The sequence below is a fragment of the Periplaneta americana genome, chromosome 5 (assembly GCF_040183065.1).
Source record: "Periplaneta americana isolate PAMFEO1 chromosome 5, P.americana_PAMFEO1_priV1, whole genome shotgun sequence".
Classification (NCBI taxonomy): domain Eukaryota; kingdom Metazoa; phylum Arthropoda; class Insecta; order Blattodea; family Blattidae; genus Periplaneta; species Periplaneta americana.
The window spans coordinates 4,654,290-4,864,386 of NC_091121.1; the positions used below are offsets into that span (position 1 = coordinate 4,654,290).

The following is a 210,097-nucleotide window of genomic DNA, read 5'->3' on the forward strand; positions in this document are numbered from 1 at the left end:
GTATTATGCAAATCAAACTTTCAGGTATAACTCCCTGTAAAATTGATTAGAATCATTTCGGAGCCGGAACAATTTTTCCCTCGAAATTATTCAAATCAACTTTACAGGGAGTTACACCTGAAAGCTTGATTTACATAATTTTCTATTAAGATTTATTTTTACAATTCCAAAGATCGATTGATAAGAATAATGACAGGGCCCTTAAAAATCATACACACAAAGTATTTCGGAGTAAAAATTAAAGCTCGTCTGAATTCTAATCACAAATATTTGCTTTCTGGTGAGCAATTGCGAGGAAATTTACCATTATGCTGTATATCTTTGAATTATGATATACGTTACTACTAAAACCACCATTACCACTACAATTACTGATATCGTACTATAGTACAATTAATTGTTTTCACTAAGTCAGAATTGAAATGACTCTATTATCAGGCAGTACATCTACCTTGAAGTTATGCATCTGAAGAAGAACAGTTTATATACGGCATTACTAATAAACCGTATTTAGTTTTTATACGAGACTTATGTAGAGTTGAGACAGAAAACGTTACTAATAAACCATGCATAAGCGATGGATGTATAAACAGCCTGTAACTATACAATGGGAATTGCTTTGCAGTAGTTATATACATGAAACCCCTTGTTTAAGAGTTGTATATAGAAAAAAATGGCCGCCCTCCTAACAGCTGTTTGTATCGACTGTCATTTCATGATGATGGTTGCCTTGTAACCACAGAAGAAGAAACCAAAGAGCACAATAATAATAATAATAATAATAATAATAATAATAATAATAATAATAATAATAGTAAACTGCCCCCCATTGAGGGTAGCCCTTATGGACTCAGTATATCCTCAAAAAAAAAAAAATATATACATAATATGTAAACATAGATGTTAAATTTTAAAGAAAGGTAACACAGGAAAGGGTGTGAAAAATTACAATTGCTATTAATGTGGCACCATGTGATTAATTAGGATTTGGCAGGATTTTTTTAACACAATTATCACAATGTCATCCCTCAGAGATGTTGGCAGAGCAAACTGCCGTCGAAATTCTTCGAAAAAAGCTGGTATAGTCCCTCGAGCACCTATGAGCAAGCCGAATACCTCAACGTGAATTAAGGCATATTTCAGCTTGAAATAGTTGACTGTAGGCTCATAGATCGACTTCTTCTCAAGGTGGACCTCGGCTGACTGATGACATTCTACTTCAAAACATATCGTGGGGTCCACAATGATGCCCTGTTTAGTGTCAGCATTGTACGCTGAAATATCTACTCGTCTCGTTGACCCATTTTCAGCTAGACAGGAGATTTCTTCTTCTACTATCCAGCCCTTATTTCTTAATGTGGCAGCAATTTTGGATCTTACAAGATGATGTCTACAGTTCCTCAAGAGCAATCCCTGTTCACAGAATCCCAGGACATGTGCTAAAGTTTCAATCTCCGGGCAGCCATGTCTGCACCGGGTACCGTCGAGAGATCTGCCGGGAACGGAACGAACAGCTGCTAAATTTGCTGTAATTTTCAGGCTAGATATCCATTCACTAGTCGAAAGTCCTTTCTTGTTTGCAATCCAACTGTTGGCGGCTGTTACTTCGCTATACATCTCAACACCTTTTCCCCGTCCTGAAAGGGTCTTCCATGATTCACATTCACGACCTCTCAATTAGGATAATATTGCTGTAGCTTGTACTCTTTGACCAAAATATAGCGTGGTAATCGATCAGAGCCAGTTGTACTATCGATACTTAACATGCCACACTAGAGCGCTCTACCGGATGAAATAGAGAACCTAAGATATTCTATTACCTTTCGTAGCGAAGTAATGACGAAACTATGACGTAGCTGTGTAACAGTTGTACTGTTATACACGACGTATGTAGTGATTATTAGTAAGGAATTTACACACGACTTATAAACGAGTTACTCATTGTATAAGTATAAGACAGTTAAACGTCTGTACATAGAGTTTTTATTAGTAAGACCATTAGTGTAATATTTTACTAGTCAGCGATGTATGCAATGGTTTATTGGTGTCACTTATGAGGTTCAAACCTGTCTTCAGACAGTTGACAGCACAGCATATTATTAGAGTGAAGTTTCTATTGAAACAATTGATTTTCAATTTCCTCAGCTCGAAATTTGGATTATACCACGTGGACTTCAACGACCCGCAAAGGACGAGGACACCCAAAGAGTCGTCGTATTTTGTGAGGAACCTTACTAGGACGAGGGTGATTCCTGACGAATTCATTCTTGCCGACAGTGTACTACAAGATCAAGAGAAGATTTAAGACGTCATATATAAAAATATTGTCGAAGGAATACCAAATAATTACAAACGCAATTCTGCAAAATTCTAGTTTAGAAATTTAATATTACTTTTCAATTGTATTTCGCTTCAATAAAATATACGACTCATATACAACTTCTAGTTTCCTCAACACACAGAACTACGGATCTAGTTGGAAAATTATGTGATCCATTATAGTTCCATTTCGAGTAATAGCAGAAAATTTACTCCATTCTTTATTGGCAAGGTGTGTATAATATTATTCAGGCGTTGGTGCCAAATATAGGGACGATTAATGGATGACCATTATCATCATTATCATCTTCATCATCATGTCTTCCTTAAATTCAGCAGGAATTTGTTTGTGGTCATAGAAACCGTATTTAAATTTCAGAATTGTCGTTTTCTAAAGACTAATTGATCCGATTAATTCTAGATGTGAAATTTGTGGTTATTTATCTCCTATAGCGCTTAGCAGACGACCGCAGAAAACAAAAGGGCGTTAATTAACTTAACGGAAATAAAAAGTTGAAACTGATGAAAAGAAAAGTATCAATTAAAATCTAATTGATTACATCATGTCTCCAGAATGGATAACGTTAGAATCCCAAAGATTTTCACATCCAGAGGGCACATGAGACAGGAAGACCTCTTAAACGACTATTCGATGGGACTAAAACAGGTCTACAAAAGGGATAACTCATGAAGTATAATGATGATGATAATGATTTTTCCTCGCCTTCACGTGCACATTCAGTTAAGCTTATTTTTCCCCTTATCACTATCACATATAATTGCGCTTCTCTCAGTAAGTTTTGCAGTTTAAACTCTTTGGATCCATAGCCTCTTTTCCTGCACGTTGAAAATTTTATTTTCCGGAGCGTTGATCATATAAATAACAGAATAATAACAAAACTGAATATAAAATCTATTACTAAAGAAATACAAACATGTAAACATTAATGGCTGAAACGAACCCAAAACTCAAAGATCAACGATCTTCGAAACTTGCTTTTGAATGCACATCCTTTGGTTGTAAAGATTTGGGCAGACCAAAAAAAAAAAGAAAGAAAGATAGTTGGGTCCACCGTGAAGACGGAAAAGAAATTTCGTCCATGCTCCACACTCAACTGAATTTCAAAACGCACCATATTCGACACAATATTGCGTACAAACCACATATACACCTTCACTACTACCCACGCATTCCCCCACCAAGGACACCGAGCAACGAGACGTCGGAACCAGCGCAAAACCTTACAAGACTGTTTCAGTATGATGAACATGAAGCAGAAACTTGTCACGGAGTAACTTCTTACTTCTAAATAATTAATTAACACAGTACTTAATTAAAACTTGTTACTTTAACAAGTTTAAACTTTTCATCACAATGTTGAAAGTGTTGTACATGATGAGCAAGTGGGAATTTTATTAATTTATAAGTAAACGTTAAGGATCTAAATGGAAGTCACAATAAAGGTCTGGAAAAAATCAAACGTCAAAGTGTAATATTCGGAGCAACAATAGTAACTTTTTATTACACAATCATTACTTTAATGTATTCTCGAAGCATTGCTGGAAATCATAGTCTAGCTATGCATACAATTCATAACATTCACGGAGTGGAGCAAAACCTGGAATTAAATAAACAAATATTTTAATTTTATTTATTTACTTTTTAATTGTATAAACTTCCTTTGAGCAAAGGAAAGAGTCCATAATCGTACCTATCTTTAAGAAGGGGGACAAGACGAACTGTAGTAACTTTCGAGGAATATCACTTTTCTTGACGTCGTACAAAATTTTGTCCAATATTCTTTTGAGAAGATTAACTCCATATGTAGATGGAATTATTGGGGATTATCAGTGCGGTTTTAGGCGTAATAGATCGACTATTGATCACATATTTTGTATTCGACAGATAATGGAGAAAAAATGGGAGTATAAGGGTACAGAGCATCAATTATTCATAGATTTAAAAAAGGCATATGACTCGGTTAAGAGAGAAGTTTTATATGATATTCTTATTGAATTTGGTATTCCCAAGAAACTAGTTCGATTAATTAAAATGTGTCTCAGTGAAACATACAGCAGAGTCCGTATAGGTCAGTTTCTATCTGATGCTTTTCAAATTCACTGTGGGCTAAAGCAAGGAGATGTACTATCACCTTTACTTTTTAACTTTGCTCTAGAGTATGCCATTAGGAAAGTCCAGGACAACAGAGAGGGTTTGGAATTGAACGGGTTACATCAGCTGCTTGTCTATGCGGATGACGTGAATATATTAGGAGAAAATCCACAAACGATTAGGGAAAACACGGGGATTTTACTGGAAGCAAGTAAAGAGATATGTTTGGAAGTAAATCCCGAAAAGACAAAGCATATGATTATGTCTCGTGAGGAGAATATTGTACGAAATGGAAATATAAAAATTGGAAATTTATCCTTTGAAGAGGTGGAAAGATTCAAATATCTGGGAGCAACAGTAACAAATGTAAATGATAGTCGGGAGGATATTAAACACAGAATAAATTTGGAAAATGCCTGTTATTATTCGGTTGAGAAGCTTTTATCATCCAGTCTGCTGTCAAAAAATTTGAAAGTTATAATTTATAAAACATCGAATTTTTAAACACCCTGTATATGCTATTTATAATTCATATTAATTTATTAAAAAAGTCTAGCACTAAGACACTTCTTATAACTCCGCATGTGCTTGAAAGATAATTAATTTCTGGAACTTTCTGGCGAGCAACGGGCTTCAAGTGTTAGAGCCACGTAAGTTGAGAGATTAATTATGTATTTTGTGTTGTATGTAACCAAATATAATTATTATAACTGTACATTTTTAAAACCTTGAAAAAAAGAGAAAACTACGAAGAATATACTCGTACGTATATTCTCCATAAATCTAGGTTAGAAAGACAGATCTGTGGAACAATCTCACTGATGAGTTCCTTAAGTTGTACGAGAGAAAGTGGGTAATACCATGTGGAGTACTTGCCGGCATAAATAATGTAAACACTTTGATCATACTTTGCAGAGTGAAGGTAAGGAAACTTGCACTAAAATTTAAGTGTTGCTCCTCAAAGTACAAGGAACCTCATTTGGCAGTCGTGCGAGTGTGCATGTACTCTAAAGTATTTCCTGCGTAAGTCTGGTCTTTGTAACTTTTTAGTGCTTTGTTCTCTCTTGTTAAAATTAGCAGCGGAGTACTGCAGCTTAAAATAATGTTAACACAGAAGATACCACGAGGCTGCAACAAGCAGAATTCACGCCAAGATAACTCACACTTTTAAAATATTATTCTTCGATTCCTCAATATGAAATTCGCGGATTTTGTGTTCACTCTGTTCTCATTGTAACAAAGTTCTTCGCCCAATATATTACACTAAAAATTATTTTGGAAGTAGATAAGACGATACTGAAAACAAAATAAATTAAATTAACGATTTCAATAAAAATAATCAAAATTCGACCTTAAATTAATTTCTGTTTTTTTTTTTTTTTTTTTTTTTTTTGCATTTTTAGATATTGGGATACCAAAATTTCATTTCGATATTGCATTAGGAAGGGCATAAAATTTATTATTAAATGTCGTGAGGCCAAGCCACTCTCTTTATAATCCTTAAATATTACACCACGTGTTCTGAAAATGGTAAAAAATTAGAAATTGTAAAAGTGTGTTAATTATAAAACAGTTATATTACCGGTTGTTCTTTATGGTTGTGAACCTTGGACTGTCACTTTGAGAGAGGAACATAGGTTAAGGGTGTTTGAGAATAAGGTGCTTAGGAAAATATTTGGGGCTAAGAGGGATGAAGTTACAGGAGAATGGAGAAAGTTACACAACACAGAACTGCACGCATTGCATTCTTCTCCTGACATAATTAGGAACATTAAATCCAGACGTTTGAGATGGGCAGGGCATGTAGCACGTATGGGTGAATCCAGAAATGCATATAGAGTGTTAGTTGGGAGGCCGGAGGGAAACAGACCTTTAGGGAGGCCGAGACGTTGATGGGAAGATAATATTAAAATGGATTTGAGGGAGGTGGGATATGATGATAGAGAATGGATTAATCTTGCTCAGGATAGGGACCAATGGCGGGCTTATGTGAGGGCGGCAATGAGCCTCCGGGTTCCTTAAAAGCCAGTAAGTAAGTAAGTAAGTAAGTAAGTAAGTAAGTAAGTAAAAGTATGTAAAAATTAAACAGAAGATGGGGCAGAACATTTTGATATCGGGAATTTGGAGTCTGCGAAGTCAAATTGTTTTTGTAGGTGCTTATTTTAATACGCTTTATCAACTGCTATGGTTATGTAGCGTCTGAGTTAGATGAAGGTGATAAAGCTAGCAAGATGAGTCCAGGGTTCTGCAGGGTAACTTTCATCAGCCCATGTCGAGCTAATAGTCTTATATAATTTTAATTTTTAATTTTATTTCATTTCAGTTTTATTTTCAGATGTTTAAAAATACTATGTTGCCAATATTTAATTTTGAAGTCCCATCACAAATATAAATTGCTCCACGTAACATTTTAACAAATTTGTTGAAATCATTCATCACTGATATGAAGATCTTCTGCATGAACTTTATACTCTATCCTATTTCAACATATTATATCTGCAGTGCTTGGGAAAAGTGACATAAGTCAGTTTCCACAAACCTTTTTTGACAATTTATTGACAACTTACGGAACATCTGCTTGCTTAGAAAATAGTACATTATGCAACGAACCTATAATGTTAGTAATTAAGAATCGAGTATGAATATTTATGAAACGAGCGCAAGCGAGTTTCATAATTTTCATACGAGCTTCTTAATTACCATTATAGGCGAGTTTCATACGACTTTTTATGCTCGACCATATTTCTAACTTGAAATTACCGGTATTCAGATGTATACATTTCATTTGTAACTGACAAGATCGGAAGTGACCTTGTTCTAGCTCGTGAATTGTGAGATGTGCGCAGACGCGAAAGTATTGATTTTTTCCGAGGAACAATGATGTCATTGACCTTGACGTAGTCCCGTTAAACTTAATAATATTATAACCTTGATTATTGAATTCGACATTGAAAAACGAGATGACAAATTGAATTTATTTGAATATTATTTACAATTAACGCTAATTATTATAGTAACAGAACATAACCTTCTGCGACAGTATTGGATTTCCAGCCTCCGTGACTTTTCGCTAATTCTCTTTCGATTGCATATCCGAGAATAATCGATACTTGTGGTTTTATAACGGTACAAAGCTGACCTGTCATTGGCTGAACAGTTGTAACCTGAGTCGTCATTGGCTGAAAGACCTGACCTTTAATGAGTAGGTGTACTTTAATGAGGTCCATTAAAGATCTGCTACCAGGTGTATAATTACTACATTTCGGCATGGTCGAGCATAAAAATACATAAGTATTTCTCCCATTACAATAATTTATACAGAAAAAAATCAAATCGACATAAACCAGTGTGAGTTGTCAATAAATTATCAAAAAAGGTTTGTGAAAACTGACTGATGTCACTTTTCCCGAGCACTGCAGATATATCGTTCATTATTTAGGATACTTAAATATTTATATACGTATTATTGTTGACAGTGTCTTTATCAGCGAGTTCATGTTTCAGACCACTTTCTGACACAGCTCAATTGTTACATCCTACAGTATACCACATTGGCAATCATACAGTATGTGTTCTATTGTTAGTGATGTAATGTGTGTTCCTTATTTAGCACTCGCATTTTATTTTAATGTTAATCTTGTAGCAACTTCTATCAAATTGATCAACCCATAATGGAAAAGTCACATGCATTTACATTAAGGGAATAAAAATGGTATTTCCTGTTAGGGTCTAGTTTCTTCGGAGATACCCGAATACTGTAATCGCGTATGGGTTGTGAAATTTATCAAGAATATAAGATAACTGAAAGTAGTATTTCGTTTGTACTTCACACAAACTGTTTGCCAACATTATCTTTTAAATGTAGCAGGGGCATGTTACGCTCTACGTATATTCTAATCATCTTGCAAAAATTAGGTTAAAACTTATCTAATCACTAAAAGCGGAACTGCAGACTGTAATTAAACACTCAAAGAAGACAGTTATGCCTACGTATATACAGAGTGTCCCAAATTCATGTATACACTCTTTGAAATACTGTTTCACAACAAAGAAATGAGATAGAAATACGATTTTTGCGGTTTATGATTCAGAAGGCAGTGGAAAGCTTGGAAGCATGTTCATCTGTTTATAAACAAACATGGCGGTGCAATTGTCGTTCGATGAACGTAAGTGAAGTGTTATTGGAAAGTGGAGAATGTTGTTGAGGTTCAACGATGTTGGAGGATTCAATTTGGAACACAACCACCAACAAGGTTAACTATCACAAGAATCCGAAACAAGTTTGAAGTCGATGGAACGGTGCAAGATGTGTTGAAAGGGCGGTGCGGAAAAAAGAAAAGTTCCACCGACAACGAGTGTGTTGAAGCAGTCATGCAGGCTTTTGCACAATCCCCAAAGAAGTCAATGAGGCAATGTTCTCGTGAGATTCTTATCAGCAAATCTAGTGTTCATCGAATTTTGCGAGCTCAAAAATGGAAGCCTTACATTCCGAGACTTGTCCACGCACTAAATGAGGACGACCCAGATAGGCGACTGGAATTTTGTGACTGGTTCTTGAACATGTGTGATGAAAGGAAAGATTTTCAAGACTTAATTCTTTGCTCAGATTTATTTATTTATTTATTTATTATTTTGCTAATAATTATAACATAACATATAATATATACAGAAAAAACTTTAGCTCGTCCCTGAAAGAGGAGAACTCGTGCTCAGGGGCGGATTCCTGAATTCAAATTAATAAGTATACAATACAATTTGTCTTATGCCTACTATGCAATTATAGTATATAAATTTAAATTTGCAATTTTTCAATTTTTATAAAATCCACACATAACTTTTTAAATTTAATACTAGAACTATTAGAATTGACAAGATTAGAATATTTAAATATAAATTTATTATATATTCTTGGGCCTAAATTACTACTATGATTAAATATTGTAACAGTGTTGCATTTTGGTTCAAACAATTTTAAAGAATTCATACCTTTTGTTTGATAACTATGAGAATACAATTCAAAATTATTTCGATTTTTATGTATGAATTTTATTAATACAATATAATAAATTTGTCTTACGTTAAGTACATTAAAGTCTAAAAACAAATTTTGAGATGGAAAATCAATAGGTTTATGAAGACATATTTTAATTATTTTCTTCTGTAATAAATAAAGTGGATTAAAATTGGAATTAAATGAGCTATCCCTTCCTATAATTCCATACATAATTACCGATTGAAATAAAGTTAAATATATTATGCGTAATAAACTTATTGACAAGTAATTCCTCAATAAAACAAAATAATATACTATTTTACGTAATTTATTACAAGCCACATATAAACTTAATGGCACAATTAACCGGCACAATTAAGTGTACAGGGCTAGTGAAAAACCACACATCTTTCAAGAAAAGCCCGTCAATCTTCCAGGAGTAACGGTATGGTGTGGTCTGTCCTCCAGAGGAATAATTGGGCCGTACTTTTTCGAAGGGACTGTCACGGGTGAGAAATATCTCCAAATGTTGGAAACCCGATTCCACGTCTTAATGGCTTCTTTGAGAAGGAAAATGGGGTTTACTTTCAACAAGACGGGGCTCCAGCTCACTTTCATGTCAATGTGAGGAACTTTCAATCAGAGATGGATAGGACGAAGAGGAAGTGCTGCGGAGTTCCCACCTCGATCTCCAGATTTAACCCCTCCAGACTTCTACCTATGGGGAGCTCTAAAGGACACAGTGTATGCCACAAAACCACAAACACTGGAGGAACTCAGAGTTCAGATTGAACATGCCTGTAATGATATTCCATTTGAAATAATCAAGTTGGTATGTCGCTCTGTTGTACGTCGTTGTTGGGAGTGTACTGTGGCGGAAAGGGATCATTTTGAACATGTATGGGCTTAAGGAATACAAAACTTCAAAAATCGTATTTCTGTCTCATCTCGTTGCTGAAAAATAGTGTTTCAAAATGTGTATACATCAATTTGGGACACTCTGTATAAGTGTAAAAATATTTATCTAACGACAGTGACATTGAAATCCCTGTTTTCAATGTCGTTTCAGGAAATTCCCTACTATATCTGTGTGCGTGTTTATTAAACGAAAAATAGTGATAAAAAATGAAAGTCTGCTGTTAACTGAGGCATTCATACATTTCTTTTACAACTCTACACTCTACAAACATGCATGGAATTAGCTGCGTATTTATAATAAATATTTCTTAATGTGTATTTCAATTCAATGAAGAGAAAGAGTAAAATATTATACATTTCGACTTCAAGTAGAACGACGGATATCTCATAACTAGGGCTAGGATTTTGATACCTATAAATCATAAAAAATGTCCTAAAACAATGCATATATGACCTAAAAATCTTTCAAAAATGCCCTTAAAATGCCCTAAAAATTGATCTTACATTCTAAAATTGGCTTAGTAGGAAAAGGAATTTTGTGCTACTTAATATTTAGACTAGTAGCCTAATTAAAGTAAATTCTAGTACCAACATTTAAGTTTATTAATTTTACATAATTTTTCTAAGTGGTACACTTTAATTAATTATTTTACGTGATGTAGTTCCCATATAGTCCACCACAAGGCCACTCTTATACGGAATTAGCCAGTATAGAGGAGTCTATATTGAAGGAGTGGTTGGACTGATCCATTACATGGGGTGTACTACGTTAAAATGGCAATATTTGTGTAGAAAAACGATTAAAATATTATACAAAATAATGGGTATTAGCCACCGGCGTAGCTCCGTCAGTTAAAGCGCTTGCCTGCCGATCCGGAATTGCGCTCGGGCGCGGGTTCGATTCCCGCTGGGGCTGATTATCTGGTTGGGTTTTTCCGAGCTTTTTCCTAACCGTAAGGCAAATGTCAGGTAATCTATGGCGAATCCTCAGCCTCATCTCGCCAAATATATACTATCACCAACTCCATCGACGCTAAATAGCCTCGTAGTTGATGCAGCGTCGTTAAATAACCAAGTAAAAAATAAAGGGTATTAATGGACAAAATATGTAGACAAAATATTAGAGGAAATAAACATTATTTTATATTAATAATGGGGATTTGTGGCCAAAATTAAATGAAAATGCCTCAAAAATGTCCGAATAACACAAAAGATGCTCTTATGAGTTGAAACAGGCAAAACATGCAAAAAAATGCCCTAACAAATATGTCTTAAAACACTCAGTTTATCACATAACATATAAATACTAAAGCGGCTATGTTTCTGGCTTACTAGAAAAAAGATGCAATTTCATCAAAATCCTAGCCCTACTCATAACTATAAACTTTATTTGCAGTATTTCCACGAAAAAAGAAAAGCGTTAAGTAAGGACCTATAAACATTTTTTTTCTGAACCGAAATCCCTATGTAAACTCCAAGAACAATCTAAAGAAAAAATGTAGGCCTACACTCAAACAAAAGAATTTTGCAAACTCGTAGAACTAAACGAGATAAACAATATTTTCCTTTTCATCTGTACGAATTTAAGAATCCCAGCAACCGATCCTGTAAAAGTGCGTAAAAATTAAACAGGAGATAGGGGCAGAACGTTTTGATATCGGGAACTTGGAGTCTGCGACGTCAAATTATTTTTGTAGTCGGTTATATTATGACGCTGTATCAACTGCAATGATTATGTAGCGTCTGAGTTAGATAATGATAATACTAGCGAGATGAGTCCAGGGTTCAACGTCGAAAGTTACTCTGCTCTTAATCGATTGAGGGAAAACTCCGGAAAAATCCCAACCAGGTAACTCGTCCCAACCAGGATTTGAACCAGGGCCCCCTAGTTTCACGGTCAAACGTGCTAGTCGTTACTCCACAGCGATGGATCGCGAAGTCAGATTAAGGAGATCTGAACTTAAACATGTCTATAGCTATCTCTTACTGTATTCCATATTATCTACATTTATTATTAACACTTATTTACAATGTACACTTTATTTTTATTATGTACATTTATTTACAATTGAACCGATTATTTTTGAAAGGACACATGTCCACTTTTGTCAATTTTACAGGAGAAGCAAAAAACTGTTTATTTTGCTAACGGTACTTTGTAGTGTAATCAGATATTTTTTATTCGACGACAAAGGTGTAAAGCTACATTTACAAGCATAAGCTGATGGTAACATCACTAAAACTTAACTGTAAAAACATAATATTTATGATGGACTTATGCCCTTTTAATAATAAACAGTAAGTAAAACATAATGAAATTAATTTTCATGCCCTTAAATGTGTTTGAATTATTACTGACTAACAAATACTTAAGAATTTAACTGTTAAGAGCATTATTTTGCTGGGAATATCTCTTATTTCTGAAATAAAGCAATTTAAAAGAATAAAAGCTTTTAAGTTTCTTCAATAAACACTTCCTCTGAAGTTTCCAGTCATCTTCATTGTTTTTCCTTTTATTGGCCACTGGAGAATTTCTTCATAAAATTGAAGATATTCAGGAAGTACATACTGCATAAATTTGCTGACATTTTGAACTTTCTTCTTATGTATTGAAACTTTTCCATAATGTGATTTACTTTCAAGTAGTTTCAAGTCATTAGGATGCATCGCATTAGTTCTCTGCAGTAACTTGAATGTGTGTGTCGTTATTTCATGAATATGCAACTATTATACCCAGCATCAAAATCATAATTGAATATTGTCAAATTTGAAAGTATATTTTCTGATCTTTAGGCACTCGTTTTCCTAATGAATTCAACTACGCGCCATTTTGTAACTGTTATAAACAAAGAATGGAATCATTAGATTTTATATTTTACTTCATGCAAAGAATGATGGGAAAATAATAAAGGATTCAATTAACATTTATAATTATTTACATTTTTCAATGATTAGTTAGTAATGGGCCTATTATGTGGCCCTCTCGCTCACCGGACCTTAATCTCTTAGAATTCTTATTGTGGGGACAATTAAATTGTTTAGTTCATGATATTTCAGTGGTTGATGTGGGAACTTAGCAACAACGTATTTCTTAAGCATGTGAAACAATTCCCTGAACGCCTGGGATGTTGGTTCGTGAACGACGTCAAACTACCATCGTGCCCAGGCCTGTATTCAGATGGGAGGATCGCATTTCGAACGTCTACTCTGACGGATTGTATATAAGGAAAGGATTCTTTCTAGCTTTGAAATGCTTCTGTTGCGGACATATTGAATTTCTACATTCTTTTATGTGAAGAACCAATTCCTAAAGTTTGTTCATTAATCTAAGTAATTGGGAACGTCATTAAATAAAATACCGCTACTAAAACTCTCATACTTCATCCGTAATTTTTAAGAACCTTAAATGTGTCTATAAATACAATTTTAAACACAAAAACATCTACCAGACTACTCTAATTGTTACCATTAGCTCAGCAGTCCATGAAACATAGCTATTATATCTCTGGGTATTAAATACTAATATTTTATATCATTTCCTCGCCATAACGTCGTTCTGAATCTGTTAAATCTGTAATAAATATCTGACGTCAAACTAACTCGAGTTTAATTTCATGCTAATTTTATTTACATCGTACGTCGTAAAACTTTCCTACGGACATTGACTTCCCAGTAACGAAGCTGCCGTTAAAATCAGCACGTGAGGGGGCCATAAAAATAATTTACGTCCCGTTTTGAAGTCTTGTAAACACTGAAATAAATACATTAGCATGCGGATCGAATGACAGAAATTATAATCGAGATGGACGCCATTCACGACAAAAGTTATTACCAGGGAGAGAAACTTAGTGCTCGACGAGAGAGAGAAAGAGAGATATATGTGTTTTCAGGTTAACTGTGTTCTGTAGTCGTGGGTCATGATCCGTTGAACTACTATGCCTTAGTTGTTCCTAAGATGGTGTAAAACGCAATTTATTGTTTTCCGTTTACTTGTTTTGTGTTGCAGTCGACGAGTAACTCACATCATGGGCTAGAGATCACAGAATTTTGCACTAATTTAGAAAAGAAAATCGTATATATTATTATAATGTACCAAAGTACATATGATATTTCCATGCAGATATTCTGCGTCATCATACGAAGAAAGAGTAATGGAACGGAGAAAAATTCTCTCCGGCGCCGGGATTTGAACCCGGGTTTACAGCTCTACGTGCTGACGCTTTATCCACTAAGCCACACCGGATTCCACCCCGGCGTCGGAAGAATCGTCTCAGTTTTAAGTTCCAACTCTTGGGTTCCCTCTAGTGGCTGCCCTCTGCACTACGTCATAGATATCTATGAACCTAGGACCGAAGTCCACACATGTGCTGAGGTGCACTCGTAATGAGTGACTAGTTGGCCGGGATCCGACGGAATAAGCGCAGTCTTAAATCACGAAGTGATTTACGCATATCATATATATTATTTTAATGTACCGAAGTACATATGATATTTCCATGCAGATATTCTGCGTCATCATACGAAGAAAGAGTAATGGAACGGAGAAAAATTCTCTCCGGCGCCGGGATTTGAACCCAGGTTTTCAGCTCTACGTGCTGACGCTTTATCCACTAAGCCACACCGGATTCCACCCCGGCGTCGGAAGAATCGTCTCAGTTTTAAGTTCCAACTCTTGGGTTCCCTCTAGTGGCCGCCCTCTGCACTACGTCATAGATATCTATGAACCTAGGACCGAAGTCCACACATGTGCTGAGGTGCACTCGTAATGAGTGACTAGTTGGCCGGGATCCGACGGAATAAGCGCCGTCTTAAATCACGAAGTGATTTACGCATATCATATATATTATTTTAATGTACCGAAGTACATATGATATTTCCATGCAGATATTCTGCGTCATCATACGAAGAAAGAGTAATGGAACGGAGAAAAATTCTCTCCGGCGCCGGGATTTGAACCCAGGTTTTCAGCTCTACGTGCTGACGCTTTATCCACTAAGCCACACCGGATTCCACCCCGGCGTCGGAAGAATCGTCTCAGTTTTAAGTTCCAACTCTTGGGTTCCTCCGTCGGATCCCGGCCAACTAGTCACTCATTACGAGTGCACCTCAGCACATGTGTGGACTTCGGTCCTAGGTTCATAGATATCTATGACGTAGTGCAGAGGGCGGCCACTAGAGGGAACCCAAGAGTTAGAACTTAAAACTGAGACGATTCTTCCGACGCCGGGGTGGAATCCGGTGTGGCTTAGTGGATAAAGCGTCAGCACGTAGAGCTGAAAACCCGGGTTCAAATCCCGGCGCCGGAGAGAATTTTTCTCCGTTCCATTACTCTTCCTTCGAAAGAAAATCGTGATAAATATATTATATTTTGCGTTTTATCTACAATTAGTTGTAAGATAATCGCAATAGTTTCGTATAAGTTGGAAATGGATTTTTAAGTGAAAAATAACCCTGTATTAGCGTATTAGGAGTCATAATAACGACAAAAAAGGTTTCATACAACACTTTGTTCTATATATTAAAATTAAACACAAATTTATATCACTGAGGAAAACATTCCTTGTATTATGTAGCATCTGGTGTTTTTATTTGTGGAATAAAAGCATATTAGTTTCTTTCATTCTGCGCCTAACGTCACTAACACTTAAATTATATTTTGAGAAAAACCTTTCTGCGTCAACAGATGCACACTTTGTCCATTCATTAGCAAGTTTCTGTCTGCCATCTTGTCTTCTCGAGCATCTTCCCAACACGTAGTTCTAATGTTCGCCACCCACGACGTCGGGCGCTGATCATCTTATTTGATCCTCCTTCCGTCAGATGGTGCTGACTGCAGTTTCGCATCCTATTATATATTTATCCATGCTAATATATTCATTCTACGCTTCATGTCATTATGTGAAAATCTGTGTCTCTACCTCTTCCTCGCCACCGTTGACCATGACTCTACTCATCTATACTACTAATAAATTTGTAGCCAAAATGTTTCTGATAATTTTCGATTTTCCAAAAATAATTGGTGTTAACATATATAATTAACCACCCTGAAATCGAAAATCGCTTTTTTGAAATTTTTGTTTGTATGTCTGTCTGTCTGTCAGTCTGGATGTTTGTTACCTTTTCACGCGATAATGGCTGAACCGATTTATATGAAAATTGTAATATAAATTAAGTTCGTTGTAACTTAGATTTTAGGCTACATGGCATTCAAAATACTTTATTTAATAGGGGGGGTTATAAGATGGCCTGAAATAAATAAATCGAAATATCTCGCCTATTATTAATTTTCATGAAAAATATTACATAACAAACGTTTCTTTAAAAATAATTTCCGATAAGTTTTAATCTATACACAATTTTGATAGGACTGATATTTAATGAGATAAATGATTTTTAAAATTAATGTAACAACGCCATCTTTAGGGCCTGTAATGAAATAAAAAAATGACTTCGTCTATAAGGGATCTTGGACAAAAACAGTCGAAAGCTATTAAACATAGCCTAAGAGAATGTTTCTGTGTTTGTATGAAGTAATATTGGAAGCTAATTAATTCTTTAATTGTTATTTCACCATTGGAAAGTGTAGTTTCTCTAGATGGACGTAATTCTACAATGTTATTACAGAAACTTCTGAAACATATAGCAAGTAATATAAAGTATATACATTAAAAGTAAATTATATGTCAATCTTCATTAAACTATGGTTGCATGTAATAATAATTAAGAAACATGTTAAAGGAATTATCATTGCACTAAATGAGTGGTCTCTGGACTAAAATGACCGCATTTTAATTATTTAAATAGTACAATTTAAATTAAGTAACATATTAAACGATTTATCTTTCTATCAAACACGAATGTTCCCTGGATCAAACGTCCTATTTTAATTATGTAATTACTTTATATTTATTTCTAACAGGTGCAGCGGAGCGCACGGGTACGGCTAGTACTATAATAAACAAATCCGTATCTATGGTCAAGCGACAGCAAACGTGTTTCATCGGACACTAAGTTCGCTCCCTGGTTATTACTTTTAGGTTGCTTTATAACCTTCATAAACACAACTCCTGCCTTCGTGCGATGCATTGCAAATTGTCGAGTGTGACTCACGTCTTACACGGTACACGATACTGTCCGACAATATTGCCTGCATGTACTACGCAAGACAACAAATCATATCCGATATTTATGTCTTAGTGTCGCCTATCCTTCTTCAGCCTGTGCTTGAAATAGAAATTACTAACTTAATTTTAATATCAATAATAATAAAAATAAAAAAGAAAATAATAGTAGACCTAATAGTAATAGTAATAATTTATAATTTATTTATTTATTGATATTTATGTGCTGGACAACAGCCATTGGCCAATAAAAGTCCAGCACAGTGATACAAATAATACATTAAAATGAACAACTATGGTACAAATTAAATACTTACTTACTTACTGGCTTTTAAGGAACCCGGAGGTTCATTGCCGCCCTCACATAAGCCCGCCATTGGTCCCTATCCTGGCAAGATTAATCCATTCTCTATCATCATATCCCACCTCCCTCAAATCCATTTTAATATTATCTTCCCATCTACGTCACGGCCTCCCCAAAGGTCTTTTGCCCTCCGGCCTCCCAACTAACACTCTATATGCATTTCTGGATTCGCCCATACGTGCTACATGTCCTGCCCATCTCAAACGTCTGGATTTTATGGTCCATGTCTGGTGAAGTATACAATGCGTGCAGCTATGCGTTGTGTAACTTTCTCCATTCTCCTGTAACTTTATCCCTCTTAGCCCCAAATATTTTCCTAAGAACCTTATTCTCAAACATCCTTAATCTCTGTTCCTCTCTCAAAGTGAGAATCCAAGTTTCACAACCATAAAGAACAACCGGTAATATAACTGTTTTATAAATTCTAACTTTCAGATTTTTTTGACAGAAGAGTAGATGACAAAAGCTTCTCAACCGAATAATAACACGCATTTCCCATATTTATTCTGCGTTAATTTCCTCCCGAGTGTCATTTATGTTTGTTATTGTTGCTCCAAGGTATTTGAATTTTTCCACCTCTTCGAAGGATAAATCTCCAATTTTTATAGTCCCATTTCGTACAATATTCTCGTCACGAGACATAATCATATACTTTGTCTTTTCGGGATTTACTTCCAACCCTATCGCTTTACTTGCTTCAAGTAGAATTTCCGTGTTTGCCCTAATCGTTTGTGGATTTTCTCCTAACATATTCACGTCATCCGCATAGACAAGCAGCTGATGTAACCCGTTCAATTCCAAACCCTATGTGTTATCCTGAACTTTCCTAATGGCATATTCTAGAGCGAAGTTAAAAAGTAAAGGTGATAGTGCATCTCCCTACAAATTAAATACTTATGTTAACAACAAAATAAAGAACATAGATTACAATAATTAATTTACAAGAATTAAAACTATAAAATATTAGGCAAAGGAGTTGATTCGTACTACCAATTTGTGTATAAGGATTATGCAAATAATATTAGCAAAGACATTGCCATATTCTAATACTTCTAAACATTGAATGGATCGAAATCGCCTACATGTAAGTTAGCATTTTTAACACATCTGGAGACCGGCGGGGAAGATTTAGAATTTCTAATATAGAAGAATTTGTGATGTCTCATGTCCTTCATAGGAATACGAGGGCTGACACTGTTTAAGAAAGATTGACAATTAATGTCACCTTTAAGGACCTTACATAAGAATAAGTAATCGAGATCATGACGTCTGGCATACAGGCTTCGACATTTAAAGTGCTTGCATTTTTGATCATAGTTATACTCAGAGTTATTAGGCAGGAATCGGTACGAACATAATGAAATAAATTTCCTTTGAATATTCTCCAGTTTTGCCGAATCAAAACTAGTAATAGAGTTCCAAACTACAGATGCATATTCGAGTTTCGATCTGACTGATGTATAGTATAGTATAGTATAGTATTAAAAGAGATTCAGGTGTTGAAAAAGAATAAGTAATTGACCGAATTATTCCTAACATTTTTATTGCATGGTTATAAATGTAATCAATGTGGTTGTGAAAATATAATTTATTGTCAATTAATACACCGAGGTCTCTAATACAATCTTTTCTGTTAATTAATACATTTTTTAGATGATAGTTTTATTTTAGTGTAAAGGTTTTCCTTGAAAATGATATTACGTAAGTTTTGGATTCATTAATCATCATCCCGTTATCAACTGACCAATTGGTAATAATAATAATAATAATAATAATAATAATAATAATAATAATAATAATAATAGAGAGCAAAGGCTAATAAAGATGTCTCGGTCTCTTATAGGGTCAAAACCCTGATAGAACTGATATTTAAACACTTGCGGTGAATTTCGGTAAAGTCCGGAGGGCATAATTAGTCAAATCCACTCTCCTCACCTCCACGCTGGTGCCCCCTGGGATCTTTTAAGATGCGAAAAAGTGACTGGTGTACGGGAAGCTACCACATTTAGCTTTCCCAAGAAAAAGTGTTAACATAGCATGATGAGTATTTCCACCGTAAAAGATTCCAGCACTTACTAGTCTCTTCCTTAGTTCTTTTTCCAGAGATTCGCGGAAGATGCTCCTTTTTCCATTAAACGCTTTCTTTGCCATTGCTATCCTCCTTTTGACTTCCCGGCAGCAGCTCATGTTACTGCTTATAGTAAACCCCAAGCATTTGAAGCTGTCCACTTGCTCTACAGCCTCATTTAGAATTCGCACGTTTACCTTCCTTATTTTTCTTTCGATAATCATGGTCTTCGTTTTTTCCAGGTTATTTCACTTCTACACCGTTCGATAATGATTATAAAAATTTGAATGATATGTCTAGAAGTCAATATAACATTTTCTAGGCTCCCTTTTCTTTCAACGTACACGTTCAATTGACGCATTGCGAAAGTATTTGATAGTCTTGCTACGTCTCAAGTCAGGCGCAACAAATTGGGAGAGTGAAAATAAATTATCAGCATGTAATCGTATAACACGAACAAGGTTGTATATAAGCTTATTTTTCTAGATGGGTGCACAGTTAGAGGAATCTGGGATAGGCGAAAGGCTGCAGCAGGAAAACGAGATGTCTATTACAACAGTCCTTACGTTAGGAGGGTTGCTGTTAAAGATGATGTTAGCAACTGCTTCGAACTTTCCTTACAATCAAGAAGCCGAAAGAACAGAAGAAAATCGCCTCTACAACTTTACGTTTCCTCGAAGTTTTCTCATAGGAACGGCTTCTGCAGCCTACCAGTATGAGGGCGCGTGGAATTTGGGAGGTAGGCACATACAACCGTATCTTTCTTTTAAAATAGCCACGGTAATTAATTTTACATACGAGTTAAGAAAAATGATAGGGACTTCTAACAAATTCATCAGATATAAAATCCAACTCATAAGTGGCCTACATACATAGAAAGATAATGTAAAATTAAATTCAAATACAAAAATTGTTATCAATACTAAATGTGAAACACAAAAACCAGCTTGCAGGGGAATGATACTCCTGAATAGTCCATTCTTTATCTCTAATATTCTTTTACCTTTAAAAATTCAAGAATAATGATATCTTACAAACAATTTCAAATTAGTGTAACTCTGAAAATATTAATTTACTAGCCGTACCCGTGCGCTCCGCTGCACCAATTAGAAATAAATATAAAGTAATTACATAATTAAAATAGGACATTTGATCCAGGGAACATTCGTGTTTGATAGAAGGATAAATCGTTTAATATGTTACTTAATTTAAATTGCATCCAAATAATTAAAATGCGATCATTTTGGTCCAGAGACACCCATTTGGTGCAATGACAATTATTCCTTTAACCTGTTTCTTAATTGTGATTATATGCAACCATAGTTTAATGAAGATTGACATCATTTAGATTTAATGTGTATATTTTATTTCACTTGTTATAGGTTTCCATTGAATTATGGTATCAACTTAATTGTAACCCTTGTTTTCTACGTATTCAGTAAATAGCGCTTAAAGAAACTTTTGTTATTTAACATTTTTCACAAAAATCAATAATAAGCGAGATATTTCGATTTATTTAATTCAGGCCCCCTTATAACCCCCTTTTAAATAATGTATTTTGAATGCCATATAGCCTAAAATCTAAGTTACAACGAACTTAACTTATATTCCAATTTTCATTGAAATCCGTTCAGCCATTATCGCGTGAAAAGGTAACAAACATACAGATAGACAGACAGACATACAAACAAAAATTTCAAAAAAGCGATTTTCGGTTTCAGGGTGGTTAATTATATATGTTAGGACCAATTATTTTTGGAAAATCGAAAATTACCAGAAAAATTTCGGCTACAGATTTATTATTAGTACAGATTAGGACAAATGTTTATATGACATTTTTTGCTCAGAATGTCTTCGGAAATAAGCTCCGTAAGAGACGGTAAATCCTCGTGAATCACCCTGTATAGTGGGAGTTGAGACGCCATTCTTTTTTAAGTTGGTATACACACATTCTCACGCACTAATTGTTTCAGAATAAGAAACTATGTGTAAACCTGTACAATTTTACTTCTTCGCGACATTAAAAATGGAGTAGTTTCTTTACCCTAGTAACGTGATTCATTACAGGTAAAGGTGAGAGCATATGGGATTCACTTACCCACAGATATCCTCACTGCATCCTGGACTTTGCGAACGGAGATATAGCAGCTGATTTCTACCACAAGTACAAAGATGATGTTAAACTTCTGCACGATCTCGGTGTAAGTATTTAAAGTATTAAAAACTGTGAATCTGTTCCTCTTATGTATAAACGCAAAGATATAAAACCATGGATTCAATAACAGATGGAAGGAATATTTCCTTATGTAACGATGATACTGCTGAGAACTATAATATCTTCTGACTCGCTTTTTTCCAGAAAAATATTTATGTTCTATTTGCGACAATGTACACAACTTTTAAGCCATTTTAGAACAATGGTTCCTAAAGTGGGGGTCGTGTAAAGAGCTGAGGAGTTCGAGAGGTGATTCACAAAATTATACCCAAAAACGCTTTATTAACAAATACAGGGACATCATTTTATTTTTACTTCAATTTTTATTGTACCTGAGTTTTTTAATGTACTTCACTCCCACTCCCTTCTACTAGTAAACTTCCAACCGTTCTCCACACAGAACCGAGGCCGTGTACATGCAGTCAAGCAGTACTGAGTTAGTGAGTATAGTACGTTCCAGAAATATGTTCGCGTTTTCTAGAGACGAAAGAGTTTTCAGTATTGAATCATATTTTCTCACAGATACTGTCCGTTTGCCTACGTCGTAGCTCGGTTTCCCCACCTACTTCTGCTCACCCTCTGTATATGCTAGTGGCTGGGCTGTCTTAGCTCTTTTCTGAAAACATTAATTTCTGTTAGGAATTGGACGTCTACGTAATATTATACAACATTTTAAAATAACTTAAATAAAAGGGCATCGTTAAGGAATTAACTTTCACGTGATTTCCCCCCTTTCTACGACCCTGCAACAAAACCACTTGGAGGGAAAGTAGATAGCATGTCTGAGTAATTTTATCTCTTCGGATCGGGCAGAAGTGAAGATTGAATTTACAGTACGTAAAGTACTCTTTTATAGAGTAGTACAGAATTATTTCAACATGAGTTACTAGTACGAAGAACGAAACTGGTAATTGGAATTAGGTACAATAGTCTATAGTGCGATAATATGCACAAAAGAACTGAAGCCTGTATCGAAATGAACGGCCACCATTTTCAAAAATGTGTTTAAATATCCATATTATTATTATTTTTCAATTTAACTTCATTCTCTATATTGTACGCTAATGTGCTGTAGACAGTATAATATACACTGCATAATGAATACGTCCACATGCATAGCTCAATTCGTGAGTAAAAACACTTATTGTTAATACAGTACTGTATTTTAATTAAACAAAAACCTAATGAAAATTATCGAACTCAAAATCGCGATATTTCCTAGTTTACGTAAATGGATGAACTACTTTTCTTCCCTCCTATACCTAGTAAAGTGATTTGTTTGTATTTTACGTCAGTATCATCGAACTCCAGTCGTGGAAGGGGGTAGCAACCGTTAATCCAAAGGTATAGCCAAATTAATATTAGAAATGTTAATAAAAATAAAATGATGTCCCTATATATCTTACTTTTACGATATTTAGAAATTAAGGTTTCCGATATCTCATAACAGATTTCACAGACAAAATCTTCTTCAATAAAAACAAGACTATCAAAACCTATTTCAGACCTATCAAAAACCTATCTTCAGACTTGGACGGACTCGTCCATATGAAATTATTAAAATCAGACCAAAAATTAAAAACCATAAACGAATATAATATATGGCCAGGTTTGATTTACCCTCTGCAATGTGCTCCATTACCTCAGTTATCTGATACATTCTTAAGAGATATTGACAAAATTATTAGAAGAGCTGTGAACGAAATTATGATGCTGCCCGATGACACGCCAAATTCAATGTTATACGCAAGTAAAAAGGTCCCAGGTTTGAGAATTCTTTGTGGAGAATGGGAGGCCAGCATTCAACATTACAACATCTGTAATCGTCTTCACCATATTAATGATATGCATCTTAACTTTGTAAGGAACCTGCACCTTGAACAGCAACTGAGTCTGCGTAGACTGAACATCAATAAGTCTTCTATTGCTCCCAACACTAAAGGTCGACAATTGAGGGAGATCTTGCGGAACAGAAGTTTTGAATCATGGTGTAAATTACCTCAAAAGGGCAAAGGTGTTGTCCTGTATTCTGAGTGCCCCAAGGAAAATTCCTGGATGTCATCAAAAGCAAATTTATCAATTTCAGAATACATTAATGCAATTAAAATGTCCAGCAATTTATCTGCGGTTAGATCTGTGCCCGACAGCAGTTTCAACACAACCCATTGTTGCTATCCCGGCTGCAACGAGACGGAAACTCTTGGTCATGTGTTGGGATTTTGTCAAAAAACGGAGGTGCTGTGCAACAATCGACACCATAAGGCCAGGACTGGTATTGGTGATGTCCTCAAGTGTCGCGGATGGGAAGTATACGAGGAGATCCACTGCGTTTCATCCTTAGATTCGAACAGAAGAGATGATATTTTAGCCACCCACAGGACTCTATCTAAGGGAATAGTTATTCTTGATCCTACAATCCGGTTTGAGAGGGATGCCCTGCAGGCACAACACGTTGATGAGGAGAAGAAATCCATTTATGAGTCCTGCATCCCTTATCTAAGTGAGAAATACTGGGTGTTCATTTCAAAGTGTGTCATGACATCACTGTTGTTGGGTCACCGATTTGAAGCGAGTTTCAGTTTATATGTTAGAGAAGTTGCCTATTATTTAAGGCGTTCTTCAATCTGAACTTGTGAATGTGTACGGTATAACTTGAACGTCGTAGCAACAGATGGCGGTCTGTGTGCTACCATAACCTCTTTCGAACTGTGTTTTGCGCCGGCAAGTCGTACGCAGGGTATTTGTTATCATCGGTTGCGTATGGTAACATTCCACAACACAAATCAAATGCTCCGTGTCCATGTTGACCGTCGAAGTTAATGTCAACAAATACGTAAGTAATCGTCTTAACCCTCTCCCCATATCTCGACAGTACGTATTTCCAAACAGTTCACATTCCTGCCACTACCGGCGTTACCGTACGTATCGGCACGTACTCTTCAGAATGAACGCCGTACTTGCTAGCCAACTTCTCTGCCTCTTAGATTATACACCTGAGCTGCGGAAGTGTAGGAAGATTGAATTCTCTAGGCTCATCAGCTAGCCACATGACGGCATGCAGCGAGCCAAGACACATGTTGAACTGAACACCCAGTATAGCATTCCCACTAGTCAGTGGAGTGTTTCTGGTCTTTCGTTTGGTGCACTTGGCACACTTCCTAAATTCACATGGAATATTTTAAAAGCACACGGTCTCCGATTATTTGAAATTAAAACATAAAATTAATAAACTAATAAAAATAATAAATAATAATGACGCCTTATATTGTACGGTTCACGTGGCGTTGCATTTTTGAGTTATTACCTGTACATAGGCATACATATTTTTACTTCAGAAACGTTTCCTTTTACTTATCTCACACTCTATAATTCTTCGCATGCAGGCCTCAAAACAACTAACACAATTTCCTGTTACCGGCACTTAAAAAAATGAGCTTAATTAATGTTTCAGGTGGATATATTCCGCTTTTCGATCGCCTGGCCTCGCATAATGCCAGATGGAATGATGAGCAGCCTCAACCACGAAGGAATCAAATTCTATAACGATGTCATTAATGAGCTCCTGAAGTATGGAATAAAATCTATGGTAAGATATTTCACATGTATAACTTTCTTTGTAAAAATAAACGAAAACTCGTAAGCTTGCATCCTCCAAAACATAGATGTAGGGTAGAGTAGCATAAATCGCATCGCTTCCTAAATGGCACTACTAGTTTAAAACAAGTTACTGTAGTAGTGTAGCATCTAGTGGTATTGTTACAATCTACCATATGAACTTCCACCATGTCACTTGATTTCTGCCACTTCTTTGTGTCAGCAGCGTGGTGATAGTGTATCTAATATAATCGCTCAGGTGGATGTATATTTAGCTAACATTTTGTAACTAAATAACGGATTTGTATGCAAAGGAATCCATAATCTTAAGATGTTGTTCGTTGAAAGAGGTATTATAGAACATTTAGCTTAGTAGGATTTTCGAACATGTGGTGATTATAGACTAGAATGAAGGAAATAACAACTTATGACGTAGTTTCTCAATTCGCACCACTTTGTAGGTGCCTAATTCGCACCGGTGCGATATGAGCAACTGTAGCAATTCTAATCGTACAAAAGAAGGCCCCAAAAATTTTAACTGAACTAGGAATGCATCAGGTGGGTACAATATCAAGTAGTGAAAAGGGTATTAATACAACAAGTGTGTGTTGTACAAGCGCACCAGCTATTTTGTGTCACCTGTGATAATTTTTAAACGTCAAACAGTGCATCCTTCATTACCAGCTGGTGCTCCTCCAGGATCGTTATTTGTTTGCTCTGAGTCAGGTTACATCAACGGTGAACTATTTGTCGAATAGTCAAACATTTCATTTCCCATTCAAACCTGCCATAGAAAAAAGTGCTGCTTCTGTATGTCCACCAATACGACTCATTCCAAAAATTTAGAAGCTAGATTATCTCGGGAAAATGGTATGCTCCTGTTTCAGCTTCCTCGTCATAATACTCATAGGCCCAGCCTTTAGATGCTTCCATCTTCAAACCATTTCAGACAGCTATATCATGAAGCAGTTCTTAGGTGGCTTCAAGATAATCGTGGAGAAAAGGTGACGCAGTTTACAGTCTGAACGTAATTTACGTCCTATTTTTTTTTAATTTCATTTGAAGATGCGTTACTCTCTTTCATTAGTTTCAATAAACTAGTAATTTGCATTTATTACATTATTCATTCAAATACTCTTCAATATGTTCAATATTAAAAGCTTTCCTTCATCCTGTTCCCTGCAGATAAAGAGGTGCGATTTAAGAAACCGCAGGTGCTATTTAGGAAACTATTTGCCTAAATGGCACCACTGACATGTGTTTCGAAAATGTCATTTTAATTAAGATATATTAAATCCAATTCAAGTATTCTTTCTTATATCAAAGGTAAATGTTCTGGGAATGTATCTCTGTAAAGGAATGCAGAAAATAAAAACTGCATTGTTCAATAAAAATTATAAATGCTAGACTGGTGCGATATAGGCAACAATACCCTATTAGTAGCAAACTCCCAAACACACAAGCTAGTGTTCAATTTGTTTCTAGTAACACCTGCCCAGATAAATTCATACTTCATAACATCCTCATATTCATCTTCTTTCACTGTGGCTGTTCCTCGACTTTGGAATTCCCTACCGAGTAATGTCAGGGACTGTCAGACATCAAACCAATTTAAGAATAGCCTAACGAGATATTTTTCTAACAATTCTTGTTAACAATAATAGCTGTTTCAGGTTTCTCAATGTTTAATGGTTATATATATCACAGATAAATATCTAAATTATCTCATTATTATTATTATTATTATTATTATTATTATTATTACTTACAAATGGCTTTTAAGGAACCCGAAGGTTCATTGCCGCCCTCACATAAGCCCGCCATCGGTCCCTATCCTGTGCAAGATTAATCCAGTCTCTATCATCATACCCCACCTCCCTCAAATCTATTTTTAATATTATCATCCCATCTACGTCTCGACCTCCCTAAAGGTCTTTTTCCCTCCGGTCTCCCAACTAACACAATATATGCATTTCTGGAATCGCCCATACGTGCTACATACCCTGCCCATCTCAAACGTCTGGATTTTAAGTTCCTAATTATGTCAGGTGAAGAATACAATGCGTGCAGTTCTGCGTTATGTAACTTTCTCCATTCTCCTGTAACTTCATCCCACTCAGCCCCAAATATTTTCCTAAGCATCTTATTCTCAAACACCCTTAACCTATGTTCCTCTCTCAGAGAGAGAGAGTCCAAGTTTCACAACCATACAGAAGAACCGGTAATATAATTGTTTTATAAATTCTGATTTTCAGATTTTTGGACAGCAGACTGGATGATAAGAGTTTCTCAACCGAATAATAACACGCATTTCCCATATTTATTCTGCGTTTAATTTCCTCCCGAGTGTCATTTATATTTGTTACTGTTGCTCAAAGATATTTGAATTTTTCCACCTCTTCGAAGGATAAATCTCCAATTTTTGTATTTCCATTTCGTACAATATTCTGGTCACGACACATAATCATATACTTTGTCTTTTCGGGATTTACTTCCAAACCGATCGCTTTACTTGCTTCAAGTAAAATTTCCGTGTTTTCCCTAATCGTTTGTGTATTTTCTCCTAACATATTCGCTTCATCTTCATAGACAAGAAGCTGATGTAACCCTTTCAATTCCAAACCCTGCCTGTTATCCTGAACTTTCCTAATATACTATTACTATTATTACTATTATTATTATTATTATTATTATTATTATTATTATTATAACTATTTCTTACCAATGTTTATTATTGTCACACTAACACTACTTATCCAACTTTCATTATTTACTTTCATGTTGTTTTATGGCCTAGATATTAATATAATAACTATGTAAGCAATTGTATTCAATTAGAATTAGAGTCTAGCTGGGCGGAAGAGAAGGCCTACTGGCCTTAGCTCTGCCAGATTAAATAAATAAATAAATAAATTATTATTATTAATATTGTTATTATTATTATTATTTCTTCTCTCACAGTTTAATTAATGACAATGTAATACATATAATAATCTAACTACAACAAAGTAATTAAATTCACTCCGTGAATAATAATAATAATAATAATTTGACACTTTTGTGTAGGTAACCATGTACCATTGGGATCTCCCGCAGTACCTGCAAGATCTGGGAGGATGGGCAAATGAGTTAGTAGTGGATTACTTCGAAGATTACGCCGACGTCCTTTATTCTCATTACGGAGACAGAGTAAGTTGCCAATGTGCATAACATCCATTCTATTCTTTAGTAAAGACAGTAGAGAGTGGCTAAGATTGTGAGTATGGAAGGGTAATCAAATTGTCAACGAAGAACGAGACCACATCTGTCCATTTTGTATAGAAAAGGTTTCTTTGACACATATTTTAGCCCAATGTGAAAAAACAGAACATGTTCGGAGAAAATATCTACCACCCTCGATGCTAAATCGGAATACGGGTTCGCTTGCACGTCTTCACCTCATGGGGAATAGACAACTTAGAACATGAATTGAATTGAAAGAGGAGAATTGGGAGGAGAAATTAAAAGGTACGCATACGCGTCTTTGCAAAGGGTTCGGGGCTGCATGAAACTAAATATGTGAGCTCCAAGCCACTAGTCTCACTCCGGGTTACGCTGCTCCAATGAAGGAGCTCTAGAAAATTTTGAAGGGGAAAACCGAAAATGGATGTAACCTCTTACCACATACGCGAGGGGGACGGAAATGTGTTCAATGTGATCACGGGACGGGGCGAGGAGGAGATGGCTGGTGTAAATCTGCACATTGAAATGAACTGTGTCATTTCGCAGTGCAGGAAAAGTCGAGAAGACTCTGTCGTCTGTTGTTCGATGACAAGGGAGGTGAAGACCGCCAGGAGAGACGCCGTGAATTCTGAATCTGCAAATTGAAAGGTTCCCTGTCCTTTCGCATTGCGACTACATGAGTGACGTTGCACATGTATTTCATAATTTTATAGACTCTGAACCAGGGCATTAAGTTGTTTAGAAAAAAGGGTAACTTATGGAGAAGGGCATATAGGTCCGTGGCCCATTTCTCTTAGGGCTCGTCCCGACATTTGTCTTAACGCCTTAGGAAAACCACGGAATACCTTAGGCAGGATGAGTTGTCTCAATATAAGAGACCAGCCAATTTGGCTTTTAGCTAATAGGTCGATTGATTTATGAATTTATGATAGATGTAATTATTACTTAATTTAGAGTAAGTAAAGGGGTCATGGGGATATGAATGCAGGTCCGTGGCCCATTTCTTTTAGGGCTCATCCCGAAATTTGTCTTAACGCCTTAGGAAAACCACGGAATACCTTAGGCAGGATGAGTTATCTCAATATAAGAGACCAGCCAATTTGGCTTTTAGCTAATAGGTCGATTGATTTATGAATTTATGATAAATGTAATTATTAATTAATTTAGAGTAAGTAAAGGGGTCATGGGGATATGAATGCAGGTCCGTGGCCCATTTCTTTTAGGGCTCATCCCGAAATTTGTCTTAACGCCTTAGGAAAACCACGGAATATCTTAGGCAGGATGAGTTGTCTCAATATAAGAGACCAGCCAATTCGGCTTTTAGCTAATAGGTCGATTGATTTATGAATTTATGATAGATGTAATTATTAATTAATTTAGAGTAAGTAAAGGGGTCATGGGGATATGAATGCAGGTCCGTGGCCCATTTCTTTTAGGGCTCATCCTGACATTTGTCTTAACGCCTTAGGAAAACCACGGAATACCTTAGGCAGGATGAGTTGTCTCAATATAAGAGACCAGCCAATTTGGCTTTTAGCTAATAGGTCGATTGATTTATGAATTTATGATAGATGTAATTATTAATTAATTTAGAGTAAGTAAAGGGGTCATGGGGATATGAATGCAGGTCCGTGGCCCATTTCTCTTAGGGCTCATCCCGACATTTGTCTTAACGCCTTAGGAAAACCACGGAATACCTTAGGCAGGATGAGTTGTCTCAATATGAGAGACCAGCCAATTCGGCTTTTAGCTAATAGGTCGATTGATTTATGAATTTATGATAGATGTAATTATTAATTAATTTAAAGTAAAGGGGTCATGGGGATATGAATGCAGGTCCGTGGCCCATTTCTTTTAGGGCTCATCCTGACATTTGTCAAAAAAAATGGGCCACGGACCTGCTAGCAGTAGTAGTAGTAGTAGTAGTAGTAGTAGTAGTAGTAGTAGTAGAAGTAACTCAGAACATCAGCTGTTGAAGTTTATGATACGAACTAAAGAAGGGATAATGCTAACTATTGAATTATACACTTTTATACCGTTTGTATGATATATTAAGATACTATATGATAATGTGTTTCGTTTGCATTATTTTTATACTAGCCGTACCCGTGCGCTCCGCTGCACCCGTTAGAAATAAATATAAAGTAATTACATAATTAAAATAGGACATTTGATCCAGGGAACATTCGTGTTTGATAGAAGGATAAATCGTTTAATATGTTGCTTAATTTAAATTATATTTAAATAATTAAAATGGAATCATTTTGGTCCAGAGAGCACTCACTTGGAGCAATGACGATTCCTTTAACATGTTTCTTAATTTTTATTACATGCATCCATAGTTCAATGAACATTGAAATCATTTACATTTAATGTATATACAGTACTTTATTATTATTGTTATCCAAATATTGAAACCCTATTTTACCTTTGGTATATTAGGGTTGTAGTTTGTTACATGTGAAATACAATATGTAGTGATAATACACAATTTTAAAGAATTAATAGTAGGTGTGAATCATAGTTACAATATAAATACACTAATTAAGAGACAGTAAACAATACTAATACGTTATGCAATAATTACTTTCAGTTAAAACAAAATGAAATAAAATTAGAAATTATAATCGAAGGTGTAGAGAAATTGCAAGATTATTACATTAATTTGTGATCTTATACATAATTTTAAGCAATATTAATGAGATAATGCACATAATTGGCGTAGTTACAAATAAAATACCTATTATATAGTTGGTTTGCGATAGTAAAGAAAAAATAAAAACAAAATTACTTATGGTTACAAACTATATACCTGTCATCAAATACTCAACAATAGTAAAATCTATAATACAAACATAGTTATTGTTGTTATTACTATTATTATGTCCCAAAGATAGACACCTTGTTTTACATAGTGCATTAGGATTTTATAACATCATTAATTTATATACAATTAACAGCTACAGTCTTGCGTGGATGTGGTGTATAAACTCTGTGAATTGTTTGTAACAACATTTTTTTCTAAGAAAATGGTAAAGGGGTGTGGAGTAATTTAAATTGCAATCCGAGATATGATATCTTAAAAAGTGTCTTTTCCTTTCGAACACTGGACAGTGAAAAATCAAATGTTCAACAGTCTGATTCTCTTTGCATATGCACAGAGATTCTTCTGCACTTTTGATCCTAAATCTTTCGAAGTAGGAACCGAATTTTCCATGGCCGGTCATAAATTGGGTGTAAAAGAAGTCGGTTGAGAACTGACTGCAACATAGTCTGTCTTGTACATTGGGAAAGAATAATTTCTTGGTCACAGAGCCTTTAACACTAGAGTTCCAGTATGTATTCCACTTGAGTGTAGTTGTGTGCTTGATCTTCTGCTTGATGTACGAAATAGGACAGGTGGAATATTTATATTCTGAGTTGGTTGAGGCCGCTTGCTTCGCTAATGTATCCGCTCTTTCGTTTCCTTCAGTACCTGTGTGGCCGCGCACCCACATTAAGCAAATACGACCTTCAAATTTAAGTATTAGGGATCTAATTTCGACGGCTATAGAATGCAAGTTGTATTTATCGTCAATGGTTTGTAAGGCAGATTGAGAGTCGCTGTGAATACATGAGTCAATCCCGTTGGTAATGCTCCATTTCACTGCTTGCAAGATGGCAAAGAGTTCTGCTTGGAACACGGAGCACATGGGCGCCAGGCGGAACGTGGCAGAGTGGACTTCAGTAGTGTTGTAGTAGGTAACAAAAGCACAGCCCACCAAGGTGACGTCGTTCTCCTTTTGCAACCGAGAGCCGTCAGTATAGATGTTGTATTCATGTCGATCTGTACATGTATTTGATGCACGGTGAAAATCTTTCGGATGACCAGTTAATTGAAAATGTGATCTTTTTTCCACCTCAAGATATGATTCTTGTTCTATAAATATCCCATTTCTTTTCACGTTAGAGATTTCAGCTTTAGCCATGGCTGTTAAAAACAATGGTGGTATACCCGCGATCACTAGGGCTGCGTCTGTCGATGTACAGTACTTTATTTTACTTGTTATATGTTTACATTGAATTATGGTAATAACTTAATTTTATCAGTAAATGGCGCTTGGCCCACTATGGTTCTGAACCCTTCAAATAACTTAAATTATATTATATTATATTATATTATATTATATTATATTATATTATATTATATTATATTATATTATATTATATTATATTATATTATATAAAAAGTGTGTTGATAATGGATGTACCCCGATAAGTAAGTTTTCAATTTGTTATGAGGGCTCTTGAATCTCAGAAGGAACAAATTTTATTTTACAACAGGGCAACATAATCTGCTTGGTTCATTACCCAAATTTTTTGCATTGCATTTAATGCATATGTATTTTATGTATTTTAACTCGATTCAATTGAGCATAGTTAAAATTTGGATTATAAAATAATGAAATGCTAAGCTAACATTCGTGTCTTATTACTGCATACTAAATCAATACACTTTCGTTGTTCGTTAATTCTCTGAGATAAACATTATTTTAAGAAATACAGGAAACGAATACACAGAATAGCCTATGAGGTTTTCTGTGCATAAGAAGCTATTTTAATCTTACCTGTCCTCAATTCACTCAGAAGTTACTGTAATAACATTATAGCATTATGTCCATACAGAGAAACTACACTTTCCAATGGTGAAATAATAATTAATTATACAAATCGGTTAATTTAGCTTCCGATATTGCTTCATACGAACAGAGAAATATTTTCTGTAGGATATGATTCATAGCTTTCGATTGTTGTTGACCAAGGCCCCTTATAGACGAAGTCATTTGTTTATTTCATTACACGGCCTTAGATGGCAGTTATTTTAATTTTAAAATTCATTTATCTCATTAAATATCAGTCCTATCAAAATTGTTCAAAGACTAAAACTTATCGGAAATGAGTTTTAAAGAAATTTTTGTTATGTAACATTTTTCATAAAAATCAATAATAAGCGAGATATTTCGATTTATTTAATTCAGGCCCCCTTATAACCCCCCTTTTAAATAATGTATTTTGAATGCCATATAGCCTATAATCTAAGTTACAACGAACTTAATTTATATTCCAATTTTCATCGAAATTCGTTCAGCCATTATCGCGTGAAAAGGTAACAAACATACAGACAGACAGACAGACAGACATACAAACAAAAGCGATTTTCGGTTTCAGGGTGGTTAATTATACATGTGAGGATTAATTATTTTTGGAAAATCGAAAATTTCCAGAGAAATTTCGGCTACAGATTTATTATTAGTATAGATTAATCTTTGTGTTTTATGGAGATTGGCTGGTTTTAATCATAGCTAAGGTGGGGGAGGGTGAAACCTACAAAGTAGGCCTAGGACTTCTTTTGTGTAAAGTACGTACGGTCAAAAGACCCGTGCACTGGATTTAAGGGCAAATTATGATGGTGTAGTGCATCTGTATGCATTATATTGCTGAATAAATTCATCTATCTAATCCAGCGGTGGCGAAAATGTAATCGTGCGTCGAGCCACTGTGTAACCTGCAACGTGCATAGCACCTATGGAGGGAGGCGGACACCCGAAGGGGAAGTGAAGCAACTGTCTGAATTATTAACTGATTTTCATTTTTCTTACGTCAAGAACTTAAATATAATATTATACAGTACAAGACTACAAACTAATGTTTAGTACGTATAACGAAGAAAGAAATGAACAATAAATTAACAATAAATGAACAATATCACAACCTAAAATTAACTGTCTTCAGAATGTCTCTGCGACAGAGTTTCAAAGTCAGGAATTATGTCACTTACTGCCAGTCGTAGTTGATCACGAAGGTATTTGTCTGTCAGTCGTGATCTAAATTTGGTTTTTACTATTTTAATTGTTGAACGGGGTTTGACTCCAGTGAGTGAGAGGGTGGGGGTTGGCGGAGGTTAGAAGCAGCTATCACTGCGAGCCACAATGTCTCGCGAGTAATAGTAATAGTTTCAGACACCAAAACCAAATTATTTGTCAGAACCTTCAAATCCAGAGCGTTTTCCTTTGCGTATTTGTTGGCATTCATTCTACAGTACCCCACCCACTGTACGCTTTACCACTATACTCAGTACGCCGTTATGCGGATTTCCCACTGAACTGCTCTATTGGGTCCGAAGTCTCGAAGCCTGGTTATGAATAAAAACAATTAGCAATAGGAATACCATGAAGTCCTTTCAAAATATGCAATATAGGCTATGCCTAAATATTTATTGTGGACCAAAATATATAACTCAGTAACTTAAAACGTCGGAATAATGATCCCTTTGGTGTGATTCGTGGACATTTTAGATTTTCTTATAGCTACATACAGGCTTACAGTATCTCATTACACAAAATATGAGACGGTGATTGATAACGGAAATGGACATTCTGCAGGTTCAGTGGTGGATAACGATCAACGAGCCAACCAAAGCCCTGGAAGGGTACGGAGGGAACGTGACCGGGTCTGGGTACGCACCGAACGTCTCTGCGTCTGGAGTGGGGACGTACTTAGCTGGACATAACATGCTGAAGGCCCATGCGCGAGCTTATCACTTGTACGACAAGAAATACAGAGCCACACAGCAAGGTAATTCAGCTTACTTACTGTCAGACATTCTATCATGAAAAGTTCGCGTTTTTAACCATCACTAAAACGACATAAAGAAATGATATCCAAGTAGAGTGACATGATTACGAACTTATTTACAAAATTCGATATCTGAAAGTGATAAAAATGATAAAAGGCATTGGTGCTTGAAAATAAGAATTATAAATATATTATTTAGGTCTACTTATAAATTAACCAACAGCACCGTGAAATAGAATGGCTTTATATTTCAAGACTGATTAGTAAAGTATATTATATTACTAGTCAGAGTTAGGGGGAAAGGAACTGATCACCCTAGCCCATATTAACGTAGTTCACCAGTAGTTTAGAAGAACTCATATACAGACTGTGTACCAAAAGAATAAGGTGCTTAGGAAAATATTTGGAGTTAAGAGAGATGAAGTTACAGGAGAATGGAGAAAGTTACACAAGACAGAACTGCATGCATTGTATTCTTCACCTGACATAATTAGGAACATTAAATCCAGACGTTTGAGATGGGCAGGGCATGTAGCACGTATGGGCGAATCCAGATATGCATATAGAGTGTTAGTTGGGAGGCCGGAGGGAAAAAGGCCTTTGGGAGGCCGAGACGTAGATGGGAAGATAATATTAAAATGGATTTGAGGGAGGTGGGATATGATGATAGAGAATGGATTAATCTCGCTCAGGATAGGGACCAATGGCGGGCTTATGTGAGGGCGGCAATGATCCTCTGGGTTCCTTAAAAGCCAGTAAGTAAGTAAGCAAGCAAGCTACGGAGGGAGAAAGACCTTTGGGCAGACCGAGACGTGGATGGCAGGATAATATTTGGATTTGAGGGAGGTGGGATATGACGATAGAGACTGGATTAATCTTGCACAGGATAGAAACCTTTGGCGGGCTTATGTGAGGATGGGAATGAACCTCCTGGTTTTTAAAAGCCATTTGTAAGTAAGTAGGCTACTTCCCCGGAATGCTTTATGAGATATTACAAATTGCATAGTCTAACAAGTAACATGATTTAATGCAGAAAAAAAGCGTATAGAATATGCAAAGTAAGGTGTCGTAAACCATCACACGGTATCGTTGTTGTCGGTTGGCATGCTCTTGAAGATAAGCGCTGTTACGACCAGAGAACACGACAGCAGTATCTCGTGATGGTGTGTCAACTGATAGGGAACTGCCAACTCTACATGAATATGCTTCATTTCTGCTTTACACTAAAATATATAAATTCAATACATTAAAGAGAAACAAAAACACAGAATCGCAAATGAGATCGTCTTTTTAGTCTTCATATGGTTGAATACCGCCCAGCCGTTCCAGAACGTGAGGCTCGCGACAGGATCATCTTGGCAGGAAGATGACAATTGCGCATGCGCGGACTTGATTAATAAAAATCTAAACTAACCAAACCTAACCTTCATATTAACAAGATATACAGGTACATCATTTTATTTTTACTAACATTTCTAATATTAACCTGGCTATACCTTTGGATCAATGGTTGAGAACCATAAACACCGTTTGCTACCCCCTTCCACGATTGGAGTTCTATGATACTGGCGTAATATACAAACAAATCACTTTACTAGGTATAGGAGGGAAGAAAAGTAGTTCATCCATTTACGTAAACTAGGAAATATCGCAATTTTGTGTTTGATAATTTTCATTAGGTTTTTGTTTAATCAAAATACAGTACAGAATTAAAAATGAGTGTTTTTACTCACGAACTGAGCTGTCCATGCGGACGTATTCATTATGCAGTGTATATTATACTGTCTACAGCACATTAGCGTACAATATAGAGAATGAAGTTAAAATGAAAAATAATCAAATATGGATATTTAAACACATTTTTGAAAATAGTAGTCGTTCATTTCGATACAGGCTTCATTTCTTTTCTGCATATTATCGCACTATAGACTAATGTACCTAATTCCAATTACCAGTTTCGTCCTTCGTACTAGTAACTCATGGTGAAATAATTCTGTACCTACTCTACAAAAGCGTAGGCTACCTTACGTACTGTAAATTCAATCTTCACTTCTGCCGGATCCGAAAAGATAAAATTACTCAGACATGCTATCTACTGTTCGTCCAAGTGGTAATGTCGCAGGGTCGTAGAAAGGTGTGATAATCACGTGACAGTTAATTACTTAACGAGGCCCTTTTATTTAACTTATTTTAAACAGTTGTATAATATTACGTAGACGTCCAATTCCTAACAGAAATTAATGTTTTCAGAAAAGAACTAAGACATCCCAGCCACTAGCATTTACAGAAAGGCGAATAGAAGCGAGTGGGGGAAACCGGGATGCGACGTAGGCAAATGGACGACAGTACCTGTGCGAAAATGACTCAATATTGAAAGCTCTTTCGTCACTGGAAAACGCGAATATATTTTGGAACGTACTGTTTACTGTGACTGTAAGACTACTATGACTATCTGCGGCCTTGGTTCTGTGTGGAGGACGGTTGAACTTCATCAGTAGAAGGGGTGGGAGTGAAGTACATTCAAAAACTCAGGTACAATAAAAATTGAAGTAAAAATAAAATGATGTTCCTGTATAACCGGAGTACGAAAGGAATTTCTTGATTTCATCTGGAATATGCACGCGAAAATAAATCCAGGTAACGATCACGCTAGCATTGCATGAGCGGTCCGCGCATACGCCACAGCCAAGATGATTCTAACGCGAGTCTCTCCTGTCCGAAACGCCAAACTCTTTCACTAGTAGTTTTCTACCCTCCATCGCCTTCATTATTCCTTCGTTCCGAATCCTCAGTGGTTTACCTTTCCTGCTTTTCCTAGGAGGTGTTCATTGATAGACTGCTCTAGGCCAATGGTGGGCATTCCTGCAGTGACGTCAGACCTCAGCGAATCATCAAACGTATCCCCTACCTTCCCCTTCCCCCATTCCATGAAAATACTGCGCGTGTACGTGGCGGATTATACTGGATTGCTGTACTTTGGAGCTTCATTAGTGATACAATGTCTTTAGCAGAATCATATGAATCGAGAGGATATCACACTTACAAGAAAGGCGGTTCTTTCATTTCTCACGTTTAGGATTAGTTACAAATATTCAGGACGCGAACTTAAATATTTACATTGTTAAAATAGATCACCTGTTATACGAGTTCAAAGAACACACATTTAGTGATTTTCAAAGGATGGAGAAAGATTTCAATATTTTTGCCACTCCTTTTCATGTTTAAATTGAAAAAGTTATCCCAGAATTTCAGTTAGAGGTACTGGTTTTGCAGAATGGTGGCTTCTTGAAAGCAGAATGTGAAGGTCTACTGGGAGCTAATTTTTTTTTTTTTAAGATGTCCAGTACTACATATCCACTGCTTAGACAGTTTGCTTCAAAAATAATGAGTACCGTCATTTCCCATAACTATGGTCCTGGAACATAACTATTGTCCACGATACAACTATTCAAATTTTGTACTCCATTACTTAGTAACTCGTTTATCTATATTCTTGCTGTACTGTAGTTTGAATTCAAGTCACTGCAGCTATCTACGAACGGTTTATGTTACTTCTACAATGATCTTTGAATGGTTGTATCGTGGACCATAGTTGTGTTCCAGGATCATAGTTATGGAAAATGACGATATGTATTCATCAACCTATCAGTGAGAACAGCTGTTTTATAAAATGAAATTTATAAAGTCCAGCCACAGATCCCGCTTAAGCGATGCTCATCTCCTTGCGCAACTGAAAATAGCATGCACAGATATAAATCCAAATTTCGAAAAAATTACTTTGAAAAATGATTAATTAAATATCACGTGAATGGACTATTCTAATTACATATGGAAGGTAGGAGTGTAGTGGCGCAACTGTCTGTAAATCCGTCACTGCACTGTAGAGTGCAACCCCTCCCACAGTATGTACAGTAGTTGCCATTTAAATCCTGTCTTGTGGGTTGCGTTCATTCTGCCCACCACTGCTCTAGGCCAACGATTTTTGTTCCTGCGTAAGGCATAACCAAACGTCTGCAAGGCTCTTTTTTCTATTGTTTTCACACTCCCATTGGTTCAAATACAATACATTCTGTTCTCCTGCCTTAATTACATCCATAGTCCTTACTGATAACTGATCACTCGAAAACTTTACAGACAGGAATGATTATCTGATGTTATACAGGGTGTAAATGATATAAACTGTCAAAAACATACTGGTGGTAGAGCATATATAACCGAAGAAAAAGTAAAATAATATGTATCTGTAACTGCCAAGGTTTTTCCAGAAAAAAATTTGTTTCGTGAGTAACTTATTTTTGTAATGAGAATTAACAGTAATAATTTATTTTGCCAAATATGTACTCTGAAGCAGTCATTTGTTACTCTGTTGTGTATTGGGATGTGTTGGGCGCAAGGTCACTGGCAATGTCATTCACGTTAAGTCGAAATGTAAATAAACTTTAGACTTAGTATCAACCTTAAAAACATGGTATTTCATAAATCAATACTTACTTCCTGGCTTTTAAGGAACCCGGAGGTTCATTGCCGCCCTCACATAAGTCCACCATTGGTCCCTATCCTGAGCAAGATTAATCCAGTCTCTACCATCATATCCCACTTCCCTCAAATCCATTTTAATATTATCTTCCCATCTACTTCTCGGCCTCCCTAAAGGTCTTTTTCCCTCCGGCCTCCCAACTAACACTGGATTCGCCCATACGTGCTACATGCCCTGCCCATCTCAAACGTCTGGATTTAATGTTCCTAATTATGTCAGGTGAAGAATACAATGCGTGCAGTTCTGTGTTGTGTAACTTTCTCCATTCTCCTGTAACTTCATTCCTCTTAGCCCCAAATATTTTTCTAAGCACCTTATTCTCAAACACTCTTAACCTTTTTTCCTCTCTCAAAGTGAGAGTCCACCCAAGCGTGAAACAGCATATGGGTAATTACAAAGATAAAAACAGAGAATTAAATCAAGAATATATATATATATATATATATATATAATTTGAACTGGTAATGGAAATTACGGGAAAACGGCTGAACAGATTTTAATAAATGACCCCTCATTTTGAAGCTTGGAACCTAAAGTTTTTCTGAAAAATAGTAGTTTTTAGTGAAATGCCAATTTTCCTACATCATTTTCCTTTTTTCCAAAATCCATCTTTCGTCAGTTTTGAGAACTAATTAATTGCATTCACGGCCGACTTGATGTTCGCTTCATTAAGCGAAGCGAGCATCAAGTCGGCCGTGTTGCATTTCAGAATAAAACAAAACACACATTACAATAAACAATAGGCTATTACACGAAGGCCATGACCTACAGGATTGCTGACATAGAGTTCAGACGGCTCAGATTCTTTCCCATCATAATGCCAATATGTCGATCTTCATTTGTGCAATTTTTTGATAACGTATAAAAAATAATTTACAGGTCTGATTCTCTGGTCTGTAGTTTTCCGAGTACAGCTGTGTATCGGATATTAAGAACTACAAAACTTAAGAATGTTTGATGACATTATTACCATTAAAAATGAAATATTATTATAGTTAATGCAACACATAATGCTATACTGATATACGAAAGTGAAACCATTTGGGGCTTTATGTAAGTAGACGCAGAGAAAGAATATTTTATGTTAGATCTTCATTTCTATAATTTACTGTGTAACGGCTATATATATATATATATATATATATATATGTTACTGAAAACTATAAAACTTACGTAAGGTAACAATATTGTTATTAAAAATGAAATACTTTTACAATTATTAATCAAGTGGTGTGTGTCCTTTTCATATATGTAATGGCAGTGTGATATAGATATTTATATGTCTGATTCTCTATTTCCTTGGTAGTAATTGAGTCATGCTTCCTATTTTAGCTGCGTCTTTCAACTAGATCAAAATTAATTTCATATATTTTTGGTTTAATCGATTAGATTTGTGATCGCTGCCAAGCATATTTTGTTGTAGGGAAAATAGCATGCCATTTCACTTCTTGCTACCGTGATGAGCAAGTTTATTTCCCGCAACCAGCAACAAATGAAACACTGAAACTTCTAACGATTTACGATGGACAATTTTATTTAGGGCGCATATAAGATTCTACAACTCTGACATATCATTCGCCTCATTTTCCACACCTCAGCAATAAATTCCTCACAACAGCCTATATTACAGAAAATATACGAAATAACATCCATTGTTATACAAATTAATCCAGCAGTATTTGATAGATCAGTATTGTCTGGAAGAAGTGCAAAAAATTACAATTCATAAGAAAAGACCAAAAGGTATTACGTATTGATAAAATAACAGGCCTACAAGGTTTTGTAGTCTCTTGATCACCTCAGCAAGATCTCTTAGTGGGGAAAAAGGGATTCTGCCCTCTACATTTCAGGGTAGTTCACGAAACATGCAGCAGCTATACCAAGATGCTAAGTCTTTTGTTCGAAGCAGGACAAACCTTACATTTCCTTAACTTTCACATACAATCCGCAATGACCTGAAATAGCTACTGAATTACTCCCACAGGAAAATCCCACTGATCATCCTGACATTGTTACTAGCGATTTCGCATTGAAACTCAAGAACTGAAGACGGATAAGTTCAAGGAAACGTATTTGACAAAAAAAAAAAAAAAAAAAACATTCAGAGGGAATATGTTTCACTATTATGGAAGCAAATAACTATCAAAATGTCTGGTATTCTTCATTGAAAATAAATCTGAACAATTTTTATTTGAACTTTTTAGGACTTAGTTTGCAGCAATTGCTGCACAAGCCACTAGTATAATATAAGTTGTAACGAGAAAATGGTATATAGAAATTAAGAAAAAGAGAAAACGAAACGGGGACTAAATAATTTGCTTAATTTTATTTCTTAAATTTATTAAACTCAGAATAACCTAGGTCAGAATTTATTATAAAAATAGAGTTGTATAACCTTGGCTCATAATTCTGGCTATGATTTATTCCAGTGGTTGTATAATATTTAAGTTCAGTTAAAGGACATACCAGATTTCTTCTGGTAGGACAAACACGTTGTTATTCTTTATATTCCAGACGATTTTTATGACTATGATGAATTTGCGATATTGGCCTATAACGTTTCAGAATCGCTTTAAAATCAACCAATCACAGTTGTGTTTCCTGATAAGACTCTTTGTAAGGAAGTGTCCTAATGTCTCGTACAACACTTCAGTTTCAATTACAGAAAATCAATAAATGCCAACAAAATTTAACTTTGAAATTGCGTTTTAAATAACTGCGACTTTCAGTAATAAATAAACCTTTCGTGTTTTTATTCTGTTAATGAAACATTTCAGCTTATCTTACTTTTGAGGTTAAATATTGTTGTTTCGTATTTCCGCTCTGACTAGTTGGCACTAGTATTTAGTATGCCGTGACAGATAACAGTTTGTTTTCGAACTTCTTTACAAGGAAACATAATAATGTCTTTTTGCTGTGTTTTCCATTATTTATTATTATCATTTACGTAAGTAATTCGGTTTTGAAAAGTTATTTAATATTATTCGTTGAACAAACTTATTAAATTATACTCACGCAATTACTACAATTAATATTTTAATAATGTATATTTATATTTTTGTTCAATTTGGAAAACGTAAATCTATACTAATAATAAATCTGTAGCCGAAATGTTTCTGGTAATTTTCGATTTTCCAAAAATAATTGGTCCTAACATATATAATAACCACCCTGAAACCGAAATTCGCATTTTTTAAATTTTTGTTAGTATGTCTGTCTGTATGTTTGTTACCTTTTCACGCGACAATGGCTGAACCGATTTATATGAAAATTGGAATATAAATTAAGTTTATTGCAACTTAGATTTTAGGCTATATAGCATTCAAAATACTTTATTTAAAAGGGGGGTTATAAGGGGGCCTGAATTAAGTAAATCGAAATATCTCGCTTATTATTGATTTTTGTGAAAAATGTTACATATCAAAAGTTTCTTTAAAAATGATTGCCGATAAGTTTTATTCTTTACAGAATTTTGATAGGACTGATATTTAATGAGATAAATGAGTTTTAAAATTAAAATAACGCCATCTAAGACGGTGCAATGAATTAAGAACAAATGACTTCGTCTATAAGGGGCCTTCGACACAACAATCGAAACAGGGGCCTTGAACATCAAAAATCGAAAGCTATTAAACATAGCCTACAGAGAATGTTTCTGGATTTGTATGAAGTAATATCAGAAGGTAAATTAACCGATTTGTATAATTAATTATTATTATTTCACCATTGGAAAGTGTAGTTTCTCTAGATGGACATAATGCTATAATGTTATTATAGTAACGACTGAGTAAATCGAGGGCAGGTAAGATTAAAATAGCTTCTTATGCACAGAAAATTTGATAGGCTATTTTGTACATTCGTTTTCTGCATTTCTTAAAATAATATTTATGTACACTCATTTTAATCTCAGAGAATTAACGAACAACGAGAGTGTATTGATTTAGTATGCAGTAATAGTACGTTAGCTTAGCAATCCATTATTTTATAATTCAAATTTTAACTATGCTCAATTGAATCGTGTTAAAATACATAAAATAATAATGCAATAAATGCAATGCAAAAAAAATTGGGTAATGAGCGAAGCAGATTATCTTGCGCTGTTGTAAAAGTTGTTCTCTGGATCAAACATCCTATTTTAATTATGTAATTACTTTATATTTATTTCTAACAGGTGCAGCGGAGCGCACGGGTACGGCTAGTTGTAAAATAATACTTTCAGACTACGTCGCCAGAATGTAGGTTTGTGCCTTGTATTGCAGTACTGAAAGTTCTGATTAATACTACAGTTTTTTGTTTTTAATAAAAAAAATATCATTAGGGTAAGAACAGGTACTCACATGGTAAAATCTATGTTTCTAAATTTCTGAAAATCTTCTTACATGATGTATTTATGCACGCCTGTTATAATCCTTATAGATTTATTTTGCAAAACTATAATTTGTTCCTTCCAGTTCAGTTGCACACGAATATTGATCCCTATTTCATTAGACAATGAAAGTACGAAAATTATTTCATTACAAGTGTGTCTATATCACCAACACAAAATATAAAAGTTCTTAACATAACAGACAGAGCTTCATTTAGGAGTAATGTGTGTTCTAGTGATTATCCAATTCCTAACCAAGAAACTTGGTGCTCATAGATTCTTTGACATAGTTCTACTTGCATTTCTCCACTCCTGTCTATCTTGCGTCTCGTTTTCAAAATTTATCCACCTATCATAACCTAGACACACGATCACAACACTCCTCAATATTATGCAAATCTAGTCTTTCAGGTGAAGCTCCCAGTAAAGCAGATTTGAATAATTTCAAGGGAAAAATTGTTCCGGGGCCGGGTATCGATCCCGGGACCTCTGGTTGAACGTACCAGCGCTCTATCACTGAGCTACCCGGGAACTCCACCCGGCACCGTCTCAACTTTTCCCTTTATATCCACACAACTCGCGTGGGCTGACGAAACGCTAGAGACCCACATCGAGTGCACACAAACTCTGTGTGACTTGGAATTGTGGTTTTCTGTTAACGTACACAGTAACGTATATATTAAGCAAATCTAATCTTTCAGGTGAAGCTCCCAGTAAAGCAGATTGAATAATTTCAAGGGAAAAATTGTTCCGGGGCCGGGTATCGATCCCGGGACCTCTGGTTGAACGTACCAGCGCTCTACCACTGAGCTACCCGGGAACTCCACCCGGCACCGTCTCAACTTTTCCCTTTATATCCACACAACTCGTGTTGGCTGACGAAACGCCAGAGACCCACAACGAGTGCACACAATCTCTGTGTGACTTGGAATTGTGGTTTTCTGTTAACGTACACAGTAACGTATATATTATGCAAATCTAATCTTTCAGGTGAAGCTCCCTGTAAAGCAGATTTGAAAAATTTCAAGGGGAAAATTGTTCCGGGGCCGGGTATCGGGTATTGAAATTATTCAAATCTGCTTTACAGGGAGCTTCACCTGAAAGACTAGATTTGCATAATATATACGTTACTGTGTACGTTAACAGAAAACCACAATTCCAAGTCACACAGAGATTGTGTGCACTCGTTGTGGGTCTCTGGCGTTTCGTCAGCCCACGCTAGTTGTGTGGAAATAAAGGGAAAAGTTGAGACGGTGCCGGGTGGAGTTCCCGGGTAGCTCAGTGGTAGAGCGCTGGTACGTTCAACCAGAGGTCCCGGGATCGATACCCGGCCCCGGAATAATTTTTCCCTTGAAATTATTCACTCCTCAATATTATCCATTCCCTCCCACCGAACATCCTCATATTCATCTTCTTTCACTGTGGCTGTTCCTCGGCTTTGGAATTCCCTACCGAGTAATGTCAGGGACTGTCAGACATCAAACCAATTTAAGAATAGGCTAACGAAATATTTTTCTAAGAATTCTTGTTAACAATAATAGCTGTTTCAGGTTTCTCAGTGTTTAATGATTATATATATCACAGATAAATATCTAAATTATCTCATTATTATTATTACTAATATTATTATTATTATTATTATTATTATTATTATTATTATTATTACTATTACCATCATTATTATTATTATTATTATTATTATTATTATTATCATAATTATTATTATTACACTGATTTTATCAACATTAAGTGCTAGTCCTGATCACATATATATCAGATTGGTCTTTGCCATGTTATGGAATGGCAACATATAAAAGAAAACAACCACCAGAATCGCCACTGTTGAATGTAATTTTTTTTAAGTCGACCGCTAAATAGAAATACAGTTGCAAGCTATTACCACAGTGTAATATCATAGTCACGAAGCTTGAGGTGATTTTTTGCATTCCTCGTAATACAGCGCTCCAAGCGGTTAGCAACTGAGAGTACTAGGAACAATAGACTGTGCCGGTACTAGTTGGCGATAGAGGCGATTGTAGCGATCCTAATGTCTAGCAACTGAAGTTCAACTGTCATTGGATGCATAATAACAATAATTTTGTATTTTGTTACTGTGTAATATTTTGAATTTACATTAAAATATATTAGGTCCACACAAAAATTCTTTATTCGTCAAGTTTAAATGGAAAAATTTTCTATAAATGCCAACAATAAAAAGAAATATTTATTATTGTGAACTGTATTTATATTTTTCATGTCTCTGATTTCATTTACAGTTACATTAGATTTAAAAAAAAATCTGTTTATTTTCAAAATGATCACATGATCTGTTATCGCGCTTTCAATTTCTTACAACTCTTCGAAACCAACATCAAGCACTTCTTTCTATCCCTCATCATAGAACGTCTTTATACTCATCTTCCTATGCTGTAGAAATACCTCGCCTCTGGAATTCGTTACCTAATGAAGTCAGGGACTGCCGGACTTTATCACAATTCAAAATTAAATTGGAAAATTTTGTCTTAGTTAATGTTTTTAGGTATTACTAGAAGTATTGATTTGTGTTTTTTTTCTTTTTTAATCTATATTAAAATTCCAAGTTTCTTGTTTATGTTAGTTAATTAGTTAGGATACAATAAAATTATGATACTTAATCACTCATTTAAAGTTTGTGTGACTGCAACCTGTGTATATTTTTGTGTGGCTTTACTTTGTTTATAGTGTTTTTTCTCTCTCTCTCTCTCTCAATATTTTTTGTGTAGCTTTATTTTGTATATACAGTAGAACCTCTACTATCCGTGGTAATGAAGGGGGTGGACTGAACGGTTAAGCGAAAAAATCGGATAATCCGTGCCATAAAATGTTTTCGTAAATTAAGTGAATAATAGTTGTATTTCTTAATTTCCTCCGTGTTCTTGTGGTTAACACGCTAGGTAGTGAATCAAAAGTTCACTCATTCAAGACTAGTTGTCAACGACGGGTTTTTAAGAGGTAAGGAAATTCCTTGTAATGGCTGTCAGCGGAAACATAAGAATAATACAGGTCTCATGTTGTAGATTTACATACTTTAAACACTTTATTGTTGATTTGTATTAAATCGCTCACAGTTGTAACACCAATCTCGTACTCTGATGTGAGATGAGCCACAGTTTCTCTTTCCCCGAACCACTCAATTATTTCCGTTTTTTTTTTCGGTACTTAGCACAACACATTTTCTTTTGATACTCATGGAATATATTTTATATAGAAATTCTACAGTACGGCAACTCTAACAGCAGATCATACTGTGTAAGTTCAAGGTTTGTAATAACATACTCTAGACGAAATACGTGCTGGTACTAATATAACGTATAGTAGTACTTCACATATATGAAGAAGACAGACTATATATGTGTCTGTAGCAAAAAAAAAAAAAAAGCAAGAGAAACATAGTCGGATAATCCAGCAATCGGTTAATAGGGTGACAGATAAACGGGGTTCTACTGTAGTGCATTTTTTCTGTTTATTTCTATTATTGTATTTGTATTCCTGGTGTTGTGGAAGAGAAGGCCTGATGGCCTTAACTACACCAGAATAAATAAATAAATAAATATAAATAAATAAATAAATAAATAAATACATAACTAAATAAATAAATAAATAAATAACTAAATAAATAAATATATAACTAAATAAATAAATAAATAAATAAATAAATAAATAAATAAATAAATAAATAAATAAATAAATAAATAAATAAATAAATATATATAACTAAATAAATAAATAAATATATATAACTAAATAAATATATATAACTAAATAAATAAATAAATATATATATATATACATATATAACTAAATAAATAAATACATGCATATATATAACTAAATAAATATATATATGAATATAAAACTAAATAAATAAATAAATAAACAAATAAATATATATATCTAAATAAATAAATAAATAAATATATATATAACTAAATAAATAAATATATATATATATATAACTAAATAAATATATATATATATAACTAAATAAATAAATAAATATGTAAGTAAATAAATAAATATATATATAACTAAATAAATAAATATATATATAACTAAATAAATAAATATATATATAACTAAATAAATAAATAAATAAATATGTAAGTAAATAAATATATATATATATATATAACTAAATAAATAAATATATATAACTAAATAAATATATATATAACTAAATAAATAAATATATAAATAAATAAATAAAAATAAATATATATATAAAACTAAATAAATAAATATATATATAACTAAATAAATAAATATATATATAACTAAATAAATAAATATATATAACTAAATAAATAAATATATATAACTAAATAAATAAATATATATATAACTAAATAAATAAATATATATATATAACTAAATAAATAAATATATATAACTAAATAAATATATATATAACTAAATAAATAAATAAATATATATAAATATATATATATATAAAACTAAATAAATAAATATAAATAAATAAATAAATATATATATAACTAAATAAATAAATAAATAAACTTAACACATTTATTAAAAAGTTTTTTCCCTTTGGGATCCTGCTACTGTTACTGGCCCTACTATCACCATTTATACAGCGAGGAAGGAAAAAGACACTCCATAGAATTATTATTAATGAAAATGTTAATAAGAGCTGAATTGGAGGAATAATGGAGGACATGACGTAGCTAGGGATTTCTTGCTTCAAGGAAAATACAGCAAACTCCGTTTTGACGAGCAGCTCGAAATTACCACAGAACGCGGACAGTTGAGATATCCTTTAATTTAATTGCTCATTAAATTGCAGGTCGCATATCTTTCGCCCTGGAGACGTACTGGTACGAACCTCTCGACCCGAATTCGCAAAAAGACCACGAGGCGGTGCAGCAAATGTTGGAGTTCAATGTGAGTAGAGTTATTCAGAGCATGGAAATGAAGGGCGGTTATATGCACCTAACACGAGTTAGTGGAAATCATGCAACACTACTGACAAATAAAATTAGTTCTCTATGCTAGAGTACAGGGTGTCCGGGAAAGACCTGACGAAAAAGAAGTAATTATATAGGGTAAACATTGGTAATTTCGTGACAGTGGTTATTTCGTGATACCTTTTCTTTGCTCTTTCGTGAACTAATCAATGGTGTTACGAGATTTAAATTTCCGCCAAGGGATTGCATATGTTGTCCGGTTTCCAGAAACATACAGCTACGCTTCGTGTGACTATTGTAGCTGCTTCAGTGAGCTTTTATGTTTGGAGAGAGCAAGTTAGCGTCGACTTCTCAGGCGTACAAATTTTGTGGATGTTTGTAATGTAATTACAAACATCCACAAAATTTGTAAGCATATGATATTTGGTACAATGATTTATTATATCTTAATGAAATTTTAGGAAATGTTTTTTGGAATTTTAGATACAGCTGTAGTCGCCATATAGGCTTAGCTTCACTGACAGAAATCTTAGCTGTTTGAGGCGAAATTTTGTTGAGCATTAAGCGTTACATTATATACTATTTTAAAATTGTATTACAATACTAATTTTAGAAATCTGAAGATAAGATGTGATAAAAAAAAAGAAAAGAAAAGGGAGACGCAATGGGTTCAGTGTAGCTTCTGTTTGATTTGTTATCATGCTAAGTGCCAATGATAAGTGCTAGATGACTTACTTGCAAGAATTGTGGCAGAAGATGGAACATGGCTCCACCATTTTGGACCGGGGACAAAGAGGCAGACAATGGAGTGGCATCATGAAAATTCACCAAAGAAATAGAAATTCAAAAGTATACCTTCAGCAGGAAAAGTTATAGCTACTGTGTTTTCGATTCAGAAGGACTCTTGCTTGTGGACATCATGCCACACGGAACCACCATTAATTCTGACGCGTATGTTGCAACTCTCAAGAAACTTCAAGCTCGACTGAGTCGTGTTCGACGATATCGGGAGAAGCAGGATGTTCTGCTATTGCACGAAAACGCACAGCCATATGTCAGTCACAAGATCACAGACCAGATCAGAAAATTCGGATAGACAATACTGAAACATCCGCCTTACAGTCCTGAACTGGTACCGTGTGATTACCATCTCTTTGGTAAACTGAAGGATCCCTTCCCGGAACGAGGTTAGAAGATGACTCCCTTGTGCACGCTCCTAAAGAGTGGCTCAGACGTGTTGGTGCAGGGGATTATGTGGAAAAGTGACATTTTGTTCCTAAAGGATGTATCTACATTCTGTGAAAATAGAAAAGCTGTAGGATAAAAATATAATTTTTAAACAAATGTTATGCATTACTTTTGGAGTTACCCTATTATTATATATAGGCTATAGTAAAGTCCGTAATAAAAGTTTTCACCCTTTCAGGGAAAAGAAGATCCCTATTCAATTTCAATTTTTACTTTGATTTCATTCTTATTATGTGTCGATATGTATTTCTATGTTTTCTTGCTATGAATATTAGACGGAATTACTATGTTTGAAGTCTTGTAACAATAAATGAGAATTTAAATTGACTTTAATGAATTTTTCCAGAATTCTCCTACCTCTCACGAAATTATCAATGCAATATCACGAAATTACCAAGGTTATCACGAAATAACCAACCTTTCAGCTTAAGTTGTAAAAGTGGTTTTTGGCACTTGTTCAAGAACGTGTCCAATCTTTTATGTCTCCAGATCTGTACAACAAATTATCGTCTTTTAGATGAAAAAATCGGAATAAGGATATATTTACACATTTACATTTTAAATTAATTTTCATGAAATTATCACGAAATTACCAATGTTTACCCTATCTGAAACTGTTACAGTTATTACCTCAATGTTTTCACAGTTAGAAAGAGAAACTCAATAAGTTTTGTTACCTAGCAGCATGTTACACGCGTGCGCATACCATTGCGCGAGGAGAAAACGAGAAAAAGCTCTTTCTGCGCAGCGTATATAGACAGCCTTGCTCTCAGAGCTGCGAATGCAAGTTGTGCGTGGACCAATTGAATAGCCGAACAATGTTTACCACAGTAGAAAAAGCAGAATGCGTTTTGTGACTGGCTGAATTTAAGTAAGTCAGCGTGTACAACGTCGTTTCCAAACGGACAAGAGCTCACAGTAACGGGTAACACATACCTGGATATGCTGGGAAATTACGCTGTCCCACAACTACCACCAGAATCCGTGCTTCAACAGGATGGAGCCCCCCACACTATGCTAACCATGTGCGCGCTTTCTTCGATGACACGTTTCCTGACCGTTGAATTGGAAGAGGCGGACCTACACCATGGCCATCACGGTCGCCGGACATGATCCCATTGGATGTCTTTCTGTGGGGTTTGTGAAGGACGTGAGTTACGTGGCCGAATCTACGAAGCAATAAGACTAGTCACACCGGAGATGCTTTCGTATATGTGGCAGGAGATTGAGTATCGCCTGGACATAGCCCTGGTCAGAAATGGTGCTCATATAGAGGTACATTAAAACTTATTGTGTTTCTCTTTGTAAGTGTGGAAACTTCACGACAATAAATGAAATAGTTTCAGAGATATAGTTATTTATTTTTCGTCAGGTCTTTCCCGGACACCCTGTATTATCAGAGTTTCGCTGTTTTAAAATTACATTGAGGGAGATAAATTCCTTCGTTTAGCTTTCTACTACGGAAAAGAAAATGAAGATATTACCTGTCTTCGACTTACAGCAAAAGAATTCGATAAGAAGACTGAAGAAAAATTTACAGATTACATTATACAATACAGTTCATTGTGCAGAATTAAGCCAATCGTTTTAAACTCGTGCTAAATATTCTGTTTCATTTCATGTTTTACTTTGTTTTCCTAGCAAGAACTCTTGAAATTATTTCTCCTTTCATATTCCCTACTTTTCTCTTCTCTTTATTTCTCATCATTATATTATATTTTTATTACGTCATTCTGCTTATTTTCATTCTTTATATCTATTTATGCTCGACCATGCCGAAATGTAATAATTATACACCTGGTAGCAGTCCTTTAATTCACCTCATTAAAGTACGCCTATTCATTAAAGTTCAGGTGTTCCACCAATCAGAAAACACCATTGTAGCAATATGAAAGCGCAAGTATCGATTATTCTCGGATATGCAATCGAAAGACAACTAGCGAAATGTCACGGAGGCTGGAAATCCAATACTGTCGCAGAAGGTTATGTTCTGTTACTATAATAATTAGCGTTAATTGTAAATAATATTCAAATAAATTCAATTTGTCATCTCGTTTTTCAATGTCTAAATCAATTTCAAGGTTATATCAAGATTAATGTTTATTTTACTCTCTAGATTATATCAAGGTCAATGACATTTGTTTCTCGGAAAAAATCAATACTTTCGCGTCTGCGCACATCTCATAATGTACGAGATATTGCATGAGGTCAGTTCCGCTCCCCAGTCAAATAAGAATAACATGAATACTTATGAATAATTTCAAGTTAGAAATATGGTCAAGCATAAAAAGTCTTATGAAACTCGCCTATAATGGTAATTAAGACGCTCGTATGAAAATTATGAAACTCGCTTGCGCTCGTTTCATAAACATACTCGCATCTTAATTACTACCATTATAGGCTCGTTGCATAATGTACTATTAGTTCCTTATTAATAATTATGTTATACTTATACATCTGTGAGCAGTATGGGATGAAGATAAATGCAAACAATACGAAGACCATGGTCATAGGAAGAAAAATAAAGAAGGTAAACTTGCGAATTCTAAATGAGGCAGTAGAGCATGTGGACAGCTTCAAATACTTGGCGTGTACTATAAGCAGTAACATGAGCTGCTGTCAGGAAGTCAAAAGGAGGATAGCAATGGCAAAGGAAACTTTTAAGACAAAAAGGAGCATCTCGTGACCTCTGGAAAAAGAACTAAGGAAGAAACTAGTGAAGTGCTTTGTGTGGAGCGTAGCATTGTATGGGGCAGAAACATGGATATTACGACGAAGTAAAGAGAAGCGAATAGAAGCATTTGAAATGTGGATATGAAGAAGAATGGCGTATGTGAAATGAACAGAGAGAATAAGAAATGAAGCTGCGTTGGAAAGAGTGGATGAAGAAATAATAATGCTCAAACTGATCAGGGAGAGAAAAATGAATTGACTGGGTCACTGGCTGAGAACAAACTGCCTACTGAAGGATGCACTGGAAGGAATGGTGAACGAGAGAAGATTTCGGGCAGAAGAAGGTAATAAGTAGATTATATCCGGAGAGTAAGAGGAAGGCAGAAAATAGGAGACTGGAGAATGCTGGGATTGCAGTGAAAGACCTGGCATTGCGCAGAACACTATGAATGAATGAATGAATGAATACTTCAATTTCCTTCATTTGTTTCCTGTCATTTTAATTCTTTTCTTCAATCTTCTCTTCATTCGACTCTTCATAGTCACATTTCTCCCAGCTTCCATCTTGTAATTTTCCTGCTTTCTTTCGCCTGTCTTCATCATTTTCATTTCCTTTCTCTTACTCTCCTAATCATGCTTCTCCTTAGTCTTGTTCTTCTTATTCTTATTTCTTCTTAATTCCTAGAAGTACGGCTAACAAAAATGTATAACTTCTGTTCCTTTGCGGAAGGCTTTGGAGAAATGAATGTGTTAACATTTTGATTGTGAATTTCATGAAATTCTAAAGGGGAGAGGATGGTATTTTTTAAAACTTGTTTCCTATTTGGTGTAAAATATTAATTTTGTGTATGTAGAGAGCTCATAGCTGTGACAACTCAACCAAATATAAATATTTCGGAAAAAATATATATATATATTTGGGGGCCAACAAAAAAATATACCCAATGCAGGATTGTACTAAAACCGATATATCTACACCGTTTTTAAAGATAGATTCAAACAGGTTTTTGCAATGTATTTGCAAAAGCATGTTCTACAAACTGCCTTTCACAGAATTTTGATATTAGTCCCTACGTTTGTAAAATAAATAATTAAAATTTAATAACAATTTTCTGATTTCCTTTCTTGCAACAAACGGACGCATTTTTAAAATGAAATCAATTAACAAAATTCTGTTACACAGAAAAGTTTCCTAATAGTCTAAAGAATGTGTGTTCTAAATTTCATGCATGTGTCTTTAATAGTTCAGAAATTATATCCATTTTTGTCTGGCAATGTAGCAAAAAAAAAAAAAATGCAGTTGCTGGAAACCGACAAAATCGGGCGTGTGTATTTAAAAATCCATAGCGCAGGAAGATTAAAAATGACGTTTCAACATCCGATAAGGGCATAAATACCCAAAAAATGTTACGCTATGCATTCCACACATATCAAAGGGTATTTAAATTTTTTTTTAAATTTAATTTACCGGAAACAACAATAAAAGTGGGCGAGTGATTTAAAAATCCATAACGCAGGAAGTTTAAAAATGGCGACTCAACATCCGATAAGGGTACAAATACCCACAAAATGTTACGCTATGCATTCCACACATATCAAAGAGTATTTTAAAGAACAAAAATTTTTGAAAATGTAATTTACCGGAAACGACAATAAAAGTGGGCGAGTGATTTAAAAATCAATAACGCAGGAAGTTTAAAAATGACGTCTCAACATCCGATAAGGGCACGAATACCTACAAAATGTTATGCAATGCATTCCACACATATCAAAGGGAATTTTAAAGAAAAAAAATTAATTTAATTTACTCGAAACAACAATAAAAGTGGGCGAGTAATTTAAAAGTCCGTAACGCAGGAAGTTTAAAAATGGCGACTCAACATCCGATAAGGACACAAATACCCACAAAATGTTTTGCAATGCATTCCACACAAACCAAAGGGTATTTTAAAGAAAAAAAAAATAATTTAATATACCGGAAACAAAAAAAAAAGTGGGCAAGTGATTTAAAAATCCATAACGCAGGAAGTTTAAAAATGGCGACTCAACATCCGATAAGGGCACAAATACCCAGATAATGTTATGCAATGCATTCCACTCACAACAAAGGGTATTAAATTTTTTTTTTTTTAATTTAACTTACCGGAAACAACAATAAAAGTGGGCGAGTGATTTAAAAATCCATAAAGCAGGAAGTTTAAAAATGACGTCTCAACATTCGATAAGGCCACAAATACCCACAAAATGTTATGAAATGCATTCCACTCATAACAAAGGGGATTAAAAATTTTTTTTTTTAATTTAACTTACCGGAAACAACAATAAAAGTGGGCGAGTGATTTAAAAATCCATAACGCGGGAAGTTTAAAAATGACGTCTTAATATCCGATAAGGGCACAAATACCCACAAAATGGTATGCAATGCACATATCAAAGCGTATTTTAAAGAAAAGAAAATTAATTTACCGGAAACAACAATAAAAGTGGGCGAGTGATTTAAAAATCCATAACGCAGGAAGTTTAAAAATGACGTCTCAACATCCGATAAGGCCACAAATACCCACAAAATGGTATGCAATGCACATATCAAAGCGTATTTTAAAGAAAAGAAAATTAATTTAATTTACCGGAAACAACAATAAAAGTGGGCGAGTGATTTAAAAATCCATAACGCAGGAAGTTTAAAAATGACGTCTCAACATCCGATAAGGCCACAAATACCCACAAAATGGTATGCAATGCACATATCAAAGCGTATTTTAAAGAAAAGAAAATTAATTTAATTTACCGGAAACAACAATAAAACTGGGAGAGTGATTTAAAAATCCATAACGCAGGAAGTTTAAAAATGACGTCTCAACATCCGATAAGGCCATAAATACCCACAAAATGGTATGCAATGCATTCCACGCATATCAAAGGGTATTTTAAAGAAAAAAATTTAATTTAATTTACCGGAAACAACAATAAAAGAGGGCGAGGGATTTAAAAATCCATAACGCAGGAAGTTTAAAAATGACGTCTCAACATCCGATAAGGCCATAAATACCCACAAAATGGTATGCAATGCATTCCACACATGTCAAAGGGTATTTTAAAGAAAAAAAAATAATTCAATTTACCGGAAACAACAATAAAAGTGGGCGAGTGATTTAAAAATCCATAACGTAGGAAGTTTGAAAACGACGTCTCAACATCCGATAAGGCCATAAATACCCACAAAATGGTATGCAATGCATTCCACGCATATCAAAGGGTATTTTAAAGAAAAAAAATTAATTTAATTTACCGGAAACAACAATAAAAGTGGGCGAGTGATTTAAAAATCCATAACGCAGGAAGTTTGAAAATGACGTCTCAACATCCGATAAGGCCACAAATACCCACAAAATCTTATGCAATGCATTCCACACATGTCAAAGGGTATTTTAAAGAAAAAAAAAATTAATTCAATTTACCGGAAACAAAAATAAAAGTGGGGGAGTGGTTTAAAAATCCATAACGCAGGAAGTTTGAAAATGACGTCTCAACATCCGATAAGGCCACAAATACCCACAAAATCTTATGCAATGCATTCCACACATATCACAGGGTATTTTAAAGATTTTTTTTTTTTTTTGAAAATTTACTCATTTTTCACCAGAAAATACCATCCTCTCCCCTTAAAATTCGAGTTCAGAATACTAGAGTAAGGTATTCATAATCATGTTTTAGTAGCAATTTAGTCATAAACACTTAAATTATCGACTCATCGTGTAAGAATACATTTCATTTCAAATTTCCTTCATCAACTGTATTGACGTGGGTGTGGAATGTTGCCAACGGCACAACCAGAGAGAGCACCCACCCCTCTGCAAGTCAGTAAAGTGAAGAACTGTGTACCGGTATTCATGGTCGGCTGCATTACTACACGTTACATTTAATTTTCTCCAAATGTCAAAGTTCTCAACATAATATTGGTTCTATCATGAAAATTATGTGCGAAGATTTGCTCGTAATTATTAACCCTTAATTCGTGTGAATTAATGTAACTCGCTTCCTTCCAATCCGCGTAGGCCTACATTGTTCATTGAGAAGAAAATTGGAGTAGCATCTTGCAGAATAATAATAATAATAATAATAATAATAATAATAATAATAATAAAAACAATAATTTATCCTTTGAAGAGTGAAAAAAATTCAAATACTTTCAAGCAACAGTAACAAGTACAAATGACACTCTAGAGAAAATTAAACGCGGAATAAATATGGGAAATGCCTGGTATTATTCGGTTCAGAAACCTCTGTCTTCCAGTCTGCTTTTAAAAATATATATTTATTATAATGTACCGAAGTACATATGATATTTCCATGCAGATATTCTGCGTCGTCATACGATGAAAGAGTAATGGAACGGAGAAAAATTCTCTCCGGCTCCGGGATTTGAACCCGGGTTTTCAGCTCTACGTGCTGACGCTTTATCCACTAAGCCACACCAGATTCCATCCCGGCGTCGGAAGAATCGTCTCAGTTTTAAGTTCCAACTCTTGGGTTCCCTCTAGTGGCCGCCCTCTGCACTACGTCACAGATATCTATGAACCTAGGACCGAAGTCCACATATGTGCTGAGGTGCACTCGTAATGAGTGACTAGTTGGCCGGGATCCGACGGAATAAGCGCCGTCTTAAATCACGAAGTGATTTACGCATATCATATATATTTATTATAATGTACCGAAGTACATATGATATTTACATGCAGATATTCTGCGTCGTCATACGATGAAAGAGTAATGGAACGGAGAAAAATTCTCTCCGGCGCCGGGATTTGAACCCGGGTTTTCAGCTCTACGTGCTGACGGGTTCAAATCCCGGCGCCGGAGAGAATTTTTCTCCGTTCCATTACTCTTTCATCGTGCTTTTAAAAAACTTGAAGTTAGAATTAAACACCAGTTATATGACCGGTTGTTCTGTATGGTTGTGAAACTTGGACTCTCACTTTGAGATCAGAAGAGACTTTAAGGGTGTTTGAGAATAAGGTGCATAGGAAAATTTTTGGGGCTAAGAGGGATGAAATTACAGGGAAATGAAGAAAGCTACACAATGCAGAACTGCACGCATTGTATTCTTCACGTGACATAAATAGGAATATTAAATCTAGATCCGCACATACGTACATCATATGCAGTAAAATAAGAAGATCAAAGATTTTTTGAAATAAAATGAAAGTAAGATAAAAAGAAATTGAATTGTAGTTTCAAATGAAGTACAAGTGTCGCCGTAAAATGTGCAGAGAACACTTCAAAGCTAGCAAGAAAATGTCCGTTATGGTTATTACAGGGACGCCAAATGTACGACAAAATGACAAGAATTTTGTTTGCGCTCACCATCAAATCGACGACTTCTATATCCCTGATGTTTTGTAATGAGAGATAATTGGCTCGTAAATTGCTCTTTTCTCTTGATTAACTTCCTCAGGTTGACTCCGATGCTTCTCGAATCTGATGGTCGGATCCAGAAAATAACCTTTTGTCTCTCCAGGCTTAAATGCTATGATGTCGATACGTCGAAGACTTCCATGTCGGCTATTTCTTGAATTTCTTTGTAGGTGGTGTAGCCATTGGACATAAGGCGTGTCGCGAATACAGACCTGATCTTGTGATGCTTGCTGTTACGAATAGTTTCGTCAAATGGCCATGAACCCAAGACATGAACCAAAGTTTCAATCTCACTGTGACATGGCCTACAGTGATTATTGTCTTGAGTTCTGCCTGGAACTCAGCGTGTACAGGAGCAACATTACCGATCATCTTTAGCGCATTTCTCTACGGTATGATGTCTGACCCAGCTGTTTGCGGGAGTGAAGTCTTGATATAAGTTGACACTTTACCTTTTTGTGGCATTTGACACCATTTATTAAATTCTTGAAAGCTCAAAATTTTCCTCACTTTTCTTGAATCAACTAGACTCCTTTTTTTTCTTAAAGATGCATGATGATTACCTTCTTTTGCAGTATTCATAACGGCACATCTTTTTATAACTACTACCAATTCCCCATAACTAAATTCCGCAATCTAAAGGCCTACGGAAATAATAAAAATAAACATTCATTAGAGAGAGTTTCCTCTATATCGGTACGCGTTTTTGCAAGAGAATTATTTTTGTAATGCCTTTATCACCTGATAGAGAAAATATCTACCATTGAAATGTCGTATTCTTCTAGATAAAAATACAGGACATTGAGCTATATCGCAAAAAATGCTATCTCATAAATAAGTAAGCTATCATGCATTATTTCATAGCACTATAATATATATACTGTTCATATGACACTTTCTAACACTAAGAGTAGGCTAAAAAAATATGTGAAAGTTGATTTATTACCACTTTACGATATGCAAATTTACATTTGAAACACTAGGGCCCAGTTCCACCAACCTTCGTTAAAATATCGCTAACAGCATGTTAACTAACATGTAGTTAAAAATTAAACATTCTGTTAGTGTAATAGTGTTTCACCAACCGTTTGAAGTACTTTGGTCAAATATCTTACTATAATAATACTGGACAGCTGTATACTAGCAGCATTGGAGTGAGTGCGAAAAATCGCGGACCTGACATCTAGCGCAGAGGGATGGAATTACGTCCACATATACAAATATTAACATAGCGAGATTCGGACTATTGTTTAAAACGTGAGTTACTAATGTGGAATTATATATGAAACACTTAAGAAATGTTGAATAATATTTAATGTACAATTATAATCTTATATCAAAGCTGCATATTATGAGAAATATTTCATACTTCATATTACTTTCCGTAATTAATTGTTACATATTTTTTCTTTGGTTTACCGAGACAAAATCAATCTGATATTAGGAATGAATTTACAGTAATGTTTTATATACGCATTGCTGACAACTGCAAAGATAAAATTGATGGTAATCTAATGCTTGTAATAATTAGTAAAGACATGTGGACAACAATAAAACTTAATTTGATAAAACCTTAAAATCCAATACATTTTAACTTCTATTTATTTATTAGGTCTAAATAAAAAAAATAATTTGTATTTTTCTATCAACACAAAGACGAAGGAATTAGGCCTACTAAAGAATGTTATTGACTTACGTTTTATGAACTGTCGGAAATCGAAAGTACGATTTGGAGCAATTTGTAATGCTACAATTGTCACAATTATAAACAGCACGTATACACCCTGACATTTTAACACAAGTACTAATTCATAAAACTATTAACAAATTAACTATCCCAGCAACAATATACATTGCAGTTGATTACAGCTTGTTTCGCGGGTATCTCCATCCCGGCAGGTAGGTAGCAGCACCATCGTCGTTCGCACGTAAAACTGCTAGCGTCCGGTATTATTATAGTAAGATATTTGCTTTGGTCACGTAACATTATGTTAAGAGCAATGTAACAGGAATCAAAGTGGCAGTGATTATACGAAAGTTTATTAAATGTGCCTTTAGTTGGTGTAGTCATTTGTTTTAGAGGAAAATTGTACTTTTACATTATGTACATATTAAGAGACTAATGTAATTATAATATAAATCGAGAAGAAGAAACGTGTATGGAGTAGTAGTTTTACCTCATATGAAAAACATAATTATTTTAGCAGATCTAGCAACTAATTTTAAGAATGTAATTGAAGACAAACGCAATGAAGGAACTTCCATAAGGGAAAAGGAACAAGCGTGGATTTCTTTAACGCAAGATTTCGATCGTCATTTTGATATAAAAACACGAACTGTGAAACAATTCAGGTTATGAAAATATTAAGAGAAATGCTAAACGAAATACAGGCTACTTTCACTCTCAAAGTTGATGATATGGGCGCGAATATTCTTTCAATTATCCAAGATCAAGTAGAACCAATATAAAATAAAAATGATTATGATGCTGAATACAATGATAAGTGTTAGAATTATTTTAACATATTAGTACCAAACATATTTTCACACGTCATTTACAGTCATAATTACATGTAAACTGATAAATCAGTGATGTAAAGAACGACATCGTTTTGAAAATCTGCAATTATATCTGAGTATTAGTAAGAAATAATAATCAAATACTCACAGAAATTGTTACATCTTCTCTTTATTATGGATGCAGTGATAATATTAATATCAATCAATTTAGTATTTACCAACATACTTACTTACTTACTTACTGGCTTTTAAGGAACCCGGAGGTTCATTACCGCCCTCACATAAGCCCGCCATTGGTCCCTATCCTGAGCAAGATTAATCCAGTCTCTATCATCATATCCCACCTCCCTCAAATCCATTTTAATATTATCTCCCAATCTACGTCTCGGCCTCCCTAAAGGTCTTTTTCCCTCCGGCCTCCCAACTAACACTCTATATGCATTTCTGGATTCGCCCATACGTGCTACATGCCCTGCCCATCTCAAACGTCTGGATTTAATGTATATAATTATGTCAGGTGAAGATTACAATGCGTGCAGTTCTGCGTTGTGTAACTTTCTCCATTCTCCTGTAACTTCTTCCCTCTTAGCCCCAAATATTTTCCTAAGCACCTTAATCTCAAACACCCTTAATCTCTGTTTCTCTCTCAAAGTGACAGTCCAAGTTTCACAACCATAAAGAATAACCGGTAATATAAATGTTTTATAAAATCTAACTTTCAGATTTTTCGACAGCAGACTGGATGACAAAAGTTTCTAAACCAAATAATAATAGGCATTTCCCATATTTATTATGTGTTTAATTTCCTCCCGAGTATCATTTATATTTGTTACTGTTGCTCCCAGATATTTGAACTTCTCCACCTCTTCAAAACATAAATTTCCAATTTTTATATTTCCATTTCGTACAATATTCTCGTCACGAGACATAAACATATACTTAGTCTTTTTGGGATTTACTTCCAAACCTTTCTCTTTACTTGCTTCCAGTAAAATTTCCGTGTTTTCCCTCATCGTTTGTGGGTTTTCTCCTAACATATATACGTCATCCGCACAGATTTATGAACATATCTTTAAATAATTCCCGTGTTTTCCCTAATCGTTTGTGGGTTTTCTCCTAACATATTCACGTCATCCGCATAGATTGATGAACATATATTTAAATAATTAAATGGTAAAGTTATCATTGCAGCTAATAATTGTTTTCATTGCAAATATATCTCGATGTAATAATGCATTATGTTCCCTGGCAACCATGATTCACGCTATAACAAGACGTTAGGGATTTCACTGCGGTAGTATACTATGTTAATTTAACGTTGGATTTAACGTCGTGTTAGCAGTAACAACAGTTGATCCGTTAATTTTACTGTTAAATTGCCTTAACGACACGTTAAATATTTAACAAAGGTTGGTGAAACTGGGTCTAGACTTTTTAAATAGGTCAATATTGACCACATATGATTTAATAATGCTAGTAATGTAGAATTCTTGTAGTTATTGATTAGATTGCACAAATGACTTTTATTTTCGACAGTAGACGAACTCATGACGAAATTTCCATGATGTGGGATAAGCAAGACGACATTCTGAACACTGATAAGTAAGGTTGGGATAAAGTAGCTGTATCAGGATAGTCATCCTTGGTCACTGCGTTTTGTTTACAAACATTAACTAATTGTCGCGTATGTTTTAGCTAGAGGGTGAGGAGCGTTCTTCCTAGCAGGTAGAGTTTTAGCTAGTGGAAGGAGGTAGTATTTACTTAGTGTGAAGCAACTCATTCCGTGTGGACTGCTCGTTGGTAAAGGTGCCATCACACGACCCGATGTTAACTCCGTCAATTGTCGCGTACTAACTAGTGGCTCATGGTGCTTTGTATTCTTGTCTCGCTACCAAAAAACAAAACCGCGAGGCAAACAATAAGCGAGGCTGTTGCGAAAGGCGGCCAAGCGTGGCAGCCTTACTTCGTGGATACTCAACTTTTGACTATAATCCCATCGCTCTAATTTCCGGCAGCCAATCGCGTTGTAGGTGATTCGCTGATGAAGACGTTAAGCATTTCCTAAGGCTGAATAAATACTTAATATATAATCGCCTGCCATTTTGGCTCTTTCGTTGCCATTCGCAGAAAGCACACGAGGACGTTATTTGCAGCTCAATTATTTGCTCAATTACATGCGTTTGATTTATTTTTTATTTTATTTTATTTTATTGGGTTATTTTACGACGCTGTATCAACATCCAGATTATTTAGCGTCTGAATGATATGAAGGTGATAATGCCGGTGAAATGAGTCCGGGGTCCAGCACCGAAAGTTACCCAGCATTTGCTCGTATTGGGTTGAGGGAAAACCCCGGAAAAAACCTCAACCAGGTAACTTGCCCCGACCGGGATTCGAACCCGGGCCACCTGGTTTCGCGGCCAGACGCACTGACCGTTACTCCACAGGTGTGGACCGTTTGATTTATTATCATAGGAGCTACGACATGATAATATTTAACGGTGTGGCAAATAGATCCATCGTCTGGTAGTTCGGCAACGAAAGAACAAAAATGGCGAACGATACTGCCTACCTAGCCTTTATAGAGCCTTGACTTCCTAAGAGGTAAGCAAAGAGGAGGAGTCACGCCGGGAATAACAGCGTCGCGACTATAGTGATACCACAAGGAAAACCGAAGAAATGTTTGCAATAGTATGAAAGTAAATTTATATGGCTGTGATATAAGGGGTGATTCATAGGTTCCTCCGGGGTTGTGGAAGTCGATAGAGCAATACAGCAGAAACGCTCATATCAGTAGACAGAGAATGTGAGTTCGCATTGGTAATACAGTAGCTTGTACATTTAGCCACTAGGAGACGGTCATAACGAAAACATGGCGTTCACTGGTGAAAAGAAAGGTTTTTGTGTTTTAGAATTCGCTAAATGTGAGTTATTTGTGGGGTAAAATGGTGATTTCGTACGAAATATAAACAGAAGTAATTACAGATAAAATAATTCGTGCGTAGTATAGGTTTCCGGAGACAGTCTACTTTTAGTTCTGCAAAACGGACAGACCGGACGGGATAATAGCACAGTCTAGTATAAACAGTCACGAAGCTTGAGTTGTGGGTGCTGGGAACAATAGACTGTGCCGGCACTATTTCGCAATGTCTGTAGTGAGGCGATATTAGCGATCCTAGTGATTAGCAACTATCTATGGAATCTCGCTATCGTGCTTGTGGAATACCCTACCCTGACATCAGGGACTGTCGGAATTTAGTAGCGTTCAAAAGCAAGCTTATTAAGCATTTTCTTACTGCGTAGAGTAGGTTTACTTTTTACTTAATTAATAATGATTTTTTCTTTCTTCTTAACTATTACAATAAACTGTCTAGCTATTATTAATCAATTAATCTTTTAGTACTTTGATTTTTATTGTATTTGTACATTTAATATTAATTATAATTGTAATTGTATTCTTAATATTGTAGTTGTAATCCCCTGGTAGAGGGGAAGAGAAGGCTTGATGGGCTTATCTCTACCAGCTTAATGAATGAATGAATGAATAAACAAATAAAATAAATAAATAAAATAAATAAACAAATAAATAATAAAATAAATAAATAAATAAATAATAAAATAAATAAATAAATAATATAAATAAATAAAATGAATGAACAAGTAAATAAAATAAATAAATAAATCAAATAAATAAACAAATAAATAAAATAAATACATAAATAAATAAATAAAATGAATAAACGAATAAATAAAATAAATAAATAAATAAAATTAATAAACAAATAAATAAAATAAATAAATAAAATAAATAAATAAATAAATAAAATAAACAAATAAATAAAATAACTAAATAAATAAATAAAATAAATATACAAATAGATAAAATAAATAACTAAATAAATAAATAAAATAAATAAATAAAATAAATAAACAAATAAAATAAATAAATAAATGAAATAAATAAACAAATAAATAAAATAAGTAAACAAATAAATAAAATACATAAATAAATAAAATAAACAAATAAATAAAATAAATGAATAAATAAAATAAACAAATAAATAAAATAAATAAACAAATAGATAAAATAAATAAATAAATAAAATAGATAAACAAATAAATAAAATAAATAAACAAATAAATAAAATAAATAAATAAATAAATAAAATAAATAAATAAATAAAATAAATAAACAAATAAATAAAATAAATAAATAAAATAAACAAATAAATAAAATAAATAAACAGATAGATAAAATAAATAAATAAAATAATAAACAAATAAATAAAATAAATCACAAAATAAATAAAATAATTAAATACGTAAATAAATAAATAAAATAAATAAAATAAATAAATTAAATAAACAAATAAATAAAATAAATAAACAAATAGATAAAATAAATAAACAAATAGATAAAATAAATAAAATAAATAAACAAATAAATAAAATAAATAAATAAAATAAATAAACAAATAAATAAAATAAATCAACAAATAGATAAAATAATTAAATAAATAAATAAAGAAAGAAATACATAAATAAACAAATAAATAAAATAAATAAACAAATAAATAAATATTTACTACGTATTGAGCTTCGTGACTGTATATACTAGACGTTCTAGCAACGTGATAATAGGCTGAGATTGCCCACATACTACGATAAACATTCTCCACGAGCACAAAACATGTAGGGGAATCGTGGATGTGTTCCATCGCTGCATGAGGAATTCTCATGTCTCAAATACGTACCCGTGAACGCTATATTCGATTAACATGTCGAACAAAAATTTGTTCTTATAAAGTCATTAGTATAAAAAAATTTGTAACTGTGTTAAATGTTCCTGCAGCTTGGATGGTTCGCCCACCCGGTTTTCAGCAAGGAAGGAGACTATCCTGAAGTCATGAAGAAACGAATAGCAGAGAACAGCAAGAAAGAAGGCTGCAGGAGATCTCGCCTGCCAGAATTTACTAAAGAAGAAGTGGAGTACATAAGAGGTACAACTTTCTATTACAACTTTTGAAGGGCAGAGAATAAATGTAACATACCTATTTTCAACATCAGTGTAATAAAACTTATTTTTACTATTCTTCTCCCCCTGTAGCATGTTTAAGGCTAGGTACGCTCCATTGCTACTACAAGAAATTTTTAAGTAGTACTATCGCTACCACTATCACAAATACGTCTACCGTCGCTGCAACTATCATTAACTTTGCGAGAAATACTACTATTGCCAGTACTATTGGTACCATAACTTATAACAATGCGAAATTTAACACCACCACCAATAAAACTGCAGCCCCATTATCATTATTACAACCAGGTCTGCCACTACTAAGAGCTAATTGCACTATCACCTAATGCCTCCACATCTAGCACTACCATTTCACTACTACCACTAAAGTAACTCACAGTATTAACAACACTACTACAATCACTATTATTGTTACAATTATTACCAAAAACCATTATTACCATCCACCAATAGCGCTACAACTAATACTGCCACAACCTCAAAATTACACATTTAACACCAAAACCATTGTCACCACTGTCATTGCAACCACTAGATTTTCAGTTATATTATACAGGGTGATTCACGAGGAGTTACCACCACTTACGGAGCTTATTTCCGAAGACATTCTGAGCAAAATAATTTATACAAAACATGGGTCCCATTCTGAATATTTTCTGATTTACATTTATGTAAAGTTGTTTGTAAAATAAATTTTTTCTTCAGTTTTAAGGATAAAATAATATTACATATATGGAATGAACTATTCAGAAATATCATTTCTTTAATTGACTAGTATTCTGAAGCTAAAAATATGTTGTTAATTTCATAGTTACTTTGTACAGATTTTTTTTTTAATCTATAACTAAAATTACATTATTCTTACGCACTTATCACAACTGTTGCAAATCACATGAGTTCTAGCAACTTGATTGTTTACACTTTAATTTTGCATCCTAATGTACAGTGTTAAATAGTTTACAAGAATGGTATGATTTGTAACAATTATAGTGACTATTACACTCTTACTACGTCATACTACTTTTGACCAATAAAACGGTACGAAAGAACGTATTTCAACCAATCATGGCTGCTTATCGCACAATTTTATCGCGTCCCTAGCATTTGTTTAATTTTATCCCGTCCCTAACATTTGTTTCATTGTTTGCCAACATTTGAAACTGCGCTGGTCTGGATGTCAAATATATATATATATATATATATATATATATATATATAATTACAAACCACTCCAGTTGATGCACAGCAGTTCCAAATATGACTCGCATTGGCATTCAAGAACAAGAATTAATAAAAATCATTGATCATATCTATGCATCTTCTGAAATCCGATTTACAAATAAATGAAGAACACCATTCGGAAATCCTGAATAAGTTGAATACACCATGTAGGCCTAAATCAACGAGTTCCACTTCTATTACGCACACGTCCAATATAACATCAATTGAACCACCAACCACATTCAAATTTGAAAATTGTACTTTCAATAATTATTCCTTTTAAAATTATTCATGTTTATTTTTATGTCATCGTCGTTAATTAAATCTTTTCTAACACTTGTGTATATTAGTTAGGTTATGTTACAGCTTCTGCTATATGATATTATGGATAGTCACGTATCAGAGATTGTTTAATATTAAGATTTATTGAAAATCATCTGTCAAGTGACGTTGATTACTGGGACTCGGATAATTGAAGTGGAATGTTGCATTTTAATAAAAGTGAAACTGAATCAACAAAGCCTTCTTGACTAGTAACATTGCCATCGTGTATAATAGATCGAGAACTTCTCTACGAGAAGGCATTGCTCACTACTGCCATCTAGCGTGCATCTAGCGTAATATTTGTAATGTTGAGATGGTACAATAATACATTTGAAGACAGTTGTATTTTCGTAAGCCAATTAATATTTTATTGTATTGGAGTACTTCGTTACTTCTAATCTTTATATACTTTCTTCTAATCGTGTAATAGTCAATTAAATCCCACTCGAGTTTTGATTTCCTCTAGATAAATTAAAACGTCTAGTGAGATTACTGTTGATAAATTCGTAAAAAAAATGTATTGTATTATATTGTATTTATTTACATTCCATGGTATTCTTACATCGCTTGACAGCTAGAATATGGAACATATTGTAAAAAATTCTTAATAGTACTACAAAGTCTTAATTATAGTCACAGTCTAGTTGAAATTTATACAGAAGAGTTTTACAATATAGTCTACTAGTACAACACAAAATTTTAGTATCAATACTTAACACAACACAGAAATATACCTGACTAACGCCGTCCCGCCCCCAACGGTCGACCGTAGGTTTGGACGGTCGGGGCGAACGGGGATGGCTCAAGAAAAATGCAATTTTGTACAGTAGTTACAAATCGAAGAAAATTTCTATATGAAGCAACTATGGAATTCACAAGACATTTTTAGCTTCAGAATGCTAGCTAATTAAGGGGAGAGGATGGTATTTTTTTTAACTTTTTTCCTATTTGGTGTAAAATATTAATTTTTTGTGTGTAGAGAGCTCATAGCTCTGGTAACTCAACCATATAAAAATATATAAAAAAAAAAGAATTATTTCGGGGCCCAAATTTAAAAAAAATACATCCAATGCAGGATTGTACTAAAACCGATATATCTAAACCGTTTTTAAAGATAGATTCAAACAGTTTTTCGCAATGTATTTGAAAAAAGCATGTTCTACAAACTGTTTGTACCATAATTTTGATATTATTCCCTACGTTTGTAAAATAAACAATTAAAATTTAATAACAATTTTCTGATTTCCTTTCTTGCAAACAAACGGACGTATTTTTAAAATGAAATCAGTTAACAAAATTCTGTTACAGAGAAACGTTTCCTAATAGTCTAAAGAATGTGTGTTCTAAATTTCATGCATGTATTTTTAATAGTTCAGAAATTATATCCATTTTTGTCTGGCAATGTAGAAATGTTACTGGAAACCGATAAAAGCGGGCGTGTGATTTAAAAATCCATATCGCAGGAAGTTTAAAAATGACGTCTCAACATCCGATGAGGGCATAAATACCCACAAAATGTTATGCAATGTATTCTACACATATGAAAGAGTATTTTAAAGAAAATTATTTTTTTTTTTGAAAATTTAATTTACTACAAACAACAATAAAAGTGGGCGAGTGATTTAAAAATCAATAACGCAGGAAGTTAAAAAATGACGTCTCAACATCCGATAAGGGCACAAATACCCACAAAATATTATGCTCTGCATTCCACACATATCACAGAGTATTTCAAAGATTTTTTTAAAATTCATTTTTCACCAAAAAATACCATCCTCTCCCCTTAAAGAAATTATACTTCTGAATAGTTCATTCTGTATATTTGATATCCTTTCAGCCTTAAAATTAAAGAAAAAAGGTGTTTTACAAGCAACTTCAAATTAGTGTATCTCTGAAGATATTGAGAATAAGACCCATATTTATGTAACACTTTTGCTCAAAATGTCTTCTCAAATAAGCTCCGTAAGTGGCGGTAATATCTCGTTAATCATCCTGTATAATACCCATTTAAAGGTTGCAGAAGTGAGAGTTCTTATGCAAAGTCCTTGTGTAATGTTCACTATAATAAATAATTATCAGACAATCTTGCATGAAATTACTGAATACAAGAATGAAATTTTCACCATGTAGGCACGGCAGACTATTTTGGCCTAAACCAGTACACGACGAATAAGGTGACGTTCAAAGAGAGGGGACCGAGTCCGTCGTACATCAGGGATACGGGGATCACCCCGTCTGCACCTTCGTTCTGGCCGGTATCGAGCACGTCCAAGTGGGAGAAGGTAAGTTCCTAGCGAGGGAAATTGTCTTATGACGACTATTTTCCAATATAGTATACTTCAGGTAATTTACTGTAGTTTTTTTTATTCGTCGACACTATTTTCAATTAAACATGGTTCGAGTGAGAAATTTTGTTTACTGAAATAGACGAAAAACACACACTCTCTCTCTCTCTCTCTCTCTCTCTCTCTCAGGATGAACCGTAATTTCAGAAGATTATTCTTTAAGATATTTCAAGCAAAAAAGTTTAATAAAATTTCCTCGGTTTTGTTTCCTTTCCGGGAAAGAATTATTTTATGTGAAATATTTCATGGCACGATTTGGGAAAGCCATTGATTAAATTCCCAATACGTTCAGTCACTTTATGACAGCAGTGTATTATGATAATAAATTATTGAAAAAAAAAATAGTTTTGTTCTTTAAATGTGCAGAAATTTAATCTGAACAAATGTAACTTTTCCTTCAGCAATGGAATTTTGAAATGCTAGATTTGTTCGCATCGAATTTCTGCACATTAAAAGGACGGAACTAAAATTCTTTCAATTATTTATTATCATAGTAGACTGTTCCCTTAAATTGGTTGAGCATATTGGGAATTAAATCCATGGCTCTCCGAAAATACGCTATGAAATGTTTCATATAAAACCATTTTTATCTTAAAAAGGAAGCAAAACCCAGCAAAATTGTATTAAAACTTCTGTTTGAAATATCTCAAATTAATGAAATTATTTACGGTTTACTTTGTACATACATACATAATAGTACATTATGCAACGAGCCTATAATGGTAGTAATTAAAACGCGAGTATGATTGTTTCATACGAGCGTCTTAATTACCATTATAGGCAAGTTTCATACGACTTTTTATGCTCGACTATATTTCTAACTTGAAATTATCATAGGTATTCATGTTATGATTATGTAAGTGAGGAGCGGAACTGACCTGAATTGTGAGATGTGCGCAGACGCGAAAGTATTGATTTTTCCGAGGCACGAATGTCATTGACCTTGATATAATCTAGAGAATAACATGAAGATTAGTATTGATATAACCTGGAAATTGATTTAGAATTGAAAAACGAGATGACAAATTGAATTTATTTGAATATTATTTACAATTAACGCTAATTATTATAGTAACAGAACATAACCTTCTGCGACAGTATTGGATTTCCAGCCTCCGTGACTTTTCGCTAGTTGTCTTTCGATTGCATATCCGAGAATAATCGATACTTGCGGTTTTATAATGGTACAATGGTGATTTCTCATTGGCTGAACAACTGAATTATAATGAATAGGTGTACTTTAATGAGGTGCATTAAAGGACTGCTACCAGGTGTATAATTACTACATTTCGGCATGGTCGAGCATAAACATATATACTGTAGGCTAGACACAAAAGGAATATACATAGGATCAGGTTAAACAAAGGTAGTGCATTATGCATTAACGACATGGACCATTTAGAAGAGCGAATCAGACAAGATATCGGTATAAAATCCGTCATTCCTGACGTTCTTTGTAGTGTGTAGCAGCAATTGTGAGGACCACATAGATGTCTGACGGGCTACTACAGGATCCATTACCGAAATTTAACGAATATGCATTAAAAGCTTGGAGACTTATTCTTACATTTAGTGGCTCTACCATATCTTTATCGTTTTTTAAATTATAATTATATAGTAATAATAATTTAAAAAAAAACTATCTTAGCTTTAAATCCAGAGTACTTTTCAGTATTATAGGCCTACTCGTATTTTAGTATATTTTTAATACTTATATCCTTTTCCTTAGTTGCTATTAATAAATATTTACTAAACTTCATTTATAATTTGTGATTTACGCTTCGTGGATTAAGTAACACATGTATGTATTTATTTACTCTGCAAGTGGGCAAGCACCCGGTAGCAGTGGTATACACAAAAAAACAATACACAATAAAATTACAATACACAATACAGTTACACAATACAAATACAATTATATACACAATACAATAAGAATACACAATACAATTTCACACAATAATTACAATTAATAATAAAACATAAAATAACCTAATTTTACAATACAACCTACATATGTATAGGCCCTACATAAGTTTCAATAGTCTTTCACTTTACTCTCATCTCACTCACTGTAGTGGCACTATGACGTATTTCACTGACACTTTAGCACACATTTCACTGACACTATAGAACACATTTCATTGACGCTATAAATTATCACTGATCGGAACTATTCACTGCACTGTAAAACCATAACTTCACTGACTCACCTCGCTTCACTGATACAACAGTTCAAATAAGTCAAATAATTACACCCTTATGCATACTTATAAACAGAACTACATTTAAGCTAAACATTTCTAGTCTAAGGCCCTCTTACACGCTATTTTTTAAATAATTTACAATTCAAACCAAAGGAGTAACTCGTCAGGCTAAATAAATACATGTCACCTTAAAAAATTAAATGTTAAATGTCACCTTAATTTTAATTTGCACTTTATACACAACTTTTTAAGTTATTCTTGAATATCCTAAAGGAAGGACAGCCCTCAAAGACCGCTGCAGTCCTCAAAGACATATAGGCTTACTTAGTATGCAAATCATTTTTCGTTTATAAACTGGATTCTCCTACGATTGTAACTGATTTTGTGGTAACGTACTAATATAATAATAATAATAATAATAATAATAATAATAATAATAATAATAATAATAATAATAATAATAATAATAATAATACTCGGGAAGTAGCAAAATTCATCCCCGCTTAAGCGTAACCAAAAGAAACGGGCTATGAAGCTATTTGAAATAAATAGAACTTTAAATGTAAAGGTAATCTTATCATCACTTTCATGTACCAAAGATTGTTTGGAGTTGCCTCTATTTTATAGGAAGAAATTACGTGTGTATCTCTTTTGAAAATGAAAATGGTCTTCAAATATTATCACTAGGGCTAGGATTTTGATGACCTATAAATCATCAAAAAATGTCCTAAAACAATGCATTTATGACCTAAAAATCTTTCAAAAATCCCCTTTAAAATGCTCTAAAAATTGATCTTACATAATTGGCTTAGTAGGAAAAGAGGTTTTGCTCTACTTAATATTTAGACTAGTAGCCTAATTAAATTAAATTTTACATAATTTTTTCTAAGTAGTACACTTTAATTAATTATTTTACCTAATGTAGTTTCAATTTATGATCGTTCACCTCTGCTTCGGCATATGGACGTGAGGTCAGCAGTCAGCTGGTTGGTCTTGGCCCTTCATGGGCTGTAGCGCCATGGATTTAATTTCCTTTTTTAGTTTCCATGTAGTCTACCACAAGGTCACTCTTATCCGGAATTAGCAGGTATAGAGGAGTCTATATTGAAGGGGTGGTTGGACTGAGCCATTACATGGGGTGTACTACGTTAAAATGACAATATTTGTATATAAAAATGATTAAAATACGTGTATTATACAAAATAATGGGTATTAATGAACAAAATATGTAAAGAAAATATCGAAGGAAATAAATATTTTTTTTTACATTAATATTGGGGATTTACGGCCAAAATTAAATGAAAATGCCTAAAAAAATAACCGAATAAAACAAAAGATGCTCTTATGAGTTGAAACAGGCAGAAAATTAAAAAAAATGCCCTAACAAATGTGTCTTAAAACACTCAGTTTATCATATAACCCAGCCGTGGCGAAAATGTGATCGTGCGCCGAGCCACTGTGTAACCTGCAACGTGCATAGCACCTATGGAGGGAGGCGGACACCGGAGGGGAAGTGAAGCAACTGACTTATTAACGGATTTTCATTTCCCTTACGTCAAGCACTTAAATATAATTTTATACAGTATAAGGTTACAAACTAATGTTTAGTACGTGTAACGAAGAAAGACATGTACAAGAAAACATAGGACACATTATCACAACCTAAAATTAACTCTCTTCAGAATGTCTCTGCAACAGATTTTCAAAATCAGGAATTATGTCACTTACTGCCAGTCGTAGTTGATCACGAAGGTATTTGTTAGTCGTGATCTAAATTTGGTTTTTACTATTTTAATTGTTGAAAATAATTTTTCTCAAACGTAAGTTGTAGCGAACATGGCTTCAACAGAGCAAGCGAAAGAACGAAGCTTCGGATATTTATTTTTTGGCAAAGATTTGAAATACGATGGAAGAGTAATGGAACGGAGAAAAATTCTCTCCGGCGCCGGGATTTGAACCCGGGTTTTCAGCTTTACGTGCTGATGCTTTATCCACTAAGCCACACCGGATACAACCCCGACGCCGAACAGAATCGTCTCTGATTGAGTTGCAACTCTTGGGTTCCCTCTAGTGGCCGCCCTTTGCACTACGTCATAGATGTCTATGAACATCGGACCGAAGTCCACACATGTGCTGAGGTGCACTCGTTATGAGTGACTAGTTGGCCGGGATCCGACGGAATAAGCGCCGTCTTAAATCACTTCGTGATTTACGCATATCATATATTATTTCAATGTACCGAAGTACATATGATATTTCCATGCCGGAGAGAATTTTTCTCCGTTCCATTACTCTTCCATCGTATGATGACGCAGAATATCTGCATGGAAATATCATATGTACTTCGGTACATTGAAATAATAAAGATTTGAAAGTTCAAAATTTGTCAAGTCCTCACATCTAGCTTTCATTTAACATGATATTGTAAATGTGTGAGTTTAAATTGAAGATCTATCCGCATTATTCGTACATCTGCAGAAAAAAGGTTAATAATAAATAATGACACTTAACCTTTTAATGTTTCATCAGTAACATGTAGTAAAATGCCGTTTTATGTTATACAACCGTTTTCCCCATAATACTTGTGAACAAATCATACATTTAATATTTTCATCATATTGGCAGCAAAAAAATGCGTCCTCCCATCCTACTTGATACTTTCGTTTTTGTAGAGGTACATGGTTTCGAGAGAGAAATTGCGACGATACGCCAGTCGGAGATCAGAGACAAATACAAATGGAACGGAGTTTGACTCCAGTGGGTGAGAGGGTGGGGGTTGGGGGAGGCAGGAAGCAAGCTATCATTTCGAGCCACAATGTGCTCGGGAGCCACATTTTCGCCACGGCTGACATAACCTATAAATACTAAAGGAGCTATGTTTCTGACTTACTATAAAAAAGATGCAATTTCATCAAAATCCTAGCCCTAATTATCACTTCATTAGATAAGTTAAGTTTCATCAATTATTAATTTCTTCTTCGTGTTTGCAGATCACGCCTAAAGGACTGCGCAAAGTGCTCAAGTACATCCACGATCACTATGGAAAACAATGGGAAATAGTTATCACGGAGAATGGCTTCATAGACCACGGCCAACTAGAAGACGTCCAGCGTATAGTGTACATAGCTGTAAGTAGCAACATGTTATGGATGAGCTATAGGCCTATTGTCATTGTCCAGCAAGATTTTGACGTGAATACGTCTGTAAATTCGCTCCACTACTACTAGAACGCCATAACAGAGAGTCGAACTACATATTTTCAGACCAGTTTTGTCGTACCCAGAATTTGTAAACCACAAGACATATTCCAATGAAGTAAACAGCGATAGACAGACCAAGGATCAGTGTAGACTTAACCCACGTGACCTTGAACATTTGACGTCACCTAGCAATACGCGGGAAGGGGGAAGTTGAGACACGAATTGGCGGGTCATGCTGCAGTCGAGGCAGCATAATTAGAGAATGTGAAGCAATAGAACGTTAGCAGTGGTGTCAAACGATTCATAATGAACCAAGCTACAACCTCAATTCAGTAACAATCAGCCGTCCACAAGTTAAAATGAAAAAATTCGCGAGTCAATTTGAGTGTATTTTTTTAATCGGAATTTAATCCCAACAGAATAATTACATTTATTTCCTCAACAAGTGTCGTTAAACTTTCAGGGCGAACACTATATTGCATAGCGTAGACATCACAATCTATTTTAATCTATAGGGTGTGTCTAAATTATACCGACAAACTTAGTGGCAAAGCTTTTAAAAAACGTTTTCTATAAAAATAAATTGTTTTATTTAACGACGCTCGCAACTGCCGAGGTTATATCAGCTTCGCCGGTGTGCCGGAATTTTGTCCCGCAGCAGTTCTTTTACATGCCAGTAAATCTACTGACATGAGCCTGTCTCATTTAAGCACACTTAAATGCCTTCGACCTGGGCCGGAATCGAACCTGCATCCTCGAGTACAGAAGGCCGGCACTCTACCGATTATGCACCCAAGCCGGCTGTTTTCTATCGGACTCTAAACTTTTCGTTCTAATTTAGACACACACTGTATATTCATATGAAGGGGATCGTACTATATTAAAGCCCTTAGGCCCTAATGTTTTTTTTTTTTTTTTTTGGCTGGGTGTCAAAATTGAACAGGTTATTCTGTACTGAAACTGTACATAAAAATAAACCTTAGTATTTTTGTAAAAAAAAATTTTGTCTTAAATAATGATTAAAGTATTGTTTGAAGAGACACGCACTCCTGAGATAGTTCGGACCCAAAACACGGTTAGAATTCATAGATAATTTATCATTCACTATCCATTTGTAATTTGTAAGAATTATTTGAGAGTATGAAAAAAATACATAGGAATGAAGTAACAATGATGAAGTGAAAATTCCAAGGAAAATCAATGGACTTTGGAAAAACCTGTTTCGTCCACCATACAGAGTGTTTCCGAGGTGGTGTTACAAACTTTGAAGGATGATGACGAAGGGCACATGTATCAATTTGAGATAAGGAACCCTGGTGCGGAAATGACCGAGTCGAAAGCTACAAGCAAAAATAGTTGTGTGGAAATGAAATAATTTTATTCCTGTGTACACCTTATTTATGTGTATTTATGTGTACATCTTACACATACTGTATTCATCTGACGTTGTTTACGTTGTCTACTTACAGTATTCCATTCAGTGCGCTGTCTGAGGGATGGGGACAGGAAACTACACTAAAGCAATGCAGATAGCGTAATGTGTAACGGACATGGTCGGTCCTGATATGCACGTCTGTAGACAGCAGTGTATGTGTACAAGTTGCAGTGTCCAGTCGATCAGTCCTAGTGAAATGGAGGAGTACACGAGAGCGGAATAAGCAGACTTGATTTTCGAATACGGATGAGCCAATGGGAACAGTAGACAAGCTCACAGATTGTGTCGGGACAAGTACCCACGTAGGAGACATCCGGCCCATACCATCTTTCCACGACTGTCCCAAAGGTTAAGGGAAGGAGGGCACGTGGTGCCAAATTACAATTCCATTTCCACACAACTATTTTTGTGCGAGATCGTGCGTATTTGCTTGGTTTCCGCACAAAACCAATCCGCGGAAAGTCTAAAATTCCACATTCAGTATTCCCAACCTAACACATAACAATTTCCCTCTTCTTACCGCTTAAGTGACATATTGATTTTACTGCTTTAGGCTTTTAACATATTATTTTTAGAAACGTTCAATATAGTAATAATTATAAATTGGAAACTTACCACTGCAATTTCACCTAAATTGCACTGTTAATTATTGTTTTTAAATATTTGAAAAAATTAAGTAAATTCTACAACTCCACTAAAGTTACTGCATTCGTGATGCAAGTAACATTAAAGAAGCCGTGAAAAAAATCAACAACATTCCAGACTCATCATAGAGTGGAGGAAAAAAAAAGACAGACATATTATATCACGGCCTGCTGGAGTATAGTAAACACAGAAAACATTTTAAAGCAACAATGTTGAAGATAGATATTTTTGTTTTGCAAATTTGCCGTCATTGAACAGAAACAAAGATGGAGATTTCATTGCAACTAATTAGAAATGTAATAAACTAATTAGAAATGTAATAAACGATCTTCGCACAAAATAATGTACGATACACGAGCGGTATGTTTTCTTTCAATTCTCGGAAATTAAAAAAGCTCAACTACGTTTCGCTTTTTCAAACTTTTCCTCGAACATGAAAACTTCAACATACCGCTCTTGCAACGCATATTACTATTGCTTATAACTTTCGACTCAGTCATTTCCGGACCATGGTTCCTTATCTCAAATTGATATATGTGCCCTTCGCCATCATCCCTGAAAGTTTGTAACACCACCTCAGAAACACTCTGTATATCTCACGGAATCACCACCACTATTATTGAACATGGTATTTTAACCTAAATAATTACTTGTAGCTCAAAATGAACATTTTCTCTTATTTTGTTGTGAGAACCAATTTTTGCTCTGATAAAAGCAGCTCCTCTGCGAGCTGTCATTTCAGACTAAAGCAGAATGTTTCTTATTTAAGCCTCTTAGACAGTTGACAGCTTGTCATAGACTGCAAAGTTATGATCCCTATCAGAATATTCATCACGATGGCTTAGATAAAGCCCAGAGCGATCCATTGTACTGCACGTCCATGCAGTATTAAGTTTCTACTTCGAAATAAAAAGGAACTGAAAGTAAATGCCTGGGAGGAATTGACAAACTATGAGTGGATGAAATTTCACATTAGGAGATGTTGTTATTGTTACAGACTTACATGATGGAAATGTGGAAGGCGATACATCTGGATGGAGTCAACGTAAGTGGGTACATGATCTGGAGCCTCCTGGACAACCTGGAGTGGACAAGTGGCTATAGGTATGATTTTACAATGATGGAGAAGTTAGAAGTAGGATTCAGATTTATATTTCAAACTAGCCGTACCTGTGCGCTCCGCTGTACCTGTTAGAAATAATTATAAGGAATTACATAATTAAAATAGGACATTTTGATCCAGGGAACATTCGTTTTTGATAGAAGGATAAATCGTTTAATATATTACTTAATTTAAATTGTATTTAAATAATTAAAATGCGATCATTTTGGTCCAGAGAGCACTCATTTGGTGCAATGACGATTCCTTTAACATGTTTCTTAATTGTTATTACATGCAACCATAGTTTAATGAAGATTGACATATCATTTAGTAATTAATTTAGCTTCCGGTATTACTTAATGTAGGCTATGTTTAATAGCTTTCGATTGTTGTTGTCCAAGGCCAATTATAGACGAAGTCACTTGTTTTTATTTCATTACAGCGCCTTAGATGGCGTTATGATGATTTTAAAACCCTTTTATCTCATTAAATATCAGTCCCATCAAAATTTTGTATGGAATAAACCTTATCGGAAATCATTTTTAAAGAAACCTTTGTTATGTAACATTTTTCATGAAAATTAATAATAAGGGAGATATTTCGATTTATTTAATTCAACCCCACCTTATAACCTCCCTTTTAAATAAGGTATTTTGAATGCTATATATCCTAAAATCTAAGTTACACCGAACTTAATTTATATTCCAATTTTCATATGAATCGGTTCAACCATTATCGTGTGAAAAGGTAACAAACATCCAGACAGACAGAAAGACAGACATACAAACAAAAATTTCAAAAAAGCGATTTTCGGTTTCAGGATGGTTAATTATACATGTTAGGACCAATTATTTTTTGGAAAATCGAAAATTACCAGAAAAATTTCGGCTACAGATTTAATATTAGTATAGATGTATGTTGCGAGTAAAATGGGATTACTTGAGGCGTTTCAGTCAAAGCTGCATCTAGTGGGATTTATCGGTTCAGAAATTTTACTTTTTTATTCTGTTTTCTCATTATACTAACAATAAAGGAAAGTACTGCGATTCTGCAAAAAAAAAAAAAAAATCCCTAATGTCGAATAAGTAGATTTCTGTAGGCATCTTGTATACAGCTATTACTTTAAAGCTATTAGTCCGATTTTTCCTTATTTAACACCTACTACTGTCCTCCAACCACGAGAAAGTCTTTGCGGAATGAAACGGAGCGGGGTAATGCTGTGAATGAATGTTGATGTCATAAGGTGTCATAAGGTCACACACGTGGGTACTCGTATCTCTATTGGCTCGCTCTCACAGCACAAACAATAACATCGGTACACACATATTTATACTACCCTAGTTACAAAATTAGATCACTGTTAATCTCCTGGTCTTTTAATCCCTACATATAGGAAATAACATATTATGCAGGAGAGCGCATGGTTTTTAAACTGACGTTATAACGGTAATATTATCTATCTACTTCGCTCCAATAGTTTACGCAATAGTAAGTACATTCCTTTCACGGTTGATCAACTAAAATAAGTTATTTACGTATTTTCTGAAGTATATAACATAAGCGACGTAAATCTAAATACTGTGACTAAGCATTGCTTATAAATAGACCTATGTATCAGTTTACTTCCTTATAAATGGCTGGAGGTTCATTGCCGCCCTCACATAAGCTTGTCATCGGTCCCTATCCTGAGCAAGATTAATCCAGTCCCTACAATCAAATCCCACCTCCCTCAAATAAGTTTTAATATTATCCTCCCATCTAAGTCTCGGCCTCCCCGAAGGTCTCTTTCCCTCCGGCCTCCCAACGAACACTCTATACGCATTTCTGGGTTCGCCCATACGTGCTACACGTCCTGTCCATCCAAACGTCTGAATTTAATGTTTCTAATTATGTCAGTTGGCGTGCAGTTCTGTGTTGTGTAACTTTCTCCATTCTCCTGTAACTACATTGCTCTTAGTCCCAAATACTTTCTTAAGAACCTTATTTTCAAGCTCCCTTAACCTCCGTTCCTCTCTCAAAGTCAACAGAATTCAAGTTTCACAACCATGCAAAACAACCGGTAATATAACTTTTAGTTCTTTTGAAGGCAGACTGGATGATAAAAGCTTCTCAACAGAATAATAACAACATTTCCATATTTTTTCTGCGTTTAATTTCCTCTCGAGTGTCATTTATATGTGTTACTGTTGTTCCAAGGAATTAAAATTTTTCCACCTTTTGAAATGATAATTTTCCAATTGTTATATTTCCATTTCGTACTATGTTCTGGTGACGAGACATAATCATAGGTTTGGAAGTAAATACCGAAAAGACAAAGTATATCTCCTTTCTTGCTTCAAGTAAAATTCCCGTGTTCTCCCTAATCATTAGTTTCATTTCAAATAGCCTAATAAATGGAATAGACTTACTTATGTTGTTAGATATACGTTAGATAATATGTAAATAACTTATGTCAGTTATAAAAAAATCTGAATGAAGAAGGAAACATTTTTCTGTCTTTATTTGTCATACGAAGAATATTTTAATTATTCTAAAGGACTTTAAGCACATTTTCATAATATAAATTTTCTCTATTGCTGGTATGGAGTAATAGTTTCAGGAATGTCTGATTTTTCTGTTTATATAGATTTCTCATGGATACTGGAAGATTTTATTCATATGCATTGTCAATGGGAAAATTAAGATATGGATGTCCCTAAGAAGATGACTTTATACCAAAGAGTATTTTCTAAACTGCGGTCGACCTGGTTGGCGAGTTGGTATAGCGCTGGCCTTCTATGCCCAAGGTTGCGGGTTCGATCCCGGGCCAGGTCGATGGCATTTAAGTTTGCTTAAATGTGACAGGCTCATGTCAGTAGATTTACTGGCATGTAAAAGAACTCCTGCGGGACAAAATTCCGGCACATCCGGCGACGCTGATATAACCTCTGCAGTTGCGAGAGTCGTTAAACAAAACATAACATCTAAACTGCGAATGCACTATAGCTGCTTCTGTAGCTGCTGCTGCTGCAATGTTATATATATATATATATATATATATATATATATATATATGAATTTTTCCTATACTTATCTTTTAGGTGGAAACGCACATCAGTAGCATTATGTAAATTCATTTTTAGTTTCATAGGACACTGTGATGCGAAATTGTATTGTATATTTATTTACATTCTATGGTATTCGTACATTGCTTCACAGCTAGAATATGGCACACGTCTAGTTGAAATATATACAGAAGAGTTTTACAATATAGTCTACTAGTACTAGACAAGGGGTTATTATCGATACCTAATACAAGACAGAAATATTCATGAGGTGTTATTGAATGTCATGAATTCACCTACAGAATAGAAGGCGTGAGAATTAGGTACTTCTTTAATTTGGTCCAAAATAATTTTATGTTTTGAGTTTGATTTTTTATATCCATAGGGAGGCTATTAAAAATTTTTACTTCCATATAACGCACTCCTTTTTAATAGCATAATAGACTTGCCGATGGAGTATGTAAGTCATTTTTGACAAGTATTTATAATATAAACTATTCAGTTAGTTACAAAGTTTTCATGATTACATACGACGAAGTTTATTAATGACTATTACACTTTTACTACGTCACACTACTTTCGACCAATAAAACGGTACGAAAGGATGTCTTTCAACCACTCATGGCTGCTTATCGCACAATTTTATCGTGTCCCTAGCATTTGTTTAATTTTATCGCGTCCCTAGCATTTGTTTAATTTTATCGCGTCCCTAGCATTTGTTTATTTTTATTACTACCCTAGCATTTGTTTCTTTGTTTGCCAACATTCCAAACTGCACTGGTCTGGACGTCAAAAAACAGAAAATTACAAACCACTCCAGTCGATGCACAGCACTTTCAAATATTACTCTCATTGGAATTCAAGAACAAGAATTAATAAAGATCACTGGTCATATGAGGAGCACCATTCGGAAATGCTCAATAAGTTGAGGGAGACACCATGTACATCAACGAGTTCACTTCTTTTACGCACACGTCCAATATAACATCAACTGAACCACCAACCACTAAAACATTGAAATTTGAAAATTGTACTTTCAATAATTGTTTCTTTTAAAATTATTCATGTTTATTTTTTATTTCATCATCGTTAATTAAAACGTTTGTTTATTTCATCATCCCTAATTAAAACTTTTCTAATACTTGTTTATATTATTTAGGTTATGTTTGTTATAGCTACTGCTATATGATGTTATGGATAGTCACGTATCAGAGATAGTTTAATACTAAGATTTATTGAAAATCATCTGTCAAGTGACGTTGATTACTGGGATCCGGATGATTGAAGTGGAATGCATATGTTTTAATAAAAGTGAAACTGAATCAACAAAGCCTTCTTAACTAGTAACAGTCCACAGATTCAATGATGATTCCATAGTTGGCACAACTGATACCGGTAACAAGAAAACATAATCATAAAACACTACTGCCATCTAGCGTAATGTTGAGATGGTACAATAATACATTTGAAGACAGTTGTATTTTCGTAAGCCAATTAATATTTTATTGTATTGGAGTACTTTGTAACTTCTAATCTTTATATACTTTCTTCTAATCGTGTAATAGTCAATTAAATCCCGCTCGAGTTTTGATTTTCTCTAGATAAATCAAAACCTCTAGTGAGATTGCTGCTGAAAAAATATATTAACAAGTCATAGACATTATTTGTATTTTTTTTTAAATGATCCTACACGATTATCTAGATCTGACACCTACTATTTTTCTAATTACTCTTTTCTTAGTAGGAATATACCGTTACTATCTGCAGAATTTCCCAAAAATATTATTCCAAAACTCATTACCGAGTGAAAGTATGCAAAGTATATTGTTTTTAAGGTATTGATTTTACTATCTCTTGCACAGATCTAATATCAAGATATTCTAGATTTAGTTTAGGATTAATTTCATTACTATGCTTTTTCCAATTTAACACATTATCGATTTGTAAGCCAAGAAATTTGATTGTTGTTTCTATTAGTTCATAATTATTGTGCTTTAAATTTTTGAGATTGAATTTGGGCACGGTTTAAATTGGATCATGTTAGTTTTGTTACAATTTAATATTAATTTATTGGCTATCTTTCGCAGGTGGGCCTCAATACTGAAACATGGCTTATTATACACTGAAGTGAAGACGTATTTAAATCTTAACAAATTTAGTAAAAATGTTTTTCTTGCCACAGAAGAAGTGGAAGAGCTACATTTAATCGAAACATTAATTCATACATATTCATGAAAATGTAAGGTCGAAAGTCAATATCCAATTTTTCAAGTTTTTTGGATATGATTCATTCATTTAAATCAACTTTGAATAATGGCGGCCATCTGCTGCAACGACGAAAAAAGACACTATCGTGCAAAAAAGTAAATTTATGCGGCAATTTTAGATGCAATGACACTGTGACTGGGCGAAACATCGAAAGACTAATAATGACCAAAATCTTAGGTAGTTTCATGAAGTACCTTTTAATACCCGTGTCCTCAATAATAGACAATAGAAAACTTCAAACCGAATTTATTTATAAAACTGTTTTGAAGTTAGATATTTGCTGCATTCGGAAAGTATCACGACATTATTTTGAATTTGTCCTCAGATCCAGGTCTGGACTCTACCACGTGGATTTCAATAATCCAGCACGACCTCGAACTCCTAAGATCTCGACTCAGTTCGTGACGGATCTCACGCGCACAAGGACAGTGCCAGAGAAGTTCCTGTACTACCTGAACGAACTGAATCAGTTGGAATTCAACGATACAGGATAAGGTCAAGGACTGTCCGCCAGTGAAGACTCGAGCAAGACGCTGCATTGATCCTAGTATATTCTGGTAGAACTTGTGGTTAAGGGATATGGGTTGAACAAATAGTATTACATTAAGGGCACCTGCAACTATACAAATGTAATGCATTACAATAATAAATTATTCTGTAATGACACTAATAGAATGATCAATAAAATGATCGCTTGCACACGCTTATGTAATTTAATAAATTAAAATCCCATAGCACGACAACTTATGAAGGGCTGGGGCCTACGTGCCTTAGCAGAGGTGAACGATCGTCCAACAATTACGAGAATAACGTGTGGTCAGCAGATAATACATTCCAGCCGTTGTAACTGGCATAAGAGACCGGACTTTGCCACTCACAAAACCTTCCCACATTCCTCATGATGTTGAGTGGGCACTCTTCCAAAAAAAAAAAAAAAAAAAAATGACGAAATATTCCCCATGAAGACTGGAACCAGTCGTCATTCTGTATCACTAGTGCAAATTCTTAATTAATTTAGGGTAAGAAAGAGAGAGAGACAATCGAAATGATAGCCGTCCAAATCTTGAATTTAAAATATCGGCATCCTAATCAATTCAAATGAACAAAAAAGTAAATGTAAATTAATGTTAAAAATACATAATGAAATTAAAAAAAAAGTATATTCTGCGACAAGATGTGGTAGCTATAAAAACGATAAAAGTTTATTGAAAGTAAATAATATACAATGAATATTGTAAAGATGAATAGAGATGGTGATTGATGATGTTCAATGAAGATTTGGCATATGAAAATCTTCATTACGTGTATGCAGAGTCTTTGCACAAGTATAAAATGGTATATTTATCTTAGTCGAATTATCGATCTAAAAATTTATCTTGAAATAAATTTATCACAGAGATTTAACTCCAAATGATTTAGTGAAATTATAAATTTTGTAACAGATCATGAAATCACGGGTATGTCCATTAATTTGGTGAAATGTGTCACATCTCTAATGAAAGCATTATTTATTTATTTACTTATTTATTTATTTATTTATTTATTTATTTATGTATTTATTTATTAATTAATTAATTTATTTATTTATTTATTTATTTATTTATTTATTTATTTATTTATTTATTTATTTATTTATTTATTTATTTATTTATTTATTTATTTATTTATTTATTTATTTATTTATTTATTTATTTATTTATTTATTTATTTATTTATTTTCATTGCTTTCGTGATTTGTTGGTTTCAGCGAGTTTTGAGAATTTTGATACAAACTCAAAGAATAAAATGCTTCATTCCTAAATCAAGTTATGCCCAAAATGATAGGATTTTCGACTCACTATAAAAAGATTCCAAATGGGTAATGCATGAGAAAGATCTGTTTTAACAGTTGAAGGTACGTAAATTTTTATTCCACAGTATGACCATAATAATGGTTTTATTGCGAAATATTTGAGGCCCTTACCAAGCAAATGTCACTGTATTAGGCTACAACCTGAGTTGAAAATTTAAACAAGTCTAGCGATAATTGTAGTTGCTCCAAACAAATACTTCAACATAATGAAATCCGATACTCTATCCAGTGTTTCTCAAACTATGGTCTGCGGACCACCTGTGGTCCTCGAGGTCTGCCCTTGTGGTCCTTAAAAAAACAGAAGAAAAAATAAAATTCAATCGAATTGCGTATCACACTATAGCTGAAAATCTCAGAGTTTGTAAATGACACATGGCAATCGCCTTTCACTTTTTCTCCTAGTACTGACATTTTATGAAATTTATTTACCCTACCCGCTATCGACTTCCCATTCTACTCTCAGCAACAAAAGAGGGATTTAAAGCACTATGAACGTGGTGTTTCTCGCCATTTTTTCCGTGCAAATCCGGCGCTGTGCTTGTTACCCAGCTAGGGACCACCCGATTTCATAACAGGACCAAAGTACCGAACTTTTACAAGTATTTATGACTTTCTAAGTAGTTTTGCTGACACCCAGTCTGTACCTTCAAATGGTCACGTACTGTACGTCGCACAACAATAATAGAACATGCATCTTTACTTGTTGAAAATCAGGAATGTTTCTGCATTAATTTTTTTATTTCTGTTTTTGCAAATGACTTACTTACATATGGCTTTTAAGGAACCCGAAGGTTCATTGCCGCCCTCACATAAGCCCGCCATCGGTCCCTATCCTGTGCAAGATTAATCCAGTCTCTATCATCATATCCCACCTCCCTCAAATCCATTTTAATATTATCTTCCCATCTACGTCTCGGCCACCCAAAGGTCTTTTTCCCTCCGGTCTCCCAACTAACACTCTATATGCATTCCTTGATTCGCCCATACGTGCTACATGCCCTGCCCATCTCAAACGTCTGGATTTAATGTTCCTAATTATGTCAGGTGAAGAATACAATGCGTGCAGTTCTGCGTTGTGTAACTTTCTCCATTCTCCTGTAACTTCATCCCTCTTAGCCCCAAATATTTTCCTAAGCACCTTATTCTCAAACACCCTTAACCTATGTTCCTCTCTCAAAGTGAGAGTCAAAGTTTTACAATCATACAGAACAACCGGTAATATAACTGTTTTATAAATTCTAAATTTCAGATTTTTTGGCAGCAGACTAGATGACAAAAGCTTCTCAACCGAATAATAACACGCATTTCCCATATTCTGCGTTTAATTTCCTCCCGAGTTTCATTTATATTTGTTACTGTTGCTCCAAGATATATGAATTTTTCCACCCCTTCGAAGGATAAATCTCCAATTTTTATATTTCCATTTCGTACAATATTCTGGTCACGAGACATAATCATATACTTAGTCTTTTCGGGATTTACTTCCAAACCGATCGCTTTACTTGCTTCAAGTAAAATTTCCGTGTTTTCCCTAATCGTTTGTGGATTTTCTCCTAACATATTCAAGTCATCCGCATAGACAAGAAGCTGGTGTAACCCGTTCAATTCCAAACCCTTCCTGTTATCCTGAACTTTCCTAATGGCATATTCTAAAGCGAAGTTAAAAAGTAAAGGTGTTAGTGCATCTCCCTGCTTTAGCCCGCAGTGAATTGGAAAAGCATCAGATAGAAACTGACTTATACGGACTCTGCTGTATGTTTCACTGAGACACATTTTAACCGTTCTTAAATTCCTTTATACCCTTATATAAATCTCAAATGTTTTTATATAAGAAATTTTATTCCATTAACATTAACTTAATTAGCTAATACTAATATAAAATTAATTGAATTAAATTAATTTTAATTAATTATTTCTACATTAAAATGTAAGTATACTGGTATTAAAATATGCGTCATTAATATAATAAATTTGCTTTCGAAGGGAACAAGAGTAAGGTGGTCCGCGGAACTGTTCTGACTTAAAAAAGTGGTCCCCACTGCAGAAAAGTTTGAGAAACGCTGCTCTAGTCTAACGTGCAATAGTCCGTTATGTTAACATAAGTGGGTAGTGGAAAGATAGCGATTTGCTAAAGCGGTTATTTCTACGTACAGTGAAACATGACATAAATGTAAAGTTAACATTATGAACAGCGTTTCCTTGAAAAAAGTCGGAAAATCGCCGAAGTAAGACAGCTAATAAACAATTTAAAATATTTTACATACAATAAACACGGCTACCAGGCATATTTACAAGTACGTAATGTTGATAGTGGCTGGGTTACACTTGTCTGATAAATTACCGATTTCACATATGTCAAATTATGAAATACCAATCTCTCAGTAAAATAAGAACTATTACAGCCGGTTTCACCATCTTCACTATTTTTTTTAAAGATTGATTAATTTATTTACTGGTTCATCAAATCGTAATGTTAGGGATTGCCGAACGGTTAATCAATTTAAGAATTAAGAATTACATACTTTTACATGAAATTGATTTGTGAGTGTTAGCCGGAGGGAATTTTTCTCCGTTCCATTACTCTTTCATCGTTGGATGACGCAGAATATCTGCATGGAAATATCATATGTACTTTGGTACATTAAATAATATAGAGACAAGTCTGTTAAAAGACTTCTTTTCCAGATTAAAAAGATACTGTATCTCGGAAATTTATTTGCTATTTTTAAAGATGATGATGATGATTAGCCTAAAAATGTCCCGTTAAGGGCAAAGGCCTCCTCCTATAGAGGGAGAGCTCTATTTGTCTCACGTGGTGAGCTACTCCGCGTAAGAGTGGAATTGTTCACTTGGTTCACATTCTGCACACTTTGGTATTGTTCGCTTGTTTCTGTCGCACTGGTTTTAGTCGCTGTTCACTTGTCTTCTTATGTTTTTCCAGTCTTCTCTATGTCTTGGTCTGCTTGACCAATGGCTTCCTACTCGTTCACTGAAGAGGTCGGCCCATCTTCTTCTTGGTCTTCCGGGTGATCTCTTGCCAATGCGGGGATCCATAGTGTACCCAGCGAATAGGGATTATAAAGAATGGACACTTCGCGTCGGTACCTTTGATGTAGCCGGACTGATTTCAATGACCTTCAAGCCAGCTAGAGCGTCAGATTCTGCCTTCTCCCTAGAGTTGGCGCTGACATCACACCAGCTAGCAGTCGACACAGCGGAAATATAACACATACAATTAATACATCTAGGTACATTATATACTCAAATAAAATAAATTGGATCCATAAAATAATAAATCCTTCATTAACTGTAATGTCTAGACTCTCGAGTTCCTTTATAATGAGAGTTGAGACGTTGACCCCAACAACAATTAAAATATGTAATGATTTGATAGCGCTGAAAATGGAAAACAAAACTCTTACGAGAAGTAAAACCATACACCTATATTATATTATATACAAATATTAAACGAATTCGATCTTAATTTTATAATGTATTATATTATTTTATAATATAATTTATGATATCTGAAATATAAAATATTATTATTACAACTAGTTTGTCACTGAGAAATAAGGAAAAGCTGTTAACTTGAATTTATTTGAAGCAAAGCGTTACTGGATTATGCAATAAGGTAGGCGATGTTTGGATCCTGTGCCTTAATTCTATTCTCAATTATTAACTTAGCGTATGCTCGATTACACTACCTCTAGCGCTTGAAAGTGGAACTAGCCGCTGGCGCACAGAGAAACAAAACACAGGCAAATTAGCTCAGTGTCCATTCTTTATAATCCCTATTCGCTGGTGTAACTTTCTGCGTCCATCTTCCGTCTCTAAGTCGTGCAACATGGCCTCCCCACTTCCATTTGGTGTTGGTGGCTTGCAGTGCTGGATCTTTAATTGCTGACATCTTTTGTAGCACTTCGTTTGGAACTCTGTCCCTCAGTGATAAGCCTAGTATCCTTCTCAGCATCTTTCTTTGGCATATTTGGAGACTGTTACGAAGTTTGGCAGTAAGAGACCACGTCTGGCACCCATATAACAGTACAGGAGTTGCGCAGGTCTCCAATATTTCTACTCTCAGTTTCTTGCTGAGTGTTCCCTCCAGTACGATGAACTTGAGACTCCAGAATGCCTTCCACGCGAGAGAAATCCTTCGTTTTATTTCCTTCTCTGTCTTCTGATGAAAGGAGACTAGCTGTCCTAGGTATACGTATTCAGATACGTATTGTAGTTCTGCACCATTTTAAAGATATAATACACAGATACGTATTGTAGTTCTGCACCATTTTAAAGATATAATACACAGATACGTATTGTAGTTCTGCACCATTTTAAAGACATAGTACACAGATACGTATTGTAGTTCTGCACCATTTTAAAGATATAATACACAGATACGTATTGTAGTTCTTCACCATTTTAAAGATATAATACAAAGATACGTATTGTAGTTCTGCACCATTTTAAAGATATAATACACAGATACGTATTGTAGTTCTGCACCATTTTAAAGATATAATACACAGATACGTATTGTAGTTCTTCACCATTTTAAAGATATAATACACAGATACGTATTGTAGTTCTTCACCATTTTAAAGATATAATACACAGATACGTATTGTAGTTCTGCACCATTTTAAAGATATAATACACAGATACGTATTGTAGTTCTGCACCATTTTAAAGATATAATACACAGATACGTATTGTAGTTCTGCACCATTTTAAAGATATGATACACAGATACGTATTGTAGTTCTGCACCATTTTAAAGATATAATACACAGATACGTATTGTAGTTCTGCACCATTTTAAAGATATGATACACAGATACGTATTGTAGTTCTGCACCATTTTAAAGATATAATACACAGATACGTATTGTAGTTCTGCACCATTTTAAAGATATAATACACAGATACGTATTGTAGTTCTGCACCATTTTAAAGATATAATACACAGATACGTATTGTAGTTCTGCACCATTTTAAAGATATAATACACAGATACGTATTGTAGTTCTGCACCATTTTAAAGATATAATACACAGATACGTATTGTAGTTCTGCACCATTTTAAAGATATGATACACAGATACGTATTGTAGTTCTGCACCATTTTAAAGATATAATACACAGATACGTATTGTAGTTCTGCACCATTTTAAAGATATGATACACAGATACATATTGTAGTTCTGCACCATTTTAAAGATACAATACAATCAGGGGCGGCTTTCGAAGGGGAGCTGCGGAGCTGCAGCATCCCCAGACATTTGTGGCTCTTGTCTCGTTTTATGTTGTGAAATACATTCATTATAGCCTACAGTCTCTATTTAGCGGCTCGATTTTTTTTTTTATTTCGCTCTCAATGACATGCACGCAATCGTTAGTGAAGTCACTTCCTCCCCTGGTGCTGCCAGAGCGAAACCAGAGACAAGGACTATATGGTGAAGCCACTTCCTCCCCTGGAGCTGCCAGTCTCGTCTCGGATGCTTTGCGCGTTAGATTTACCCCTTCCCCCTGCTGCCCCTTGCCGTGAATCCAGAGTTTCAAGGCGCTGCAATATTTGCAGCAGTTTGTCAGTAGCGCGCAGTTTTAAATACATCTTCTTTAACGTTGTGAGTATAACAAGTGCAACAATGTTTAATTCTGTGCAATATTTACAGTCTATTCAGTTCAGTACCTTAACAATTCAGGAGAAATGTGAAATTAAGTGCCCTTCAGTTGAATCTCATAATGGAAAGAGCCGCTAAACAAAGTACAGAGGCTCGCAACTGCTGGGGCAACAAGATGGATTTAAAATAAGAACAGTAAATGTTGTTCATGAGAAGAAGGAGCCATTGCTAGAATGTTTTCAAGCCATAATGGAATCTGAAACGTCTAACGTCACAATAAATGAGGCAAGCGCCCTGGTGCGTATTCTTGAAGATCCTGAATTCAATTTCTGGCTCAGTTATTTTTTTCATTTATTGATGTATCATGTATATATACAGACGTGGACAAATTATTATAAAAATTGACGATTTTTATGATAATTCTGTTTACAAAATTTGACTTTTCAATTTAGACTACAGTTGACAATTTTCATATTTCCATCATTATAGTAGACAGAAAAATGCAAAAATGTAACTGTAGTTTAAATTGAAGAGCCACATTTTGTAAAAATACATAATAAAAATCTTTAATTTTGCTAAAAATTTATAAATATGCAAAAATGTCAACTGCAGTCAAAATTGAAGAGTCAAATTTTGTCAAAATATAAAATAAAAATCTTCAGTTTTGCTAATAATTTGTAAATATGCAAAAATATCAAATGTAGTCCAAATTGAAGAGTCAAATTTTCTAAAAATATACAATACAAATCTTCAATTTTGCTAATAATTTGGAAATACGCAAAAATGTCAACTGTAGTCAGAATTGAAGAATCATATTTTGTAAAAATATATAATAAAAATCTTCAGTTTTGCTAATAATTTGTCCACGTCTGTATATATATATATATATATATATATATATAGTACAACCAACTACAACATCGCCAGTTAGGTATTTCTAAGGTCCAAATCTGCATGTAAAAAATTAAATTATGGTTTATTTAACGACACTCGCAACTGCAGGGGTTATATCAGCGTCGCTGGTGTGCCGGAATTTTGTCCGCAGGATCCTTTTAAATGCCAGTAAATCTACTAACATGAGCCTGTCTCATTTAAACACAACTTACAAGATAAGGCGCATGGAACTAATCTTTAAGGGAAGACTCCACTGAAAATCATGAAAATTTTTCCAAATTTTTTTTAGCTATTTCACTTATTCAGAATTTATATTTTCATACCCCAAATGGATTCAGCTCAATTCTGATTACAAATACGCGTATGTTTACACTTTTTAAATTAAGGCTGGAAGGGGGCGTGGAATTTAAAGAGCTGTCAAAATTGTTTTTCATCGAAGAATTCTTTTTTAAAATTTCTGATTAGAAGTCTAGTAACTTTTTGTTGGCTCCCTGAAGTTACTAGATGAATGTAGCGGAGGAGAATATTAATTTGCATAAATATTTATTTTATTTTCAAATCTATTTTTCTAGGTTCATTTTTTTTATTCAATACCAACTTTCTTATGCCAAATATTAATCAATCTGGATGAAATTTTTACTGCAAGTATTTATGAGGTAGCTGCATGATTCTATGCATTTATTTTGTGAGAAATGCTGCTAGTTTATTTTATAAATATTTTTCTTAAGAAAAAATATTAATAAAATAAATTAGCAGCATTAAGAAAAATATTAATAAAATAAACTAGCAGCATTTCTCACAAAATAAATGCATAGAAACATGCAGCTACCTCATAAATACTTGCAGTAAAAATTTCATCCTGATTGATTAATATTTGGCATAAAAAAGTTGGTGTTGAATCAACAAAAATTAACCCAGAAAAATAGATTCTAAAATAAAATGAATATTTAAGCAAATTAATATTCTCATCCGCTACATTCATCTAGTAACTTCAGGGAGCCAACAAAAAGTTACTAGACTTGTAATCAGAAATTAAAAAAAAAAAATTCTTCGATGAAAAACAATTTTGACAGCTCTTTAAATTCCACCCCCCCCCCTTTTCCAGCCTTAATTTAAAAAGTGTAAACATACGAGTATTTGTAATCAGAATTGAGCTGAATCCATTTGGGGTATGAAAATATAAATTCTGAATAAGCGAAATAGCTAAAAAAAATTTGGAAAAATTTTCAGTGGAGTCTTCCCTTAAATAAAGTAAGTTGCTTGGTTTATTTTTGTATGCAGCCCCCCTTAATTCAATACCCACGAGCCGCCACTGAATACAATAATTATTCATTTTTTTGGTTAGTCTACACTTAGGTATGTCAAAAATGTCACGGTTTCTGGTGTTGTATATATGAACATCATTCCTATGTTTCAACATTTGTGAATTTTCTTTGACGAAATTTAGGGCTTGATAAATATACAATGATGTTATAGTGATATTTTTTTTTATTTACAAATAACGGTCTGCAGTGTAGACCGAGATGTACAGTCTATAATTTTGACAGTTTATATCGTATGCACCCTGTATAGCTTAATGTAGCAATGAAGAGTTGAAAACAGTTTTGATGATAGCATCTTGTTTAGCTATAGTGCGGAATATTTTGTTTGTGCTATCCGGAAGCACGACTTGATAAGAAGCACAAAACTTTTAACTTTTTTTGTAACGTGGCGACAACTACACAATACTGTATATCATATCATACGTTTACAAACACAAATAATATATTTCTTTATTTATCAATTTTTGTTTATTTCAAGCGTAATGTTTGCAACATTGTATTGTAATCTAACCAACCCAGTTTGCAAACAAAGCGCTTTGATGTGCAGATCGCATTCTTCAAGTCATGAAGACTTGCTCTCTGCAATGCTATCTGTTGGTCGCTGTATCTGCCTGTACGGATCACTGAACGTAGCAGAGGTTACATGTAACACGACGTTCAGCGGAAGCCAAACAATGCCAATATCGATAGCAGAATCCAAACAACTGCATACAACATTATCTGCGATGCCTTGTGACCTGTATTGGAGGGAACACACAGACTTCGCAGCTTTTCCGGACTTCGGCCTAACAATCCGTTAATGGCAATGTTTATATACATGAAGTGGTGGGAACGTACGAAAGGGTCCAAAATACGAAATGACAGTGGAGACGGCAATCAAGAAACGGAATAAACAATCTTTTAGAGTTTTCTTCCAATCAATCAATGAATTTGAAAGTCCTTTTATAATGAGGGCGACTGTCAACATTTACCATCTATACAGGGTGATTCATGAGGAAAGGTCAAACATTTAGGGGCCGTATTCATATACATTCTTAGCGCGGGCTTCCGGTGGATGATCAGCGAACTAACGCTTTTCGTTTTCATAAACCAGTGTTAGCGATATGATATAATATTAATCCTGTACAAGTAATCAGTCGATAACCGGGGCTAGTTTAGCACTCTCGTAGCGCGGGCTACTGAAATATCTATGAATAGCACCCTAGGATACGATATCTTAGGCCATTTTGAGTGAAAAAGTTCATATGGACATAGGTCCGGAGCTAGATGCCTTTTTTTTGGTAAAACGTCTCGCCCCAATGTGAATCAGACGTTACGATATGCTGCTGACGTGAGACGAGGCGTGAGGCAAGGTCAAGGTCGCAATGAATGACGTAACATTTTATTTTATTGGGTTATTTTACGACGCTTTATCAACATCTAGGTTATTTAGCGTCTGAATGAAATGAAGGTGATAATGCCGGTGAAATGAGTCCGGGGTGCAGCACCGAAAGTTACCCAGCATTTGCTCGTATTGGGTTGAGGGAAAACCCCGGAAAAAACCACAACCAGGTAACTTGCCCCGACCGGGATTCGAACCCGGGCCACCTGGTTTCGCGGCCAGACGCGCTGACCGTTACTCCACGACGTAACATTGGAATCTGCATTGTGAACGATGTAGATAAGAGGAAGAAACCGGGTGGTGGCGCATTACAAATGTCCAATCGCCTGCCCTTGTCTGATGTAATGACACAGAACCCGCAGATAACACGAATAGCCTACACTATCATCAATTCACAGCAGTTCAGTCAGCTACTTACAGTACAGTAGTTATACAGGTACAGTTATCGGAAGTGTTAAGTTGTGTTTTTCAAGATGCCTTATAAATTTTCGACTACAGAATACGCCGATATTGTGTATGTTTATGGTTTGTGCGATGGAAGTTCCTTGCTTGCCGTCGCTGAATATGAACGACGCTTTCCGAACAGAAGGGTACCATATCGAAGAGTACTTACTGTCTATGGGGTTGGATGGAAGACTTGGTATAGCAAAGGAACGGGGAAACTAGAGAGGCGCTAATCGACCGTATTTTGGATGCGGCATAAAGACAGCCACGTGCAACTCTCCCGAGCGATGAGCGCGATTCACGCCCGAGCGCAACAGTGCATTGAAGCAAAAGGAGGTACCTTTGAAAATGTGCGAAAATATCGGCCCCGACGTCTAGTATAGTAGGTATGTATGCATACGTGAATATAAACTTTAAATTTGTCCGTTTTCTGTCTCTAAATGCGGGTTAGTACAATGGAATCTCAGAAGTTTTTGTGAAATCAAAGAGCCATATCTCCGTAACTGTTCGAAAACAGACCTATATTCATATGAACTTTTTGATTCAGAATGACTTCAGAATTCACATCCTGAATTTTTTACCTTTCCTCGTGAATCACCTTGTATATTTTTTTTTTTGTGAGGGCTAATGAAGTTTTGACGAACAGGTACACACTGTTGTTTTCGTGGACAAGGAACGTCCACGACGACAACGAGAAATTAATGACCAGTGAGATGACGCCGAGTATTACTATACAGTTTTTATAGTGGGTGAACTTCAGGGGCGTACGCGAGGAGGGTAGTCGTTGGGTATGAACCTCCCTTGAATAAAAATAAATACATATATTTGAATATATTTTTAGTGTTTCCATGGATTTTCCTGTGTCTTACTTATCATATACAAATAATTGTTGACTACATATGTGTCCACACCTGTTAGCGCGTCTGGTCACGAAACCAGGTGGCTCGGGTTCGATTTTTACTTATTTTAGTAGGTTATTTTACGACGCTTTATCAACGTATTAGGTTATTTAGCGTCTGAATGATATGAAGGTGATAATGCCGGTGAAGTGAATCCGGGGTCCAACACCATAAGTTACCCAGCTCGGGTTCGATTCCCAGTCGGGGCAAGTTACTTGGTTGATTTTTTTTTTTTCCGGGTTTTCTGTCAACCAAATATGAGCAAATGATGAGTAACTTTCTGTTTCTGTTTGAAATATCTTAAAGATCAATTCTTTGATATTAATGATCTTATTTACGGTTCACTCTGGTTACGCCATATCGACTACATTCCTCTACAATATCTTACGACGAAAAAACGGAACAGTAATTATCCAATACCCATACAGTACTGTATAAGTATTCAGAATAGATTGGACGATAATGGGGCAGTGGCGAAACCAGACTAAAATATTAACCTATTTTGCAATAGTTTCTACCAAAGGCCCCTTAGAATCGAATCCAGATCCTTTTAGGTGAAAAGCTATTGTACAATGAAACCTGTTCAAGATAGAAGTGACATGGTCCTAATTTTTTTTCCGTTGTGGACAGGTTTCCGTATTATTCAGATGTGACATTAAAATGGAATATATTGTCATTCATATACATGAAAAACAAAATGGCATGTCCCAAACTGCAAGAAGTACAAAATATTCCATATAACATTCATCACATTAAATCAGCTTTCTGTCGCTTATTATGTTGGTGAATCATCTTGATTAAAATCTCATTTTCTGTATAAATATTATCGTAACTCACTCATTAGTCATTAAACATTACTAAAGTTTACTAATCCCATTCTATTTAATATCTAACACTATAATCTAATACTGTACTGCATATCACTGCACATTATTAATTAATTGGACTAGGAGCCATCTATTAGAAGCCTTGAATTCTGGTTTATTTAATTTCTGCTTTGCAGAACAGATCCAGAAATTCGCTTGTTCTTTGAAAGGTCATGAAGAACTCACTCCACAACAGTCATTTATTTTCACATAAACAGTTGCTTTCTGGTTCCTTTTGTGTCACCAATATTGGCCGCAATCCACTCACTCATTATGATCTTTATTTTTTAAAGTATCACACCTGAGTTTTCCATGACTGTACTTCAATATTATTTCACATAGACTTTGTTTCTAATTTTCCTTTATCTCGATAACTTTTACTTCATCACTTAATGTTAATGCCACATTTTATGCAACCTTTTTTTTTACCTGAAAATCACTACACTTGCGCTCTGTTTAGCTACGACAGTATACGGGTGTGAAGCATTGAAAATCTTTGAAGGGACTCGTCTGCCTAGTCAACAGGGTAATAAAATGTATGACCGACAGGCCAACACATCCTCATACCCTCTAGAATTTTGCAAAGAAAACTTGTTTTTATCTTAGTGACCTACATATTTCGTATACTTTATTTTTTTTCATGGAGTGCAGTTTCAAAGAAAGAACTTTGCCGACAGACCTTCTACTGCCCCCTACTAATTGTCATAAATAAATGTCTTCCTTACTGTGACGGAAATATTGTCTTCTCTTGTTAGTAACCAATCACAACCCTCGTTCAGAAGAATTGACAGGTGCCCGTCAAATCCACGTGGAGGCAGAGTTGCCGCATCTTTTCCCAATTTCAAGAATCCCGTCAGTTTCACTGCATAATTTAGAAGGTCACCAGGATTGTGGCAACTGTGCAATGTTGGGACGAGGGGACAGGATGGAATTGTCAGAGTTGTTTGTATAGGAAGTCATAAAATCTGTAAGTGGGTGTTCAAAGGACCCACCGAACTGCACTACTTGAAATAAAATAAGGTATATATTCCTTGAAATTACACGCTGTTTCCAAATATTATTACAAAATATAGTATGTCCAAAATATTGTTTCCGTTTTGAACAGTAGCAGAGAGTTTCCGTTTCCGCGTTGGACAGTTTCCGTTTTATTCAGGAAAAAATACACATAATACATACAAATTCCGGCGGGACCAATAAATTGTTCCGAAATAGATAGGATTCCGGATTATTCAGGTTCCGATTTGAACAGGTTTCACTGTATTAGATATTTTATAGCCAGCAACTTCACTCGTGGCACTTACTACTGATCTATTGTCCCAGGTGAGGTGTGCTGTGTTTGCGAATGAGTCAGTTTTAAACCATAATTACATTACCCATAAACCATTGTAAAAATGAGTTGTCTGTAACTGCGACTCTTTAAGAGTTACGGTTAAAGAAAGCACTTAAATTTAAGTAAAATACTACACCTACAGGAAAAATAAAGCATTTATAAAGTTACGACTCTGAGGCTTCATATTTCAAGAAAGTAATGAGAAAATTCATACTTAAAAGGCAGCTCTAACGAAATGACAGAACAAAGGTTTCAGACGTATCGTCGCGATGGCAACCTGCGTTCTGATAATTACGCTACTGACAGTCAAAACAGTTCTCTCTGAACAAAATCCGAATTTTACTTTTCCTAAAGACTTCAAGATAGGAGCAGCTACAGCATCTTACCAAATTGAAGGGGCTTGGAACGTAGATGGTGAGTAGAGGAATAACGTAGAATGATCAATCGTAAGTTTATCAAATCTATATACAGGATTATATTATGTTATATGTTATATTATGTCTACAAATGTACATATTTTAGCGAAATGTCTTAATATGATCTACAAGTTCAACATGTCTATTCATGTTAAATTCTCTAGGTATTTCGATTATAATTTCAAGCCTTCAAACAAATTAATGTTTATTCACCGTATGTATCTATATGTTATGTCTCTACATACGTAAGTATGCATGTATGTATGTATGTATGTATGTATGTATGTATGTATGTATGTATGTATGTGTGTATGTGTGTATATTAGCAAAGTGTCATAATATTATCTATAAGTGCAACATGCTATTCATGTTAAATTCTCTATGTTTTTCGAATGTAATTTCAAGGCATTAATCTAATTAATTTATATATGTTACACTCTTACAAGTGTATATTTATTGTATGGTAGTCTGTAAGTTTCAATTTGTTATGATTAATTTAAAATATAACCCTAATATACTATATGTAAAATAGGGTTTATAAATATGGAATAAATACTAATACTACTACTATATACAGGATGTAACAACTTTAATGTTTAGAATTTCTGGAACATGTTCCCTGACACGTTCTACGTTGATTAAACCTAACATACCTATATCCGAAATTGAGAGGTTACGGAGATAACAGAGCTGAAAAAAATAGAACTTCTTGCAGTTCCAAGCATTATACCGTTTATACAAGGCCTATTTTATGGCATTACTAAGTAGAGATACATAAGAAACATTTGAAAAGCAGTGAATGAAGGAAATTTTACTTTTAAGAGAAATTAAATTAAAATTGTTTAGGTTGCTAAGGAAACGAAACAGACAACAGTTTAAAATAACAGTTGTGAGAAAAATAAACCGTATTGTGACTAGTATTTTTATTGAGTTTTGACCATTAAAACATGCCTTTTGTGTACACACATCAGGAATACATCGACATAGTTTATGTGTATGGACTGTGTGATGGCAATGCAACAGCAGCTGTTTTGGCATATCAAGCACGGTTGCCAAATCGTAGGATTCCTAGTGCACAGGTATTTTCACGTGCCTATTGGCAAATTTCAAGAAGTACAGTGTTTGGAATCTTAAGGACATTTTTTTTCAACTTTGCACTGCTTCTTTCATACTCACAAGTAGTTGATATTAAAATGTAATATGGTAATAATAAAAATAATGACATAGACATGTCACTTTCGGAAATTGGTGTTACTTCTTTCAGTATTCAGCGATAAAATTAAACTCAAAAATTTAACTTTGGGGTACAAATACTCCAAACCTATAGAACTTTGGATATAGGCATCTTAGGTTTAATCGATGTAGAACGTGTGAGGGAACATGTTGCAGAAATTCTAAACATTAAAGTTGTTACATCCTGTATATATAATTACGGGAAATTACGTGAAAACGGCTGAACGAATTTTAATAAATGACCCCTCATTTTGAAGTTTGGAACCCAAAGTTTTCAGAAAAATAGTAACTTTCAGTGAAGCGTCAGTTTTTCTACATAATTTTTCTATTTTCCAAAATCCATCTTTCGTCAGTTTTGAGAACTAATTGCATTTCAGCACGGCCGACTTGATGCTCCCTTCACAAATGAAGCACTGCAGATAAATGATGACAAGCGAGCTAAATATATACCTTGTCTTCCATACCTCAGTGAAAAATATGGCATTTCGCTTTACAACTGGGATGTTGCAGCTTACTATTTGGAGCGAGGGGTTGTTTACCAAAATTTACATGTAATATCCTTAAATCCTTTAAAATTCCTTCTTATGAGGTTCAGAAGATTGTAATGGAAATTCTGAAGGCTTCTCTTCAAATTCTACACTAACATCTATATGTTAACACGTAAATTTTGTTTTAATGTACAAACCGAACCATTATTTTGCTCGTTTCATTTCCCTTTATCTTTTATGTTTGTTAATTCCGGATCCAAGTGGTCAACCTCACTTGAGGACGGACGATTTGAAATAAATCTTAATAATAGTATAAAGGAGAAAGGAAGCGAACATTTAAGTCGGCCGTGATTTCACAATAAAACAAAACACACACTAAAATAAACAATAGGCTGTTACACGAAGGCTATGACCTGCAGGATTGCTGACATATTTAATTCGATTGGTTATTAAAAACTTCAAGACTTACTAAAGATAATTTACAGGTCTGATTCTGCGGTGTGTAATTTTTTTAGTACAGCTGTGTATTGGATATTAAAATCTACAAAACTTGAAGTGGTTTGATGACATTATTACAATTAGAAATGACATATTATTATAGTTAATGTCATGATGTGACTATTTTTCGTTAATTATACATATTAATGCTATATTGATTATATGAAAGTGAAACGTTTTGGGGTTATGTAAGTAGATGTAGAGAATATCTTAAATTAGATCTTCATTTCTATAATTTACTGAGTGGCGGCTACATATATAACTACAAAACTTACGTAAGATAATAATATTGTTATTAAAAATCAAAATATATTTTTATAGTCATTAATCAAGTGGTTTGGGTCTTTTTCATATATTTAATGGCGGTGTGATGTAGATATTTATATGAGTCATTCTCTTCGGTAATGGCTCGAGAGAGCGCAAAAATTACAGTTCCTAAGGAAAGACCAAAATGTATTACTTACTGATAAAATAAGAGGCCTACAAAATGTTGTAGTCTCCCGATCATTTCAGCAAGATCTCTTAGCAGGATAAAATTATTTCACCCTCTACATTTCAAGCTCTATATGCAGCAGCTATACCAAGATGCTATATCTATTGTTATAAAGCATAGCAAACCTTACTTTTTATTTTAACTTTTACCTACAATCCACAATGACCTGAAATATCTATTGCTTTACTCCCGCATGAAAAACCCACTGATCGTCCTGACATTGTTACTTGCGTTTTCGCGTTGAAACTCAAAAACTGAAGAAATATCGATACTAGTAGCACTCGTATATCCTCTACCTGGACGAGTTGCTGATCAATAACAGTACGGAGTCCGAAATTCGTAAACAATTCTGTAAGATCTTTCATATGATTACTACTGGGTGTTCATTTCAAAGTGTGTCATGACGTCACTGTTGATGAGTCAGCGATTTGAAGCGAGTTTCAGCTTTTATGTCATAGAAGTTGCCTATTAATCAAGGCGTTCAATCTGAACTTGAGTACGTGTACGGTATAACTTGAACGTCGTAGCAACAGATGGCGGTCTGTACGGTCTGTGTGCTACCATAACCTCTTTCGAACTGTTTTGCGAGGACAAGGATATTTGTTGTCATCGTTTGCGTACGGCAACATTCCACAACACAAATCAAATGCTCCGTGTCCATGTTGACCGTCGAAATTAATGTCAACAAATACGTAAGTAATCGTCTTAACCCTCTCCCCATATCTCGACAGTGAGAAAAAAACTCACTTCAGTACGTGTTTCGAAACAGTTCACATTCCTGCCACTACAGGTGTTACCATACGTATCGGTAAGTACTCTTCAGAATGAACGCCGTACTTGCTAGGCAACTTGTCTGGCAGATAGGTAATACACCTCTGTGGAAGTGTAGGAAGATTGAATTCTCTAGGCTCATCGACTAGCCACATTACGGCATACATCGAGCCATGACACACTTTGAACTGAACACCCAGTAGTACCACAAAAATCTACATTAAAATCAGCTGAGAGAGTTACATTAGTATTAAAAGAGGATTTAAATATACTGCTGAAAGTTCATATAATTTAGACAGATAAGAATATCTCAAAGGCACAATTGCTATTATCAGGTGTTCTATAGATACATAAGCAAAACGCACTAAGATTAACAATCAAACTACCACATACTTCAAATACATTATCAGCAGTCAACTGAGTAAAATGGGTTGTGTTCTTAGTTGAAATATATTCTCTAACAAATATTGCAGAACCCCCATGTTTACCTTTAGTCAACCTACAGTAACATCTATTAAAGAAAATCCTGGAATTTTAATTAAAGACAATTAAGATAAAGCTGGCCAATAATACATGTTGTTTTCAAGTTAGCTTTGTGTTAACCACAATTCCAAGCATGTAAAATGAACGACACGTTGGGCAAGGTTGTAAACTAAATATTAATAATGATTCTGTTTTGTTTTCAAATAAGAGTAAACCATTAACTTCAAAACATATTTAAGTTCTTCAATTGAAACTGTTTACTGGAAATAAACGTGTTGGAATTAAATACGTGTAGTGTACGTGTCCACGTTCTTTTAAGTGCTTCGTCTTTAAGGGGAGAGGATGGTATTTTTTTTTTAAGTTTTTTCCTATTTGGTGTAAAATATTAATGTTTGTATGTAGAGAGCACATAGCTGTGGCAACTCAACTAAATAAAAATATTTTGAAAAAAAAAAAAATATTTGGGGGCCAAAATTTGAAAAATATATATATATATATATATATATATATATATATATATATATATATATATATATACCCAATGCAGGATTGTACTAAAACCGATATATCTAAACCGTTTTTAAAAATAGATTCAAACAGTTATTTGCAATGTATTTGCAAAAGCATTTTCTACAAACTATCTGTTACAGAATTCTGATATTAGTCCCTACGTTTGTAAAATAAACAATTAAAATTTAATAACAATTTTCTGATTTACTTTCTTGCAAACAAACGGACGTATTTTTAAAATGAAATAAATTAACAATAGTCTGTTATAGAAAAAAGTTTCCTAATAGTCTAAAGAATGTTTGTTCTAAATTTCATGCATGTATCTTTAATAGTTCAGAAATTATATCCATTTTTGTCTGGCAATGTAGCAAAAAAAGAAAATGAAGTTACTGTAAACCGATAAAAGCGGGCGTGTGATTTAAAAATCCATAGCGCAGGAAGTTTAAAAATGACGTCTCAACATCCGATAAGGGCACAAATACCCACAAACTCTTATGCAATGCATTCAACACATATCAGAGGGTATTATAAAGATTTTTTTTTTTGGAAAATTTAATTTACTGGAAACAACAATAAAAGTGAGCGAGTGATTTAAAAATCCATAACGCAGGAAGTTTAAAAATGGCGACTCAACATCCGATAAGGGCACAAATATCCATAAAATGTTATGCAATCCATTCCACACCTATCAAAGGGTATTATAAAGAATTTTTTTTTTTTGAAAATTTAATTTACCGGAAACAACAATAAAAGTGGGCGAGTGATTTAAAAATCCATAACGCAGGAAGTTTAAAAATGGCTACTCAACATCCAATAAGGGCACAAATATCCACAAAATGTTATGTCATGCATTCCACACATATCACAGAGTATTTTAAAGATTTTTTTTTTTAATTTACTCATTTTTCACCAAAAAATACCATTCTCTCCCCTTAAGCTCGTTATGCAATGCATTTCACACACATCAAAGGGTATTATAAATTTTTTTTTTTAAATTTAATTTACCGGAAACAACAATAAAATTGAGCGAGTGATTTAAAAATCCATAACGCAGGAAGTTTAAAAATGGCGACTCAACATCTGATAAGGGCACAAATACCCACAAAATGTTATGCAATGCATTCCACACATATCAAAGGGTATTATAAAGATTTTTTTTTTTTTTTTGAAAATTTAATTTACCGGAAACAACAATAAAAGTGGGCAAGTGATTTAAAAATCCATAACGCAGGAAGTTTAAAAATGGCTACTCAACATCCGATTAATGGCACAAATACACACAAAATGTTATGCTGTGCATTCCAGACACATCACAGAGTATTTTAAAGATTTTTTTTTAATTTACTCATTTTTCACCAAAAAATACCATCCTCTCCCCTTAAGCTCGTTAAACATGCTTTCTGAATATGGCAGTAGAACACGGAAAATTATTACATTTGTTACAGGAAAAGGAGTTAGTATTTGGGATAAATTCACACATGACAATCCTGAGAGAATATCGGATAGATCCAATGGGGATGACGCCGCTAAATCGTACTACAAGTACAAGGAAGACATCAAGTCTGTGAAAGACATGGGGGTAAGATCAAAGATTCTCTATCTATTTCATTCTTTCTCAATGTCTTCTCAGCTCAAGTTGCTGGTAAGATGTGATTGGTGATTTATTTAAAAGGCTCATGAACATTATTGCCTATTTCCACCCCTTCCTGTGCAATTTCATTTTTAATTACCTTTAATGTATTTATTTTTTATTGGGTTGTTTTACGACGTTGTATCAACATCTAGGTTATTTAGCGTCTGAATGAAATGAAGGTAATAATGCCGGTGAAATGAGTCCGGGGTCCAGCACCGAAAGTTACCCAGCATTTGCTCGTATTGGGTTGAGGGAAAAACCTGGAAAAAACCTGAACCAGGTAACTTGCCCCGACCGGGATTCGAACCCGGGCCACCTGGTTTCGCAGCCAGACGCGCTGACCGTTACTCCACAGGTGTGGACTTTAATGTATTTCATAGATCTTACATGGGCATTGAAGGTTCAAGATGTGAAACGAGTAAAACTTAAACAAGATTACAATTTTTTGGCGAGATGAAGTGAGCTGAGGCCGAGGATTCGCCATAGATTACCTGACATTTGTCTTATGGTTGCGGAAAACCTCGGAAAAATCAAATTAGTACTTTTGACCATTTCACAACTCCTATTCATTAAACATTCTGGAGCATAAATTAAATTAAATTTGTCTCTTCAACATTCAAGACGTATGAGTATACATTTTCACAAAAGCTATGAATTTAAAATAATAATATTTAACGATGTATTTTAAACAAAATTGGTTAAATAGTAACAGGAATGGAAACTTTATTCTATTTTTTTTTTTTTGTAATTTTTCAGATGGATTTCTACAGATTCTCTATCTCTTGGCCTAGAATAATGCCAGATGGATTACCCAACAATATAAACAAAAAGGGAATAGACTACTACAACGACGTCATAAATGAAGTGCTCAAGAACGACTTATTCCCTCTGGTAACTAAATATTACAGCAATAAGAACAATAATTTTGAAAACATTAACAGAATTTTTTATAATTACCAACAAAGCTCAGGACTCTGTTAAATGGATACATCACTTGTATTGTTTACGGACAGAGGCAGAAGACTATATGTCCTGGTTATAAGCACAAAGACAGCATCAGGCGAAATCCAAGTATAAATTAATTAACAGTAAAATACCGCATTTCTTGGGTGATATTTTTCACTTAACCGCATTTTTGCAACAAATCTCTAAGGATATATCCTTGAACTGAAAGCAAAATATATTTATTAAGTATTTCAAAATGTGAATGAATTCCTCTAATTTTGGGATTTAACAATATTACTCACGTACTTATATTTTCTTAAGGTATATGTACACCTTTACATACAAAAAATTTTGTTTTCTATAATTTTGCTCTGTAAAATTTTTATACAATTGAGAATGGTACCAGAGAGAGGATGAAGTGAACAGATCCCTTGAAATTATGTCTAAATTGTATATAAAAATTATTTTGTTTATAATTTGGACATACAACTTGAAACATGATAGCTCATGCAGTTTTGAAGATGGGGCCACAGTTTTTTCACTGTTTTATAGCTAAAAATATTCTTTAGTGACTGACATTGAGCTATTTTTTATTTTCATTTACATTAATTAAATATTACCATATATGTAATTTATACTAATATTTTATGTTGCATATATCATGTAAAAATCCATAGATAATTATTAACTATATTAATGTTATTTTACTAGGGGACATATCAAGCTTCAAAATGACACCAATATCTTCTTGGTATCACCATATTTGACTGATATATCATGTTAAAAGAATTAAATATTCTAAAATTACTATTTACAGGAAATGAACCACAAACTTTCAGAGCCTAGAAGACTGCATCATCATATGTCACCCCTTAAGCAGCTTCATGTCGGTCCAGTTTCAGCTTCTTTCTGCCTCTCAAATACCTCCGCCTTGTTTTAACTTCAGGTGTTGAATGTTTTTTTTGGCATTTTTGTCCTTATTTTCCATTGATGCAACAAATCCTGCGATGGTGCTTGTCCCAGGGTTTATCCTCATCCTCCTCAGAATTTTAATTTCTCCTTTTGGACTCTTATTAAAATGACGTACAACATTATTGACACACAAATTTACAGTTTTATGAGTAACAGTAAAAGATTATAAATTACTTCATTATGTAAAAACGTGTTTTCAATCTAATGATGATGCCTGGATATCTATGCATCTATTTTGGGACTAGAAAGAAGTTTATTTTACAAGCAATGCTGGACGAGGGGATTGACTGCTACGAGGATCACTCCAAAAATAATCCACAATTTTTATTTAAGAATTATATTTTTAGCCTACAGCTTTGCTATTTTCATAGAATGTAGATACGCCCTTCAGGAACAATACGTCACTTTTCCACATAATCCCCGCACCTTTCAACTGCCTTACGCCACCTTAGAATGAGGGCCTGTATACCTGCACGATAAAAGTCTGAACCAACACGTCTGAGCTAGTCTCTGGCGCCACTCACGGGAACGACTTAAATTAAATTTGAATACAAGAGGGAAGGATGTATCTATGACCTCCATAAATTGATAAGGTTTAGAATAAGAAACAAATTTAAAAAAATGTTGTGCATTACTTTTGGAGTGATCTTCGTAGAAGTGACCGTGGCTGATGACGCAGAATTTTTGGAAAATGGGTTGTTAATGTTATGTTTTTATTTAACGACGCTCGCAACTGCAGAGGTTATATCAGCGTCGCCGGATGTGCCGGAATTTTGTCCCGCAGGAGTTCTTTTACATGCCAGTAAATCTACTGACATGAGCCTGTCGCATTTAAGCACACTTAAATGCCATCGACCTGGCCCGGGATCGAACCCGCAACCTTGGGCATAGAAGGCCAGCGCTATACCAACTCGCCAACCAGGTCGACTTGGAAATGGGACTTATCTGAAAAACCATAAGGCACAAATCGGAAATTCTAATATCAAATTAAAGGAGAGAAAATTCTCTATTAAAATAGTTGTATTTCGAAAATTCTAATTTTTCATCATTTTTTGCGTTTTGTGGGTGTACATATACCTTAACCAAATGACATGAAAGTCTCTTAAATCTCTCTTCATTTCTTATTCAGGTAACAATGTTTCATTGGGATCTTCCGCAGTATTTGCAAGATCTTGGAGGGTGGCTCAATGAAGAAATTGTTGTATATTTCGAAGCTTATGCAAAGGTGCTCTACGAATGTTATGGTGACAGAGTAAGTAAGATTAATTGTGTATAGAGAGGTTGGAGTTTAGAAAATACCAGGAGTATTATAGGCGTCTTCTTACAAGCAACATTCTCAGATAAAAAAATATATAATTTTTTTCTTTTACCATGTTAATAATGCCCATAGACTACAGCGTGTTCACAATATCTGCGTTCGTTTCGATTGTAACATTAGAAAATTCGATCATGTAACACTGTCACTAGAATTGTTGTCTTGGAGTCCACTTAAAGAAAGAAGATTCTTCAACTCTCTCTTAATACTATTTAAAATCATCCTCACCTCCACACCCTCTTACCTAGCATCTCGTTTTGTTTACCTTTCACTACCTCGAACCCGGAACATGTACCTTTTCTCTATTCCTCTGCACAGAATATCCTTCTACTCATCATCTTTCAGCATATCCAATCCACGCCTCTCGAATTCTCTCCCTGACCATGTCAGAGACTGTCGGACAACATCAAAATTCAAATTTAAATTAAAAAATCACATTCTAGTTCATGGAATTGCTTGTTGAACAGATGTCAGGTTGCGCAACTTCGGCTTAACCCATGACATATAGTAAATATTGTAACTATGCTGTTGTAAAATTGACAATTAATATGTAACGTATTTATTATTATTATTATTATTATTATTATTATTATTATCAGTTATCACTATCATCATTGCTATCTCTGTTTTCTTTCTTTTTTTTTTCTTGTATTAGCTCGATGAGAGCTCTATAGTGTTCTTTTGACCCTGTTGACCCTCTATAGGGCTTTAATTCAATATATATTATTTTCATCAGTATTTGTATTTCTTTTTTTGTATTTATATGTGCTATCTGATAGGATGGAAGAGAAGGCCTTATGGCCTCAATCCTGTCAGATTAAATAAATATATAAATAATAAATAAAAAATAATAATGTCAAAACAAGAACTTATACAAATTTTGACCACTCGAGCGTAATTACGAGGGCCGTTCAGAAAGTAAGATTCCCTGGAGCCGTTTACAGAAACACAATTTCATGGAAAGATTACAGCAACTGTTGAGTTATTTTCCAAAATATTCCCCATCGGAACAGACATTTATCATACCGTTGGATCAAATTTTGTATCCCTGTGTCGTAGAAGTCTGCCGCCTGGGATTGGAACCAGTGTGTGACGGTCGTTTGCACCTCTCTGTTGATTCCACGGTATGACAAATGTCTCAATTCCAGTGGGGGATATGTTGGAAAATAACTCAATTGCTGTATCTGTTCCAATAAATTTTTCCTATGAAATTGTGTTCTATTTCTGTAAACAGTCGCAAGCGAACTTAATTTTAAGTTCAGCCTCAGAGAGAAAGGAAAATTTAAAACTTGTGTATTTAAAACGATCACCAACTCTATGCAATGCTTTCATAAACTGATGAAGTCACCACCATTAGACCGATTTGAAATAACCTGATAATGTTTACACACAAATTTCACTTCAAAATTATTATCGTATGACTGTAATGCTTCTGTGTACTTCTAGACAACTCGAGAAGAATCGATTGTTTCAGAGTCGATCGTGTTCAATCACTTTACGATAGATTATATCGATTGCAGTATAAGATTACGAGCGAAATTTAAATATAGCGCACTTCAGGAATTGCATAAACACTGTGGGTGTTTAGCGAAAACGGATTTCATTTTTGCAGAGAGCATGAAAAAGTCATTCAAAATTATCTTCGTCATGTAAGGCGCCAAAACTTGGCAACCATGTGCTAGCTTCATAATTAGATCTCCCCTACCACAAGACAAAATCCAAGCTTTTAAATACTTTACCATGGCCTGTCATAATCTCTAATGGTCGAATATATTATGTTACTGCTAGCAACACTGTTTAACACTAGCAAGTACACTATCTACCAAAAAGTAATTGGGCACTGTTTTTGCCCCTTTAGAGCCTCGTGGTACCACCTCTTGTTGCTATAACAGCAGCCACCCTGTCAGGCATGCTCTCCACTAGTTTGTGTAGGATATCCACTGGAATGCGTCGCCATTCCTCTTGCAATATGGCACTCAGTTGGTCAATGCATCTCCCGAGCCGGCCCAGTTCGTCCCAAAGGTGCTCAATGGGATTGAGATCGGGACTCCGTGCAGGCCAGTCCAACCGGTGAACTTTATTGTCTGCATACCACTGCATAGTAGCCGCCGAAACATGGGGCCAACTTCCATTGTCCAACTGAGTGCCATGTTGCAAGAGGAATGGCGATGCATTCCAGTGGATATCCTACACAAACTAGTGGAGAACATGCCTGACAGGGTGGCTGCTGTTACAGCAACAAGAGGTGGTACCACGAGGTTCTGAAGAGGCAAGACAGTGCCCGATTACTTTTTGGTAGATAGTGTATTTTATATAGCTCACCACCGCTAAACACAGAATGTCAACAAACAATCGCATTTTTGCAACTGCCACATAATTAGCTTCTTGATCTTCTTCTTCTTCTTCTTCTTCTTCTTCTTCTTCAAGGTTTAGGCCTTTCGGCCTGTTCCACCTCCATTAAAATTGATCTCGCCAACGTTTTACTGGTCTTCCTAATGATCTCCTTCCTGATAGATTATAATCCATGGCTGCTCTCGTTATACTTGTTGTTGGCATTCTATTTACATGTTCTTTCCAATTATGTTGATGTTCTTTAATAAGTTGAATTATACTATCTATTTTTAGTTCTTTTCTAATATCTTCATTTCTTTTTTTGTCCAGTAGTGTATAACCCGCAACATATCTAAGAAATTTCATTTCACCTGCTTCAATTCTTCTTTCTTCGTTTTTCTTTAGAACCCAAGATTCGCAGCCGTATACAAGGGACGGAATTGCCATTACTTTGTAATATTTGATTAATGTTTCCTTTCTCACTTTCTTTGCCAGTGTTCTACGTATTGTTCCACAGAAATAGTTGAATTTATTTAATTTTTCCTCGATTTCACATTTTTTGCCATATGTTATTGAACAACATAAGTATGTAAAAGTGTTGATTTGTTCTACTATTTTGTTTTCTATAACTAATTTCACTCTTATTGGTTGAGATCCAATAAATGCCATTTCTTTTGTTTTATTGGTCGATATTTTCATATTAAAACTTGATGCAATTCGATCTAATTTGAAGACTGCCTGTTTTAAAGCATTTTCACTCTCGCTAATGACCAATTGATCATCAGCAAATAAAATTGTAGTACAATTTATGTCATTTAATTTAAAATCTAATGATATTTCATTCAGCCATATTCGTATGACTTCGTCCATGTATGAATTAAAAAGTGTCGGTGACAAAGGACATCCTTGACGGACTCCTTGATTTATTTCTGCCATTTTATTATTACGGGATGTTTTCAATTGTATTGTGTTATTTAGATATAAACACTGCATCACTCTTATTAAGTTGGATGGAATTCCTGTATTTTCTAATATTTTCCACAAAATGCTTCTGTCAACTCTATCGAATGCTTTTTCATAGTCCATAAATGCAAAAAATGTAGGTAAATTAAACTCTTTTCTCTTTTCAATCAATTTGGATATGGTGAATATACAGTCTGTACAAGTTCTACCCTTCCTAAATCCATACTGAAACTCTTCTATTAGCGCTTCCATTATTGGTCTCAGTCTACTGGGTGTTCATTTCAAAGTGTGTCATGACGTCACTGTTGTTGGGTCACCGATTTGAAGCGAGTTTCAGTTTATATGTTAGAGAAGTTGCCTATTATTTAAGGCGTTCTTCAATATGAACTTGAGAACGTGTACGGTATAACTTGAACGTCGTAGCAACAGATGGCGGCAAGTCGTACGCAGGGTATTTGTTATCATCGGTTGCGTACGGTAACATTCCACAACACAAATCAAATGCTCCGTGTCTATGTTGACCGTCGAAATTAATGTCAACAAATACGTAAGTAATCTTCTTAACCCTCTCCCCATATCCCGACAGTACGTATTTCCAAACAGTTCACATTCCTGCCACTACCGGCGTTACCGTACGTATCGGCACGTACTCTTCAGAATGAACGCCGTACTTGCTAGCCAACTTCTCTGCCTCTTAGATTATACACCTGAGCTGCGGAAGTGTAGGAAGATTGAATTCTCTAGGCTCATCAGCTAGCCACATGACGGCATACAGCGAGCCAAGACACATTTTGAACTGAACACCCAGTATTATTAATTATTTTTACATATAGTTTATAGAAGGAGTTTAAAATGCAAATACCTCTATAATTTTTAGGATCTGATCTATCTCCCTTTTTAAAAACTGAACTTATTTGAGTTTTGCAATTCTTCCTGGGTTATGGGGTCAATATTTTGTTGTGGTTCTGCTAAAATAAATTATTTACTTTCTCTACTAGTCCATAGTTCTTTAAAATAGTTTAGCCATTTCTGTTCTTCAATTGGATTAATATTCAGTGTGTCTTTTTCTTCTTTGTTTAAATGTTTCATTATCTTATATGCACAGTTTTTTCTACCATGATTGTCATTTTCTATTCCACTGATGTATTTTTTTCCCGCTATCTCTTTTAATTTGTCTTACACTTCTTTTAACCAATGCTGATCTTTTTTTTGTATTCGATCTTTAGCTCTACATTATCCGGGGAGTTTATCATTTTTAGCTTCTTGATAATAACACAGTCTACTATACAGTATACAGTCGCGAAGCTTGAGGTGATTTTTTGCAAATCTCGTGATAAAGCGCTCCAAGCGATTAGCAACTAGAAACAATAGACTGTCCACGGTCGACTTTGGACTGTGTCGTATTTCCAACGAGTGCTAGCTCGTTGCGTATTTCACATTGATGCTTGTGAAATGTTCGATATTGGTTGTAATGAAAATGTTAATGGCTAAAATACAATAATTGGAATAATAATATTTTACTAGAGACGTAGAAAAATTAAGTTTGTTTTAATGAAATTGATCACGTTTTATTTTCAATTCTGGTGGGATTATTATTGCTCAAGCCTACTTTTTTTTCAAAGGATATGTTTTTAATTATAGCTGTTAATTTTGTTGTTATTTTCATTTGTTACTTTACTAGAGACGTAGAAAAAGTCTGTTACAATAAAATTTATTGATCACGTTTTATTTCCAATTCTGGTGTGATTATTATTGCTTAACCTCATCCCACTTTGTTAACTACGTAAGCCTACACTACAAGTACCGGTACACGTAAGTTACTCCATTAATTCATATTTCCATTATTATTGTTGTAAAGGGAAATGCAAATTAATATTTATTGGTTTCATAGTTAATTATCGCTATAATCTTGAATGAGTGAAGCGATTATAGTAAATTTCAGTTCGTTTTGCACAAACAAAAATAATATTAACCTATTTCTTGCAGGTATCTTCGAGTTTATGGTGGAATTTAATATTGTGACAGCGACGTGAGATTCAAACTCACGACCAGCGTCCCGCAAGAGAGAAGATCGCGCGGAGCACTTTGGGATGGCGCGCGGCGGAGAGGGGAAAGGGCCAACGCGGCGAGAGAGTGGAGAGAGAGTGCGCGCGCATCTGGTGCTGGTAGAGAGGAGAGGGCTCTGGATTTTTCTGGAGTGCCATCTCTAGAGACGCGTGGAACTTTCGAGGCTACGTCGCTGTGGTTATAAATTAAGGACGCGAAGGAACGACAGCAGTTTTCAGTTGATTAGTCAGCCAGTCAGTGAGAAAGCAAGAGCAAGCAAGCCAGTCTTGTGTACCGGAGTTCGACTCGAGTGTGCGTCCGCAACTGTATCAGCATCCGAAGGCCTGAGTTCGAGTGCAGTGGACCGCAGTTGGAGGGACCTGAGTTCGAGTACAGTGAACTGTCTCTGAAGGTCTGTGGTTCGAGATACTGTGAACTCGAGTGACTGAGATAGAAGAACTGTGAACTGAGAACTGATAGTTCTGATTTGTAAATAGTGCTTTGTAAATATTAGTTAAGATTAACAGTTCATTGTTGTTCGTACTAGTCCAAGTAAATTGGCATTGTCGTCGGTGGAGTGCTATAACGAATACTGTGTTAAGTGAAAATCCAATTGTTGACGAGAGCGTTTAAGGCGAATTGTAGAAAGGAATTATTGTTGTGGCGAATAAATTACATTGTTTTACTAATAAAATTCACAATATACTTCATTAAAATAATAAATTAACTTTATGCATTTAATATTTCAATAATGGAAGCAAGATGTTAATTTTTCCAAAAGAACACGACAACGAAAGTGTAACGTATTTTCTCGTCTGGTAGGAGAGAGATCTGTGATGATGAGGCGATATAGTAGCGATCCTAGTGGTGGGCAACTACCCATGTTTGCATTTTAACTACATAATGAGCTTCGCGATTGTATATAGTAGACTGTGATACTAATTTGATTTCAGCATTTTCTTAATTCTCACAGAAAGTGAAGTCAATCGTATAATTCTTTGATGCAGTGTTTTGTATGGTGGCTGTTACAGGTGAAGTGGTGGCTGACGCTGAATGAACCAGGCTCGGCTGTTATGGGATACGAGACGGATATGTTAGCTCCTGGTATCAACGCTTCGGGCATTGGATATTATTTAGCAGCCCACAACATGCTCAAAGCGCATGCGCGGGCCTTCCGCTTGTATCAACGAAAGTACCGTGACAAACAGAACGGTATGAAACATAATTATCTATTCTCCTGCATATGAGAACCAACCGCTGGGGCGTTGCACAGGGACATCATTTTATTTTTACTAACATTTTTAATATTAACCTGGCTATACCTTTTGCTAACCCTTCCCACGACTGGAGTTCGACGATACTGCGTAAAATAAAAACAAATCACTTTACTAGGTATAGGAGGGAAGAAAAGTAGTTAATTCATTTACGTAAACTAGGAAATATCGCAATTTCGAGTTTGATAATTTTCATTAAGTTTTTGTGTAATCAAAATACAGTACAGTAAGGTAATTCGGGGGAAGATGCCAGTTGGGGTAAGACGCAACTTTCTTTGCAGTTCTTTTATGTGTCAGCAATTGACAGCGCGGATCCTCTAGTTTGAAGAGTGTTGACGGGGTGGACACGTAGCGTGTGCATTTGTCTTGCTTTATCGCCTTTCATCGCCGTTATTTTGGATCTTGTGAGCATATAGTCTGGTTAGTACTTACTTACTTACTTACAAATGCCTTTAAGGAACCCGAAGGTTCATTGCCGCCCTCACATAAGCCCGCCAGCGGTCCCTATCCTGTGCAAGATTAATCCAGTCTCTATCATCATACCCCACCTCCCTCAGATCCATTTTAATATTATCCTCCCATCTACGTCTCGGCCTCCCTAAAGGTCTTTTTCCCTCCGGTCTCCCAACTAACACTCTATATGCATTTCTGGATTCGCCCATACGTGCTACATGCCCTGCCCATCTCAAACGTCTGGATTTAATGTTCCTAATTATGTCAGGTGAAGAATACAATGCGTGCAGTTCTGTGTTGTGTAACTTTCTCCATTCTCCTGTAACTTCATCCCGCTTAGCCCCAAATATTTTCCTTAGCACTTATTCTCAAACACCCTGAACCTATGTTCCTCTCTCAGAGTGAGAGTCCAAGTTTCACAACCATACAGAAGAACCGGTAATATAACTGTTTTATAAATTCTAACTTTCAGATTTTTCGACAACAGACTGGATGATAAGAGCTTCTCAACCGAATAATAACACGCATTTCCCATATTTATTCTGCGTTTAATTTCCTCCCGAGTGTCATTTATATTTGTTACTGTTGCTCCAAGATATTTGAATTTTTCCACCTCTTCGAAGGATAAATCTCCAATTTTTATATTTCCATTTCGTACAATATTCTGGTCACGAGACATAATCATATACTTTGTCTTTTTCGGCATTTACTTCCAAACCGATCGCTCTACTTGCTTCAAGTAAAATTTCCGTGTTTTCCCTAATCGTTTGTGTATTTTCTCCTAACATATTCACGTCATCCACATAGACAAGAAGCTGATGTAACCCGTTCAATTCCAAACCCTGCCTGTTATCCTGAACTTTCCTAATGGCATATTCTAGAGCGAAGTTAAAAAGTAAAGGTGATAGTGCATCTCCTTTCTTTAGCCCGCAGTGAATTGGAAAAGCATCAGATAGAAACTGACCTATACGGACTCTGCTGTATGTTTCACTGAGACACATTTTAATTAATCGAACTAGTTTCTTGGGAATACCAAATTCAATAAGAATAAATCTGGTTAGTACACACTTTACAATATTTCGTTGCTTATATTTAAGGTTCATAGACTGATGTTTTATTTTAAATGGAATATCTGCTATAGACGTGAGTTGTGCATTTTGTTACGCACACTAGACATACAGCTACGGTAACAACCTTGCGGCAGTAGGCAATTAAGTGTGAGTGGCGTCTTCCCCCTGTAACTGGGGGAAGACGCAACATGGTTAAGAAATACATTATTTAACCCGTAAATTATGTTTTGGGAAGGTTATTATTTGATAATATTATAAATTATATTATTTTACATGTTCTCTGACACTTTACAAAAGTTATCAATTATTAAAAATATATTCACATTTCATTTTTATGCAGACGATGACTTGAGACTAGAAAATAAAAACAGATTGGACATCTTACTCAAAACAAAATTTAATTCTAGCTACTGAAGATTTAAAGTATGGACAAAAATCGTCATGCGCTGCAGCGAAGGTGTGTGGCATTCCATACCGAACTCTCAAATGACGAATGGAATCTTCAAACATTACTACAAGAAATCCTTGCACGAAGATTGGAGTGGTGATAATTTGCAGTGTATGTAATGTGGTGCAGGCTCGTACTAACATTCAGAATTGTGTCCTAATTAATCAATTTTTGCAAAATAATCATGAAACAAGTTTATAATTAAATTCATAGATGTTTCTCTGTAGTTGTAATAAAATACACATAAAATATTACAATGTTTATTTTATGTATGCCATTTTCTCTGTTGTTGCATCTTACCCCATACCGAGTGGCATCTTCCCCGTATATATGGGGGAAGATGCCACCCTGACGCGAGTTCTTTTAACATGAAAAATTGTTAACAATATACGCACTTGCAAAGGAACCAATCATTATACACAGCAAATTATAATTTAAAAATACGATAAATTTGTTTGTATTGGCTTATCACTTCAGGTTTGAGTTGTATAGCCAAGAAATACCTTAGTTGTGGCGTCTTCCCCCGAATTACCTTATTAACAATAAGTGTTTTTACTCACGAACTGAGTTATCCATGCGAACGTATTCATTCTGCAGTGTATATTATACTGTCTACAGTACATTAGCGTACAATATAGAGAATGAAGTTAAATTGTAAAATAATCATAATATGGATATTTAAACACATTATTGAAAATGGTGACCGTTCATTTCGATACAGGGTTCAGTCCTTTTGTACATATTATCGCACTATAGACTATTGTATCTAATTCCAATTACCAGTTTCGTCCTTCGTATTAATAACTCATGTTGAAATAATTCTGTACCTACTCTGTAAAAACGTACCTTACGTACTGTAAATTCAATCTTCACTTCTGTCCGATCCGAAAAAATAAAATTACTCAGACATGCTATCTACTGTCCGTCCAAGTAGTTATGTCGTAGGATCGTAGAAAGGGGGGAAATCACTTGACAATTAATTATTTAACGAGGCACTTTTACTTAAGTTATTTTAAACAGTTGCATAATATTACGTAGACGTCCAATTCCTAACAGAAATTAATGTTTTCAGAAAAGACTAAGACAGCCCAGCCACTAGCCTTTTCAGCGGCGTGAGCAGAAGCAGGTGGGGAAAATCGAGATGCGACGTAGGCAAAGGACGACAGCACCTGTGCGAAAATATGATTCAATATTGAAAGCTGTTTCGTCACTAGAAAACGCGAACATATTTCTGGAACGTACTATACTCACTACTGCTTGACTGCATGTACGCGGCCTTGGTTGTGTTCGAAGTTTACTAGTAGGAGGGGTGGGAGTGAAGTACATTCAAAAACTCAGGTACAATAAAAATTGAAGTAAAAATAAAATGATGTCCCTGTAATATAGATGGCTTGTGCGAAAAAGTGACTTTTCGTGTCAGAGAGAGACGGCGATACCGGAGCCAGAAGGAGGGAGAAATCAGTTTCCGGCTGTGTTAAATATTTTTATCACGTTGTAGCTCCTAAGACGATCAATCAATCCCGCTGTAATTTTTATGATTAATAGGTGAATGTCTGGGGAAAGCATAGAAAAAATTCGGAATCAAAATCTTTTTTAGAAACAGAGAGAAAAAAATAGTAACTTCGAAGTGATCTGTTCAAGATAAACATTTACACCTTCAAAAGTTGGTAAGCGACAAATTTTTTTGTTTTTCACGTTAGATGGGAGGGGGGGGGTCACAGTGAGCGAAATGTTGCAAAAGAATGGAAATTACTTTTAAAAGTTATTGTTACTCAAAACATTTTTTGTTTTCCGAGTTATTGAGAATTAAACGACAGTTTTCGCTTCGTCGAAGGATTCAAAACTCAACCTTTTGTTTGTTAAAACAAGTAAGAACGCAGGAATATTAAGAAAAAACAACTCGTAAACTCTAGACATCAATTGTGTTTAGTCTGCGTAAAATACAACCTTTTTTCTCTCTTTTATTTTCAATGACATGTTTATGAATGTAACAGTGACATTAATAATAATAGTAATAATAATGTTTTATTAGTAATATTGATTTTTACCAACACTGTTAATGATTGTTTCAGGAAAAATTTCCTTTAGTACTCCTGTTCAGTGGGCAACACCACTAAACCAAAATTCGAGTGATGACATCGACGCTGCAGAATTATTCATGGAGTTCAATGTAAGATTTAATGTTCCATTATTTTACTATTTTGATAAACGCATAAATTATGGAATAACTTTCTAGTAAACACAGAATTAAATAGATATAAATGCAAGACATGATTTTTTGTTTAATTAGCAAGTAAAATAAATAAACAAGCAAGTATCACGTGTTACACGTATTGTGTTACCTTACTGGTGTCACTTATTTGCACCGTCTATTATAATTGGGGCTTTGACCTGTTATAGACATGGATAGATAGATAGATAGATAGATAGATAGATAGATAGATAGATAGATAGATAGATAGATAGATAGATAGATAGATAGATAGATAGATAGATAGATAGATAGATAGATAGATAGATAGATAGATAGATAGATAGATAGATAGATAGATAGATAGATAGATAGATAGATAGATAGATAGATAGATAGATAGATAGATAGATAGATAGATAGATAGATAGATAGATAGATAGATAGATAGATAGATAGATAGATAGATAGATAGATAGATAGATAGATAGATAGATAGATAGATAGATAGATAGATAGATAGATAGATAGATAGATAGATAGATAGATAGATAGATAGATAGATAGATAGATAGATAGATAGATAGATAGATAGATAGATAGATAGATAGATAGATAGATAGATAGATAGATAGATAGATAGATAGATAGATAGATAGATAGATAGATAGATAGATAGATAGATAGATAGATAGATAGATAGATAGATAGATAGATAGATAGATAGATAGATAGATAGATAGATAGATAGATAGATAGATAGATAGATAGATAGATAGATAGATAGATAGATAGATAGATAGATAGATAGATAGATAGATAGATAGATAGATAGATAGATAGATAGATAGATAGATAGATAGATAGATAGATAGATAGATAGATAGATAGATAGATAGATAGATAGATAGATAGATAGATAGATAGATAGATAGATAGATAGATAGATAGATAGATAGATAGATAGATAGATAGATAGATAGATAGATAGATAGATAGATAGATAGATAGATAGATAGATAGATAGATAGATAGATAGATAGATAGATAGATAGATAGATAGATAGATAGATAGATAGATAGATAGATAGATAGATAGATAGATAGATAGATAGATAGATAGATAGATAGATAGATAGATAGATAGATAGATAGATAGATAGATAGATAGATAGATAGATAGATAGATAGATAGATAGATAGATAGATAGATAGATAGATAGATAGATAGATAGATAGATAGATAGATAGATAGATAGATAGATAGATAGATAGATAGATAGATAGATAGATAGATAGATAGATAGATAGATAGATAGATAGATAGATAGATAGATAGATAGATAGATAGATAGATAGATAGATAGATAGATAGATAGATAGATAGATAGATAGATAGATAGATAGATAGATAGATAGATAGATAGATAGATAGATAGATAGATAGATAGATAGATAGATAGATAGATAGATAGATAGATAGATAGATAGATAGATAGATAGATAGATAGATAGATAGATAGATAGATAGATAGATAGATAGATAGATAGATAGATAGATAGATAGATAGATAGATAGATAGATAGATAGATAGATAGATAGATAGATAGATAGATAGATAGATAGATAGATAGATAGATAGATAGATAGATAGATAGATAGATAGATAGATAGATAGATAGATAGATAGATAGATAGATAGATAGATAGATAGATAGATAGATAGATAGATAGATAGATAGATAGATAGATAGATAGATAGATAGATAGATAGATAGATAGATAGATAGATAGATAGATAGATAGATAGATAGATAGATAGATAGATAGATAGATAAAGTAAGGAAGTAAGTAAGCAAATAAATAAATATGAGGTTCAAACCTGTCTACGGACAGCTGACTAAACAACAATCATCGCTGATTGAGTAGTCATCCAACAGTTTAAAAATTTTAAATATAGAATCCCAACGAAAAATTACTAATAGTTTCGTATTTGATAATTATTAATATTTGTTCGAACCACAACAGTTTTATTTGCAAGATTATTCTAAGTAACATAAACTATCACAGTAAATGTTTGGATTTTGACTGGATAGCGATCGCGCATTTTTTCATTTTTTATTTAAAATAAAATTTATTTTATTTTATTTATTTAATTTCAAATATACAGAATAAAGAAATATAATTACAAAAACAAACAAAGAGAAATAGAAATAAAATAATACAAGCAATATAAAAAGAAGATACAGTAGTATTAACAAAATTTGAGACCGAATGAGCAGCGCTCGTGCTCGGTCGCAGTTCAGATATAATATTAAAAAAAAATAATAATAATAAATAAGTAAAATAAATAGGAACTAAAATATAATTACAGCGGCAATGGAATTATATAATATAATATTAACACTAGAGAAGAATAATATCGCACGTGAAAAGTAGGATTAATATATATTTCAAAATTATAGAATACAAATATAATATAGGTTGGTTAATTCATACACATAGGCTATAAATTTATTTAACCAAATTGAAGATATTAACACGTTTCTAATTTTCTTGTTATATGTTAGTGGGTTACATGTTAGAAGTTCTGGGTGTAATTTAGTTAAAGCATTGTACAACCGAGGGCCAAAATTTATGCTATGCTTTAGACCAGCAGATGTGAGACATTTAGGTTCTACTAACGTTGAATTAATATTTCGTCTTGTATCATAATTTTGTGTCTGTAATACAAACTTATTACGATTTTTATGATAAAATTTTAACAGCGTATACTTATAAATTTGTTCAATATTAAATACATTAAATTCAGACTAAATTAATTTAGTTGGATAATCGAAACGTTTCTTCAAACAAATTTTAATTATTCGTTTTTGTAGTACATTTAACGGACTAAGATTAATTTTTCGCCAAATTTTTATATTTCATGTAACTCGTCGATATCGAATATGAAGAAATGTCTACCTAAACTTTAGACACAACCATTGTGTTTAGTAAGTGGGTATGCCAAAAATACTTTTCCAATATCATGCATTCTGAAAACGTGTCCATGCTTGAAAACATTGAAATTGTTTTCTGCAGTATCACTAGGCCTATACTTTCTATTCGCTCTTGCTATAAGAGTAATGATTGAAGCGTTCGTTGCAGGTGGCGCTATTCGACGACCCTGTTTATAGCCAGACAGGCGACTACCCACAAAAAGTCAAAGATCGGGTTGGTAACTTCAGCATGAAGCAAGGGTTCCCCAAGTCTCGGCTACCGTCATTCACAAAAGAAGAAGTTGAATATGTTAAGGGTAAGTGAAAACAAAAAGTAGTTAAACAAATGTGGAAATCCTTGAAAAAAAAATATTATTATTATTATTATTATTATTATTATTATTATTATTATTATTATTATATTATTATTATGATTTTTTTTCTTTTCACCAAACGTCTATCTCACAATACTATGACATACGTATATAAAGTAAAACCCCGATTATCCGTCACCCTATTAACCGATTGTTGGATTATCCGTCTGTCTTTCTCTCGCTTTTTTTTTTCTTTTTGCTGCAGAAGTACAGGGACATAATTTTATTTTTACTTCAATTTTTATTGTACCTGAGTTTTTGAATGTACTTCACTCCCATCCCTTCTACTAAGGAAGTTCCAACTCCACACAGAACCAAGACCGCAGATAGTAAGCAGTACTGAGTTACTGAGTACAGTACGTTCCAGAAATATGTTCGCGTTTTCCAGTGACGAAAGATCTTTCAATATTGAATCATATTTTCGCACAGGTACTGTCCGTTTGCCTACGTCGCATCCCGATTTCCCCCACCTGCTTCTGCTCGCCCCTCTGTAGAAGCTGGGCTGTCTTAGCTCTTTTCTGAAAACATTAATTTCTCTTAGGAATTGCAAGTTTACGTAATATTATACAGCTGTTTCATTTAACTTAAATAAAAGGGCCTCGTTAAGTAATTAACTGTCACGTGATTTCCTCCCTTTCTACAATCCTGCGGCATAACCACTTGGACGGACAGTAGATAGCATGTCTGAGTAATTTTATAATTTCGGATCGGGCAGAAGTGAAGATTGAATTTACAGTACGTAGAGTAGGTACAGAATTATTTCAACATGAGTTACTAATACGAAGGACGAAATTGGCAATTGGAGTTAGATGGAATAGTCTATAGTGCGATAATATGCACAAAAGAACTGAAGCCTGTATCGAAATGAACGGCCACCATTTTCAAAATTGTGTTTAAATATCCATATTATGATTATTTTTCAATTTAACTTCTTTCTCTATATTGTACGCTAATGTGCTGTAGACAGTATAATATACACTGCATAATGAATACGTTCGCATGGATAACTCACTTCGTGAGTAAAAACACTTATTCTTAATACAGTACTGTACTTTGATTAAAGAAAAACCTAATGAAAATTATCAAACTCAAAATCGCGATATTTCCTAGTTTACGTAAATGGATGAACTACTTTTCTTCCATCCTATACCTAGTAGAGTGATTTGTGTTTTACGCCAGTATCATCGAACTCCAGTCTTGGAGGGGGGAGCAAGCGGTGTTTCCGGTTCTCTAAAGGTATAGACAGGTTAATATTAAAAATGTTAGTAAAAATAAAATGATGTCCCTATGCTACTATACATTGTATTAGCACGTTATTTTTCTAGAATGTTAGTACAAGACTTCATCACACAGTATGGTCTATTGTTCCAGTTGTCGTATGACTTCTGTATAAAAATTCTTCTACTGGTGTCAAAATAAATCTTGTTGTGCTAAGTATCGAAAAAAGAAGTGTAGTCCTAAAAAAATTGAGTGGTTTGGGGAAAGAGAAACTGTGACTCATCTCTCATCATAATACGAGATTGGAGTGTATAAAGTATGTAAATCTACAACACGAGACCTCCATTATTCCTATCTTTCCACAGACAGACACTTTCCCTTAAAAATCCGTCGTTGACAACCAGACTTACCTAAATTAGTAGACTTCTGATCCACTACCTAGCGTGTTAATTTTTTTATTGGGTTATTTTACGACGCTGTATCAACATCTAGGTTAGCGTGTTAAATACAAGACCATGGAGGAATTTACGAAAATATTTCATGGTACGGATTATCCGATTTCTTCGATTAACCGTTCAGCCCAGCCCCTTCATTACGACGGATAATAGAGGTTCTACTGTACATTACATAGTGATCTGCCTAAGGGAAGGTCTTTCACTGCAAACTCAGCATTCTCCAATCTTTTCTATTTTCTGTCTTCTTCTTAGTCTCCGCATATGATCTATATTTATCTTAATGTCGTCTATGAAATAATAGGCCTAATAATTTACATGAAAATCTGTCTATAAATAATATACATATGAAAATATATATCCACACACTCTTGTACAATAGTCAAAAATTATTATTCCATGCCTAACATAAATTCCAAGTGATATTTGTATAAAAATTAATTTTACAATTCACGTTTAGTTTTCAGTCTAAAACTTATCTATACTGATATATGATTAATAGAAATTAATGTTTCCTGCATAAACTTTTTATTAGTTAAAGAAAAGTCATGCAACTGTTGCTCGATTTAAGAATAGTTTTACACAATCGAAGAGTGTAATCCCAAAACGTTTTAAGTCAATTTTTATGAAAGGACTGGCCTAGTTGTTTTTATCCACCGGTCTACGGACTGAGCGAGTTTTTACGTGTCATGCACAATAACACAAGGATTGACGTTGTTTTGGAAGGAAAGAAACTTAAAATATGACAAGGGTCTAAAAAAATCACATAGGCTATAGGCACTGTAGCGTGTTATTATTCGGTTGAGAAGCTTTTGTCATCCAGCCTTCTGTCAAAAAATCTGAAAGTTAGAATTTATAAAAGAGTTATATTACCGGTTGATCTTTATGGTTGTGAAACTTGGACTCTCACTTTGAGAGAGGAACAGAGATTAAGGATGTTTGAGAATAAGGTTCTTAGGAAAATATTTGGGGCTAAGAAGGATGAAGTTACAGGAGAATGGAGAAAGTTACACAACACAGAACTGCACGCATTATATTCTTCACCTGACATAATTAGGAACATAAAATCCAGACGTTTGAGATGGGCAGGACATGTAGCACGTATGGGCGAATCCAGAAATGCATATAGAGTGTTAGTTGGGAGGCCGGAGGGAAAAAGACCTTTGGGGAGGCCGAGACGTAGGTGGGAAGATAATATTAAAATGGATCTGAGGGAGATGGGATATGATGGTAGAGGCTGGATTAATCTTGCTCAGGGTAGGGACCAATGGCGGGCTTATGTGAGGGCGGCAATGAACCTGCGGGTTCCTTAAAAGCCAGTAAGTAAGTAAGTAAGTAAGTATAGGCTATAGGCCTACTGTATGTAGAAATCATAAAAATGGCTAAATGAACTGAGAGAGTCTTGGGATCACATCCTTCGATTAGGTTTCTGTGATCCAGTAGCAGTGATGAAGCTAACGACAATTAGGCCTATGTGCTTTAGCACTCTCATGATTTTCAATCTATACTAATAAATCTGTAGCCGAAATTTTTCTGGTAATTTTCGATTTTCCAAAAATAATTGATCCTAACATATATAATTAACCGCCCTGAAACCGAAAATAATTTTTTTGAAATTTTTGTTTTTATGTCTGTCTGTCTGTCTGTCTGTCTGTCTGCCTGTCTGTCTGTATGTTTGTTACCGTTTCACGTGATAATGACTGAACCGATTTATATGAAAATTTTAATATAAATTAAGTTCGTTGTAACTTAGAATTTAGGCTATATGGCATTCAAAATATTTCATTTAAAAGGGGGGTTATAAGGTGGCTTGAATTAAATAAATCGAAATACCTCCCTTATTATTAATTTTCATGACAAATATTACATAACAAAAGTTTCTTCAAAAATAATTTCCGGTAAGGTTTATTCCATGCAAAATTTTGATAGGACTGATATTTAATGAGATAAATAAGTTTCAAAATTACAATAACAACGCCATCTAAGGTGGTGTAATGAAATAAAAAACAAATGACTTCGTCTATAAGGGTCCATAGGACAACAATCGAAGGCTATGAAACATAGCCTACAGAGAAGTTTCTGTGTTTGTATGAAGTGATGTCGGAAGCTAAATTAACCGATTTGTATAATTAATTATTAATTCACCATTGGAAAGTGTAGTTTCTCTAGATGGACATAAAGCTATAATGTTATTACAGTAACTTCGGAGTGAATTGAGGACAGGTAAGATTAAAATAGCTTCTTATGCACAGAAAACTTGATAGGTATTCATTTCCTGTATTTCGTAAAATAATTTTTATGACCAAATGAGTGGTCTCTGGATCAAAATGATCGCATTTTAATTTTTTAAATACAAATTAAGTAACATAATAAGCGATTTATCCTTCTATCAAACACGAATGTTCCCTGGATCAAACGTCCTATTTTAATTATGTAATTACTTTATATTTATTTGTAACGGGTGCAGCGGAGCGCACGGGTACGGCTAGTATAGTAATAAATTGTGGAGCTTTGCACCGTCCTATGAACGCACAAACATTCAAAATTTCAAACTACGTATCGGTTCGGCCATAAAACAAACAGAAAAGGGCAAGATATATTTGTCACAACTGTTACCAAGGAGATTCTCCAGGAGAACGAACTATATCGATAGATTCTTTTCCGCCTTTTCTAATGATAGAACCAATATATTGTTCCGAAATGTCGGGCATTTATAAAAATATGACGGAGTGAAAAAGGAAACTTTTTTTTTTCGCCATATAATGATGATTTCCGTGTATTCATACTAAGAAAAACTTCCGTTTTGACACTGTTCGAATACAATGAACGGTTCAGCTGAAGTCGAGCACAAATGAACTTCCATGATGTAGGATTCAGCCTGAGCACACCATAAATACACAACAAAACACTATCAGCTAGACACCAATAAATAACTACGTCACTTTCACTTGTTACTTAGTCATAGCAGACAAGATGAAGGGTACTTACTTTAAAATGTCTGGAGAGTAAACAAGCAATTATGACGCAATTTATATTTACTAACAAATGACAAATTACGTATTTCATAATGACATAAAACTGAAATGACTTGTGTAATATTTTATGGAATATAAAAATGCTTTACCATGCTTTAGAAGAAAATATTATGTCACTTGAAAATATTAAATACATACTTTTGTGAAATAGATCACGATTTTGTCCAAAACCACTTTCTATAAAGGGGTAGTTCCTCTAGTTACGCTTTCTTTCTTGGAGGATAACTGGCATGTTACTTCCTCTCTTTGACATTATTGTAATACAAAACTAAACACCAAAGAAATTCATTAAAACATGAAATGGTATTTCTATCGATCATATCATATCAGATATGCTATATTTATTTATACTTGCCTGACTATAGTCTTAAACTGTAACCACAACGCAAAACAACACATAAAATTTACAATTCATTTTATATTTTCAGATATGCCTACTAATATAATAAAATAAGTATATATAAATTTCAATCATAAGACACATCTGTTTTGCAAATGTTTATTTGCTATATGAATATGGAATATATTAACGTTTTCGCCTTATTGGACATCATCAGATATAATAAAATATGTAATCTGAACCTTGATCAAATTGAGCAATTAACAAATGAGCAATGTATTATACATGGTGTTGGATCTTCATGAGCTTTATGTATAAAAGTATAAATAAAATGAAGGATAATTAATTTCAATGTGATGCAAACTTTTAAAATTGAAATTGACTGTAACATGAGTTATATGTATACACAATCAATTTCAATTTCAATTTCAATTTTAAAAGTTTGCATCACATTGAAATTAATTATCCTTCATTTTATTTATACTTTTATACATAAAGCTCATGAAGATCCAACACCATGTATAATACATTGCTCATTTATTATTTGCTCAATTTGATCAAGGTTCACATTACATATTTTATTATATCTGATGATGTCCAATAAGGCGAAAACGTTAATATATTCCATACTCATATAGCAAATAAACATTTGCAAAACAGATGTCTTATGATTGAAATTTATATATACTTATTTCATTAACATATAAAATGATTATTATGGATTACATTAATATTGATATTAATTATTATTATGCTCAAATTTCATTAGCTTCCAGTAATCGGCTAAGATATCTATAACAATTTGAATTTTCAGAATTTGCACTACCGACAAATGCTGTCACTCCCGCCAACATAACAATTAGTATGCAAATCTAGTTTTTCAGGTAAATCTCCCTGCAAAGCAGACTGGAATAATTTCAAGGGAAAAATTGTTCCGGGGCCGGGTATCGATCCCGGAACCTCTGGTTTTTCCCTTGAAATTATTCAAGTCTGCTTTACAGGGAGCTTTACCTGAAAAACTAGACTTGAGTAATATATACGTTACTGGAAGCAGGTTAGCAGAAAACAAAGGGTTTGTGTGCACTCGATGTGGGTCGCTGGCGTCTCGTCAGCCCACTTGAGTTATGTGGAGTTAAAAGGAAAAATTGAGAAGGTATCGGGTGGAGTTCCTGGGTTGCTCAAGCGCTGGTGCGTTCAACCAGAAGTCCTGGGATCGATATCCGGCCCCTGAACAATTTTTCCCTTGAAATTCATAACAATTAGTACATCACTACCAGTTTGTAATACTTGTCAGTATCGAAATTCGAAAAGAAGTTGGCAAAAGAAAATTCAACCTGCAAACTAGAAAAATCATCATAAACCACTGGCATATGTAGTAATAGGAGAAAAGTGGTTACGTTTCACCCTTATGTATTAAGTAAGCCGATGCAGACTATATATAAAGCGAAAGTCATTACGTCACATCTCACGATTTGGAAATCAAACTGTTTAGTTTAATTTATTTTATTCTCATTGTCAAAATGTATTTAACAAGTGATATTAGTTGCTAAATTTTAGGTTTATTCACTATTAGTAGTGTTTTATAATATATATAAAATCCCCAAAAAATATGGATTTGAGGGAGGTGGGATATGATGATAGAGACTGGATTAATCTTGCACAGGATAAGAACTGATGGTGGGCTTATTTGAGGGCGGCAATGAACCTGTGGGTTCCTTAAAAGCCGTAAGTAAGTTAGGATGTTACGGGATTATTCCAACAAACAAACTGAAAGTAATCAAAACATTGCTATTTTTCTAAGTATTAGAATGAATGAAATTAAGTATGAACAGATGTTACAATCTATGTAAAATCTACAGTATAAAATCACAAAAAATAAATCTGCTGTAACAGACATGTTTCTTATCAGGACTTAAAAGGAATGAAGTAATTCGATGTTTAGATCGTCAAAATCAATAAATGTTAGTCACTCTTCAACGAACGACCACTCATATAATTTGAGGGAGAGAAGACAGAGGACGGACACTGGAAAGTTTTCTTTTCTCAATCGTACTATCAGGAACTGGAATGCTTTACCTGCAGACTTACTAAAGGCTTTACCAGCAACCAAAAATGTATCTATACTAATAATAAATCTGTAGCCGAAATTTTTCTGGTAATTTTCGATTTTCCAAAAATAATTGGACCTAACATATATAATTAACCACCCTGAAACCGAAAATAGCTTTTTCGAAATTTGTGTTTGTATGTCTGTCTGTCTGTCTGTCTGTATGTTTGTTACCTTTTGACGCGATAATGGCTGAACGGATTTCAATGAAAATTGGAATATAAATTAAGTTCGTTGTAACTTAGATTTTAGGCTATATGGCATTCAAAAAACGTTATTTAAAAGGCGGGTCATAAGGGGGCCTGAATTAAATAAATCGAAATATCTCGCTTATTATTGATTTTTGTGAAAAATGTCACATAACAACAATTTCTTTACAAATCATTTCCGATAAGTTTTATTCTTTGAAAAAGTTTGATAGGACTGATATTTAATGAGATAAATGAGTTTTAAAATTAAAATAACTGCCATCTGAGGCGGTATAATGAAATAAAAAACAAATGACTTCGTCTATAAGGGGCCTTGGTCAACAACAATCGAAAGCTATGAATTATAGCCTACCGAGAATGTTTCTGTGTTTGTATGAAGTAACATCGGAAGCTAAATTGACCGATTTGTGTAATTAATTATTATTTCACCATTGGAAAGTGTAGTTTCTCTATATGGACTTAATGCTATAATGTTATTACAGTAACTTGTGAGTGAATTGAGGACAGGTAAGATTAAAATAGCTTCTTATGCACAGAAAACTTGATAGGCTATTCTGTGTATTCGTTTCCTGTATTTCTTAAAATAATGTTTATCTCAGAGAATTAACGACCAACGAGAGTGTATTGATTTAGTATGCAGTAATAATATGTTAGCTTAGCATTTCATTATTTTATAATCCAAATTTTAACTATGCTCAATTGAATCGAGTTAAAATACATGAAATACATATGCATTAAATGCAATGCAAAAAATTTGGGTAATGAGCCAAGCAGATTATGTTGCGCTGTTGTAAAATAAAATTTGTTCCTCCTGAGATTCAAGAGCCCCCATAACAAATTAAAAGCTTACTTATCGGGGTACATCCATTATCAACACACTTTTTATATAATATAATATAATATAATATAATATAATATAATATAATATAATATAATATAATATAATATAATATACTTACTGGCTTTTAAGGAACCCAGAGGTTCATTGCCGCCCTCACATAAGCCCGCCATTGGTCCCTATCCTGAGCAAGATTAATCCATTCTCTATCATCATATCCCACCTCCCTCAAATCCATTTTAATATTATCTTCTCATGTACGTCTCGGCCTCCCTAAAGGTCTTTTTCCCTCCGGCCTCACAACTAACATTCTATATGCATTTCTGGATTCGCCTATACGTGCTACATGCCCAGCCCATCTCAAATTGTTATATAATATAATATAATATAATATAATATAATATAATATAATATAATATAATATAATATAATATAATATAATTTAAGTTACTTGAAGGTTTCAGAACCATAGTGGGCCAAGCGCAATTTACTGAATACGTAGAAAACAAAACTTAAATTATATTATATAATATTACATTACATTATAAATTATATTATATTATATTATATTATATTATATTATATTATATTATATTATATTATATTATATTATATTATATTATATTATATTATATTATATTATATTATATACTATATTATATTATATTATATTACATTATATTATATTACAGTATATCAGAAGTTACTGTAATAACATTATGTCCAGCTAGAGAAACTACAGTTTCCAATGGTGAAATAATAATTAATTATACAAATCGGTTAATTTATCTTCCGATATTACTTCATACAAACACAGAAACATTCTCTGTAGGCTATTTTTTATAGCTTTCGATTGTTGCTGTCCAAGGCCCCTTATAGACGAAGTCATTTATTTTTTAATTCATTACACGGCCTTAGATGGCAGTTATTTTAATTTTAAAACTCATTTATCTCATTAAATATGAGTCCTATCAAAATTTTTCAAGCAATGAAACTTATCGAAAATTATTTTTAAAGAAACTTTTGTTATGTAACATGTTTCACAAAAATCAATAATAAGCGAGATATTTCGATTTATTTAATTCAGGCCCTCTTATAACCCCCCTTTAAATAATGTATTTTGAATGCCATATAGCCTAAAATCTAAGTTACAACGAACTTAATTTATATTCCAATTTTCATCGAAATCAGTTCAGCCATTATCGCGTGAAAAGGTAACAAACATACAGACAGACAGACAAACAAAAATTTCAAATAAGCGATTTTCGGTTTCAGGGTGGTTAATTATATATGTTAGGACCAATTATTTTTGGAAAATCAAAAATTACCAGAGAAACTTCGGCTACAGATTTATTATGAGTATAGATGTTATTTTAAGTGATCGTGCTTCATTTAATTTAGGATATTCCCTGTTATTATTATTATTATTATTATTATTATTATTATTATTATTATTATTATTATTATTATTATAAATTATTGTTAGTATTAATTATTAGTATTATTATTAATTGCATTTTTAATTAATAAGTTTATTATTGTCATTATTGAGTGTAATTAGTTACCACTGCCACCGGGTATATACCCATTGCATTGTGAATAAATACACACATACGTTTTATTACTCCTTGTATAAAACAGTTCTTTACATTACATATTTTACACGTAAATTACATGTAAAATAAGTACAGGTAATTTACTCGCCCAACCCTGATCTAGGGTGGGAAAATTGCATATTGTGCGGACCATAAAATCAAAGGGGATGCACAATCATTTGATATAACACGTAAGATAGGGGAATGATAGAATTACGTACGTCAGGTATCAACAGAGGAAATTCTGAAGTAACAGTTTCATTTTATATTCAGGTTCAGCAGACTACTACGCCCTTAATGAGTACTCAACAATGCTGATAAAGAAGGCTGATGGTGGCGAAGATACTCCTTCCATGCTAACTGATGCAGGGATAGAGGTTTACATCCCCACTCAGTGGCCGCAGTCCAAGGGATCCACGTGGGAGACGGTAAGGAAGCAAAACTTGGAAAGTTGAAGACTGAGAAGCCAGTTTGAGAGAGATAAAGTGACTCAAACATAAGCCATGTCTCTGCTATGCCTGTGTGGTCTAGACCATCATTTTGTCACGCAGGCAGACTGGGTTCGAGTCCTGGTGAGGCATTGGTGTTATGAAGTGGGTCACCTTCGTCGTAAATGCTCTTAATTTCAATTTTCTGAACTGTTCAAACAAAAAGCTGAAAATTTTTACAGTTATCGCCAGGCTTCGAGACTTCGGACCCGATAGAGCAGTTCAGTGGGAAATCCGCATAACGGCGTACTGAGTATAGTGGTGAAGCGTACAGTGGGTGGGGGTGCTCTAGAATGAATGCCAACAAATACACAAAGGAAAACGCTCTGGATTTGAAGGTTCAGACGAATAATTTGGTTGTCATACAAACCCATTTTCAAACTGTGTCTGAAACTATTACACGGTTAGAAAAGTCAGAGCAAGAGATGCCGGAAACCCTCAAATTAATTTAGAAAATGATGCAGAGAATTAATGAGACACCAAGTACACCGGTTACTGAACATGTAAAACAGAAGTGAAAATCAATTTTATGTAAAAATAACGGATATGGAACATTGTGTAACATAAACAGCAAATTAGTGGACATAGAGTCACCCGAGAATAAAGGACTGTCTCTTAGAGACTGCAATGTTGTTCGGTTTTTTCGTTTTGCTCCTATCACGTCATGTGACGTAGAGCGCAGCTTTCTACAGTACAGACTTTGACAGATAACCGAAAAAGATTTACGTTTGAGACACTGAGAATGTATCTTGTAGTACATTGCAATTCGGTACTGTAACTGCACTTCGTAAAGACGACCAATAGGATAAATGAAGAAATTAAAATTGCTACATGCTTATTTCCACCATTAACACTGTCTATAATTAAACACAAATGCTTATAAAAGACAGGAGAATAAATGTTTTTCACATTCTTTTGGCATTATCATTGTGTAATGTATATTTACTTTCAGAATGTACATGTGTGTTTCCCCATACTACCGTACTCTACTCTAAATAGCAACGTTGTTACCTCAACACATCTCTATCTACCTGCAGCGAGTCAACAACCTATAGTGCATGCACAGTAAACTTATTGTATCGGGTCCAAAGTCTCGAAGCCTGGTTATCACACTGCACATAAAGATTCTCTGTACAAAATTTCATATCTTTATATTCTTCATCTTATCCAGTTTCAGTTGCTAGAAATTGTAACTCGCTACCGAGAGATGTAAGGGGTTGATGGAAAATAACTTCATTTAGGTCAAAATTACATAAATTATTACTTAACAAATTAATTGCTGATTAATATTTATTATATATAATATCTCTCCATTCTTATTATTATCATTAATTTCTCTAAATAGATTTACAAAACCTGTAATGGCAATTACATTAATATTCTCATTAAAGAAATATATTTTAGATTTATATATAAATATTTCTTTCTCCCTGTAACATAGTCCTAGTAAGCTTGTATTAAATTAGTTTTCATCATTTTACTAGCTATCTCAAATCTCAAATTATTTATAATTGATGGAATTAATTTACCTCATAAATTAAGTTACTACTTTACCTTATAGCTTTATCTAAATTTAAATAAATATGTAGTCTACTAGTTGTTAAAATTTAACTGAAGAATATTCCTGGAGAACCTTTTAAGTGTAGTGTAAATATTCGTAATTTAAATATGTATTGTATTGATTAAGGCTGGTTGAGTGGAAGAGAAGGCATTATGGCCTTAACACTGCCAGCGAAAATAAAACATTCACTAGTCAACAAGGTTTTTGTCACAAGGGTGAAAATGATCATTTAGATCAATGTTTATGTGCTGATAGTGGATCTAAACTTGAAAATCTTCCATCACGCACCATTTAAGAGAAAAATTGGAAATTGTGAAAAAAAAGGAATGAATTTATCAAAGAACTTGGGTATCGAACTATGGACTTTATTTATACTGTTACACAGTATATTCATACGTTTTATAACTTATTGTTGCTCAGAATATACTTGAAGTGTATTTTAAAGAATAGATTCTTTGAAATTCATGAGTCTGCATTAATAAGGCGTGTAGTGGGTGATACATATCTTTATCCATGACCATAACGAAAAACATGCCTTTACTAAATACTTTTGCGTTTGTAAAGCAGGCTTTTATTCAACGTTACTTTATTTCACTAGTGAGATAAAGACTTTACCTCACAGTTTGAACTTTATCTCACAGTTCATTAGTATTTTCCTAGTACCCGGGTACACACATACTTTTCCATTCAAGAAGTTAATATATTAGTTACTAGATGTCACTACCTCTACTTCTTTATTACCATTTCTTAAATATACATACACTCAATCTCCTTCTCTCTTCTTTATCTGCTACGTTGTAATTTGTACATTACATCCATATCTAATATGCATCTTTTTAAAATTTTGTAATAATTTACCTTTTGGGTTGGGTTTATAGTATTTTAAAACAACACGCGTTAGCCAACTGAGCTAAACAGACACGATGATTAATTAAGTTTTAATATTCCTCTTAAGTTTACAGAAGTAAAATGTGAAATTATTTTAATCACATTAGTTCCGTGAACACTTCTAAATAATCCCTAAAACGTCAAAAAGACGAAAATACACGTTTAAAGTGAAAAAAAATGTAGGCTATATTAAAATTATATAATTAATTATAATTTGTTATTTATCCAACGCCTTAGATACCATTCTTTACTAATCATGGCCTCCTACATCATGACCTACCTAGTAACGTATTGATTCTAAAATCCATGCCATGGTATGTGATTACATGAGGACTTATTTTCAACATATTTTCTTTTATAAAACATAATTTTTCGTTATGGTCATGGATAAAATTACGTATGGTACTTGTGAGCGTGATCTTTCCACTCATGCAATAATGATGCACTTACCTCACAAGTACCATAAATAACTATTATTACTTTATGGCTTTATGACGCCAGACCGACAGAAAGCACTGAGAGGGCGGGCTTTTAGAGTGACATAGATTGCATTTTAGGATTAGTTGGATATTGTTTGAGCTTGTGACAAGTTGTATCGCTGGTTTTAACTGTTCATCTTCGCTTTCATTTACGCTTTCTCAGAATGAAAAGATCTCGTCGTGCGTGTGTAAATTCGCCGGACAGCTTTTGTTACGTATGTGGAGAATTTACGGCAAAATCGCAGCGTCGGCCTTTATCAGATAAGTTAAAACAAGCATATTATTACTATTTTGAATGTAATGTGTGTGATGAGGATAAATCACGGGCTCCCCATATGTGCTGCACAACATGTTACTCAAAACTGATAAAATGGATGAATGGAGAGAAGAATCGAAGTATGCCGTTTGCAGTTCCAATGATCTGGCGTGAACCGACAAGCCATGCAGAAGACTGTTACTTCTGATTAACAAAGATTACGAGATTTTCAAAGAAAACAAGATCTAAAATTGAATATCCTAATGTTCCATCTGCAATAAGACCTGTACCTCATGGACCAAAACTCCCTATTCCTAATCCTCCTTCGCAATTGGAGGAACTGGTTCTTCCAATAGAACAAACAGATAACTTGGCTCAACCATCAACATCCTCTGATCCGTCCTATAATCCTGAACATCATAAAGAACCCCATTTAATTCAACAATGTGAACTAAACGACTTAATAAGAGATCTTAATCTCACTAAACAACAAGCTGAGATTTTAGGGTCTAGACTGCAACAGTGGAACCTGCTAGCACCAGATACTAGAATTTCATTGTACAGGAATAGACATGAACGGTTTTCGAAGTTTCGAATTTATAATGAAGAATTCTATGTGCGTGTGTGTAAATATAGACGGCTTAATGGAAGAACTAGGATTACAGAACATCCCATAGGAATGGAGGTTATTCATAGATTCTTCCAAAATAAGTTTGAAAGCAATGTTTTTGCACAATGGAAACACTAAACCATCAATTCCAGTGGCGTATTCAGTGGATATGAAGAAAACTTATACAAATTTGTCAGTGTTACTAGATGCAGTCCAATATAAAACATACTGCTGGCAACTCTGCTGAGATTTAAAAATTGTCGCCTTATTGCTCGGACTTCAGGGTGGATTCATAACATACTGTTGTTTTCTCTGTTTGTGGGATAGTAGAGCGATTAAAAAACACTATATAGTGAAAGACTGGCCTCCCAGAGAAAGCTATGTTCCTTTAGTGAAACAGGAAAAAGTACTGCTTCCTCCTTTACATATAAAGCTTGGTTTAATGAAGAATTTCGTTAAAGCTCTGGATAAAAATGGAGAAGGTTTTGCATATGTAAGGAATATGTTTCCGAAACTCAGTGAGGCTAAAGTGAAAGAGGGAATTTTTGTTGGCCTCAAATTAGGAAACTTTTGAAAGATGAGAGCTTCGAAAAAAAAAATTAAGTGTTGAGGAACTAGAAGCTTGGAATGCCTTTGTAAGTGTTGTTAGTGAGTTTTTAGGTAATAATAAAGTTGACAATTACCAACAGCTTGTACAAGAACTCCAGCATAGTTACCAGAAGCTTGCTTGTGGAATGTCATTGAAAATACATTTCCTACATTCCCATCTGGACTTCTTCCCAGAGAACTTAGGAGCTGTAAGCGATGAACAAGGGGAAAGATTTCATCAATATATACACAGGATGAAACAACGATATCAAGGAAGGTGGGATTCTAGAATTATGGGGGACTACTGTTGGGTTTTGTTCAGAAAAGGTGACTCAAACTAGAAGAAGGAAAAATAACTGTAAGTAACTAAATACATTTTTTTTTTAATCTAGCTTGAAGTCTGTATATGGTTCTTTACTTCAATGTAGGGCTTCTAAGTTATTTGATTTCAGATTTTAATCAATTTAATTTATAAACCTTAAAAAATTATAGTTAATTTGATCAAGTTTTAAATTAATAAAGTAAAAGCCTATTTAGAAGGAAAAAAAGGAACATAATGCTATTTTTTCTTACTGTATATTATTATTTATGCAGCGTTCTTATTTTTCTGTGAAACGTCAGTGTATTTTGTGTATAAATTTCGTATCTTAGGAATTTATTTATTTTTACTGTTGTAATTACGTATTTTAAAATGCGCGAAAACGTTTTTTTTTAATCAAAATACTTCCCCTTCTGTCACACAAAAATGTTACGTGTTACAGATTTTTCACTGCCATTCTCGTAATCAGCAGGGTCGATTTAGTAAAAATCAGCTGATTTCATTTCTGTGACAGACAAAAAGTTAAAATTTGTTGACTATTATTATTATTATTATTATTATTATTATTATTATTATTATTATTGTTTTGTTGAGAGCTGTATGAATTGTTAAAACATTTTGTCAATTTAAATGTCATTTCGAAAAATCGCTACTCTTCCCACAAATTTCAAAATTTTTGTCTGAAATTTTGTCTACACATCTGTCAAGCTCTGACAAATGAAACTTACTATCAAGGGTTTCTATTCCCTTTGCTTAAAATTATTTAGTGATTTCTTTCCTTCTATGTTGATACAGCGTCGTAAAATAACCCCCAAAAAATTCTTTCTTTCTTTATTTCAAAACGAATGATGCTAGCCACAATTGTACGAGGGGGATCCAGGAAATAACGACCGTTCGCGCATACCCGCCACGCAGCTGACTCCCCTTCCTTGTTTGAAGGTCAACTGGCTTCCTTAACATGTGTTCTCATAATGTTGTGAGTACTGGTTGTAACAAGTCGCCATTGTGCATTTTGTGTTACTTCAAAATGAACGACGTGATTGATAATCCCGCCGACTGTGAGGTGAGGAGTGTGATTCGATTTTTGAATGCCCGACATTTGAAACCTGCAGAAATTTACCGGCAATTGAAAGAAGTGTATGGTGATACTGTAATGAATGAAAGAAATGTGAGAAAATGGTGCGAAATGTTCAACAATAGGCGAACAAATGTCCACGATGAAACTCGACCCGGACGCCCATCATTCATCACAGAAGACCTGAAGACTAAAGTGAACGACAGAATCTTGCAAGACAGGCGCACATCACTCGACGAATTGAATATTGCCTTTCCTGACATTTCTCGTTCTTTGCTTGGTGAAATTGCGTCGCAACATCTTGGCTACCACAAAATCTGTGCACGATGGGTTCCACGGCAACTGAGTGACCAACACAAAACTCAGAGAATGGCCTCAGCATTGACATTCTTGATGCGATATCACACAGATGGAGACGCCTTTCTTGATCAAATTGTGACTGGTGATGAGACCTGGGTGTCTCACAACACCCCAGAGACCAAGCGCCAATCACGTCAGTGGCATCATCCCTCATCACCCAAGAAACCGAGAAAATTCAAACAGACTCTCTCAACACAAAAAGTCATGGCTACTGTCTTTTGGGATCGCAAAGGTGTTCTTTTGCTGGATTTCATGCCAAAAGGCACTACGATCAATGCAAATCGTTATTGTGAGACTTTACGAAAACTACGGCGAGCCATCCAAAACAAGAGGCGAGGAATGCCTTCGAGAGGAGTTGTGCTTCTTCACGACAACGCCCGCCCGCACACTGCTGCTTCAATTCGGTTGGGAAATATTTGATCATCCGCCCTATAGTCCAGACCTTGCTCCTAGCGATTTTCACCTTTTCACTAAGCTGAAAGACTTTCTGGGTGGTACGCGTTTTGGAAGTGATGAAGAGTTGAAGAAGACAGTGAACACCTGGCTTAATGAACTGGCGGCAGAGGAGTATAACACGGGAATTCTAAAGCTAGTGAACAGATACGACAAATGTTTAAATGTAGGTGGTGATTATGTAGAGAAGTAAAGGAAGCTTCAGTTATGTAACAGACTTTGTTTTTTCAAATAAATATATTTTTTTAATTATTACAACAAAACGGTCGTTATTTCCTGGATCCCCCTCGTATATACCTCAAATGTAGAGTATCTTTGAGAGATTACTAACCTCTATAGCAGCGATGGGCGTTTGAGTGCATTTGCCCTCCGCGGGCACGGGGAATTCCAAGTGCGAAAACTGTAGCACGCTGTAGTGTGCCAGCAGCTATAACAGATCTTACACAGCTTTTAAATGAGCTAAATTTAGGGCTTCAGGGAAAAGAAATTCTTAATACACAATTTGCAGACAGAATTGCAGACTTTAAGGAGAAATTGTTGTTATGGATACGTCAAATGCAAAAGGGCGAAATATATCATTTCCCATCCTTATCTAAGCGCATAGAATTTTTACTTACTTACTTACAAATGGTTTTTAAGGAACCCGAAGGTTCATTGCCACCCTCACATAAGCCCGCCATTGGTCCCTATCCTGTGCAAGATTAATCCAGTCTCTATCATCATACCCCACCTCCCTCAAATCCATTTTAATATTATTCTCCCATCTACGTCTCGGTCTCCCTAAAGGTATTTTTCCCTCCGGTCTCCCAACTAACACTCTATATGCATTTCTGGATTCGCCCATACGTGCTACATACCCTGCCCATCTCAAACGTCTATATTTAATGTTCCTAATTATGTCAGGTGAAGAATACAATGCGTGCAGTTCTGTGTTGTGTAACTTCCGCCATTCTCCTGTAACTTCATCCCTCTTAGACCCAAATATTTTCCTAAGCACCTTATTCTCAAACACCCTTAACCTATGTTCCTCTCTCAGAGTGAGAGTCCAAGTCTCACAACCATATAGAACGACCGGTAATATAACTGTTTTATAAATTCTAACTTTCAGTTTTTTGGACAGCAGACTGGATGATAAGAGCTTCTCAACCGAATAATAACACGCATTTACCATATTTATTCTGTGTTTAATTTCCTCACGAGTGTCATTTATATTTGTTACTGTTGCTCCAAGATATTTGAATTTTTTCACCTCTTCGAAGGATAAATCTCCAATTTTTATATTTCCATTTCGTACAATATTCTGGTCACGAGACATAATCATATACTTTGTCTTTTCGGGATTTACTTCCAAACCGATCGCTTCACTTGCTTCAAGTAAAATTTTCGTGTTTTCCCTAATCGTTTGTGTATTTTCTCCTAACATATTCACGTCATCTGCATAGACAAGAAGCTGATGTAACCCGTTCAATACCAAACCCTGCCTGTTATCCTGGACTTTCCTAATGGCATATTCTAGAGTGAAGTTAAAAAGTAAAGGTGATAGTGCATCTCCCTGCTTTAGCCCGCAGTGAATTGGAAAAGCATAAGATAGAAACCGACCTATACGGACTCGCATATAATTTTGAACAATGAAAATTTCGAAATGTACGCATGTATTCTATCCGGTCTATTAGAGGAATTCACATCAAGATTCCACGATTTATATTGCCTGGAAATGGATTTGCATATTTTTACTACATGTTCTGATTCCAACTGATTATTGATAACGTCCCCCCCTTCATTATAGTGTGAATTGATTGACCTGCGATGTGATCGAGGGATGCGAGCGAAATATGATTCAAGGTCGAGTCTTATGCAGTTTTATGACGGATTCCCAAGAGGACGCTTTCCCAATCTGCATAAACTGTGTGAGAAAGTTTTGTGTTTATTTGGTTCCACTTATAGATGTGAACAGTTATTTTCTATTACGAAAATAAACAAATCTCAAACAAGAAATGACGGGCTTTTAACGGCAGTTGTTCGCATAGCTTGTGCTAATACAGTTTCTCCAAATCTTGAGAAATTGAGTAATATGAATTAATATGCAACAGGTATGTTTTGTTTTGTGTTTAAGGAAGTGTTTCATTACTTCGTCTTCTTATTTAGTTTGGTAGAAAAACATTTCCTTTTGAAACATACAGTACGTACCGCAACTTGAATAAACCGGTTTTCGTTCACTCTATAAGCGCACTTCTCTCGTAGTACACCGTGCAAGCACAGAGTGCATAATTCTGCCCAACCCTGGTCTATAGTAAATATTGAAAATGTCCTCCATCTTGCATAAGGTATAACACAACACTTCGTTCCATGTTACTGGCCACTAGTTGGAGGCAGCCTAGATGAACGATGTTTGCCTTTTTCACTCACCAGAGATCCAGTATTTCTAATTTGTTTACCAGTCCCAGTATTGTGTTCCTCTGGAAGGAATTACGAACACAAAATTCTCTCCGGTATACCCTTTTAGTAGCTGTAATTGAATTCGTAATCCATTATTGCTTCACAAGGAAGAGCCGTTGATTTAATGTGTTCTGTATTTTCAGTGACTAAAAAAATGTCGAAAACAGCTGCCAACAATAAAGAACAAAGAATAAACATCTGCGCATCACGTGACAGGGAATCAAAACTCCTGCTTAGTTTAACTTTAAAAACTGGTCATTAAATGAATTTCCAGCCGAATAAATAAATAATTTTCAACATTTGCAATAGAGGTTAGTAATCTCCCAAAGATACTCTACATTTGAGGTATAACAAATTGTGGCTAGCATCATTCGTTTTGAAAGAAAGAAGGAAAGAAAGAAAGAAAGAAAGAAAGAAAGAAAGAAAGAAAGAAAGAAAGAAAGAAAGAAAGAAGAAAGAAAGAAAGAAAGAAGAAAGAAAGAAAGAAATATGTTTTTTTTATTGGGTTATTTTACGACGCTGTATCAACATCTAGGTTATTTAGCGTCTGCATGAAATGAAGGTGATAATGCCGGTGAAATGAGTCCGGGGTCCAACACCGAAAGTTATCCAGCATTTGCTCGTATTGGGTTGAGGGAAAACTCCGAAAAAACCTCAACCAGGTAACTTGCCCCGACCGGGATTCGAACCCGGGCCACCTGGTTTCGCAGCCAGACGCGCTGACCGTTACTCCACAGGTGTGGACAAGAAATATGTTAGTTCTTTATAAATCAGTCTGTATAATGAAGTATTTATAATGCAGTGAAGTATAAAGATTAGCTACTTAAAAAAATGCAAGTTTTTAAAAAAATACAGGGTGGTCCTAAAGTGTTTCACCTTCCAATATTTTGAAGCAACTAGTCTAAATTTAGAATTATCAGATTTATTTCTCAAGTGTTAAAAAGATATAACATTTGATGATCTACCATGATTTTCAGTAATTTGTGTGATGTCCACTGTTGCTATGGCACTCCAAAATATGTTTTTGGAAACTCTAAATTAAAGTCATAATTCTTTTTGGTCGATAAATGCCTATTCTTCCTCTTTCAATGAACTTTTGTCTGGTGCGTGGTCTATGCTGTCTAAACACAGTGACAGAATTCTAGCCCACAAATGCTCAATGACATTTAAGTCTGGAGAGCTTCCCGGCCAATTAGCCCAGACATCATTGAAGTTCTTCCGAATGGCATCCATAGTTTGTTTACCAGTATCTGCTGTTGCACCACCTTGCATCAGAATTCGAAGTGAACGAAGGGAAAATTGCCTAGAGTCATCCATGTCTTTCTGGTATAGAGGCACATATTTTTTTCTCTCTCGTAGTCTCCATTAATAGATTGTTATTAAGACACGACATGCAATTCTGTCCAAATATAACGAGGCATTCCCTCAGTAACCCTTATCTTTATCGAAAATTTAGAACAAAACGAAGTTGAAGTGGGGTTTAATTAATTTGCTTCTATTTTCAGATTGCACCCAAATCCATAAGACAAATAATTAACTGGATAACTCATCGTTACGGAAAAAAGTGGGATATATTCATAACCGAAAATGGCTACTCTGATAAAGGAAAACTACAAGATAAATGCAGAATCGACTATCTCGCAGTACGTAATATGCCTATAAGCGATTAGTAACATGTTTACGAAGACAGTAGATAAAGGCTCTTGCACCATGTGACCACGTGACAATAAATTTCACTATTTGTGAAAATCTGATAAGTAGAAACGGGAATTTCATGCACTACAAAATCCCACAATATGCATGCATTCATGCTCTATGGAACTATGAAACATGCAAGATCAAGGAAAAATACATTAAAAATTGCACTTTCATTTATGTTCAAATGCCTTATTTCACTTCACTTCACTTCACTTCACTTCACTTCACTTCACTTCACTTTTTTTTTTTGCTAACAACCTAATAACATTTCTAAATTGGTTATGTGAGGTTCCTGCGTTTGTCAGTCAGTATGTTTTGTAAACAGAGAAGTTATAGGTGCAAATTTGAATGAACATATTTATGACAGAATCAGATCAAATTCTTCATTCAAGTTTCCGCCAGAAATAACCTTCTTCACTGAACAAAAGAATCCGTATTCCGGGTTCACATTTGTTATCATGTTCAGTTTGTTTTTCACCGCTACATCCACTTTGCTACGGACATAACTGAGGGGTCTATGGAATTCTTTGAGGATCCTTTCCTTTTTTTGCATTCTTGCAAAATATGAAGTAGATGCGTCATGCTGGTCGACTTGAAATTTTTTACTACAGTTTGTCTGAAATTATAATATACTTTATGCTCGACCATGCCGAAATGTAGTAATTGTACACCTGGTAGCAGCCCTTTAATGGACCTCATTAAAGTACACCTATTCATTGAAGTTCAGGTGTTCCACCAATCAGAAAACGCCATTGTAGCAATATGAAAGCACAAGTATCGTTTATTCTCGGATATGCAATCGAAAGACAACTAGCGAAACATCACGGAGGCTGGAAATTCAATACTGTCGCAGAACGTTATGTTCTGTTACTATAATAATTAGCGTTAATTGTAAATAATATTCAAATAAATTCAATTTGTCATCTCGTTTTTCAATGTCTAAATCAATTTCAAGGTTATATAAAGATTAATGTATATTTTACTCTCTAGATTATATCATGGTCAATGACATTTGTTTCTCGGAAAAAATCAATACTTTCGCGTCTGCGCACATCTCACAATTTACGAGGTATTGCACTAGGTCAGTTCCGCTCCACAGTCAGATAAGAATAACATGAATACTTATTAATAATTTCAAGTTAGAAATATGGTCGAGCATAAGAAGTCGCATGGAACTTGCCTATAATTGTAATTAAGATGCTCGTATGAAAATTATGAAACTCGCTTGCGCTCGCTTCATAAACATACTCGGGTCTTAATTATTACCATTATAGGCTCGTTGCATAATGTACTATTCCGGTTACCTAGATATGATTTAAAAACGGACATCGTAATTTAATTAATTATTTAAAAGAAGTTTTGTAATTTTTTACTAAGAACAACTGCCATAGAAAATATTCGGAAACAGAATAGCAGTGTTTACCTCTTTACTGCAACAACCGCAGAATACGACATCCCCATCTGATCTAATAAAATCCTTTCCTTTAATCCAGTGTGCAAAGAGTACACTTTTGGATTCTTTAATTGGAAGCATATTTAAACCACATTAATACACGCAAATGAAATAAAGAAGAACATTAACCACTTACGACACACTGCAAAGACAGTTTAGTGAATCATTCCAAATTTAGAAGAATCTAAATTGCTAATAGTACTGGAAATGAGAAATTACAACCTTCCTGAAAGAGAGTGATTTTGACCTAAATTATTTGTCGGCAGTTTCCTTGAACCCTCCATATTTCCTCTCCACTATTGTCAAAATATCCAACGTGATAAATTCATTTATGCTCGACCATGCCGAAATGTAGTAATTATACACCTGGTAGCAGTCCTTTAATGCATGTCATTAAAGTACACCTACTGATTAAAGTTCAGGTGTTCAGCCAATGACAAGTCAGCTTTGTACCGTTATATCGATTATTCTCGGATATGCAATCGAAAGACATCATCATCATCATCATCATCATCATCATCATCATCATCTTCCTAACAAGTATTAGGCGAAGTGGCCTGTTACGGTCTCAAACTAGAATTTTCAGTCCATCTCTTCTTTGGACGGCCTAGAGATCTTTTGCCATATGGATGGTAATGAAACAGTGCTTTTGGAATTCTGCATCGATTCATTCGTTCGAGATGACCCTTCCACTGAAGTTGATATTTGCTGATGAACTGCATAATGGGTTCTATTTGAAGTTCTTGCAATCGAAAGACAATTAGCGAAAAGTCACGGAGGCTGGAAATCCAATATTGTCGCAGAAGGTTATGTTTTGTTACTATAATAATTAGCGTTAATTGTAAATAATATTAAAATAGATTCAATTCGTCATCTCGTTTTTGAATTCTAAATCAATTTCCAGGTTATATCAGACTAATCTTCATCTTATTCTCTGCCAAGGTCAATGACATTCGGCCTCGGAAAAAAATCAATACTTTCGCGTCTGCGCACATCTCACAATTCAGGTCAGTTCGCACATAACCATAATTTTGAATACTTTCATGTTAGAAATATGGTCGAGCATAAAAAGTCGTATGAAACTTGCCTATAATGGTAATTAAGACGCTCGTATGAAAATTATGAAACTCGCTTGCGCTCGTTTCATAAACAATCATACTTGCGTCTTAATTACTATCATTATAGGCTCGTTGCATAATGTACTATTATGACATGCAATCTGTAGAGGGTCGTCGGTATAGTATTGTAAAAGTGAACTTCCATCCAGGGAAGGGTCCTCTGATATCTTATTGCAAAAATTTTAACATTTCATTTCATTTTTTATGTTATTTAGTTTTTTTTCCTTCTTCAATCCTGATTCAAGAAGCTAAAATAAGCGACATAAAAATCGAAAAACTGAGGTGTCCACTCAAAACCATTAAAACATGCATTTAAACTTAATATAATGCATATTATATGCAGTATTAAGTTAAACATTGCTTAGATATGCATTGTACATGTTTTTATCCCCAAAAAAGGCCAAAACATGCAAATATGCACGGAACAACAATATCATCGATATGATAGCCATACAAATCTTGGATTTAAAATATCGGCATCCTAATCAATTCAAATGAACAAAAAAGAAAATGTAAATTAATGTTAAAAAAAACATAATGAAATTTTAAAAAAGAATATTCTGCGACAAGATTTGGTAGCTATCAAAACGATAAAAATTTATTAAAAATAAATAATATACATTGAATATTATAAAGATGAATAGAGATGGTGATTGATGATGTTCAATGAAGATTTTAAAGTGGTTGATGCAATTGCCTGAAGAGTCTTATCAAGAACCTTTAATTTTCTGAGGATCTCCAATGTAAATTTGGGAATTGTTCCTCGCGCACCAAACATAAGTCCAATGACATTCCAATCTTGAATATTATATTTATGACTGAGATCATCACAGCATGGAAGGTAAATAGCGCGTTTCTCTTCATGTACCTGCTTTGGTTGATCTTCATTAATTTCGAACCTTACAGTGGGGTCAAGAAAGACCAGTCTTTTTTTATCTCGGTCAATTATTATGATGTCAGCACGCCGTGGAGATCCTTCCATTGAACTTCCTCATATACTTCGTATTCACCATGTTCCCTTAATCTGCTAGCAATTATTGAGCGGACTGTGTTATGTCTGTCAATTCGCAGTAATTCGCCCTGAGGGCAGAAACCTAGGACGTGGGGTAAAGTTTCATGCTCATTTGAAACCAGAGAGTAATGAAATGTATATGAACTGTAATACAACACCTGTACGTGCTCTCCCTGGTAGAACTCTTGACTCAACCCGTTGCAGAAGATGCGACGAGCAAGAAACGCTTCCTCACGTCTTGGGTTTCTGCCATCATGGAGAATTGCTCCGAATCAACAGACATAATACGGTTCGTTCTCTCATCGCAGCTTCAATCCGTTAGAATGCTTCCTATGAGGTTTATGAGGAGGTTGATTGCGTCTCTTCTGATGGCTCTACTAGACGTGATGATATCATCATAATTGATCGGCAGAAGGATAAGGGTGTCATTCTTGATCCCACAATCCGTTTTGAGATGCATGAGCAACAGCCACAAGAGGTGTGTCGTGAAAAACAAGTCATATATGAGCCTTGTTGTCAGCATCTTGGAGCACAATACCACATCACACATTGGGCAGTTTTTGAGCTCATGTTCGGTGCCCGTGGCACGATCCCACGAGAAACTTTAAATCAACTTAAACAATATAACATTTCTGATGCAACGATTGATGCCATAGGATCTCACGTGTTAAAATCATCCTTAGCTATAATTAGTAATCATTTGTACCCAACAAAATTTTTATTGTAAATGATTTTCTACGTTTTCTTATCTTAATGTTTTTTTTCTTTTTCTTTCCAAATGTCACAAAATTGTTTTGTTTACTTATTATTCTTTATGAATTGATTAGTAGGCCGATCTATCGAACCCTTATTTAGGGCGGCTTTTGTTTAAACAAATTTCATACTAAGTTTGAGCTATGTCCTATGTTCTTATAAAATATGCATTTGCATGGAATTCTCGTCTCTACTCATAAGTGTTGCAATCTCTCACAAATTTAAGTCTAAACATGTAAAATAATTCAGTTGTTGAAATACTTAAATGAAGTAAATAATTGAAAATTGACTCAAAACCATGCATTAACCACAAAGGCTACTGGTGCAGTAGAGTTATACTTATTTAGGCTACGATACAAGCGTTAAAAACTAGATTTCATTTTTGTTTGCGAAACGAGGTCGCATGAGGAGCAAAATAACATCATTCTTAACATGTGTGTCGTTCACAATTTTTAGGCAAACGTTCGCTCGTTCCCGTATAGAAACAAATTCTCAACTGTTGTAATCCGCCACATTGTAACTGAAATTTTTCACATTAAAAACAGTGAAATAGCTTAATGATAGAGAGCTCGACTGCAGATCGAGAGGTCCTCGGTTCGAACCCGACTGTTTTAAATTTAATTACATATAATTTTCAATAGTTTAATATAATAAATAAACTAGTTTATTTAATTTTGTGTGTTTCTTCTTCTTTTAATCACGCCTTCCATTATTTCAACCTCCTTGACGACCGATTGCGATTGCTCCATGAGACATATGCTGGGGAACAGTTGACTATCGGTGCAAACAATTGAAACTCACTGTTTATAAATACGTTTCGTAGGCTACTGTATAATAGCTTTCAACAGTATTCCCTACCAGTAAACATTTTACTGTCAGGGACGGCTAACTAAAAATATTGTGGCCTTACATGCTGAAAATACACAAATAATAAATCGTGTACCTGTCTGTACTTTTCAGACATATATGGTCGAAGTGTTAAAGGCTATGTACATAGATGACTGTCCAGTAATAGGTTACACCGTGTGGAGTCTCATCGATAACTACGAATGGGCGGATGGATACACGTAAGTAAACACTACGGGAAACAAAACATCCACAAACACTTCTTGATCATTAGAATACAAATTTACTCTGCCACATTAATAGAATCACCTATAAGTTTTTAAATATTTTATTTTAATTATAAATTTACTGCAATTTTATGTATACAAATACAACATTAAATTGCTACATACAATTAATTTGCTAAAATATTTGAAACTGTAATAAAGAATCAAATTTGTGAACACTTTGAATCTAATAACATGTTTTCTAAATCTCAATATGGATTCAGATCTAATTCTAATACAACCAAAGCTCTTATTAGTTTTATTAGTTATATTTTAGAAGGTCTTGAGGGCCATAAATCCAGTTCTGCTACATTTTGTGATTTAAGTAAGGCTTTTGACTGTGTTTCGCATGATGTTATATTAGAAAAATTACAATATTATGGAATTAGAGGTAATGAATTAAAATTATTTGTGTCTTATTTTAGTAACCGTCAGCAGTGTGTCTTCATTGATGGCAATAAATCTAAGCTCATGAAGGTAAAATATAGGGTCGATTTCTAAAACACGGACGAAATCGTGGTTTCAAACCTCGGCTTATAAACCGCGATCGAGGTCTGAATCTTTATGCGATATCTAAAACGAAGTCGAGACGCGGCTTGAGAAGAAACCGAGGTTCGTGCGTTTTATATATGGCAACGCAGCTAAGAATCGATTTTTATCCCTGTAAACAGTTGATATTAGAAATAAATGAACATCGGGATTAATGCAAATCAAGATTTCAGGTATAACTCCCTGTAAAGTTGATTTGAATAATTTCGAGGGAAAAATTGTTCCGGAGCCGGGTATCGAACCCGGGACCTTTGGTTTAACGTACCAACGCTCTACCACTGAGCTACTCGGGAACTCTAACCGACACCGATCCAATTTTTTTTCCCTCTATTTGAATAATTTCGAGGGAAAAATTGTTCCGGAGCCGGGTATCGAACCCGGGACCTTTGGTTTAACGTACCAACGCTCTACCACTGAGCTACTCGGGAACTCTAACCGACACCGATCCAATTTTTTTTCCCTCTATATCCACAGACCTCAAAGTGGGCTGACAACCGTCAAGCAACCAACTTCGAGTGCACACTAACTCTGTGTGACTTAAATTGTGGCTTTCTGTTAACGAACAGTGACGTGTATTATGCAAATCAAGATTTCAGGTATAACTCCCTGTAAAGTTGATTTGAATAATTTCGAGGGAAAAATTGTTCCGGAGCCGGGTATCGAACCCGGGACCTTTGGTTTAACGTACCGACGCTCTACCACTGAGCTACTCGGGAACTCTAACCGACACCGATCCAATTTTTTTTCCCTCTATATCCACAGACCTCAAAGTGTGCTGACAACCGTCAAGCAACCAACTTCGAGTGCACACTTAACGAACAGTGACGTGTATTATGAAAATCAAGATTTCAGGTATAACTCCCTGGTACGTTAAACCAAAGGTCCCGGGTTCGATACCCGGCTCCGGAACAATTTTTCCCTCGAAATTATTCATCGGGATTAATATTTTTATTGAATTACAGTAAGTCACGTTCTTTTGTTCTAAGTTAAGGTACTGTTATATTTAGGGTATAGACGTGCGTTTGAAATACTAGCATTACTTAGCATTTAATAGGGAACGGATTTTTAGGTACCACAATTATATTACCCAAATAACTAGCACAAGTCCCACGTTTATGTTGTAGTAATCGTTTGTTCATAACTACTACCAACATTAACAACCTGAAAACTCGGTTCTAAGGAATTAGTAACCTAATTAACTGGATTAAAGTTATTTCAATTAAAACTAAAATGTAGTATGGTTCTGTTTTCACATATAATAGGCTAGTACTATGTGGAAAGCCCCAGTAGCATAAAAACGTAAAATAAGAAGACAAAATCACGTTTGCTTCATATTCTTGTAGGTCCACAACATTTTCGAGTATTAAATGAAATGTGCAAAACTATTGTAAAGACTAAGAATTAAGATATATCGTCCTATAGGCATAAAGGTATAATTAATATAAAATATTATATCTTACTTCCCTGAAAGCAACAAGAAGGTGTAAAAAAATTACCAACCCGCCGTCTGTTGCATTTCGTTGCAGATTATTATTTAGCATTCTTGCTAAATTTTGCGTTGATTTCTTCCAAAATCGAAATATTCGCCTGAAATTATCGTCGTTATATAGTTACAAAGGATTATTCCTCTCTCTCTCATCACTCTAATCCGGAGATTTAATACTCGCAGACATAAATTTTCCTTTGATAATCATCCAGCTGATCTACTACCTCCATCTTGTATACATGAAGCCGTGGTTTTAAACCTACCCCAGCCGTGGTCTCTGCTTCAGACCATGGTTTCGAGCCATGGCTCAGAAAAATGAAAGAAACCTCGTTTTATAAATCCAAACGCGGTTTTAAGCCATGGTCGTGGTCTAGACCTCGTTTTAGAAATCAACCCATAGTGTGCCTCAAGGATCAGTGTTGGGTCCTATCCTATTTTTAATAATGGTTAATGATTTGATGTGCAATGTCTCTGCTTGTTCTGTGGTATTCGCTGATGACGTCACTTTCTTGACAAGTCATAGTGATATTAATGAATTGAAAACTCTTACTAATTCAGATTTTAATAAAGCCAAGAACTGGTTTAGTTCTAATAAATTTCTTTTAAATGAAAGTAAAACTGCATCTTTGTTGTTTAGTAGTACAGTCATGGAAAATAATAATTTTAAACTTCTTGGTATTACTGTGGACAGCACACTTACTTGGGCAGACCATGTTGATTCTGTTTGTAAAAAATTGTCAAGAGTAATATTTCTTCTGCGAAATTTGAAAATGTATGTTCCGAAGAATTACATTAGAGTTGTCTATTTTTCTTATTTTCATAGTATACTTTCTTATGGACTACTTTTATGGGGTAATAGTTCTCATACTAATAAGGTACTTATGTTACAAAAAAAAGATTAGAATTATAAGTAATCCATCAATAAAGGCACACTGCAGACCGTTATTTGTAAATGAAAAAATTATGACTGTAACATCACTGTATATTTATCAAGCTCTAAATTTCGTCAAAGAAAATTCACATATGTTGACACATAGGAATGATGTTCATGTATACAACACCAGAAACCGTGACCTTTTTGACATACCTAAGTGTAGGCTGACTAAAACAATGAATAATTATTTTATTACTTACTTACTGGCTTTTAAGGAACCCGGAGGTTCATTGCCGCCCTCACATAAGCCCACCATTGGTCCCTATCCTGAGTAAGATTAATCCATTCTCTATCATCATATCCCACCTCCCTCAAATCCATTTTAATATTATCTTCCCATCTACGTCTCGACCTCCCTAAAGGTCTTTTTCCCTCCGGCCTCCCAACTAACACTCTATATGCATTTCTGGATTCGCCCATACGTGCTACATGCCTGCCCATCTCAAACGTCTGGATTTAATGTTCCTAATTATGTCAGGTGAAGAATACAATGCGTGCAGTTCTGTGTTGTATAACTTTCTCCATTCTCCTGTAACTTCATCCCTCTTACCCCCAAATATTTTCCTAAGCACCTTATTCTCAAACATCCTTAACCTATGTTCCTCTCTCAAATTGAGAGTCCAAATTTCACAACCATATTATTTTTTTTTATTATGTCGTTAAAAATAGCAAATGAATTTCCGAGATATCTTTTTAATCTGGAAAGGAAGTCTTTTAACAGACTTGTTTCTGGTTGGTTAATCAACAAACCATTTAATGAAATTAATGAGTTTTTTAATGTCAACGTTGTTGAGAGTTTTTGAATTAATTTTATTGTTTTATTGTCTACTTTTTATTGCCGACTTTGTCAATTGCACAATGTTATGTGCTCTGACTGTACAATACTCAATATACTGAATATTATTATATAGTCTCCACAGCATTTCCAGAACAAATTTTGAACAATTTTACATTCCCAGATTACAAGTTGACATTTATGCATGATGGGGAAACCTTGTCACACTGTTGAAAGAGTGAAAACCTTTCTGTCAGGAAAACATCATTCCTTTGTCTTTGCCCAGAAATTCTCGTATTGAATCCAATCGAGAATGTGTGGGTTTCCTCTGGTGAAAAAGGATATGCCTAAACAGTTATTGCAACCAAAGTGATTGAGTTTTGTTATAGGCCTATTTAACATGTAGAATCACCTTTAAAATTTTTGTACATAGGTTACCATCAAACCTGTATATAAATAAATAGAAATAGAGATATTTTGAGAGGAAACTGAATTCTAATTCTTCGTTTCCAGATCAAAGTTTGGTTTATATCATGTGGACTTCAATGATGAAGACAGAAAACGAACACCGAAACAATCTTCATACTTCATGGCGAATGTGACCAAGACCAAACGGATCCCTCAGGAGTATGCAAAACTGGAGAAGTCTCTCGCTGAGATGGAAACATCGCCTGCGTACAGGAGAAAGGCTACGAGTATGAAAGACCTGCGGAAAGTGCCTACATATAATAATTAAGTCACGTTACAGATAAGTCTAGTTCTACTTCCAAGTCTGTGATGAAAGGTTATGTTAAAATTTCACACAGATTATAAGGAAATATGTATTTACGCTAGACTTCCTGGGATATGTCTTAGTCAATATTTGCGTAGTTTTACTGTAGAAAGTAGTGGTACATATATGGAAAAATATATCTCTCACCATCTGTATGTGAGAGACATTTAGGGGTCCAATAAATACTCTCTCTTTATACTTTATCATCATACTAAAATCTTCCTATGAAGTTAATTTTTGTGATTATCAAGCTGCGGATTTTTAGGCACTAAAAAGAGTTGAAATAGACAGGCAAAATAGGCATTCAAAATTCGAAAATAGGCATTTAAAAAGGCACTAACTATTTCTAATTCTTAATGGATAACACGACCGTAGTAGTAGTAGTAGTAGTAGTAGTAGTAGTAGTAGTAGTAGTAGTAGTAGTAGTAGTAGTAGGTTTATTTTGCCTGGCAGAGTTAAGGCCATGAGGGCTTCTCTTCCACTCAACCAGATTCAATAATATACATGAAATACAAAATTAGATTACAAAACAACTCAAAAGAAAATACCTTAGAAATTACATAAAATATAGTAGAAAATTACAATAGTCAAGCTCAGTTACATAATATAAAATTACAAATAATCAAGATCGGTTACATAATATACAAAATAAAGTAGAAAATTACATATAATCAAAATCATTTACATAACATAAGGGGAATGTACACACTCACACACACACACACATACATACACACACAAACACACAATTTATAAGATCTAAAATGCTCGAGATAAATTCGACGATTAATACAGTTAATATACTAATAAGAGAATACATGTGGGTTACAAGACATAAAATGTTGACTAGCAAAGTCGTACTAAATGGCATACAAATACAAATGATTAAGTAATATATCAAGATAATAAAAAAAAGAAGAGAGAAAAAGAAGAATGGAGAAGAAAAAAAAAAGAATGGAGAGGAGAAAAAAATAACAACTTGGTCTTTTAAAACTATTTAGAAACTTCCGCAAGAGTCTAGTTCTGTTCATTAAAAACATTTCTAAGCAGAGTGTACTTAAAAGATTTTAGACTCCGACTGCTCCTGATTTCCTGTGACAAGGAATTCCAGGAACGAGCTGTGTGTAGCGTAGCATTATACACTAGTTTTTATAAGAATGTCATTATGCCAGTGAATAACTAAATATTCCTCCAAATGTTGTAATGAGAACTGATGTTTATTGTCTGTAAGTATGTTCTTAAAGTGGGAGAAACTCCCTTCCACTTCACATGAAGTGATGGGGCAATACTTCAGGGATCCAATCTCTGCTGGGGACCAAACCAGTGGGAATGCAGTAATGTCAATGTATTTTCCAATCAGTGCTTCTGATGACTTCTGCTTTGGCATATATCCACGGTATACTCCATGTACTACAGCAGAAAACTCAACTCCATACTCAACTCACAAACTCACAAATCGGATACGCAGTTTAAAACAACTACCCTAGTCAACTACCACCAATGATTCATGCGGCTTTTGAAATTTATTTTTTTTCTTATTGGTTGGTTTTAAATTATTAGATTTCTCCGCGCTCTGGTGGCAGTAAAACGTAACACAGAATTATCGATAGTTATATTTCACTGCCCTATGCTGGATAAAAAAGAAACAAATTACAGATAAAAAAAATATTGATAGAATCATCAATAAATTCAAGTATAATGTATAATACGGATAATTAGGCAAATTTTAGGTATTTATAAGAAAATAGGCATTTACTAGTGAAATAGGCAATTATAGGCACTATAAAATTCGCATATTATACTCACAATGCCTTAAAATGGATATGTAACCTAAAATCTTGCGCCTTCAAGTTAAGGATTAAAATAGGCATATAGGCATAAATCCGCAGCTTAGTGATTATTATACCTACTCTCATTTAACCAATCATATTTACATTAAGGATTGTGCTATAGAAACGTAGTTTTGTTAAAAATACAGTCATAAATTTTTATAATATTCTATCAGACTTTTGTTCACCTGAAGAAGGTAAATCAAATAAGATTTTGTCTGGATTCATTCATTCATAGTGTTCTGCGCAAGGGCAGGTATTTCACTGCAAACCCAGCATTCTATAATCTTTCCTATTTTGTGTTTTCCTCTTGGTCCCCACATGTGATCCATGTTTCTTAATGATGTTTGCAGTAGTTTTCTCGTTGCTTTCCGCAGACCACACTCTCTTTCGCATTTTATAAGATTCCAGGTGGACCCAGTGTGGAGGTGAGGAGAGTGGATTATTGATGGTTACATCATTGCTTTATTGGGGCTACAAGAAGGTACCGGGATAGTATGTCATGTCTTTATCCTGAGAAATTGACTTATACAAATTAATGTTCGTAACATGGCATGGATTCTATGTTTGGTTAAATTACGTTTCGTATCTAACATCTGGTCTTTTCCTTACATAGACCTATTTGATTTTAATCGTATTATGTATTACTTCTATGCTATCATTATGCGTGAAATACCTACACTGTTTGTTTCATTATTCTGCTAAACTTCCTATAGGTTTGAAAATCGTATTAATATTATTATTATTATTATTATTATTATTATTATTATTATTATTATTATTATTATTATTATTATTATTACTACTACTACTATTATCTGATCCATTTAACATTTTATATGGAGTTCCACAGGGATCTACATTGGGGCCTCTCCTATTTCTATTGTTTATTGATGATATTTGTAAAGAAATAAGTTGTGACTCCCTATTATTCGCTGATGACTTTAAAATCTTTCGTAAAATCAAAAGTCCGCCTGATTGTATATTTCTTGAATATAAACTTAAATTTTAAAATGGTGTGTTGACAATGGGATGAAAATCAATGAAACCAAAACATTTGTCATTTCATTTACTCTTAAAACAACTACCAGTACTTTAAAATTTAAGTACTTTCTAAACAATGTAATTATAAACAGAAAAGACTGTATTAGAGATCTTCGCGTTTTACTTGATTCTAAATTATAGTATATTTACATAACTATGTTGATTACATGTACAATCATTCCTTAAAGAATGCTAGGAACAACAAGGTCAATAACTTATTCTTTCTCTACACCAGATTCTCTATTATTATTACATTATACATTAGATTGAAATTTGAATGTGCATCCGTAGTTTGGAATACTCTAACAACTGATTCGGCAAAATTGGAAAACATTTTAAGAATAAGTAAATAAATAAATGAAATAAATTAATAAAATAAAATAAATAAATAAAATAATTAAATAAATAAAATACATAAATAAATTAATTAAAGTAATTAAATAAATTAATCAAATAAATTAATTAAAGAAATAAATTAAATTAATTAAATAAATAAATAAAATAAATAAATTAAATAAATAAGTTAAATAAATAAATTAATTAACTAATAAAATAAATAAATAAATAAATAAATATCATTATTATATTATTATTATTATTATATTATTATTATTATTATTATTATTATTATTATTATTATTATTATTATTATTATTATTACACTTTAAGGATTACGCACTTTACTGTTTGAATTTAGCTGAGAGAAATCTATTTCCTGCCGAATGCTTTGCATTTAACTTAATGGATTAGGGCTAGAGGGGGTATAGTTAAGGAGATATTTTCTGAGGCATTTTCAATTCGTACTGACGTTATGTACCACATGTCAAAGAGATATTTATTTAAGACATATGTAAGAGAGAGAGAGAGCAGACATTAAACAAGATATTGTAATAGGCTTAGTCATAATTACAATAGAAGCTCTAATTTACCAGCCATTTCAAACTCATTAATATTATAAAATGCTTTGTTCATAAGCCCTTTTTTTCAATACCCTCTTAAATTTATTTAATACTACAGGATGGTGCACTCGGGGAAAGTAAATTAAAAAACTTAATTGGAAGAACTCTATAAAAATAAATCACCTCTCAAATTGATTGTATTCAAATTCTCTCTAATAAACAACAAACTGTCAAAATGTAAAGACTAGATACAGTCATTATTTTTAACCCTTCAAAATACTTCCTACAGGAGTCTGTTGTTTACTTAATCCCCGTTATACACCTCACAGTCTACAGTATTTTCATTTGTGTTGTAACGTCCTGTATTCAAGACAGTATCATCTATTCTAGTGATGATTAAACGATAGTATTATTATGGTGAAAATGTAATACATGTTTCTGTGTACGGCTTCGAATAAAATATTAATTTTCCAATAACACTGTTAACTGTAGAAGGAAATATGATTATTATTCATTACAGATGTATATTTATTTAATCTCATACCTAACCTTTATGTTCATTTTCTGGTGGTAAAACATTTGTTTCTACTTTATATGCAATTGTAATTGTATTTTTCAATCTATAAAAGGTCATACTTATAAATAATAAATAATTTATTATTAATATTCCAACGGTCTTACTAATAAAAACTCTTATACAGACATTTAACTGCCTTACACTCTTACAGTAAATAGCTCGTTTATAAGTCGTGTGTAAATTCCTGATTAATCACTATAAACCTCGTGCATAACAATACAACTGTTATAGGACTACGTCATAGCTTCGTCATTATTTTATTACGAAAGGTAACACAATAACGGACATAATTTAGGCCATTGCATCCGATTTTGTGCGCTAGTTTGCCGCGCTAAGAATCAATAGTACAACGGGACCTGACCAATTACCACGCTGTATTTTGATCAAAGAGTACATCTACAGCAATATTGCTCTAATTATTCTATGCTCTCTGATTTGTTGTTCTATGGTTACAAGACAACCATCATCATAAAATATCAATCGGTACAAACAGATGTTAGAGAGACGGCCATTTTTTCTCTGTATGCAACGCTTAAATAGGGGATTTCGTGTGTATAACTACTGCAAAGCAATTCCCATGTATAATTACACGCTGCTTATGCACCCATCACTAATGAATGGTTTATTAGTAACGTTTTCTTTCCCAACACCGCATAACTCTTATTACAAAATTATATACCAATAAGGCACCACTTATGAGAAAAATAGGCCGAGAGATAATGGGGTAGGGTGCCCAGTTCCTTTCCCCCTCCATTGCATACATCGCCGACTAGCTACATATTACACTAATCAGACTTCAGATGCATACAAACAATTGTTCTTCCTCTGACACATATCGTCAAGTGAGATGTACTGCCTGATAAGATGTACTTATCAGCCAGAACCTCAGTCAGAGGTGGATTTATTAGTAACACCGTAAATATATGTTTGATATATATTTTTACGTACCCTACAAATTGATAGAGGTTTAATTTCTTCATGTAATTTAATATCAGGCTATTAGTGTCGGCTCCGGTGTCATATCTTGGTGAGCCTGGTGAGCCTGCCTGGACAGAAATAAAAAATAGGTTGCAGCCGCCAAATTACTCTTCAAGGAACGACCACTCATATAAATTGAGGGAAAGAAGACAGAGGACGGACACTGGAAAGATTTCTTTTCTCAATCGTACTTTCAGGGACTGGAATGCTTTACCTGCAGACTTACTAAAGGCTTTACCAACAACCAAAAATGTATTTAAAAATAGGCTTAAGGACTTTACTAATAGACGGTAATTATACACAGTATGTAAAGGGTGTAAATGATATTTTGTTATTGAAGTGTTGTATCAGTGAAGTGTGTTGTGTAAGTGAAACGTGTTCCTGTCAGTGAAGCTTTATAGTTTATAGTGGCAGTGCAAAGTATTTGAACAGTGAAATGTTTTTGAAGTGTTAGTGAAATCAGGATAGAATCATTGAAATGTGTCGTAGTTCCAGTGCAGTGAGTGAGTTGACAGCGAAATGAGTGTAATGTTGAAAGGTACTTGTGCAGATATGAACATATCATACTCGTGGGTTTTAGTTCGAACTTAGGTTTAAGATACAAATTAGATTTATTTTAAATGTTATTTTAAGTGATCGTGCTTCATTTAATTTAGGATATTCCCTGTTATTATTATTATTAATTATTATTATTAAGTGTATTTTAATTAACAAGTTTATTATTGTCATTATTGAGTGTAATTAGTTACCACTGCCACTGGGTATATACCTATTGCAGTGTGAATAAATACATACATACATACATAATCGGCAAATAATAACATTTTTAAATATATCCCCGTACCACTGAAATAATGTCCAAGATATGCATGACAATCTATTATGTCCTACATTTTGTAATTAATGACGGACAACAATGCCTCATGTCCTTATATGTTATGTAATTATTTTGTCACATCATGCCTTAAATTTATATGCCACCTTATCGTGGAAATAAAATACCGACAAGTAGTTCCACAGTATAAAAGTGCAAACAAGCCCTGTGAACTTTCTTGTGGAACTGGAATCTCTGTGAAGTTGGTAGCCTACCATGGCCTGGTTGGCAGCAATTCTGTGCCTATCCGTCGTCAGCAAGGCTGTGCAATGCGCTTCTCCGTTTAATTACACGTTCCCTGACGATTTCATGTTTGGAGCTGCAAGTGCATCCTATCAAGTTGAAGGAGCCTGGAACGTGGACGGTGAGTAGCCCTACTGTACACGTATTCATGTCTTGTCGCTATTAGTGCAGGCTCCGGTGTCATATCTTGGCGTCAGATTTAATGTTCGTATCTATTTCACGACGCTGTATAGCAATTTAGCATAAACGGAATTTGTGACAGTGAAATCGTCTTTGATTGACATTCCCTCACAATTTATTGAGAAGTATTTATGGAATAATATAAACGTACAATAAGCCCAAGCTATCTGTATGACTACCTCCCTACCTGCCTATTTACCCAGTGTGCCAGTCTTCCTATTATACCTATCTACAGTACAAACCAGTAGCCTACAAGAAATAACTTCCATAATCAAGAAATGGTCCAACATAAGTGTATTACATACTAACTTACTTACTTACTGGCTTTTAAGGAACCCGGAGGTTCAGTGCCGCCCTCACATAAGCCCGCCATAGGTCCCTATCCTGAGCAAGATTAATCCATTCTCTATCATCAGATCCCACCTCCCTCGAGTCCATTTTAATATTATCTTCCCATCTACGTCTCGGCCTCCCCAAAGATCTTTTTCCCTCCGGTCTCCCAACTAACACTCTATATGCATTTCTGGATTCGCCCATACGTGCTACATGCCCTGCCCATCTCAAACGTCTGGATTTAATGTTCCTAATTATGTCAGGTGAAGAATACAATGCGTGCTGTTCTGTGTTGTGTAACTTTCTCAATTCTCCTGTAACTTCATCCCTCTTTGCCCCAAATATTTTCCTAAGCACCTTATTCTCAAACACCCTTAACCTATGTTCCTCTCTCAAAGTGAGAGTCCAAGTTTCATAACCATATAGAACAACCGGTAATATAACTGTTTTATAAATTCTAACTTTCAGATTTTTTGACAGCAGACTGGATGATAAAAGCTTCTCAACCGAATAACAACAGGCATTTCCCATATTTATTCTGTGTTTAATTTCCTCCCGAGTGTCATTTATATTTTTTACTGTTGCTCCCAGATATTTGAACTTCTCCACCTCTTCAAAAGATAAATTTCCAATTTTTATATTTTCATTTCGTACAATATTCTCGTCACGAGACTTAATCATATACTTTGTCTTTTCTAGATTTACTTCCAAACCTATCTCTTTACTTGCTTCCAGTAAAATTCCCGTGTTGTCCCTAATCGTTTGTGGATTTTCTCCTAACATATTCACGTCATCCGCATAGACAAGCAGCTGTTCAATTCCAAACCCTCTCTGTTATCCTGGACTGTGTATTACATGCGTTATTAAAATCATTTGTGCCCTTTCAGGAAAAGGATTGCAGGTATGGGATGAGTTCACACACACGCATCCTGACCGTATTTTTGACAACAGCAGTGGAGATGACTCAGCGAAATCATATTACAAATATAAAGAAGATATAAAAGCAATCAAAGATATGGGAGTAAGTAGAAGTTATACTGATTTAAATGTAACTTCCTCACCTTCTGTTCGTTTAATAAGCACTGCACTAGTCAAGGTTTATTTAATTTAGCCTAAGGAAGGGAAAGACTTCACACGCAGGAGATCAGAGTTCAATTTATGACAACTTTAAATGGAATTTGTTTAAAAAAAATAAATAAATAAAATTGAAGAAATACATTACTGGTAAAATTTCTCTACGAGTATTCCCATTTCTCTTCCGTCTGAATTTCATTTATTAATACATTACAAACATCATTATCTGCGCAGTTATAATGAAAAACTACTACACCTTGCTGTAGAAGACAGAAATGCTGATACGAGATATATTTTCTAGAACACTTTCATCAGAAATACATTTGGAAATCAAAAAGTTCCAGCCACATCAGCCATAGTGCGACTGGAATCTTGTGAGTGAGTGAGTGAGTGAGTGAGTGAGTGAGTGAGTGAGTGAGTGAGTGAGTGAGTAATTGAATGTAAGTGTGAGTGTGTGATTGAATGAAAGCTTGAGTGAGTGACTGAATGTAAGTGTGAGTGTATGAGTGAGCGATTAAATGAAAGTGTGAGTGAGTGAATGAAAGCTTGAGTGAGTAATTGAATGTAAGTGCGAGTGTGTGATTGAATGAAAGCTTGAGTGAGTGACTGAATGTAAGTGTGAGTGTATGAGTGAGCGATTAAATGAAAGTGTGAGTGAGTGAATGAAAGCTTGAGTGAGTAATTGAATGTAAGTGCGAGTGTGTGATTGAATGAAAGCTTGAGTGAGTGACTGAATGTAAGTGTGAGTGTATGAGTGAGCGATTAAATGAAAGTGTGAGTGAGTGAATGAAAGCTTGAGTGAGTAATTGAATGTAAGTGTGAGTGTGTGATTGAATGAAAGCTTGAGTGAGTGACTGAATGTGTGAGTGTATGAGTGAGCGATTAAATGAAAGTGTGAGTGAGTGAATGAAAGCTTGAGTGAGTAATTGAATGTAAGTGCGAGTGTGTGATTGAATGAAAGCTTGAGTGAGTGACTGAATGTAAGTGTGAGTGTATGAGTGAGCGATTAAATGAAAGTGTGAGTGAGTGAGTGAGTGAGTGAATGAATGAATGAAAGCTTGAGTGAGTAATTGAATGTAAGTGTGAGTGTGTGATTGAATGAAAGCTTGAGTGTGAATGTGAGTGTATGAGTGAGCGATTAAATGAAAGTGTGAGTGAGTGATTAAATGTAGCCTAAGTGTGAGTGTGTGAATGATTAAGTGTAAGTGTGAGTGTGTGAGTGACTAAAAGCGAGAGTGTGTGATTGAATGCAAGTCTGAGTGTGAGTGGGTGATTGATTGTATGTGTGTGAGTGAGTGACTGTAAGTGTGAATGAGTGATTAAATGTAAGCGTCAGTGTGTTAGTGAGTGAGTGAATGTAAGTGTGGATGTGAGATTGAGTTGGTGTGTATATGCGTGACTGTGTGTGATTAAGTTTGTGAGTGATTGATTGAATGTGCGTGAACGGTGATTTTGTGAGTGTGGTGACTCTCAGTTTGTGAGTGTGGTGACTCTCAGTTTGTGAGTGCGTACGAGTGAGTGAGTGAGTTAGTGATTGAGTGAGTGAGTAATTGAATGTAAATGTGAGTGAGTTATTAAATGTATGTGTGAGTGATTGAATAAAAGTGAGAGTATGCGAGTGAGTGATTGAATGTGTGAGTGATCATGTGTGAGTGATTGAATAATAGTGAGAGTATGTGAGTGGGTGATTGAATAATAGTGAGAGTATGTGAGTGGGTGATAGAATGTGTGAGTGTGTGAATGGGTGATTGAATGTATGTGTGTGAGTGAGTGATGTAAATGTGAGTGATTGATTGTAAGCGTGAGTGAGTGAGTGAGGGATTAAATGTAAGCGTCAGTGTGTTAGTGAGTGAGTGAGTGAGTGAATGTAAGCGTGGATGTGAGATTGAGTTGGTGTGTATGTGCGTGACTGTGTGATTAAGTTTGTGAGTGATTGATTGAATGTGCGTGAACGATAATTTTATGAGTGTGGTGACTCTCAGTTTGTGAGTGTGTACGAGTGACTGAGTGGGTGAGTGATTGAGTTTGTGTGTGACTGAGTGTGATTGTGTGATATTACGTTTGTGAGTGTGTGTGACACTGACTGACTGAGTGAACAAGTGTGTGAGTAAGTGTGAGTTATTAAGTGTGGAGGTGAGACTGAATTTATGAGTGTTGTGTCTGAATAGGTAATTATGTCATTTAGATGAGTGTGTGCGAGTCCTGAGTGAGTGTGAGTATGTAATTTAAATTGCGAGTTTGGGTGTGAGATTGAGTCTGTGTGAGTGTGTGAGACAGCTTAAGTGTAAAATTGAGCTAGTAGTTGTGTGATTGAGTGATAGAATTTCTGCACGAGTTTGATTTTGTGAGTATGAGAATTTGTGACGACAAAGTGCGCAGGTGCGACTCAACATGTACGCTTTCTTGACGGGAAAACGCATACGTCAACTTTGGCTCTTTACCTCCTACTTCACGAATAAAGTTCAATAGACAATTAGCTAGTAATAGTGATATTTCTATGGAGCAGGATAACGCAAACATAACAAATGCGAAGTGTTAAAATACGAGTTTACGGCAGCAATATTTTGTGCACTACGAATTTTAATATCTGTACGAGTTGCAAAAACATTTGTGTAAGCCGATGAAGTCAAACTACTGTGGTATGACGTCAAGCAAACTATTGCATAGAATATTTCATGATCTCTTTTAAAGAATTATGTGTGAATTTCGCAGTTAAAACTTTTATTGCTAGTTGGTGAAAGTGTCTTCAAAAACGTCCCACTAAATTTAAGTATTGTTTTCTTGCAGATGCAGTTCTACCGATTCTCTATATCCTGGGCCCGTATCATGCCTACAGGGCTGCCCAACTATATCAATCAGAGAGGAATCGACTACTACAATAACCTCATCAACGAAGTGCTCAGCAGCGGCTTGTTTCCTCTGGTATTGTTGCTTAAATATTTTGTAATGTTACTAAATTCAGATTTAGATAGGAACTAACAGTTTCACAAAACATAGTGTATTCAACAACGAGGCATTCCATCTGATATAATCTCTAATTTCTTAAAACGAATACATTATTAAATTAATGTTCATAAAAACAAATAAAACTAAAAATATACTAAAAAAATGAATTTATACATAATTTTTCATACTTACTCACTGAATTTTAAGGAGCCCGAAGGTTCATTGCCGCCTTCACATAAGCCCGCCATAGGTCCCTATCCTGAGCAAGATTAATCCAGTCTCTATCATCATATCCCACCTCCCTCAAATCCATTTTAATATTATCTTCCCATCTACGTTTCGGCCTCCCTAAAGGTCTTTTTCCCTCCGGCCTCCCAACTAACACTCTATATACATTTCTGGATTCGCCCGTACATGCTATATGCCCTGTCCATTTCAAATGTCTGGATTTAATGTTCCTAATTATGTCAGGTGAAGAATACAATGCGTGCAGTTCTGCGTTGTGTAACTTTCTCCATTCTCCTGTAACTTCATCCCTTTTAGCCCCAAATATTTTCCTAAGCACGTTATTCTCAAACACCCTTAACCTATGTTCCTCTCTCAAAGCGAGGGTCCAAGTTTCACAACCATAAAGAACAACCGGTAATATAACTGTTTCATAAATTCTAACTTTCAGATTTTTCGACAGCAGACTGGATGATAAAAGCTTCTCAACCGAATAATAACAGGCATTTCCCATATTTATTCTGTGTTTAATTTCTTCCCGAGTATCATTTATATTTGTTACTGTTGCTCCCAGGTATTTGAATTTTTGCACCTCTTCAAAAGATAAATTTCCAATTTTTATATTTCCATTTCGTACAATATTCTCGTCATGAGACATAATTTTATACTTTGTCTTTTTGGGATTTACTTCCAAAGCTATCTCTTTACTTGCTTCAAGTAAAATTCCCATGTTTTCCCTAATCGTTTGTGGATTTTCTCCTAATAATAATAATAATAATAATAATAATAATAATAATAATAATAATAATAATAATAATAATAATAATAGTAGTAGTAATAATAATAATGTCTTTAAATATCAACACAATTCTCTTTCTATTAGGTTTATTTTATTATTATTTCTGCTATGAGCGAATGGAAAAAAAAAAAAAAACATTACAAGATTAATATTACGTGCTTCATAAAAATCAGTCGCGAATCATATATTAACTCTGACATTATTATTCTAAAAATTGAAAAAGAAGAATGGACCTTCAAATTCCAAACCATGGTTAACGAGGAGGAGAAACAGTAATTATTTTACTTGTTGCGTATGAACAAATTTCTTTGACTTAACAAGAAGAATGCTGTACTGAAGTTATAAATATACGTCGATGAAATTCATAATGGTAGGACTGTGTATTAGGGAGATAAATTCGGGGGCCAGCTATAGGATTATATGAATTTCTTGTTATATTCAGGTAAAGCCTCGGAAAGAAAATCTAACCAGCCAAACAGGGCATGCGGTATTTTAATCTAAGAAAGAGAATATTTGTCAAAATGTTCTTTCTTGCGTTAGACATTTATGGGCAAGTATGTTGTGAAACTGGACAGGTCATAGTTTCAAGAAAAAATATACTTGTGTCAACATTTTTCCAAGGGACATGATGTAATAAAATGATGAATAGTGGTGACGCCTATCTACATGCTGAACACAAATCAAAATGTCATTGCATTTACCTGTAGTATCCTACTTCAATAAATTTAATTTTATAAAGACAGAATAAATGCAAATAAGACTACGTGTTATCGTTTTGATTACTGCTGCTAGTCACAAAATTCCACGTAGAGCAAAAGCCACCTGCCTAGGCCAGGTAACTTGGTATGCAGTTCCCGGTTATCGATCTGGACTACATACTATTGACCAAAAAACATTATTTTAACCTTCCTACTACCAGAATTATTTTGTTATGTTTGATACCATTGGCGTCTTCGGTGACCCCAAGTAAATTAAGTACGATAAAAATTAGCTTTAAGAACTAAATTTGTTTCTATGGTTACACAGACGTACTGGTACATTTACACACAGCATTATATTGAAAGTATTTACATAGCTATATTTTGATTTAGTTGTAACTTAATTTTTTACACTTGACACAATAGTAATATGCGTTACAAGAGCGGTATGTTGAAGTTTTCATGTTCGAGGAAAAGTTTGAAAAAGCGAAACGTAGTTGAGCTTTTTTAATTTCCCAGAATTGAAAGAAAACATACCGCTCGTGTATCGTACATTATTTTGTGCGAAGATCGTTTATTACATACCTGAAAGAGGAATTTCTAATTAGTTGCAATGAAATCTCCATCTTGGTTTCTGTTCAATGACGGCAAATTTGCAAGACAAAAATATCTATCTTCAACATTGTTGCTTTAAAATGTTTTCTGTGTTTACTATACTCCAGCAGGCCGTGATATACGTCTATCTTTTTTTCCCCCCAGTCTATGATGAGTCTGGAATCTTGTTGATTTTTTCACGGCTTCCTTAATGTTACTTACGTCACGAATGCAGTAACTTTAGTGGAGTTGTAGAGTTTCCTTAATTTTTGCAAATACTTAAAAACAATAATTAACAGTGCAATTTAGGTGAAATTGCAGTGGTAAGTTTCCAATTTATAATTATTACTATTCTGAACGTCTCTAAAAATAATATGTAAAGCAGTAAAATGAATATGTCACTTAAGCGGTAAGAAGAGGGAAATTGTTATGTGTGTTAGGTTGGGAATACTGAATGTGGAATTTTAGACTTTCCGCGGATTGGTTATGTGCGGAAACCAAGCAAATACGCACGATCTCGTGTTCTGTTCCTCTTTCTATGTTATTAGGGTCTACTTAGTCGAGTATCATCTGTTATCACTTCACTGTTTTCTGTCCCTTCTTTCAAGAGAATAATACTCAGCAATGATACCGTCTTATCCTTTTTGGACAATAATAAACTCCTAGTTTTTTCTTGGAAAGCAAAGATAGAGGAAGAAGAAGTTCTTCCCTTTATGGAGACAAATAATTTTGCTGGTAGTTATGGGCGATTTTTTCTACTGTTCCAAGTAACTCCAAACCTGTAAAGAATTATCAGTTGCGATCTTTCTTCCAGTTCCTTGTAAATTTTCTACGAGTAGGCCTACAAAACTACTTCATTCACCAACTTACTTCTCTAGGTCCGCTCTCATTTCTTCCTGTATGCCAATGGCGGGCATTCCTGCGGGATTGCCGCAGTGATGTCAGACCTCAGCGAAGCATCAAACTTACCCCCTACCTTCCCCTTCCCCCACTCCATGAACATACTGCGCGTGTACGTGGCGGATTATACTGGATTGCTGTACTTCGGAGCTTCATTAGTGATACGATGTCTTTCGCAGAATCATATGAATCGAGAGGATATCACACTTACAAGAAAGGCGGTTCTTTCATTTCTCACGTTTAGGATCAGTTACAAATATTCAGGACGCGAACTTAAATATGTACATTCTTGAAATAAATCACCTGTTATACGAGTTCAAAGAACACAGGTTCGGTTATTTTCAAAGGATGGAGAAATATTTCAATACCCTATTATTTTAGATATAAATTATTTTTAACTTGAGTAGTATTAGTTAGGGTCTTGAAACTTAAAGAATTTGGCGGTATTTTAATCTTTTTAGAGGAATCTGTCCCTTAATCGATAGTCCGCGTTGAACCTTACCAGGATTGTTATATGTATACCGCCGTTATAATGAAAATCTTTTTAGGGTAAATTGAATTTTCTTGATTTAATTATATAAATTATTTCAGGTCAAGGTGCAGTTTATGTCTTGGTGGAGATGGATTACATTTATATTTATTATTGGATCCTTTTCATGTTTAAATTGGAAATGTTATCCCAGAATTGCAGTTAGAGGTACTGGATTTGCAGAATGATAGCCTCTTGCAGGTCAGCTGGGGGTTAATTTTTTTTAAAAGATATCCCGTACTGCGTATCTACTGCTTAGACGGTTTGCTTAAAAAATAATGAGTATCGTCATTTCCCATAACTATTCTCTTGGAACATAACTATTTTCCACGATACAACAAATCAAATTTTGTACTCCATAACGTAGTACCTCGTTTATCTTTATTCTTGCTGTACTGTAGTTTGAATTCAAGTCACTGCAGCTATGTATGAACGGTCTATGTTACTTCTACAATAATCTTTGAATGGTTGTATCGTGGACCATAGATGTTTTCCAGGACCATAGTTATGGGAAATGACGGTATGTATTCATCAAACTACCAAATCGAACAGCTGTTTTCTAAAATGAAATTTATAAAATCAAGCCACAGATCCCGCTTAAGCGATGCTCATCTCCTTGCGCAACTGAAAATAGCATGCACAGATATAAAACCCAATATCGAAGATATTGCTTTGAAAAATGATTAATTAAATATCACATGAATGAACTCTTCTAATTACATATGGTAGGTAGGAGTGTATTGGCGCAATTGTCTGTAAATCCGTCACTGCACTGTAGAGTGCAACCCCTCCCACAGTATGTAGTTGCCATTTAAATCTCGTCTTGCGGGTTGCGTTCATTTTGCTCACCACTGCTGTGTACGCTTGTGTATTCGTGACGTAATAAGTAGTGCTGTCATATGTAGCCCATACTTTATACGATATTTGCCCAGTTTTGAGGGCATGCAGACCTACATCTGCCTCAGAAAGTCACCAGTTGTTCTTCAATTGCAACGTTCTCATATTAGAGATATGAACAATAATCTAACGTGTTTACCCATGTCTCAAACACATTCCTTATAGGAGACAATTTATCAGGACTATGATTCTACGTTTTATAAAATAGGCATACGAAATTATTTCATTGTTTACGGCACCTAAACAATAAAAAAGAGCGCCATTTTATATGGGGTTATTTGATACCCCAATGGCACTCAGTCTGTTAATAAAGTTTCATATTTACAAAATAAAGTAAAAAGCGAAATATCAGACATTACACTCAACGAAAGAAAGCGAATTCATTTTAAAATGAATTTATAAAACAGTTATATTACCGGTTCTTCTGTATGGTTGTGAAACTTGGACTCTCACACTGAGAGAGGAACATAGGTTAAGGGTGTTTGAGAATAAGGTGCTTAGGAAAATATTTGGGGCTAAGCGGGATGAAGTTACAAGAAAATGGAGAAAGTTACACAACACAGAACTGCAGGCATTGTATTCTTCACCTGACATAATTAGGAACTTAAAATCCAGACGTTTGAGATGGGCAGGGCATGTATTACGTATGGGCGAATCCAGAAATGCATATAGAGTGTTAGTTGGGAGGCCGGAGGGAAAAAGACCTTTAGGGAGGCCGAGACGTAGATGAGAGGATAATATTAAAATGGATTTGAGGGAGGTGGGGTATGATGATAGAGACTGGATTAATCTTGCACAGGATAGGGACGGATGGCGGGCTTATGTGAGGGCGGCAATGAACCTTTGGGTTCCTTAAAAGCCATTTGTAAGTAAGTAAGTAAGAAAACAAAAAACACGTGACGTTGAATGTGCTCTTTGTGTCTTATATGACCCCATGGTAGTAGGACGGTTAATTACTGCATTTAAGTGGAGTTACAAGGGTATTTCTATAAGATAAGAAAAGATACTAGTACAATATTCAAATTTTATGAAATAATTTCAGTGCCAAAATTATTACGGAGATAATCGTAGATAATGATAAAAGGAGATAAAAATAGTATTCAGATGAATGATAGGAAGTGTTTAAGGGAGGTTACAGAGTTTAGGAAAACTGACAAAAAAAAGATATCAGGGAAGAATTCGAAATATATAATCTGAATGACAAAATTAAAGAAAAGGGAATAAAGTCGATAACACATGTTCAAAGAAATAAATCAGGCATATTGTAATCTTATTTTATTAAATTATAAAAAATATATTTAGAGATATTGGTCTACCCAGAAAACGTTGGCATAAACGAGATAAGTAAATTCCTAAGACAGTGATGTCTAATGCATGATGATTGATGATTACACAGTAGAAATTGATCTTTAAACACTGATTTTTTATACAATCAGGTAATGTTCACGGAGTCAGAAACAACTTGCCAATGACCTACTTCAGTTACTTACTTACTTATTTACTGGCTTTTAAGGAACCCGAAGGTTCATTGCCGCCCTCACATAAGCCCTCCATTGGTCCCTATCCTGAGCAAGATTAATCCAGTCTCTATCATCAGATCCCACCTCCATCAAATCCATTTTAATATTATCTTCCCATCTACGTCTCGGCCTCCCTAAAGGTCTTTTTCAATCCGGCCTCCCAAATAACACTCTATATGCATTTCTGGATTCGCCCATACGTCCTACATGCCCTGCCCATCTCAAACGTCTGGATTTAATGTTCCTAATTATGTCAGGTGAAGAATACAATGCATGCAATTCTGTGTTATGTAACTTTCTCCATTCTCCTGTAACTTCATCCCTCTTAGTCCCAAATATTTTCCTAAGTACCTTATTCTCAAACACCCTTAATCTCTGTTCTTCTCGCAAAGTGAGAGTCCAAGGTTCAGAACCATACAGAACAAACGGTAATATAACTCTTTTATAAATTCTAACTTTCAGATTTTTCGACAGCAGTCTGGATGATAAAATTTTTCTCAACCGAATAATAACAGGCATTTCCCATATTTATTCTGCGTTTAATTTCCTCCCGAGTATCATTTATATTTGTTACTGTTGCTCCCAGATATTTGAACTTCTCTACCTCTTCACAAGATAAATTTCAAATTTTTATATTTCCATTTCGTACAATATTCTCGTCACGAGACATAATCATATACTTTGTCTTTTCGGTATTTACTTCCAAACCTATCACCTTACTTGCTCCAAGTAGAATTTCCGTGTTTTCCCTAATCTTTGTGGATTTTCTCCTAACATATTCACGTCATCCGCATAGATAAGCAGCTGATGTAACCCGTTCAATTCCAAACCCTCTCTGTTATCCTGGACTTTCCTAATGGCATACTCTAGAGCAAAGTTCAAAAGTAAAGGTGATAGTGCATCTTCTTGCTTTAGCCCACAGCGAATTGGAAACGCATCTGACAGAAACTGACCTATACGAACTCTGCTGTACGTTTCACTGAGACACATTTACACATAAATAAAATTAATCCATCTTGTGGGCAGCCTGACAGAAGCTTGTAAGAGCTGCGGATAGTAATGTGTCGCACAGCAGCAAGAAAATAAAATAGGCACATCCTGTACTTCTATGTCTATATAGTTTCTAGCAACAGAATATTGTTGTATTTGTATCATAGTCGATACATTTTTTTCTTACTATTGACAAGTTTTGAGATACCGGTACGATATACGTACACTAGAACTACTATAGAGAAAATAGTAAACTTATTCACATTCAAAATACAGCTATGACTTTAAACAGGGAGGAAATGACTTGAGATTTGTTTCGCATATGGTAACTTTCTAATTATTAAGACGATCCTGTTTTTGTCACACTACTAAATTCTGAGATGTGTTCATTTCACAAGTCTACTCAAAAATACCTATCATATAATTATATTTTCAAACAAAAAGTATGTCATATTCCTTATTCTTACAGGTAACAATGTTTCATTGGGATCTTCCGTCGCACCTGCAGAGATTTGGAGGATTCACGAGTGATGCTATTGTCACATACTTTGAAGAATATGCGGATGTGCTGTACAAGAACTTTGGAGACAGGGTATTTGAGCTTTTGTTCCTTAATTTAAAACAAGCATCACTAATTTAAAAACCACAGAATTCACTGACTTACTAGTAAAATTCTGTAGTTTCACTCTTACCTTCGAGCTGTCAGCGGATGATACCCAAAATCTACACCTTGGTTTGGATTCTGAAAGACAATTGAAGGTGTTTTTGTAATTTTTTGTCTTTATGTAAATCATTACATTTTCATTGGTAACAGAAATTATAAAGTTAAGTGAGCATTCTATTTCTAACATTCGTCGTCATCACACTATCGTCTGACTTTTAATCTATCGCCTTTTATGAATATACATTATAAAACTATTATTACAGCAATAAATAATAATAATAATTAATTATTAGTAGTTATTATTATTATTAATTGTTTTTAATAATTGTTGCTCTACCTCCATGCCCCCAAGTGCCTTCATGGCATGTTACGGGGATACCTTTACCTTTTTTTTTTTACCTTTATCATTAATTGTTTTTAGTTAATAAGTCATTCAATTGCTAGCATATACTTACATTTACTATTTTAGGATATGATTTGTTGGCATGAATGAAATACTTTACTCTATTACCATCATCATCATCATCATCATCATCATCATCATCATCATCATATGGGCCTAATCTTAGGTCCAGTTTCATCAAGTTTTAAAAATAGTAATATACGTTACAAGAGCGGTATGTTGACGTTTTCATGTTCGAGGAAAAGATTGAAAAAGCGAAACGTAGTTGAGCTTTTTTAATTTCCGAGAACATGAAAACAAACATACCGCTCGTGTATCGTACATTATTTTGTGCGAAGATCGTTTATTACATACCTGAAAGACGAATTTCTAATTAGATGCAATGAAATCTCCATCTTGGTTTCTGTTTAATGACAGCAACTTCGGAACACAAAAATATCTTTCAACATTGTTACTATAAAATGTTTTCTGTGTTTACTATACTCCAGCAGGCCGTGATATACGTCTGTCTTTCCCCCCCCCCCCCACTCTATAAACGCGAACTTAAAACAAACGGTAAGGTTATGTAATGATTTATTTTTCATTTTAATATTTTAACAATATTATTTATATAACATATTGCAGTAATAACATCGGCATCTGGAATCTCGTTGATTTTTTCACGGCTTCCTTAATGTTACTTGTATCAGGAATGCAATAAGTTTCGTGGAGTAGTACACTTTACTTAATGTTTGCAAATATTTAGAAACAATAATTAACATTGCAATTTAGGTGAAATTGCAGTGGTATGTTTCCAATTTATAATTATTACTATGTTAAACGTCTCTAAAAATAATATGTTAAAAGCCTAAAGCAGTAAAATGAATGTCGCGCTTAAGCGGTAAGAAGAGGGAAATTGTTATGTGTGTTACGTTGGGAATACTGAATGTGGTATTTCACACTTACCGCGTATTGGTTCTGTGCGGAAAACAAGCAAATGCGCACGATTTCGCACAAAATAATTAACATGTCGTTAAAGCAGATTAACAAACTTAACAGAAGAGATGCTTCATAAACTATTGTTACTGCTAACATCATGCTAAACTCATTGTTAAATTAACATAGTTTACATCAACAGTTAAATGCTTAACATCATACTATAGTGAATTATGGCCCTCAGGAAACATATTATGTTACAAACTGCATTATATATCAAGATATTATTTGGCATTTGGCCTATTGAAGCAAAGGGAAATATTATATTGTAACTTACTGGTAACAGAAAATAAATTTCTTGAACGATATAGAATTTCAAAGTGTGTAGCTACGAGAAATTGAAGAGAGATTAGAATATCCTACGTTTCTTTTCTCGATTCCCATTATAAAATATATTACTCGCATTATTATAGTTCCACAATGCAGAAATACAATAAATTATTTGCCGCTTAAACAAATGACTATAAGGCAACAATAGTCACATTCAGAAAGATTTCATTCAATCACTGCCTCCTTGATTTCTATTATATTGCTCTTAACATCATGCTACCTAACCGAAGTACTTCAAATAGTTGGTCAAACACTATTCAATTCAATTCAATTCATTCAATTCAATTCAATTCAATTCAATTTATTTGGCCATTAGACATACAGTTTTAGGCTTCGTCAGAATACACTGAAAAACATATAAATACATTTTAAAAAACATTAATAAAAGAAACAGTAAAATTTAAACCATACAATGAAAACATGAAATAATTTCAAACTTTTAAATTAAAGAAAACTAACTAAATTGCAATTAAACTTATTCATTAAAATATAATTTCATATAAATTTGTGTTGAAAACCTCAGCAACAGAATAAAAACGATTATTTAATAACCAATTGTAAAATCTAATTTTGTAGCTATTGATTGGTAATTTATAATATTGACTTGGGAGCTTATTATATAATTTCATGCCCATAATTAAAAAGTTTGTGTTGCTCTTGTGTAATCTACAATATGGAATATTGATTTGTTCACTATTTCTAATTTCATGATCATGTATATTGGCCACTAATGAGTAATTGTCGATATTTTGTCGAGTGTAAAGTACTAGATCATATATATATACAAATTTATGATTGTTAAAATCCGTGATTGTCTGAAAAGTGGCCGACAATGTTCCAGATAGTTTGCTTGACATAAAATTCTGATGGCTTTCTTTTGTAAAATCAAGACGCTTCCAATTTTGGTTCCATTTCCCCAGAAAATTAGGGCATATCGGATTATCGACTGAAAGAAAGAAAAGTAGGCACATCTTAAATAATTTTGAGAAACGCAAGTCGTTAATTTCTTTAACAAATATAAAACTCCACTAAAAAGACGTTTATTTGCTAACATGTTAGCTAAAGTTAGAGTTATTTCAACAAAGACTGATGAAACTGGCCCCATATCTCAGGAAGGAATGAAAATTCTCTCCCACACTGTTAGTTCTCTAAAAGCCCTAAGTACAAAGAGGGTGTATGTCCGCTAAGAAGACGCTTATATACCCAATATCCCAAACGGTATATATCGCCCACTCCCATGTTTTGAAAACACTTTTTCACTAAATCCTTCTAGTAGATGTTGAACAGGGTGACTGATAAAAGGGTATTCTTATAGTACTCCTTTCCTTATTTCACTTCCCTCTGGCATTTCTTCTCCTATCCTGACTTCGACTCGATTCATATCGTAAATATAACTTAATAGCTTCCCCTCTTTCCAATCCACATCAATTTTCTTCAGATTCCGTAAGTTTATTCCAATCCAATAGATTTATATTCTACTAGTAGCTTGTGCAGCAAATGCTGCAAACTAAATTCATTAGACGTTCAAATAAACATTTTCCAGATTCATTTTCAATGAAGAATACCAGACATTCTGAAAGTTATTTGCTTCCATAATAATGAAAGATACTCTCTCTCGAGCCAATACTGAAGAGAATCACGCATATAAATATCTACACCACACCCAATTAAATATATGAAAAATACCCAACCGCACTTGATTAATAACTATAAAAATATTTGATTTTTAATAATACTATCTTACATAAGTTTTATACCTTTCAGTAATATATACTATATAGCCGTCACTCAATAAAATATAGAAATCAAAATATAATTTAAGTTATTCTCTACATCTGCTTATATAACCCCAAAACGTTTCATTTTCATATCATCAATATAGCATTAATATGTATAATTAATGAAAAATAGTCACATCATGGCATTCACTACAATAATATTTCATTTTTAATGGTAATAATGTCATCAAACCAGCTCAAGTTTTGTAGTTTTTAATATCCAATACACAGCTATACTCAGAAAATTACACACCACAGAATCGAACCTGTAAATTATTTTTAGCAAGTTAAGTTTTTAATAACCAATTTAATTTGAGCTCTAAATATGTCAGCATTCTTGCAGATCATGGCCTTCGTGTAATATTGTTTACTATAGTGTGTGTTTTGTTTTATACTGAAATGCAATTAGCTAGTTCTCAAAATTGACGACAGATGGATTTTGGAAAATAGGAAAATGATGTAAGAAAATTGACATTTCACTAAAAATTATTATTTTTGTGAAAAACTTTGAGTTCCACGCTTCAAAATGAGGGGTCATTTCTTAAAATCCGTTCAGCCGTTTTCCCGTAATTTCCATTACCAGTTCAAATTATATATATAGATTTTCTTTCACCAGGTGAAATGGTGGCTGACTCTTAACGAACCATTTTCGTTTGCAAATGGGTATGAAACTTCATTAATGGCTCCAGGAACAAATCTCTCAGGAATTGGAGTTTATCTGTCATCTCACAACATGATAAAAGCCCATGCACGAGCTTACAGACTGTACGATACGAAGTATCGCTCCGTACAACAGGGTGAGTTACTGTTTCCACAGTTAAGCAAGGGGTGAGCGATGTAAATTTCATATCTATTACTCGGCTCTCACGAAAATTATAAATATTTCAAAAGGACCACTACGACAAATAGGGGAGAGTCGGGTAGTATCGGACATCGGGTAATATCGGACAGTGCGTTTCTTTCATCTACCACCATATGGTACAGCAGGGTAAGTTACTGTTTCTACAGTTAAGCAAGGAGTGAGCGATGTAAATTTCATATCTATTACTCGGCTCTCACGAAAATTATAAATATTTCAAAAGGACCACTACGACAAATAGGGGAGAGTCGGGTAGTATCGGACATCGGGTAATATCGGACAGTGCGTTTCTTCCATCTACCACCATATGGTAGTACCTGAATGACATGGTTACGTTTCTCTATGCGACATCACAGAAACGTAACCATGTCAATCAGGTACTATCATCGTGTGGTAGATGAAAGAAACTCACTGTCCGATATTACCCGATGTCCGATACTACCCGACTCTCCCCTAAATTAATGAATAAACCTATACGAATTATACACCCTTTATTTAAAATTGCCAATAATGCTTTAATTGATTTACCAACACCATCCAATATCAGAACATGATGAAATTTTGGTTCAATATTAGGATTATACACGAAGTCAACTAAAAAGAATAAGAATAGGCACAATCCGGCCATGGAACTCAAAACTGAGTCTGCAATTGGTTTGCTTTATACGTAAGCCACAATTTATCTCTGTCGAAAGAGTAAGACTTAAATGTATTTCTTCTTAAGCAGTATTGTAAAGGACTGTATTTTTGGTGAAGTAAAATTCATGATTCCGGTGTTAAACCTGTCACTAGTTCGGTGGATATTTCGTGAAATGAGTTGTGAATTCGGTTAATAGTTCGTGAAATAAATTGTTAGTTAAATGTATTTCATGTTTGATATAAAACTTTGCGTTACTTTTTTTCTTTTTGCTTACACACCAGCATAACAAACAGTGTCATACGATTTACAGCTCGAACTTATTGATCTTCAATGTGACCTAAGAGCTAAAGATCGTTTGAATAATACTACTAGCTGGTTGAGTTTTACAAGACTAACCCTCATCAATAATATCCACGACTACACAAGCTGGCTGTGAAAATGATTGCTATGTTTGGCTCAACATTTATATTTGTGAGCAACTGTTTTCTATAATCAACTTTAATAAAGGTAGACATCGAACATCTCTGTCGAAAGTGTAAGATTTCAATGTATTATTTTTGATTAAGTAAAATTGATGATTTCGGTGTTAAGGGAAGAGGATACTGAAATTTGTCAAAAAATCGACAACTTTTCGAAAAAAAATTTTTTCTCTTAAATTACTCCTTGATATATTGGGAATATGATACAATGTCATTTAAAGCCCTTCTGCTATACTATGACGCATTGTGACGCCATTTTTAAATTGCTGCACCTGGGATTTAAAAACCTACGCCCACTTATTTTTCCTCTTTTACTTCTCATCTATTTTCCCGCATTTTCGCTGCCATTTCTTGTGATTTTTCATGCAGTTTCATGATAATTACATTTCTAAACATTGTGGCAGCACTATAGTGAAATAGTTTACTTTTTCTGAACTGGATGACAGTAGCATTCACTCCTTGTAAATTTTCCCACCAAATCTTTTTGTTAGTACACGCAGTTTGTGTTTACATTTGTGAGTTGCTTTGTTTCTAAGCTTGGAAATCACATGTTTCTAGAAACAAAAAGAAAATAATTATTGTAGAGTGTAAATATAAGTATATAGTTATTACAGTGTGTAAAAAAGTGTATAAAAGTATGAATAAGTGATAAGTTCTGTGTAATAACTGTGTGTATGTTCAATAGTGAAATTAGGTTTTGTGTGTGGCAGTAGGTTAGGTTTGAAAAACTTATTTGAAAGTAATGCCAGGTTTTTAGTATACAAGCACACAAATTTACATAAATTTCGTACAGTAGCGTGTTAGACCAAATTGCTTCCATCATGGGCAGAGTTAGTAAAAATAAGTCTAGGCTTGTAAAGCATATGAAAACTGTAAGGATGAACCCCCTAAAAATAGTAGAAAACATTATGAATGCCGAAAGCTCAGTAGACCTTCAACAGTCATTGCCTAGGTCTTCGGATAACAATCGATCTGGGCCTAATGTTACTCCACCAGTGAAGAGGAGGTTAGAATATCTCCAAGAAATTGTAAATAAAGAAATAGAAGATGTAAATATGTTATCACCTACTTATATAATAGTAGATACAAACTGTTCACAAAACTTAGTTCGTAATGTGGCGTGCTCAAAGTGTTTTAGTATAAGTTTAATTATAAAGTCTAGCGATAGTCAAGGTTTCGCAAAGAGACTTGAACTATACTGCAATAAATGTAAATACTCTACATACCATTATTCTTCAGTCAGAGTAAATGAAACTTCGGCAAGGCCAAGTTTTGATATAAACAGAAGAATAGTCCAAACATTCAATGCATTTGGCAAAGGGCATGCAGCTCTGGAAACATTCTGCATGTCACTAAATACTTTGTGCATGACACACAAAACTTTCGACAGGCACGTAAAGAAAATTGAAAAGGCATAAAAAGAAACGGTAAGTGACCTGTTCAAAAAAGCAAGGCAAGAAGTAAGGGACAAATACATAGAATTAGACTCCTCTCTTGCCAATAAAGAAATTATAGATATAACGGTAAGTTTTGATGCCACCTGGCACCGTCGTGGACACACCTCACTGTATGGCGTAGCATGTGTTATTGTTGCTCAGACAGGATTTGTTATTGATTATGAGATCCTGTCTAAGTATTGTCATACATGTGAGACAAATAAGGACCTGGATGACACGCCAGAATATCATTTCTGGTATGAAGGCCATGTGAAGGACTGTGAAAAGAATTACAGTGGTTCGTCAACTGCGATGGAAATGACAGCAGCCCTCACATTATGGAAGAGATCTGAAGATTATGGATTCAGGTATACAGAGATGATAAGCGATGGCAATAGCAAATCATATAAACTGTTCCTTCAAAACAAAATATATGGTGGCAAAATAAAGAAGTTGGAGTGTATCAATCATGTCGCCATAAGAATGGGGACGGCACTTCGGAACCTTGTGAAAGATGAAGGCAAGAAGGGGACGACGCTCGGTGGGAAGGCTCATGGTAGCCTGAAAGCGTCTACAATAGTGAGCATTAGCAGTTACTATCGAAATGCCATTTATGCACATAAAGGCAATCGAGACGGTATGAAAACTGCAATCTATGCCATTTTGTACCATTGTAGGTCTACTGATGCTAAACCAGAACATCACAAGTGCCCGCAAGGTGAGGATTCCTGGTGTTTTTATAACCGAGCTGTAGCGAAGAATGAAACCCCAGGGTCCCACAAAGACAATGTCCATAATCCCTTATCAGGTAAAGTTGTTCTCAATATAATGCCAGTCTTTCAGAGACTTGCCTCTGATGAACTTCTAGAGAGGTGCCTGGAAGGAGAAACTCAGAATGGCAATGAAGCTCTCCATCGTTCAATTTGGAGCAAGTGTCCCAAAGAAGTGTTTATGACGAAGCGACGCATCAGCATAGCAGTGTGTGAAGCAATCAATCAGTATAATTATGGACAATGTACCATAACTGCAACACAAGTGAAGCTAGGTCTCTCTCCAGGACACCACACTAAAGAACACGCAGAACGGAAAGACCTAGCTACAGTGAATAGAAGAAGTATACAAAGTGCCGAAGCGTTTCAACGTTACAGGAGAGCTGTGAAAATTGCCAAACTGAGGTCAGAGGAAGCCAGGAAGAAGCAAGAAGGACCATCCTATGCAGGTGGTGCATTCTGAATACCGTAAAGTAAGATAAAATACTTTTTATCGCATGCATATCTTTGATTGCATTTTCCCGATAATTTGTTTTTGGACACACTGCTGCATTCAAATTCATATAACTTAGGAACTACAAAAGATAGGGAGACAAAATTTTACACAGATGTTAAGTAACCTATTTAAAAACTTTTCTCTTCATTAGAATTTTGATTTTTACACTATACATGAAAATAATTAAGTTTATGTAAAAAAGTGAACTCCCAAAAAATATAAATTATATTCTGATACCTGTAATTTAGTATCTAGGCAGTATATTAAAAATCGAATGAAGCCATTTTGTAGATAATTTTGTTGTGAATGTAATGGTGAAAACAGCTTTAAAATATCTCAATAATTGGCTGAGATATATCATTTTTTCCAAATCATAGTTGAGGGGGGTAAATTACAAAATTTTGGCCCCCCCCCCTTTATTTTTATAACATTGCAAGATTTGATTTTATATTTTATATATGTGCTAGTTTTGTGTAAAAAAAATCGAAAGTCCTAAACAAGATACAAGGAAGTTCAAAATTTCAGTATCCTCTTCCCTTAAACCTGACACTACTTCGGTGAATATTTCGTGAAATGTGTTGTGAATTCGGTTGATATTTCGTGAAATAAATTGTTAGTTAAATATATGTCATGTTTAATATAAAACTTTGCGTTACTTTTTTTTATTTTGGCTTAAAGATGTCACATACCGGCATAACCAAGACCATGTTTAGTTTATGTTGTGGTTATACTACAATCTTTTTCTTCTTAAGCAGTATTGTTAGGGACAAAATTTATTCGAGAGTTAGTATTTTCGTATACGCAACTAATTAGATGTAGGGAATCACACTGCCTGAAAACAATTCACACCAAATTCACTGTAGTCCTCTACTACAGTAGTCACCACAAATCCTCTTCTCGTTGAAATTTAGCCTCGGGCATATAATATAATGTACATTGTTCAATATAAGCTGCAGCCGACTACAGAAATCGTTTTTATATCCATATAGATAAGTGAGCGTACAAAATATCCCTAGAGAAAGTAAAGAAATAATGGCGCTACGAAGCGATTGACCTATTAACGGAAAGAGAAGCCACAAACAAGTTTTATTGAATACGATTTTGTGCATATTTTGTACTTTCTGCGATAGGTGGACAATATATATTGTGATTATTGATATATTTCATTGTTTCCCACTGGGATTTTTTTTGTGTTTTTTTTTGCCTCGCTATTATTTATACTCGCTTTAACATCTCTGGTCATATCGCGAGTTAATCTTTGCTTGAAATCCGAAGGCCTGTGTACTATTGTTGAGACTGGTTCTATTGTTGTGAACTAGATGGCGACTGTATATGCATGACTGATTTGTTATGAATTTGATTTCGGTGATGAATGAGGCCGGTGATATTCAGGGATGTTGTGGCCCGAATTTCCTGGCATTTGCCTTACGGTTGAGGGAAAACCAGGAAATTCAACCCGACCGGGAATCGAACCCGGGCCCTCTGCGTAAGAGACCAGCATGCTGACCCCTACACCACAGAGGTGGTCCGGCATCTTTTGTTTTTATGTTTTGTGTTGAATATCTTTTAATTATGGCAATGGATAGTATCTTTGTACGTGATGCTGAAATTTATTTTTTTTTCCCGCTGACCTAAAGCGTCTGAGGATAATATTAAAAGACAAAACACAAAATCTGCTGTTCTTTTGAGAAGTCTTTTTGAATACACTCCAAGAAGCGGTATTTTTAACTTTTACTACACATTTCTTTTTATAGATTGTTCATGATAATATTGTGATCTGATAGTCCAGAGATTTTAAGGCGATGAGCTACAGAAAATAGTCGAATTTTGACAAATTTTATCATTTTTTTTTATTTTCGCGCTAAAAATGTACGGTTTCAAGTAAATTTTTTCAATATCTTAATGCAATTATAAGTAATCTTTTATATAATTCGTAGAAGTTGTGTTAATGCAACAGTTATTTGTAATCTAAACGTTAAATTTAATTATATGAGAAAATAAATTTTTTACTTTTTCAACCACAGGTAATCATTTTATTTCTCAGTTGTTAAAGCTAAAGTAATGAAACTTGGCATATTTATTCATTAATATCTCTGTTGTGAAATGCAGCATTTGATTGGCTGTTTTCAGTATAGTTTTATTGCTAGAGAACTACACTTAAAGCGGTATAATTTTTGTATTAATCTTTGAACATTGAAGAAATTATACTTTTTCTTACAAATGAACAAATTGTAGTTCCGCATTACTAATGCTCCATTGCATAATATGCAGTGTGACCTTTAAGAAAAAATTATATTAAAAATAAAATCATATCAAACTGTCTTATACAAAACAAACTTTAATTCAATTTTGAAATTAAATTAAACAATTGAGTAAGGGACAAACTAGAAATTAGCAACAAAACTAAAGGATGACAAAAATTATCTACAGCTCTACACGAAATAAAATATTTCTTCCAACGATTTAGATTCTGGAAGAGTCCCCATAACACTTACAGCGTTCCCTCGTTGAATGGCGATACTAATTCTTTGGCGGAGGAAAACCGTAGAGCGAGAGTCACCGTTAAGTGCTGATAAATACTTGCCGATATCAGAAGTTAACAACTTCGCCTCGGAACACCATGGGCCCATAGATTCTACGGCGAAAACGACTAACAAAAATTACAAAAATAAAAATGTTAATTTTTTTATTAAGTTAAGTGTTGATGTAAATATATTGAAATTTACAATATGTCATCATGATATCGATATGCATGTTCAGTAAAAATTTCAAATCTCTAGCTAAAAATTGTGGACTTTAGAAATTTCAGCAGCGCATCGCCTTAAAAAGATTGGATGACAGATCAACTTCAGATCACGGCAGAGTTCAGAAGCGTTCAATAACAGCTTATAAATAATAAGTGATTTTGAAGTTAGTAAGATCCTGGGCAGATACTATTACTTCCAACTGACTAAAACATCAGTGAATAGAGGTTAATAAATGCTTAATGTTTCTCGTATTTCAGGGAAAGTAAGCCTGACTATACCGATTCTGTGGAGTGAACCTCTAAACCGCAGTTCCATAGCCGACAGAAAGGCAGCAGAATTGAGCTTACAACAAAAAGTAAGCCAAATATTCCACGTATCCTACGATAATATGCACTGCTATCTTCAAGGAAATAAATGCTACTTATATTAAGAAATAAGTTTTCTCAGGAGCAGTAATTAAAGATTTACTAGTGGCTTGTGCAGAAAATGCTCCAAACTAAGTTCATTAGACATTCAAATAAACATTTTTCAGATTTATTTTCAATGAAGAATGCCAGACATTCTGAAAGTTATTTGCTTTCATAATAATGAAACATACTTCCTCTAAATGGTTTTTTATCCCAAAAATACATTTTCTTGAACCTATACATGTTCACTTTTTGAGTTTGAACGCGAAAACGCAAGTACCAATATCATGATGATCAGTGGGTTAATAATGTGGGAGTAAAGCAATAGCTAATTCAGGTCATTTTGGATTGTAGTTGAAAGTTATAAAAATGTCAGGTTTGCCATGCTTTTGAATAATAGACATAGCATCTTGGCATAGCTGCTGCATGTTTTGTAAACTACTTTGAAATGTTGAGAGTAAAATCATTTTATCCTGCTAAGAAATCTTGCTGAAATGATCGGGAGACTACAATACTTTTACCTTAGGAACTGTTATTTTTGCGCTCTCTCGAGTCAATACTGAAGAGAATCACGCATATAAATATCTACACCACACCGTCATTAAATATATGAAAAAGAGCCAACCCCACTTGATTAATTAATAACTATAAAATATTTTATATTTAATAATATTATCTTACGTAAGCTTTGTAGTATTCAGTACATATACTATATATACTAGGCCTATATAGCCGCCATTCAGTAAATTATAGAAATAAAGATCTAATCTAAGATATTCTCCACATCCACTTATATGACGTATAACCAGAAAACGTTTCACTTTCATATCATCAATATAGCATTAATAATATGTAATATAATTAATGAAAAATAGTCGGATCATGGCATAATATTTCATTTCTAATGGTAATAATGTCATCAAACCACCTCAAGTTTTGTACTTTTTAATATCCAATACACAGCTGTACTCAGAAAATTACACGCTACAGAATCAGACCTGTAAGTTATTTTTAGGAAGCCTCGAAATTTGTAATATCCATTTGAATTTGAGCTCTAAATATGTCAGCAATCCTGCAATCATGGCCTTCGTGTAATATTGTTTATTTTAGTGTGTGTTTTGTTTTATTCTGAATTCTCAAAACTGACGACAGATGGATTTTGGAAAATAGGAAAATGATGTAGGAAAATTGACATTTCACTGAAAACTACTATTTTTCTGAAAAACTTTGAGTTCCAAGTTTCAAAATGAGGGGTCATTTATTAAAATCCGTTCAGCCGTTTTCCCGTAATTTTCATTACCAGTTCAAATTATATATATATATATATATATATATATATATATATATATATATATATATATATATAGATTTTCCACTGATTCAATTATGGTAATAAAATGACATAATGGTAAACTACAACTTATGAATATATTATTACCAGGCCGGACTGTACTGCCATCCTATATTCAGCAAAGCAGGCGATTATCCACAAGAGCTTAAGGACAAGATCGCCGAGAGAAGCCGCGCACAAGGATTCCAGAAGTCTCGTCTCCCAGAGTTCACACCGGAGGAAATCGAATATATTCGAGGTGACTGATTACTAATGTGACGTTTTAATAATCATCCTTCAAGTAGGGTGAGTTTAGGTAATCTGGATATAAAAACAGGAAAATGTTGTCATGGTAACAGGCTGTGGGTCTCTAAACAAAAAAAGCCTGTCAGTTTTTATGTTAACACTGTGACATTCTGGAATGATTCTATTGCATTTTCAAGTATGTTGGCCTCTTCTTATCATAATAATATCAATAATAATAATAATAATAATGATAATAATAATAGCAATAATAATAATAGCAATAATAATAATAATAATAGTAATAATAATAATAATAGCAATAATAATAATAATAATAATAATAATTGCCCTAATACTTATACTTATTAATTTCAATTCAGGAATCTTCTCCTGAGCACGAGTTCACTCATTTAGGGCCGAGCTAAAGTTTTTCTTTATATATTATATCTTATGTTATTAGCAAAATAAATAAATAAATGAATAAATAAATCAATAAATAAATAAGTAGATAAGTAAGTAACTAAGTAAGTAAATAAGTATATAAATAAGTAAATAAATAAAAATAAATAAATAAATAAATAAATAAATAAATAAATAAGTAAATAAGTAAGTAACTAAGTAAGTAAATAAGTATATAAATAAGTAAATAAGTAAATAAATACATAAATATATAAATAAATAAATAAATAATAAAATTATATAAATAAATTAAATAAATAAATTAAATAAATTTAATAAATCAAATAAATTGAATAAATTAAATAAATTAAATAAATAACTAGGCCTAAGTAAATAAATAAGTAAATAAATATGTAAATAAGTAAGTAAATATGTAAATAAGTAAATAATAAATAAATTGAATAAATTAAATAAATAAATAAGTAAATAAATAAGAAAATAAGTAAGTAAATAAATAAGTAAATAAATAAATACATAAATAAATAAATCAATAAAATAAATAAATTTAATAAATAGAACAAATAGATAAAATAAATAAATAAAATAAATTACATAAATAAGTAAAATAAATAAAATTAATTTATTAATTAATTAAATTAATTAATTAAATAAAATAAATTACATAAATAAATAAAATAAATAAATTAACAAATAAATTACTAAATTAATAAATGTAATAAATTAAATAAATAAATTAAATAAATTAATTAAATTAAATTAAATAAATAAATACTCAATTCACATGAAGGATAGAAAAATTTGGGTATAATGTGCATTACTGAAGCAAAATATGCTTTGAAGTCCTTAAAAAATGAAATTATCACAACCCTAAGCTAGTGTATGTGTCTATAACAGAATTCTGATATTATATAGACATTTAAAATATTTCATTAGAAGTAACTAAATAAAAAAATTTCAGACAATACTTAAATTCTTGATAAGGCTTACTTTGTAAACTTAAAAAATTCAAATTATTGTTTATTTAACGACGCTCGCAACTGCAGAGGTTATATCAGCGTCGCCGGTGTGCAGGAATTTTGTCCGGCAGAAGTTGTTTTATATGCCAGTAAATCTACTGACATGAGCCTGTCGCATTTAAACACACATAAATGCCATCGACCTCGGTCGGGATCGAACCCGCAACCTCGAGCATAGGTCAGCGCTATACCAACTGCGCTACTTAGGGCGACTGTAAACTTAAAATATTTCTCATTAAAATCAGGGACAGAAAACACTTCGGAAATTTTATTTGTCTTTCACCAATCCATAATTTGTGTACTTGGTATGATCTGGAACGAAAACTAGATTAGTTACCAATTAAAGTATAATTATATCCAAATTATCCTACGTTTGTAAATTGTAATTTACTGACAAACTGCATTGGCGGAAAAAAAATTGGGACACTTGAATTTTAGTTTGTATTTAATATATCACCAATATGTCTTAAATGGTGGTTAATTTAATTATACGATTATGAACGTAACATAGACTGAAAATGAAAATGATGACTTCATACCAGCAACAATTACATCACAATCTAGATTTGAACAAAATTTTGCTTATGCAGAATGTGACAACAATGGGCATTACTGTTGGTAATTGTTCGTGTTATGAAGTCATGTTCATTTTCTTTTCTTTTTTTGCATGGTAAGATTATAATCTTATTAATCACTGTTTAAAACATATTGGTGACCTATTAATTACATTAACAAAGTATTAATACATTATTACATTTAATAAAACATGTTTTGAACATATGTAATGTACATATGCATGAATTGGGTTACTGTATCACAGCTGGTTTTCCAAGAATATTGTTTTAAATGTGATGTGTCATTTCATAAGGCTCATTCACAATGAAAATTAAACATAACGTAAGCGTTAACTTAAGAATATAAACGTTACGGCAAAATCAATAAGTCATACCATCATTCGCGATGGGAACATAAACATAACAGCAAACATACTTGGTAACCATGGAAACATAACAACGACGCCATTTCCTCATATTCTGTCGTATACTTCAGCGCTCCACGATTGTGTTCTGTTTGCAAATCACGTAAGCATAAGCATTAAAAGTTTGGAGTTTGCAAACTTTCATGTTAACGTCTTACGGTAATGTTAATGTCAGTGTTTATGTGAATAATTTGTGAATGATCCCATTTGGTAGCCTGGGCGCAAACTTCTGTGTTTATGTTACGGTTATGTTTAATTTTCATTGTGAATGAGCCTATACACTGTTAAATAAATAAGAAAAACAGTGTGACCAACACAAATTTTTAACACTCTGTGATAGACAATTATTGTGAAACAGAAAATGTATATTAAATTGGAATGTACTTTAAGTTTAGATAAAGTGTTAGTCAATAAATTCTAATTCATACCCAAATTACCTCACTGTGACCAAATTACCCCGACCCCTCTATAGATTAAGGCAAATGTAAGCGAAAAAATGACAGAGTTTCAAACGATGAGTAACTGAACCAATGAAGCAAGGAACTGAGGGGTGATCCAAGCGCAAATCATGTGTTTCAGGAAGTGCTGATTTCTTGGGTCTGAACGAATATACATCATACCTAGTTTCTGCTGCAAAACCTAATCTCGAACTATCTTATGAGAATGATATCGATGCAAATGTGTACATTCCAGTTCAGTGGATTGAATCAAATACATCATCGTGGTTAACGGTAAGTACAGAGATAGAGTATAAAGCGTTAATTCTGGAGACCTTTTGTCCATAACTTTAGACATAAATTCAAACTGTAGTACATAGAGAATTAACATTGCCATATAACCTAATACCTTACTATAACAATACCGGACAGCTAGCAATTTTACGTGCGAAGGACGCTGGTGCTGCTACCTAGGCGGCCGGTGTGGTGATACTCGTGAAACAAGCTGTAATCAACTGCAATACATATTGTTGCTGGGCTAGTTAAAAGTTTTATTAATTAGTGCTGCGTTAAAATCTCTAGAATATGCCATTAGGAAAGTTCAGGATAACAGGCAGGGTTTGGAATTGAACGGGTTACATCAGCTTCTTGTCTATGCGGATGACGTGAATATGTTAGCAGAAAATACACAAACGATTATGGAAAACACGGAAATTTTACTTGAAGCAAGTAGAGCGATCGGTTTGGAAGTAAATCCCGAAAAGACAAAGTATATGATTATGTCTCGTGACCAGAATATTGTACGAAATGGAAATATAAAAATTGGAGATTTATCCTTCGAAGAGGTGGAAAAATTCAAATATCTTGGAGCAACAGTAACAAATATAAATGACACTCGGGAGGAAATTAAACGCAGAATAAATATGGGAAATGCGTGTTATTATTCGGTTGAGAAGCTCTTATCATCCAGTCTGCTGTCCAAAAATCTGAAAGTTAGAATTTATAAAACAGTTATATTACCGGTTGTTCTGTATGGTTGTGAAACTTGGACTCTCACTCTGAGAGAGGAACATAGGTTCAGAGTGTTTGAGAATAAGGTGCTAAGGAAAATATTTGGGGCTAAGCGGGATGAAGTTACAGGAGAATGGAGAAAGTTACACAACACAGAACTGCACGCATTGTATTCTTCACCTGACATAATTAGGAACATTAAATCCAGACGTTTGAGATGGGCAGGGCATGTAGCACGTATGGGCGAATCCAGAAATGCATATGGAGTATTAGTTGGGAGACCGGAGGGAAAAAGACCTTTAGGGAGGCCGAGACGTAGATGGGAGGATAATATTAAAATGGATTTGAGGGAGGTGGGGTATGATGATAGAGACTGGATTAATCTTGCACAGGATAGGGACCGTTGGCGGGCTTATGTGAGGGCGGCAATGAACCTTCGGGTTCCTTAAAAGCCAGTAAGTAAGTAAGTAAGTGCTGCGTTAAAATGTCAGGGTGTATATGTGCTGTTTATAATTGTGACAAAATTACAGCATTACAAATTGCTCCAAATCGTACTTTCGATTTCCGAGGGATCATAAAACGTGAGTCAACAACATTCTTTAGTAGGCCTAATTCCTTCGTCTTTGAATTGATAGAAAAATACAACTTAGCTTTTTATCTAGACCTAATAAATGAATAGAAGTTAAAATGTATCGGAAATTTTAAGGTTTTATCAAATTAAGTTTTTTTGTTGTCCACATGCCTTTACTAATTATTAAAATCATCAGATTACTATCAATTTTATCTTCGCAGTTGTCAGCAATGCGTATATAAAGCATTATTGTAAATTCATTCCTAATATCAGATTGATTTTGTCTCACTAAACCAAAGAAAAAATATGTAATAATTAATAACGGAACGTAATATGAAGTATGCAATATTTCTCATAATATGCAGCTCTGATATAAGATAATAATTTTACATTCAATATTAATCAACATTTCTTAAGTGTTTCATATATTACTCCACATTAGTAACTCACATTTTAAACAATAGTCAGAATCCCGCTATGTTAATATTAAATGGACGTAATTCCACCCCGCTCCGCTAAATGTCAGGTCCGCGATTTTTCGCACTCACTCCAATGCTGCTAGTATACAGCTGTCCGGTATTATTATAGTAAGGTATTTGATATAACTCCATGTATAAAAAATTGAAAGTGGAATTTCATGTAGCTGGCCACGTGTAATAAATCAGTAGACTTTGTATAAAAAAAGACTATCTACTGATTACTGTCAACTAAAATTTTGTTTGATGGTATTAATCTTGAAACAATGGATTAATATACTACACAAGAAAAGATTTTATTTATCGAACTGTATAGAAACAATAATTATTTGAGAAAGGTAAGAGGCCTATTTGCTGAACTCTTTACTGTTAGAAGAGTTCCATCCCTCAATGTAATCAGATTTGTGTAAACTTAATAATAATGGCTAAAATTGTTGTTATATTTCTTTGTGAAAAAAGTAAGCTAATGACAAAAAAAATCTTTAAAATGAAATACACAACAGAAATTATAATAGTAACACCACGATATTATTATTTTGAACCACCTAACAAGGGAGCAAGGAGCGCGAGCACAAGCGACGATGAAGACAGACATACTACAGACATCAAAGCAATGTTCTCCGACATCTTAAAAGAAATCAAAGAGCTCAAGGAACAGAACGACAACTTTAGAGAGGAAACTAAACAAAACATATCAGACCTACGTAATGAAATACACAACATGGACAAAAAAAGTAGAAAATAAATACAACATATTGGAAGATAAAATAACCAACGCAGACAACGCCACGAAAGAATCAGTTAAACGGTTAGAGAATCAAATAAAGTCACTAGAAGAAGCAGAAGAAGGCAGACAACGCCGGGAAAGAAGAAACAATATAATCATAAAGAGCAAGGACCTCAATGGAGACCCACCCAGCGAAATCAACACTAAAGTAAAGAACATTCTACAAAAAATGGACTACACAGGTGAATACAAGAAAGCAACATACATAGGCAAAGACCGCTTGAACAACGGAATAGTGAGGGTAGAACTTGGGAAAATGGAAGACAAAATTAACATCCTGAGAAAGAAAATCAACCTAAAAGGGGATGACTGCTATGTCGACTCAGACCTCACGAGACAAGAAAGAGAAATACAGCAAAAAATCAGAACGAGAGCGAGAGAAGAAAGAGAGAGAGGCAACACTGTAAAAGTGGGCTACCAAAAACTACTCATAAATGACAAATGGTTAAACTGGCAGGATATGACTCAGCAGCAACCTAGGCTTTGTAGACTACAGCAAAGCTTTCGACTCAATCGAACACAGAAGCATTCTGCAGGCCTTGTCGACACAGGGAGTGGAAGGCAAATACATTCGTCTATTGAGCAATATTTATAGACAAAACTTTGCTAAGGTAAGAACAGAAAAAGAAGGTCAATCATTTCGTCTAGAACGTGGAGTACGACAAGGTGATCCAATCTCTCCCAAACTCTTTACAAGCGTTTTGGAAAATGTATTCAGAAAAATGAACTGGAACAAGCAACAGGGAATAAACATAAACGGAAGACACCTAACAGACCTAAGATTCGCGGACGACGTAGTCCTGTTCGCAAAAACACCAGAAGAACTACAGTCAATGCTCCAACAACTCTGTACACAAAGCAAAACCGCAGGTCTATCAATGAACATGACAAAAACACAGCTGATGACAAACAGACAAGAAATCCCCATCTCAATTGACGGAACAACGCTACCATATGCAACGGAATACACATACCTAGGCCAACTATTTTCCTTTAAAGACAAGACTGGAAAAGAAATAAGAAGAAGAATATCCTTATCTTGGAAATCCTTCTGGTCCCTCCAGTTCATACTTCTGGATAAGACAATCAGCAGAAGACTCAAATTCGAAGTACTACAAACCTGCGTCTACCCAACACTACTTTATGGATGCCAAACATGGTCGACAACAAACAGACAGATGAATGCGCTAGAAATATGCCAAAGAAAATGGAACGAAAGATATTGGGAATAACTATGAGAGACAGAATTTCCAATGATTCGCTGTCCCAAATGGCATCAACAACAAACGTCACACAAAGAACAAACAAATTGAAGTGGAGGTGGGGAGGCCACATCGCGCGGATGAAAGACGAAAGATGGACATACAGAGCCACCATGTGGGACCCGCGCACAGGAGACCGGCACAGAGGCAGACCAAGGAAGAGGTGGGCAGACTTCTACACAACACAAGCAGGCCAGCAATGGTCCAGAATAGCAAGAAGCAGGGGAACATGGAGAACAATTGGAAGTCGACTACAAACGAAGACAGTGCCAGCTACAAACAACATCCCAAGTTGACTCAGTGAAAGTGCATTCAATATAATAAAAGTGTTAGTGAAATCAAATTAATCAAAGTGACAGCGAAATCAACTCCAACCAGACAAAGAAACACTAGACACAACCTGACGCGGAGTAGCTCACCGCGTTAGTGAAACAGAGCTACCCTCTAGCAGGAGGCCTTTGCCCTTCAAGGGACACATTAGGCTATTATTATTATTATTATTATTATTATTATTATTATTATTATTATTATTATTATTATTATAACCTAAAACTAATGATATGTTGTCAAAGGATCATGTATGGTAAGCTGGCAATAATCAGTAGATAGTCTTCTTTTTTACAAGGCCTACTGCTTTGTTACACATGGCCAGCTACATGGATTTCTTATGGCAATGTTAATTTCCTATGTACTGTAGTTTGAAATACACATGGTATGCGAGTAGAACGTGATTCGGTCATGAAAATTAATACTAACACAGCATGGAGCGGAACTGAGAACAGACTAATCAAGCATAATAATGTACTTCAAAATATTTACGCGCTGGAAAACTGAAGGGTGTCCCAACAAGAACGGCAGATTTAATAGTGTGGATAAATGCAACAAAAACAATAACAGAACAGATAATAGTGTCGCCAACCCAATAACAATTAAACATTGTTGGGACATTGCGTAATTGTCTTGTTGTTGGGTTGGCGGAACTGTTATCCGTTTTATTAAATATATTAACATTATTAAATACGGCGTTCTTGTTGGCATTAAAGAAAGATATAAAATTTAAAAGGGAGAAATGTCAATGAAACACTGACATATTTTAACATTTATAGAAATACGAATTTTCTTGAATGGAAAAATAGTATCAGGAATTATTACAATGTAATCCAATAAAACTGTAAAGTACAATGTAACATAAATATCCGATTAACAATAATAATATAGTGAAACTTCCCTTAACGGACACTTCCCAATAGCGGACTCCTCTCAATAGCGGACATTTTAAAATTCCCCTGCAAAATAACATTGGCCCTTATGATAAAATTCTTCCAAATAGCGGACATTCTCAATAATGGACGCGGACACTGAAATGTATCTCCCAACAACAATTAAAACTTACAAATAACGGACAGCGTAAAAAAAAAGTAAAAGACGGTTGTAAATTAAACGGAATTCTTCGCAGCAATCATTATCGTGCATTTGAACATTCTTGTACTTTATTGAAGGTAAGCAGCACAGTTGTTAGTTGTGATACTGTACGTGAGCAGTCCGCACTTTCTTAGTTTGTCAAGTTGAGTGTTCGGAAGTACAGTCACATTAGAAATGTCACTAAAACGTAAACGTTTGTCACTAAAAGAGAAAGTGGATATTGTAAAGTATAGTGAGAAGGAGAAATTAAGTGTTCGTGAGCTGGCCACAAAGTTTAATGTGGAAAAAAACTCAGGTTAGTAAAATTTTGAAAAACAAGGATGTTATTTTAAAATCATACACTGAGAATGCAATTCTAGATTTCTTTGTGTAAGGTGAAGTGGTAGTGACTGATGTTTATTTCATTTACAAAATATTTACTGGTACGATTTCTATCTGGATGGATGCTGTAAACAATCTCACAATCTCACTGTCTACTGTACTGTACTATAAAATATAGTATTGAATATGTATGAGAAATTTTAATGTACTGTATATATACTAACGATTTTCTAAATAGCGGACACTTCTCAATAACGGACATTTGATTTTTCCCCGGCGGTGTCCGCTATTGGGAAGTTTGACTGTATTAATAAAATCAACTATGACAGTAATAACCCATTTTACAGATAGCTCCGAAATCCATCAGGCGCATTCTTCAATGGTTCAAGAAGGAATATGGACCAGATTGGGAAATTCTCATAACAGAAAATGGATTTGCCGACGATGGAACCTTGAATGACAACACAAGAATCACGTACTTAGCAGTAAGTTATTAATTTGTGCTTAAAGAATGAAATATACACCACTTAAATAAAGATACTACTACTACTACCACCACCACCACCACCACTACTGCTACTACTTGACAGTTTTTTTTCATGAAAACTCATCGAATATAGAGACAGATGAAACTGCCAGTTTCAAGAATGCTAATATCTCGCATACCACGACAAGCTTATGACTGCAAGAATACGAAACCTTGAACGACCAAAGAAAAGATGGAAAGAGTCCAATTCAGCTATAATAAAGGTCGATACAGGAATTCCCCCAACCCATGAAGTAAGGATAATAATATTGATGATGATGATTATGATGATGATGACGTTTCTTTCCTTTATAGGCTTTGTTTAATTAGCTACTGGTAAATGAGTACATTCCAAGCTATTCACGCCATTAGTTTTTGTAGCTCTGTAGTTAGAAGTGCTATACTTTGTATAGAAATACAATATTTATTTAAAGTGATGAAGTGATTCTTCATTATTAAAGTATATCTTCACACATAAACTTATTTAAATCTTATTGTGTCCTCCAGACTTACATGGTGGAAATGCTACAAGCTATGTACATAGACAAAAGCAAAGTGATCGGCCATACTGTGTGGAGCGTCATAGACAACTTCGAGTGGACTGCGGGATATACGTGAGTACACCTGTTCGTTTGTAATATTATACATACAGAACACGAATAAACTTCCCTATTTTCCATCAATAAATTATGAAGTTGCACTTCTGTATAAAAATTTCAAGTGTGATGAACATTTGCTATAAAATACAGACTAATTAACGAGTTATTTTACACATAAGATGATGATGATGATCATGATAATAATAATAATAATAATAATAATAATAATAATAATAATAATAATAATAAATGTAATAATATCCCTAATTTTGATTGAAAATATAACTCCTCAAAGAAATAGAACAAACGAATAATAATTTAATAATTTATTTATTTAATCTGGCAGAGCTAAGGCCAGTAGGCCTTCTCTTCCGCCCAGCCAGACTCTAATTCTAATTGAATACAATTGCTTACATAGTTATTACATTAATATCTAGACCATAAAACAACATGAAAGTAAATAATGAAAGTTGGATAAGTAATGTTAGTGTGACAATAATAAACATTGGTAAGAAATAGTGATAATAATAATAATAATAATAATAATGAGATAATTTAAATATTTATTAAACATTGAGAAACCAGAAAGAGCTATTATTGTTAACAAGAATTGTTAGAAAAATATTTCGTTAGTCTATTCTTAAATTGGTTTGATGTCTGACAGTCCCTGACATTACTCGGTAGGGAATTCCAAAGTCGAGGAACAGCCACAGTGAAAGAAGATGAATATGAGGATGTTCGGTGGGAGGGAATGGATAATATTGAGGAGTGTTGTGATCGTGTGTCTAGGTTATGATGGGTGGATAAATTTTGAAAACGAGACGCAAGATAGGAGTAGAGAAATGCAATATGTGAAAGAGAAGGGAAAGACAGTGGATTTTCCTACGATCTTCTAGACGGAGCCAGGACAACATTTCGAGGGATGGTGTTACGTGATCAGTCCGGCGAATATTGCAGACGAAACGGACGCACATATTATGAACACGTTGTAGTCTCTGCGCCGAAGTAACGCTTAGGTCAGTAAGCAGAATATCACAGTAATCGAAGTGGGGCATCACGAGTGTTTGCACTAACATTTTTTTTTATGGAAAAGGGTAGAAAATTCTTCAAACGTCTAAACAAGTGGATTAATGAGATTAGGGGAGACTGTTGTACCTTTAAACACTTTTCACATTTTATTTTATTTTTTTTTTTTAAATTTTGGGAAATGATATTTTTTAAATTAAAAAATACTTTAAGTATTTATTTCCTTTACAACTTCCTGTAAGTATATTTTCCTTTCTAAAATCATCAATTAAAGATGAAAAAAATAAAATGTGAAAAGTGTTTCAAAGGTACAACAGGTTAATGTACCTTAGAACATACCCTCTTGTAAGTTGGAACACATGTAATATAGGTGGGAATATAGTTGTAAGAACTGACAATCATATTTAAAATGTATTTGCCATCATAAACCAGAGCAGGCTTCTCTGACTGAGATTTTATTTCCTGGAGGAGCAATAACTGCTTCAACAGCTTTCTTCAAGACATCCGGATCAATTGGGGGCCTCTTAACTCCAGACTTACTTAGTGACATGATCTTAAAATAAAAGAAAGACAAAAACAAATACAGTAGTATTATGTACCTTGGAACTTGTTCCATGGTACAAGATGTTCTGTGTTCAAAGGTACAAGAGGATGCACGATTAAACAAATGTGGCTACCAAAACTAGAGATTCGAATAAATCATGGAAATTAAAATATGTTATTACTCACAGAAGATACGGAACACATTGTACTTAATGGATGGTAACAAATACAATCTGATTTTATGTTAGACTAGCCGTAACCGTGCGCTTCGCTGCACCCGTTAGAAATAAATATAAAGTAATTACATAATTAAAATAGGACATTTGATCCAGGGAACATTCGTGTTTGATAGAAGGATAAATCGCTTAATATGTTACTTAATTTAAATTGCATCCAAATAATTAAAATAAGATTATTTTGGTCCAGAGAGCAATCATTTGGTGCAATGACAATTCCTTTAACATTTATCTTAATTGTTATTACATGCAACCATAGTTTAGTTTTCTCGCAAGATGACTGAACGAATTGAGCAAAGATACTGCATCAAATTTTGTCAAAAGCTCGGTGATTCTCAAAGTCAAACAATTCGTAAGATTCAGCAGGTGTTTGGGGAAGATGCGATGGGTGTAACACAAATTAAGGAGTGGTTCAACCGATTCAAAGATGGCCGCACATCAGCGGAGAGTGAGCAGCGTTGTGGCAGGCCCCAAACTGCTCGGAGTGCAACTGTTGTTGAGAGGGTGCGAAATTTGGTGATGGCAGATCGTCGTTTGACCGTGCGGGAGATTGCCGAAGAGGTTGGAGTGAGTAAAGATTCGGCACATGCAATTTTGCGTGATGATTTGAACATGAACTGAGTGGCTGCGAAATTCGTGCCCAAGTTGTTGTCCCCGGAACAAAAAGACCTCCGTCGTGACGTTGCACAGGACCTTCTGGACACCGCCAACACTGATCCTGGGTTTCTGAACACCGTAATAACTGGAGATGAGTCATGGGTGTATGGGTACGACCCAGAAACAAAAAGACAGTCGTCGCAATGGAAGCATCCCGAGTCTCCAAGACCGAAGAAAGTGCGGCAGGTGCGAAGCAAAATCAAGGTGATGCTGACTGTTTTCTTTGATGTCCGTGGAATTGTGCATCACGAATACGCATCGGAAGGACAAACGGTGACAAAGGAGTACTATCACGATGTTCTCCGGCGACTCCGTGATTCAGTTCGGCGCGAAAGACCAGACATGTGGACGGGGAACAACTGGCACTTGCATCACGACAACGCCCCCGCACATTCATCCCAATTGATACACACTTTCTTGGCCAAACATGGAATTACAACCGTTCGCCAACCTCCCTACTCTCCAGACCTGGTTCCTTGCGACTTCTGGTTGTTTCCAAAATTGAAGACACCACTGAAAGGATCCCGTTTTGAGAGTAGAGGAGAGATAATGCACAACGCGACGACAGAGCTGAACACCATTCCAAAAGAAGACTTCCAGAGGTGTTTCCGGCAGTGGAAGGATCGGTGGGCTAAGTGTGTGCAAGCACAAGGGGCCTACTTTGAAGGGGATTATGGTCACAACCCCGTCAGGTATTTGAAATATTTTTTCTGGCTGAAGGTCGGATACTTTTTAGACAGGCCTCGTATATAGAAAATGAATTACTTCCTTAAATAATTAATGTGAATCATTTTACATTTAAGTTCCTGTGGGTTCGCTGTAACTCTAAATGCTGCAAAATTCACACTGAGTTGAAATGTGAACATTCACATCATTTAACCCAATTTGCTTCTAACCAACAATGCCACAATGACAAGCGAAAGAGCGGGAACAACAATTTTTTGTATTGTAAATTTATTTCAACTCAACAATGTAACTTTATTCTTCCAACAATAACTCTTCACTTTCTACACAGTAACACAGTATTCGTTAGTGCACTCCACTGACGACAATGACAATTTACTTGGACTATTACGAACAACAATGAACTGTTAATCTTAAATAATATTTACAAAGCACTATTTACAAATCAGAACTGTCAGTTCACAGTTCCTCTAGCTCAGTCACTCGAGTTCACAGTATCTCGAACCACAGACCTTCAGAGACATTTCACTGTACTCGAACTCAGGTCCCTCCAACTGCGGTCCACTGCACTCGAACTCAGGCCTTCGGATGCTGACACAGTTGCGGACGCACACTCGAGTCGAACTCCGGTACACAAGACTGGCTTGCTTGCTCTGGCTTACTCACTGCCTGAATAAACTGAAACTGCTCAAGTTCGCTCGCGTTTCTTCTTTTATAGCAAAATCAAAGTTGCGAGAAATTTCTACGGGTGTGCAGAGATAGCTCTCTCGAATTATCTGGATATCTCCACTTCGACGGACTTCTGGAAGAGTCGAGGGGGTCCGTCCCCCCTTCACTCCGCACGCAGCTGTTGCGCGCGCATCCTCCCCTCGTCGCGTTGACGTAATACACCCCCTCTGCCCTTCAGCATGCTGATGCTCCCCGTACCAGCGTTTCGTCTGCCGCGCGCCCTGTCGGACGATATGATTGTCTCGTGACCAGAATATTGTACGAAATGGAAATATAAAAATTGGAGATTTATCCTTCGAAGAGGTGGAAAAATTCAAATATCTTGGAGCAACAGTAACAAATATAAATGACACTCGGGAGGAAATTAAACGCAGAATAAATATGGGAAATGCCTGTTATTATTCGGTTGAGAAGCTCTTATCATCAGTCTACTGTCCAAAAATCTGAAAGTTAGAATTTATAAAACAGTTATATTACCGGTTGTTCTGTATGGTTGTGAAACTTGGACTCTCACTCTGAGAGAGGAACATAGGTTCAGAGTGTTTGAGAATAAGGTGCTAAGGAAAATATTTGGGGCTAAGCGGGATGAAGTTACAGGAGAATGGAGAAAGTTACACAACACAGAACTGCACGCATTGTATTCTTCACCTGACATAATTAGGAACATAAAATCCAGACGTTTGAGATGGGCAGGACATGTAGCACGTATGGGCGAATCCAGAAATGCATATAGAGTGTTAGTTGGGAGACCGGAGGGAAAAAGACCTTTAGGGAGGCCGAGACGTAGATGGGAGGATAATATTAAAATGGATTTGAGGGAGGTGGGGTATGATGATAGAGACTGGATTAATCTTGCACAGGATAGGGACCGCTGGCGGGCTTATGTAAGGGCGGCAATGAATCTTCGGGTTCCTTAAAAGCCATTTGTAAGTAAGTAAGTCAAGAAACAATTGGCTGATAATTATAACAGGCCTAATTGAGAACAAAAGAAATTACCCGTTATAGATTAATAATACATTTTATACATTTTGTAAGAAGGGATCAGAACGTTTTACTGGGAATCTGAAATAGCTTGTTACTCTTAAAACAGTTTCTATTGCAATCTAGAATCTTGGCCAGAACAGATCAGAAGGGTACACAATTGAATCCAGTTGCCTGCAACATCAAGTGCATAAAACAGAAACGGATTTAATATTTTAAATAACTACTTAAGCTTGTATTGTATTACATGGAATAGGGTGGAGTAGCATAAATCGCACCGCTTCCTAAATCGCACCACTGCTAGTTTAAAACAAGTTACTGTAGCAGTGTGGCATCTAGTGGTATTGTTACAATCTACCATATGAACTTCCACCATGCCACTTGATTTCTGCCACTTCTTTGTGTCAGCAGCGTGGTGATAGTGTATCTAATATAATCGTTCATGTGGATGTAAATTTAGCTAACATTTTGTAACTAAATACCGGATTTGTATGCAAAGGAATCCATAATCTTAAGATGTTATTCGTTTAAAGAGGTATTAAAGAACATTTAACATAGCAGGATTTTCGAACATGTGGTAATTATAGGCTATAATGAAGGAAATAATAACTTATGGCGTAGTTTCTCAATTCGCACCACTTTGTAGGTGCCTAATTCGCACCGGTGCGATATGAGCAACTGTAGCAATTCTATCCGTACAAAATAAGGCCCCAAAAATTTTAACTGAACTAGGAATGCATCAGGCGGGTACAATATCAAGTGGTGAAAAGGACGTTAATCCAACACGTGTGTGTTGTACAAGCGCACCAGATATTTTGTGCCACCTGTGATAATTTTTAAACGTCAATCAGTGCATCCTACATTACCAGCTGGTGCTCCTCCAGGATCGTTATTTGTTTGCTCTGATTCAGGTTACATCAACGGTGAACTATTTGTCGAATAGTCAAACATTTTATTTGCCACTCAAACCTGCCATAGAAAAAAGTGCTGCTTCTGTATGTCCACCTATACGACCCATTCCAAAAATTTAGAAGCTAGATTATCTCGGGAAAATGGTATGCTCCTGTTTCAGCTTCCTCGTCATAATACTCATAGGCCCAGCCTTTAGATGTTTCTATCTTCAAATCATTTCAGACAGCTATATCATGTTGCAGCTCTTAGGTGGCTTCGAGGTCATCGTGGAGAAAAGGTGACGCAGTTTACAGTCTGAACTGCCTGGTGAAGCACATGGCAAATGTTATAACAATGAAAAACGCATTCAGAAAGTTTAAATGTTACGTAATTTACTCTCTATTTTTTCAATTTCATTTGAAGATGCGTTGCTCTCTTTTATCAATTTCAATAAACTTGTAATTTGTATTTATTACATTATTCATTCAAATACTCTTCAATATTTTCCTTCAAAAGCTTTCCTTCATCCTGTTCCCTGCAGATAAAGAAGTGCGATTTAAGAAACCGCAGGTGCTATTTAGGAAACTAGTTGCCTACATGGCACCACTGACATGTGTTTCGAAAATGTCATTTTAATTAAAAAATATTAAATCAAATTCAAGGATTCTTTTTTACATCAAAGGTAAGTGTTCTAGGAATGTATCTCTGTAAAGGAATGCAGAAAATAAAAACTGTATTGTTCAAGAAAAATCATAAATGCTAAAGTGGTGCGATATAGGCAACCTTACCCTAATTAGAATGCAATCTGAAATAATAGTTTTATTATTATTCCACTAATGACTGACATTTCATCATGTTTTCATATCCTAGATAATTATATTTAATATACACCTTGATTATTTTATATTTAATAATTAATATTTAAAATGTTTATTTCCAGGTCCAAGTTTGGTCTGTACCACGTGGATTTCAACGACCCTAACAGGAAGCGTACTCCAAAGAAATCGTCATTTTTCATGGCCAATATCACACAAACAAAAATAATTCCTAAGAAGTATTTGAAAGTTGCCCAACACATCGATGCTGTAGAAGCAAGCTCTCGTTCTAGAATCAAACTATTGCCCTTTGTTGGTGTGGGTGCATATAATAAGAATCATCATACTATGGCATAGAAGAATATCACACTGTTATAAGTTTAATATTAAACATTATTATCTAATATGTAACATCAATAAAACTTGTAACTACTATCAAATAATTCAAATAATGTATCAAACTATAATAATATGCACGGTGGTAAATGGTAATATTTATTTCATGTAATATTTTCTGTATTATCAGCAACAGTACGAATTACAGAAATTAATTTTCTGAATAAAATGATTTTAAGCACATCTTACTGTACTACCCAGTATTTTTTTACACAATATTTCCTTCCTACAAATCTGTAGTTGCACTAAACGAAATTGTAAACTGAGGACAAAAAAGTGATTTCTGGTATCTGTAAATTAGCAGGAGAATAAAAATGTTTTAAAAATTATTATTTTTGTCAAAATAGACAAACTTTTTATACAGGGTGCCTTGGGAGGAATGTAATATCCTTCAGGATAATATAGTTCGGGTTAACCTAAATCGATTTAACATGATATAGCTATATCTGAAATGTAACGGTTGGGAACTTGTCGATGGCCAACTTTTAAATGGACAGGGCACTGTAGATGTTCTGTAGAGAAGTTCTCAGAAAACAATCATTCCAGTCATGGTGCCAGCTCCCACATGAAGGCAAAGATGTTTGTACATTTGAAGAATGCCCCAAAGCCAACTCCTGGATCTTTCTAAAAAGTGTCTTTCGTCCTCGGAATACATCAATGCCATCAAGATGTCTAGCAACGTCACCGCAGTGAGATCTGTCCCTGGCAGAACCTTCAGTACTACCCGTTGTCGCCATCCCGGCTGCAGCGAGACTGAAACACTTGGCCACGTGCTGGGGTTCTGTAAGAAGAGAGAGCTACTGCGTAACAACAGACACCATCATGCCCGTACAGCAATTGCCAATCTTCTAAGAAACAGAGGATGGGAAGTACATGAGGAGATTCATTGTGTGTCTGAAGATGATTCTCATAGAAGAGTCGATATAATTGCCATCAATAGAAGAACCCAGAAAGCGATGGTCTTAGACCCTACGATTTGCTTTGAACGAGACACGAATCAAGCACTGCAGATAAATTATGACAAGCGAGCTAAATATGTACCTTGTCTTCCATACCTCAGTGAAAAATATGGCATTTCGCTTTACAACTGGGATGTTGCAGGCTTACTATTTGGAGCGAGGGGTTGTTTACCAAAATTTACATGTGATATCCTTAAATCCTTTAAAATTCCTTCTTATGAGGTTCAGAAGATTGTAATGGAAATTCTGAAGGCCTCTTTTCAAATTCTACACTATCATCTATATGTTAACACGTAAATTTTTGTTTTAATATACAAATCGAATCATTATTCTGCTCTTTTCATTTCCCTTTATCTTTTATATTTTGTTAATTCCGGATCCCAGTGGTCAACCTCACTTGAGGACGGATGGTTTTAAATAAATCTTAGTAGTAGAACAACTGATTTTTAACTATACCCGGCTGCGGAACAATTTTTCCCTCGAAATTATTCAAATCAACTTTACAGGGAGTTATACCTGAAATCTTGATTTGCATAATACACGTCACTGTTCGTTAACAGAAAACCACAATTTAAGTCACACGGAGTTAGTGTGCACTCTAAGTTGGTTGCTTGACGGTTGTCAGCCCACTTTGAGGTCTGTGGATATAGAGGGAAAAATTGGATCGGTGTCGGTTAGAGTTCCCGAGTAGCTCAGTGGTAGAGCGTTGGTACGTTAAACCAAAGGCCCCGGGTTCGATACCCGGCTCCGGAACATTTTTTCCCTCGAAATTATTCAATCTTTGCATCATTTCTATCACGATTATGCTATTATTATTATTATTATTATTATTATTATTATTATTATTATTATTATTACTGTATTATTATTACCGTTACTATTATTCATATCATCAGCATTATTATTTGAACCCTGTAAAATTTATGTAGACTACTGGATTGTACCCGAGCACGAGCATATGCTCATTTCGGGTATCCATACATATGTATTCATTTCAAATGTAAATTGTAAATAAATTTGTAAATTGTAAAAAAAACTGTAAAAATAGATAACAATGACGATATTCTCAAAGTTCGTAACAAAAATTATTTAAAAATAGCTCAGCAGATTGGTGTGTCTATCATCTGTAAGAAAGACAACAGGTTTACTACATTTTAAACCTTATCACTATACCCAGTGCATGCTCTAAAAGATGATCCACGTTTGCTAGTGATTTATGGCAGGTGGTTTATAGACTCTGTGCGAAATGTTGTAATTGACTCACAGCTTGTGTTTTTCTCATACCAGTCATGATTTAATCTAATCGACCGTATCAACCACTACAATAACAGATATCGCAGTGCTGTAAAGCCTGTAATACTGCATAAAATCCTACACTATAGTCAGAAAATGGCATCTGGTGTGCCATTAGTGCTATAAGAATAACAGGGCCCATATTTTACTAACACCCCGTGTAATTCACATACATTTAAGGGAGGAGCGTTATTTTTCAAAACTCGATAGATGCAAAATTTTATGAAATTGAGTTATACATTATGTCACTACAATTTCGTTACTGTGTATCCAACTGTGAAGTCAGATTTTTCATAACGCGACATATGCAGCGTGCAGATCAGGCCTGCACAAGGTTTGCGCTCTCCGAGCCGGCTCACAGCTCATGAGCGGAATGCATATATTAGCTGTGCTTAGTATAGGGTGGACTGAAAGAAGGGATGATCTCGTACAGAATATACACAAAAGGAAGTACTATTACGAGTGTTTATGAAATGAATTCCCGTTCAGTGTTTGCAAAACTATCTTGGACTATTATCTATATTAATAATAAATCTGTAGCCGAAATTTTTCTGGTAATTTTCGATTTTCCAAAAATAATTGGTCCTAATATATATAATTAACCTCCCTGAAACCGAAAATCGCTTTTTTGAATTTTTTTTTGTATGTCTGTCTGTCTGTCTGTCTGTATGTTTGTTACCTTTCCACGCGATAATGGCTGAACGGATTTCTATGAGAATTGGAATATAAATTAAGTTCGTTGTAACTTAGATTTTAGGCTATATTATGGCATTCAAAACACATTATTTAAAAGGGGGGTTATAAGGGGGCCTAAATTAAATAAATCGAAATATCTCGCTTATTATTGATTTTTTGTGAAAAATGTTACATAACAAAAGGTTCTTTAAAAATAATTTGCGAAAAGTTTTATTCCTTGAAAAATTTTGATAGGACCGATATTTAATGAGATAAATGAGTTTTAAAATTAAAATAACTGCCATCTAAGGCCGTGTAATGAATTAAAAAACAAATGACTTCGTCTACAAGGGGCCTTGGACAGCAACAATCGAAGGCTATGAAAGATAGCCTACAGGGAATGTTTCTGTGTTTGTATGAAGTAATATCGGAAGCTAAATTAACCGATTTGTATAATTAATTATTATTTCACCATTGGAAAGTGTAGTTTGTCTAGATGGACATAATGCTATCATGTTATTACAGTAACTTCTGATATAATATAATATAATATAATATAATATAATATAATATAATATAATATAATATAATATAATATAATATAATATAATATTATATAATATAATTTAAATTATTTGAAGGGTTCAGAACCATAGTGGGCCAAGCGCCATTTACTGAATACGTAGAAAACAAGGGTTAAAATTAAGTTATTACCATAATTCAATGGAAACCTATAACAAGTAAAATAAAATATACACATTAAATCTAAATGATGTCAATCTTCATTAAGCTATGGTTGCATGTAATAAAAATTAAGAAACATGTTAAAGGAATTGTCATTGCACCAAATGAGTGTCTCTGGACCAAAATGATCGCATTTTAATTATTTGGATGCAATTTAAATTAAGTAACATATTAAACGATTTATCCTTCTATCAAACACGAATGTTCCCTGGATCAAACGTCCTATTTTAATTATGTAATTACTTTATATTTATTTCTAAGGGGTGCAGCGGAGCGCACGGGTACGGCTAGTTAATTAATAAAGATATATTTATTCTACAGAAATAATAGAAATTCTATAGCCTCTTAAATGTACAATATCATTTTGTTATATTTTTATTTATCAGTACATCAAAACGAGGTTTTATGCTGTTGGCAGCTGAAAGGAACAGTAGCCTACTGATCGTAATGAAACATCAGTTACAGATGTTCGATGTCTGCCTTTATTAAAGTTGATTATAGAAAACAGTTGCTCACAAAGATAAATGTTGAGCCAAACATAGCAATCATTTTCACAGCCAGCCTGTGTAGTCGTGGATATTATTGCTAATGTTTAGTCTTGTAAAACTCAACCAGACTAGTAGTATTATTCAAACGATCTTTAGCCCTTAGGTCACATTGAAGATCAATAAGTTCGAGATGTAAATCGTTAAATGTTAAATGTTATGTTCCGTCTTTTAGATTCCTCCATACTGTACTGTAGCAGTAGGTAAGCAACGTGAAACAGTTACTGAGAATAGGCCTACACACTGCACTCCACTAGACAACTGGTTGGTTGTTTCCCTCTCCTCTACCTATAGCAAGTCTATGTCATTCTGACGTATCTTCCTCTCCGTTTCGGCGGGGTATGGTGTAGAGAATGTTAAACTTGATAGGTTTTTTTTTTTCAAAACTCGATAAATGATTTTATTTAAATAAAGCAAACTCGATAAATGCAGCGTGAATAAGTAGATTTTATATTGCGCAAGCGCTTTCGAGAAACATGTGTGCTCTCTGGGATAGTATTTAGAAAATAAATTTATATACTTCATTGTTATACCAGGTGCAAGCAAGATTAATTTTATTTACTGCTTGTAGCATACTGTTAATGGTCTTAAAGAAGTGTAACTTCGTATTGTACTAAATGTCTGGATCAGAAGATGATAATATACAGAATGTTTCCGAGGTGGTGTTACAAACATTCAGGGATGATGGCGAAAGGCACATGTATGAATTTGAGATAAGGAACCCTGGTCCGGAAATGACCGAGTCGAAAGTTATAAGCAAAAAGAGTTGTGTGGAAATGAAATTATTTTATTCCTCTGTACACCTTATTTATGTGTATTTATCTGTACATCTTTACATCTGACGTTGCTTACGTTGTCTACTTACAGTATTCCATTCAGTGCGCTGTCTGAGGGGTGGGGATAGGAAATTACACTAAAGCAATGCAGATAGCGTAATGTGTAACGGACATGGTCGGTCCTGATATGCACGTCTGTAGACAGCAGTGTATGTGTACAAGTTGCAGTGTCCAGTCGATCAGTTCTAGTGAAATGGAGGAATACACGAGAGCGGAATAAGCAGACCTGATTATCGAATACGGATGAGCCAATGGGAACAGTAGACAAGCTCATAGATTGTATCGGGCCTAGTACCCACGTAGGAGACATCCGGCCCATACCTTTTTTCCACGACTGTTCCAAAAGTTAAGGGAAGGAGGGCACGTGGTGCCAAATTACAATTCCATTTTCACACAGCTATTTTTGCTCATAACGTTCGACTAAGTCATTTCCGGACCACGGTTCCTTATGTCAAATTGATACATGTGCCCTTCGCCATCATCCCTGAAAGTTTGTAACACCACCTCGGAAACACCCTGTATAAATCACAGAACTGTATGGTGGCCGAAAATGTAGATTGATGACAAAGAAGCAAAGGAAAGAGGTTAGAATAAACAATAAAGACCTAGAATTGTTTGCTTACATGCACTTCAAGATAGACAAGTAAATAAAAATGCTAAAGGAAAGAAAGAATGTAAAGTTGTAGATTTAACCTATGACGAAATCAGTAAATTTAATCACCGAGTAATGGCTCTTAACCAAAATTGATAAAAATAAATTGTTACTGCATTATATGAACATTTCATAGCCAAAATCTAGGGTAGTGAAAATACTGAATGAAGACTAGTAAGTGAGAGATTTCAAGTCCAGATCACAAATCGTTATTCGCTCTAAACTCCCGTTCAAAATGACTAACCAACATGCTATACGCTAAAAAAAAAAAAAAAAAAAAAAAAAAAAAACTCAGAATACATTCATTGTATCAGTAAGAAGTACGTACTTTGGGGACAGGATAGAGGTAGAAGTACTGAAGAAAAAACAAGATATCTACAAAATCATTGAAGAATCTCCATTGATGCCGAAGAAGAACATGGTAAGCAAGGAAAAGAAAAAAGATGTCTCCAATCTCCTGAAATATTTTGAAGTACCAGCAGATGCAAATGAATTATACCAAGAACACCCAAATGAAATTCTCAACACACATCTCAGTTTCAGAACACACACACTCTTTGACTCCACATTACACCACATAAACACACCCCCACAGGAAAGAAAACAAGAGGCGCCAAGACCAACAACGACCAGTTCTGAGGATGACCCATAATAGGTCGAAACATGTAAACCAGTTACGATAGAATTTAACACAAGAAAGTCATATAATACATATTCCGAAGTGGTACAGTGTTAAAAGTTGTGCAATCAAGATGTTTAATTAAATGCTTATTATTGATTATTATGCTATGTAAAATTATTCTACATTATTTACTGGTTCATTAAAGTAATTTCTGCGTTAAAAGTAATAAAATTGCATGTATGTATTTATTTACACTGCAAGTGGGCAAGCACCCGGTGGCAGTGGTATACGCAATATAAATAATACACAATAAAATTGCAATACACAATAAAATTATACAATATCAATACAATTATACAATACACAATACAATAAGAATACACAATACAATTTAACACAATAATTACAATTAATAATAAAACATAAAATACCTAATTTTACAATACAACCTAGATATGTATAGGCCCTACATAAGTTTCAATAGTCTTCCACTTTACTCTTATCTCACTCACTGTAGTGGCACTATGACGCATTTCACTGACACTTTAGGACACATTTCACTCACACTATGCAACACATTTCATTGACGCTATAAATTATCACTGATCGGAACTATTCACTGCACTGTAAAACCATAACTTCACTGACTCACCTCGCTTCACTGATACAACAGTTCAAATAAGTCAAATAATTACACCCTTATGCATACTTATAAACAGAACTACATTTAAACTAAACATTTCTAGTCTAAGACCCTCTTACACGCTATTTTTAAATCATTTACAATTCAAACCAAGGGAGTAACTCGTCAGGCTAAATAAATACATGTCACCTTAAAAAATTAAATGTTAAATGTCACCTTAATTTTAATTTGTACTTTATACTAAACTTTTTAAATTATTCTTGAATCTCCTTAAGGAAGGACAGCCGTCAAAGACCGCTGCAGGTAGGTCATTCCAATCATTTATATTTCTATTTAAAAATGAGAATTTACCTACATCCGTTTTCTGTTTCCTACATTTGATTTTAAAATCATGATCGTTCCTACCATAGTACGTTGGCTTTTCTAACCGAGCCGTTATGTCTACTCATTTTTTCTGACCTAGATAACAAAAAATGTTTAAACTAATACAAGAACTTTGTCTCATAATGAGCATTTATCGAGTTTTTAAAAAAAAAAAAAAAACTTATAGAATTTACAACTAAATATAGTAAAATGTTACAATATAACGATATGTTGACGTCAGTAGTGACTTTGTTATGTTCACGTTCGTAGAACGTATTACAGCCAAAATATATTTGCTTCATGTACAAAATTAAAAAGTTCATTATTTTGTAAATAATATAGTGTACTGCAGTAGGCAATATTTTTTAACGTCTTATACTTTGTAAAATCAGGTCTATTTCTCGGACTGTAATTCCGACTACGGGTATCGGACTGTAATCCCGATTATAATCCGCCAATTCTGGACCCAAGCCTCTTCAGATCGGTTGTGATGTCAACAATCCACGTAACCATCCAGTATCCCTTCACCCTTCCAGTTACATTCCATGACTTGTCTAGGAACCTTATCCTCATGCAATTATCTTATATTTATGCTCTAGTGATAACAGATGATTTATGAAGTTATTTCAGTTACAGGTTATTCCTAATTTTTCATTCTATCTTTCATGTACACGACTATAAATTTTCCGCACTATTTTCGTTTCATAAATACTTACTCGTGATATGTCAG

At 34.5% G+C, this 210,097-nt stretch overlaps 4 protein-coding genes across 4 annotated transcripts in view; all 4 read left to right on the top strand.

Annotated features, from left to right (window-relative positions):
* The window catches only part of LOC138699419 (myrosinase 1-like), a 38,188-nt gene extending 34,811 nt beyond the window's left edge, over positions 1 to 3,377 (top strand). The window contains exon 11 of the mRNA XM_069825280.1: positions 2,146 to 3,377. Within this exon, the coding sequence (XP_069681381.1) occupies positions 2,146 to 2,305 (160 nt within the window). The 3' untranslated portion in view covers positions 2,306 to 3,377. The remainder of the gene's footprint in view (positions 1 to 2,145) is intronic.
* A 17,024-nt stretch (positions 3,378 to 20,401) lies between these two features.
* LOC138699420 (myrosinase 1-like) lies at positions 20,402 to 84,793 on the top strand. Its single transcript, XM_069825281.1, has 11 exons — positions 20,402 to 20,635; positions 21,964 to 22,097; positions 25,563 to 25,697; positions 28,772 to 28,894; positions 35,350 to 35,542; positions 49,289 to 49,386; positions 66,118 to 66,265; positions 69,979 to 70,130; positions 75,391 to 75,528; positions 78,678 to 78,784; positions 84,420 to 84,793. The coding sequence occupies exons 1-11, from the start codon at positions 20,440 to 20,442 to the stop codon at positions 84,586 to 84,588; spliced, it is 1,593 nt and encodes a 530-aa protein (XP_069681382.1). The 5' UTR covers positions 20,402 to 20,439; the 3' UTR covers positions 84,589 to 84,793.
* A 14,174-nt stretch (positions 84,794 to 98,967) lies between these two features.
* Positions 98,968 to 156,139, top strand: LOC138699427 (myrosinase 1-like). The gene is made up of 11 exons (XM_069825286.1): positions 98,968 to 99,120; positions 105,044 to 105,177; positions 105,988 to 106,122; positions 108,278 to 108,400; positions 114,835 to 115,015; positions 119,121 to 119,218; positions 122,388 to 122,535; positions 132,660 to 132,814; positions 143,405 to 143,542; positions 148,894 to 149,000; positions 153,303 to 156,139. The coding sequence occupies exons 1-11, from the start codon at positions 98,976 to 98,978 to the stop codon at positions 153,523 to 153,525; spliced, it is 1,587 nt and encodes a 528-aa protein (XP_069681387.1). The 5' UTR covers positions 98,968 to 98,975; the 3' UTR covers positions 153,526 to 156,139.
* Positions 156,140 to 159,930: 3,791 nt separating this feature from the next.
* Positions 159,931 to 202,359, top strand: LOC138699425 (myrosinase 1-like). The gene is made up of 11 exons (XM_069825285.1): positions 159,931 to 160,126; positions 161,406 to 161,539; positions 164,380 to 164,514; positions 172,160 to 172,282; positions 176,457 to 176,637; positions 183,525 to 183,622; positions 185,116 to 185,263; positions 188,245 to 188,396; positions 194,300 to 194,437; positions 194,986 to 195,092; positions 201,765 to 202,359. The coding sequence occupies exons 1-11, from the start codon at positions 159,979 to 159,981 to the stop codon at positions 201,994 to 201,996; spliced, it is 1,596 nt and encodes a 531-aa protein (XP_069681386.1). The 5' UTR covers positions 159,931 to 159,978; the 3' UTR covers positions 201,997 to 202,359.
* Positions 202,360 to 210,097: the final 7,738 nt, after the last annotated feature.

Coding starts and splice junctions, on each gene's coding strand:
- LOC138699420 (XM_069825281.1), top strand. CDS start 20,440: ATGTCTATTACAACAGTCCTTACGTTAGGAGGGTTGCTGTTAAAGATG. Junction 25,698..28,771: donor AGTATGGAATAAAATCTATG/GTAAGATATTTC, acceptor ACTTTTGTGTAG/GTAACCATGTACCATTGGGA. Junction 75,529..78,677: donor AGCGTATAGTGTACATAGCT/GTAAGTAGCAAC, acceptor TTATTGTTACAG/ACTTACATGATGGAAATGTG.
- LOC138699427 (XM_069825286.1), top strand. CDS start 98,976: ATGGCAACCTGCGTTCTGATAATTACGCTACTGACAGTCAAAACAGTT. Junction 105,178..105,987: donor AGTCTGTGAAAGACATGGGG/GTAAGATCAAAG, acceptor GTAATTTTTCAG/ATGGATTTCTACAGATTCTC. Junction 108,401..114,834: donor ACGAATGTTATGGTGACAGA/GTAAGTAAGATT, acceptor TGGCTGTTACAG/GTGAAGTGGTGGCTGACGCT.
- LOC138699425 (XM_069825285.1), top strand. CDS start 159,979: ATGGCCTGGTTGGCAGCAATTCTGTGCCTATCCGTCGTCAGCAAGGCT. Junction 172,283..176,456: donor ACAAGAACTTTGGAGACAGG/GTATTTGAGCTT, acceptor TTCTTTCACCAG/GTGAAATGGTGGCTGACTCT. Junction 183,623..185,115: donor AATTGAGCTTACAACAAAAA/GTAAGCCAAATA, acceptor TATTATTACCAG/GCCGGACTGTACTGCCATCC.